This window comes from Oxyura jamaicensis, chromosome 26 (assembly GCF_011077185.1).
Source record: "Oxyura jamaicensis isolate SHBP4307 breed ruddy duck chromosome 26, BPBGC_Ojam_1.0, whole genome shotgun sequence".
Taxonomy (NCBI): Eukaryota; Metazoa; Chordata; class Aves; order Anseriformes; family Anatidae; genus Oxyura; species Oxyura jamaicensis.
This window is the reverse complement of record NC_048918.1, coordinates 4,842,192-5,125,953: the sequence shown is the minus strand read 5'-3', so window position 1 is coordinate 5,125,953 and position 283,762 is coordinate 4,842,192. Positions and strand designations below refer to the sequence as shown.

The 283,762-nt window shown below is 49.9% G+C and overlaps 1 protein-coding gene and 2 long non-coding RNA genes across 11 annotated transcripts in view; all 3 read left to right on the top strand.

The window, feature by feature from the left end:
* The window catches only part of LOC118178402, an 11,418-nt gene extending 10,011 nt beyond the window's left edge, over nucleotides 1–1,407 (top strand). The window contains exon 3 of the long non-coding RNA XR_004756142.1: nucleotides 908–1,407. This is a non-coding gene — a long non-coding RNA (uncharacterized LOC118178402). The remainder of the gene's footprint in view (nucleotides 1–907) is intronic.
* A 95,623-nt stretch (nucleotides 1,408–97,030) lies between these two features.
* LOC118178693 lies at nucleotides 97,031–109,632 on the top strand. The gene is made up of 2 exons (XR_004756263.1): nucleotides 97,031–97,154; nucleotides 109,388–109,632. It is a non-coding gene; the product is annotated as an uncharacterized LOC118178693 (long non-coding RNA).
* A 15,720-nt stretch (nucleotides 109,633–125,352) lies between these two features.
* On the top strand, nucleotides 125,353–278,855 carry PLXNA2 (plexin A2). 9 transcript variants are annotated; one of them, XM_035346793.1, is made up of 32 exons: nucleotides 125,356–125,667; nucleotides 145,276–146,530; nucleotides 147,315–147,497; nucleotides 192,343–192,477; nucleotides 220,657–220,757; nucleotides 224,967–225,090; nucleotides 225,910–226,063; nucleotides 227,110–227,206; nucleotides 229,606–229,720; nucleotides 237,234–237,434; nucleotides 239,381–239,477; nucleotides 239,679–239,872; nucleotides 244,168–244,319; nucleotides 247,357–247,474; nucleotides 250,047–250,183; nucleotides 253,735–253,902; nucleotides 255,046–255,139; nucleotides 256,060–256,299; nucleotides 256,652–256,795; nucleotides 257,914–258,148; nucleotides 259,089–259,231; nucleotides 260,550–260,818; nucleotides 265,384–265,450; nucleotides 266,154–266,300; nucleotides 266,637–266,796; nucleotides 266,963–267,066; nucleotides 271,331–271,430; nucleotides 273,544–273,734; nucleotides 274,271–274,440; nucleotides 276,230–276,442; nucleotides 276,734–276,884; nucleotides 277,965–278,855. In XM_035346793.1, exons 2-32 carry the CDS (start codon nucleotides 145,343–145,345, stop codon nucleotides 278,058–278,060), a joined length of 5,688 nt encoding a protein of 1,895 aa, XP_035202684.1. In that variant the 5' UTR covers nucleotides 125,356–125,667; nucleotides 145,276–145,342; the 3' UTR covers nucleotides 278,061–278,855. The 9 variants fall into 9 exon arrangements, 8 of the variants coding, with proteins under 8 accessions (XP_035202689.1, XP_035202688.1, XP_035202690.1 ...); XM_035346794.1 differs by lacking the exon at nucleotides 125,356–125,667 and adding an exon at nucleotides 126,597–126,616; XR_004756138.1 differs by lacking the exons at nucleotides 220,657–220,757; nucleotides 224,967–225,090; nucleotides 225,910–226,063; ... (23 more) ...; nucleotides 276,734–276,884; nucleotides 277,965–278,855 and adding exons at nucleotides 199,907–200,063; nucleotides 201,029–201,552 and having other exon boundaries at nucleotides 125,353–125,667.
* Nucleotides 278,856–283,762: the final 4,907 nt, after the last annotated feature.

The following is a 283,762-nucleotide window of genomic DNA, read 5'->3' as shown; positions in this document are numbered from 1 at the left end:
TGAGGTATCAGAAAACGATAGGGAAGCCTGTGCTTTCTCCAGTCCTCCTCCATGGTTTGACTTTGACTGTTCTTGGTGTGATGATTATGGAACACTGGTGCTGCTGCGCTGCTCAGGATAGCTATTTCCAAAAAATACACATTCATAGAAAATATGGCCAGATTTCAGATTGATTTGGCATGGATTTTCCTTGACAGTTTCAAGCAGAATTTGGAAAATATCTGAAAAGTTATAGAAAAGTTATTTGAAAAATTAGGGAGACACCGATATTGAAGCAAAGTTTGACGGGGGGCTGGAGAGGTACCCCTGCTTCCTGACCTTTGAGACGAGCTGCCCTGAATCAGAAAGGTCCCGGACAGGGAATATATCTCAAACACTAAAAAACTTAGCTCCTTTAGCTCTGCTTTTTTTTAAATGGCTCTAGACTTTTTTTTTTTTTTTTTTATTTGAAATTAGGTGTAAAAGCTGTGTTGTTTTTTTTTCTATTTCACTATCTTTGTTATGGCTGACAAGCTGCAGCTGAGGACCATGTATTTACTCTTTGGTTACAAAGGAAAAAAGTTTCCTGGAATGAGTGGAAATTGCATCCATGTGTGAAGACTCAGCATTTGGGATCATGGTGGCCATTATCCACCAGTGAGTGTAATAGGTTTGAGCAGATTTTTTTTTTTCTTGGACTTGTGAATGTAGCTTCCAACTGTTTGCTACTAAATAGCTCGTTCAGAGATAAATTCAGCATTATGTTCTGTGTGTCTTCACGTGAAAGCTGTGTGCGTATGAGAGACTTTCCAATATGGTTTAAAAAGCCCAAGCTGATATTTTTTCAATAGCTTTTTTTTGTGGTCTAAGAAGATATTTAGATATGTCCAGTGTATAACCTCCATATCATCTCAAATGGTCTTTCCAGGTCTGTACTTACCCAGGCTGACTTAAGGGACAAATGATGTTCAGCTGCATTAACGCAGCAGATGGAGCATTATTCCAGCCTGGACGGCAGGAGAACAGAGTTTACCTCCAGACTCAGCAGATGTCAATTTATATTAACGAGCAATGGCAACACACAATATATTTTATTTTCCTTGTAACCTGTCTTCATTACAAAACATCTGCATACTTTATATCCTGTTCCAGATGTTTAAAATTAATGCCGTAGCAAACAGCTCACATTTTGCCTTTCACTGATTTTTTTTTTCTTTTTTTTGTCAGCATAAAAATTAACTCTGATAAAAATGAAAAACCTTGTGATGGTTTTCACTGTGTTTTGGAGAAAGTCTGTATTACACTATCAATTTCAGTAGCACAGTGTGCTAAAAGGAGCAATAAGACAAGACTGCTTGTCACATATTTATGAGCTTATGAACCTTTTGCTGTCCCTTTTGTTATCCCTTCCCTTGGCAGTGCACTGAGACTCTGAACCCTGAATTAATGCAAAAAGAATGAAGATCTACTTTCTAGTACATACGTCCAGGGTACTTGGCAGTTTGTAAATGTCACTACTGGAAACAGGGAAAAGAAGTCGTGTGGTTGTAAGCCGTTGAGTCTGTCATTGTCACAGGCTTAGGAGAAAATGCATTGAACAGTAATGAGTAGCAGGTAAAGGACATTAAGATTAAAGGAACTTATATTTTTCTTTATCTTCACAACAATCTACAGATGAATTTCCTAAGGGTGCAAGGAGCTAAATCTTTCTTACACAATAAGCTGTAAATCCTAAAGCCAGAGACCTTGTGGCTGGCCTGAAAATAGCCTTTCATGTAAATGCGCAGGGCCTGAATAATGGCTGAAAATTTATTCAAAGCATAATTACAACAACGGATCTTGAGATGTTTTGTGGTGTCTTTCATTTCTTATTCTTCAAAGCTCTTTCTCTGGCGGAGTATCTTATTGAACCTATGGGAAGCAAAGCAGCTTATAGGTCATTGTTAGAGAAGAATAGTTCACCTAATTATGAAGGGCATCTAGAGAAGCAGATGGAACTAACGTGTACATTCACACATGCATTTTTACACTCTTTATATATGCACGTACATTTGTGTATACATACCTCTGCATGTATATATACAGCCGTGCACGTACGTAGGTGTGTAAGGTCCCATCTCAATTTCCCCGAAACCACAAAGCTGCCTGCACTAAATGGCACCCAGATGCTCAGGTGAGCTGACTCAGACCAGTTTCGAGGCTGATCTTCATCTTCTGTACAGCTTTAGTTCTGGTCCAAATGAATTTGACTTCTCTTAACCTAGAGGAGGAGATGCATGCCTTCCCCAGAGGCAGACTTGCACTGCATTCTTGTATAGGCCAGGAAAAGAAATATATCTTTGTTTAATTTAGTGTGACTTGATTGTTGACTCAATTGCAGGTCAGCAGCATAGCCGGGAAAGTCATATAAATCTTTTTCTCTGCCGTGTGGGGGAGAAAACAGATGGACACTGGAGTATATTAATGTTCATTCTCCTTGGGAATCAATAGGAATCTATATTTTATAAATGGGTCTACTAAACACAAGAGAAAATTCATGAAGCAGAGATAGAAAGAGGGAGAGAATGAAAAGCCAGCTAATTCCTTTCAAACTACTGATTATTATCAGCATCCTTGAGACATATGTCCATTGAAGGCCCGGTACAGCAGAAGGCAATGATTCTGCATTTATTTTTTGCCTGGACTGATTGCATTAGCTATGCAGAAATATCAGGCCTGATCCTGTTATTTCTGGAGTACCCTCGGCTCTAAATGACATTTATCACCTCTAGGTACAAAGCTGCTGTTTCTTATTCAGCACCTATTAATAGCAAAGGGAATCTTCGCTGCCTTCAGTAGGAAGGGGAGCAGGTCTGTGATGTTAAAAAGCAATTAAATGCAGCCTAAATAGATGCACAGGAAAAGGAGCATGGAGTAGGAAAAAAACAAAAGAGGGTGATGAGGATTGGTTTACAGGTAACTTTGGGGGTGAGATTTGGTGGGATTTAATGGGAATCGGATTTGGAAGGTGCAGGTAAATTTTAAAGTTGAAGGGAAGTTTGTAAGGAAGAGAGAGAAAAATTAGATGTCAGATTTCTGGGAGAAAAAGAGGAGCAATGAAAAAGAAGCAGGTGAGGAGGGAGGGAGATGGGAAGTTGAAAGAAAAAGCAGGCAGCAAACAAAGAGGCAGAGGCCCGTCATGGTTACTGCCGTAGCTGTTCCCTGTCTGAGGTCAGGGCTCTGTGCTTACTGGGGTGCTGAGCACCCTTCACACCTCCCTGAGGTGCCGTTCCCCTCCTGTGCTGATGCAGCCCCCCAGTGCTGCCCTCCCAGGGGGCTGGGGGCTCCTCCTTTAGCTGGGGACCCCTCCGGGCAGCGTTCACCTCGAGCTTCATTTTCTTCCTCCCTTCCCTGGTGCCAGATCTCTGTCCAGCATTGTTGCCGCCTCCCATTTCTCCAGAAGGGATGAAGAGAGAAGGGAAAAAAAAAACAAAGAATCATTGTGCATAAAACTGTAGCTCAATTTCCATAAAGAAATAGAATTAGAGAACGATAGAAATGAGAAATATTAGCCTGTAACACCACATGCTTCATCAAAAACCCAGCCTCGCAAAATGACAGCAGACATCAGTAATTGCCAAAACACCAGCTTTATTTATAGATGTGGGGGAGAGGAGATGCGCTCCGCACAAATTCCAGTTAAGGACAAACCACCGAGCTCAGAGGGAGCTGCTCGCTCCTTTGCGGTGGCGGAAGCTCCATAACCTTCATAGTCTTGGGGACTCGCCTGAGATTATTAGGAAATAACACACCGATATCGTATGCAGACCCCACCTTTGCAGGGCATTTGCACTTGTCTACTGTTAGGGAAGCAAAATCACCCATTACATGCAGTTCAGGCAATATGAACAAAGTCCAGCCCTCTTGCTGATTTTCCTTGTGGCTGTTCTTGGTATGTCATGTTTCAGAAGCCCCTTGTTTTCTCTGCTGCTGGGTTGCATACGGAACCAAATGAGAAGCCCTCAATGTACCAAGAACAGGTTCAGAGCCGGGGGAGCAGCCACCTGCGTACCTCCTGGTGCTGGTCCCAGGGCTTTGTGAAGGCAGGCACTGCTGACGTGCAGGTGTGGTGTAAACCAAAGGTCCTGAATGCTTTGGGGAAAATTTTCTTGCAAGAGAAAAGACGCAGGCCCTGTGTATCTGTTTAAGTCATCTTACATGTTATTAGGTTAAGGAATTCAGATCCCCTGATCGTTTCAGTTCTGCCCCAAAACTCAGTGCCTGCAGAATGACACTGGTATGAGGGGTGCTTGCCTTGTGGGGGTAGTGAAAGCAGGAATTAAAAATATTGTAAAAAACAGTTAACGTTCAAAAGGGAATTTGATAGTAGGGTCTGCAGGTTGGATACTAAGACCTGTAGGCAGTGATGTAGGAAAGCAATGGGACACAAAGATGTCCTTAGCTTATGGAGTTAGACTTTTTTTAAAGTACATTAGGAACAAATATGACTAAAGCTGTGCTATTGAGTCTTTGTTGGAAACTGAGCTTTCTCTCTTTGCAGAAAGTATTACATATTTAAGTATTCAATTCTTACTGAAAATTTCATTCAGCTTCTTGTTCTCCATCTTTCATACAGTGTAGCTGAACATAACACAATAGGGATAATGAAACAAATAAATTGTGATTTTGATCTTTATTTTCTCAGTATTTTGGAGTATTTCTCCCCGCTTTCTTTGCAATAACCCTTGTACAAAGCCAGGGAAGAGCAACCAGTCAGACACATCTTCCCACACGAGGGGTGCTGCTGCCCAGCCTGCCCGCTGCTGGAGGGGGCTGTCAGGGGCAGGATGCGACCAGGGCCTGGGCTGGGGGCGTTCGGGGCTCCCAGACCCAGGGCTCGGGCAGTTCCTTGTGCTTTGGTCTTAAGGACGAGGGACTTTGATCCTTCTCTTTGCAATGGAAATGAAGAATAATTCTATTTCTTCTCTGCTGTTGCAGGTTCGGAGTGCTTTCTGTTATTATTGAGTGTAGTTATTTAATTTCTGTTTTCATTAGAAGAGAGACTTACAGGGTAAACCCATTGGTTTATACTGGGGGAAAACCCATAAATGAAAGGCACGTTGCGCGTATGTTAGTAACTAAGTGGTTTACAGATCTCCATGTAGCTCAAGCATTTTAAGTAGACTGATTGTTTTGTTGTTAGCTGTTTCACCTATTAGCTCTACTCTAATTAAATCACTTAATTTCCATGAGGGAAGATCTGCCTGAGGCCTGAGCTGACTAGGATTAGGATTTTAAGGACTGAAAGAATCACGTTAGGAGCACACCAAGCAGTTTCTGCTCTGTGGTGTCAGAATGACGGGATCCTTTTCCCCAGCTTTCTCCATGTAGCTGTTTTCACAGTTGAGCTCCACGAAGTGAGGCTGTAATCAATAGGCTCAACACAACGCGAGGCATCCCCAGGGGCCCAGAAACCCAGGGCAGGTTCCTCTCGTGGCTGCCTTTGCCCAGCCAGGAGGGAGCGGAGGAGATGGCTCAGAGGTCCAGGGGGCTGGCACGTCCAGAGTGAGGCCTGGGGACTTGAGACCAGAGCTGGCTGATCTTTGCCAGCTTGTTTTAAAGGCAGGAGCAGCTCCTTAAGCCTTCCTTTGGGTTTTGTGTCTAGCTAATGTCTCTGAGAAATACTGTAAATCCACAGTGACACAGCAACACGAGGCTCGGTCTGACCTTCCGAGTGGTTATTGGGCTATACCAACACAAATACCACACAGGACAAATTATTTTGTTTACAGCACCATAGGAACATTTGTTAGGCTGAGTTCCGCAGCACATTTGCAATACTTCCGCTGTGGATCACTGAAAGAATCTATTACTGTGTGTATGGTAATGGATGGGTTTAATCAGAGACTCGGAGTATTTGTTTTATGTTTTCTCCCAGTGTAGCCCATTAGTAATCTTTAATTGCAAAGGCCAGGGTGATCACAGGCATGCAAAAAATCCACCCTCTGCCTCTGCCACCAACTCAGGAAGTTTGCTGGGGCAATGCTATCATTCTCTGTGCATCAGTTTACTCACCCATGTTAAACCTATAGAGAATGATGGCAAAGACTAATAGGGCAGGATTCTTGCCTGCACCCCAAAGGCGCAGGGGGAGGCCTGGGCTGAGCTGCTAGAGCCCGGCGGGTTTGGAAACCGTGGGCTTTGGTAGGGGGTCTCAGCCAGGGGAGCCGACTGCCTCGGAGATACCAGTTAAGTCTCCTCTTAAAGTGATCCAAGTCTTTAATCATTATCCTGAAACCACAAAGCAGCTCCAGACACACACCAGCCTCGTTGAAAGACTTGTCAGGACTGAAACGGTAATTCACAAATTCACTAAAATTCCCTGCTCCGCTGAGCAATGTGACAGCTCTGCCGACCGCAGTAACATTTCTATTCAAACTGGCTTTGGTGCCGAAGCTATAAATATCCCCGCAATATTTCCTGCTTCAGAACATAAAGACAGCTTTACAGTGCTGATAAAATAGAAATTACTTTCTCTCTGAGGTCTAGCTGGAATTTTAATGTCTGTTTTGCAATAAAGCAGCTCCTACACAATTCGATTTGAGGGAAAGAAAACAAACGGTCTAATTTAGTTACAGTAATGACTCCTCTTGTATTGTTGGCCGTAGCCAAATCTGTGGTTGCAGGGTTGTTAAAGTTTGTAGTGGCGAACACAGTGATGATTTTTATAGTAATATGAATTTTTTGTCCTTAAAATATATAGAGAGCTGTTTAATTACAGGTATGGAACAACAAGGACCCAGAAAGAAAAAGGTCGTTAAAGTTTACAACCTCTAATAGTGTTTCTGTAAAAATTACTTGTCACAGCTGTAAAGCTGGTGACCAACGATGACACAGATTAAAAAGGGTTCTTGAATTGGAAAGAAAAATTGCAACTGCTGGACTCATCAATGTTGCCTTTAATTATTCCATAAATGTCACCCTCGCTCTGGTTAGCTCCTTCAAAGGGGAATGAAAAAAAAAAAAAGCTCATTTCCTATGGTCACCGAGTTCTGCTTTCCATTTCTAGGTTGGAAATGGCAGGGTGGGAAGAGCCCAAGAACAATTAAGGAGGGGAGCAAAAGATAATTATTCTTCATTTGCATTGCGGGCACGCAGCACAGGCAGGTTGTCTCGGAGCGCGGGTGCTGGTAAATATTTTAAACACTAAGGAGAGTCGGGCTCGCTGAGCTGGCAGCGTGCAGCTGTGGAAGGGTGAGCCACGGAGGCTCCTGAGCCCCGTGATGCTGCCGCAAAGCAGCAGGATGGGAATGCCGGTTCCTGAGGCCACTCTGTGTGGGGATGGAAGGACTCGGTTAATTTGGAAAAGACTCTGGCAGCGTTACCAAAAATTCACCGTCCTCCATCGATGTGACCAACGGAGCAAGTCCCTCCCCTGTGGCCTCCCGCGTGTCCGTTTCCCGCGTGGGACCGGCAGGGTGGTGGGGACAGAAATCCTACCCAGAGTTTGTTTCTCTTTCCCTCTCTGCTGGGTTTATTTGTTTACAGCACACTTCAGGGCTGTAAAATAAATAATAACTATTTAGAATCCTTTAAAAGATACATAAGTTTATTTCTTTTCATAAATGTAAGCTTAAGTTAATGAAAGGCTCGATGCTTTTATTTCAATGACAAAACAGCAGTAGAACAGCTGTGTGGGACTCCAGTGAAATGAATTCAAGTGTTATACACCCTATTTCTGTTTAAGAATTAGAATCTATAGTGCAGCAATGAATACTGATTTATAGATTATTTTTTTAATACCCATGCATATTTTTTATTTCTAAAGGGAATGTGTGATGATGGCTTCCAGTGTTTTAGAATAATATTTTATCAGCCAATCTCTACAGAATTCTATCTCACATACTAAAAATTGTAGTATCATGTAGCAGGGAAAATTAATAAGATTTTAGGAAAACATGTTTAGTAGGGTTCTGTTACTGAAGACTCTTTACCAAAACCCAACATGTAATTGAGGAAAGAACAACATAAATCAAGTACAGTTCCTTACAGAAGGGATTTTATGCATAAGGGGACTTGCTGATTGCTATGTCGTGTAGATATAACGTAGGTTTGTACTCTGGAATGTTTTAAGCAATAAGAACTAATATTAAACTCAGTAAACAGCAGCATTTTTCTGTTGAGGCAATACAATAAAAAATATGGCATGGGTGTTATTTTACAGGGATTTTTTTTGTTCTAGAGGATAAATGAGATTATTAGATTCCTTTGGAGTAGTGACCCTACTCTCAGCCTCAGATAGGTTTTAGAACTGAAACCAATGGCTTTCAGCCCTTGGGCTGCTTCCTGGGGTCCCATGAAAGTTAACTAAAAGCAACCAGATGACTGTAAGCAGATTTAAATCTTAGGCAGCTGAACCCCCACTGGAAAACGTTTTAAAAATCTGCAAATCAGAACGGTTGTCAGTAAGGATAATGACACCTAAGAGGCTGATGGAGAGCAGAGAACCGACACTGAAAGCCAATGTTCCTTTTCAAGGTCACCCCAAAATAATGCTAGAATCTGACCCTAGCCAGCTAAACCCACGCATGTCTGAATGTTATAGGTGGCCTTAAAAAGGCAGGACAAATACAGCACGTCTTCAAAGTTTCTCTTGGTCATGTCATGGCAAACAGGTGCATCACTCATAAGCTGGACTTGCAAGGGCGTTAAAGGCATCTTAGGGTACCCATGGAGGAGGAGGCAATGCTGGTGTTTCTACCAGTTCTCCTTAATATGGATGTTAAAGGCTATCCAACCAAAATTGCATTTAGATTACATTACATTATACAGTAAGTGGCAAATCATCACTGCTTCCTTTGACATTCAGTGTAATAACATTAACCGTGATGAATTTCCTTTTACTATTCATGTGGCCGCCATACATTATTTCAGCTGAATTCCATTGTAATGTAGCATTAATTAATGTCTGCTGCTTATCGAGTGTTTCCCATTTCTACCTTCAATCCTTGCGCTTAATTCTGGAAGAACTGCACAGAGAAATGCTGCAAAGAATGTTCCCAATGCCAGGCGATCTTCATAGGCCACAAGAAATCAGACTGCGTTTCTGATGCCAGTTGCCCTCCGTCTCCTCTCATATAAATACTGCTTCTTCCAAAGGAAGCAATAAACTAATCTTTATTATAAACTAACAGTCATGAAGAGAAGAGCGACTCTGTACAAGTGATAGAGCTTTCTTAGTAAGCCCTTCTCCATGACCTCTTGAGTTCAGCTTCCCCTCCGTGCCCCACTCTGAGCCGCTGGGGAGCAGCATGTGGCCAAAAAGCTGTGGAAGCCAATGCTCTGGCTGCAGTGAAACCTTACAGGGGCCAGAAGAGCTCACACGAGGCCCTGAAACGAACGGGAAGCTCTCCCTGCCTCGTGGACTCACAGGCAATTACCAAAGCACAAGTGATGAATTTCCTCCCTGCAGCTTAATGCCAGGCAAATCAAAGCACAGAGTTCTCCTCTCCGCCTGTAATATCTGCAAGCCCTGTCCTCCCTGTAATATGTTGGGTTTAGTTTAATTTACTGTATTTAATTAGTTTTTGGTCCTCTGACCCTTCCTACCACAAGGTGTCATCCTTCCGACAGGTAGGGACAAGGACCTTGTCACAGTGTCTGGCTCCTGCTCTGGGAATCCCGAGCCTGGACTTCATATTTCTGTCATGTCGCCCAGCCTTGAAGGACCTCTACAGTCATTCTAGAGTGATTTATGGCAGCAGCCGGTCTCCAGAAAAGAAAGCCATTTTATCCCAACAGCTGATTTCCTGCAAGGCTTGAGAACTCATGACACAAAACGAGAGGATTCTCTGTCCAGAGAAACAATGGATTCTTTACAGCAAGCAGAGTGTAAGAGTGTAAGAGTTAAGCCATGCAAATGGCTCTAATAAGCATAATTTAAACCCATGGTTTTCTTTTTATAGCACTTTCATATTCGGTGTTTTATATTCCAATTTTCCACCTTTTAGTCTTGCTTCTTTCTCTTTTGCTGCAAAACCCTATCTCAAATGGGAGGGCAATTACTAGGCAAGCATGTAGTTCTTTAATTGAAACACTTATAGGTGTACACTTAAAAACTATAAAGACTTTTTATGGAATAGCAATGCCTTAATAGGCTCTTGTGTATGTACATTGTAATCTAATTCTGTACTCTTTCAGTATTGCTGGGGGAAGCTGTTAATTTATGGCTACAATGAACAATAAAGCAATAATAGTAATCTAAAGGTGCAATATCCATTGTTTAGGGGGCATTTACAGGTATGTATTAAAACTATAAATACATCAAGATGCTGCAGAACTGATCTATACAAAATGAAAGATAAGATCTCTCCACTTTGAAATGTGCTTTTTTCAGCAGAAAACCAGCCACATGCTTATGGTTAATATCAAATCCCAAAGCTCAGCATGAATGGTCAGCAGAGGCTACTGCTGAGGTCTGATGAGAACTTAACTGATATTCCACGCCCCTCCTTCCCCCCCCGTAATTTAATTTGTAACCATGTGTGCAAAGCAGAAAAGTAAGAGGTAATCTTATTTTAGTAATTATCCTAATTCATGTGTCAGTAGCTACCTAAACATGTGTCTAGAACCAGAATCCTTGGAGCAGTTTCACTCTACTGACTGATGTCCCTCTGTAATGGTTCCCTTACTTCCCAGTGTCCATCATGTCCAAAGTCTAACTCTGGTCCTCGCTCGTGGTTGGTATGAAAAGCCCTGCTGCTGTTGTGATTGAGCCCAATGCATCCCGTGCCCTGCGGACTGCAGGTGATTGCAGCCAGGTATCTCTTACCCAAGGGGAATGAGAAATTTTCCTGCGGGGATTTACCTGCACAGCTGTAAACCCCCCTTCTGTTTAATTCTGTTGAACTGGGACTAGAACAGCCAGACAAGGTGCGTGCAGCAGGGTGCCACGGGCTGAGCCCCCGTGGGGCCGTGCTTCCCTGCCCAGCAGTGGGAGAAGGCTCCGAGCACCTAACGTGCAGCACCCTCAGGCCCCATCCTGCTTTGCCTTGGGAGCTGGGGGCAGAAAACTTTCCTAGGACACTGGCTGCCGTGCTTAGTAAATCATGTCTCCTTAAACAAGCCGGAATACGGCTGGGTGACAGGAGGGGCTAATTACCTTCTCTGAGCCAGGTCTCTGGGCAGAAACTGTGACATTTCAGAAATCCAAGGGCCTTTGTTGTGTGATGACTGGGAGAAGAATGGAGGGCAGAGCCCCTGACATTGCAGGCCGCCAGCAATTTCTCAGCAGAGGATGGCAGGGTGCGATCCTCCACCAGACCGAGCGCCCTTCCTCTTGCCTGGCCATGTGCACCCATTGCGCTGCTCCCTGTGACTCCCTTGGGTGCTGAGAGCTTCGCCACAGAGCCCCTGGGCCGAGGGAGGACATCTAGTTCTGTGCTGGGAACTGCTGCTCCTCTCCCCTCCCAGGGCAAGTCTCCAGCACAGCGGGTGGCCCGGCTGGAATAAGCACTTAGACGTGCTGATGCTTATCTAGCTGCTCTGCAGGGATGGATGGAGGAGCCACCGGGATGGCTAGCTCGTGAAATTAGGCTACAAGGTGTTCTGGCTTCAGAGTAAAAAGGGAAGGAAAGAGGAAAGAGATGAACAGAGAAAAATGCCAGAGAAAGTGGCCATTATATGTCATTCATTATGTGGTGAACATAGGTTTAATCTTTTTCAGCCCATTGAAAAGAGCCTGCTAACATTTCTCAAAGTTAATTACTCCATTTCTTTTGGAAAGACCAGCCTCGGCTCATTCAGCAATTGAGCGGATCAATATTCTTAAATGCACGTGGGGTTTTCTTTTCCAAAAAGTGTATAGAGGCTTGTTCTGTTTGGTTCTACCATCTTTAAAATGTTAAAATTTGTTGGTCTGTCATTCAAACCTGGAGGGGAAGTGTTCAGCCAACATGCTCTGCCGTCTCTGCCCGCAGAACTGCATTCACCTACCTGCTCTGCCTGTGCTTGGTGCTGTGGTTCACCAGACTCAAAAATTAGTTGTGAAAATGCACATATTGCACATTGAATTGTGGTAACAGTGAGCTCACAGGTAGAAGGAGACCTGCATATGCAAGAAAGATACAGATACCTGAACTCCTCTCGTAGAGACTGAGATTTAACTGGCTCGGTGTTTCTGTTTTCATCCTTGTAAAAACGAGGTGTGTAACACATGCTTATTTCAAGTAAAGGCTGCCTAAGAACAGATCGATTTAATACTCAAGCAGTGCTTCGAGACCTTCCAGAACAAAACTGTTTAAGAGCAAAAGTGTACCATCATCATTTTTTTCCTCCCCTGGTCCCTGGCACCAGCCTCTCTGGTGAGGCTGTGAGTTGTCCCAGGAACTGAGCACTCAGGTTGAATTTATAAGCTGCGGTACAAAAAGGTCCAAAGGAAATAAGCCGCTTTAATAAATATACTGAAAATCTGCATTGTTTTCTGGTAACTTTGTAGATACTCTGTTGTTTTCCCATTTCACAAGCCTTAATGCGTGTATCCATGACTGGTTTCAATCCTTTCTTGGAAAGGCTGGTGACAGAAAGGCCCTTATGCCTCCCTCCCAGACCATGCCGATCCATTCCCATAATTTTATCAGCAACCAGCTGCTTGGAACAAGCCTTGCCAACTCAGCAACTCTGTCTACTCTTCCCTTGAGGAAACCATTCACCTTATCACCAAAGAGAGACGGGGAAAAAAATTCCATCTGTTACAGCTCAGAGCTAGAAGCTTCATAATTGCATGGGTACACAGGCTGCATATCAATTTTTTTTTTTTTTTTTTTGTTTTGTTTTAGGAAGCACTTAGGGAACATTCATTCTCCTTTTATTGTTGTTCTCTCCCTTGCAAGTGACCGTATTTCATCTCCTCCGGGATACAATGCAAAGATTTCTGAGCAAACTTGTGGCTTAATGATGCCGGGGAGGTGTTTAGAACCACAAATGCACCCTGGAAAATCTGTGTGCTGTCCCACTGCGCGAGCTGTTGGGAGCCAGCACAGCATACTGCAAACCGCCCTGTTTGCCTGGGTCGGCCGGGGTGTGCAGCCTCCACCAGCACAGCACTGAACAAGTGTACCTAGAAATTAACTTCAGTGGGACAACAGAGAGGTATAAAGTTATCCCAGAACTTACATCTTTTCCAGTCTAGGATCCGCTGAAAACTGGATGCAAAAAATAAGTATTTTATTGGAATATTTTTTAATATTGACCAAGTTTGTTTTAAAATGTTGCTTTACAGAAGGACCTTGAAAGAGAATATTACTATCTGACATCTGTACGACGTATCTTTTGATAACAGCATCTTTCTCAGTCTGTCCTGGGTTTGTGGCACTTTCTGGGGTGCAGACTGTCCCCCCAGGGCTCTCTGCTCGCTGCCACCATGTGGGGGCTGTTGGGCAGGGGGTGGCAGCTCCTGCTCTGGTCCTTGTGAGCTCTCCTGTAAGGGCAGAGAGCTCCCCTGCAGGGAATTCCTTCGCAAAAACCTTTCTGAGTACTGTCTGAACCCTGTTTTGCAGTGGGATGTGGGGGGGGGGTGTGCTTTGTGCTTGTATTTTTGCGCAGGTTCAATGAGTAGATGCAATTTCTAAGGATAACTGCGCAGGTTCACGGAGTCATCTGTCTGGTTTCAAAACACGATGGTCTCAGGTGATTAGGCCAAGACACCCATTAGTCTGTGCTACAAATGTATTCCTAAGGTGCCTTGAGGGTCTCCACCCTGTCTTTGAAACCTGGAGGACGGCTGGTCCCCTGGGACGGACGCTTGCTTTGTCTGGAGGTACAAGTCGTGTTGCAGGGTTTGAAAAACGTGCCTCGCGGTGACAGACTTCTGGAGATCAATCTGATTAGCTTATCAAAGGGAAGATTAGAAAGCAACCTGATCGTGCTGTTTAAATATGTTCACAGAGAGAAAGTACGAGGTAAAAAGTATTTTTTAATCTAGCAGAGAAATGTATGACAGGAGCCCGGTATCTGGAAGCAGAAGCCAAACCAACCAAGAAAGGCAGATTAAAAAAAAAAAAAAAAAAAAATGTTCAAATGCTTCATCAAGAAAAAAATGCAGGAGCTTTGTGTGAATCTGTGGGCAGTTAGAGTAACTCCTCCTAAACACAATTTACAAAGAGGTAGTTTTGCAAGAGTCCTTGCGAAAAGGGTTTGGGCCAAATGTCTGTGTCCTCCCTCCGCTGCTGGCTTTCATTTCTTCTGTTTTGTTCAGCCCTCAGATTGAATAGCGAGTGGTTCATCTTTATTTGTTTTTACTGCTGCCAAAAGGGAAAAAAAAGTCACAGAGTAAACAGTGGGATGTTTGCAACCTTCTTGCATTAGGCAGATTGAATAAACTGGCTCACAGTTGATTGTTTTTCTTCAGATCAGTCGGTGCCATTGCCTTTTTATTTATTTGATTTTATGTATGTATTTCTGGGGCTTTTGTTTTGTCTGAGATATTTTGCAATCATGACTTCTGGTGAGGGAGATAGGATGACAAACAGCACTTCGATTCCTAAACATCAGAAGAGAGTTTACAGAATACTGATTGTTGGGATCACGAAAAAGCAGGATGAGTGAGCGTTGTTCAGTCGGGGAATACACAGCCATTAATTATAAATAACGCCGAGCCTGATTCTCTCGTCTCCTCGTGCCACGTTAAATCAGCACATCAAACACGTCAGGGGCACGAAGCCGGTGTGGGTGCGTGGGGCTGGGGCTGCCCCTGCCCTGCCCGGGGGGACGAGGAGCCCTGGGCCCAGCAGCCAGCGGCAGTGGTGCTCTCCAGCTGAGGAGCTGCACGATAACCAACAACCGCCTCCGCACGGTTCAGCACTTTCTAAGACTCCATCTTGTGCCCACTGACAGCAAAAGCAAGTTTTCTGTTAACTTTAGTGCTGTGGGATCCTCCATGCCCCAGCCAGAGATCCAGAATCGGATGGTTTTGCCTCCGTTGGGCCTTGGAATTTGCTGAACAATCCAGAAGGAGCACAACAAAGGGCCTGCAGCTTGCAGTGGGCTGCCTCTCTGAATAAGTCTGGTACAGCCGTGGTGTCGGTAACAGTTACATCTTTTTTTTTTTTTTTTTTTTTTTTTTTTTTTCCCCTCCTTCTTTCAAAGTTATTAGCTTTCAGGGTACATGAGAAAGCAAGCAGGGCAGGCCAAGCACACACCGTTACTGCACCGTGTCCAGCCGGTGCCGTCTCAGCGAGTGGTGTTTCCAAACCCCAGTTTCCTCCCCAATTTTCTCAGACCATGAAATATTTTGGAGTCGTGTGGCATAGTGGATCAGAAGGACTATTAAAAATTGAGGATTTTCTTGTCATGCTTCACAAATGCAAACAGGTTGTGGTTATTTCCTTTATGCGAGGGCACACTAATTGCAAGAACGCTCATTAATTATGTATGATGAGCACGGTTCAGTTGCCAAAAAAAATATTTTTGGATATTGTTAACCAGAATATTACTTTAACTTACTGTCACCGTTATTTTGCACATTGTGGTGCTTTAATGAACATATGGCACTATATTAGCTAATGCAACACCCTCTCTTCTTAAACTAGAGAAGTTATTTTTCCGCTAGGTACAGTGGATATTATTTACATTGCATTTGACACTGCTAAATATTTAAATGTATGGAAGTGAACGGTGGAGCCTGCTCCTTCTTTGCATTCTTATGCAAGTTACTTGTGTCTGTCTATGAATATAAAATGCTGCCATGGACTTGACTGAAAGGGCAACCATTTCTGAACCTGCTGCTAGAGTCTGGCCTTGAATCCAATCAATCTGAAACCTGTAATGTGTACTTAGCTAATTTCCAGCAAGAAGAAAATCTGTTGACCTCTGAAATGACTTTAAACATCACACATAGGAGCATCTTCAAAGGATTTGACTAGTTTTTTGTTCCATAACACATTGTTTTAAAGCTGATCTCATAATTGTATTGATTTTTTATTTTTTATTTTTTTACTTCCCTGCGTCAAAGCACTTCTTTAATCAAAAGTAAATTATGGGCTGGCCGTTAGGGTCAGCCCAGCTGGCAAAACAAAAACTGTAATACATCATTTATTTGTAAATGTCAGTGATATCTGCAGATCGATACCGTTCTCCATGTAGATGATATTTATTATTTGATACGAAGCCGGCACATCCCAGCCGTGATGCCCAGCACGTCCCGCCCACGCTGCCACAGCTCCCGAGCCCCGTAAGTGATGCCCGGCTCTTTGCAGGCGGCAGGAACAGGGCTGAGCACTCAGCTCTGCTTTCCATTTTCAGGTGCTGCTCTTCGTGCATGTGCACGTTGAAGCCTAGCTGGGGGTCCCAAGCGGCTGCTGCTGCTCCCCATCCCACCTCACCTCCCGCAGGACCCCAAACCCAGGGCTCGCGCTGGGGGTGCTGCTGAAGCCGGGAGCTGTGGACGTGGGCTGCCACAGGACTAGGAGGTGTTAGGCTTTGTAAACTCCACCTAGTGGCAAAACACTCGGGATCTGACGGTGGTGGGGAACCTGGCGGGCCTGGATGAGAGCTGATCACCCCCCGGGGACTGGTTAAGCTGCTTTTATGTCAACTGAAAGCTTGACCTTCTGCGTCCTGCACATGAATTGCCCCTGAGAGCATCCCGATGGCAAGGCAGAAAACAGCCTCCGTCTGAAGGGTTAAACCCACAGTGTGCGGTGCTGCTTCTAACAGCTGTGCCATAAAGCAGTGGTGCTCCAGCTGCCTTTGGGGGAACACTTGCGGATGGGAGAGCAGGGCTCTCCGTCAGTGCCGGACGTATCTGCCCATCTCTGAGAGACGTACATCGGCCGCGTGGCACTGCGCTATCTGAGCGCTGTAACGGAAATGAAGGAGGATATAACGGCCAGATAGGATCTGAGCACCAGTTTCGCTCTTAAATATTCAAAAGAAATTTTATGAGGAATGGGATTAAAATTTAGAGTTTTTGCTGATGCTCTGTGGAGATGTTTATAAAAAATAACAATGCTCCATTCTTCTTCACTTAGGTGATTGCCAGACATCCGGTTTTACAGCAGGGCCGTGCAGGAATTCATAGCCCTGCTTATGTATGTCGGTCTGGTCCTCGTGAGCTGCTTTGCATTTCTGCCTGTAAATAACACGCGTCTGAACCAGGTTACTATGGCCAGGAGGCAGGAAAATGGGATGTGTGGAAAGCTTCTGGGTTCCTTCTGATAAAGTTATTGTGAGCGTTTTGTTTTAGCTGACCACTGTGTTAAACCAGGACACCGCCACTGCAGCATGCCCTCCCTCTGAACAGGCAGTTTGGTGAAAGGCGCTGAGAAATAATTACTTTCATAATGACTTTTGTAATTGCTTTTGTTTGGTGTTTGCACTGGATCTGGGCAAATACCCAGGCTGCAAGGCCTCCACACAGGCCTGAGGAGGGTCTGGCAGAGCAGGGATCCCGCTGCTGCATCAGGAGCATTTCCCTTCTGCTGCCGGCCTGCGCTTCCCTGCTCAGCACCACAGAGGAAGGGTTTTTTCTGCAGCCCAGAGGGAGGGAATCATTTCAAACGTCCCCGCTGCCTCACTGAGAAAGAAGGATACTGAGTGGGAAGTTACCCACTTTAAAAGCATGACCTCAAAGCACAAAGTGTCATCAAGAAAAGGCAGGTAGGGAACTTACCGTGGTAAGACCACAGGTTAATGCTGCCCGCTTCAGTAATTCAACAGGAGCTGTCAGTTAGCCCGGTACGTGACAAAAGAAGAAAGGAGGAGTATTCTCTGGGGGATGAAATAATGAGAGGCAGCAGAGCGGCTGGCAGGCAGGGAGGGCTGCCTGTGTGTCACCAGAGGGACGGGATGGCGCAGCCACAGGCATGGAGGCGTGTGCCCCGAGACAGGCTCCTTGTGAATGTTTAAGCAAAGAGCACAAAAGGCAGGCCCAAGCGCCACAGCCAGGTCTCAGGAAGGGGTAGGAATGGGGTGTTTGCTCCTTCAGTGTCTGCCCATTCAGTAATTGCGGGTGTCGGATAATGAAGGCAGATGCAGAGCGGCTCATCTAATTAAAATAAGAGAATGGTGCGAAGCAGGAAAAGGCGGCCACAGAGGAGAGTGCTGTTGGAGCCGGGGGGAGGCTGCTGGTGTGGAGCTGGTCTGGCTCCAGTGCCTGACCCACCAGGGCCATGTCGCCTCCACGGCACCGTTAAAGCTTCACGGTGGCTCCATGCAGCGTTTGTCCTTTTTTCAAAGGGACGTTGGTGCAGGCAGGCAGAGGTGAAGCATGCAAGAGTGCACAGCCCTAAAACGGCTGTGGTATCTGAAGGCCAGCGGTGGGGGTCACTGGATCCCCAGCACAGACACACTGGAGCCACAGTGGGCTTGGTTAAATAATAAACATTGACAAAATTACCTGTCAGAATGTGTGAAAACTGTGCATGGACATTTTGGGGAAAGAGAGAACAACTTTGAGTTATATTTAGGAAAATGTCTTTTTGTTGTTGTTGCTGTTTTTGTTGTTTTGTTTTGTTTTTCCATTATTATTTTTAATCTTTGCAATCATTGCAGATTTAAATCAGTGTGATAGCCACGAACCACAGCTGTAAATCTTGCAGTTCTGATGTAAGAAAGTCTTGTGGGTTAACAAAAAAATTTCCAGAAGTCTTTTGCGATCTTTCTGAAATATAAAAAGAAAAAAGAAAGAGGGTTAAAAGCCTAAAACTATGATCCCACTCAGGATAAAGCGTCAAAAGCTTCTATGAAGTTATCATTAAAAAAAAAAAAAGAAGAAGAAGAAAAGATTTGAGAACAGCTTGGCCTGGAACAATATTTCAGGCATGGCTAGCTGTTAAAAATAAGCTAATTCAGAAGAGGCACATTTAAATAAATATAATGCATAGACATAATGGCACAGATAATAGTTTTGAATGGGGAATTCTAATGACTTTGAGGGCATTTTACAGGGCAATTAATACACATGAAAATGCTGCTCTATTCAGCTGATGGAAAGAAAGGAAAAGAAAATAAAATAAAGCAGGCAGAAAGAAAAAGGGAGATGGTTGTGACTGGCAAAAATAGGGTTTGATTTTCTTTTCAATAGGATCACTGCTTACAAACATAATAAAAGAAAAAATAACCATGTCAGGTTCTATAATGTGGCTTGTAAAATCCAGAATGATTAGTTTCTAAAGAGGGGCAATTAGGCTCCTTTTGCATATGCATGTGACTTCTGTGGAGGGGCTTTCTCTGCTCCCTTCTCCTCCTCCTCTTCATCAACAACCTAAAAATAAACCTTCCGTCAGCCGCCAGCCGCGTCCCGCTCCATTCCCGGTGGGTGCAGGTCCTTACGCCACAAGCGGGGTTGGAACCCCCACAAGCATCTGTTTTTGGTCCGTAACATGAATTTTGGTGTCACTCTTGAGCACTGTGTGCAGGTAGGTGGTGGTGATGAGGAGGGTGGCACTGGAGGAGGCCGGTGCCCGGACCCACTTCATCCTGGGGCTGTCTGTCCGCCCTTACTGCCCTGGCCTGGGAAAGGGACCACTCCTGAGCTTCTGGCATGTTTTTTAAATGTATAAATAAATATTACATATGCCAACAGATGGTTCATTAGCCAGTTGTTATGGCAATCAGCATTTCAGCCAATTAAAATCCTTTATCAGAGCTTTAAAAATGTCAATGATAGGAACATTTAGATGCCCAGAGAACAAACAGATTCACTGCAGCATGGCACTAAAACAAAAGGCATTTCTCCAGGTTTATAGGAAAATGATGACAAAAAACAGAGTAAGATTTTTAAGTCCTCTGTGCTGAAGTGCAAAGTTGCTCGCCCCAATCTGTTGATAATGGGAGAGGTTGCTGGGCATCTTTCTTCTTGTCATGCAAATCCCCAAAAGCTTGGGGCAGCTGGAAGGGATGGCTGGTGGCCAGGGCTGCCCGTAGTGTGCTTCCAGCAGGGGCAGGGATGGGGTTTTTCGGGAGGGCTCTGAGCTCAGCACCTGTGGGCAAGATTAGGCTTTTGCTCCGTGAACAGTGAAAATCTTGAGCTTATTTTTAAGCCTGACCAGAACTGCATATTCTGGGGTACTTTGAAAATTTAGCCTTCCGCGGCCTACCCATGTCTGGAAGGATGCTTGGCTGGCTGCAGAAACATCACGGAGTGCAAGTGCAGGCCTTGCAGACTGGTAGCAACGAGTGCCAGAGATGCTGAGGATCAAAAGGAATTCAACCTGGTGTTACAGGTACACCATGGTACCTAATAACAGAGGGAAATATGGGGGCAATGGCTGAGAGAAGAGTAGAAGAATTGTTATACCTTGTGTTACAACTCATGGCCTGTTTCCGGGTTACATCTGTTCTGAGTAGCAAATAAGGAATAACACTGTTTAGGTCTTAACCAATTTCTCTTCTTCCATACTGCTGTGCACCGTTCCTGGTAGCACATTGGCTCTGGCTTGGGACAAAGCAAGTGTTGGAGCAGGAAGGCCTGGGGCTGCCGAGGGCGAGGCGGCATGGAGCAGGCCCGTCCCGCGTGGGGGCCTCCCCTCCCTACAGCCTGCCGGCAGTGTGGGTTGCTGACTGTACACGTCTTCAGTGGATAAACCTCGTGTTCACAGAGCACCGGGCAGGGCTTTTGTCCCTCTCTGTGCCATTTTAAGGGGAAGTCTGCTTTTAAAGCCAGCAAAGAACAGGAGTCTGTATTTGATGAGTCACAGGCTTGACAGGGTTGATTCGCCTTTTCTAATCTGTGCTGCCTTTTGTGACCATTTAGAAGAGCAAAAAATAGCTCCCACAGACAATCAGAACAGATTATTTTAATGATAGCTCAAAAAATGAGAAACAAATGGCTCAAATTGAGCCTTTAAACATTTCTACATACGTCTGCAAGGAGCCGTGCAATGCTTGAATCAGCAGGTCTGCAGCAGGAGACGTCTGCTGTCAGGAGTTTGGTTTTCAGCCCTCTTTTTTTTTTTTTTTTTTTCCCCAGTAGCTAAACTGAACATCCCAAGTGAAAGCTGCATGCTCTCAGCAGCTCCATTTTCTGCTTGTAATTGTCATTTATCTGCTGGAGTCGGCAGTGCCCAGCTTACATCTGCTCCTGATTCACTCGGTGTAAACATGAGAGGGAAACAGTCATTTTGCTCATACGTGCTTGAGCAGGCAATAGGTACAATGAATTTGATAACCTTTCAAAGCTCCTTCCCTTCTCCCTAGATTGTGTCCACCTATCTGATGGGCATTGTTTGCTTATTAATTAGTTCTGCCTTGCTTTTTTTTTTGTTGTTGTTTGTTTGTTTGTTTTTTGTTTTCCATGCTGGAAATACTTCATATGCTTCCAGTTGCTGGAACTGCCTTCCTACAGCACTTGTTCTTCAAACATAGCCTCATATTAAAGATTATCTCTATTTTCTATGCCCATGATTAGAAAAGCTCAGAACTACAATCTGGATTCACATTAGCAGTCTTTTCCGCTGATGTTTAAGCTAGTTTCATGGGTAGGGGTGCACGGTTCATTCTAAATGTTCAGTTTGGAAACAGAAGAATCATTCTGGCATAACACTTTGTCTTTGCTGCATTATCCAGACAACTCCCTGACACCTATAAATATATTTTCCCTTGCTTTTATTTCAAACATCACTCACAGTTTGTGATGGCAGTTCCAAAAGCTTTAGCGCTTCTTCTAGATCGGCATGAAAATATCACGGGTGCTTGTTTAAACATCAGAAAGGTATTAGCTCAATTTTGCACTTCAGTGCTACCAAGAGTGTTTAGGCCCATTGGGCATGAATTTAATTTTCTTACAGGCTGCAGAGAGAAGAAAAGTCAGCCTCCCTATCTTAGCATTAGCTTCTTCTCATCACCTTCCTGAGGCTCCAGGCTCCAAGAGGTCCAGGGCACACAGCCTCCCCCCAGGTCCCTTCCCCAGGGCTTTCTGTGCCCTTGCTCACCTGCCCTGCCCCACTGCCCCTGGCAGGAGCCCGCAGGACAGGCTTTAGCAGGAGGGCCGCCCACACATGCACTCAGAGCGGGGGCAATACTGGCAGCAGTATTTCAGTGGGGTTACAAGAGCAAAATAATTCAGCCCCTGCTAAATAGTGCCATGCCATCTGCGGCAGACAGAAGATGCTGTCTGGCTTCTTCAGTAATAAAGTATTAAGTCTAAAAGCATAAAATCAGATTTTCCATTTTTTAATAGTGCATTAATGGCACATTTTGTCCACAGCTATAAAAGCAGACAATGTTTTAAATTGCAGCTTGTTTGTTAACTCTGTGCCAGCTCAGAGGCTTGGATGTCTCAGCACTTGGTGCAGAAGTGGAGTGGGGCTCTGAAGACGTCAGGACATCAACTAACCTTTTCCAAGGATACGGGAATGTCAATAGTCCTTGTCACACATGGCGGAAAAATTGCCTTTTAATGGTCAATAGTAATAACCAGTCTGTTTAAACTTTCATGAAAAAGATATACACAATCTATGGCCTATGAATTATGCACAGCCCTCCAGTGGCAGGGAGGTGGGACATGGCCCCAGTCCCGCTGCCCAGTTCACCTTCACTCTCAGCCCTGTTCCTCTCTGACGCTTGCTCCAGCTCCTCCCCAGCACTGTTTGGTGGGCAGGGGACGTGGCTGTCACAGCTGGTGGCTGTTTGCAGGGACTTGCACATGCTTCAGCTTCAGTTCAGGGCAGGCCCTCAGCCAGAGAGGGTTGTATCAGTCCTGGAGGCTGTGCGACTGCTCCTGGAGGCTTGGCTTTTGTTCCCGAAGATATGTTTGATGCATGGCTGTGCACAAACAGCAGCCTGCTGAAAACACGAGCCCCTCAGGCCAGTGGGGATGCGGTAACAGCAATACGTCTGCCAGGAAAGCCAATGCAGGCAGTAAGAGTAATAAACACTAGACATTTTTCTCATTTTCTACATTATATGTGCTCTAAAAAAATCTTCTTTACCTCCCTTCTTCTTCCTTGCTGCCCACAACCTGAGGTGCACAGCCACAGAAGGACTTCCATTTTTGAGAGAATTTCCAGCTCTGACTGTGGATGCTCAAACGTCTCTTACAATAATGCACTCTGAGGTGACTTAAAGCCCAGATTTAGAAGCTGCACTGAGGTTCAGATAAGCCTCAGCAGAACATCCAGAAATTACAAATTTCTTTCCCCTGCCCAAACAACAGATCCTTTGAAGCGTGCCCAGGGCTGCTGGGCAGGAGATCAACTGGGCTGAGATCAGAGCCACAGGGAGAAAGTTTTGAATCATGAACCAGAGCAGTGCGTATTAATAACAGAGAGGAAAAGAAGCATATCCAGTGCTACCCGCTCACTCCAACATCCGCACACTTGTTATGATAAAGCCTAGGCAGAGTTTCATAGGGAACAAGATGCAGCTTGCAAGTGGCTTTTGTTGTAGAAGGACCTGATTGAGATACAGGTGCAAAAGGGTGCCAATGACAGTGAATAATTAAAAAAAAAAAAAATAAGCTGGAAGAAAGACCCAGTTGTAAAGAGGAGATCAGAGAAAGCAAGAGGAATAAACTTCCCTGAATCAAATCTAACAGTCCTGGGCCTCTGGGGAGACTTGTAAATGGTCAGCTGAGAGGGAGACTGTGGAGGTGCAGGAGGGCAAAGTTCCCGGTACGCTCCGAAAAATCCCCACAGGATGCGAAGGCTCTGCTGTGCAGGGGTGTCTGGGGGCAAACACACCTATTTACAGGGTGAGACAAAGTTGCTTGGAGAGGTACGGAGTTGAGAAGAGTAGGAAATGCTGTCTCTGATACCTTGGCTGGGTTTATGTGCCAGTGCAGCTCCTCTGTGGCCACACCAGGTCCCAGCCTTTGCCTTTGCTTGCTCACATGGGGAGGTGCCTGCAAGAATCTGTGAGGGTGGGAAGTCCTTACAGGCACCTCCATACCTATCGTCTTCTAAAAGTAGGACACTTCCAACGTAGATACACGTTATTCATAAAGCAAGCCCCCAAACTATCATTTTATCTCTATGCCTAATCATAATCCTCTTCCAGCTCCCTGGGGTTCTGCCGAAGGTATTTGATTTTTTCCTCTGTCCCTTTCTTTTAAAACCCATTTCATTATCAAATGGTGTTAGGGGAACTGATCTGTAATGAGGAAGCTGGCAGAAGTCCCAGAGTGATCAGAGGGGCTGAGATTCAGCGAGGTTAAGCTACTGCTCAAAAAAATTGTAAGTAATTAAAATTAATTAAAAATCATTAAACAAACCTTCATTCTTGCCATTTCATGTGCTGCTGACTTGACTGTGGGCTGTGCCACCACTCCAGGCTGTGGCGTGGTGGTTTCGTGCAGTGCAGTGGATGCAGGTGGTTGGTCCCAGATCCTTACAGCCGTGCTCACAGACAAGTTGATCCAAGAGTAGATTTGTGGGACTGGTTGTGTTCATGTGGTCCTCTGCGTGGGACAGAGCTTTTCTTTCTGATGCTTGCCCAGTTTCCCTAGCTGACCACAGGACGGTGATTTAGCCTGTCTGAACCTGAATCTATAGCTATAAAGAGGCAATTTGTCATTCCCAGTGCTATAAGCATGTATGGCCCTGAACACGCTGAAGCCTTGCTCTCACTTGGGGTCTCCTGGCACTCCGCTGTTAGCAATGCTGACACTTGTTTTACTAAGGTTAATGCTAACCCACATGGCTGTTCATTCACAGACGGGCTCTTGTAATTGCCTGGCCAATTCGGTCTCATTCCGGTTTACAGAGGGGAATTGTGCATTTGGCACATCCCAAACTTTCCTGGGGATGCTCTGCAAACAGCACTGGTTAAAACTTCGCATCATGAATGACCGAGTTTTGTTTCCTGCAGGAGTCTGCAGAAACGTACCCCACCATGAAAGCCACACAAACATTTGCATTTCTGAGATCCTTGCTGAGAAGAAATAATAAAAATCCATGGAATTGTTGTCACTTCTCTGCAGGCGTGCGAGAGTGCGGAGAGCTTCTTGTGCTGTCACAATATTTGACAATTCCTGCACCAGGAGTGACCCAAAGTTTAAGCTGTCACACATCATTATCGTACTTAAGAAGAGCTGATTCCTCCACCAACTGCTGCCCATGTCCTGTCCGTGTCGTGGAGCCGAGACGGACGATGCAGCCCAATTTAACAAGAGTGACAGCTTCAGCTGGGGAGAGGCCATCACCCAGTTACCATGGTGATTGAATTACCTCTTTCATTTCAGGTCAGGAGGTTAAAATCATTGATGAGGACTCTCCAACGGGTGGCCTTGCATTTCATCTCCCCGCATTGTCTACTCGCAGCCCCGAGGAGGACGACGCGTTCACAGGCTGCAGGGAGGTACCTGGGGAGTGGTTAATTGCAAAGATGGCTGGGTGCGAACCCCTTGGCCATCGTCATCTTCTCAGAGCTGTTGGCAATAAATGATCAGACCATGTTGTGAGCAATATGGGCCTTCCTTCAGTGGTGTCAGTGTAAATCCAAGCAGAGAGGTGCAAGGAGAGAGCAGGAAATGCCGCACCGAGGCCACCTTGTCCTAGCCTGCTGGTACCAGCCACGCTCAGGATGCTTCAGAGGTGTGTGTGAGACGGGCGATAGATTTCTACCTACTAATAGCTCATCCTGCTCTCTGAATGCCAGAAAACCACTTATCCCCTCTAAATATTTTAGTTTTAATAATGTTTGTTGCCTGTAGGAAAAGCCCAAGCCTTCTGCACGGTGGTGGCTCCCACTGAGCCGTGCAGCCAGTTCCTCGCACCAGGTCTGAGTTTTCCATTTAATTTCCTCTGATGCTTGGAGGCCACAGTAATGCAACACCCTACTGTCTCCATCCTTTATACTGCTCATTTATTTCATTTGGAGAAGAAAAAAATGCCTTTGCTGTTTCTGGCCATGGGCAGGAATGACCCAGAGAAGCACCTGGTGGGGAAGGCGAGGGGTGCCTGCGGCGCTGCCCCACGCTTCGGGGACTTGCCTGCTGCTGATACCCATGGGGCTGATGTACAGGAGCAGTTCTGTATTGCATCGAGTCAATTTGTTACATTTGCCAGCTCCCTCTCCTTCCCCTGTGAGCATTATATGCATCAATAAGTGCTGTGAAAAAGTCTGCTGTAAATAACCAGAGTTTCTGCCTATTCTAATCAATAAAATATTGTTTATAGAAGCACCGCTGCTCACACAGCTCCAGTTAAAGGTCTGTCAGTGTTTTTATAAACCCTGCTTTTCAGGTGGCCATAACGTGGCTGCTCAGAGCACCCATCTGCTGTAGCATGGTTTACAGACTGTCGGTCCGGATGTAAATCAGACCAATGTGGTTAACTCCCGCAGCTTCTGGTTCTGCTGTCTCTTTAAAACACAAGTGGCTGTATATGGCTTTTTTTTTTTTATTCTTGCCAAAGTGTAGCTTAATAAAGGAGGTGCAGAGGGTAGATGGATGTGTTTTTGCCGTTAAACTATATCGATGTCTTCTCACATGTAGGGAAAACGAAACGAGCAAACAAATAATGTTTTGATGGATTCACGCTATCTGCATTTAAAAGCAAAATACCGGTACAGAAAGCACAATAACTACATTTCAGAGCTCTTTCAGTATACAAAGCCAAACTGGGCAATACTACTGTAAATTATTTCCTCCTGCTGCCTACATTGCAGAGTCCTTGTATTTCTGGATTTCATATCTCTCGGCCTTCTCATACCGCTGCAGACTGAGATTCAGTGCATGTAGCAAGGCAGACTAAATCCCATATTCAGTTCGCAAAATATTAGTTCAGTCCTCAAAGCAATATTTGATTTATGGAATACTAAAAGAATATAAATAATTTGTTCTTGTTTTCACAGGATTAGTTGCCAGACGCAAAGCTAGAAATAAGGGATAAAAGGTCTGTGCTTGCTGTTGGGCATAGAAATCCTTTAATGATTTATTAATGTCAACATCTTTATTTTTCATATAGCCTGTTGTTATATATGTGTCTATTTATTTCCTTGCACAGTCAAAGGTCAGTGTTTGAAAAACAGTCAGAAGGATGTTTAAAAGTGCCCAAGAAACCATCGGTGAGCTTTGGCCTTCTGAAATGTTCACAGTGCTTTTCAGATCTCCAGCCTACAAATAGGTGCTTCTCCTGCTGGCGGACGCGGGTCTGAGGTTAAGGAGCTGGGGTGGTACCAGGCTGATGAGCCCCGGTGCGTGCAGGAGGGACTGGTTGTGCTGGTGGTACTGGTGGACCCAAGTCCTTCATCTCTCTCTGCTCTGGCAGCTGTCTCCTTTGTGCTTGGGCACAAAGTTACTGGTTCTCCCCATGCGGCTGCCTTTCTCTCGGGGTTGGAAAGGCTGCCCCATAGCTCTGAGGGGAGGGCAGCATTTCCCGCTGTCCTTCCATGCTGGGTGTGCCGGACGGCGCACCAGGCCTTTCTCCAGTGGTTGCAGGCTATGTGGGAGAAGCTTCTCCTTCCACGAGCTGCTGCTGCAGGACAGTGCTGAGTGCTGCTGTGGCACACGTGGTGTGCAGGAGGCACCAGGCAGAGACACGGCCCCAGAGCGTGCGAGCGAGGCGACTCACACACAGATTTTGGGGCTGTTCTTTACAGGCTGTGTTTGCAAGGAGCCCTCCGTTTTAGTGCCGCCAAAACCACTTCTGTGTTCTCCCGGTGATTTACCTCGTAAAATGACAGTTGTAGAGCAAGCAATTAATTAATCAGGTCTCAGGTTGTTATCCTTGTCTTGGCTCAGGTTTGATAAGATGCTTGGGGTGGTTACACGAGAGGAGGCTTGCCCTCATGGGTACAGGCCAACAAGCCCTGCAGCAGGGGACGGGTGGCCAAGAACGCCATGCCAGAGAGGTTGTCTGGGCAGCACACACATTCATCATAACGAGGAAGAGACCAAAAGCAAGTCTGTAACCTTTACATATGCAAGTGCTTTAAGGGCAGGGGCAGAGGGAAAAGGAGGCTGGGAAGGGGGCTGCCCCCGCATCAGCTGCTGGGCAGCAGCAGCCCCATCGACTGTGCTGTGGCTGGGCGGCAGCGAGGCTGTGGGACTTGGACATGCAGGGGAAAAAAAACATTTTCAGACCTGAGCTTAATTCTATGTGTGACCTCTGTAGAATGAAAGCTTCACTCAAAAGGGAAAGAACATCCTAACCCGATCTGCCCGGCCCTCTCTGCTGTCTAAGCCACAGAAGCTGCATTAACCCACTGCTAAGACACTGAAATACTCTTAGTTCAGCTAGGAAAAGCTTCTTTGCGCACAGTCAGGGATTATAGCACTTGGTCCTGAAGGGTGAAACATTTATGTTTCTGGGGGAAAAGGCATCTCTCTTCCACCTGCAAACACAAAGTCACCACATCAGTCGGTGCTTCCCCTCCCTGTGGTTCTGCCCGGCCCTCTCACCGGAACAAGGGTGTGCATCGCTGTGGGGAGGATGGAGGCTCAGCACTGTTACTTTATCCAGAGGTAATTCACTATTTATAAACCCACTACCCTGGGTCAGCTGAAGATATGATTCACTTATGATGAGCTTAGCATGTAAGCTCACAAAGTTTAAGCTTGTGTCCAACTGCTTTCCTGGACTGGGACTCAGCCTCGAGGCTTGTTGCTGCATTTGATAATGAGGGCCTGCTAAAAGACAATTGCAGAGACACTTGCGTGGACCTGAAATCAGAAATGCCAAATCATTTCCTGCAAGACCCTGGGCAGGCACCGACTGTAAAAACTTCCCTCTGCACTACAGAGACCTGGGGCTGTGAACCAGTGACCTCCTGCGGAAAGGCTCTGTCCCTGCTTCCTGGTGCCTCTGCATCATGCAGTCCCTCAAAAAACTTCCCAGAAAATGAACAAGTGGAATACAAATGACAGCATTAGCTGTGTTTGTGGAGCAGAAGCAGCACGTAGGAAAATAAGTGTTTGTTTGAAAATGTGAGGACATGGCAGTATGTCTTTGTCCTGCGCCGCACTTCTTCCCTGGATTAATGACGGAACTTCTCACAATGAACTTCTCCAAGCACATTTTCTACCTATGGCTGACTCAGGCATTGTATGCATTTCTGAAGAACATATGCATATGTTATCACTCACACACAAGCAAATACAAGAACTATTTTGCTTTATTGAGTGCAACAGATGTAACTGAGGGAAAAGAGCTCTAGAAACACGCAGAGCTGTCATCTGTCTGTCCATAGCCAAGCTTAAACAGAAGTAAAGATGTGCATACAACAAGGACAGAAAGAAGCGTTTTTTAAAATGATTTGTATTTGCAAAACATTCAGTATCTGCGAAAAGCATGTGGAAGAATTATAATATAGAACAGCTTCTTCTGACAACACAGCTCAAAACCTATTGAGGTGGGAATGCCTGTTTTAGCTATTAAAAAGGGCAGTATTCAAATGAAAAAGTCTTTCTTTTTAATCATGGCAAAACTCTGTCCCTTGAAGTCAGAAGATTTCGAACAATTTTATAACAGTGTTGTCTGGAAAAAAAATGTCTTTGCCTATAAGAGCACAGGGTCTTTTAATGTGAGTTGTCACCTAAATAATTCCATATCATCATGCAAAAAGATAATTTCTAAGGGAAAAAAATATATAGCAGCTTAAAGTCTCAGATACAGTCACCCACAAAATTGCTTATGAATGTGCTATTAGTTTGAGCTAAAAGTTAATGGAGAAGCTGGCTGGCCTCGGGGGACTAATAATAGGATACTAAGTCTTTCTGCTTTAGGGCAGTGTTTCAAAATTGGTCCGAGTCCACAGCGATTTGAAAGAAGTTCCCGTTTTATGCTTATTTGTTGGTCTAAGCGAGATAATGGATAGATGAGTCTCAGCCTGATTCTGAGTGAAAACCAGTTCCAGAATTATAACTTTTATTAGAGAAGTGCTCAGAGGCCACAGACTGGGTCTGTAATTCCTGTGCGTTGTACAGCTCCTACCCCAGAGCATGCCCACACGAAATACACAGAAATAAATGCGCCGGCGCACGCACGGCAGTGGAGAGGCTGCAGCATAAATAAGCCTGGGCACAGGAACCACACTTTTACAGCTCACTAGCTTGTCTCCCAGTCTGTCTTTTGGCTGTATTTATCCCTTTTGGCTGGAGCTTTGCAACTGGCCTCGTTTCCAGCCCTTGCCAGGACCTCAGGTCACACGAGCTCAGGTTTTGTGTTTGAATTTATCTGCAAGAAGGTTTCCCATGCTCCACTTCCAAAATGAAGACTGCGCTGTGCTAAGGAGACTTTGCAGGCAGTGCATTGAATGAAGGTTGGGAGTTAATTTCATTAACATGAATTTCAAATTGCCATGGATGTAGTTAGGAACAGTAGCAGTGAAGCAGGAAGATGTCATCCTGGTAGCACTGGAAGCGAAATGTATGAATTGTCGCACCCAAGTTATGACAGAAAGAGAAGGAAATGCTCTCGGAAGCTACCCTGTGCTTTATGCAGGTACAAACCAGGTGTACATTTTGCCCATTGCCATTATGACATGGCCAATTGAAGCAGGTACTTCTCTGTTGCTCACCCAGGACTGTTCCTTCCCAAGCCTGTGCCTGCAGGCAGTGCCGGCTTTGCTCTGGGAAACTTCCCCAGGTTTCTGCTGCATTATTTAAGTCTGGCAAATGCACCTAAGTAACAAATGCTCTCTTCTCCTTTTAGCTTGTGACATCCACAAGACACAAGCTGTCTGATTGTGTTTGCACCACGCTTAGCTCAGGACTTTGCTGCAGCTGGCCCAAAGCGTGTCTGCGAACAGCCCGGTGACGAAGGGCACGCATCCTTCCTGATGCTCACAACACCACTTTGTGCTGAGTTCGGGGTCCAGAGATGCCCACTCTCTTCGGGAGAATAAATAACAGAGCAAACGGCCTCCTCTGTTACTTGCAGTGGTGAAGCTTAATTGACACAGTGAAGAAGTGATACTGCTCCTGAAGAGCTCTGGAAGCCAGAGTGAAGGACGATCACTGTCCTCTGACACAAGGGAAGGACGTGAAAATATCAGCGAGGAGAAATACCTGCAATCGTCCTGCAAATCCACACGTCGACTTTTTAACAGGAAAATAAAAACCCTTCAAGAAGAGGCAGAGCTTGGTGGGTTTGGGATACGTGCTGTGCTCCTCCTTTCTGCAGTAATTTATCAATAATTCCATTGCTCAGAAGGCTGTCGAGTATTGGCTGTGGAGCTTTAGCACAAGCAGAAAAAAAAAAGGATTAGATTAGAGGATTAGACATTAGACATTTATATGAATATGAATAGTCTTTGCAGCTACATCAGCTAGGAGAAAATTACATGGAGCTGATAATCTTAATGCTTCAGAGCATAAGCCGATCATGAGAGCCGGTCAAATTATTTGTTGTGAGCCATTTATTTGAAGAATTTAGCCCCTTTCTGTTTGTGTGCAGATCATGATTTTTATTAACACACTTCTTATTCAGGACTGTTTGACAGCACTTTGCGTGGCTAGGACTGAGCTGTGAATGGTTTATCATGGATATTCAATCAGTCATTTCCCATCTCAGATTTGTTCTCCAGGACTGAACGTGAAGAGAGGAGAAAGACCATCCTGTGGGTAGCAGCGCCGAGCCCTCTCCCTGCAGCACAAGGCAATGTGCACCTTTTTTTTCCTGCAATTCATAGAATCTCTGGTACAAGCTAGAAACTTGCTGCTGATTAGCATCAAGAAATTAAAAGTACTGATGTGATCACAGTGAACTAATAACAAATGGGTGCGAATGAGCCAGAGCAAACCCAGTAAATAAGCAAACGCTTACCATCCAGGGGAAGTTCCAGGTCGAGGAAGGGCTGAGGATTTAAATAGCAACACTTTCTTCTCCTGCTTTCTCAAGGTCCTTCTCTGGCAGGTGAAAGCCCCACCTGCACGGAGGGCTGGTGGCTCCCAGCCCAGGGAAATCACTGTGTGCCGAGTGACAGGTCCCCAGATGGCGCAGCTCAGCGCTGGCGCTGCCCCAAGCTGTCGCCGTGGGGTCTGCCAGGCGAGCCCGGCCACCTCAGCGCAGGCGGGCAGTAGAGCCCATGCATATGGATCTGCACGCCTGTTTTCCTGGCTTTGTATTGCTGTGAGAATATTCCCTGCTTGGCACCTTCTCTGACCTGCTGACATGGGAAGGATTGGAGCAAAAAGGGGGGAGATCGATACATATTAAAAGCAAATTAAAAGATGTACAAAGGGCCAAAGCGCATCACTGAAAATCCATTAGCCTCTGATTTATAGTTTTGTGACCCACAATTGTTTGCCGCGTGATAGAAGAGATCACAAAATCTGTTATCTCCCTTGGTCTGTTCGGAGAGGCTTGCATGCCCACACAAAGCCTCTAATTTAGATTGAGTTGAGTAAATCCTGGTTCACATGTAATTAAAAGGTGTTTCTTAACTGTTGTCCAACAGCATCTGGCAGGGGAGGGGAGGTCAGCACCAGGGGTGTGACTTGAATCCGTAGCCCTTGAGCCCAGAGCTCTTAGTAGGTGGCAAAGAAGGAAAGAGAAGTCAAGAGTGAGAAGTGTCTGCAACTTCGGGATGCTGCGGTGCAGCCTTGAGCCTGTCCCATAGGAGATCACTTAACAGGCTCTGCGTTTTAGGTGGCACCGATAACCGCTGTGTTCCGTGCAGCCCGCAGACGCTCCATGGCCGCTCACATCTCCTGCTCTGTTCCTTGCCAGCACAGTTAACCACGAGCCCGCTGCCTGCTGCTCCCTAAAGCCATGGCTGGGTGAAGCCTCTGTGCCCTGCTCCTCCTGCCATCACTCCCCTGCCTGTGCCCCCCCTTTGTGGGGAGCGGCTCCACGGGCAGGAAGGGTGCAATGGGTGCAATGGGTGCATGCTGTGGTCCTCGGCACCATTACCTCTAGCAGGGCTGTTCGCCTTGCTCGTTAGTGACTCACCTTGGCTCATTCCTCATTGCACCTCTCTTAAGTCTCATTCCTGTAATTCCTCGGTGAGTTTTATAAGTCCATGATCTTTTTATTTATTTATTTATTTATTTTTGTCGAGCTGGTTCCACTCTAGCGTTTGATTAGTAGCTCTGAAAAAAAAATCACACTCTGGCTGCAAAGAAGTTTATGCAAGTGACAGTTTTCCTAACACGTCTGTGTAGATTCCCAAAATATTGTGGAGGAGAAACGTGTGTGTGTGTGACTTTGCAAACAGCCGTGTTCTGCACGCCCCCTCAGTAAAGCCAGGCAAGTTGTGCCCGTGCAGAGCAGTGCGTCTCGTCCTGGCAGCAGCTTTGACACACGGCCCGGGCACTGCGGACATGCTCGGTGTTTGTGGGAACATCCCAAGACATTCCCTGATGACTACAATGTAGTTTGTAGTGAGAACGTTGTCTTAGTGCAATGCCTTAGCACTGTTGTAACAACCTGACCTCATGTCACCTCATGTTAGCACTCCGGTGAGTCCGTTAAGCACTGGCGGCCTTCATAAGCTGGGTGCGTGAGCAACGAGGAGGCAAACATCACTGCTAACTGAGGGCTTATGTTTAGTTTTGTTTAAAAACTTTAGCTTAGAGACCAAGCAAAAAACAAACCAGTGTGAATACCACACAGGTACAAGCAGAGCTGCACCTTACAGAACCTTGTTGGGGAACGGAGGCACCTGGAAGAAGAGCAGTGGAGTGCACGTGTCGGGGAGCAAAATGAGAATGGGTACGTGCTCTGTCCTGGGGGCTGCCTTGTGGTACAGCAAGGCAAAACATCCTGAAATGAAAGCGGAGGAAGGTGCCCTGGAGCAGCAGGAGAGGTTGAGCTGCAGGGCTGGGGCCAGGATGTACCGGGGGGGCTCCTGGAGGACCCGGGAATCCTGAACGTCTCAGGCAAAACCAGGCAGTCGTGTCTGCTGATTGCAAGTGCAAAGTGATGCCCCTGGGGAACATAGGCCGAACTGTGCGTAGGCAATGGGCAGGGTGGACGCTGCTCTAAGTGTTTGTGCTCTAAAAATTGCGAGTGAAGTGTTTGTGGATAGTTCTCTGAAATGATAAGCTGAAGCCCCAGCAAAGGCCGAAAGGTCAGCAGAACTAAATGAATTATTGAGGAGGAAATAGAAAAGGAAACAAACAAAAGAAACCTTATGCACCTTTATAAATACTTGGCATGCTCACGGTGACAGCACTGGATGCGGCTCGTGTCTTCCAGCAGAAAAAGGACACCACAGAAGCAGGCGGAGAAGCAGACAGCACAAAGGCCAGCAGTAGACTGTTTTATGTCCTGGGCAGGCTGCTTCAGAGCAGAGTGCTGGACCAGGACCCGTACTTTGGAGCAGAGGGGATTTATAAGGATAAAAAAAAAAGTGTCAGGAATGATTATTCATTAATTTGCACAAAGTAAATATTAGCAGACACCTGCCAAAATTAGCTGTCAGCAAGTTTTAAGCAACAGAAGGAAATCATTTTTTAATATAATTCATAATTAAATCGTGGTGCTCAATGCCACCAGGTGTCCCAGCTGCTAACTGTGTTAAATGGGTTCAAAAAGGGATGAAGTAAATTCAGGGAGTCACGAATGACTGCTCAACTTGCAAATTCACGTGGAAGGTCCTAAATGGCTGAGAGCTGGAAGCAGGAAGGGGCATCTTCAGACAGCTCTGGTGGAAAAGAAAGCAAGAGGAAAGCAAGACAGCATAGGATTCTGCTGGTACCAAGAAATCTTAACACTTGTGAGCTCAGAAATGCTTGGCTGCCACGGCGCTGTGAGCTCAATGGTTAACAAGAAGAAAAATGGTGTTTCCGCTGCTCCACAACCTGCTGCCGTCACATAAATTGAAACCGACAGAATTACCATTGATACAAATTAAAAACAAATAAAAAGGGTACACAGGACTGATTTTCAGAGTTCAAACTCCATTACCAACTGATTTACTGTGCAGTGACCTGTGATTGTTTGCACTGAGAAAGCACTGCGCGGATCCTATCGGCCTTGTGGCTACGTCTCACACCAGTCAATAAGCTATTTAATTTAATGGGAAACGGTATTGACGGACCTGGAATGCAGCTCAAAAAGAAAAAAAAAAAAAAAAAGAGAGAGAGAAAGAAGATACAGCTGCAAAGAGCAGATAAAGTCTTCAACTCAGGGGTTCACTCTTTGGGTGTTTTCCCTTTTGTTATCTCATTAATTAAAGTCCTGAGAAGTCTCAGCTGGATTGGGGAGTGTCAAAGCCTGGCAGGAAAGGTGCTGAAGGTGTGATTACTGTGGGGCCGGGCCGTGGGGAAGCAGGGAGGAGATAATGCAGGGTACAATGTAGTGCCCTGACCTTTCAGAATAAACAAATCTGCCAAGAAACGAAGTTGTTCGGAAGAGAAATCTGTCAGAGGAGAGGAGAGTGCTGTCTGTGAGCCAAACTCCTTCAGCAAGCACCATTTTTCTGGAGCATCCGAACCAGGCCCTTCAGCAGAGGAGCCTGGGGAGCCAGCACCCAGCCCTGACTGTGCGACTCTCACCTTAGGCATTTGGTTTGCATTTTTAGGAGAATTTTCTAAAAAGAAACTGTTTCCAGCAAGTTCAATGGGAAAAAGGACCTGGGATAGAGGAGATGTGGCCTCATGAAACAGGCAGGAGGGCAGGGACAGGGGTGCTGTGGCCCATCTCTCCCCAGTGGTTTTGGGCTCCCCTCAGGCCGTTCACATCTCGCCTGCACCACGGGGCCGATGCAGCTCACCTGCCCCCCCGAGTGCCAATTCCTCGTAAGTATGCGGCAGCACAGTGTCCCAAGGAGAGCCTGTGATAAAAGCAATGATGATGATTATTATTATCATTATCCTAAACACTCATTTAGCTATTTAGCTTTGCTTTTCCTGAGCAGGCACATGGCTGCCTGTTCCAACAGCTACCGTAATTCCAGCCTGTGAGTGTGGTCACGCACACACGCGTGTGCTTAGAAATCGATCCCAGGGACCAGGGCACTTCCTTCCTTGCCTGGGTTTGGAGCTCAGCCCGGTGCCGGGGCGCAGCAGGGCTGGGAGCAGGGAGCAGCCCCTGCTGAGCGCTGCGATCCTTAGGGCACGAGCTAACGACCTGGTGGCTCCCCCGCTGCAATTTCTATGGCAACACTCCGAGTCTCCGAGATGAAAGTTGCATTTGCAATGTCACTCACATCTCAAAAAGAAAAAAAATGTGCACGCGTGCACGGGCACACACACAAAGTGCTCAGCAGAGATTTCTAATTAGGTGGCACAGCAGGGTCGGTCTGGTGCCGCTTTTGCGAAGGAGAGCTTGGCCAAGAAAAGGCCACAGCAAAATGCGATGTGGGAGAGGAGACCCGGGCTCAGGGAGGCAGCAGCTGGGGTCACGGCTGCAGAGCTCTGCTTGTCTGCTGCTCCTCTGCCTCCCCTCTGTCCCCAGTGCCTCTCATGGTACTGAGGTGGTCACTGCAAAAATATAGTTGGGATTTGGAAAATTCAGCAGCATTTATTATTGAACAGATCCAGAGCAATAAAGATTTCAGAAAGAGGAGGGGTGCCCTAAAGAAATAAGAACGCCTGACCGAGTGTTTGACTTTCTGAATTGTTCGGGGAGCCTTCCTGATGGACAGGCCTCTGCCAGGCTCCTGCGTGTGCCTGAGCACAGCAGCGTGATTCAGTCTGCAACTTCATTGAAGTTCACCGCCCCCTTGGAAATGAATTCACAGCTAACAAAGTGATATGTCGATGCATAAACTTCAGCTGATTGCTTCAAGTTTTCTGTACTTAGTAGCCTGTAAAGAAAACACACATTTAAGGAAATTAGAGTTGCAAGACGAATGAGGTGGAACCATCAAGAAGAGCAGAAGCTGGAGATAATCCATGTTTCAAAATATTGCAGTGGCTTTGCAGTGGGGGTGGGAGCAGCATTATGTGTTGTTTTTTTTTTGTTGTTGTTGTTTGTTTGTTTGTTTTTTTGTGCAGAGGACTTTGTGCTTGTCTCACAGTTCTCTTCTACAATGAGATGGGAGCAACCTGGGTGGGAAAGCCCAAATCTGATGCGCCAGACATGCCTGAGTGTACAAGTCTTCCACCCGATTAAACCCCATGGGTGCAGGTATGCCAATCTAGGTCAATCCCAGTCCCCCTGGATCTACTCCTCCCTTGGTGCTGTGAGTTTCCAGCATCTCCCACCCATCTCAGCCCAGCAGCCCCACGGGGATGGGGCTGCATCCGTCCCCCTGCCACTGCCGCCCCTTGGGCTGGACTCAGCCAAGGACTGGAGGCAGCGCATAGCGGGGCACGAGGCTGAGCCACGCCACAGCAGAACCAAAACCTGCACAAAGCAAGCCAGCTGGGTGCATTTTCCATTCCTTTCTCTCGATTGCTGGATGCTTTTCTTTGTGTAGTATTGCCCCTGGCTTTGGCTAACACAACTGGTAGGTTGCTCTGCTGCTGCCTTCAGTGTAATGAGAATGATGTGCTACGGCACAGTCCACAAGGAAGACGCTTGATAGAACAATTGCATCAACAGTCTGGACCGTATTGTGCATATCCTCAAAGCAAACAAGCTATTTGCAGGTTTGACACGGCACGAATGCTAATCTCGTGGACGGGAGCAGGAGAGGGCCCTTCCCAGCTGGCAGCTCTGGCCCCGCCGTCGTGTGCTGGTGTTTGTCTGTCTCCTCTTTGTGTTCCCAAAAGAAGGGGAGGAGGAGGACTGGAGGCCGTTCTTTGAACTCAACGGAGGGAAACAGATGAGGAAATTGTGCAGTTGGCTTCTTCCTTACACGGGCAGCAGTTGGGTGTTAGGCTGGTTTTATTGCAGGGCACCTGGGCCAGGCTGCCCACTCTTGCTGTCACTGCCGCACGGGAAGGAGGCAGAGGTCCATTCATTTTCCCTTCCCAGCCAGCTGAATTCTGTAGAAGGACCATGAGATAGCAGAAGCCATGCTTTCATGAGCCCAGGGTTTGCTATTAGGTATGGTGGCTAAATTTTCTTATATGGGATGCATTATTTTAAGCGAAAAAGGCAGATTGGGAATGCAGACACAGAAAAGCATGTCAAATGAGAAAAACTTTGATCAGAATTCAAATCCAACTCAGCCCCCAGCTATCTACTGAACAGCATGCATTCTCCTGGATTCCTTTTTTCCCTGTTTTAAGAACAGGAGCATGAAGAAAGCACTTGGTATGAGGGAGGTCAGTAGACACACTGCATCTTAGAAGTTCAATTTAATCTCATTCTCTTTGGCCTTAGTGATTTGCTTCTCCAGGTTTGGTGGCCCCTTGAGAAATGTTTCATGCTCTCCTTTCAGGTGCTCAGTAATGTAGTGCTAAGAGGACCTTCCACTTTGTGGTCTAATTATGGAAAATTTTGTTTCCAAGTGTGCTCTCCAGACTGCTTTTACGCTGCTTCTCTGCTCTCAACTCTCAAATGAGGCTTCTTGCATGGCATCACTTACAGAAAGCTAAATACACCCTTCCCAGATACTCCCTTCGGTATCGTTTAACCCAAGGCATTCACCTGCTCGTGCCAGAACCTCGCCAGCTCCTGTATTCCCACTGCTGGGGAGTGAGGATGGGCTGCTCCTCGTGCCCAGCGTTCACCGGCAAGGCACATAGTCCCCTCCACTCTCCTGGAAAAAAAAAACAACATTTTAAATAACTCCTGAAATCGCTTTGCATATGTTGAAAAACAGACTTAACACAGACCATAGATTGAAAACGTAATTACCATGGCACAGGAGACAAGCCTGTGTGTGCCGTTTCGCCATTAAGTTACATTATGCTGTGACAATTATTCTACTTTAATGAAGGGAGAAATTTGTTTAAGATATGTTAAAAATCCGCCTGTTCTGACACTAGCTGCAGTTTCACGATATGTTGGAAACATATTGGAGTATAATCACAAGTATGGCTGAATATATTTCATAAAGCATGAAACCTAGCAAACTTTACAAGACAGAGCTGTAAATATGTCCTCGGCACCACCCCTTGCGATGGCACCAGGCTGTCTCTGGGAGAGCAACAGGAGCTGTTTTCATTTTTATATTTCTTTCACTGCAAGAACAAGAGAGCACCCAGGGAAATTCTCAGCCAGCAGATATGAAGCAGGGAAGAAGCAGTTGTTTGTCTCACAACCCAGAATTACACGTGTGGGGCTGAGCTGACTGCATGTGCTCCAGCCAGTGCTGGGAGCGAGGGATTTCGGAACAGAGAGCGACAAATGCCCGCGGAAGTCAAGAGCAGCTAGGAACAGAGCAGTCTGGCTGCAATTTCTGGATGGACAAATCTCTAAATCAGAAGGTGGATGTACGTAATAAGAAGATAACAGTGTGCCCTGCTCTTCCATACACATTTGTTTTGGGGTGCTGTCGGGATGTAACAGGACAATTCCAATAGCCTGACCCAGCACGGCGCGTCTTAGGAACACATCCCTTGAGAAAACAAGCCCCGTGTCAAACTACGGAACAGGAACAAGGGAATATCTCAGTTTTGAGCCCTGCTTTTCTCTTTGCAAGCTGGGGGCTCCTGGCATGCAGGCGAGCAGGGACCCGGCAGTGGCTGCCCCTGGCGGTGTGGGTGGTGGAAATGCTCGGTGCCCGGAGCGTGCAGCGATTTAGCTGGGCACAGAGATTGCATGGTCTAGCTCTGCGGGCTGATGGCTGAAAACATGCCTGAAAATGATGTGGTGCTGCTAATTTAAAACCTGATTTTGAGAATAGTTTTTAAAATTCATTTAAGGCAGCCTGTTCCCAAAAAAGTTCTTGCTGACAAACTTGTTCATTTGAGACAAATGAAAAAGGGATAGAAGATGTTTGTGACTATGGCCAATGGTGCTCATTTTTCTGTTGACTGTTGACAATGATTTGGACTTTTTGGACTTGTGATTATTTTGAGCTCTTAGAAATGAAATAAAACAAAGCAAAACCTTTTCCTATCCTGAAGAAGCAGTAGTTGGTGAAGCACAAAACTCTGCATAAACATATACTCTGCAGACTGGCAACAATTTCTAAAAAAATTATCAGAGATTTCACTTCTATTAAATGGCCCCAGGTTATTTTAGGAAGAGAAACAAAACAAATAGGGTTTGATGAAAAAGGAGAAACCTTGGCTCTATTTCTCCCTTCAGAAACTAATATCTTTTGCTAGGATTGGTAACAGAAGTGGATGTGATTGTCCTTGCAATTTAGTCTCTCCTTCAAATGGGGCAAGGCAATGATGTATCACAAATACAGAAAGTGTCACAAATCGCTGATATTTCTGAGAGGGATCTCTTAAAATACCCGGTAAAAATACTTCAGTCTGAAATGGTTTCATTCACCCGAGGCATGCACTCCTTTACGGGGCACAATCCCAGGGTTCCAAGAGAGGCAGAGGATTATATTCCTGTGTTGGAGATTGGGAAACGAGAAATGGAGAATTTAAGTGCTTTGCAATAAGAAAAGTGAATCAATGTCAGATACGACTGAAACCTAAGACTGCCACTCTCGCACTGTAGCTGCAGGATTGCTCTCCCACGTATAGCACTGCGGAGGGCATAATTTAATTTGGCTTTTCCCTTGAGAACCTTCTGCAGCCACAGATGTGCAGGAGAGATTTGTCCCCTAAATAATCAGATTAACCAAGTCTCAGGCTTCATGGTAGCCTGAGCGCTGCATGGGACGGGAAGGATTTATCTTCCCCCTCGCAGAGAGCTGCACAAGTCAAGTACAGGAGCGGGGCGTACGAAGGGGGTGCCTTGTTCTTCTCTGAAGCATTGTGTGTTTGACACTCCTGATAGCATGATAACACATCCCATCAGAAGGGGAGGAGGCCGGTGCCACCACACTGCTCAGACATCAGAAAACCCTGCAGTGTTTTCAGGTTAGGCTGAGCAGCTGCGTCAGGATAAGTGATTTTGTCTTTATTTATTGCCAGTGGCTAACAAAACGGTGTGTACATGTGTACGTATAAACCCTTTGGGTTTGATTTTATCTCCCCCCCCTCCCCCCCTTATGTCCGTAGTGGTCTAGAAGGCATGCCTGCTGGCACCAGGCTCCCCCCGAGCTGTGGGCACCCCAGCCCCGCTGCAGCATGCCAGAGCCCAGCCCCATGCCTGCCCCCAACCACAAAACCCCACAGCACTCGCTCAGCTTCTGGGCAGTGAGCATCAACCTGGTGGTGCCTGAGACAAAAATCCACACACTGAGCTAATTACCTGCTTAAGCAGCATGCTGGGGGAGGGGGGACATGCAAGATCCGTGGACCAGGAGACCGCCCTGGATCCTCCTAAGATGGCTGGCTGCCCTGAGCCCGAAATCACAGCAGAGAGGCGCTGGGAGAGCTGCGGGAGCTGCAGCTCCCGGTTCCCAGAACCTTTATATTAAAGGCTCATCAGCACGGCTGATGGGGAAACATTAAAAGGCAGAGTGTCCAGAGGCCCCTGTCAATGAAAAATGTTCCCTCCTAGGCTGTGGTTTGAACATCAGGGGTTCCTCCTGTGCCGCTCTTATTAACATCATAACTCAAGGAGCCTTCTCCCATCTCCAGGAAAACATGCGGCAGAGTATTGAGGCTGCAGTCTTGCAGGCAAATCAATAGACTTTGGTTTTAGCAAAAATATGCTGTGATCAATATTTAAACAGGATCCAAATATACCTCTTTCTTTCCAGCTGCCTGCCAAAGCTGTAGCGGGGAGGTGGGGAGAGCCACGCTCCGGCGGGCGTCGTTACTGGTGGCCTCGGGGCTGAGTGAGCCTTCCCATGCCAGGAGCCACTCAGCAGCAGGACCCTGGCACCGCAAGCCTCTTCTGCAGGGGGCTGAAACCAGGATCAAATAAATGTCTGAAAAATCCCTTTATAACAGGAGCTGGGCTGTGTCTAAGGCTGGACCGTTTCTGGCAGCAATCGGCTTCAAAGGAAGGTGCAGGGTAGGCCGGTGGAAGGGTTCTCCAGAAGGGAGCTTCTCTCCACCTGGAGGCCAGCAAAATCTCAGCACAAATTTTAATTTCCCCAGTGGATTCAGCGCATCCTAATTTTGGAAGCGTGTATGTGCTTGACCGAGTTAATGGACTGTCTAATGGACTGTTCTCTGATCACATCTTGGACAAATAAACAGAAATCTTTGCCTGACGTTTTCTGGCTGACTTTGACCACTTGTATCATGTTTAAGGCTTTTACTTCTGAGGGTAAGTCCTGTCTGAATTGCTTTCAAAGCAATACTCATCCTTAACTTCATCATAAAGCATTAAGGAGAATCTAGATAATCAAATCCAAGTCCTCTTCTCCTAAGAGATGCATACAGTCTATGCTGTGTAATTACTTCCCTTTTCAGAGGGGCTGTCACCATTTCCTTATCTCTGGTTAGGGCTGATGCTGAGGTGCCAGCAGGTGACTATGTCCTGCTCTGTGCCATCCATCCTGCAAAGCCCGGGTGGGAAGGGGCTCTTTGCCAGGCGATAGAGGCGTGGGTAACCGGTAATGCAATAGGAATGGGAAAAAAGGTTGAATATGAAGGGGAAAATTCTCACGCTGAAGCCCAGTGGATTGTGACAGAGCCTCACAGGGGAAATGGAGAAAGGTCTGTCAGTCTTGAGTAACTTAATATGGGACTGGCCAAAGCCGCAGATGCTGAGCAGAGTGAACAGTGCTGCTTCGGCGGGAAGGAGCTGGAGACCTGGGGGTGGTTCCCACCTTTTTAATTCTGGATCTGTGTACAGGAACATGCATTTGTCTGTACAGGCCCGGAAACAGCAAGACTAGGCGCATACCTTAATTAAAGCATGTGAATGGTTTTAATTGTGTGGAGGGGTTTGCACATGGTTTGTGCCCTAGGGACAGGAGAGCTCAGTACTCAGATCAGGAGAGGGCGGTGAAGGTCCAACATGTGTTGAAGCCTTGATCAGACGCTGTGGCTCCTCATGGCTGCCTGCCCTCCAGGCAGCTCGCCTGCCCTCAGGCCCAGCTGGGGACATCTCAGAGCAGGCACCATGGCCAGAGGACCAAGGGACAAGGCCAGGGCCAGGGGACAGGGCTGCAGCAGCCGCTCTGCGCCCCGCTGCCAACCTCCTGCCGCGTCCCGGTGCAGCGCCCCGCACCGCAGCTGAGCCATTTGTCAAACAAGGACAGGGATAACTCACCTGCTGCAGGGGTGATGGCAATTAATTAATATTTCTGGATGACTCAGAGAGCCTTTCATCAAAGGTGCTTTATAAATGCAGACTTTTATTACAGGGAGGAAGGAAATTTGGCATCGGTGCTGCATCACATGCCATCTCAGCCTCTTATCCTCTCCTGCCCCATCAAGCTCGCTTGGCAGCGCCGCTGCAAGTTGAATTCCCAGCCACTGGGGAAGCGGAGTGGCTGTGGCTAGGTGTTCGCATAAAACTTAATCTCTTTGTAACCTTGGAGCAAGAAGAAAATTTAATTTGATTTAAGACACTGGCACAGATGGTTATTTTTTATAACGATAATAACACAAATAACTCTCTTACTCTACCCCACATTTATTTTTTTTTAGACTGGAGAGAAGCAAATTGATCAAATTAAATTAGGATAGCCTGAACATTTAATTAATATTTATTAATATTACAGTGCGAGAGGCATACTTAGAACAAAAGCTTGATTATGGGCTTAAACCTTGCATAAAACCTGACCTTGTCCCCTCAGGCTGCCCTCCAGCAGCCGCCGAGCAGCCGGTGGTGACCTGCAGCTCCTGGGCTGCCGGGCTGGGCTGGCTGTGGGTTCAACACAGGGATCTGAACACCGTGCTGGGGAAGATGTGCCACAGTCCCAGATGTCACTCCTTGGTGTGACCACACCAGTAATAACAGCCAGATGAGTGGGAGGCAAATTAGAAGTAGGAGTCTTCCTTAGAGAAGGTTGTTAGTGCTCTGTTACCCACATCGCTCCATGGCAGAAGCAAAGCCTCTGTAAAACTTCAGGTTTTCGCTACATACGGCTTGTTTACATGCAGCTTCTTTAGGCCTTTGTTTTATGTCTCCGTGTTATTGGAGAAAGGGAGGAAGAAAAGAGTTTAGCAGGCTGTCTGCTGTGACCAGCTGAACATTATTGAAAGCTGAATATAATGTGCTTATGCTGAAAATATTGAGGGATGAATCAGGACAGAAAGCGATTAGATTACTTTGTATCTGTGCAGGTGATATGGATTCTTTGTGTCTATTTTCATTTCCAGGGCTTTGCCTTTTTTCATTTCTCCTGACCAGCACAGCATCCGTGGTGAACCCCTTCTGTACCTGACTCCTGTACCTGTGGTGGTCTGCAGGAGCCCTTCCCTGTATTTGAAGAAACAGAAATTGTGGCTAGCAAATGTGAATACCATCAAACAAGCCCTTGTAGGTTGTTCCTGACATTTCCCTCCCTCCCTTTCCTGGCCTTGGCTGCAATATTTGTTGTGATTTGTAAGACGCCGTTGGTTTTATTTCTCTTTCAGTTGGCCATCCTTGGGGTTCCAGGGCTCCCTACTTTTTTCTTTTCCCTGTCAGAAAAGGAACTGCAATCTCAAAGGGAAAAAAAAGGGTGGGGAAAAAAAAATTCAGCTTGGCAGTTATCTCCTGCCTGGATGTTCTCCTGAGACCACTGCTGAAGGTGGTCACCACCATGTTTTAATTAACAATCCGCGCGCGTTCCAGCTGTTTGACAATTGTAGCTGAGCTTGTAGGAGCAACAGGGGGGATGTTTTTTCTCCTCTTCAATTTCCACACTTAAATCCTTTCTTGCTTTAACTGTGCCCACATGCAGTTGTACACCTGAGTAAGTCTGATACGCACGCTGAATCAATACAATGATTTATGCATAAAAGCCCATAAACCCCGCAAAACAATTGTGCAAGTAATTTTTCATGAGCCAGACTTAAAGCGCTTGCCAACAGGCTAAATTACCCTCTTGTTAAGCGTTGTATTTTGTTCTTCCTTCTTTCTTCTCCTCTGTGTATGCCTTAATATTGATAAGTGTTCTCTAGCATGACAGAATATTTGCATTTTTTGCTAAACATCATGTGGCTGAGCACATCAAAGGATCCTTTTGTTCTTCCCCCATTGCATATTCCCTTAAATTCAGAACTCGATTTCAGAGATAGCTGCGTGTGTCGTGGCTGGAGGTTTCGTAGTGGGGCTTGTTAGTAAGACTCAAACCTCGGCGGCCTCGAAGCAGTTCACTCAGAAAGCCCGTCCTTGTATTTGAGTAAGGTGTTTGCTTACCGGTTCTCTTTTTATTCTGCTCTGTACAGAGCTGATTCGGGAGCTTCCCTGCCTGTGGTTAGACTTCAAGTAGCTGCTGCAAATCAAATTAATGACATTAATAATTTCTTTCCTTCCTGGTGTGGCTGCTTACAGACCTTGACTGTTCTTTGTCTAGAAGACTTCAATCCATATCAGTCCCTCTGTCAGCTACCACGCCTGCTGACGTGCTGTGTGTAACAGGAGGTCCCCTCGCACGTCTCTGTGCCCGGCTTGGTGCTGGCTTCTGCCTCACACGGCTGTGCACCTGGATGGGAGAGGGCTGGGGAATATGTCAGAAAACAGGTCTGAAGACTGGCTCCCTGCGTATAAACACCAGCCAAAGGAAGCTTTGACCGACTGTCCCCATCTGCAGCAGTCGAAGGAGGCGCCCGATGCCCCTGCCCTTTCCCGGGCTCCGGTGGCCTTGTCACCAGAGCTGGGCGAGAGCCTGTCCCCAGCGGGGAGGGAGCAGTTACGGCTTTAATACACCTAGTCTTTCTCTAAAAATGCCATCTATTAAAAAGAATATGACTTTAACAACCTTGTCTGTCAGAAACAAATCGCTGCCACAACATCAGTGTTTCCCAGCGTAGTTAATGTTTATTTAAATGGCCATTTTATAGAGGCAGATAAGAGATTGAACTGTTTTGTAGCTCTTGTTGTTTTCTAAAGTCCTCAAATATGAAGGCGCCTGAAGCCAACATTTGATTCTCATTATGTTATGACATTTTTTACCCTGCATAATTTGAATAACATTCTACTTAACTCAACAGCTGGAGGGATATGGCTCTTTCTTTAAGATTTAGAAAGTGCAGCTAGTTCTGAAAAACCTCCAGTGTTCAACAAGAAAGAAAAAAAATATGTCTAGTGTGGGTAGCAGAGTGCTCGTTTTCCCTCACCACCTTTACAAGGTTCTGGAAATTATCACCCAGGGTTTTTATTTACTGCAGTGATTAGTATAGCATAACCACTCAGACTGAGAGAAAAGTGGCTAGCACAAAGGGCGTTTTAATGGCACGCACACCTTTCCATTAGGAAACAGATTGATAGTTACCCACTCTTGGATTTCCACCTCTTAAGGGATCATTACGGTCAATTAGCCTTCTCATGTCTAGCCCAGGCTATAGGGTTTCAGCTGCTTGTTTTTTGAACCAAGCTCATGTCTCACGGCTTGAACCAAAGCAGATTTTTAAGAGGAGGCAGTCCTGTCCTAGCTTCATATAAAGACTTTAAGTAAATTCCTTTCAGGCATACCTGCTCTGCACTGGCTCCACATCCACTGCCCTGGGTCTGCAGGTACTGCAAGGCACGTGGCAGACCCAAGCAAAGCTCCCGTCAGCCCCTGTGGGCGCCGCTTTGCATCCAGGCTAATGCAGCCCTGATTGCTGTGGGTTGAGTGTTCAGCAGCCCAAACCTTATCCTTAATTCCGTGTTTCAAAAAAGTACTGGGTCCTTACAAAGCCCAAATCTCAGTGGGAGCTAAATGGATTTTATCCTCCCTCAGACAGCATTGCTTTAAAGATGGGATTTTTAGGGCACTTCAGATTTTTTAATACCTTTTCATACCTCAGCCACAATGCATTCCTTCTTCCCTGATCATATGCAAGTTGAAATGAAAGTCAGAATTGATTCAAGTTTTCTTAAATCTAACTTCTTACTGCTCCTCTGGGCACATTATTGAAACTCCAGACACTCTTCCTCATTTAAGGAGTTAATGAGAGTCATTTTACACTCTTGAAACATGCTCATGGTTTACCTGCTACTCAGAAACCTACTCTCAAGGTCTCTCAAAGCCTGGCTCTGTACCATGGCTTTAGGCAGCGCTTTACCATGGTGTTTTGCTAAATGACTGCACTCCATGTCCTGGCATTCCTGCATTATACTTTGCCTCTGTGCAAAACATGCATACCACAAAGTTGCCCTAGTCCTTGAGAAGGTCTCTGCAGCCTGCCCTCAGCCCCACTCAGGATTGCTGACTGGAGCCGTCACCTCCAAGTCAAGGTCAGTACGCAATGACTTAGTTCAACTTTGCATAACCCTGTGTTTCTCTTCTGGCTTCTGCTTTCTCCTGTGAAGGCCAAGTGTGTTCTGTTTTCTTAACAACCCGGACACCCCACAACAACAGAGCTGATCCCAGGCCTGTTTCGTGTTTCGTAACCCTCCCACATAGCCTCCAGATGTTGCGCCCGCTGCAGCCTCAGCTGTGGCCACGGAGCAGCTGGCGGGGGGCTGCCGAAGCGGCTGCTCCTGTGGTGTCATCCTGTTCTCTTCTCTGTGTCAGCGTCGTCCAAAAACTGAGTAAACATGTCAAGTAGGAGAAAAACAATCAAACAAACCCGCACAAAGTGTTACAGTAACTTTTCATTTACTTTCACCCCAAGTTTTGCTTCCAAAGTTGCAGAGTACTCACAGCCCTTACAAATGGCAGTGGGAGCTTCATTTAATTTAATTAATTAACCTGTCACCTTAAAAGTTTGAAGATAAGTGTAGGCATACACCTGAAACACAGGATCTAGTCACTTCTGAGTTATGGCATACAACCACTGGCAGTTTTTCTCAGACTGTGGTTTGCAGACCAGGTGTAGGGCAGCAGGAGCAGGTGCCCTAAAGCCATAAGACGAGGTTGCTCACTGGCAGGACCGTGCTTCAGTCTGACGGCAGGTCACATTTTCTTAAAGCACAGAAGTTGGTGTTAAAGGGAACTGCAGCCACCAAAAAGCTGGTCCCAAGCTGCCTCAGCATCACTGCACGGCAGGGGCTGTGGCGGTCTCATGTTGAAGGAGCCAGAGGAAAAAAATGGCTTGGATAGGAGGTTTCTGTCTCCTACACTGACAAATTGCATTAGCTTCGTTAGTGGAATTTGTCTCACTGAATGTTTACTGTCATGACCTGAATGCTTAACTGCAGCTGATCTTCAATGAGATCAGCATTTTGCATCTTAAATCCAAACCGGGAGAAACTTCCAGTGGTTCCCAATGGTGGTATTGCAGCGGACTTGGGCTTTAGGCCCGCTCTCAAAAGGCTGAGATGCTGAACCAAGCGCTCAGCTGTTTATCAGCACCTTACCCGAGCCTGGCCAGCAGGCCCAAAGTCTCACCTTCACGGGGCTCTGATAAGATTTCCAGAACTTCCCTCCGGGGTCAGCCCCAACATGCGTGCAGAGCTCCTTTCTCACATTGCTTGGGGTTTTCATTTCCCTTTCTTTCCATGAGCTCGGGAAGTGTTAGAAGCTGAACAGAGAGTGAAAATTAGTTTTATCCAAATGAAGCTGAACCCTAAAGCAGTGCTGGGATCGGAGCATGGAGGTCCATCCTCTGTTTGTATTCTCTCCTAAGCCACTGGCTCAGAACAAAAAGAGGTCAGCAGCCATCAGTTCTTCGACCTCTGAATTGTTAAACACTTCTCCTCACTTCTGACTGTCTCTTGCTGTCTCCAGAAAAATAGAAGGCTTAGTACTAAATCCTTTGCAAGGCAAGAAAAAAAAAACACAAATCTATCCCCAGGAGAGAAAAGGCAGCAAAGGAGAAAATAAACTCTCAGATTAAATTTTAAAATTGCTTTATTAACACTTTTTTCCTTTTTAGACCTTAGTTCCCCTGTGCACATACACATCTAGAAACCTTTCTATTCCTGACTAGCTCTCTCTCGTTTAAACCGCCATAAAAAGATAAATGTTGAGGGAAGGATGAAAGTGTCTCTAATGCCCCCTTAACCCCTTACAACATTGCTGTGGAAACAACAAACATATTATTTCAGTGCGCGTTCTGCATTCAAATGGACAGAGCTTTATTTGCAAGTGCGGGCACAGTAAAATTCCTGCCTTGCATGAGCACAGGCACCAGCTCGGGTGCTCAGAACTACCTGATGCTGACGGTTTGGTTCGCATCCACCTTTACTACAGGGGCAGGCTCTGTCTTCTTTGCAAAAACAAAGCTAAAAAACGGACAAAAAAAACAGTAGCAGTGACTGTCACAGGTGTTGCAGGCTGTCCTTCCATCTTTTGGTAATTTCCTGTGATAGAAAAATAATGGACACAAACTCACTCACAGGTGCAGAGGAGCTAACTGCCTCTGCACCGATTTAAGCCCCAGCTCTTTAACCAGTGCAAACAAGCCTACCCTTCTTTTCTTCATGGCAAGTCACTGGAAACACCTTACGATATTGCCGTGGTGCTTATGGGTCACTGGGATTACGGCAACATTTTCTGCTTTGCAGGCCGGTCAGGCACCTGGGCAGATTATAGTTATTACAGCACAAAGCCCTCGAATCGCTCTCAGAAGCACCCCAGCTGTGTTGCTCAGTTGGGTGCTGTTTGCTCGGGGCCATCGCACCCTCCTCCTGCCTGCCGGGTGCGGGGCGAGCGCTGCCACCCTCCTGGTGGCCCCAGGGCCACCTGCATTCAGCCCCTTGGCCGGGGAGCCCCTGGCTCTGTCGGTGTCTGCCAAGGCCACAGCCACCTGATGCTCACCAGCACCTAGCCAGCAGCCTTCTCAGCCCTTAAAGCATCATATGACGTGTATTTATTTGTCCTTTCATTTCCATAGGCTGTGCATATGCCACACACATCATTGGCAGTGGTTAATGTCTTTCAGAGGTTGATTCTGTAGAAATCGCCTGCTCCAAAAGGCTCGGTGTATTTCCTTAAACAAATTAAGCTTAATAAATATTAATGCGCGGTGTCCTCTCTGTACATTAAGTCTGGATCTCCATAGCTAATGATGTGAGGGGCTGATAAAATTGTATTTAAATATTTTATGCTGAAAGAGATCTGCAACTGTGGCAGCGTGTAGACAAGGCAGTGGGTACACGTGTGCTCAAAGGCAGTCACACATTAGCACAGCAAAACAGCCAGCATTTTCCATACAGGGACTGCCATCGGTATGGCAGGGGCTCGCTGTGACTTTTCCCTTTCTGCCTTCCCTCTGATGCCCGGGAGGCAGCGTTTCCGTGGGGCTGGGGGCTGGCAGCAGTGTGCAGGAGGCTGGTTTCAATCACACCCTGACAGCTCCGCGGTCGGTGCAAGAGCACCTTGCAGAGCTGTCACATGCACGGGATGGGATTTGTCCCTGGACAAAGCTGGGGGTACGTGCCTCATTCCTTCTGGGTCAGTTTGTTTCCTTCCCAGTTACAGGGGGCTTTGAAGGCTTCCTCCCCACCTTCGCTCCTGCTCAGGTGCACACTGCAACAGCACAAGCCTCCTGCACCTTCATGGCTGAGCTAAACAGGGCCTTAGCAGGTACCCAGCCAGGACCGGGGATATCTCAGGGCAGCCTGGCAAGGCTGCAGCTCGGCTGCCACTTGCTAACAGCACGTGAAACGATGCTAAATGCAGAGAAGGTGTGTGTGGAGTACGAATCAAAAGGGATGGCGCCAGCATTGGTCCTTTCTGTGCAGTCTTGCTGCTCCTTCTTACACATTTTCATGGTCAATGAATTTGCAATGAACGCTTAGGCCCCGAGCAGGGGAGGAGAAACGCTGCATTTCTTTCGGAATAGTGGAGTCCCGCTGTGGGAGCACCCAGGCAGCGCCGTGCGGTGCTCACCAATGTGCTGCGGAGCCGCTGGATGGCTGCGGCCCAGGGCGGGGAGGTGGCAGCTGCTGGGCGAGGCGAGGTGTCACCCGGCAGGTAATTGCAAAGGCTGAAATCCCCCAGGCTCCCCTGGCTTGTCAGTTACAGGCTTAGCTGCAGCTTTGTGCCTCGTCCTTGATAGCCTAAAAATATCCCACGGCTTTCAGATGGCTCCAAGCACGGGGCTGCATTTGTGGTGTGCTGGGCCAGGACGTGCGCGGCGATGCGCTTGTCACCGCTGAAGCACCCTTATCGGAGTGCCCTGTACTGATGCAGTCCTTCTCTCCTCATTTAATTTCAGATCCCTGTTCAGGATTTTCACCTCTGCGGCGTACTCATTTCAAATATTGACTCACCGGATTCTGTGATTGATAGAACTCAAACATATTAGTCTTATTACATCCTATATACTTTAATTAACTTCAGCAGGTGATGCTAATCAACTCAAAAGCTGAGGTGTGAAGCGGCTAAGTAAATGAAAGGGAGATTGAAAAATATCACTGTACATTATCTACCCATGTGTATAGCTGTTATACCAAGTCAGACACATTTCGAAACTAGGTTTTTGTTTTGTTTTGTTTTTGTTTTTTAACTAAAACCTGTACCTAAAGTATTTGATATCAGGTTGCATCAGTTTAAGCTAGAAGAGATGTTCAGAGAATAGAGTACTGCTAGCTAATTATGCAAAACATTGAAAATAAGTGCTATTTAAGACAATTATGTGCCTAAGAAAGCATCCAAACTGCAAGGGAAGCCAGTATGGGGTTGTGTTTTTCATAAGGTAGTGTGTAAATTCATTAGTAAGACTTTTAGCTTTGATGATAAAAGAGGTTGGGATTCCTATATCAAAATGGAGAGCTACCAGGTAGCAAGTCCTCTAGCCTGTCCTCTAGCACAGCAAACATTTCCAGCAGGTGATTCATCTCTCTCGTTGGGGGATCCACTGGGTTCATTAGTTGATGTACCTGGTTCAGTAGATGGCACATTTGATTAAATAAATGATGCATTATCACTTAGGTTCTAAATGAATGATTCATTTTTCCATTGGATAATGTACCCACTGCTGGGTAGCAGTGTTCTGCTCGTCAGGCAGCGTGTCTATTCTTTTTTGGTGAGCCCTCTGTAAGTATCAGCACTACCTGTACCTAATTGAATGGCTAATATGTCTGTGGTACTATCAAATTCTGCACTGAGAAGCATTTTATATGTGAAAGGTAATGTGGAAAATGCCCAATATGTTATGCAAATAGAAGTTACTGTTTCTGAATTTACAGGAGGTGAGAACATGAAAATATTATTTGCAATTTGTTCTAATTTTAACAGTCCTTGGATACATGCAGTACTTGGTAATTTCTGTAAATTCCCTTGTCGTGGAGTACCCCCTGTACCTGGCATGGAGCACACCAGGGAGTTGCTTCACCCATCAGTGAAATGCAGCAGGGTGTGCGGCAGCAGCTGTTGGTACACGCACGGATCCTGCAGCCTCCACCGGGGCAGGATTCGACAGCTGTTCCTACAGGGATCCCTCGCCCAGCCCAGAAGTGCTGTTACTGCCACACTTCCTTTCACAAACAATATTCTTCATCATAACACGATGCACGGCTCCATAAAAAATGGGGAGGGAAGCATTGCACACAATCACAGACATGAAGATAAAGAGGGAACGAATTAAGTAGATTGGGGTTATGAAGTTCCAGTGGCCCTTTTTGTTCAGTCCCCCCAAATAACTCGTCTTTTTCCAGGAATGTCGTGGATGTCATGATCCAAGCTGCTCATGGTACTTGAGGTCTGGAAGATGTGGCTGGTGTTAGATCACTGCCCAAAGCACTTCATTCCCTAGGTCAAGGTGTGCTGTATGTATGGAGGGGACCCCAAAGATAAAAGCATAATGATAAAAAGGGGAAATATTACAGAGGCCACCAGCAGCAGGCAGTTTTGATTCCTTCCATTTCCCTTGCAGAGGCCAACTTGTATTTATTACAAAGTTTACGTTCCCTAACCCACCAAATAGCCTCTCTGTCGCTGGGGTCACAGCCACCTAAACCTGAAGCTGCCTCTAGAAAGGGGCCGCAGCGATGTGACTGCACCCAGCAGGGCAGCAGGGAGCTGGCCCCAGCCCGCGGATGTGTCAGCTGGAAGTTTGCTGGGCAGGGAGACTGCCTGCGCTGGAATTTGGCCAGGACACTGAGACGAGCCAAAAAAGCATCTCCCTGGGACAAACGGTTCCAATTTAGTTTGGTCTGTTGTAGCCAACTGTACCCAGCCCAGCAACAACATCTCCTCGGCATCTTGCAGCTGTATAAATCATTCTGCCTTTAATTACTGAAACATGGTATTACATACGTGCGGCGTAGAGTAATCTCAAATAAACGGAATGTTGCCCTGAAATTAATACTTAATCTCCCGTTTTCCTGATTTTTTTTCACTCTCTGAATACTGTGACCTTGTAGTTCATACTGTTCGTGGGACTCTGCTCCGCTATAAGCAGTTTTCAGGAGCAGAAATTGTGTGAGAAACCCGGAATTTTACAGCAGCAAGATTTAATTTAGATAACGGGGGATGATCATTGAGACGTCTTTTGTATGATACTAAACTTTCCACATTAACAACTAACAAGCAAGCAGCAGCCTCGGAGCAAAATGAATGCATGGTGCCCCAGAAAGCTGCTCCGGCAGACGTGGCTGGCGCCTGCCTCCCCTGCCAGCGGCTCCACGCGTGTCTGCAGCCTGCCAGGATGGTCCTGAGCCCCCGTCCTGTGATCCTATGGCCCTGAGCAGCCGGTGCAGGGCAGGGGTCCTGGGCTCCATCCCACTGCCCTGCAGGCCCCTGCCATTTCCAGCGCGTGGCAGAATCTTGCGTTGCCACCTTTAGCAAGTGCGGGTGCCGTCCTGCTCGCTTCCCCAGCCCATGGCTGTCTAGCTTTTTTTAGAATGCGAATTTATCAGAACAAAGACACTCTTTTCCTATGTGTATTGAGAGCATCTGGCACCAATTATGAATCAGGCTTCTAAGTACTTAAATACTATAAATGCAAACCAAAACTGCCAAAATCTCTTTTTTTTTCTTTCTATGCAGCTGGGTGAGTTTCTGCCATCTTGTTATCATAAATGACCTTGGCTTTGACTTTGTGATTAATTTGACAAAAATTTAGTGGGTGCAAAAATAAGGTTACCTCCTTTGATATCGCCAAACAAAATGCAGAGCTCTGCATGTAAAACCCTTGCATGCGCTGCCAGTCACCGTGCCTGCCTCCTGGGAGCTGTCAGTCTTCCAGGCAGGTTGAACGTCATACCCAGAGACGTAGCTGTTCCCCAAGTTTAACCAAACTTTTTTTTTTTTTTTTTTTTTTTGCTTTTCTTAATCTTGGTGATCAATAAAATGCAATTGATTTTTACAGGCATAAATCATAAGTGCCTCTTAGTGCTCAGAGAGTACACTCAGTCTTGGTAATGAGACGAGTGACGTCCTCTTTGCTTTGCTGTATGAGCTGTTCATCGTGTGGAAGAGGCCGCTATGAGGGACTCACTTCACTTTGAGCAGGGTTTTATTTTTATAAACCTTTATTCCTTGTCGTGCAAAAACATATTCCCCCCTACCTCGGTGAGATAACTGTTTCTACGACGGTTGCTCAGGGTGCGACCCGGGTGCCTGCCCCTGCTCCCGCAGCGCCGGGGGCATCGGGGCTTTCAGCACCGGGCTCTGCCCCCTGTGAGCTCCCTGCTGCTGGGGGGCTGGCAGGCCCTCGGGCTGTCCCACTGCAGCACGGCGAGTGCTGATCAAGCTCCCCAAATGCAAGAGAGAGCAGGCAATACTCAGAGGCAGTACTTCGTATCGCGAAGCCGTCGGAGTGATGTAATTCCCAGGGGAGACGGGAGCATATGTGGCCTCCAACTTACAAACCCGAGCTGTTCGTGTACCTCCCAGTTGTGAGCTCTGCTCGATGGAAAACAGGTTGGCTGCTGCTACTGCTCTGTAGCAAAATTAAGCATCCACTTAGTTCCGCAATCTGTTTTTGGTGGTTCGTCCATTACTGCTGTAGGACTTTTGTCACAGTGAGCGCTGGAGAAGCAGGCTCTTCTTTTGAAATTCATTTGTATAAAAAGTAATATCCACCTTGTCTGGGATCTTCTTGACAGTGACTTATAACTGATGCTTCAAAAAATATGCAAAAATTCTTGCAATGTCTCTAGCCTGTCAGCAATATATGCAAGAAAATTGCTTCCTGACCTCCATCATTTCATAACCTGAAGCATGAGGACTCATAATCTCAGCAACTGTATATGCTACAGCTCCTGAAGCTGCAGATTCTCATCTTATTATTATGGACAGATTGGACGCCAAATAGTTATAGCTTAATTTAAATGTCCATTCTAATCTTTACTCTTTACTTCCTCTCCAGCTTTTATTGAAGTAAACAATCTATTTGCAAAATGAAATGCTTAAAACAAAATATGAGGGTTCTCCTGTGGGGAAATGCAGACCTAGAATTATTTATATTAGCTGGTCAGAAACTGGTATCTGTTTTATTTGAGAAGTTAAAAGCTTTTTAGACAGCTTTCTTTCCCTTCAGAACGTAAATATAAGAACAGAGTTCAGTTTGTCTTAATGTTTTGTTGACAGGAACTAACAGCCTTATGGCTGTGTGCTAATGAATAGTGTATTAGGTGCACATTTCATTTTCTCTGCCTGTTTTCTTGAATTTTGCTGTTTGTCTGCACGGCACATGCCGTTCCCAGTGGCACAGCTCGACTCTGGGTGCCAGGTCAGGCATTTACAGCACCCTTCCGCGCTTCGCTCAGCACTCGCTGCCACTGTGCCCGGGGCTGATGGCATTGCCGAGCCCCGTGCCTGCTCCTCTCCCTGCTGTGCATTCAGGTGCCGGCTCCTCCTGTCCCCACTGCAGTGAGCGAGGAGCGCACGCATTGATTTCCATGTCTGCTCTGATCAATATTTATGTGCATTAAGATTTTGTTCCCAGCATCTCACCAATACGGACGTGGAGCTCCAGCAAGCTCCCCTGCCCCCACATTTTAACATTTTGGGGGGCATTTTAACTCCCAGGCACCACCTGTTGGGAGCGTTGACGTAGCATTAGGTAAATGCTCAGCAAGCCACGGGAAGACCGGATTAACAGAGCCGAATAAATCTACCAAAACCTTGCTTCCTTCCATTTTTCTAATCAGGAAAGTTGTCATTTTCTGTGACAGATTATTAGTGCTACACACAAGCCTGTAATAGAGATTGTGTTTTTTCATTCAGGATTTTGGCCTGATAAACAGGCTGACATAGACAAGTTACCCCAGTCACTGCACGAATGTTTGCCTTTAAACTCAGCCAAAATCTTGAGAGCCGCTGGCCCTGGTCCAGGAGCCCTCTGTCATCCCTCCTGGCTCCTCCTCTGCCATCCATCAGCAGTGACCCCTCACCCTGGCACCCACCCGAAGAAATCTGGCATCTGGCGCATGGTTTTATCTCGGCCCAGGTCCTGATGTCTTTCCTTTATCTCCGTGTCTCGCTCAAAGCTGCTGAAGCAAATGGAAATCTTTCTGTTGAATTCAACAAGCTTTGGATTACGCTTTTCTTTCACAAAACGTGTCCTCTCTCTGCTTAGTTTTGATGTTCTATTATGCTAATTGTAAGGGAACGAAAATTAACCTTCTCTCTGTTTACTCTATAATTTTACTCCATCTATTCTCCGTGTTGTTTTTACTGATTACTCATTTCTAGCTGTTTGCTTGAGCTATTCCTTATCCTCTGCATTTCTCATATTATGGGATGGCTTTTGAGGGCTGGTAGTTTATGAGACACAGAGCGTTTCGCAGCTAGGATGGCAGCTCAGGTACCCCAGTTCAGGGATGAGTACAAGTCATGCACATCGGGGCTTTTTGCTGGCTTCCACACATCCAGGCTCTGGACTCCATGTCCAGAGCCCCCTTGGTGCAGGTATTTCCCTTGTGATGCTCAGGTCTGGTATTTTGGCACCTCGACAGCCGTGCTAAGAGTACCAGGAGCACAGTTACGCTCCGCGGAGCACCGTGACACACGGGGTGACCGAATGCTTAATGGCTCGTGGACCTGCAGTCACCCTGCACGACCCTAAAGGCTGAGAGGAAGGCAGGCGTCTCATCCATCACCTTGTGGTTTTGCTCAGGAGGCACAGCCAATGTTACCACGTAATTATCTGTTGCTCACCTGGCTGGAAGTGGAGTGCCTTGGCAGAGGTGTGCCCAGGGCTCTGGGCACCGACCTGAGGACACCACCGCTCCCAGCTCAGCCGCCCCCCAGCTGGCTCTGCCCCGAAATGCCTGCCGTGGGCACAGCTCCCCTCCTGCTGGGTCTGTCTGGGGCCGGGAGCTGGGAGCAGGGAGGTGCTGGGCAGGGACAACCTCCACCAGGGTGCTGCCCGGGGAGGCTGCGGGAGCAGCAGCAGGAGAGGCAGCCCTAGCAGGGCTGGGGTGGTTCTGGGATGCCCCAGGCTCTCTGATGGCTCTGGGGGTGGACTGTGCTCTTGCAGTAAGGATAAGGACAGACCCCAGTGCATCAGGAAAGGCACCTAAAGGTAAAGAGGAGAGCGGTTCAGCCCAGGAGCCTGCGTCTGTGGGCACAGAGAGAGCCGGTGGGTACAGCGCGGCCAGGCTCTGCAACTGTGCCTCCTGATGTGACACAGAAGCTGCTGCTTTCAATTATTCATTAGTTTGCCATAGTTTGTTTGTTTTATATTTAGTTTGACATGGTCTAGAGGTTGGAGTAATTTTCTAACTCACTGAATGATCTTTTTTTACTCTCTTAAGCACCTTCTCTGTCACACAAAAACAATTTTCAATCAAGAGTACGAAGGACCCACTTGCAGCAGACGGACTTTATTTCCTGTGAATATAATTTAGTAGCTTTGGATACATTTCATTTAAATACATTTGCATGGCGAAGCCGCGTTAGCCTTTGACTTAAGGTGAACCAAGCTCCTTTCCATGCAAATACTTACAGAAGGGAGTGACCCCTGTTGCATCCAGGTTAAATACGCTTTTGCATAATGGTGTGTGCTCTGAAATGCAATTAGAATATTTCTGCTTTTTTTTTTTTTTTTATGGGAAGTGATTTAAAGTGCTTGCGTAGGGTTTTTGATTGTTGTTGGTTTTTGGTTTCATTTCAGGCCACGCTGCATGACCAGCCTTGCAGTGGAAGTGCCCTGCTGTCAGTGACAGCCGGTGAGCCTGGCCAGAGCTCTTTCCCTGGGCCAGCCTGGCGGAAAGAATTGCTGTAATGCTGCTTTCCTCCCCAGATTCTCTTCCTCTGAGTAATTTATTAATTACAGTATGTCCACTGGAGAACAAAACCTTGGCCTAATTTTGTTTTGAGTGCCAAGGGATGAGAGCTTGCTTGGTAGCTGGAAGCAGAGAGTGCAAAGGGCAGGCTGTAGCTGGACAAATGAGGTTTGGAAGAGTGATATTTGCTGTTTTTCATTTCGAGATTTCAATGCATCTTAAAGAAGAGGGGAAGGACTATTTTACAGGTTGGCGAGCTGAGGCGTGGGGAATAGGAATGACCTGGTGAAGGGCACACAAGGAGTGAGTCACGGTCTGTGTCCCCAGGGTAGCTGCTGGAGTTGTGCTTCTCGCATTCATCTGATTTTCTGGGTTGTACCTTCAAAGAAATGGCGAGAGAGCATGTAAGTGTACAGCCAGTGTTACATGGGAGGTTAGATGCAGTAAGTTCAGACTATTGTGGCCTATAAATCTACAAATTAATGAAGTATCATCTGGGCTGTGGTGAAGTTCAGAGGTTCTGGAGCAGCCCACCACGCAGACTGGCATTTTTTCAAAGTTGCATTTGGATATTTTCGAGGAAAACTTCTTTGAAATGTCAGAGAAATTATCTGCAGCGGCAGTAGTTATTCACAATCATAGGGCACAAATACATAATTAGCAATATGACAAACAGTTTATATTTGTAGAGAACCCTAAATGTCTGAACCATTAGTTCAAAAATATTGCCAAAGCATGTGAGAAAATCAAGCCTTGTTGATAAAAACCAAGCCTTGCTTTTGGAGAGTCTGAGGAGAAAGAAATTTGGAAGAAAAGGAAATTTGATAAGTTACTTTAGCAAATCATTTGCTGAGCTCACCAATGTCCACATTCTTCGGAAAAGCACTCAGAGGCTGTCTCCTGAAATGGTTTGTGTGTTCAGCACCTTCTGCAAAAGAGATTTGAGCTCTTGTCAGTAAACACTAAATAAATTATAACAATAATTAAGAACCTGCCACTTTCTATAAAGCCTGCCTTTTGCTACACTTTTCCAAAGGTGAAGAAGACAGCAGCTGTTCACGGAGAGCAGTGTTTGTCCGTGGTCCTTGCGAATGTGAGCATGAAACAGATTCTGGGCATACTGGTCAGTGAAGTGCCCATCAGAGAAACCCTACCCCGAGCAGTTTTGTGAGTGCAGAGGAGGAAACAAGCTCCTCTTGAATTCCCTGAATGCCAGCAGGACAAGTTCCAGCTCCCACAAGGATTTAGATTTCCTTTGGTTTTGCCTGATGATAGAAAGTGAAGTACCTTGACATATCTTGGGTGTAGTACTCAGCCTTTGTTGAGAATTTTAAGCTTTACCTACTAACCTGAAAATTCATTTTGCTTACTATAATGTGGAACACTTCAAACTCCTATTGTTTCTAAAATCACCACAGATAACTCTTTTTAGCTGTCTTTATAAGCCTTGGAAGTGTTTGTATTTGCTGGAGTATTCGCTGCTTAAAGGGGCTCCTTCCTTCTGCGCTGGGGAAATAAGCTGAGGCTTTTGGAAGCAGAAAATGAACAGACTGTGCTACAAACTGCCTTTGCAATTGCAGCTCCTCCTTGAAACAGCACTGCACTCCAGCCATTTTGTTTTCATAATCCATATTCTTCCAGTGCTTCAACTGTATGACCCTCAAACTCAGGAGGGATCCAATATTGTGAATTTAATCTGCCTAAAACTGGCCAAGTCTGAAATACTGAGTCAAAATTGAAATACAGCTAATCTAATATGTATTGATTTAAAAAAAAAAAAAAAAAAAAAAAAAAAAAAAGAGCTTGCTGAGCTCGTCTAGGAAATGCTGCAGGCTTTCAAGAACTGTCTGTCAAAATTCAGTTATTCTTTTGTTAGAAAGCACAAATGATAGTTGTGCTATAATGTCAGTGTAATATTCATTCCGTATGTTTAGGAAAAGCAGGAGTGTTTTAAATCCAAGTTAAACACTAGATCATTTCAAGTAACTGCTTTCTCAGATTTGCTTCTCTTATCTCATTGATGACAATGTATGTGAGTAGCTAAAATCACCAGGATTCGTTATGAAAGGGCAAAACTGGTTGCAGTGCCACCGGTCCCTGATCAGTAGCTAAGGCTATTCAAGCAGCTGAGGATGTTCATGTCTATGGGTAAAGTTTTTGGAAGCTACCTGTAGAAAATCAGTGAAATCTGGGCTCGCCAATTACAGCTGTGGAAAACCTTACCTTGCAGGAGTGAAGCTGGGAGAGATCCTTTCCCCCTTGTTTTTGGAGGGTTAAGCACTGAGTTTGTAACATCACCTTTTTACAGACCCGAGTCTCACCAGAAAAGTTCTATTTTTCTTATGCTTATTTGAGATAAAATATTTGTAATTGTTACATCCAGCCTCCATCACACTGAGGTCTAATAACTCCAAGAACGATAGAGCTAAACGATATGAGCTCTGAAAGCTTGTCAGGAGCAGTGAATCCTGCTTTCTGTGGAGGCACAAACCTGAACTCTAGCCCAGCTAGACAAAAGACAAAACTGACCTAAAGTTCATGGAAATCCCTGCAGTGTATTAAAATGCAAAGATGTGTTGATTCACAGATAAGACTTGAGCCAGAGCATGAGCTATCCTACTACTTAGCAAACCCACACAGAAATCCTGCCCAGAAATATTTTCGTTAAGAAGAAGGCATCTACTAAATTGGATTTCTGCATAAAAAGATAAAACCTTTGAGAATATTTTGCAGCATGTTCCCATGGAATGTAAAAATTTCCTTGGCTGGGAAATGGTGTAACTATCATATTTAATTAATCTTCTTCCTCAAAGAGGTTTTTATCCTCCCACCTTTGTAATGCAGTTCAGGTCACTCTGCTGGGACTTTTCCCCCATGTCTGGCATTAATACCAATTCAGTGCCTCGGTTCAGATGAGAAGATGGAGGAGTTCAAACCAGAGGTGAGCTGGGGTTATGCAATTTGGAAATGTGGGAGCTCTTTTGCTGAATATAGATACTGCCTCCTGATGCAAACTCAGGCAGGAGCTGCGGTCCGTTCAGCCTAGGAAAGGCATCCTCTCGTCGTGCTAACCTCGCCACAGCTCTCTGCTCCCTGCAGGGCGTTTGTTTGTGATGCCTCGGATATAATATAGTGCTTCCGAATTCAAGACAGCGTGCAAAAGCCGAACAAGTAATAAAATAATGTATTGGTCTTTATTTATTTTCCTGTGCTCTGCATTTTAATTCCATTAAGGCCCCCTCGCCTTACCCCTGCAAATGTCACGTGCAGTGCAGACAGATGTTTCCAGTGCAGTGTGTGTTCTCCCCAGTGATGCTCCTTTTTGGGCCACCATCCCTTAAATACCTGCATCCTAATGTACTCTGCCTAGCCTCAATCTCAAGTGCATTACAGTGATGGGGATCAAATACAAAGTGTGGATTTGATTCAGATCCTGGATCTGTGATAAACTGAGGCTATTCTTACCTGAGCTTTTAGTTAATGCATTTAACAAGAACAATTCTGCTGCGATGGCTGCTCTCTTCCGTGCAGCAGTGAGGACGTGCAGTGCTACAGACACGTCTCTCATTCCTGAGGTGCCTGCTGAAGCAAAGCCTCTTACTGTCTGCTCTGAATTTTCCCATCATCATTGAAAGAAGGTCTGAATTCAGTACTTTGCTGGTGGATGTTCCAGGTAGCATCGCTGTCCGGCTAGCCATCAAACACCGCTTTCAAACAAAGGCCAGGCTGATTTCTCACCAAGAAGCATTATTTCTAGGTTAATATACAGCTTGGCTGCCCCATGCTACCCCCTGCAGAAGCTAACAATATTGTTTTCTTTTCCAGTAAGGTTCTCCTTAACCGATATGTGCATGTCTTTTAGTATTTATCTTTGTTTAGTTCTCATAAAGCCCGGGAAGGCAGCATGGGTGTGCTTTGCAGGCTCCCCGTCTGCAGGTCCAGCCTGGCCGTGCTGGTGCTGATGTGACCCCTGCAGCACTTGGCATCCTGAGGCTTGTTTTGTAGAGCTCTTCTGCTTCAGAGGTTACCTTTGACAGATTCAAATCTAGATTTATTTGCTGAGCTATCAATAAATTATTGTGGCATTGGTGAACCAGATGAACTGAGAACACTAGGGGAAATAAACAGGCAATGAGAAATTTATGCCTTTACATAAGCTGTCAAATCTCTGGATGACTTATGTCTGTCTAAATATGGTTTTTAATTCTTAATTTCTATTAGAGTTTCTGTACGCTGGTGGTGGGGTAAAGCCCCTAAAGCTGGTTTGTACCTGAGGATCAGCTGGTAGGCTTTGCCAGGGTAAATGAAAATTTCTTTGGGATGGAGACAAAGAAGTGAAAGCCATCAAGAAACAGTGACAGCAAAGCTGTGCATTACCTTACTTTGTGCTTCAGCTCCTTTGAAACAGAAGGGAAACTTTGTCCATTCTGGTTCAATCTGTATAATGATCTAGACCTAAAGACATTTTGCCTTTCACCTTTTTCCTCCTGTGTACACAGGATCTAGGACAATAGGGTATCTGCCTACGAGCTGTTGTGGCACAAAAGTTGGGAGTTACCCCTTAGAATAGCAAGTGTAAGAACTGGGCAGATCAGAGAAATGATGTCAACCAAAAGTTTTTGGAAGGAAGTTTTCTTATCCTCTCTTTTGCAGTCTCTTGGCAAATGCTGAAGAGGCTGGCTCTTCCTGGCAGCAGTATTCATGTGAGTCATCAACAAATCTGTTCCTAGGACAGTTTCTCTCCAACAAAGGGTTAAAACCACAAACATTCACTGAAGAGAAGCTTTTTTTCTTTTTTCTTTTTTCTTTTTTTTTTTTCTTTTTTTCTGGGTAGATGGGCCAAGGAATACTTAATTTAACAAAGCTTCTATTTCCTAAAGACGACTGAGCCAGTGAAATTCTGAGACACCCCCCACGCTGTATCAAACACGCATCTTACCAATTTTGAAACAAAATTTACATTTTTTTCTGGACATAAAGGATGCCCTTCCCCACCCTCAGTGCTGTCTCCTTCTGCAGAAACAAATGCCTCTTAAAACCCTGGGAGCTTAGCAAACTAAGAAAATCAATGATCTTCCTTTTCCCCACCAATATCTAAATAGACATTTTATGTGTTTTTACATTGCTAGCTGTTGAACAAAAGGTCACTACTGATTTGAAGTCAGGCTTTATAACCCAGATGGCTTTCAAAAAAAAAAAAAAGAAGGCATTTCTTTGGCTTTTATTTTTATCACAGGGTGAATAAAAAGATAAAAGAAATGTACAGATCAGTATGCAGCATCATTGCAACAGCTATGTAAAAGTCAAGCTGTTGACAAACTTGGGGTACAGCCACACCACTGGACTTGTATCTTGGTTGGCAGCAGCAGCCTGACTGAGAAATTGGAGTTGCATCAATTTATAAATTGCAGATTTATGGACAAATGTAAAAACAATAACCTCTCTGCCTTCTGGTATTCACCCCTTAGTTTGTGTTGTAGTGGAGGATTTTCTCCTGAGCTATTCTTTGGAAATGTATGCTGTCGAAGACAATCTGTTAGAAGTGCTGTCCAAATTTAAGCCAAAATCGGGCTGAGACTAAAGGAGAAAGTGGAAGTTAGTGCAGTTAAATTGAACCTTTCCTGTAACAAATGCCTGTGTATAGAATTGCCCCAAACTGAGTTTTATCTGTGTGAACAACCCCCCAGGTGTCTGCAAGGCAAGTGACTGAGCCAGGCTGGGCACCACGAGGACAAAGTTGGGCAATTTGTGCAGGTTGGCTTCTCCTCTCGTCGCTCCGCGCAGTTCCTGGGCTTTTATACCTGGTAACAACTTCAAATAGTTATCTTCTGAGGCTAAGCTCTATTTCCAAAGCAGTGCTGGTCAACCAGGCAGACCTCGCAGCGGCGTTTCTCCGAAGCAGATCGCTTTCCCTTCACCTGCACAGCGGGACGTGGTGCCCTGCGTCGGAGGGCTCCTGCCCCGCTCCGTTCGGCTGGCGCAGCCATTCGCTTGGCTTTGTTCTGGCTGCTGGGGGGCTCCCGGAGCTGCTCCACTGCCTGGCAGCAGTATGAAGAGATGAGGTTTTAGTGACAAATCTCTCTTAATAGAGACAAACATGTTTTTTACCTTTAATAAGGCAAACAAGTACCTGGGCAGATATGGAGAGGGATTTGTGACTGAGGTGAAATTCTGGCACTGCTGGAAAAATGGTTGTTTTTCACTGGCTCCAAGAAGGCCGGAGTATTATTATTACCTTGGGCTTTTTAAGGGCAGACATCCTTTGGTGGAGATGCAACAGAAGGCCTTGACCTGCTGGCGGTCACTCCGGCTGCCCAAAGGAGCCAGGTACGCATCCAGCCATGGAGCTGGGGCTGGAGGGAGCCCAGAGATCTGCAGGGCCCAGGCAGGACCAAATCCCAGTAAACACTGCTGACAAATCTTTGTCTAACCAACACTTAAAAGACCTCCGGGGATGGATATTTCATAGGCTCCACAAACAGTCCCTTAATAACCTGCTACAAAATGAAAAGCAAATTTAATGAGGACTCCAGCAGCTCCCAATTCAAACATCACTTTAGAAAGACAAAGAAGTAAAAGAATTGAGTCAATTTACCTATTTTGGCAGGGAAGTGTAAGTCACTAGAAGGAAATAAAGGCATACAGTAAAATAGACTTTGGATAGTAAGAAAGGGAAACCGTCTCAGCAGCTGCATTGACCAGCTGAAATATGAAAAAAAATCAAAATTATCTGGAAAATATCAGCTACAGCTAAGAGCAGTGGATGTAGAAAGCCTAAATGTCAAAGGGGCTGCACTAAGCACAGTCCAGGATATACTGGGATGACACAGCCCTGTCCGTGGGCTACGAGACTTCTGACTGCCTGGGAAGGAGAAGGATTCTGTGCAGCCGTACCTGAACGAGAGCTGCCATTAAAAAGAAGTTTCTTCCCTGAGAAAAAAATCAATGAATGTCTATTGCTTTTATTTAAATTAAAAAAAAAATGCAGTAAGTTACAGCGTAAGAGGTGAATGAAATTATTCTTTGAAAAAATCCATTTGTAACATCTTAATGTGTCCTAAATATAGTAGGCTCCGAGGTGCATCTCCAGCTTCCCAATAGCATCAGTGATATTAATCACACTTGTGATGGGTGTGCGGCAGCTCCGCCTAGGACTGGCTTGCTCCAATATGATTGCTCTGTCTGGTGGAAAAAAGTTTAATGTGACATCATCAATCTAAGACCAGGAACGGGATAGATTTTCTGATTACGAGGTTAAGTGATGCATCAAGAAAGAGCGAAGCTTGGTCATTGCTAATCATTTAAATTTAAGAAGACTGAGGACCATGACATTATTGGCTGGCATTAAAGAGCAGCTCTTTGATGCCAGCCATTTGTATGTGTCCTTTCTTCTTCATGACTGTATTTATTATCCCAAGCAATAGGGAAAATAGGCTTGGGGAAGCCATTCTGTTCAGTCTTTTGGTGCTCAGTTCTGTGCAGCTGGTACCAACACCACGGTGTAAGCAAGAATCTGAAGAAATGCTTGTACACAGCCTGAACACAGCACTGGTTCTGCTCTTGGACCAGCGGAATCTCACTGAAACCATGGGAAAATTTGGGAGCTCCTCATCATGGAGCTCTGCCTGGGTGAGCTGCTGCATTGCTGCTTGAAAGACCGGGGCAAGACCCAGATCAGCTGCTGGGATTTCTGTCTTATTGCTGTGAGAGCAGAGAACAGCCTGGGAACAAGCAATGAATGAAATGAATCTGACTGTCCCCCATGTTCTTGCTACATGACGCCTTCTACGTGATGTAATTTCTTTCAAACCACTCCAACAATTGCCATTAATGCACTTTCTGAAATGCCCTGCTTGCTCCCCGTAAAGCCCCCAGACCTCAAAATTCAGTGAAGTGAGTAGATGAATCAAGGCAGACTGTCTAACTGAGGTGCTGACTCTATTTCCCCTGGCAATAATCCTGTCATTAAACCACTGCTCCCCTGGACCAGAATGTCATATTTTAGCAGAGGATGAGATTCCTTTTTTTTATGAAAGAAAAAAAGACAAGGTTGGACCCTCCAGAGTGATTTTTAATTATTTTCAGATCTTCTGGATCATTAGGAAGATGAAAGATGGCAGCAGTTAAGATGCAGGGTGCACTGGTATAATGTAATTGATTTTTACATATATTTAACTGATGATTCATAAAATGTGATATGGCTGAAGCAGCACAGCCTTAAGTGCAGTGTGAGTATGAAAGATCCAAGCTTATAATAGAGAGATTACTGGGTCTGCATCTTCTGAAGGTGAGAGCCTGAGGACAGGATTCTTGACATTCATCATCATTATCCTTATTATTTGTTATTTGTTATAGCAAGGTCTAGAGGCTAGGTCCTGATGCTGATTGTGCTAGGTGCTCATGAGTAGGATAGAGAAATGAAATGCAAGAGTGCAGTTGTGTCATCACAATGCCTGCTGGGGCAGGGATTTTTCCCGTGGAGTCTCATCCTGACCGCGTGATGCTGTGTGCTCTCCAGAATCCATTAGCTCATTTTTTTTCTTACTTTATATCTACTATTTATAAGATCGTCTACAGAAAGGCTTCTTTCCTCTGAAATCTTTAGGTGATCTCCCTGGCTCTGGCTTCCTGGCATCTAACCTGCCTGTGGCCAAACGGGGGGTGCTCCCAGGCAGCCCCCCACGCTCAGCATCCCGCAGAGCTCAGGGCGCTCTGCAGGTGGTACCGCAGGAAGCCAGGCTTCCCGCTGAGCCCTGAGTGCCCCTAGGAGCAACTCAGAGGCTACTCATGGCAGCAGAGCTCCTCTGCTATTTAGTGTAGAGCCATTTTCCTCCTCCTATGCAACTGTGCTACTTTATGGCCCCAGACAAACCAAGATCCACAAGAAGAGAATTTCTCAGGAAGCATCACCCTGGTGGAGCGAGCAGTGCCACGGAGGATGTGCCATGAAGGCTCCTTGCCCGAGGACCCCACCTGGCCGGCCCGCGGGGACAGCTCGCAGGGCAGTGGGGCAGGCTGAGCCCACCTTAGGTAATCGGTATCACAGCCATTGTTTGTCAGGGTAAGGAGACTGAGGATTCGATCTGACAGCCAGCCCAGAAAACCCGTGCAAACACTTCTCATCTTTGAGATGTTCCAGGCTCTGATAGCTTCAATTTTTCATTTCAGGGACTTGTATTGATTGGCTTAAGAATTACACACACACACATGCACGTGACATATGGGAAAAGCAGAACAAACTTTTTTCCAAACAGTCACATCCCAAAGGACTGGGAAGGATTGATTTTACGCATTTGGCTTTTAGGCTATTCACAGCTCAATCCAGACAATTTTCTTTCAGGAGAGTCCACTGCAGTCCACTTAATTGTATTTTCTAACCAACTAGTGGAGGGAGATTTGTTGGCTTTACTGTCCAAAGAAGACACAAATCTTTTCTTCCATTTTTTTTTTCCCTCAAGTTGATAATATAGTGTGTGAATTTCTGACCCTAAAAGCAATAAAATATCAAATTGTTGAGTCCAACACCAGAGGGAAAAGATTCATTCATGGAGGAATTTACAGACTTGGAAAGGAGGACCTGGCTGTGTATTTTTCTATTTTTTATTGGGTAGCAATTACTTTTAGTATAACTTTCCAATTTGGTCAGGACAGTGTGCTAGGTTTGGTTCTGTACTTCGTGTAATAACTTGAAAAAATAATCCCAATATGAGCATTAAGAAAACATTCTTTATATATTTTCTTTGGCTCCAAGTTTAATAGTTGGGTATATCATAATCAAACAAGTTAGGTATTCCAATGACATCTTATAAATTGGGTTAAAACCACATTTTTTTAATACCTTCTATCCAAGTTTGCAAGTTTATTTAAGGCTCAGCTCTTATAAAATAATCAGTTAAAATGCCTGCTTTTATTTGCAAGTCATACTGCACCTTGCTTACCTTGGAAGTGAGGCCACGAGATACAGTTATGTTAGAAAGGTGTGGTTTTGTTGAATAACAACCCGATTATCTAATCATCTAAACACTTGGTTCAGCACTTTGTAAGCCGCAGGACTGAAGCTCTAACCCCCGGGGATCGGCGAGGCTCCACTTAGCGCCAGCCTGCCCCCAGCTCCCCCGGCGAGGCAGCGGTGCCCTCGTGCCTTCTCGCCCTGCCACAAGAATGAAAATCATGAAAACTGGTGAAACCCAAAGTGAAGTTTCCACCCACCTCGTTTCTGCAGACAGAGATCTCTGCCCTTAGGGGAGGAAAGACAGGGGGCAGTGAGCATTGACCCCTAAACGCAGTGTTACACACATGAACTTGTAATAACAGTTCCTGCGAATAACTGTTTATACCACCCCAGCAAAACAAGCAAATAAACTGCCGATGGTGGTTTGAAACTTCATACAGTGTAATATTCCTGTAATGGAATGCTTTTAGAGAGGGGCAATAAAAATAAATTGAAAACTGCTTTTCTGCTGGATGCAGCTGGCATAAGCACCATCTGAACAAACAGGATAACACGCAGCTTAACGTAACATCTCCGCTTTTATTACTTGGAAGCGACAGGTCTTATAATAGTATAAATTCACATTTTAAAAAAATGGACCTTTTTAGAAGCCCTCTGTGTTAATTCTGAGGAGTATAATTACAGGTCTTTTTATGATTTAGGTTAGAGACCAATTAGCTTGCTTGTGAGACTCCAGCAAGACTTCTTCCCATTCCCATGCAAGTCTCGCTCTCTCTGAATGTATCCACATGAAGTAGTAAAGTGAAATTGTTCATAACCAAGGGAAGTGACTGTATCTGTTGGCTTGGCTTTGCTTTAAGTACATTTTCTGCAAGACAGCTGTCATAAGAAATGCAAATTAGCTAGAAGCACTTGCTTCTGTAAACTGGAGTACATAAAATGGTTGTGCAGTTCTTGGAAATCGGTGATGTTTTGGAGCCCTCCGGCTGTTCCCGTGTCACTCCTTCGTCTTCACAACCGATTCCCCTTTCCTTGTGCAGTCGTGTGCCTTATTCCCACCCGGGTCTGAGTACGTGCACCCAACCCGAGCTGTCAGGAGTGCCTGACCCTCCCAGTCCTACCCAGAAGCTTGTGGGTTTCCAGCAGTTGAGGTCTCTCAGGGGGTTGTTACTGAAGGCTTGTATGCAGGAGGCTATATGAAAACACTCAGTGCCCTTTAGGAAAGGTGTTCCAAGTCTTTGCCAGGTTCTGTGCATAAATTAAAGTATAGTATGTCTTAGCAGTTATATAAGAAGTTGCTCAAGTTGGTATATTGTCTTGCTTTTATGTTGTTTTGCATCTCTCACCAAAATGTCCTTATGTGGGTTGTATGTGGGTTGCAGAATGCTCTTACCTAGCAGTTTCAGAGCTAGCTCAATTTATCCCTGTCAAAACTGAAAAGTTTGCCTTACTATAATGACGATAGGAAGATAGAGAGGATTTCTTATTGTTAATCATGTTACTTAAGTTTTAAGCCAGGTCTTTAGCTGGGATAAATTAGCGATATTTTTGCCCAACTCACTTTCCTTGCATTTCCTGCTGTGCTTACTGTCACCAACTAATGGCTCTTCTAGCACAACGCGGACTCGTCTTAGTGAATCCAAAATGGGATTTCATGTGAAAAGTGCACAGAAAGAGCATGACCTCCTCGCTTACAGCTGTTCTTGCAAATAGAGCCTTTAGTCTTCAAATTTCCCTTTGGAAGGTCACAAAGAGTAAAAGCTGAGCTATAGCCCAAGGAACCTGCAGCTCTGCCACCAAATCTTTTGCCATTTTCTTTACTAAGCAACCACATTACACTTTATTTTCCTTGCTTCGTGCTCAATAGTGTTTGATGGTAATCTTAATTTGCATTCTAGCTAAATACTTTTACATCTACATTAAGGAGTTTCTTCATTGCTGCAATGCAGTGTTCTGTGGGACAGAATCTGTGGGCTGCTTAGCAGTACCTGTGCACAGCAGCGGTAGACGTGAAGCGACAGATCTGTTATTAATAAGTAGCCCAAGGGATCAATAATGTCTTTCTCCTCAAGGTCACCAGTTCAAATACAACACAAGCTGGAAGTGGAAGTTATTACCATTTGATGGCTTTTTGTTAGTCTGTATAAAATTAAGATTGCCCATCTTGCACATTAATGGACTTTCTCCAGGACATGTCTTAGTGTCATATACTTGCAGGATCTATCAGATGTGCACTTCTGGTTCTTTAGCAGTGAGCAAACACTTTGCTCAGCTGGTGTTGCAGAACCAATGCCAATTTGCTGTTTTCACAGGCATAATCCTGATCTCTGTTCTGCTGTCTTCTCTAACATACGTGCGTTCGAGCATCTTATCGTGGGTATAGTGACACAATATGCTATAGGGAGATGCAAGCTTACAGTGCCTTCTCTTCAAGCCTTCTGATCTGGAGGCTGTACTGTCACACTTAACTCCACATCTTGGCATAAATAATAGTTCGTGTTAAGTGATGTGAGGGTGCACAGCCTCTGGTCGTCTTGGAAAGCAGACATTCTTAACCTTCCTGCCTGGTAGTCCCATGGCAGAGGAAACAAAACTCCCTCTAGCAGGCATCAGTGATCAGTCGATGCAGGTTAGCTGCTGGAAGGCTCCTAAGCAAACCTGGCCTCGCCTTCCTGGGAGCTCCAGGAGCCCACAGCAGAGCCAAAACCCCATCACATCTTTGTGATGGGAATTGCCATGGTCCCTGGGTGAGTGCAAGCTGACGGGAGCTGCAGCATGGAGCCTGTCTGCTTCCTGTTATTGCTTTTAATCGGGCGTGCAACTCTGGTGATTGGGTCTTTAATATGTGACAAACATCTGATCTGTTCCTCATTCCTCAGGCCTGTCTTGTTTCCTTTCTTGTTACAGGGGAATGATTACAGAGCACTTTGTCAATAATCCAGCAAACCTATCATAGAGTCGATCAATGGGAGCTGTTTTTGTCCAAACTTGCCTTAGTTTGTGTCTGAAGAACGCCAAGGGGAGGGATATTGCTTTGCCACTTATCAGGAGACATTACCCTCAGAGATATTCCTCTCTGTCTCTTTTGTCTATATAAAACCTATTGTTGCTGATTGGTATCTGGGAGCTCTGCATAAAGTGAAATCCCCAGAGTCTACTCCTGCCATCCATCAAGCCATTACGTGATTAGGGCTTTGGTGCGCAAGAGCTCTGGACCCACGCGTCCCAGCGCGCAGTGCAGCAGGAGGCGGCTTCCCCCGGGGCTGCGGGCATGGGGCAGGGGCAGCGGCAGGGAACGGAGGCAGGGGCTGGGTGCCGAGGTGCCAGGTACAGCCCCCCGGATCCCTGCACCCTCGGGACGGGGCACTGGGCACCTGCATGCCTTGGAGATTGTGCCACACCTGTGAATTTGTGATAGGAAGGGGCTAGAGCTGTGGGGCAGGTGGCCTCTTGCAAGCGCCCTGCTGCAGCTTTTTGTGCTCTGTCACAGGCCTCACTTACCTGAGGCGGCTGAGCTGGGAGCGGAGCTGCACGGGAAAGAGCCAGCGAGACCTTCCAGAAGGTAATGCAGCCCATCTGCAGCCAAAGAGCTTCCTGAGATGCCTTTGAACAGCCATTAGCCATGGGATTTCAAATTTGGAGAACACAGTTAAGTGCTTGAAGTGTGGTAGGATGACTCCAAACCCCTAAGTTTCCATTTTTGCTCCTTTTAAGCCTCTTAGGAATTCAGGGTGTCAATCCTGGCCATAATGCTACAGCATTTCTGTTTAGTGGTAATGCTGCCGCTGTGTCCTCAGCGACTGTCTGTGACCTGTATTCACTAATTGTCTCTGCACTGCAGTCTTCCCCTCTACAAATCAAAAGATGAAAGCTGTGATAGCATCGCCAGGGTATAGGCTTGTTGTTTAACTTAACAGACATTTTAAAGAAAAATATGGATGAATATAAAAATATCTGTGTTACCTGGAAATTTGTAGGGGCTGTTGGAAAAAAGCCCACCTGCCAAGGCTGTTTCCCCAGAGCAGGGGGCAGGAAGGAAGGTTATCCCATTTGGTTATGTGATCGATCGATTCCTGCATGTCCCCAGGTTTGCTGCTGAGTTTTTTTTTTTTTTTTTTTTTTTTCTCCTTGTTAACCATGTGAAGAAGGTGCCCGATGGCTGGGCCAAGTCGTTAAGGTCCCCTTCTAGCTACGTGCTCCTGTGCTCTCGCTGTCTTACAGGCTCCAGTAAGCAGGAAGCTGGCGGCTGCCCAGCTGCAGAGAAGCCCTTTCTTTACCTTATGTTCATTGCAGGCCAAAGTTTGCTCCTGATAAGTCAAGGTGGTGGATCTGAAGGTTTCCAGTATAAACTGAGAAGTGTCACTGGTTCTTCTGGGTCCAGAGAGAACTTGTGTAAAAGAAGGATGCACTGAATTTGATATCCAGGGATGCTGTCCAAGGACAAAGCAGTTTGACCTAAATTCTTCCATGTAATGGTAGGGTTTGCGGTAATGAATTCTGTCTTATCTGTGTGATGGGGTTATGATTTGCAGACATCAAAATCTGTAATTTAGTGAATGCTGCTCTAAACTTGGGAAGGCAGCTAAATAAATAAAATTTGTCAATGCAGAATAATATGCTTGCACATGGTTAGCAATAGCCAGGCAACTGTATATCACAGCGAAGAATGATGTCAGGTTTGGGAATCAGATAAATTGCAAATAACAATGGAAAAAGCAACTGAACCTTGAGGAATATCAGTGGCTAGACTAGATGAGGTAGCTTCAAAAAGCCATTGTTTGGGCAAGAGGAATAGAGACCGGCAGGAGAGGGAGGGGAAAAAATGGGGAGGGAACAGCAGGCCATAAAGCTGCAATCAAGTGCAGGAGAGATGATAAAAGGCTGTGGACAGCCCAGAAAAAAATATTAAGAAGCAATAAAATGCAGCATCAGTGGAGATAAGATGATAATTCGTTATTCTCAGAGGAGCCATTTCTGCACTGGGGCTCTTTCTAGACTCTGAGCTGAGCTCAGTTCTGCCTTGCACCTTGTGCAGTGATTTACACCTCGGCAAAGCAGGAGTAAAGTGCTCCGACCTGCATGTAAGAGTAGGTGCACGTGTGTGTTTTGGGGTGGGGGAGGCTATGTAGTCATGGCAGAGCTTAGACTTATCCCTGAAAGGGGTTGAAAGTCATTTCCAAACTGCTTTGACCAGTAAAGAGTATTGTATTCACAACCTCGGTGTAGATGAGAATCAGACCCACTTCTGCCTAGGAAAAAAATAAATAAATAAAGGCTTAGCTCAGCAGCCATGGGAGTCTGAGACACCGTTAACTCAAAATAAAGTAAAATATCATTGGCTTTGGCTGACCATTAGAGACTTGTGGTTAGTGTGAGCACAGGAGCAGGTAGGTGCAAGCGTCCACGTGCCGCGGGGCAGAGCCACCCTGAGGGGTGCAGGACTGGGCCCGAGCTGGAGGAACGTGGGCTGGGAGCAGCACGGAGCTGTCTCAGCTCCACCTCTGCAGCCCCTGCGTGGAGCAGGCATTGCTCAGCGGTTCGCAAAGATGCTGATAACAATGATACAGATCCCTGGTACTTATTAAACTGATGGCTCATAAACATTAAATCCCAGCTATAATTAAATTAACTGAAATTGTTGTTGTTCGAAAAAAGAAAAAAGAAAAAAAAAAAAAAAAAGAATTCTAAGCACTCCCCAGTAACATTTAAAAGGTGAGGGAATTGCCTGCAGGCCTAAATAAGCATTGCTGCAGATTGCATCCAGGACTAATTTGTGAGCTAATGACTGAAGTTGAAGCTGGGACCTATAGAGAAGAGGGGGGAGAGGGAGGAGGGACAAGCTCTGTGGCTGGGGAGGGCTTTGTGGTGCTGCTGCTGTTTTTCCTGGAATGGGATTCCAGGCCAGCCGCCTGCAAAGCCAGGGAATTATCTGCAGAATGACATGATCATCCTGCTAATCAGGAAGTAATTTCTTATTAATTCTCTTCAGTTCCAAGTAGTATTATGCAATCCTCCAGCTCAGATCTCTCCTGCCTACCCTCCTGCTGGTTAGGAGGTAGCCATCCACCATGGAAGCAAAGCAATTAGACACCTTCTGAGGAGTTTTAGTAGATTTTAGAGGATTTCTCATCCTCTCTGTCCCACAGGCAGCATTTGGGAGGGGAGGGGAGATGCATCCTGGTGTGGTGCCGGTAGCAACAACATGGGAAGGGATTCCCCATCCATCCCAGCAAGGGGACATGTGGATTTCTGATGTGGGGAAGGGAAAGCAGTGCTGGAGCCTCTGCTGACCTCAGCCTGGGTGTAGCCAAGCGTCAGGTTCCTGAGCAGGTAGCCTGGGAACTCTCCTGAGCCCCAAAATCCATTTTTAAAGAGAAGGCTGAAGGAAATGACAAACTAAGTTACACAGACTCTAACCTGGCCTGCTGTTCTGTATTTAAATCCACTGTTAGCGCCTCAGGCATCCTTGAATAATTACTTGTGATGACTGTCTGTGACGGGCTCCGCTTGGGTTTAGAGGACATCACACAAGGGCATGCCATGGCCAAGTTTGACAGCCCGAATGTGGGGCCAAGCGGGAGGACACCCCGCTGCAGGACAAAGCCATGTCCTGAGTGTCCCTGTCCCCATGTGCCTGTCACACACGTGAGCATGTCCCAGCCACATGGCAGCAGCCACCAGGCCACCCTTGACGCCAGCAGCCAGGCCCAGGGCCTGGGGCAGCGTCAGCTGGGCCCACAGAAGGCCCCGGGTCCCTTTGCTGCAAATGGGAACACAGAGGGACAGAACAAGGCCCCTTAATGGCCTGTCTGTGAAGGACTTGGTGCTGGGAAAGCCAGTTGCCACTCCAGCAGCACTTGGAGGGCGAAATGCTCTGCAAGAGGCTTACATGAGCTCAAGGGGAGTGCTGCCCGGCTAACACAGTGCCGACTGGGAACTTCAGGAGACAGCCTGTGGGGAAACCACGGGTATGGGCGGCTCTGCCTAAATCCAAGTAGCCACAGGCCAGGCGTGTGCTCCAGGCTGAACTCTTTTGAGCTCATCCAGGACGTGTGTGCTGCATCAGCCTCGTGCTTGTGCCCCAGCACGGGGTGAACTTCCTTTGTAGCCTGCTTGAGTGGGTGAGAACAAAAGTGACCGTGAATGTCAGAATTTGCTCTTTAGTTTGTAGCAGAGGTTCTGAGCTACAGCAAATGCTTTAGTCAAATCACCTTTGCCAGGATCACCTCTGCAGAAATCACTTCTGAAAGACATTTAACATTTCTGTTCTGGCTTTGAAGATCTGATTAAATTACATTCTGTTTTGAAGGAATTGAAAATATACTTGTTAATTTAATAGATGGCTTCCTTTGGTTGCAGGATTCATCTTGTAGGCACATCATTCAAGAATTATCTATTGTGGTTAAAAAAATAATTCCAAGACAGCTGGGTTTGTGCTAATATCTGTGAGCAGCAAGTCTTCAATTTCCTTCATACTTCATTACTGGTGAGCCCCAAAAAGCAATCCTTTCTTAATCAGGGCTTGTTTCTCCTGTCAGGTTATTGTTCATCCTGATATATGAAGCAACAAGAAGGCATTTTTGTTGATTTTCATAAGTTAAACTCACCGTCCACTGCTGACAACCTTATTAAAACAGAGCAAGTTGAATGTTTAAGTCAGAGTTTTATATTAAATCTATCATTTTGATAAAGTGGATGTTTTTCCCTTCTTCCCACCCTTTGGACTCCTTTTCTGGTTGAATAGCTTAACCAGCACTTGGGGAGAGGAGAGAAAGGATAGGCAGATGGACAGAAGCACAGATGACGGTCAGACTGAGGAGGGTATCATGGACCCCAGTTGTTACAATATCCCATATGATTTTCTGATACCTAATGGAAGTCAGAAGTGTGGCAGGCTTGGAAATCACACTCTTCTGTGTCCCATTTCATCTTCCTCTGACCCTCTGCAAGATAGTGACCTCCTAATTCATCACAGGGAAAGCACTGCAAAGATTAATCATTTAATACTAGTACAGCACTTCAGATAGCCAAAGCACTGCATACCTCTTAATGAACAGTAACAGTGTCTGGGCTGTTGAAAATTAACACATTTTATTTCCCAGTGCGAGTTTGACAACATAGGCAAGTAAAGGATGGCTGCTTTATGGGAAAAGGGACAAGGGACACAAATTCCTGTCTCATGAAATGATCCCAGGTGCCTGAAACCCTCTGGGCTTTCCCTTTTCTCTTCCTGTTGGGCATCCTCAGTTTATCCTCTCTGCTGTACTTCAGCTGAATACAATATTGGGGCTGCTGGAAAGTAAAATAAAATTTTGACTTGGTAAGTGAAAATGCCCTGAAGTCATTGAAGATGTCCCATATAAGTCTGTAAATTTACATCCCAATACATACAAAGAGGTTGTTTGTTTGTTTGATTGTTTGATTGTTTGTTTGTTTTTTCCTCTTACGGAAGAAGTTGTTTTTGTTCTTCGGTCTGTCTGCTCACAGCATGGATGTGCATAGACATAATCTATGAAAAGTAACAGATACCAATCCACACAGCAGCAACACCCAGCACTTTATTTGGCATGAAAAGTAAATCATGGGGGTTTCAGCATACATCTTTGCTAACCTGTCTCTGTTCTGGAATGAGTCATTTTGACTTTCTTATCTATACCCTGGAAACCTGCATCCTTACATCTGAATTTTATACACTGATGCAGTATGCTAGGAAAAAAAAAAAAAAAAAAAAGTAATAAGAGATTGTATCTCTTCTGCCCACCAACTGGTGGTTTCTTCTGTGCTCCTGACCAGTTAATGCCATTAAGTTTATTTCCATTAGTTATGTTATTGCCCTTTATCTTCTTTTCCTCAGGGCACTTACTGTAACGTCAAAGTGCCAAATCTATTTTTATAAAATTGCCCTGTAAAAAAAAAAATTAAACTGGCAAGAAAAAAAGCTGATGGATTAGATCTTAAAGCATCTGAACAGCTCCTTAGACTCCTTTCTGCCACCAGCTTAATTTCTATTTCAAAATGTTTTGTTCCTTTGTCCCCTGATTTTCCATGCTGTTTTATTATCCCTTTTGTTATAGCCTTTATCTAACACTGTCTTAAGTGGGAGGCTCTTGAAGAGGTTACACTTTGCAGAGGAGATGGCAAGGAGCTGCAGAGCTCCACGAGGCTGGAGGAGACAGCACGTGGGGTTGTGGAGCCAGCTTCTCCTGTTCTCGTTTTGTTTTGAAGTCTGTCATTGACCTCTGATGGCCCTCGTGCCGGACCAGGCAGTCAGCAGTGCTGTTCAGGAGCACCTGGGGCTTTTGTCTGCAGGTACTGCATAACCAGCAGAGCCCACAGCAGAACAAAGCCACACAATTGCCTTTTCCCGTAGAATCTTAAGGTTTACTGCACATCCCCAAACAATAAGCTTTGCTAAGTTATACATGAATATAAATATTCCTTTAAAACAACGGAGGTAGAATAGTGTGGTGAGTTTTAGAAATGGAAAAAGACACATTGAATAGCTGCATACAGAAGCAGACAGTTCTCCGGTGGTATTTTGCATCACCAGCAGAGAGGCAATGGTTTGGAACAAAAATCTCAGACTGTGATCACGTTTTTTCCCCCCAAAACTGTTTATTTAGATATTCTTTCACCAGTCAGAGGTCACATTATCATGGCATCCCAAATAATAATCTCATCCAAGAGGCACAGCTGCAACTCATCCCAGCCCCAAGGTTAGATGCCAGGGGATGTAATAAATGGGGCAAATGAACACGTGAATGCTGAGAGCTTTTTTGCGCAGATCAGTTTTCTTTTGGACTGTGCAGTTTATCTATCACAGCTTTAAAAAAATAAAACCATAAAAACATTTCACTTGCAAAATGCAGTGGTATATGTGGTTTTCCATTTATCCATATTTAGGAGGTGTTAAATGTACTGGAACACAGCAATAACTACGGACTGCAGCTGTATCCCAGGCTGAATTCGTTAAGGCAATAGGTGCTAAAACCAGAGACTCCAGCTCCTTCCTCTGTGTCGTGCCCAGAGGGAGAGGGTTATTTAATCCACGCAAAGGGCTATACTTTAATGTGAAACTCATGCTTCTTGCTAGAGGTATCCAAGGTGGAATGACTCCAAACCACGAAGCAGTCGCAGCCTTCCCATTCTCCAGCGCAGACCTGCCAAACCCTGCTCGGTTTGGACCACCTTGTGCTGAACGAGGAGCATCTCCATGGCATTTTGAGGGGGCATTCAAAGGCTTGATTGGATCTTTGAAGCAGGTTGCTCATTTTAGATGCGTTAAACTTGGCAGTCCAGTGCCTATTGTGCATCCACATTTGATGTCCTTCTGCCGCCTTGGCTGCAGAAGAGCGTTAGCATATTTCTTTATAAAATTATATATGCTAAAGGCTCAGTCTTTAACTCATATGAAACTGATTTTCTAGCATTCCTTGGCAACCTCAAAGCTGCTCAGTGTTACCTATCAGCTCAGCTTATGCATGTTAAAACTGAAATGGAGACAATTTTCTAATCCTGTGTGCAACTTGGTGAAAACTTTAAGCTTTCGTTGAAAATGGCAGCTGTTAGTTACATTTGGAGTTCCCAAGCTTCCCCTGAACTTGTTATGATTTCTTTCGAAACCTCTAAATTTTAAGTGCAGCTTACACCTGCTCTTTCCTTCCTCTCTTCAGCATGTGACCGAAAGCGGGGGTGACTTGGTGTGAATCTTGCTGGGAAGCACAGGAGCAGGTTTTCCTCCCAGCAGGATGAAATCCCCGCTGCTCTCTGGAGCAGCTCGATCCTGGGCAGGGCTCTGCACCTTGCAGGTCGGGGTGTCAGGAGCAGGGGAAGCAAAGGAAACGCCGGCTGCAGCACCATTAGTGCTGAAAGCTGTGTTGACATTTGGCCTTGTTTGGGAGCTTCAGAGGAGTGATTCTCAAAAGAGATGGAGAAAGAGGCCTTCAGTCTTTTTTCAAGTCAGATAAAACCATCTTAAGGACACCATTAAGAAAAGAACTCTTGATGATAAAGGCCAATAAAGATGTAGCTGAATCTTCATTCAGCTGGAGAACTACTGAGCCAAGAGAATCAACAAAGTTATCTTTCTGGGCTTGTAGTCGAACTTTTCTGTTTCATCTGGAAGGGATGGATTTGTGTTGGGTTTGGCTGGAGAGCTGGGTCCCACATTGCTGCCTTGGGAAAGGGATGGAATTTGTTGTATCAACAGGTAATCCAGCTGATGACAAAATACTGTAACTGGACATGCTGGCATATAGTTAATCAGATAATCAAATCCTGGCACCTACATCCCTCTTAACATTGGAGACAAAAGTCACATTTATTCCGTGGTTCTTCTGCAACTGCAGCTGGAATGGTGAAGGGTGATCTGTTACCTGACTCAGGCGTATATAAACTGTCAAGCTGCCGTCTGGTTACACCGGTGCTGACTTCTCCATGCCCTTCCATGAAGTCTTCCTCAGCCCCAGATAGGTCAGTAACATGTCACAGTGCACAAATCTGTGATCATCCGGGGTCTGTGGTTCTCTGAGGGTAAGAGGAGGAGATGCTCTGCCACCCAGGTCTCTACAAGGGGAATCACAGAAGTCCATATATTCAGAAGGGATCGTTGTGATAAGTGGAACCCTCTTGTCACTAGAGGAATGCCAAAAACTGAAACAGACCATTCTGAAAAATTATGTCCTGTGCACCACCCAGCAAAAATACAATATATGAATTCTGGATGAACTGAAGCGTGAGCAATGTGATCACTGATGTGGCTCATGACCTTTAATTGCTTTTAAATTTTTACATGCTGCAGAGTGTAATGTGGTACCCTCAATGTGACAAAAATGTACTGTTTCATCTCACAAATGACCCAGAACATAGCCTGTCACATTCTTTTGTATTAGGATATCATACTATGCTCTTCTTTTAAAGTATTTCTGAGTAAAATTAAGTTGAGCCAAAGCTTATAATTCATCTGGCTACTACTCAGCTGAAATTTTAGGGCAAAAGTCAAAACCGGAGAGCTAAGAATACCATGGTTTTGATCGTGATAACGACAGACATGGCTTTCCAGAAGACTGTTGAACTGCAAATGCAAATTCCTACCAAAAGTGCATTTTCACACTATCTTTTCATCTTTTGCATAAATCATGGTGCCTTTCCCTCTAAGAAACTAATGCTCTTTACCACACACTAATAGCAGAGAAAGTCAAAGGAACAATAAAGGAAATCCTTTGTTGTCTCTAAAAAGACAGTCAAAAGCCTGAAAGAGTCTCCAGTCTCCATATCTTAAAAGCATGGATTCCTGGCTCAGAAAAATCCATGAAGACGATGAAAGTGTGTCTACAAGGTGAATGCTATCCCCTGCTAAGGTGTTACAAGTAACCATAAATGTCTTGTCCTGGCCACTCAGCAGGCTTTGGGCTTGCCCACAAAATACAGTACAGTAAATGGCTGCGAGCATACAAATGAGATTTTACTCCAGAAAAGTCTTTAATCTCCCTTGTTTTTATGGATCAGCAAAGGTGTCAGAAGTTTGACACTCTAGATAATTGAGCTCTTGCATTTAGAGCACAGCCTACAAATAATGGCAACTTTGCTTTGAAATAGTCTTTCTAAACTTTGGTTTGACAATTAGCATTTCAAAAGGTAGCAACTATGTAGCTGCCATCGCCTAATGCACACTTTGAGTCAAATGTAAGGATTAATAGCACAGTGCTAAAAACAACCGTAAAATCTGCCTCGGAAGCGTTCCTGCTAACTCCCTATCAGGTGAAAATCCCAAGCCCTGGTTCCACGAACCATCAGGTCTTCAGCAAAGTGCACCTCCTCTGCTGCTTGGGGCCAGGGATGCGTCCTCTTATGGCCATGGTGAAAACAGAGCTGAGTCAGTGCTACAGATTTCATCATCTGTCTCCGAAGTTGTCAAGGGAATATGTAAGATGCAGCCTGAACAATAAAAATTCTCCATCTGTAGGAACTGTAGCACACAAGCACCACTCAGTCCCACTTCAAAACTACCTAGGGATTCAAAGGTTTATCTTCAAGGGCATTGATGAACCAATCAATGCAATATGAATTTAGAAGACAGAGGTGGTGTAGGACCAAGGCTAAACCCCCACCGTGTTCACGCCGGGGTGCACAGCACTGGAAGCAGCAGTTTGGGTGCTGTGCTCGGGTGCTCCAGCTCTGCGAGCGCAGGAATGCAGCACAGGCACCAGAGCAGAGCTTCTCTGCTTGCAAACCACCAGGAGGGGAGAATGTTTGCTGCTTTTCAGGATTGCCTAATGCTAGGGAGAAACGCTATTATTATGGGCTTTTTTCCTCTCCTTTAAATGAATGCAAACAACAGGGGTTTTCTTTACAGCTCATTCTTTAATAACTTGGGTTAGTCATAATGAAATCCATTCTTAGGATAGAATTAATATGAGATAGTAATGGTGATTAGGTAATTAGCAAGTACCAAGAGTATTTAACCTTCCTGGTGACAGCGTGTCTGACATCACCTGAGCTCGTGCAGACTCTGTGAAAAGAATTAGCTATTTTAAATTACCCCATTTAAGTCATTAATTCTGAAATGTAAATGGGCCCAGAAATAACGCCAGTGGTGCCCAGTATCCTGTTTTTTCCACCTCTGCGTAACTTAAATCTGTATTTTCTGTCTTCTATTTCATTGTAACGTGGAAACAGGATTGCAGATATCGAAGGATGCTATTTGCACTGGCAACCGTGGGCTACTCTTAGTAGTATCCTGCTGCCATGAATGACCAAGAAGGAAAAAGGCTGCCTTTTCTGCTCGCTTTATCTGAGAATGCAATTCCAACTGAAATGTTACAGTGGCCAAGCCTTTTGATCCTTTTTATCGTTGTGCCAACGTTTTCCTTTGGAACAATGTTCATTTTACTCAGTAACGTTTTTCACTTTGTCCCACCAGCCACTGCAAGAGGTTTTTGAGCATCAGAGATACCTGGATCAGTGCCTTTGCAGTGCCACGTGCCCGCTCCCCGACTGCATGCCTCACCTGGGACACACCTGAAGAGTGCAGCCTTTCCCCTCCTCTTTGCTTTGAGAAGCAAAACAGAACAAAACTCCCCCCACCAGCCCCGCTGACAGACTAACAATGTGATTTTCTGGGACGTCTCACAAGCAAATGGTCTAAGATATTTATGTGCAGATACGAAATCCTGCTCCAAAGGAAGTCTGCAGACATTGGCTCCCATAATACATGTTTACAACTTTGGAGTTCGCTTTCATAAATTTCCTACTTAGTCACACCATGGATGGTAAATGTGCATGTGTGAGGGCATAAATCTTGCACACCCGTGCATACCTGTATGTTCCTGTCCCATCCCACTTGACCCTCTCTTTAGTTCACATTTATAGCTCTTCTCCAACTTCCCCACACTGCATTACAGTTTCTCTTCATTAGCAGCCAATAATGTATTAATGCATTCCTTGGTGGGAAGTGTGCTTCTAACTATTACCTTGGACACTCATTTAGTTGAATTTGATAGTGACAACACATTGACATTGGTAAGGTTAATGATCCAATACTTTATTTCATTGAACAAGTTGAACAACATTTAGTACATTGTTCCATGATGTCCTAGAGAGCTGTCTGCGCTATTACCTTAATGGTACTGTGGTATCTTTGCCCTTTAAATAATTGGCACCGTGAAAATATTCTCTAGATCCTGTCACAATTGATTAGTATTGCACTGAATTACAAAAAAAAAAAAAAAAAAAAAAAAAAAAAAACACCACTTTTATTTTCCTTTTTTCAGTCTCTTTTCAGGGAAGGAAGAAAAGCAAAACTTGATCTCCACGGATATGAAAGGCTGACAGCTCTAAAAGTAGAGTGGGGAGAAAAGTCCTGGCAGCTCCTTCAACTTTTTGGATATGGAGCCAACACAAAACTCTGTCCCTATCCTGACCTGCAGAGCTCGTTCTTTCCAGATTTCACAAGGGCTGGTCCTCCCCTATTTTTTTTTTCTGCTCAGCCAAGTTGAACACTGCAGCTGCAGGAGAGCAGCTCCAAGGGGTGCTGTTGGTGGAAGGCTGGCTCCTGCACCAAACTGGAGCACACCAGCATCCCTGCACGCTCCTCAGTAAGACATGGACGTTACTGGCTATGCTCATACTTTTCAGAGGGGAGGACAAAACGAATTTGGGGATTAAATCCACGGATGACAGCGTACATCAAGGCAGGCTCCTGTTTGTCTCTACTGCTAGACACAGTGACGTGATCGCTTTGCATTGTATTTGCCAGGAGTTTAGTGCAAAGTCATGACTTAAAAGCAGGGAATACTCCATCTCCCAAAGAGGCTGGAGGATGAAAGGAAAGATGTGTAAGATGAATTCTCTGTTCAGTACAAGAACCAAGAGCACAGGTCTGAAATTGCAGCATCTGGAGAGAGAGAAGTGGCATTTGGTGGCAGTGACCCGAAAGACAGCCAGTGTTTTCAGCATGGGACTTGAAGGTGCAAAGTAGAACATCATTTTTGTGCTTGTGGCAACAACAAAGAAATTCTCAACTTTGGATTCATTTTGTCCTTCTATCACCTTCCCCCTCTCTTTTAAATTACCCTTGATTGTACAACATCTGCTCCCTTCATGCTTGCATATGGCTCTCTCCTTAAATCTGCATTTCTGTCTAGGGGCTGCATACAAATATCCAGCTGAAAGTTTTCTTTCAAAGATCTGATTAATCATCTTACTCTGGAAAAGGAAAATTACTATCAGCTTAGCTGTGAGAGCTAGCAGTGGGGGCAGGGGGTACCTGTGCAAAGGGATGGTAATGACAGGAGTCAAACAGGGACACTGGCAGGGACCAAAGACAAAGCAAACGAAGGATCAAACCCTACATCCTCAGACAGGAGGTTGTGTTTCATTCTTGTATTTTAAAAATAAAATCCTCACAGATGTGGAATACTGAAGCATGAGAGGAATGTCATTCTTTTCAGGCACATGAGAAAAATTCCTACAATTAACATGCTCACAATGTCTCCTCACCAGGCATTTGCTACCCAAAACACACACCAAAGGTTTTCAACAAAGCTCAGGGTTGCAAGTGCATAGGATGGCAAGATAAAGGCATATTTGCCTGAGAGCTCTGTTTAGTGAAAAGTTATCCCTCTTTTGATTTTAGACCTTAAAAAGTGACTATATAAAAATACAGTATTGTCTTCTGATCATCTGTATCTGCTTACAACATAGTTATGTAGCTTTTTTTGCTGTCTTTATATGATATGTTAGGTGTATCATTTTAGTTTTATGGTGGAGGAAATAGATCCATATGCGTATGGGAGGAGAAGGCTGAATTCAAAGGTTAAAACTTCAGAACTGGATTCCTTGCTAACTTATGGTGTGGCTGTAGGCTGCTTAATTAACTTATCAGTGCTTTGACCTCCAATGTGGCAGGTTGTTCTGTTACGTCCTGTTCAAGTCCTTGCTTTATGCCCATCACCATGGCATCTGGCTGAGCTCTGCCTCCCCCCGTGTGAGATGAGAACTGTCCAAGGGCACATCCTGGGTCCCTTGGAAATAACAGACAGTGAATACCCAGGGATCATCGCAGATGAAATAACAACAGAATCATAAATACTGTGCTGGCAAGTTGATTCTTTCCCAGGCCCACACCATTTGTGTTTGACTTTCTTCCTGCCCAGAAATACCCTCAACAGGGTGCTTTGAAGTCAACGTTGCTCCATCCTGCAAGGCGCCGTATGGCTCATGAGAGGTTTCGGCACCCCAAGGAGGTGCAGGGCAGAGGGTAGAGGTAGGACAGAGCCATCGAGCACCATGTGGTGAGGCAGAAGCATTTCCCAGACATCACGAGAGAGAGGCTTCGTTGGATGACCAAGGTGATCCAGGCTTTGCACCAACCCTCCTCCCTCCTGCCTTCTCTCCTGCAGCCCACCCTCTGGCCCCGTTACCGCCGTTCCCCAGCTGAGCCTTTCTGGAATATACTCTATATTTGTCTCCTGCTTCCCTGAACACCCATTATTATGTAGAATAATAACGCGGGAGCTCTGCTCGGCACCTCTGCTCAGTGGCTCCAAGTGGGTTGAATTGTAGCCAGCGGCAGGGGGTGATAAATGTAGCGTAAGATGCCTTTTCCACAGCAAACTGCAAATTGCCTCAGCAGCACAGCCCACAAAAGGTTCCTGCGGAGCAAATTTATCTCCCATTGTCGGCCCAAGGAGGAAAGCAGAGAGGACCAGGCATCCTATTTTTAAAAAGTCACATTTGATCTTGTTCAGGCTCAGAGTCCGGAGTATTTTAAAGGACTTTTCATGGAAAATGCAGGCCTGAGAATGCAACACAGATAAAGGGATTTATTTTTAACTGCAGCCTGGGTTCATGACCATGTAAGCATTTCAATTTTAAGCCACTCCATTTGAATAATATATTTCACCAAAGTGAATGTTATGTCATCTAATAACTCAGGGGTGGGAGGAGGGATGGTGACTGGGGAGGGGAAGAATAAGGCTGTTAGAGCAAAATCACTCTCTAGAGATGGTCGCGCGCTTGCTAAAGCAAGGGGGCCGTTGGAGCGATGCTTTGGGCTTTCTCCATCCACCAGGGAGCTCGTGCTGTACCTCCTCCCATATGGCTCAGCCCTTGGACAGCAGCGTGATGGACTTTCCTGGGGAACATGAGCTGATAGATAGTTGGAAGCCCACGGTGATAGATGACAGAGAAAGCGGGGGGGACGACACTTAATGATTGATGGATAGCAGCACAACTGCAGTATCCACAATTAAAGCCACGAGACATCTCTGATATATTATAACATTAAACACCTTTGTGTTTGAATCTCGCTTGTTGTGCTTCTGCTCTACTGTGCCTTAAATGTCAGTTGGTGAATTAGCTGTGGATATTTGGCATTGCTGAGCCTGGCGGCAGCAGGACAAAGCTGGGTGCATGGGGTGGCCAGGGAGAAGAACCCTGCCTGAGCCTCCAAGCAGGTTGGGCCAAGGGAATTGATGAGCATGTTTCCAGGAATATATGCTCGGCTGCCTTTAATTGTATCCTTCATTAACATCTTCAAGTTATTGTTTGTGTTACGGTAATTGTGAGTGTCCACCCCCGAGATCAAAGCTCAGCTTTGCCAAGCAATGGGCAGGCATGGAGCAAAGCAGCTCGCGAGCACCTGGGAGGAGAAGGGCAGGAGGGAAAACAGAGGCACCAAAAGGTGGGTGAATCACTCAGGGATACTCAGTGAAGGAAATGAAAAGGCAAGGCTTTAATCCTGCTGCCCCTACTCTGCTCTGTGCCTTCCTCATGCAAAATTCCACCACGAAAAGACATTTTGCTCGTGTTCACTTAACTTCAGAATTAGATTAATGACTTCAAAATCTGGTGTATGCTTGCTGTGTACTTTTCCAAAGCAAATTAGTAACTGCAAAGGAGTTATTCTGGAATTAGGAGTGTGTAAATGAAAGTAGATTAGTTCTCCTTGCCTCAGTGTACCTATTTGTACTATAATGTTAAGTAAATACTTTAATACTGGTGGGAAGTCAGGCTTAATTTATTAATGTCACGCCTAATTAACATTTCAAGATCCTTCCTCAGAAAGAGGATTATTAGTAACAACAATATTATTATTCCACTGGTGTTGATTTTAGCTGAATTTGCACGCATAGATGATTAGTACCTGCGAGTCAGGAGGTGATTAGCAGAGCCGCTGGCAGCCTGGCCAGCATCAAGCCGCTGGCAGCGATTCCTCCCAGATCTGACATGGGGCATGGTACGGGGCAGGAACGGGATCGGGTCTGCAGGCAAAGAGTCAAAGGAGTTAATAAGGAAACCTCTAGACTGACTTGCACTATATATTCATTCTCCCTTAGCTGAGTCGAAAACAGATCAACCTATTTACAATTCCAAGCTGAATTTGAGGGATTAGAACCTATTTTTCTGTGTTAACAGAATGAAAAATAAATACAAAGTTGTGGGATTTTTTAAATGGCCTTTAAACTTAAGGTTTATTTATACACTATTCTTCCCAAGGACAGAAATGAAAATAAAGAAATTCACTCCTCGTCTTCATCTAAGATATCTTCATATCTTTTTCCATGAAAATAATTCATGTCACTGAGAAAGAAAAAAAAAAAAAAGCCTTCTATGAATCACTGATGAGTCTTTGATGCTTAATGTGCTGTCCAGCATATGTGTGGAGTTCTCTTGGAATTTAGTTTAACAAGAGAATCTGATTTTCTTCCCAACATCATTAAAGTTTCCCCTTCAAATTTCACTTAACAAGCAAATGAATGTTCTCCTAGCATAATTATAGTTTCTTTTTTTGAATTTCATTAGAAAAAGAGTCAGCCTTATCCATTCGGTGTTTTTACACAACAAGTAGCCCAGCCAGCTGAACCATGCCGTGAATTATTTCCAGTACAGCCCGCAGCAGGGCTTAACGCACGGGTACGACAAGGCTCCGGCAGGCTGCTGCCCAGGCTGCTGCCCAGAGGGAACGCAGCGACAGCGTTTGGGTGGGAGCTTGGTGGTTTTTGGGTCAATTCCCTATAGAAAGCTGGATTCTGCTAGGCCAGCTTTCGTGGGCATTTGTTCCATACTTCAGTGGGTGCCTGTCTGGAAAATCGTTGCCCATACGGGTGTTTTGGCATGGTTGTGCTTTGTTCAAAGCTCCGTTGTCACTCCTGAGTGAGACTGCAGGCACCCAGGAGCCTCTCCATTACTAATACGCTTCCTCCTCTGCCCACCAGTAGCAGACTGGAGCTGTCACCACGCTGCCCTCCCGAGAGCAGAGGTGTCGATGGGTGCCATGTGCACACTGGGGCCACCAAAGTCATCACAAGAGCTGCTTCCCAGGCAGAGGTGCAGGGTTTGTACATCCTCACCCTGCACCCAGCAGCTCTGCTCCCCCAGTGGCTGGGCTGATGGGATCTCACAAGGACACCAGCTCCTGCCCACAGCCAAAAACAAGCCCCAGAGCAAGACACGAGTGCTGCTGGTGTGGGGCTACATTCACTGTAGCATTTATCACCCTGATTATTTTCCCCACATAAAGTTCTTGCTGCTTTGCTCTTTTCCTGGCCCCTCGCACTCTCCAGCATTGCGGGCTGTGCATCCCTGCAGTGGTTCAGCCCCTCGTTCTTTCTACTGTGGGCCTGCAAATGATGTTCCTTCAGAATAAATGGCACATATCCCTAACATCTGAACTGGTGGAATGTGAATAATTAGAGCCAAGTGCAAGTAATTTTTGAGTCAAGGCCTTGGTGTGTCATGGGTTGTAAAATTTAATCTGCCAGCAGCTCCTGGCCTCATATCAATTACATACAGTAAAATGAGGGAAAGTGTCCCATATTTCTGTGCAGTTATGGGAAATGCCATCCTTGTGTTTGAACATCGCATATTATCTCCGTTCTTATCTGTATTGCTAGGTCACTTAGCCAGAAGTGCTGGGAATTGTTTCTGTTATATGCGTGTAAGGAGTTATCTTTCTTAAAAGCACCCCAGAGGGCTTCGCTTCTTCCTCTTCCCTCCGCGTGCTGTTCGGCATTTGTATTTGTAGTTCTTTGTTACCGATAATGGAGACTGCAGATAGGCAGGAACCTCCCTGCCCTGCACAGAGAAGTCAGGCCCCACGAGCAGAGGCTGTCTCACTTGCTGTCTCACGCAGACAACTGGCCTGGGTGGCACCGCTGGTGAGCGTGTTCCTGGAAGGACAGCCAGCAAACAAAGGGCAGTTAATGGATAGTAGCATGCTGGTCTTTGACTGATTCCTTTTCTTGCCTTGTTGAAGTGTGATGCAATCAAAACAAAGAAATCATGGAGCAGAAATGGAGGCAGAGGGGTGCTGTGGTCCGGGTGGCAATCCCACGCAGGACGACTGTGTGCCGGCTTCCCCACCCTCCTCTGCCCCACCATGAAACACCCGCGGGGCACGAGCAGCTCCATCCAACTCCTCCTTCAGCTGGGGGTAGGCGCCCTGCCCTTGCTTGGCCTTTTCCAGAGGCAGAAAACTGCACACGGACGTGTCCTCTGGAGCCACTCCAAGTCCTGCCCCATCTTTGCTCAGGCTGCAAATCTCACCCTCACTGCGTGTCTGCAGAATGGTTAAACAATTGCACTACAACTCAAATAATAATAAAATATACAATGCATCTCGAAGTGCCAGAGAGAGAATGAATAATTAGCCATATAATAGAATATATAAACAGAAACTGCATTAAAACCAGGAGAAAATATGTAGGGAACAAGCAATCGTTACTGCTCTTCCCCCTCCCTTCGAATGTGGCTGGGGATGCTTAAATCCCTTTTCTTGAGGTTTGAAAAAAATCTTCTCATTTCAACTCTATTTGTATGCTACTGTAACAGTAACAGAGAAATTAAAAATAATTGATACATTTGAGAAAGCACAAGCAGTAACTACTTCATATTTTTAAAAGCTTTGCAAATATCCAGGAAAAAGTGCTGCGCATGCAAAATACCAACACTCAAATCTGCTCAAAGTGATGCAATGAAGTTTGCTTTTATGGGAATAGCTGGGACTGCATATAATGAACCAGTAGATGGAGGTTTTCTGTTGTAGCTGTGCACAACCTGGAACGATCCCGGGGTTTAAGTACGTGAGCTCTCTTTGCTGGGTGGGACAAGTCTTTCCCTTCCATCAGCGGAGGTGCCCTCAAGAGAGCTCCTGGCAGCCGCCCCTGCCACTAAATGTGGACTCAGTGCTGGCCTAAGACACCCTCATTCTGTAATGACAACATGTTAATTACAAGTAATTTGGAAGAAGTCTTGGTAGCTATGCATGCATTAAATGGAACAGATTAAACCTGAGACCAGGCAGTTCAGTGTGATACTGTGGCAGCAGTTCTGTACAATATTTTTGATGGATATATAACACATCAGTGCCCTCAGCTGTACACAGTACTCTGCAATAGGAGTAATCATGCGGACTGGACCTCCAAAGGAGGTTGTTTTATTAGGTAAAAGGGAATGAAGCACAGAAAATAGTATTAAAGATGAACAAATGCCTCCATTATTTGGCAAAATTAAATGTACTTTTCCGAGTACAGAAGGCAAAAGTCAGTCATTATCTGTCTGTAGTACATCGCAGCAGATAATACAGAGAGGTTTATGATCTCTGAAAGCAAATTAGAGGATATTTAAACAACACATCTTTCTATAAAGGAACGATAATTACTAAATCAGGTCAAAATGCAGAACAATCTAACCCTGCCCCATGCTAATGTTACTTGAATAAGCTGAAATCTCCTACATTCTCTCAGAAGGATTCACTTGCGATGCAGCTGTTCTCATTATTGTTTATCATCTGGACTCCTAAGCCCTTGCTGGCGTGCGTTGGTACAAGTTGCATCCAGGCCCAGCCCCACTTTCTGCCCTGCTGCTCCGGCCCCACATCGCCGTGCTTGCCCCTGCCCGGAGCAGGCACAGCCTCTGCCCGCTCCCACCTTCACCTCCTTCTACATTTCTGGGTGGGAAACTCATCTTCTTCTAGCTTATAGCTGCACAGTTCCCACTGCTGGTACACATACAGTCCTGAGGTTTAAGGTTCAAACAAATGCTGATTCTAATCAAATCTTGAAGTTTCGTGGTCTTCAGGGCACTTGGCATCAGGCATTTCGGTGCACTCTTTTCACAGTTGTGTGCATATTCTTTTTTTAGGCACTGACAATAATACATTTTCTGTAATACACATTTCCAACAATGTTTTCTTCAGGTGGGGCTTTCAAAAGGGTGTTTGGATAACTTGCTCTGATATAAACTGATCATCCCAGGCAGCAACAGGAGCTGCTGGGGGTGTCATGCAGGCTGGACCCGCGTCTGCTCCCACTGCATTTGGTGGGGTTTTGAGCCCCGTTCAGGTAGGGATGTCATCACTGAGCACATCCAGGGGCTGGAGCCCATGTGAGTGAGTGACAGATGCTACATGGTTTTGACAGACAGAAAGAATTAGGTTCTAAATCCTTTCGTTATCTTTTGCAGTGTTACCCATGGTCCATCCTGTAGTGATTTTAATGACCTTTCTGGGACAGCTGCTTGCATAGCAGGGGGACCGTGCGATGACAGCCACGCTGAACCTTGCAGAGAACACATAATGATCAGTCCTTACTGGTAGCGACAATATCAGGCTAAAACAAGAATGTCAGATTCAGGACACCTCTTTGCTATCTCCCTGGCATATGAGCTCTGAATTATCCAGCATTCAGCAAAATACTTTAAGTTTCCCACTGGTTTAACCAGGAACAGAATTTTTGCTGATAACAAAGGATGAGCTGATTCCCCAGACTTTCCTGTTGTCTAATCCTCTGCGACCCACAGGACAAAAATTGAACTGATTAAAGCGCCAGAGAACGTTCTGTGGGAACCCTGCCTGCGTTTACCCCCGAGGGGAGACTGGAATAGCCTAAAAGGTCTTTTCCCTGCTCTAATTCCACTGATGTTTATGATCCTCTTTGCTCTGCTGTGGGAATAAAATGCGAAGGCAAAGCACCTGGGCAAATTGTTCCTGGCCTTGGGTACTGATGGAAAGAGAAACATCGGGGTGGCTGAGGATGGGGCTGCTCCTGCTGAAGGAGGGTGGCTGGGGGGGGATCAGCGTGTGGCCGCCAGCTCTGCCCAGCCTTTTGCTAGCATCAGGAGGAGAGCCCAGCACCAAGAAGGCCAGGAGCATCATCACCTGGCCAGCTGACACTCCGAGAGGGAAACATCTCATTCTCCCCATAAAATCCTGTATTTTTTTTCCTTCTCAGCAAGAACTGGGAAGATCAGAACCTCCCAGCTGCCTCCGAGCCCAGGTGTGTTTGCCCTCTTCCTTCCCAGAGACTTTTCTCAGCTGTCTCACAGAGGCGTCTCAGAAATCCCTGCCCTGGGTACAAGCTGACATCTTCCTGCCCCCAGGACAGCTTGGGCTGTGACTCCCTCGAATGGTTACTTCAGCAGGAAATGCAGCTATGAAATTCAGCCACCTGCAGTGGCATTTCTGACCACAGAGCCCTCCTTTGTCCTGCAGTCTTGACACTCGGCCTCCACCTTGAGCGGCTGCTGCTGTGCCTCCTGGTAGCACATCAGACCAGGTCTTCCTTGGTCCCAGACACTAAATGCCTGGTAGTCGCTGGAGGGCAATAAATTCAGTCCTGGAGCTCCTTTTCTGTTGAAGTTTGACCCAGAAGTAACCCAGTTCACATGCTCAGTGCCTGCCTCACAGCACGGACCACCCTGTGCTCGATGGGGACAGCCAGGAGACTGACTCCAGGAGCACGCTCCTCATCATGGCAAATATATTAATGCAGCAGCATGCTTGGAGGAACTAGAGAGCAGTCACTAAACAAGCAGCATTTCTGTCTCAACTTTGCTCCCAGGCATCTCAGGATATGTCTGCAAACATTAACTTTCAGCACTCTGCTGTCTGACAGTTTGCTACTGGAAGCAGGGCCAGAAGAGACTCAGAAGCAGATCAGATGGGTGATAACTGTGTAATTTATGGGACTCTTTCTTATGTTACAGAAAAATAATTGCAGCAGCTAGCATAAAATAATGAGATATGTTTGTGCTGCATATTGTTTTCTCTTACTTATGGCACCTGACACACAGTGCCTGCACCGGACAGCAAAACATTATGGAAAGAGCCATTCATTATAGGGCGTAAGTGAGAAATAGTGATTAAACCTGAGCTCAACTTGAGGCTGTGAAGTGCAGTCCTCTCAGCTGTACCACGGTGCCACACCAGTGCGGAGCAAAGCCGTTCTGGGAGAGGTGATTTAAGTAACGGGCTGCCTGGCTAAGCCAGTGCTGGGAAAAAAAAAAAAAAGGCAGAAAATTAATGAATTAAATAGATAAAAACAGCAGCCCTGAAGTTCAGAGGAGGATTTAATGCGACTTGGAATTTTTCCTAGTAAAGATAACGGTCAGACACCTGGCAGTTCGTGGGAACGCAGTAGCTGCAGGCTCAGAATTGCTCAGAACTGTCCAAAGAAAAACAGCACTAAAAGCCCCGTGGGTGCTAAGGTCAGGCTGCCCTACAACACGGCTCACCCAGTAATAATCCCAAGCAACTACACGCTGTTGGCAATGCAGGGAAGGTGTCTTTCTTTAGGACAAGGTTTTTTACTACGGGGATTTTTCTGCTGCCTTTTTAACAGCTATGGCCAGACTGAGGAATACAGCCAGAAACTGTCTGCCTAGCAAATTCCTAAATGCCACCGTAGGTTTTAATTGAATGCCTTCCTTTCTAGGTATAAGCCATCACAGGTACCACTTTTTCCACTGAACAGTGTAATTTATTGTGATTAATTTTGTAGGTCTTATCAAATACATGCACATTGGTTACTTATTTTTGAAGCCCACTGCCCTAAACACGTCTTTTAATGGATTTCCAGGAGAATGGAGGGAGGGGAGGAGGCCGACCCCTTGAGATGACCCCGTCCCTCTTATGGCAGCTCCACCAGTCAGTGGGGTCACTGGGGTGATGCCTCAGAGGCTACAGGCCGGGTGCCCAGCAGTGTGCTGAATGAACTACTAAAAGAACAGCGGCTTGAATCGTGGAGGTACCGAGGCACCACTGGAATTACTTGGATATGTGAGAAGGAATTAGCTATTTCCCTGTCCTGGGAGGAACAGCTCTTCTGGTGATGGTACTTGTGAGGCTCAGGACAAGGCAGTGGTTTTGATCCCGAAAGGATCCAGGGAACCTGTCAGGGACAGGCATGGGAGCTGGGAGCCCTCCCGGCCCAACTGAGCCCGTCCCGAGCAGCTGATCCACAGGGTAAAAAGGATTATCTGGAGCCACGGCGTGTTCCTACAGCCCCATGTTTCCTTATGTGTCTCTCCACTTAATTAGTAATGCTCTTCTTCCAGTTAATTAGCTCAAAGAAAAACAGTCCTTTGTACTTAGCCTTATAAATTACAGACTTTTACCGTCTTAGGTTTTATACGAGATGACACTTTCTGCATTTTCTTAGCAGGGTCACATTTACAATTCTTAAAGATTTGGAAGGAATCTCGCTTAGCCGTGCTGCAGAGCATGGTCATGGGGAAAGGCGTTTCAAAGTTACCTTGAGAACTTAAAAAAAAAAAAAAAAAAAAAAAAAAACTACCTGAGCAATGGAGAGAAAAATTTGTGAGGATCAAAGAAAATGAACTCTGTTAAAAAAAGACTAAGTAATGAAGTTATAGAAAAAAATACATGAAAGTGGCAAAAAGAACTTCAGATGTTCATAAGATACCATCTGCAAAAGACTATCTAGTGTGCAATTAGCAGGTTGTAGGCTGACAGCAGGTTGCTACAGTCATTTTAAGGTTGCAAGCTCATGGGAACGGCTCAGACTCATCTACTAAAATAAAAGGACGTGCTGGCGTTTACCCCCCTGCTGGGCAAAGAGGAAGCACGAAGCTGAATCAGGTACACACCGGATCGCCTCGGGTTGGGGAAATACGGCTTGGCCACCAGAAGGAGCGAAGAGCCGAGCTCTGCCTGTGCTCGATGTGCTGTCCCTGTCTGACAAAGTAAGAGGCCGATCACGGCCGGGATGTGTGCCCTTGTGCTCTGCTGCAGCATCGTGCCAGGGCCCGGCACCGACACCTGCAGTGCTCCCAGCGTGTCACTGTCAGTGAAGGGATGAACAGGAATGCAGCCTTTTGCAAACTTTCAAAGTTTCTGGGTGTTTTGTTTTTTTTTTTCTCCCAACACTCCAGCCAGAAGTAATGTCAAGCCAGACATCTCTCTGAACAGAGCTGGTTGTTACAGAAAATAGTTTGTGTGCTTTATCATCTCTTTGGGCCTTTCAGACTCATTCTGGGGAGCGGACATTGATTTCCTCACTGCATTCAGGGTGCATTTCTTAAGCACACCATATCCTTCATAAAAGTAATTGTGTGATAGTGAGATACGAAGTTTGGGCTTGTGCTCTCAGTCCTCAGGCCCAAGCCATGCCATGGCAAATAAATCTGGGGGCCGAACTAAGAGCGGAGCCATCTGTCACGCTCGCCCTGCCTCCACGGGCGGGCAGCCTTGCACCGGGGTTAACTGAGAATGGGAAAAATCTTCCCAAGAGAGGGATGGCAGAGCTGCGATGTGTCTTATTGATCGATCTGCACAGCAAAAGTGAAGGAAAATAAAGAAAGAGTTTAGATAATATAAAGGTAGACATTTTCAATACTAACTTAGGGTCACGAGAAATTCTATAATCATAACTTAACTCGTCCGCTTCCCTCAGGTCTTGCAGCACTGGATAATAAATGGCAAATCAGTCAGAAACCTCGGTGGCAAGCAGGACAATACTTTGAAAGCTGTGCCCTTGGAATACTGTCAAAAAAAGGAAAACCAATGCATCATGAAGTACATTTATCTATCTCTAGACTATGTGCTCCATCCTCAATTGTTAGGAGAAGAGAAAAGCTGGGGTTTGCCATGAAAAATTCCCAGAGCAGCCGATCTCACCTTGATGTCTTCTGTGGGTATGGCTGCATAAATCCAAGCACTCGTGGTTAGTGCTTGGCTGCAGCAGCAACATATATCGAGAGATTAGATCAGAGAGACAGCGCTGGAGAGGGAGAGGGAGAAGGAAGGGGAGAAAAAAAGATTCAAAAGCAATCAAGATTTTAATCCCACCAGTGGAAAGCTGCGAGTTTTCAAAACAACCACGGAGCTGCCGAGTGTTAAGAGCAGTGGGCACGTTTCTGATGCTGCCGGTGGTGGGATGAGCTTGTGTGCCAACTGCTGGGGCTAGGGATGGGGAAGAACCCCTCAGTGGCTGCTCCCGGCTTATGGCACGCAGCTCAGGGCAAAGTCCTGGTGTCTCGGGATCGGAAAGAATAATGTTTCAAAAGAACTAATTTTCCTAGAAATGTGCCTGAAAGTTTAATCAAGCAAAACCCTTCTCCTCTCCCATCTTGGACTGTGAACCAGATTGGGCATCAGTCCCTGGCAGGGCAATAATAATTATCTGGCAGCGATTCCATGGGCAGTTTTTAAATTGTAGCCTGTCCCTTAATTATTTTGCAGGTTCACCCACAGACACGTCTTTCACCTCCAGCTAAACCCCCAGGATGCCCCATCTGCTGAGGCTTTTGGGGTGCTCCTCCCAGCAGGGCTTGAGCCGCTCTGCTGCAGTGCTCAGAGCAGGGCAGCGCTCAGCAGTGCAGGAACAGACTTTGCTCAAGCCCTTTTGTCATTCAACACCAAAATTCTGGAACCAGATAAAAATTTCGCCCTGGGATTTTTGGAAGGGAGCCTAAACTCCAAAATCCACATGGTTCCATTGTGCCTAATTACAACCTGTCTAAAATTCTAATGGATCCCAGCAGCACAATATTAATAGTAGAGAATTATTGCATTGTACGTACTTTACAGTTAATCTAGTTGTCTAGGTTATTGGACAAAAAGGTTCAATAATAGGAAAACAGCCTGCTGTTGGGTTGAATTTTGCTGGATTATAGATTGAGTTTTTAAGTTTAATGCAATGAGACGGTTGCATAGTACAAAGTGTATTTTAAGTATCTATTTATTAAAGCTGATTTGCACTAGAACTTGTGTTCAAAAGTACACCTGACAGCTAAATGAATAGCAAATTATTTCACAGCAATCTGTGCTATTTTCTGTTGTTTCAGTGCAGCTAGCTCCTGCATGTATTGCAGGTTAAAAGAATTTTCAAGCTTCTATTTAATACAATAAAGTTTGTCAGATGTTGTTATTAGTTTTGCCGAGTGCCATATCCGAGTGTAATATATGCATAAAAGCCTCGCTGACTCCTTGAGCAGACTAAGTCTGGTGGAAACAGGCTGCAGCGGTAAGGAGAAACCGGGCAAGGTGGCTTTTATTTAATCTGGTTCGATCAGTGCATAATGGTAGACATTAAAATTGCTGGCAAATCCAGTAAAACAATATTATTCCCATTCACTAAGGACAACTCTGGCTGCTTTCTCTGCAGAGGGGGAAGCACGGGCTGGGGCCCAGAGTTGCACCAAGCAGGATGCTCTGGGCAGGACGGGGCTCTGAGCACTGCAGTGTGTGCTCTCCATGACATATCAACCACATTGCAATGGCACCAACAGCCTGAGCATCCCAGGGAAGGGATAGACTGGTAAGCTTGCCAAGGAAAGAGCTAACAAAATGCAGCTGGGGGAGCTCCCCCAGGTGTGTGCCCTCAGCAGTGAGCCCAGCTGGGAAGGGTCCCCTCGCCCTGCAGGGAGCCCCCCTGCCAGTGCCTGCTATAAAGGCCAGGCCATGCCCCCAGCTCTGCCTGGGGTTCTTGCTGGGTTTTTGGGTGAGATGCTGCTGCAGGGAGAAATGATACTGAAAGAAGAAATGGAGACTTGTCTGAGGTTTTCTCAAGAGCAGGCTGTGGCAGCATGCCTCCTTTAACCAAAAACAGGTATGAGGAGTAATGGGGGGATCTATGCTGTGAGCCCCTGCATGGTCCAGGAGCTTCCTGTGAGGTGCCCTGTGCAGGGCAGCTGGATGCTGAGCCTGGCTCCCCAGGTGGGAGCAGAGAGCCCTGGTCATGGGCTGTGTCCAGAGCAGTGCTCCAAGTGAAGTGCCTGCCCTGGGGATTTGCTACCTGGAGCCTTCCCCAGTGCAATGTGCCCTGCTGCCTTCCTGTGCTGAGGGCCCCTGATGGATGCTAAAGCAGCATTCAGGCTTTGTTTGAAATTGGAAGTGCTGAGAATTGGCTGAAAAGGGGAGGAGGGAGGAAGCCCCTGGGGATTTTTGAGTACCATGGGTGGGAAGGCTGGTCACAAGTTTGACCTGATTTATTTAATTTTCTGGGAATAATAATAATTTTTATTTGAGCTGACTGTCTGCATGTCAAAGTTTCAGCTCAGTTTGAAACAGCTGAAAGATGAATCCCAGAGGAAAAATAATGCTGGTTGTATCTGGGTGTACTGACAGTCTCTGTCCAGTGTGTTGCTCTTCACCTTAATGCACAGCAGCAAAAATTACAGGCTGGTATCAAGGTCTGTGTTTTGTGTGTTTATGGACTGTTTGCATTGCTGTCCAAGGAAGCAAAAGGAGAAAAGTGTTTGGCTGTTTTTTTTGTTGTTAGTTTTTCTAGGCTTGCAGTGAAAGTGTTTTAATCTGGAACTACTGAGATACTTGCAGGCAAGTTTTGATGACAGTATAACTATGTAGGAGGGAAAAACTTGTACAGTAGCAATTCCCAGAGCAACAGCAGCAAATAAAAGAGAAGGGATAACTATTTAACTCTCCCTACCTGCATCTGTGTGTTGTGTATGTGGAAGGGAGGGCTTCACAAATGCACTAGGAAAGTAATTGAACTCAAGGCTCATCATTATTAAAAGGGAGTTAGAGAAATGTTTCTGACTTTGGGATTATCTGTCCATCCTCATCGCAGCACTATGTAAAGCTCAAGGCTTGGAGGGAACAAAATCATCTGCAGGAGCATGGACATGTCTCTGTCTCTGGATAACAGCGAATTGGTGGTTCTGAGGGGCAGATGTATGACAGCACCTTGTGTGCTCTGCAGCAGGGCCCGTGGTGAAGGGACATTGCTCAAAGGAAATGATGCAGATGAGAAAAGAATCCCTCTGGTTAGTGAAGTTATTCCAGCAAGTGGCTATATAAATGTCTTTATATTGTTATTTCTGATATTAGTTTGTTGTTCCTCCATGAAAGCTGATTTATTTGAAATGTTATTACTCGAAACACCCTAATCTTTTTGTAATAATTCATATACTGGAGATTACAGTTTTGGAAGGCAGCCCAGCTCTGGCTGGAATCCTATTTATGGATTAAAGGATTTGAACAGCATTGCAAGCTAGATCTCCGAATAGCAGGATAATGTAAACCTGGTTCCATATAAAATGCTTTACCTCTGCAATAGTAACCCCATTAAAGGCAGATTGTTGGAGGACGTTGGACAAGGGAACTTTCATTACAGTGAAGCAGGATATCTTGCACCCCCAAAGAGCAAGGATTTTCTGAGCGGGGTCCTCCCCTTGCTCAGATGTCCTGAGCTGCATCTTGTATCTCCTTTCTTCTGGAAGCCACCAAGCAAACTAATTACAGGGTCTTTGTGGTAGGTTCGAACAGACTGTCTGATGACAGAACCACTGTTCCTGCTGAGAACTGAGACACCACAAAAGGCAAATGAAGTACCCCAGCCAAGTGCTGCTCTCCTGCCCCATTATGGGAGGGAGGCAGCTGGGAGCTGTAATTTCCATGTTAGCAGCAGCACAAGGGCCCACCTCCAAATTCATTAGTGTTACTGGAGGGACAATCCAACCCCAGGAAACTGTAAGCCTTTGGGAGTGTTATTAATTTACCATTTAATGTAATAGTGCATGGGGAACCCAGTCACAGGCTGGAGTACTGTTGTGCTAATAAGTGCTGCACAAAATCCAAACTAGAGGATGGCCAATGGCATAATTTAATTATAAGTATGCTTATAATCTGTGCGAAGATAAGTGCAGAAATAGTCTAGAAAATGACTGTGTGAGCCAACATTAAAATTAATGGTTTCAGGACACAGGCAGGCTAATTGTTTCTGAACCTTTTTCATACACTGCAGCAAGCAAGTTTTAAGATGAGGTTTGAAGGAAACCACTGAAGTGGCTCTGTGGGTATTTATGGGCAGCTTTTACCTTGATAAATGTGTGCTGAAGCATGGCATCCTGAGCCAAGCAGGGAAACAGCAGCTGAACAAGAGGTGGGGAAGGGAGGATGGACTATGAAGAGCTCTGAAAACTGAAGCAACTTGTTCGAGGCACTTAGGAGGGATGAGCCAGTGGGAAAGCATGAGGCAAGCAAAACCTACTAATGCTCCAAAGAAAGATGAGAATCATGTGGTGGTTGTGATAATTAGGCCACAAGATGATGCAAACCTGGAGAAGGTTAGCTGTGTGCCCTGGGGAAGGCTGAATCTTAGATAGTATGCAAAAATCTGCAAGATGTATTGCTACTGAGGATGTAGCACCCTGGAGAGGCTTTGCAGTTTAAGCTGATGCCCAGCTTTTTGGTATTATATGTTGCCTATAGAATTTGAGAAAGGCATTTGGGAGGAGTGCTTAGGAGAATATTAAGGTCTGTGATGTATAGGTGCAATGCTAACACTAAGGAGGAGATGGGGAGAGCATGCTGTGACCAGCTGCACAGGGCTGGGGGTGTGTCTGTGTGTGTTAGAAGAAAAATGTGACAGGGATCACCCTTCCCAGGAAATTTCACTTTTATATGGTGCAAATACTAATCTGTAAACACAGTGTGTCAGGCTATAATAATCATTTAAAGATGGGGTTTGAGATGTGTGTTTGTAGGTATCACTTTTGTCTGTCCACCAAAGTGTGGTTTAAAAGCATCAGTGTGGGCTGTGGAGCTGGAAGTGGTTGCAGCCCCCCTACCAGAACTGCAGCATTGCCCTGGGCAAAAATAATTTTGCTGCTCTGGATCTCAGCTTCCTCCTCCATGGAATGGGGTAATATCATGTGCATCCCACAGGATTTGAGCATTACTTATTATTTCTATAGGGATTTGAAGGTTAATAGCTTTACACAAGCCTAATTAATTGCTATTATTTAGTTTAATATTCTATCCAAGTGCTTTGTCCATGGAAAGCTTGCTCTAACATCCTGTCTGCAGAAAGATTTTGAAGCAGCTCGGTGCATCTGTAGTGTGTAAGTGTGAATCCACAAACAAGAGACTGTGCTATGACATACAGGCGTGGTGGCATTTAGTGTGTGCTCAGCGGGTTTTGATGCAGGCAATGGTAGAGCAGCGTGTCACTGGAGACCCACTCAGATGGGACAACAAGATAAATGAGGATCATAAACACTGCCTCCTATGATGTGCATTGTCTTAACTCTGTTGCTGATTATTGCATGGCCTTCTACTAAGCGAAGATACTAAGTGGAGATGGATAGCTCAAGTAAAATTTCATGTATCTTAAGACTGTTTTCAGAGAGACCAAATTTAAGAACCATTCTGTTAATGTGTCTGCAATAATTTATGGAGGCTTTTGATGTGGCCATGTTCTGGCTGGCAGCCCTGAAGTTTAATGGGGTCTGCGACTGAGCTTTGGATATCTGTACCACTTTGAATGCTTTTGCACGTAAACAGAACCAGCACGGTTCCTGCTGTAAGTTACTTTTCTTAGGCCTGTGGTAGGAAGACTTTTGCATGCCTGTTTGCTAGATCCTGCTTTCTCAGCACCTCCTCTCTGGGAATGGTTGTGCAAGGCAGGCTACCTCTGAAACTGGGGTGCTGATGTTGCTGTTGTCCTGTTGGTACCGCTAGGCAGGATGAAGGAGGCCACTGTCAGAACAGGAACCATGGACCCATCCTGATTAAACAATGTGATGTTAATAACAAACAAAAAGATAAGAGCTCTCGTGTTAGTGCTTAAAAAAAAAAAAAAAAAAAAAAACACTCAAAGGATGCTGTAATGCGGTGTCATTTGAGTGGCTGTGTGGCATGTCTGAGGAGAAAGATGGATCGCGTACATGGTATGCCTGACAGTAAAACTAATAGCTACTGGATGGGGTGTTAAGTATATCATAAAATCAGTGTTAGCCACAGTCAAGATGATGCATTCAAACTGTGCTTTGCCTTCCTGTGCTGAGCCTGCGGGCAGCCGTGGTGGGAGCTGAGGAGGGGGCTGAGGAGGAGCTCTCCCAGCCTTTGGCCCTGGCCACTGCCCTGCAGTGATGGTGGTGCCCTGGCATGTGGGGCTCTGGGGAGGCAGGGCTTGCTCTGACGGCACTACCTAAATGTGGCAGCACCTCCCGAATGCCCACCCTCCCAAGGCATGAAAGCAGTGTGTTTTCTGCAGGTGCACTGAGTCTGACATGAGGCCTTCAGAAGCAAGAAGGGAGCTCAGACTGTCCTGGTCATTGCTCCACAATAACCACTGCTCTTTGCTGGAGGCAGTTCTAATTTAACTGTTCTCGGCTCTTTCCCTTTTTTAAGGGCACATGCTCAGCAGACTCAGGATTTGCCTATGTTTTTGAAGGCTGCTGTGTGAATGGCAGCCCTGCAAAGGGCCCAGATGTGCTCACACTGGAACAAGTGGGAGACTTGCAGGTGCCAGCACCGTCTGGATCTGGTAGTGACCCTTTCCCTATACAAAAGCCTTGCTATGAGTACTTTAAAAGAAAGGTTTCATGACACTGTTAGATGTCTGTCTTCAGCTGGAGAGATGTCACATTCCTAAAATGTGTCTCATTGAAATCCAAACTACATAAGGCAACATTTCCCTCCACAAAGCTGCTGATCACTGCTGGGTAAAACAAACTTTTTATTATTCTGAGAAGAGGTAATTAAGCAGGAACAATTAACTGAGGGTTATCCCCACTGGGCAAGCAGTGGGAGAGCAGTGCCTCCCAGCACTTCCCAGCCCTGGCTCCGAGCTGGGGGAGGTGAGGGCAGTGCTGCCTCCTGGTACCAACCTCCTGCTCCATAAATACAGCATGTGTATGTACAGAACTGAGCATCCTGATCCCCCTCGTAGGGCAAGGATGTGGGTGTAAAAAGCATGGTGTTTCCATGCACAAGCTGTCTCCACTGACTGTCCTGCAAAACCCCCAGGTGCTCCTGCAAATGGCCAAAAATCCCAAGTCCTGTGTTCTCCCATCTGCAGAAGGCTGACATAATGTTTAGCTGTGGTCCCATGGGAGGAAGCTGGAGGAGCTTTTGGAGGTCACAGAGCTGGGCTTTGTACAGCTGCTGCTTTTCTCTGCAGGCAGTGGTATGGCCTGGCAGCCAAGCTGTGGGTTATGCAACACAACTGGGGATTTATCCCGATGCTCATTTGGCAAAAAGATCTCAGTTACGTGGTGGCTAGCCCTGGGGGTTCATCCATGTTCCTTTACTGGAGCCAACATGCTCCCTTGGAGTCTCTGGGATTTTCTGGGGGTTTTGTTACAGGCACTTGGATGCTGCATTGCTCTGACAGATGACAGGAATTTTAAAATACAAGGCAATGAGCAATGCTGTCTCTTCCCGAACTGTCACATGAGCTCCAGCGAGTGCTCAAGCTGATGGAAGATGCTGAAGCCCTGGCTGCAGGTCTCTGAACCAGTTCTCCAGCCCCATTCCCTCCCCTTGCCAGCCATTGCTGCTACCCGGCACTCTTGAAGCAGCTCTTGCAGTAGCGGCCACCTCCAGCTGCAGAGCTGGCTTAGCTCTGTGGCACGGGGGGTGATTACAAAAGCTACTGAGGGCTTCCAGCAGCACAATTTCCTCAAAATAACAGGCTTTGGCATTTTCAGTCCTTGCCACCGAGCTGAAGAGGAAAGACGGAGTCCCACGAGCCTGGCTGCACAGCAGGGCTGCTCTGCTGTGACCTGCAGGAAGGGGACTTCTGCTTCCTTCCAGCTTGCTGGAGAAATTCAGGCATGAGCAGCAAAGGGCTGCATCATGGAGATGCCAAGCCAAGCTCAGCACCACAGAGCTGCCTCCTCATGGTCCTGGGCATGGAAATGGGCTCTGGCTGGCATCCCCCCGGTGCCAGCTGCTGCTGCCAGAAGCTGTCGCAGGGCTGCCAATAGCCGGGTGTGCCCCCATGTCCCCTTTGACACTGGGGAGCTGTGCTGGGGCTGGTGGGCTCCTTCCCCAGCCAGGTTTTGGTTCTCAGGTCCCTTTTCTGAAGGGTGTGCATCTTTTCCTATTAATAGTTCCTCCTGGTTTCAGCTGGCATTCCCATGCAGTAGGGAAATGCAAATACAGAAAATGTCCCTGTAACTCACCAGCAGCTATGGAAGAGGCCAGGAGCATGTCTGTGTCCATCCCTGGCCAGCGGCAGGACCTGCTTGTGCTGGTGCAGCCTCCCTGGCATCACTGCAGCTCTTCCTGCTGCACGCTGGTACCAGAACAAAGGGAATACCTGGAGCTTAGACACCAGTATTACAAGGTAACTTCAAAATGCTACCTGGCTCTATAAATTTTTTATGGTAAGTTAATTAAAAGCCCAGTTATGGGAGCTTTGGAAAGAAGACATAAATATTTAATATTGATTAAAATATTCATCTGTTACATGTTTTTAATCCTGAATAAATATTTTTGGATAATCAGTTGTATTTTTGTTATGCTAAAAGTTTGCATTGTAAATTCAACCATGATTGATTAAAAAAAAATGTGCAATCTATTAATTATATAAGAGCACATATGCCACTCAGGACCTGGAAGAGATACAGATGCATGTTTTCCATAATAAGTTATCAAGGTAATTTGCTTATTGAAACTAAATGAAGGCTTTGATTCGTGTAATTACAGCAAGATCTCTACCTTCATCTCTATGTAGAGACAACTTTCACGTTTCTTCCATAATTCTTCCTTTCAAATAAATATGAGATGGGAAGGGATGATCCTTCCCTGAGGGCTGGGGATGCCTGAGGTCTGGTTGTGGTAGTGGGAAGCTCCCAAGCTCTGTTTTGTTTATATCCATGGTATTAACAGAAGTACTGTGCTTATCGGTCACGTCTTGGGCTGGGATAGGGCAGGTGTCTGCCAAACCCCATGCACAAAGCAGGGCTCCCTGGGGCTGGTGCCTGGTGTTTGCTGCACAGCATGGAAGTTTTCACTCCAACTTTTTTTTTTTTGCAGTTCCTTGCTGAGAGGAGTATTAATGGCAAAGTAATTTACCAACCTTGTTTTCAGGGTTTTTAAGACCATTTCTAGTGCTTCTTGGACTCCTGCATTCTCTGAATGAATCGCAGCAGCACAAAGTTTCAAAGCAAATGGTACTTGGTGCACATTTTTCTTAATGAGCTCAGATGCAAGCAGCAGCACTCGCTGACCCTGCCTTCTGTGCCCTCATTTATACGTGGCTTCGTACTCTGTCACTGAAGCTTAAGGATCCCTTAAGTCTCTTTTTTTCCCCTTTGCAAGACAAATAAAAGGCTGTTACTGCAAATTAGAATGGAAGTCAGAGCTGCTGAAAGATACCAAAACCAAAACAAACAAAGAAAAAATGCAAGGATTGTTTGGGGCTTTTTGCTGCTATTCTCAGTAGAAGGATTACTGTTGATTTTTATGAAAAGTTCATCCTGGAGGCAGTAGGCAGTTGCATTACTTTAGCAAGATTGAGCTGTTTAAAATTTCAGGGTTGTCCGCCAAAAAATAATAATAGGAAGTTGTATAGAGAGGAATGTGCTGACAGCAGTAATGTTTGGGTAATAATTCATGTGTTGTAGATGATGCTCTGGAAAGCTGCCCGGCTGGCTAATGCAGATTGGGGATGCTCGTGTGCTGATGGCTGTACAATTGATTGGCATTTCTGCTCCATCATGAAATCAGCTTGCAAATGAAATGGAGATGGTTTCGGGAGGCAGGGGAGGGCAGGGGCCTTGCACAGCAGTGCTGGCTGGGGCAGCGGAGCACAGGCTGTGTTACAGCCTTGGTTCAGCTTCAGGCCCAGGTCATGCAGTGGCACAAAAAAGCAGAAATTCCTAGTTTTTCCCACCAGTGTAACCTTGCTTGAGTCTCTCCACCAGCCCTAAAATGGGGGATGTCTGTTTTTAACAGGTTCTGACTTGCTCTAAACGTGAACATGGGGACCAAATGCCAGATGGGTGATCTGTTGGTGATGTATTAAAAATTTCCTCATAGATTCTTTCTTTAGAAGGGGTTGAAGTGACAAATAGCTGTTGTTGCTTTGGCTCTGTGAACACTTCAAAGTCCCCATCAGCACACACTGCTCACTAAAATGCAAATTGCACACCACTGGCAACTTTATTGCACATGAAAAACAAATTTCATTTAGCTCATAAGTTATCAGGGAAAACAATTGTCTCTTCCCACTCCTGAGCAGAACTGAAAGAGGAGACAGCACTGTCCTTGAGGGACCTGGATGCCAGCCATGCTGTGAAATAGGCTATTGGGCACCACCAGCATTGCTTGGAGCATCTTTATTAATTATTAAAAATAAGCAACACCTGAGGAATAAGTATGCTTGATGACATGAGTGCTTTGCTCTGTGTTGCCATTATCACTGTTTAATCTCAGCTCCTGCTGAGTGTGCACAAGCCATTGGTCCTCTAGGATTTAAAAACCAGCATGTGCTGGATTGAGCAGGACCTGGTTGCACCTTCTGCAGGGAGCTGGAAGTGGGGTTACTCAATAGCACCTGGCTGGATATGCAGCCAGGCACCTTCCTGGGTGCTGCTCCTCAGGCAGTGCTCTTGCACCATGCGCTGTGTGGCAAAGGCTCAAAGTGATTTTACTGATTTCACCAGGCTCAGGGGGAGCTCTTTCACCTGCTGCCCTGTCTTTGGGTGTTAACACCCCAGCTTGGTGCAGAAACTTAGCATGTATAAATAATCTGGGGTTTGAGATTCCTTTGGATATCTATGTGGAGACATGACTGAGATCTGATGCACCTCCAAATGCCTAAATTACCCCTGCAAATCTCTCCTCCAGAGTCAGAATAACTTTAGTGTCATTTAGTGGTTTCTAGGAATTACAGGCACAAAAAGTGTTAAGGCCTTTAAAACCTGACTGAGACCTCAAGTTAAGCCCCCAGAAATAACAAAGTTTAGGAAAAAAAACATGCAGTAAAGCTGCAGAAAAGGATTAAGAAGGCGGGGAAAAAAAGCCACTGGGGACAAGTAATTCTGGCTGTATGCGATGAGGTGATATAATGCTTATGCTATCGATGGAGCTGGGGACTCCTTCCAGGTTTATACGCAACCACTTCTTTCTTTTTAAATCTGTAGTCGTTCTCCCATATTTTTGTGGGATACTGACATCATTTAAGAAGGAACTAAATTTTAAGAGTGAAGATTTTGATCTGTTTCCCAGCAGTATTCAGAGCCTGAAAGTGTTCTGCTGCATCTGAAGCCTTCACCAGGAAAGCAGGGAACTCTTGAAAGCCAAAACCCAGAGCCATGCTGCAGGCTGCTGCTGAGACCCAGTCTGAGTGTGACATGGCTAAAGCCCCCCAAAACCAAGGGAACACTGGGGTTTTGGGACTCTTTCTCCATCCCAACTGGAAAGGTTTTTGCGTCCCAGGAGCTGTGGTGACAGCGGACGCCTCTGCCCAGGGCACTGCCACCTGTTCCACCTTGCCTGAATCTGAGAGCGTTCCCATGACAGATCCTATTAAAAGGGTTATAAATTCTTCTGGCAGGAGTCTGCATTTTAGGATTGATGAGTGTGATCAGCAAGCTATTCAAATAAGTATGCGTATTATTAAAGCCCTGCTAGGAGCAGGATGACATGCAGAGAAACTAATGCAAAGCAATTTCTCCTTCATTTCTGAGTCTTACCCAGTTTTAATGGTGGATAATAACATTAGTTTTTAATTGTTTCTTTGGGTAGATTGACTGTATTTGTTTGCATTTGCATGTTTCCACAACTTGGGATTTGTATTTGTGTGGGAAGTGGACGTACATGCACAGACACATGCATCAGGCTAGCCAAAGGCATTTGAAAGACAGCCAGGGTTAGGACCAGAAAACTAAAATGGAAAAAAAAAAAATCAAGTAGCTTTCCAATTATATATGTTTTTATGAGCTTGGATGTAATATAATTCCCACCTACTGGGACAATTCTGGAGCTGTTTGTTCAATATTTATCTGGTTCCAAGTCAGACAAAGCCCCTGGATCTCCAGGCAATGTGAGTCACTGTGGATCTGGCAGCTTTGGTGCTGTTGGTGACTTGCATTAGCTGAGATTTCACCCAATCTGCCCAGCAGTTCCAAGACACCAGGTGTACTACATGTGTCCCACTGTTAGAGTGGAATTTGGCTCATGCTTCTGTAAACCAACAAAGTAAACTGATGAGTGTCTTGGGCCAACCACGCAGCAGCCCCCTGGGCCTGACTTGGCTGCAGGAGCGCGGACCCAGGCGGTGCCAGCCCATGGCCATCCTGCCTGGGCTCATGAGAACAGCTCTGAATGCTTCCAGCTGCTGGGCTCAGCAGGGCACCCGTGTCAGGAAGGTGTTTGGAGAACAACCAGCCCAGGGGCACCCTCCTCCAGTGCGAATGGGTCACATCTGGTGACTGCAGCAGAGAGGTGCCCCAGGGGAGACGTTTTCTTTCAGAAGAAGTCTCTCTAGGTGTGTCTAGTACATGTCTTTGTTTTGTTTCAGTCTTTTAAATTGATACACTCCCACTTCCTGAATGGCTTAAGGTGTTTTTCTATAATTACAGTAATAAAAAGCTCTGACCAGCAGTAATTAGCTAGTTACAAAGCAGCCCTCTGAAGTGCCTCATCCCAAAGCCAGGCTTCTGCTGCATGCTGGAGAATTTTTGCCTGGTTTTCAGCACAGAAATTACGAGATGGTATAAAAATCACTACTTTTTTGAGGTAGGCAATTTTTAATGTGGTAATAATCTGTTTCCTAAAAAAAAAAAAAAAAAGTTAAAATGGAGACCTGGGGAAGAAAATGCACTACAAAGTGTGAGTAAAACCCTTCGGAGCATCCTAAAGAAGCTCTGGGTTTGACCCTGCACAGCTGCATGCAGCTCTCACCAGCACAAACCCAGGTGCTCTGATTGCTAATTTAGGCCAAGGGTATTTTAAAATGGGACATCTAAAAGCATGAAGCCCAGTGGTATGGGTTAAGAGCAGCTGCTGCTGCTGGAAGGCCACCTTCCAAATGCAACTGCTTATAGATGATGAGCACTTTTATAAAAGTCTTGCCACTTATCTGTGAAACTCCTGCAGATCAAGACCTATGAATTATTAGTGTAATGAGATTAGGCATACATTTATACTACATGATCTTAAGTTGCTTCAAATTCTGAAGATGAGATAGGGTCAAGCATGAGAGGGCGATGTGGCAGGTGCTGGCAGCAGGCTGTGAGCAACTTGTCTTCTGATCTGCACTGCCACCTCCCCGCTGGGTGCATTTCCCATTTCCCTCTCTCCCCAGGATTTGGCCGGGGAACTTGATCTCCAAAATTGGCAAGGAGCAAAAATTGTTCATGGGCATTTGAACTGGAAGAGGAAGGAATAGGGGAGAAGGGACAGAGGGAAATGTGAGACAAAATAGCAGGGATTGGAAGCAGGAATAGGGTGAAAGAGGTGGTGCTGTCAGTGCTGCATAGAGTGAGTGCAAGTGCTCTGTGTGTTTCCTGCTGTGCAGATTTATGTTGTGCAGATTTATTCAGCCTCTGACTGTCAAGAGCAGCACCTGACTCCCCCTCACCTTGTTTTCTTTCTGGAGAAGCTGAGATGAGCCTCCTGAGGAGAGCCCTCAGTGTGCAGACACAAGAGCAGCAGGTTCCTCGTTGCTCACAGCTGCCCGGGGGCTCGCCCCACGTGGCTCCCAAAGGTGGTGGAAGGATGGAGGGCAGCTCATGAGATCTTTCATGTCCTGCCTCAAAACTGATTTGCAAAAGAGAGACACCTTCCAAAAAAAAAAAAAAAAGGGAAAAGAAAATTGAAGACTGCTGTGTTGTTAGAGCACCTCTCACCTGACTATGTGTCTGCTCGCTGCCTGGCAAATGTCTGTCTTTTTCTTTCCCATCTCTGAAATCAGAGCATCCACAAAGAAAAATAAAAAAGGCTTAAAGTATAACAGCCTCTAGGATATGTTGGTGAATGATCATGATGTAAAATTATGTAGAGATGGATTGGTGAATGGATAGACTGTTATAAAGTTAAAGAAATGTCACAAACTAATTCTAAATTAATGGCACCTTATAGGTCTTTACTGCCTTCCATCTGAGGATCTCAGCCTGACATACATTTATTAATTAGAATTCATTTTACAAGAGAACAAGCTGAGGATGAGAATGGAGAAGTTGCTCTTGGCCCATCATAAGTCAGATGCTGGTGATGGAGACAGCAATAAAAAACAAGGATGTGGGTTCTCAGCCACGTGCTTGGAGTGTGCAGAGATGCTGATCAGAAAGGCAGGGGAAATAAATTCTGCAGAAAGGTGAAAACAACTCTCAGGTCAAGTAAGATTTATTTTGCTCAGAGTTGAAGTCAACAAGGCTCTCTGAGGGAGAAAGGAGGTAACAAATTTGTGCCATGAAAAAACCCCAACGTGAAAACCTGCATGCAGCGTAACCCTGCTGAATTCATTATGGTGTGGTGGGCTCTGTAGATACGTGAGGCTCTGTTCGTTTATCTGATCTCATATAGACCCTAAGCTTCTTCCCATTCTTCACATTTATTTGTATGTACTTAAAGGTTTAATTAAAGGCAAAAAAAAAAAAAAAAGTAAGGAACAGAAATGAGAAGTGATGAAGGTGAGGAGAGAAGTGAAGTGAGAGCAGAGGAAGGTGGGGAGAGATGCGAGGGGCCTTGCTGACTCCTGGCTGCATTTCACTCAGCTTTGAGGAGCCATCAGGTAAAATTAATTTTTAACAATGCAGACTGTACAGACTAATTTCTGTGCTGGGACCAGGCTGGATCATTTCTTGATCAAGCTTAACAGGAAAGGATTTAAAATGAGGCTCTTGCACTGAAAAGATAGGGCATTAATATAAGCCCTTACACAAGTCAGGAACAAAGTTAATTTTTTTTAATGATGAAATAGCTTATCTGCAGGAAGATATCCTCCCGCACTGACACACTACCCACCACTGGAAGTCTGTGCAAGATTAATAGAGTCATATTAGGGGAAAATTGCAGGTTGGCCAAAACTGAAATTAACTTCTATGTCCTCCTGGGGCTGAGCTCCCTGGTGAGGTGGCATTTTGATCAAACACCGGCTGGGTGAGGACACCCAGCTTTCCAAGATGGAAAGTGGAAAGATGGTGGCAAAGCTGCAGGAGTCTGACGCATCCCATGGTGATGTGCAGGAGGCTTTGCACCAGGGCAGCATCGGCTCTTCCAAAGGTGCTTTCAGGGCTTGCACCGAATGAAGGAAGACGAGCTACCCAAACCTGGAGAACCCTTCAGCTGCAGAGGCACAGGGCGATGCCTGTGCTCCTGATGCAAAGCAGATGCAAAATCACAAGCAAGATGCAAGCTTTTTCACCCTTTTCATTAAACTAGCATTTGTGCTGCTCCAGGGGTGGATTTTTGGGGGGCAGAAACCCTCCCGGGGGGGCCTTTGTGTGTGAGGGCCCCATGCCAGGAGGCACTGGTGGGGTGGCTGTAACTGGGACCACTGAGCAGGGCCACCTGTGTGCTGGCTGTGTTGTCAGTCAGCACTGTAAGGATCTGCTGTTGGGTGATGTGCTTGCCACAGCCGTGTTCTGATGTGATATCGTGCCACCACAGCGAGATTTGCTCAGACTGAACAATAAGTCATGTGGAGGCAGAGCCAAAAAGATAAGAGTCGCTGCTAGCATTATCTTTGCTTTATCATAGATGAGACCTTTCCTGGTGGAGCCTAGTCATCTGTTAGCCCTGCTAGAGTCTGGAGGAATTTAAGCTAAATTACATAAATATTAGGGGTCGCCACTCTAAACATTCCAGTGCTTGGTCCGTTCTTTCTTCCCCAATGAGTATTGCTTGGTAAAACAAATAGCTCCTTAATTAACCACCTGCTTTGTTCAAATGGGGCAACTATTTGATGGCATGGGAAGGATCAAATATCCTGCTTGATTTTATTTTATTTAAAAAAAAAAGGGGGGGGGGGGGGGAGGGGGGGGGGCTGAATAACCAGTAAACCAGTTAACCAGACAGTTAACCGAGTTCTCTTCTCTTCTGCACCGGAGCCGTCTCAGTTACCCACTGACTCTGGGTATCTTCTGTGGCGAACTGGGGCAGCATGCAGCCAGGTGCAAAACGTCAATATTAAAATGCAACAGAATGGAAGTGAAATATTAGTTTTCCTTCTCGCATGCAGCCCCACTCTGCCTTTGAAGAAAGTGAGCCACATGAAAAATGGATGAAAAGGTTCCTCTGGAAATTGCAGTGTTTGCCTTTAGCAGAGAATGAAATTTGAGAACAGGTCAACAAAAGTGCTCAGATATTTACAGGGATTTACTAATTCACTGTGTAAACCTAACAAAGCTTTAGTTGCCACCTAATGAAGAGAAAAATGATTAATCTGTTATTCCAGCCAAACTGGGGGGCTCTTCTCCAGGTGGGGAGTCCCTGGGGTTTGGGTGCCTGCCTCTGGGGATGGGGGCACAGGGCTGGGGGACTGGGAGCACGCCTCCATGGGTCTGTGTGCAGAGGGGCTCTGCGGGATTTATGTTAGCAGATGCTGTTTGGCTTAAAAATCCATCATGTCAAACGCTCTCACCCATTCAGGCATTAGCATGTGTTTATTTTTGTGGCTGCATTGTGTGATGGTCTGGGAGCCCAGGCTGGAGAATGCTTGTTGGTTTTTCACACTGTGTAAATCACCAGATGTGCTTTATTTCTGCAATTTTGTTTCACTTTAGCATGACAGAATGGGACAAAAAGGTAAGAGCAGGGCGATGGGGAAATAGGCTGGTTTTCTTATCAAAAACAAAACAAGAAAAGAAACTGCATCCACAGGCACTGGGGCTCAGCTACCTCGTGCCAAGGGGCGAGCGGAGCTGCAGCAGGCAGTTCTCAGGCAGCTGGGCATCCCCAAACCACCAGCTGCAGGTGGCTCTTGGGGTGCCCCCTCCAAAAAAAACAGAACACTTTTTTTTTTTTTCTATCTGCCTTCCGGACCTGAGCTGCTCTGTGCAAACCATCGCCGCAAGGCCGAGCAGCCAGTGTCTGTCCCTGCAGCTGGTGGTGGGGATTGCTCAATCCCTTCAGCCAAGGTTGCCTCCTGTGCTGGTTGTGCAAACAGCTCTTCTGTCCTGGAAATGTTTGAGCTGGGTGCCATGCATGGGGCTGTAGCCGGAACATCCTGGGCTGCAGGACAGACGTGCTCCCGGACACCTCTGCCGGCTCTGCCAGATCCTGGGAAGATCCCAAATCCCAGTTCTGGGAAGCTGCGCAGAGCCAGCCTCTCCAGGCTGGTTGTTCACGAGGCTGAAGCCTTGCTTTGCTACATGCTTCAGTGAGGGCCCATAGAAAAATGATCCGTCCCCTTCAGAGAGGGGCTGCACCAGGGTCAGTCACCTGCCGAGGTTTACAAGGGGATTCAGTTATCTGTGCTCCTCTGACCTTAAGATCTGAAGCAACAGAAAACGTCTCCGTTTAAGCATCTGGGGATATAACCGCATCAGTCTTCCTCCTGCGGGGTCCTCCGCTCTGCCCTTTTTATTGTCTGAGATCTTGTTCAAATCCGGACTCTTTCACATGAGATCAGCTGCTGCTTTGCTGCAGTCAGACGGAAGAGAAGCCGAGCAGACCTCTGCTCCCCGTACAGCTGCCGTGCTGGGTCATACATGCTCCTCTGGCTGCTTTTCCTGCAGAGGCTTCGAGCCCTCAGCAAAGCACCTGTAGGACCCCCTGACCCCTCCAGCAGGGAGCAGGACCGCAGGGGCTGGGAGCGCGGCGTTCCCAGCGCGTGGATGCTTATTTGCTGGGGGAGGAACATCCCCTGTGCCAAACCTACCTGTGGGATATGCTGACGGGGAACCTGGGTTTGTACCGTACCTGAGTGGCAGCTGCGTACCTAATGCATAATATTTCATTCTAATGGGGGATCCGCGGTACTCATGCTCCCATCACACACTTCACAGGCTGAATTAGTAGTAAGTATTTAGTTTAATTTTACAGAACAGGAAAAGCTGCAGTAATGTAAAGCTGCTGTGACATGCTTACGCACACTCAGGCTCTCCCTAGAAATGATGGATCATGTTTAAATATTGGCATCCAGCTAACCTGCCTGCTGGCGAGAGCATACTGTATTTTCTAGGCTACTTTCCATTTTCCATATTAGCATACAGAAGGAGAGAGATCATGCTTAAATGAGTTTGTTTAGCTTTAATAACATTTTTGAATGTCTCCAAAAATCACACCACCACTATTGGCTCAGTGCTGTATTTCAAGCTTTGATTTAAATGTCTCTCCATTTGTTTGGGGTCAGATTAGATCATTAGCAGTGTGTGCACACAGCTTACCATTCCCATCTTGGGGAAGATGCACACCCTGAGCACCGCATTAGCCAGGAAAGCTCATAGAAATGAGCTTTGCAGTGGGCAGGTCTGGTGTGTCGTGGGTCTTCTGCTAAATCAGACCTCCATGTCGGTGCTGGGCCTCCCCTGGGATTTTTGACACTACAGCCCTCGTAACCTGTACAGTGCATCCCATCCCCATGTGTGCTGATGACTTCTCCTCCAGTTTATTCCCCGTTCAGCTCAGCATCTCTTGCTGTACAGTCCTGCCGCAGACGTCCTTACCTAAGAAATGTAATCAATGACTGATTTCAGTGCTATAGGTGTTCCCTATAGAATTTCCCTATTCAGTCAATTAGTAGGACTGAATTTCATATTACTTAACATCTAAATGCCTAGAAGGCAGGCGAGTCCAGCATCTCCATCTATATTTGCTAGGATTATTGCTTAAAGGTGGCTTAGCTACTAAGCCACTGCTGTAAAAGCTCCATTAACTTCTTTACTTGTACACGTGAGCTGGAAGGATTTCAGTACCACAAGTTGAATAAAGAAACCTGACACCCATTCTTCAGGCAATTAGACTTTGTAAAGTAAACTATCTGTATTTCATTAAGGAAATGGATCCTTTAGCACTGGGAATACCATTTATGAATATTTCCTTGTAATGGAAAAGTGAGCATGTTGACAGGATGAATTATTAGACATATTTACAAACAGCTGTTAAAAAGCCTATGTGCAAGTCCCAGCTGTATTTCTTCCTTTTTTTATGTAAGGTTTATTGCAGTTACACTTTGAAAAGCTAGCCTGATTGGCTTTCCAGCAAGGAGAGGTAAGCTTGATTAATTTATTCCTACTCCATGAGGCCGCAGTCACAACTGCTGGAGCAGTCTGTCTGTCTGCAGTTTATTCACAACTGGAATTATCCCAAGGGCAGACAACAAGTACGTGGCCTATGTGTTGTTTAATTACATCTGTTGTGTACATCTGATACTGAAATCAATAACTTTGCATCTTTCTGCAGTCGTGCCAACTTCTCTCATAATTCTTCTCATTCATCTGGGTGATAGGAGAAGAGAAACGAGGGCATCAGGGGAATTTGCGCACCAGCTGCAAGAGAGGGTTAGAATCCCAGTGACACTGTGATGACTCTGGCATGGTTTGCTGCCTGATACTGCAGGTTGCAGGGACAGATAAAGGATTAAGACCAAGATATTGCCACTTGAGGTATTGTAAATGCTACTTCTAAATTTGTCAACTTGGAACTTACAGGATATACGAAATCCTACAGCATTAGACAGATTACAAGTACAGAATATGCAATGAGATTATTGCCAAGACCAGATTTCTCCTGTCTGCACCCCCTCCTGCTGTCACTTCACCACCTCAGTCTTTCTCTGCTTTGTCGATGAAAGAGATACAACAGCCCTTGGCTCTAGTGCTGCACCCGAAGGGCTTTGGGACCGCGGATGCATGGCACTGCAACAGCATGAGCTTGACCTAAAATAGCTGCTGCCGCTCTCCGCAGTTAATTTCACCCTGTATCCCCAGCCAGCCTCTAGCAGCTCCATTTTTTTCTTTGACTAGACGCCATGTGGAAAGTTCCTTGTGTTGTTTCCATCTGACTGCAGCAGCATCTGCTGCCGCTGCTAAATCCGCGGTGAGACTTGGGCACGGCGGTGCCAGCCTGGCACTGCCCACGGGTGGCAGTGGCCGCTGGATGCATGCCGGGGGCTGGCGGGTCTCTGGGCAGTCATCACCCACCTCAGTGAGCCCCGACCTCCTCGTGTCTCCTTGTTGGTCCTCTTTGCAATGCTCTCTGGCATGAGCTCAAGTCCATCTCTATCTAACGAGGCTGTGGAGCATCTGCTGGAGATTGCAGCACGGCTGTGCTTACACATAAGGAATGCGTAAATGCGTTTTCTCTTTGGGGACCCACTGCCACCTTGGGTTTTCCTGGCCATCCACGTTCTCAGGGTGTACGTGAGGTTTAAACCTCTCCTGGAGATTCTCCTGTTCTCTGCTCCAGGGCTGGTTTCACAGAGGAAGAGATGGTGGAGCTGGAAGGTGGTGAAGAAGGTGGTGCACCTGGGGCATTAGAGCTGCTGAGAACCTCCTGGAGCAAGCTCCAGGGTTTAGTGACTTGGTTTGAGAGGTTGGTTTTCACCTTGTCTGACTCTGGGTCTCCCCTGGCTCCAGCAGTTATCCATTTGCCATACAGGACTGCAGGAGTGCCTTGTCAGGCACTTCAGGTCAGCACCTGAATGGTAATGGGAGACAGGCTGTGTGAATTCTCTATTTGTATCCATAGCTTTTACACACTTACTCAAGCCAGCTCTGTTTTCACGTGTCATGATTCTGAGTATTTCAGGTCTCTTTAAGCTAAATTCATAAAACCAATATGCCATTTTTAAAAGAAGATTTTAATGTTAATTAAAGAAATGGAAGCATATACTTCTAAAGAGGCTAGATTTGCCATAGTACTGTATATAATGCACCTAGTTTCAAAGGATGCCTAATGAAGGATACGTTCTCTCTCCTGGGTGCTTAGGTTGATGAGAAACATCTTTGTAAGGAAAATTGACTTTGGAAATGGTTCAGAGCAAGCAGCTTCTTTTTTTTATAAGTCCATGCCAAGTGACTGATTTGGTCCATAGATTCATCAGATCATTGTGTCCAATAATATAATTTTGCTTATCTATTTTATATACGATCAATATGATAAACATTACAGAAACAGGGAAGTGCCAACTAGATTATTTCTGGCTGTAGCAGGGTGGCGAGGGGGCATGCTCCAGCTTCCACTGTGTGCCTTGTGAAGCAGAAAAGCAATTCAGTCAGACTAAAGGCTACAGATGAGGCTGTACGTTCTCTGCAATAAATGCAAATGATTTGAATTCATTTCACTGGTAAGAGAAAAAAATTAAAGCTAAAGATGTTGCAGATCAAGTAATTCAACTTTAAACAGAGGCAAAATTAATATAAAAGAAAACATGGCAATAAAGAGAAGGGAAAAATAGATTTCACTAAAATAATCTGTTAATGAATAGACCATGATGTATTTCTGAAGTACCTCTCTGTGGTGTGTTTTCACCCCCCCCCCCCCTTTTTTTTTTTTTTGAGCATGTACAATAGCATTATGGCCTAACTGCAATCAGTCTGCTGCGAACAGCTTGTATATATTTGGATGTTCACTGGCCCATGAGAGCAAATCGTCCTCCCTTACCATCAAAGACCTTCTTTTCCAGTTCCTTTATTAGGTAACAAACAGTTCCTATTTGTTTTGTTCTTCAGTGTTGAGCACATTCATTTTTTTTTCTGGTTCTGTATTTTTATTTTTGTTTAGATTTGTTAATGAATTATTTTTATTGTTTGCAAGGGGCAGTGTTGCAGTGCCTACAGTTTTTCACTAAGAAATACTGGAAAAATACCTTGTAGTGAAATACAGCCTAGAGCTTATCAATACAGTGTATAGACCCAACTGGGATTCTTCTATGAAACATTCGCTACAGCACGTTGGGGTAATTTTTTCTAAAGCCTCTTTAAGTAGAAAGTAAATTCTCACTTGTTCATGGCAAGTGCCATAAATACTAAATGAGAGCCCAGCGTCTCGCACACCTGGTGTCCAAGGCCACAAAAGATAAATGATAAAATCTTCTTGAAGTAAGATGTTCAGATTTACAGATAGCCTGCTCAAGTCCCTTATTTAAATTTAGCTCGAATTCCTTCCCTGCTCAGGACTTCCCCTCATTTTGGCACGCAGAGGGATAAGCGGGCAGGGCCATGCCCTGTGGTGAGGGCTCTGCATGCTTGGGAACAACCCCATCTGGCAGAGAAATGGGCTCTGAGGCACGTTTTGAGAGTCACCATGAATAACTTGAAATGGTTCAAACCCTGAAAGTGCCATGGGACGTGAAGCCTGAGGATGCTGCAGTGCAGGAGGTGCTGAGGAGTTCAGAGATGGCAACCAGACATTGCCACGAGTGTGCATTTGGTTCCCACTCACCCCTTTCCTCTCTCTCTGGGTTAAATCTCGGGCCCAAGCAACATCAGAAATCATGGAACAGAAAAATCCTTGCATTTGTAATTAGGAACAGCCTTTCCCCTTTGTCTGGGCTGGGTATATTTAATATCTAACTGCTCCGATTCCATTGCCAATGCGTATTTGCCAAGGAAAACTTTCTCATTTAAACCTTCCACTTATCTAAATAAAGAGGGGAGGTGCTGGAAGTCAGTCTTGGCACAGCCATGGGGGGATTTTACCTGGGAAGAATAATACACTCGGCCTCCTTGTTTTCTGATCTTGTCCATTTCCCTCTCTTTGACACAGTGAGCTGCTTTGCTTACGGGGGTGCCCAGCAGGTGCAGAGCATGTGGTGGTGGTTCTGGTGTTGGACACGGGGTGGGAGTCCGGCAGGATTTGTCCCCGGGCCTTCAGCACAGAGACCGCATCAGTGAGGATTTGCTGGGAGCAGGAGGTGCCTTCACCACTACCTGGAGTTATTCTGGAAGAAGAACTCGTTTTGGTACTCGCCTCATGAGAAGGAACCTGCTGGGAGCCGGTGCAGCTCCCTGAGGCTCGGTGGAAGCTCTGGGCTTGTTTGGAGGAAACCTGATGGTTTCTCCTGGCCTGGCACAGGCCGATGTGGACTTCCATGGTGTGTGGCCATGGGCTTGCTCCCAGTGGGAGCTGGGGCTGCCCAGGCTGATTTCTCCCAGGCCTAAGAGCTGGGGTCAGCACTGAATGGCTCCCTGCAGGTGGCACGGAGGGCAGGAGGTGGCCGGCTGCAGGGCTGCTGCCAGCTCCTTTAATTAGGCGATGCAAACGGGCTGCAAGGGAGAAGGTGCCAGTGAATGTAAAAGCAGCTCATGAAAGGGAGAGCAGACAAGGAAGGGAGAAATTATTCAGATAGCCCTAAAGTTTACTTTTAAGAGGTCTTCTTTTATTTTTTTTCATTTTCATATATTTTTCTTGATCTTTTGAGAGAAAAAGATCGGTCCATAGACAGATCTCCAAAGAGATTATTTTTTTTTCAGCCTCGCTATTGCTTTAATCCGTGGTCTCTTCAGACAGGGAATATTTAATTGGTGCACTGGTGAAATAAAATGTTTAAATAGCTTCAACAGCAGTCTTTTTCCCTCTGTTGTGGCATTAGTTCCCCAATATTCCTTGGCCCCTTGCTGGGTATTGAGGCAAAGAAAGGAACCAGAGGAGGTCCCTCTCTATAAATCTGCCTGTGATGTGAAAACTCCCTGGATACACTTATCATACGTGATCCAATACATCAATTAACCTGAGACCTCTCTGCAATAAGCACACACACAAAATAAATCACTCTCTGTGATGCATCTTTTTTTGACTCAGGCAGGTTTCTGTGCAGTGGGGGCACACTGGGGGACACAGGAGAGGTGAGCCTCAGCTCCACGCTCAGCGTCGGGCCTGAGCATCTTCATGGATGCATGAAATCAGGTTTTCCTCAGGCAGCCCTGCCCAAAACCTATGTGCACACGAGCACCGAGAGAAGTAGAGGGAGCTTCTGGAGAAGCAGATTAGATGGAAAGATATCCTGTAAAATAATGAGGGAAATTAAAAAGGAGGTGCACTTGAAGTTGATTTTTTTTTTTTTAATTCTTTCTCCTCCCCTCCTTTGGGAGTCTGTGTTCTTAGCGATTGTATCAAGATTGATAATAAAATTGTTCAAAATGAGCCTGTACCTGTTCTGGGTTTCTCTGACTTTGGCTGAATGCTCTGAAGAGAAAGGAGTTTCTTTTAACTTCTGTGTGTGCTTTTGACTATGAGTATCTCCCTCCCCACCCTTTCCTGAAAAAAAAAAAAAATCCTAAAAATACTGAAAAGAGCATGAAATGATAAGCAGACTTCAGGCTCTGCATTCCTCAGTCACTTACAAAATGCTTTGCAGAATTCACAGCAGAAGATTAACAATCACAGAGCCACAAATCAAAGGATTTCCAGCTCCATCCCCCTCCCACCCATTATACAGTGAAAAAATCTCAATCTGCTCAGACAGGAGGGAAAAATCAGATGAAATTAGGGCTTTAAATAATTTAGTTTTGCATTGTTAGTAATAAACACTGCCTACAGGAAAAATTAAAAAGACTGTTGTAGAATAAAAGGCAGAGCTACGGCATCTTTGACAATATGCTTCATATTTTATGTTCATTAGGACAGGGAGCCTGAAATACTCATTTCTTTATGATGAAGGAACTAAAGATTTCCAATGAACATGCTGCAATGAGCAGGCGGGAGAGATTTATTGCTAAAACAGCTTGTTAATCACAGTGACCACCTTTCAGGCTTCCTAGCATGCCTAACCCAGTCGTGTGGATGCTTATCCCCAAAGACACCCCTTCCACACAGAGGAATACTGGGAACCCTGCAAACTTCAGTTGATCCCGAGGGATTTGAGATGCGGCTCTTTAGACCAGCAATTTTGGAAGACACCCAACCACTGCAGTTAAAGCTCTCTGTTAGCAGTCCCCATGCACACTTTGACTACCCAGCTCTTAAAACTGGACATTTGTGTCACTAATGCCATTTTTTATCATTTCTATAAATCTTGTAGCCATTAGGGGTGGGGACCATGCAAGTCCCCAAAACCTCTCTGGGGTCCGCTGGGCTGGAGGTGGTGGGAATCGGGACTGGGATGAGGACCAATGAGTTCCAGCTGGGAACCAGGCTGGAGCACAGACCTGGGGCTGTGTGTGCGGGGAGCTCGGCGTGATGAAGCCTTTTCCCCTGCAGCCTCTGCTGTTACCAGAATAAACCCAGACTGGAAGTCTTCAAAGGCTGCCCCAAGCCGTGGGCTTGTTTGTAAATGCGTTATTAGTAAATAATTAATAATGTAGACAAACCAATGACAGAAAATCCAGCTCTCTGTCTTGCTGCGCTTGCCTCAGCCAATTTATGTGAGCAAGTCAAAAATGGACCCAATTTTTTCCCATTTTATTGTGGTACCCACACCGACCACAGGGGAAGATCGGGGCTGCAACCTTCATGTCCGTGGTGCTGTACTGAGCTTGCAGCACTGGGGTTCCTCGTGTGAACTGGGTGCTCGTGCACTGCCCACTGCAGGGAGATGTCCCCGCCTCGCTCGGAGTGTGCCCCTGATTGATGGCAAAGCAGGCGCGCTCGTGTCGGAACAGGATTTGGCCCTTAGGAAATCATTAAGCTGTAAATCCTTGATGTGACAGGCCGGCGTAGCGCTGGTCTTCTGTTTCATGTCAAAGGCTGTGCAGAGACTCCTTAGTTAGAGTGCTGGTAATTGGCTCCAAGAGCTGCAATTGCGTCCTGCACCCGGCACTGCCCAGCCCCGCAGCTCCCCCGGGCTTTGCTGGATGCTGCCACTGGCCCCCAGCCTCTCTGCGGCCACTGGGGGGGCATCCGGGAGCAGGGGTCAGTGGTGGAGCTGGGGCAGGTTCTCAGCAGTGCTTAGGGGACAATCCTGCAGAGCCGGAGGATGTCCAGCCCCAGGGGCCCTTTCTTGGGACTGTTTTATTAGCGCGATTGACCGGGCAAGAGCTCTCCGTGCTCCTGGCCACACATTCAATGGCAGATGTGCAGCCCCAAGACTGGGAGACCCAAGGATGCAGAAGAACATTTATGTAAAACAGGAGCTGAGATCTACACAGGGTGTAGCCCTCGGGTGGTCACAATATGGAGCCAAAGGCAGAGCCAGGTTAAGGAGATGCAGTTGCCTTCTGGGGATGGGCCAGCATGACCAAGGTTTCCGTGCTTGTTTGTCTGGTTTTTACGTAGCAAACTGGAACTAGTCTTTTAGCAGGGTTATTTGGGCTCTTCTCTGTACGATTCCTTTTTTTTTTTTTTTCAGCTGAGGCAATTCTTAGCCATCTGAAGCCAACTCAGAATGGCATATTGTCTGCACCTTGCATTTCTGACACAACCTCAGCACAGACGTTGTCAGCAATTGTGTTTTTGACAGTAACAAGACACTCTATAACTCGGGATCCTGGGACTTTTTGTTCTCCTGCCTTTGGACTTAATGAAAACAGGGTTTGTTTTAAAAAGAAAAAGAAAAAGGAAAAGGAAAAGGAAAAGAAAAAGAAAGAAAAACAACGTTTCAGAGTTAATTTCATCTCAATTCAAACCAAGGGATACAGAGGCAGGAACCAAAGCTCACATTTATGAAAAAATCTGAGGAAGGGAAAAGATCAAGTGGGTTAGGAAAATAAAAATCCATTTTCCACGAAGATGTTACGAACAGTAGAGAAAAAATAAATAAATAAATAAATAAACAAACACAAATACTTGACCAGGTTCTTCTCCAGAGGAGCGGCAGGCTCTGCCCGGGGGCGGGGGGGGCGCGGGGCCGGCAGCCGCCGCCGGGGCCTCCAGAGGGAGCTCGTCCCCTGCTCCGCGCCCGAGCGGGCTCCGGCAAGGAGCCGAGAAGGAGAGGTCCTGCTTCGGGACTGCGGGAAAGGCAGGGTTTTTGTTTGTTTGTTTGTTTGTTTTCACCCGTGGGGTGGCAAATGCAGAGCAAATGCGAAGGTCGGGTGCTGCTGCGTGCGGCTGCAGGCAGCGGGAGAGGCAGCGGGGACGGGACAAAGCCTTGTGGGGTCTCCTCTGCAGATATCCACGACCCACCTGGCCGCCTGCCTGGGCAACTTGCTCCAGGGAACCTGCTTTGGCTGGGGGTTTGGACCCCATGATCTCTCGAAGTCCCTCCCAGCCCTACAATCCCGTGAAGCCGCCTCAGCTGGGCTTTGACCAGAGAATGGAGGCAGGGGGAGAGGCCTGGGGCTGCTCACAGCCAGACTGAGCCAGGACCCCATGCTCTGAAGCAGGGGACTTCGTCACGGAGGGGGGCAGAGAGCAATGGGGAATACACAGGCAAGCAATCCTCCACTGCTGCCTCACCTCCCCGCTGCCCAAGGACTGCTCCAGCATCTGCAGTGACTGGGTGTGTGTAAATGTGTGCAGAGGTTGTGTGGAGCTCTGGGGACACTGGATTGCACACTTACGTACAGGTGTATCTTTCTGCATTTGCTTAACTTGCTGCATGAGTGCTTGCCACGCTGTGTGTTTGATGAAACCAGAGGCAGGTCCTTTCCTCTGTTTTGGCTCCAGACTTTGATTCCAATGCTTAGCACCTACCACACTTTTCAGGAAGAGGTGAATACAGATATCAACAGAAGGATTTCTGCAGCAGTTACTTCAGCAAAGAGCTTGCTAATATTTAGAGCACACAGACAGCTCATGAGATGAGCAGCACATCCATCCGAGGTGAATCTCCACCTGTTTTGCCTTGCTTCCCCCAGCCCTTTGCTCCCACGCCCCATACACGAGCTACTCTGAGTCTCAGGGCTGCTCCCCTGCCTAGCAATCCTGTAATTAGCCTGAGACAGACTCTCCATTCATGAACATAATTGACCATCAATAAATAATATACAGAAGACAGGATGCAGACGGTCCTGCAAAGAGGAGAGAAATGGTTGTTGAGACACTCTGACCTGCCTTGTACAGCTTTCTGCGAAAGGGGAAATTGCATTAGTGGGATGCGCATTTAACCAAGGATGGTATTTGTAATAGGATTTAGTACCATTCGCCGTGAATGCATGACACAGTAAATGTATTAGGGACAGAACAGTGAAAGAGAAAAGATTGCTAAGGAACCAATGCTGCCATCCACTGAGTGTCTTCTGTTCCCTCTCCTGAGCTAAACAGCTTCAACTTGCGGATCTCTTCAGGATGTCAAAGTGCCCTGCTCTAGAGCTCCCAGCAATGTCAAGGGGACCCTGTTCATGGGAACGGGACTGGGCTCTTGACTGCGCCACGTAGGGAGGTAGGCTCATGCTCCACTGAGTGTTACACAGGCAGTATTGGAAGGGAAAACCTTTTCTGAAGGATGCTAAATGTGATTAGGATGGGGAAAGATGGGGAGAAACACACACAAGCTAATGTGCTTTCTCTGGAGCAGGGCAATGCAGGCCCTGGTTTACAGCTCTCCTAGGAGGGGAAAATCCCCTTGAAAGGGAAGGTGCAGGAACCAGAGCTGTGCAGCATGTGACGGTTGTTGAGCCCTGTGCATGGGTCAGACAGCAAAACTAACGGTGGCTGGGGCTTCTCCCCCAAAATTGCTCCTGCAAGCAAGGGGGGACAAAGCTCTTCCTTCGGACTCACCCCTTGACTTCTCTCTGTTCCCCTGCACCTGGATGTGGAGCACACACAGAAGTTTTCTCCTCTGCCTCCATGTCCCTCCAGTGCCAGGTGCCAGCAGAGGGCAGCCAGTGGGCCACACTGCACCAACCGGGGGGCCTGGGGCAGCCCCTGGGGGAGTTCATGGAGTGGGACCTCTGGTGGGCCCCAGCTGGGCAGTAAGGGGTCAGGACCCTGTACCCAGCAGCATTCATGGGAGGATGTGGTGGGGCCACATAAATAAATTGTGAAAGGAGTTCTGGATGACAAGAAATGCAAACCAGAGCTCTATCATGCCTTTGATTCCCTCCATCGGTTGCTATCCTAAAAATTGCTTCCATGCCGCTTTGCTCGGACAGGCTTAGCTGGAACACAGAGCCCGTGGGGGCTCGGAGCAGCGTGGCCATGCTGTCCTGCCGCAGGCTCCAAGCCCGGGTTGCTGCCCGAGCCTGAGCTGTGCCATGCAGACATCACAGCTCGCTTGGGGTGAGCTCGGCTCCCAAACCTGGAGCTGCCCTGCAGCACGTCGACATGCTCCCAAGGTCCTGCAGGCCGGGAGGAGCAACCTGTGTGGCTCAGATGGGGCTGAACAAGGGGGCTGCAGGTTCCCTACAGCTCCCAGGCATTTCTGAAGCACTTGTGCTAGGCCTGCAGGAGAAGCCAGGTGGTGGCTGTGCAGCGGGCCACTGGATCCCACGGAGTGATCCCAATGCTTGGGAGCTGTGGGTTCTCGCGGGTCTCCTGTTCCCAGCCGGCTGCAGCAGCTGTGGCTGGTCTCTGCCCACTTCTGGCAGGCCAGAGGTGACATGGCTGGTGGCTTCAGGGACCTGAAGGGCATGCACACCTCTTGCTCTGCTAGTGCTACATGGCCCCGGTAGCAAACTGAGTTGTCAATGTAAGCCCATTTCCCAGATGGGGAAACTGAGGAACAGAGCGCTCGGGTGCCCCTCATCCTGCCCAAAAGGCAACAAAGGGTGTACCATGGGTCAGGGCAGCCCCCAGCCTCCCCTCCCCGAGCTGGTGGGGGGCTGTGAGCCAAGAAGGGCACAGCTGAGGGGGCAGACAGGCAGCCCCTAATTCCCCTACCCGCCTGACCCCCACCCAGGTGCAGTACTGCCCGGGGAGGCGCAGCCCCCGGCAGCCCCCCGCAGCCCCCCGGAGGCCGGGCAGTCTCCGGAGCTGTCCGTTCCCGATCTGGCTTTAGGGCTTTGTTCCAGCAGCACCGGGGCCGCTTCCCCAGCACGGCTCGGTTCGCCGGGGGCACGGGGACGGCTTTGGCGAGCGGGGGGGGGGCGGGGGGGGCCCGGGGAGCCGGGGGCGGCGTTCTCCCCGCGCCCCCCCGCCCCGGGGGGGGGGGGGGGGGGGGGGAGGACGGGACACGGAGGAGGCGAGCCCCGCTGCTCGGCGCCGAGGCGGAGGAAGGGTTAAGGCGGGGAGCGGGGGCGGCGCGGGGGCGGCGGCGGCGGCGGCGGGCGGGGAGCGCCGGGGCTCGGGGCTCGGCGGCGGGGAGCGGAGCGGAGTGGGGGGCTCGCAGCGGGGCTGCGGGGGGCTCGGAGGGAGCGCGGGGGGGGGGCTCGGAGCACGCCCGGGCTGGGCGGCGGGCGGATGCTGGGGAGGGCGGCCGGGAGCCGGCGCTCGCCGCCGCACTCGGGCAGAGGCTGCGGAGGCTCCGGAGGCTGCCGAGGCACCGGAGGCTGAGCCCAGCCGCGCCGCACCCGGGGAGGCTGCGGGGCTGAAGGCGGACGAGCGGCGGCGGAGCGCCCGGCCCTGGATTTGCACGGTGGCGGGGGCCGGGGCCGTGCGGCTCAGCCCGCCGTGAGCCGGGGAGCCCCGGGAGGAGGGCGGCAGCGGAGCCGCGAGGTCTGGTGAGTGGCCGAGGCTGGCGAGGGGCTCCTGCCCCGCGGGCACCTCAGGGTGCGGGGCTCCCCTGCGGGCATCCCGGGGTGCGGCTGCCCGGGAGGGTGCGGGTGGAGGCTGGGGCTCGCCGCCCCCGGGCGCTGCGGGGTGCGCTGCTCGGCGGCAGGAGCCGTGCTGGAGCCGCGCTGAGCCGTGCCGAGCCGTGCCGAGCCCAGCGCCCCCGCGGAACCTGCGCGGCCGGCAGCGGCTGGGGCCGGGAGCAGCAGTCCCAGGTGCTGCCCACCGGCGGCCACGGGGGATGCAGAAATCCCTGGGAGCCCCCCCCGGCCGCCTCTCCTTCCCTCTTCCCTTCCCGGTCCGTTCTCCGTGCGCGGCAGCGGTGCGGGTCCCCCCGGCATCCCGTCGGCACTTGTTAGCGCTCAGCCGTGCTCTGGAGCAGGCAGCACCGGGATGAACTCCTTCTCGGCACAGCCACTGCTGGCGAGGAGGGGTTCTTAGAAAGCACCCCCTGAATCTGGGGAGAAAAATCCCTCTTAGAAGTTTCCTAAATCCTTGCAAGACCTTTATTGAGAGGAAGTGAGGGGAGGGAAGACGAATGCGTTCAGGCTCCCTTCAGGGAAATCCTGACTTGTGTGCGGTGGTCCGCATCTTCTCCAGCCCCGGAGCTGTGCGCGTGTGCTCGCAGCAGAGGCTGCTCTGTAAGGGCTCGAGGTGCCACTTGTCCTCTCGTCTCCTGACCTCCCTTTAACCTGGCCTGGTTAGGCAGCACAGGCTTTGTTCCCATTCACACACGTTCCTGGAGGTGAAGTGAATGATGTTCAGTTAATCTGCGTTCAAAGGGGTATCAGAAAGTCAATAGTCTGATATGAAGTGACGTGAATAGTAAGTGGCGGAGGGGAGAAAAAAACAGCAGACCCTGTATGTCGGTGACCTGCAGTTCAAGATATTGGCTTGGAGGTGAGAAAATGTGAAGTTTGCAGAGCACCACGATACAAAAACCTGCTGCTGATCGGGTTTCCTTGCTATTTGCTGAGCACTTGATACTTTGCTGGTGGCTTGAATGTGCTTAATAGATCTCAGCTGGCTTCAGGGAGCCGGTCTTGGCTGTCCTTCTCTGCATGGCCTCATTGATAACGGTGCTTCTAAAAGTTAAATCAAATGACCTACATTATAGCTGAAAGATGGATGCCTCAGAAGGAATCTGTGCCATCCTCAGAGCAGATGTTTAGCTTTTTTCCTTTAACACAGAGGTGTTAGATCCTTGAAAAAGTGATTTTTTTTTTTTCTTTATTGCTGTCCTTTTGCCATTTGTTGTCACTTTGAGGACCTCAAAGCTTGAATGTGTTTTTGGGGTGGTGCAGGGAATCAGATAAAATAGCTTTGACTTAAGGAACTTGGTGCAAGCTATGGGTGATGTGGATGTATAGCTGTTGTGAAATGGCTTATATAGGGGACCAGTCATCTTTCTCGACCATCTCCACAGTGCTTGTTGCAATAAGACTAACACAATTTCCTTTTCATTGTTTTTGTAGCGTTATTTGATGTAATTATTGTGAGGTTCCCCCCTGGCTTGTAACAAGTTTGTGTGGTAACAGGTAACAGATGCTGCATGAGACGTGCACACAATCCACCGATATGGTAGAAGCAGCTTTTCCTGGTGCTCTTATCACTCTGCCTTGCTCTTTGTGTTAACCCTGAGCTTTCCTGTGCCTCTCACAGAAGGGAATTTCAGTTTTGATGCAAAAGTGAAATGCAGATCCAGGCTGGATGTGGGAGTCTAGAGGGAAAAAAAAAAAAAAAAAAAAAAAAAGGTGACTGCTACTGCCCTGTGCTCTTTTAACTCTCTTCAGCAAATTACATCAGTATGTGACAAATTGGCTTGCAAAACAGCTAAATGGAAATGGCATTTGGAGCCGTTTGCTGTGCAGACCCTGTGGCGTCTCAGGGAAAGGTGTGATTTGCAGCATCTTCCTGAGATCCCCAGTTAACCACCACTCTGAGGCTTTCCAGAACTTACTTCAGGAACTCCTGTTGCAGCTAAACGTTGGAGTCAGGAGCGTGTCTTGGAGTAATTGCCCAAAAGCTGGGGCAGATGTGGGTGCAGCCTGCCTCATGCAGGAGGCAGCTTATAGGAAGAACTGAACTAGGAAAGAAAGCAAAAGCCAACACCGAGAAACTGCGTGGGGTACGGGGGAGGAGGGCTGAAGGAGGAAAGCAGTTCTTTTTGGTGCCAGCGTGCTGCTCTCCTGTAGGAGCTGGCTTCTGCCTGAGCAGCACCTTTGTTCAGCTGGGATTTTCAGCAGCTCTCAGAGGAGCGAGCTGAGCTGTACTGCAACAGGAAAACGTACACCTGCTTCTCCTCCTGCTTCTCTGCGCGCATACACGTCTGCCTGAACGTGGCAGTGATCAAGCTGTTTTAATTGGCCCCTCTGCAGCTTTGCACAATAAATATGTAATGGGGGAGAGTGCCCCCCTCTTCCGCCTGGTGTCAAGGCTGTCATTTTTGATGGGGAAGCGTGCGCTCTGCTCGCCTCGTCCCTGCGCGCTCGGCACCGTGCGCTCTTGCTCCAGCCTGGCTCTTGGTGTGTGCAAACTGTCCTCCCCCGCTGGGGTTTGGCTTCCTTAAAAAGAAAAAGATGAACCTGAGTGCGCAGTGCTCCTGAGACGAGCCCCTTCACATTTCTAAACACTCTTGATTATTCAGCTAATCTTTATTTCATGGGCCTGTTACGAGAAACACAAACGGGGGAGAAAGTGGAAGGCGGTGACACATTTAAAATACACAAGAAAAGCGTTGGCAGGAATATAATTGTTCTTATTCCAGCGATTTGAAATATTTATGGGCCCGAGTCGTGGTGAGATTCTCACCCCCACAACTTTCTGAAGCTTTTTCCCCAGTAAGATAACAACTGGGGCCCTGTCCCCCAGCTGTCCCCAGGGCAGCGGCACGCAGCTGTCCGTGCGCGCAGCGTCCGTCTGCCCGTCCCCACGGAAGGGAGGCATGCAGCCTGCCAGCCAGGCTGCCCGGCTCGCGGAGCGTTGTGTTGTGGTCTGCTAACCTGAAATAATTCCGAAGCGTCCCTTTGGCCAGCAGTGAAAAGCCCCCTTTGAGGTGTTTTGTAGGAGCCCTCTGCTCCCCTGGGGCACTCCGCTGTTAATTCATTAGATCTGAGGTTTTCTTCCCCTCTTCTCCCCCTCTTTTCTTTTACTCGTCTCTCTCCCTGGCAATTCAAACAGTGATGAATGGACAAAAATCCCTCAAGGGAAACATTTTTTCACTTAGTTACAAAGATTTCATGGCTAATTAGAGTAAATGTGGTTTTTAGAGTGTTAATCTCTTAACCAGCTTGGCTAGGAGGCCACCGCCACACCAAAAGAGGGGAGGGCAGGGGCAGGGGGGAAAAGGTGCTGCCAAGTCCTGAGCCATGAACACCTCGGCTGGATCCGATGCATCTTTATGACCGTCGCTGAAGGCGTCCTGTGCGCGGCCTCCCTGCACCGCCCGCCGAGAGCCCCGCGGGTGCTGGCACGGGGCTGCCCGGCGCTGCGGGGCTCGGAGGCGCTTTGGTGCGTGGAGGCCACGAGCTCTTTGTCTGCGGGAGCGGCGCAGCGAGAGCCTGGGCCCTGAAAGGAGAAGTGAACAAAAGCAGGCTGGAGGGCAGTGCGCTGTCCTTGGGCGGCAGAGGCGGCTGCCCGGGGGGGTCGCATTCAGATTCGTTCTCCGTGGTTAAAATCTGAGCGTTGGCTGCGTGTTGGTGCTGGGCAGGGAGGGGGCTGTGAGCCTGGTCTGCCTGGGCTTGGTGCCCCCACCCTGGCTGCAGCTCCAGCCCGGGCATGGAGGGCTCTGGGAGCCGATGGCAGCGGGCGGTGGGCTTGAAATACCTCCTCGTCCCACTAGAGGGGATCCTCCAGATCAGGCTGGCGGAGCCAGACTGGAGCCTCCCTGTAAAAATAAACGCAGAAGGAGCTGGCGGAGCGTGGCGGAGCTGTGGCCGCTGCTGCGCATTGGTGGCTGGTCCTAGGAGGGGGGATCGCAGGAGCTGCAGGTGGCTGTGGGTCTGACCCATCATTTTGCTGTTGGGGAGGTGGGAAGGGTTTGGTGGTCTCCAGAAATTCCTGGCTGAGGCAGACTGGCTCTTCCTGCTCCTGGTCCAGGAGTCCCTGGCTCCCCAGCACAGCTCGCTGCTCCTCTGCCTGCTGTGGTCCAACAGTAGGTGCTGGGAGCTGCTCGAGTGCAGCTGGAGGAGGAGGTCACCAAGAAAGCACACAAAGGCTTACCAAACACACAGGTGCAATGTATATCAGTGATGCACCCTACCTGTGTGCTCTCTGCTGGGTTTTGAGTCCAAATTAGTATCCACCTGTGTATTTCAGGGGGCCTGAGCAATGCTGTCGGCCTGATGCTGGCTCCTGGCAGCCTGGCTGCTGTGGCAGGGGTGCTGGGAAAGAGGTGCCCTCCCTTCTGCTATCTGATAGATCCCATCTCGTGTTTCTCGCTGTAATCATTGCTTCTGTTTGGGTGAAATCGAACTGGGAGGTGGTGATGGGGTGAATGAAAGCGAGATAAATGTATCGTATTATGAAAGTTTAATCCTGCTTTGCCTGGGCTAAAATTACATTCAGAGCGGGAGATAAAAGGCATCAGAGTCACATTATAAAAAAAAAAAAAAAAAATCTAGATCATCTTATCAGGCAGAGCGATAGCCTGGGAGAGCCCGGTGAGCTGGGCCTGTGCTGTGCCCACAGTGGGGACAAGACCTGCCCCGGCACCAATCCTGCCCCGCTCTGAGATGCTGGTGTGGTGTCTGGCCGCATTAACAACGCTCTGCATGCAGGCATGCTCAGAACCATCTTGCCGCTTGGCAGAGGGGATAGTTCTTCTAAGGAACTGAGGTCTGCTGGGGAAATTTTGCCTCCCGGCTATTGCGGTTCCCTACGCCGTGTGCCTGATCTCCTGCGGGTTCCTTAAAGCTTCTGGTGGTGCGATGAGCCCCTGGCTGACATCCTGAGCACAGGGGACCTGGAGGGGGTCTCTGCCTCCCTGAGAAACCCCTTGGCTCCCCTGTGGCAGTGGGGATCAAGTGACAGGGATGCTGAGCTGCCCGGAGCCTGTCCCTGCCATGTGCAGTTTCAGGGGGGGCTGGGGGTCTGGTGGAGCCTCCTGCCCTGGCTGTCCAGGGCTGCTGCGTGCTGTTCTCAGTGTGACGGTGGCTTCCCAGGCTGGAATGTCCCTTACAGCCCTTTTCCTGCTCCGACACGATTTCCCCACTTCATAAAAGTGAAAGGTGATGTCTGAGTAAATATTACACTGACCTCTCACCTCGCTGCCTCCTGCTGCTGCTGCTCTGTTAACAGAGCTGGGGGCTGAGCCGGGGCTGCGCAGCCGGGGACAGGGCTCAGTGCCGAGGCAGGAGCTGGTGAGGAAGGGCAGCCTCCTTCCAGGCTGCCACCGAGACCGAGCCTCCTCAGAGCGTGGTAAGTGGCGTTGGGTCTGCTTTTGCCTGGGCTCTGGGGAGGCTGTTCTGGGACGCGCGGGCTCTCTGGGTCGGTGTGAGCACCACGTAACGCCGTGCCCGTGCTGCCAGCTGGGCTGCGGCCACCGGTGCTGCTCGGGAGCAAGGGGAGCTGCTGCTTTGGGGAGTGTCTGTGCTAGCAGAAGCCTCTGTGCAAACAGTTATAGCTGCAAAATCTGGTATTAACAAGAGGATGTCCAGAGGAGCCGGCACAGGAACCCAGCCCCTGCCTCCAGCAGTGCCCTGGGTGCTGGGCGCCCTCCTGGGCTGCCCCGGGCATGAGGGAAGCCCTGGGGCTGCAGGGCAAAGCTTGCTCCGGTGCAGATGAACTCAGTATCTCTTTGCTATCTAGCAGCCAAGTGATGCTTGGAACGGGGTGTTACACTCCGCGCAGAGGCTGTTCCCTGTGCATTATCAGGAAGGTTAAAGGAAACGGCTTATTTTGCTTTCAGCTCCTGGCTGGCTGTTAACAGCATTAGAAAAACAGTAATTTTAACTCACTCAGCAGCAGTGACGGGGGGTCAGCTTCCAGCACCCTGTGCCGTGTCTCGAACGCTGAGCAGCAGTGGGGAAAACAGGAAAGCTCTCGGGCAATGCTTGGCTCTGGGCGCGCGGGCTGGGCAGGAAGCGGAGCCACCGCGGTGCACGCGGGACCTCTGTCAGCCACTGGCTCAGCGTGGGACAGGCGCCTCGTGGCATTTCCAGGCTCGGCGAGCTGGGAACAAATGCCTCCTGGAGAGATTTATGGGTGGCTTTTCCTCTGTAGCAGTTTTGTGTCCTCGATGAAAGAAGGCTGGGAGCAATGCCTCGTGTGCGGCGCAGGGTGCTCGAGGTTGTGAGGGAAGTTGTAGCTCGGCATCGCCCCGTGGCTCCTGGAGGCTGGCAAGGGAAGAGCAGAAGCCTGGCAGCACGTGGAGGAGTGTGTGGGGTTTTCTCTGTGCTCACGTTTAACACTGCTTTGCTCTGTTCACCTTGAAATAAGCTTCCAAAAAGCGCCTTTCAGCCCCAGCATTTTGAGATGATAGAATTCAGAACCTGTTTTAAGTATTATTTGCTTCCCGATCGCTGCACTTTCAGACTTTGCCTTGTCAAGGCTCTTTTCATAACCCCAAAGAGGCCGTAGTCTGCCAGCAGCGGGAAGCTGGGATTCTCCAGCTTCTGGGAATTGGCTGTCAGAAAAGCAAGTGCTGTAATGAAGGTGTGCACGTCAGAAGCAGCATTAAAACTTCCCCGGTCGTGTTACCAAAAAGAGCGATTTCCCACTTTGAGAATATTACAGAACAGCAGCGAGCGCCACAAACCACAGCGTGCCGGTGGTTTGCCTAGGTAGCCAAATACGAGGAGTTCGTGTGCAGCCAGTTCATGTTAAGATCTTTGTTCCCTGTGGCTGGGGAGATTTATTGATGTCAGAGCAGGAAAATGGTAAGTTGGCTGCTTAACAGGGATGTTACAGTTCAACTCCATAAAACATGCAGGCTGTCTCCTTTACTCATTCATTTGCCAAGTACCCAAAAAGTCACAGTGACAGGAGTAGAGGATGCCCTCATGATCGTATTTCCTGTCTTTGCCGGTTTATGTCACAGCCTACACTGTTATTTTATTATTATTATATATTTTTTTAAAAATAAAAGAAACCCTGTGAGTTTCCTCTTCGTTTTTAATAGAATTGTGAAGAGGTGGGGCAGGGAAGGAAAAGGGAACACAGCAGTAGGTTTCCTAACTGGCTAAATTATTCCTATCGTAAGGATTTGCCGTCTCACAGGAGTTGTGTCAGGTCTTAACTGTTGCTAAGCATTGTGTGTGATTCGGGGGACATCTCGGTGTGACTGTGCACACTCCAAGCACCTCAACCATCTCAAGTTTCAGTGAGAAGTGACTGTATGGATGCAGTGGGCAGCCACGTTATCAAAATCCACCCAGGCACAGGGAAGCAGGTGGATGCAAACTTTACCTGTGCTGCTGCAGCCCCCCAAGCATTAATTCTGCTGCCTTCCTTTTATTAACTGCTGGTGCTGAGGTAGGAACAGAGATGCCCAAATATCTTCCTCAGTTCAGCCCTCAGCTCTGGGAGCTGTAGGTCAGCTGGAAAGGCAAAGCTGCTTGTCGAGGCTAGGCTGTAAGAGGAGAGCAGCTTTTTCATATATCTTTTTTATTTTTTATTTTTTTTTGTAGTGATGGTGTTTCTTTGTTATTCTGAGTCAACTGCTTGTGTATTAACTGTTCTCCAAAGCTGCTGCTTACATACTTTTATTCCAGACACTGAGAAAAGCTTGCTGCCTGTTAGCAGGGAGTGTGAGCTTCTCCAGGTCCCCCTTGACATGGAAAATGCTTCTGCTTGCCCTTGAACCTTCTAAAAACTGACCTTTGGGGCCTGCCCCTCTCCTTCTGAATCAGTCCAACATTGTGGAGGTATCGCCTGTTGTTTAACAGAAGCTCTACGGGCCAGATGAAAAACGCTTGCAGTAAATCATCCGTTTGGCTGAAGTCTGGGGCAGCAGCAAAAGTTTGGTTGCAGGCTTTGTCTCCAGGCTGTTGTGAAGCTGTCTGTGCAGTCAGCAAGGAGCTCGTCACGGTGGCAGCGCGGAGCCCTCCCGAGCTCTCCCTGCCTCCCCTGGCAGATGGGGGGCCTTGCAGGGCAGGAATTGTGCCGAGGGCCCGTGGTGGCCACAGGTTTAGACAGTTTTTAAAGTCTCATAGCAACCGAGGAGCACGGGCAAGCACTCAGAGTTCACTGGAAGAAAGAGCCCCTTTGCTTGTCCACTGGTGTATAATAAGGTGCCGGGACAAGTGCTTGCGTAACTTGGCTTTTCAGGGCGTGAATTGTGTGACAGGGGCAGGTCTGTTCCGTCGGTTCCGCCAGATAAATCGACTGCCTTGGAGGTGGCCACAGCTTGTCTCAAGCTGAGCTGGGAAGCGCCAGAATGAATTTTCAGAAACAAACAAAAACAGAGACTCTTTTAAGGACTTCCAAGGGTGTTGTGCAACTTGTTTAAAAAAATTAACTTTGCCCAGAGCACTGGGTCACTTGGAGGCTTAACCTCAGGAGGGAGAATTTGGGTGGGATCAGGCTGTTCGGCAGCCAGAGGTTTCACTTCTGAGTGTGAATCCAGCAATGTGGTCTTTAACCATTTGTTTCCTTGCAGACTTGTATGAAATTTCCATTGTAAGCACCACATGTTGCCGTATTATCTGCACCAGCCATCTTGTTTCTGAAGAGGATATAATATTAATTTCCTTGTCACTTAGTTTTTCCCCCATGTATTTGGGCTCATTTGATTAATAGTGTTATAAATCTTCACGCAAGTCAGTTGGGTTTTGTTTCTGGCCTCCAAAAAGACGATGGAGGCAGCACCAATTGCTCCTGGAAAATGCACCAGTTTTCCCTCAGAGCTGCATGGAAATTCAGCTTCACGTACAAAGGGTTTTTTTGACAAAGCATCTCAACCTTGTTTCAGTGGAAGTTTTGCAGCTCTCAGGCCATAAAAAGCTGAGATCGCTTAGTTTTGTTCTCGTCCCCAGTGATCCTGATAAAATTTTGACAGAAATGTTTTGTGGATCTGGAAGACCAGTTTGTGGTTGTAAAGGAGATGCATGTAAACCGGTCCAGCTGAAAGCGCTCCTGCAACCTGTGCCAGTTCTCACACGTTGCTTTGCTCCCCCTGTATTTTGTGGCACTGACTCCTTTGTGGCTGCAGCCTGCCAAAATACTCATGAAGTCCCACATCCAATTCACCATCCTCAATCCTCCATGGGCTGATGGGGATCAAGGAAATTTCGTTATCGGTTCTTAGCCCCCGGCCCCTGGGTGATGTTCAGGGAGTGTGCATGGGGGCTGCTCTGGGAGGTGGGACAGGGACAGGGTGAGACGCTTCCCCCGAGGAGCGTTGGATCTGAGGTTGTGCTAGGAGCTCTCACAGCAGGCAGGCTTGCTGCATTCCTGTGAAATATGGCCTTACAAGTCCTTGAAGGATTTATTGTTTTCCGGCCACTGCTGGATCTGGTCCGATAGTCTGGATATAGGAAGGAAATGACTCAGTTGCTCTACAGACAAGTGCAGCTTTGAAATTCAAAGAGGCAGGAGACAGCTGAGTGGCTCCAGCTCGGCCCCATCGAGAGCAGGGTCCCCGTGGGTCACTCGGTGCCAGCCCCTCAGGCGGGACGGGATGGGGCAGAGTTGGGAGGAGGAGGAGGCTCTGCCCAGCAGTGGTCGCACTGTGAACTGGTCGAGGCACAAAACCCTCCCGCACGAGGACAGCAGGGAGAGCAGGTGAAGGCTGGGAGGAGGACGGGGGCTGCTGGCCCCCTCTCAGCGGTAGAGCAGCTGCAGGGCCCCACGCCTGCCTGGCCATCACAAATTGATTGCTGCACTGGGGGCGCAGCCAGGGGGTTGCAGGCAGGGTGACGGCTCTCAGGCTCACCAAAGGCTGCTTTCTGCCCACAGCGGGGCGGAGAGGCGCAGGGATCCACACTTTCCCCCAGCTCTGCCATTCCTCCTGGTCTCCTTCCCTCTCCCCTGCGTGGTCCGGAGCTGGGCACTGGTCCCTGGTGTTTGTGTCCTGGTCTGAAGCCATGCAGGGATTTGCTACAGCAAGTGGAGAGAAATAGTAATCATTTCACGGGATAAGTGCAGGCTTTTGGGGCCTCTTACCCATCGAGGTGTCCAGTCCCTGTGCTGGAACTCGTGGCTGATGTCAGATGTGGGCCTAAGCAGATGCTTTTTCCGTCCTGTTACCAGCTTGCGTGGAGAGACAGAAGTTTAGAAATGACAGAAAGATCCTTAGCAAAGAAACAAGAGTCAGTGTTAAAAATAAAGAAACAAGACAGCTTGTTTCATCTAGACAGAAGGGTTATTAAACAGACTTGAATTAATCAGTGATCTGCCAAAGCTCTGAAATGAAAAGCAGGGCAGAGGAGCACGGAGCAGACGAGTGGGAAGAAGCCACATTCTCAGGTGCACTTTGACATCCAGACTCTGTAGGAGAGGAGCCTGAGCTGATGGTGGGATGGAGCTGAGGCAGCTCCAGACTTTGGGCTCCTTGGCTGGAGCTCAGAGCCTAGGGCAGGGGACATCAGGCTGGCGGTGCTGAGCGCCCCATGGGCACCCATGCACGGGACCTGCTGGCCACCAGCCTGTGTCCCACAGCGGTGCGCTCCGGGGTGGTCACTGTCTGTTGTGTTCAGTAGCACCTGGGGAGGAAGCGAGATGCCCGAATCCTGGGAAATGTGAAACATGTTAAGCCACTTTCAAAAATGCATCAAGCACCCCAGTGGTGCTCTTAAAAGGGTAGGCAAGCAGGGGCTTCGAGAGGTAAAGTCACTTCCCTAATGTCATTGATAAAGCTGGTGTTGATTGCAGTTCATAGCAGGTACTTCCACCGAGACAAGCCTGACAAGGGCTGGTTAATGGTCCCTGAAGGGTTCTTCAGTGCTGTGCAGCTCTCTCCTGCATCAACCTGTCTGCTTCAGTTTGGTTGTTAACTTGAGGGCTTTTGCAGTTGCATTCTGCCTTTCCAAATCCATGTGATCCCAAGGGGTGGTATCTGGGTGATACTTTCTGCCAGTGCTGCAGTGGGAATGCTGGCATTTTGACTGGCGGCTGCGATTTGGAGTGCAGCAGTGAGCCCTCTGTGCCCCTCTGCTCTGGTTGTGGTGGTCACACACCAACTGAGCCAGCCCATCCGTGGTCCTCCACATCCCTGCGGATCCTGCCCAAGGTGGTGCCACCTGATGTCTGGCTGCCGACCCTCCTGGTGGGGTAAGGGATGGTACAGTGACGGGCAGCATGTGGCCTGCGGTTGTGTAGGTTCCACTTGGTGCTTATTGCTCGTAATCTGAAAAGATGATCCCGTTCTGGAGTGGCACTGAGTATCGTAACCAGTAAACACCCCTCCAATGGGGAAACGTGCCTGAATGTGCACGCAGGCAGTTGCATGCTCTTAATAATTTCAGTGCTGCTGGCTGAGTGAAATCTATAGCTGCACAGTTGGGGATTCAGCATCTTAGAACCTAATTTTAACAAATGTACAATTTCCTGGTTTACTTAGGTAACAGCACTGTGGCTACTGTGTAAATACATCTGGCTGCCGTGGGGAGTATTGGGGATAACGAACACCACTCGCTGTACGGGGCTGGCACAGCCAAAGGATTTCTGTTTCAGGATTTCTGTTTAATGGAGTGGCTGGGGACCCATTTAATTTGAAGCTGGGGTTCTTCACTTGCCTGTGGTGCACTTGGAGTGAGGCCAGGAGAAGCTGCTGCTTATTTTTCCTCCTCCAGTTCGGTGGCCGCTCTGTGTTCTTCCCTGGTGCTGCACTGTAATATTCTCCTGTAATAAACTGCAGCTGGATGTCACCTGGGGAGAGTGCCGGGCTGTGGCTCAGGAGATAGAACTCCTAGCTTTGCCACAGGGACCTTTTGACTAGCCTTGGGCAAATCATTTAATCATTTAATCTGCTTGCAACTAAGGTCACCATCCGTTAAATTCTATTTTGTTGGTAATGAGGTCCTTGAATAACCGAACAATGTTCAGATGTGCTGGTGAAGCGGGGCTGGATCCACCTCAGTCCAGTAGGACCTGGGTAAGAAACTAGAAAAATCACTTTGTGAGGGATGCACTGACACAGACTGCCTGGAGGAGTTGTGGGCTCTGATTTTGGAGGTTTTTATCGACAGTTTAGAGAGAGATCTCTTGAGTGATAGTTATAGCTGCTCTTCGCAACAAGACTGGATTAGGGAATCGCAGCTTTCTGGCCGCACATTTTTGATTTACTGCAATCCAAAGCCATTGACCCATTTGCACGGGTTTTGGATGAAAGTGAGACTTCCCAAAACTTGAATAAACCAGCCGTGAAACTTATGAAGTGTTAAATTTCCCTTTGTGTCATACTTCAAGGCAACCAGGAGAGCAGGCGTCTGTTCTGCGCTGCTGTGGTGCGCGGTGGTGTTGGCAGCCCCGGTTCTGTCCTTGGCAGCTGCACGGAGAATAAAGCCCTCTTTTCCCAGCACCTTCTCTATTGACGCAAGGTAATTTATAAGCTATTTCGCAGCAGTGTGCTTGAAGCTCGATAGCTGCCAGCTGTAGTTTCTGAGATAGCAGGTGTCAAGTATCAGCGCAGCAAGAAAGAGAGGTGTCTGATTTCTGCCACCTAGGTGTCCTGGGCTGATTAAGAACTTTGCTGGTCGTCTTTTGGGGCTGGCGGGTTAAATGTCTCCAGCTGTGATGCACAGCTGGCTGTATGCCGTGCCGGGGCTGCAGCTGCAGTCCTGTTTCAGAGTTGCTGGAGGAGCCCGTGCTCCCTCGGAGACGGTGACAATTTTGTCAGCATTACGGCAACACCGCCTTGCTGTGCCGCGGGGCTTCTCGAGCATCCTTGTGGTCAGAGATAGCTGTGCCCATGCTTGCTTGTCGCCGTTATCAGGGGAGAGTAGCTCTGCTCAGCTGAACAATCTCTGCTCAGAGCATTTATGAACACGGGCACAGAGAGGAGGTATGAGGCACTAAACCAGCCCCTTACACATCCTTCACTACAGCGGTTTATGCCTAGTAACTCCCCTTTGATTTCAGAGCATTTCCTTTGATTGAATGTGAGAGCCTCTCGTAGAAAAGCTTTATCCCCAGTTTGCAAGGGAAATGGCTTGTGCTAGGAGGAACGTGCCTTGTCGAGGCCTATTCAGCAAGCCTGGGAGGAAGCCAGGAGCACCGTGAGCCCCGGTCAGGGTGCTGAGCTGTCCGCAGTGCGGTTGCAGTGCTGAGGCTTGCAGCGGTGCTCTCCTGGGTTTCTCTGTTTCTTTTCACCCCAGGCCTGTTGGGATCTGTGTGCTCAAAAGGGAGACTGAGGGAAGAGGTTGCTTATCCGGTATGTATTGTGTAAACAACATCCAAAGGCTGGACAATATGAACGAGTTTTGTGCATAATTCATGCAATCGTGTTTGTTATCAGGGAAATGCCTTTTCGTGGCTGAGTTTCGCTCTTCCCCTCCTCTTCCTTGTCCCAGGACTGGAGGAAGCAATGAGCACAATGCTGTGTTTTGCCCTCTTAACTTGTTCTCAGAAGTCTGGTGAGCCCGTCCAACACCCAGGGGCTGGGGAGCGGGCAAGCAGCAAAGCAAGGGTGGGGGGCAGGAAGGAGGCTGCTGTCTGAAACCCAAGGGGCTTGGTGTGCATGTAATCCTTTGGGAACGGCTTGGTGTTTGCCGTCCATGTGGTTCAGTAACTTCTGCTTTGCCCTCTCTCACTGAGGAATGCTGTGGGCTCGCAGCTTCTGTACTGTTGGCTGCAGAAACGAGGCTGGGGGCTTGTTTTCCCACAAAATCAGGTGTTAAAAGGTTTTTTCTCATCCTGAGTCAGGAGGGTTTTCAGGATGGAAGCACAGAGCCAAGCTTTGCTCTGGTGACACCTCTCCTCACCGGACACGTGTGCACTGCACCCGCAGCGTGTGTGAAGCACCCGTGGGCTGGCAGCCGTGTCCCCGCCACCAACCAGCCCTTGCCAGAGCTGCCGGGCACCTCGCTGGTGATTTACAGCCTGCTTTTACTGTTAGAGCACAAACCTTCTAAAAATAAACAAAAGGTGCTGGGAGTCCTGGTCATTGCTTTATGTTAGGAAAATGTGATTCCTTCACGCTGAGCAGGCTGGGGCAGGGCTCTTGGGCCAGGGTCCGGCAGTGGGGACTCCCCCGGGTGCTAAGAACCGAGCAGGCAGGGCCGTGACCAAACCCCAGGTCTGTGCTGGGAACTTCCCAGCATTCACTGACGCTCAGATCAGACAGTTTGGCTCAGGTCTGTTGTCTAATTAAAACACAACAAAACCCTATTAATTATTGTGAGGTCTTTCTCCACGGCTGACAAATGTCCTGAATATCACGTCTTTGAAGGAGATGCAGTGATTTATCACTGCAACGGCTCTAATGGCTGGAAATATTCCATAGAAAGATTTCTGATCGGCTCCAGGAGGGAAGAAGAGCAGGAGTGTTCTCACTTCCACAAAGTGGACAATTCTCTGCTTTTTTCCCCTCATTTTGGATGGCAGGTACTGTATGGGGTCAATGTGAATAGGAAGGATCGGGCTGGTGCAGGGGTGAGGTTGTTCCAAAGGGTTTGCTCTTGTGTTTTAGTTTATATAGTGCAGCCTGCCCTTTCGGTGACCCTTTCTATAATTCTGGGGGGTTTCTGGCAGGCTGGTGACCTGCAGGGGAGGTCAGGGGAGCGAGCCAGCCTGCTGCCCCCCTCCTGGCCTCACGGCAATGAATCTTACAGGGCTATAAAAAGCAGAAAGGGCAGAATCCACCTCCAGCTTAGAAAATAATCACGGCCCTCTTCTCCCCCCGCTGCCAGCCCTGCCATTTCTCACGAGGCTCTGTTCTGTGAGACAGCTCCCCAAACCCACCTGGTCTCGGGGGAGCACGCCAAGTTTTATGGTGTGCAGGAGACATTCGGGGGGGTGCTGGCACGTGGGGTGGGTGCTCGCTCAATGTGCTCGCCACAGGGCTTGGCACCAAACGAGCCCTGCAGGAGCAGAGGTGAGCCACGTGCTGGAGCAGGTCTCGCTGGGCAGCACAGAGCCGGGGAAGCGCCTCCAGCACCTCTGAGACCGGGTGCGTGGCCAGGCAGGGGATGGCGAGGTGCTGCCAGGTGGCACTTGGGGACCCTTGTGGGGATGACAACGGCCGTCAGGCCGTGAGCAGCTGAGACCTCAATGGGAATGGGGCAGAGGGAACAGAGCTGGCCGGGGGCTTGTGTCTGAATTACTGCCTAGGAGAGCAGCCCTGCCCCTGAGAGGAGATAGCAGTGCCACGCAGAGAAGGCAGCTGCTGCACTGATGACATCAAAATTGTTCCTTTGATCCGTCATTTTCCACAGGAGATTCTCTTCTTTTTTTATTTGGCTTTAATTTCCTTTTTTCTTTTTTTTTTTTTTTTCCGTGTGCATAAAATACAACTAATGACAAACTGTGGTGTCTGTGAGTGACTGACAGCTGAAATAAGAGAAATGACTAATCGTGCCTCCTGAAGCCCTGTCGCATGGAGATTAAATGAGCCCTTTTTTCTTCCCCCCTCAATGAGAATCATGGGCATTTGAATAATAATATTATAGTCTCCATTAGGATGACAGTGGGGGAAAAAAATCGGCTCAGACCTGTGATTATTCCTTCAATCTAATAATTATTTAAATACCAGATAACTCCTTTCAGCCTAATTGAGGCCTTTCAGCTGCTTGGGTTTATATTGTGTCCCTGAATTTACTCTCTCTTTTACCTTGCGTTACTAATAGCTTCAGATTGCTTTTAAAGCCATATTTTAAACTCACTTCCAAAAAAAAAAATTTAATGGCCCAATAGTATTAAGAGCCAGAGTTAAAAACACCTACTCTCTCGTTTCCCTGGTGTTTAACTCTCCTGCCATGCTTTGCTATCCCTGACCTCAGCCATAGGTTTTCCTCTGGTGCTCTGTGTCATCCCGACCCCATCCTGTGCCACACGTGTCCCCCTGTGTGCCCTGTGCCACCCGTGGGCCGAGCTGTGTCCTTGTCCCAGCTCCTTTGGGCAGGGGAGAAGATGTCAGTTTGTGGCCATGCTCTGTCACCTCCAAATGATGTTTGAAAGCACGGGTTCTTCTTCCTGGACGATCTGTCCTGCCGCTGGCAGTGGCTCCCAGTGCCCTGCCGCCCCCCGGTTGTAAGGCGCTGCGTGCGGGCTGGACCTCAGCAGACAGCTCTGCTGCAGAGAGACAGGCTCGTGCTTCTGGGCTGTCTGCAGGGGGAAACACAGCTGGGAAAACATCAAGCTGCTGCCGTCCCAGTGAAGCTCTTGTCCCATGCATACATACAAAAGGAAGATCTTTAATTTCTGGTTGGCACCGCTCTTTTCTCACTTTGGAATGAAACAACTTTTTCAGAAATGTGAAAGCAGGTGAACTGCTGTGTCCAGATCTCTCCAACTGTCTCTTGGTTCTCTGCAGAATTTCCTTTCCTTTCCTTTCTGAGCGTCCCTTGAGTCCCAGAGCCCTCTGTCCCAGAACCACCTCCTCCTTTCCCCACATGCCTGCGGCCCCTCGGTGTCCTGCCTCGGCCACTAGGCCATGTTCCTGAGGGCGAAGCTGCGTGAGGTTGTGGACCCTGCTGTGGGCACCAGCAGCCCTCTGAGCACAGCCTCAGGAGCTGCTTGGTTGTTGTCCTTCTGGAAGCTTCTCGGGGCAGAGACCAGCTTCAGGGTGCTCCCCCGGGAGCCTGGCAAGGAGAGCAGGGGAGGCTGAGCCGCGGGGCAGTGGTCGCTGCAGTGCCACCCTGGGACCCCCACTATCGCCGCAGCAAGAAGAAGCATTTGGGTGGGAGCTGGCAGGGGCAGAAACTGCGTCAGCCAGAGGTAGAAATCAAGAAGCTGGAAATAAGAAGCAAGCAGCTGGGGAAATGTATCCCTGAGCAGAATGAGAAACCCATTATCGTGCTCCTTCCCCTGTCTTGTCAGTGACACTGAAACGTGCAGCGCGGGGACAGAGCTCCTTTGTCACCTTTCAGAAACACCCGTCTCCAGCTCCCGGCGTTAACAAGCCTAAAGAGCGGCCATTCAGTGACACTCACTTATGAGCTACGTGTCGGTTTTCAGCAGCGTGAATTATTTTAAATACCAAAACCGAGATCAGCATCAATCAAAGCGGAGTCTGCCGACAGCCCCGAGAGCTGCGCGTGGGGCGCGTGAGGGAGCAGCCTCCTGTGTGTGGCGCCAGGCGGGTGAGGGCAGGCAATGAGGACTGATGCCAGGAGGGGTGCGAGTGAGGGAGATGCGATCCCTGTTTTCTAAGGTTTTGCTGTGGTTTAAATCACGTACATCCCCATACAAGCTTCCCCCTGGCTTGCAGAGCCACAGAGGAGGGCAAGAGGGAAGGTGGTGCATCCTCTGCATCGTCCCAGGGCTGGTGTGACCCTGTGGTGCTGTGCGGTAGTGGAGAGTGTCTGTCCCTGAAAGAAGATGAGATAGATCCCAAGATCATCCATCCTGGTGCATGTAAGGAGTTCAAAATCTGGGATAAAGGAGAACTTTGTGATAGTTTTCCGAGTCCAGGTTGTTGAATGCATCTGTGGTGATGAGCAAGGCTGAGGCTGAGCTGGGAGCCCAAGTCAGGGTCAGCAGCAGGTTTGGAGATGGTACCCAGGGGAGCTGCAAGCCAGTGACTGCCAGGCACACTCCTGCTGCCAGGAGAGGTCCCCAACCCCTGTGCAGGAATGTTCTGGGGGCTGATGTGTGGTGCCCACCTGCAATGAGTACTGAGCAGCTCTGCCAGCTGTGTCCTTGCTGTGTTTCATGGTGCTCAGCTGGCAGTGCTTCCAGCAGGTTTGGAGGAGCCCAGGGAGGTGCAGGCAGTGTGTGGCTGAGCCGGGAACCAAGCGTGGGACGGTCCATGCCAGATCCTCCTTGCAAGAGACAGACACAGAAACGCATAGTTTGCATGGGCTCTGATGCCTGTTGTTAGCAGAGTTTGCTCTCTCGGTGGAGGTGCTAAATGCCGAGCAGAGCAGGCAGAAGGGTTCCGAATGTCCTGCTCAGCAGCTATAGTGTCCCCGTGTGCGCGCTGCCCAGAAGGGCGGACGAGAAGCTTGCTGTAAACATGCCTCTTGCAGCTGAGGCCGGTGCTCATTTCCTAAGGAAATTCCAGGCTCGTGAGTCCTGCCTCGGCCTGCCGGCTGTCGGGCAGGCAGGAAGGGGCAGGGGCCAGTGGGCTCCGGCACCCTCCCAGCACCCGTGGCTGTGTGGTGGTGGTGGGGAAAGGTCCAAGGTGCCGACGGCTCCGGGCTGGGGCTGGGCATCACAGCTAAAGGAGAGCAGAGCTCTGCTGACCCCGTCCTCCTTCATTAAGGGTGATGCTGGGGTAACGCTTGGGTGTGTGCCCTTCCCTGAGTGACCGGAACGGACAGAAGGGGATGAGCCATTTTCAACATGATGGAGCGCTTGCTTTAAATGTCGGAGTAGTCTCCTTGTGGCAGCAAGAGCTCTAAAGCATCCTTAAGTTATTACCTCTTACGATTCACCCCACGGTCTTTACCTCTGCCCAAGACCATATCTTGTACTGCTGAGTTGCTCTCTGTGATAATTTTGGGTGGCTGGTGGTGGGAGGGAATTTAAGGACCATATAAAATGTTTTCCCCAAATTGACACTTTCCATTAAATAATAATAATAATGTCTTCCATGCCTCTTTGCCACAGAGATTGTGGGCAGAGTTATCCAGCTCAAGTTTTATTCCTTCGCCTTGTCCTCACATTCTTACCCAAATGGCCATGTCATGCAGAGGAAACCCTTCTGATGGTTATCCATGGAGCTATTAGGAAGGGCACACGGACGGTTTGCTTGGCATGTCTCTCTGGGACACTGTCCAAGCTGCTTTGCATAGGTTTTCATGATCACCTGGAAGTTTTGTTAGAGCAGAAAACTTGTCTGAGCTTCCCTAACTGGTAGTTTCTCCCCTGCACACGGTGCTGCTGGCTGCATTTGCATCTCATCTACCTGCTGTGTGCCTCCACCCCAAATCAGCTGCTTTTCGGCAGCAAAGTGCCTTCCTTGTAAAGGCTGAGAAATGCTGCTGCCTGAAAAGCACCTGCGCAGGTACTGCTGGCTTGGGGGAGTGGTGGAGAGGAGTTCCTGATGGCTTTGATGTGTGTGTGCTCATGGCACTTGCCTGCATGAGATTTCTTTCGCAGGTTTTCAAATTAAGTCATAGAGGATTTAAAGGTAGAAAACACCTCTTATTTCCTCTACTGCTTCCAACAACAAACCCTGCAGGAGATATCCTTTTAGCCAAGATTGCAGATTGATGGTTGGGTGTGTGAACTGCGGGCTTTGTCTTGGGCTGAAGCTGCTTATCCCCTCCCATGGCTGAGCAGAGCACATTATGAACAGCTCAGCCATGTCACAAATTAGCACACAGAGCCTGAACCAAGTGGCAAAACATCAAGCCTGAACTGTTTACCAATAAGTAAGGAGTAATTCTTGTTGGGCTTAGAGATGTCCTCACTTTATCTCAAGGACTGTGTAATTAGAAAGCCTCCTTTGAATTTTATCTGCAGGCACACTGGGTCTAATCCTTTGCTATGTCTGGTTTTCTTCTCTCCCCTAGAACCATGTGAGGGACGTTGCTGGGGCACAGGACACGCACGGGGAACACGAGCTTTGCCTTTCCCAGGATGGATCAGAGGAAGAACTGGCCTCGGGTACCGGACTCCGATGGCTGGTCGGTGGCTTTGCTCTGTCTCTTCCTGGCATCGCTGTCCCGAAACGTGTCCAGCAGCGCCTTGTTCAGCACTTTCCACTCGGAGAACCGGGACTGGACTTTCAACCACCTGACTGTGCACCAAGGTACCGGAGCCGTTTACGTGGGAGCTATCAACAGGGTTTACAAGCTGTCGGGTAACCTGACCATTTTGGTGGCTCACAAAACCGGCCCCGAGGAGGACAATAAATCCTGCTACCCGCCCCTCATCGTGCAGCCATGCAGCGAGATCCTGACGCTCACCAACAACGTCAACAAGCTGCTGATCATCGACTACTCTGAGAACCGGCTGCTGGCGTGCGGCAGCCTCTACCAGGGGGTCTGCAAGCTGCTGCGCCTGGACGACCTCTTCATCCTGGTGGAGCCCTCGCACAAGAAGGAGCACTACCTCTCCAGCGTCAACAAGACGGGCACGATGTACGGCGTGATCGTGCGCTCGGAGGGCGAGGATGGGAAGCTCTTCATCGGCACGGCGGTGGATGGGAAGCAGGATTATTTCCCGACCCTTTCCAGCCGTAAACTTCCCCGGGACCCGGAGTCTTCAGCGATGTTGGATTATGAGCTCCACAGTGACTTTGTCTCATCCCTCATTAAAATCCCCTCAGATACCTTGGCCCTTGTGTCGCACTTTGACATCTTCTATATCTATGGCTTTGCCAGTGGCAATTTTGTGTATTTTTTGACTGTCCAGCCAGAGACCCCAGAGGGTGTCTCCATCAACTCTGCCAGTGACCTCTTTTACACGTCTCGCATCGTCCGTCTCTGCAAGGACGACCCCAAATTCCACTCCTACGTCTCCCTGCCCTTCGGCTGCGTCAAGGGGGACACGGAGTACCGCCTCCTGCAGGCAGCCTACCTTTCGAAGCCAGGAGAAGTGTTGGCCAGGTCCCTCAACATCACGGCCCAGGAGGATGTCCTCTTTGCCATTTTCTCCAAGGGGCAGAAGCAGTACCATCAGCCACCGGACGACTCCGCACTCTGCGTCTTCCCCATCCGCACCATCAATGCCCAGATCAAGGACCGCCTGCAGTCCTGCTACCAGGGGGAAGGCAACCTGGAGCTCAACTGGCTGCTGGGGAAGGACGTCCAGTGCACCAAAGCGGTAAGGATGCCCTTGCAGTTGACTCTTGTAGCCTTCGGTATTAATACAGGGCCCTGTGGTATACGGGTTGCAAGATAGGATTAATATTTCCATGCCTCAGTTTCCCCAAACATAGGATAGATGTAGCAGTCCTTTTCCTTTTTAATCCCTATTGTTATCAGGCAGTCAGTGATGACAGTGAAAGGAAGGATAGCACTGAGGCAGACAAATAAAGGTGTGCCACTAGTCGGAAGGGTTTGCTGTTCCCTGCCTCGGGCGCTGGGAGCCAGAGGAAGGCTCTCACCCTTCCCGCAGCAGGGCGGTGGTATCAGCAAACCAACAAGGTAAATACAAATGACAGTGGCATCTTTTGTGGTTTCCTTCAGCTGATTTCTTTAATCTTGATCACATGCAGATTGTTCTAGGGCTGACTTGAGAATCCCTGGGGCCTTCTTTTGCCAAGCATATTAAGTTTGGCTGCTGGGAGGAGATAAACGCGTAGGTTAAATGAAATGAAAGAAGGAAAGGAAAACGCTGGCTTGCGCAGGGGAGAGTTGTCCCATCGCAGCTGCAGCTGAATGTGTCAGAGCCCTTGGCAGTTGCTGAACGTCCCTTGGGAGAGACCGCTGAGACCCCTCGGGGATCTGCTGGGGGGCTGCACTCCCTGCTGCTGGCTGGGAGAGGGGGAAATGCCCCATGGCCCCACTCTCCCCCCTGCCTGCTCCCATCTCTGGGGTCCTGGCTGCCCAGGGCTGCTCCGTGCCCTGAGTTTTGCTCACAGCTGCCTCAAATCTTCTCTTTCCAGCCTGTTCCGATCGATGACAATTTCTGTGGGCTCGACATCAACCAGCCCCTGGGCGGCTCGGTGCCAGTGGACGGGGTGACGCTCTTTACCTCCAGCCGGGACCGGATGACTTCTGTTGCTTCATACGTCTACAACGGCTACAGCGTGGTGTTTGTGGGGACTAAAAATGGCAAGCTGAAGAAGGTAAGGTTATTTCTGTGGCTTTGGAGAGCCAGGATCCGTTTTTCTTTGCTATTGGGAATCTGTGATACCTGTGGCTGTATCTTATCAGTATTTCCCAGTGTGAAACTGGGAGCTAGGAGGGAGCAAAAATAAGAGGGCTTGGGTCAGGGCACAAAATAATGAGGATGCTCCAGAGCATCCCTGCTGTCGGGCTGGGAGCAGCCCCTTGCTGTGCTCACACCACCACCTTCCTTCAGCAGCAGAGAACTGTGGTGTGTATTGGTGGGGCTGTTGCAGAAATTACCAGGGTGATAACGGGCTGGGCCAGGCAGAGGGAAGTGAGGAGCTGGCTCAGTTTGTGGAGTGCAGCCAAGAGAGCAAACCTCAGTGAACCACATCCAGAGGTCTCAGATGTTTCCCTTTTTGTGACACTCCAATGGAAATCCTGCAGTAGTTTTGAGTTGTTTCACAGCAATCCTTCTGCATTTTGTGTAGAAAACTGAGCATGAGAGCTTTTGGGGTTTGCTTTGGCGATGGCAATAGTGCTGATGGTGGCAGATTTTTGGCCATGGAATGGGTTAACTTGGCTGCACTTGGAAACCAAGCCGCAGGGCAAAGTCCTCCTGCTCTGTGCCGCCCTCTTCCCCCAGACAGCTGGGTGACTGATCCAGCCTGGAAGATAAAATTCCTCACCCTTTGCATCACAAAAGCTGGGGCTAGATGCCCAGGGCTAAGAAAGTCTCCACACTGTTTTCTTCTCCCAACAGCAGGAGCTGGGGGACTGCTGAGTGGGTTTTAAGGTTCTGGAGTTGAATTGGGGTTTTTCCCCCTCTATTTCCTCCAAACTGGTCCTCAGTAAGTGGGCTACAAAGGCTGGTCTGGTCAATCACCCATCTGTTGAGTGTGGTCCTTGGAAGTCCTATATTGCAACTGAGTGTGAAAATGGCCTTGGGAACATGGAACTGGGACCAGCTGCTGGAGAGGAGCCCCATTGGTGTGCTTCTATCACAGCTGCAGCTGGAAGCCAGGTGTGTATAGGCACTGTGTCCAGCCCCAGCAAAGCCAGCCTCAGAGATGTTGCTCTGGAAAGCTGAGATCCTTCAAATTGCACTAACAAGTAAAAGACAGCACTTGGTGCTGCTAAATGCAGACCCTGCTCCCCCATGCCATGGAAAGAGTTAACAAATGTAATCAACAGCAGGTTGTTAATTTTTTGTGTCCTTAAGCAGCAGGGAATTTCTTCCTCATCTATCCAGGAAGATACAAGGACGGGCAGATACTACACTTGAATGTCTGCATCATTTTAATTACATCAGTTCATTAATATTCATTCGGCACTTTACAAGTGCTGAGCAGTAGTAAATTAGGTGCCTCCCTGGTGCCCCTCAGCTGCACCGGGGCAATGCTGAACGTGGGGGAGAAGGGGCACAAGCAGAGCCCCCCAGCCCCTGCGCAGCCACACAGGGAGCGCCGGGTTCTCCTGGCCGAGGGGATGGAAGAAGCACCCTCAGCATATTGCAGATACGTATGCTACCAAGCTGTGCAGGCTGCCATGGTACTTGCTGTTCAGTGTTTTGGGGGGAGTCGGGGAGGTGCCTCATTTAGAGGCAGTTAGAGCAAACAGCTTGTGCCTGCACACTAGGTATTTACCGTAGCGTTGCATTAATTATGTAGGATTACAGAAGAAGTGTTCTCTCCAGCAGGGTTTAATTCCTTGTGCTAGTCTACATTGAAGACCCATTTAAACACCTACCTTTCTGATGCGAAGTTAATCTATTTATGCCCATCCACTTCACTGCTTTGGGCAGGAAGGGGCTGGGGGAGGAGGGATGTGGGGAATGGTCCAGGCTTTACCTGCTGTTGGAGCCGGTGGTGAACAGGTGCTGAGCAAATTGGTTCATGTCTCCAGCGAGTCTGTTCCAGGCGTTTGCTACAGTCAGCCTTTGGTGGCATCTGCCAAGCACCTTCTCAACATGCATCAGCACAGTGCGCTGCTGCTCAGCCCCGTGCCTCCTGTTACCCGTATCACTGCCCTGTCCTGTGCTGCATGGGGCTGGGAATGCTCTCTGTCTTCTGGTCCTGTCCACGCTTTCAGTAAATCTGTTCCCTTTTGGCATCTTTTCTGTGGCCTAAGAGGCCATGTGAAGCAGGGGGAGCAGCTTTGCTGTGAGCTGTGGGGCTCCTGGGGCATTCGTTGCCCTGGTGGTCCCCGGATCCGTGCGTGCTCCACTGCCAGACATGTCCACGAGGGCGCGGGATGCTCAGGGCTGTAAACGTTTCTGTCTCTCCTTCTCCATATGTGAAATGAGGACAGTAAAAATGTGCATACTTCTGTAAGTGCCAGAGATTTACAGATAAACACCTCTCCTCCGTCTCACCACCCTGCACATCTACCTACACAGCGATGTCTGAGAGCTGCGTCATGCCTATTCCCTCTCCCGCAGTTGTTGATTTTCTTTGGAAGTGAGCTGGTGGCTCAGGCTGGGATTTCAAAGAAGAGACTTTTGTGTAGCTGCAGGAAAGAAGTCAGGGAGCCGGCTCTGAAATCTCTTACATTTGTCTCTACTTCCCCCGTGAGAGTTCATTGCCGAAAACGCCGCGTTATCTCACTGCTGTCCTTCTCGTTACCCACTCACCTGCCACATCCCCCTGGGGGGCAGCTGCCGCTGCAGCCCCTGCCCTGAAGGAGCTGGATGCTGAAGGTCTGCAAGGCCCCTGTTTTTTCCCAGCCCTACCCCTTTCTCTGTTTCGTGGGGTCTGTTTGAAGTGCCCTTCTCCAGCCCCAGCAGGGGTTGGGACCTGTTTTGTGTCTCTCTCAGCCACCTTGCGCAGCCGGTGCAATAGCGTGTGCACCTCTCTGCCCTGTCCTTGCTGAAGGGAAAAGAAAGAGTCAATAGATCCATTCGCCATTCAAACCCTGTGCCTGCGGAGAAAGTTGCTCACATAAAACTGGCTCATCCAGCCTGACAGCCTGCCATGGCATTTGCCTTGGGCAGGGGGTGCTCAGTGCCTGTGGCCACCCAAGGGGCACGTGCTGCAGGATCACTCCTGGGGCTGCACCCTGTGCACGAGGCGCCATGGCACAGGAGATGACTGGGCAGCCTGGCTCCCTGGCAGCCTGGTTTTGAGAACTACCAACCCTCAGCAGTTTTCTCTAAATGGGTGAAGAGCAAATGTGCTGATGAGGCTGTGACCTTCTGGATAAAGCACGGTACACGGGGTCCTGCTCTCTCCGCAGCTTTGTGCTCTGGCTCTCCTGCAAAGAGCTCGGCTTTGTGGCTGGGGTAGCAAAGTGGGTAATGGGATCATATTAGAGATGTAACTGCTCAGAATTGTGGCTTCCTGCAATAAAGCAATTTTCATCGAGCAAAATTAGAAGAGACATTAATGCAACAGTTAACAGCAACTAACTGCTGGGGGGAGATGTGTCGGCTTGCTTGCTCTGTTTATGGGCTTTATACAATTCCATCAATATTGATGTGTGATGCCTTTGATTTTGACACTAATCATTGCTATGAATTAAATTTGCAGCCATATAATTAGGACTGCTATTAATAGGGCCTCAAGCTAAGCACTGCTGCGTTAATTGTCTTTTTCCTGATGGAAACGGCATCCACAGAACTCAGCTAATGTGGTTTGCCTGGTAGATGCTGAGACTGATATGAAAATTATACTTGCTATATTTAGAGGGGCTCATCTGAAAGGCAGATGAATGGGAAGGGTCAAACCCTGAGGTTTCCTGAGAACTACACTGGAGTCACTCGTAAACTTCCTAGGAGTCTGCTGCTTTTCTCTTTGGGCGCAAAAGCTTAGTGGGAGAGAGCAGGACTGCGGGAAGGAAAGAGTAAGCCTCAGTTGTCAGGCCTGAAGGGCTGCTATTGCAAGTATTATTCTTGTTTTAGCTGCCTTGTGCAAATCTTTCCGTTTATTTCTCGTACCCAGTGCTGTTTCAACTCTATCCCTGTGCGTGCCCGGTTTCATCTCAGCAGGCTGAGCACAGTGGCTGGTTGGCAGCATGGCTCACCAGTAAAAATCAATCTTGTATTTCATCCCAAGAGGTGTGTTTCTTATTAGATCTAATAAATCAGTGAAGTGCCCTTCATTCAGCTTGTCAATGGAGGACATTGTTTGTGATCAAGAATAAATAAATGTCTCTTCTATGTCTGACAGTGCACAGTCCAAGTATTATTTTGCCGTCATGCTGTTTATGCCTGCTCTGGACAAATCTCAGTTCCTGCAGTGGCTCGGAGCCTCGCTGTGCCTTGGGAGGTCTGGGACATGCTTCCAGCAGTGCCTGAGTTCCAGCTATACAGGGCAGGCTCAAAGGCTGCTCTCTGTGTCCAGAGATTGCTTCTACAAAGCCAAGTGCTCTGCGTTGGCTGTCTTCAGTGTCCTTGTTGTTACAGACAAGAACTCAGGAACGGGGGTTGGTTGTTCCAGGTGCCAGGAGGTGAAGGGGATGGTGTTTGCATCTCAATTTGTGCCTGATCCTCCTGGACAAATGGGGTCAGTCACTGTCCTACGTTACTGTAGCACACTGTCCCAGTTACTCTCGTCTATGGCTTGAATCAATTCTGGCGTGCAAGGTCACCTGAGAGGAGCTGGTTGGGATCTGTCAGCAGGAAAAGTGTTACAGAAAAATACGTAGTGCTGTGCCCAGTTTTCACGTTTGGAAACGGGATCTTGCCACCTTCTGAATGCCCAATGCACGGTGCGTCGTGCTGTCTGTCCTTGCTTTCAGTGAACCCCCCGTCGTTGCAGGGGACGGTGATAACTGATGGGCTGACACAGGCAGGGGAAAGGCGAACTTCTGAGTGTATTGATATGTCTTGGTATTCGATGGTTTTATTCAGCTTGGATGATTTAATTTGTTCCATTAGTGGGAATAAAATAGATGTTTCACAATGAAATATATGTCCAGACCTGTCCTTATCTGACTTCATTTTACGGATAGTTATCCCATCCTTTTAATTTATCCTTAATTATCTCCTCCACGCACATTCTTGGAGCACTTTAGGAAAAAAGTCAGTTGCATCAGTATGTAGAGAAGCCAAGAGGACATCAGGCTGTTATTAAGCAGATGAAAGTCGTCCGCTTACAGCCTCCTTCCCGAGGAGTTTCCCAGTGCTGGCTGTCGGCTGCAGCTCGGTGATCCGTCCGTCACGAGGACGCGGACCTCTGTGTCCCAGCAGAGGTGGGAGGCAGCAGGTGATTCTTGATGAAGCTTTCTAATTGAAAGATCTGAGAAACAAGGCTCTGTTTCTTGCCCTTGGATGTGAAATAAGGGGCATTTGGCAATATTTGCTTGTTACTTGCTGTGGTGCAGTGGGAGAAGGTACCCCAGCCTCAGACAGGAATTCCCCTTCATGTGAAAGGGGGTCTCAGAGCATGGTCCTGCAAACAGGCACCTGCTCAGTGCCTCCAAAATGCCCAGAATTTTTAGTAGCCAGAAGCTGGAGCCTTACTTTATTAGTGGAAGTTGTGCAAGGAAATATAAGAAGTCCCTTTGGACTGCAGTTTTGATGGAACAGTTCAGGAATGTCCCTGCGGCCCCTTAAAGACATGAAATTGGTCCTCTCTTCTCCCACTACTGCTTCCCTCCTTCTGTTATCTGTTGCCTGGCAGAGTAAAATTTGAAGAAAAAAAAAAAAAAAAAGAGATTTTGAGATGTACTTTATAGCTGCTGGAGAGCTAAGGGGCAGGACATGCTATGTGAAATCAAGCCAGGTGGGCTCGGAGTCTGCTTTCATCCGTTTCCTGGCTCAGGTGATGACGACCCTGGTTCTTACTCAGGTTCAGGCACCTTGAAAAATCAGCTTAAAATCTGGAGTGCAGCAATTATGTTTTATTCATCTCCAAACAAAGTGGAGCTAGTAGAGGCTGAAAGCAGCTCGCCTGTGAAGGCTCACCAGAGCCTCAAAGGCCAGGAGCTGCAAATGCTGTTTTCTCATGAAGAGCTCCTGGTGTAGGTTCTGCATCTCTGGGGTTTGGTCCTGGCCCTTTCTTCAGATGCTCTTATTAATTGTCCTGAGCAGCACAAGTGCAGGACAAGCTCTTGTAGCCATGCCCACGAAGTTGGTTCTTGCACTTGTGCATGGTTTTTTTGTTGTTGTTGTTGTTTTGTTTTAACGTGTTTAGAAGATGTTTAATCCCCACACCTTTCGTAAGAAGGGGTGTTACCTCCTTCATGAGGATGAGGTGAGGCAGAAGTTACTTTTCCTCCAGTTCGTGCTGGAGGCAGAGCTACATTTTTCTGCATTTCAATAATGCATTTCTTGTTGGAGTCATCTTAGTGAAAAACATCAGGAAATACCAAACGACTTTGTGAATTCATGGCACTTTTTCTGACTGTTCGTTGCTTTCCTCTGGGTGTGAATCTGAAGAACTTGCTGTGTTCTGGATGTTTTCTTGGCAGGGCTGGACTTCTGCCTTTCCATTTGTGAGTCAAGAAGCTCGTGCTTTCCTTAGGGTATAAGTTTTTCTGCAGGCTTTTACAATCCTCACTGGGGTCAAAATAACATGAGTTCTGGTCCATTTGTAAGTTCTTAAATCCCCATGTGGCAAGAAATGCTGTGAGAAGACCGTGCTGTGTTGCCTCTATAAAGACCTCCTTGGGGCAACAGGAACGAATGTGGAAAACACAAACACAGCAGGAGAGGGGGAGGCTGCAGGCAGAGCCCCCGTGGCTGCTCTCAGCCCCTGCTCTGCTGCACAAGGGCTGGGCTTTGAGGACAGTGACGGAGCAAAATGCCACATGGAGGTGGCATTGCCATGGCCTGTGACTGGGCCTGCAGGTAGGCTTCCCCTTGTTCCCCTGACACACTCCTCTTCTGATATGTTTTTCAGTTGCACACTGAAGATTACTGCCCATTGTTGTTGCCATTGCTTTCTGCTGCTGGCCAGAGCAACGACAGCGTTAGTGAGGCTGTAAAATATTGCAAGGCTTGCGAAGGCAAATCCATCACTTGAATGCCTGCCCGCTATTTATGGGTGTGCCAGGCAGGTGTGGATTGGATGTGGCCGGTCTCTGCATTAGCATGAGTCCATTACGCCCGGCGTGATGCATAGTCTCCCCACCTCCTCCTCCTTTTATTACTGCCTTTTCATTGCTGCGGGGACGCACGGAAAGGCAGATGCCTACATTTCTCAGGTCTTCAGGGAGCTCTTTGTAGGCAGCCCAGCCCGAGCAATAAAGAGGGAGATGAAACCACCCTGTGCTGCTGGAGGCTCTGAGAGCGCAGCAAAGAGAGGGCACAAAGGGTGACAAAATGCACGTCTAAATGTGAGTGCTGCTTGAGGGCCAGAAGATTGTGTTGTGATGTCTCCTTCTTCATCAGGTGTGTCCCAAAGAAGCCTCCAGTGATGCTAATTATGCAGGAAGGGAGCCACATCTCATGGCTGGGGAAGAGGAACGTGGCACTGTGAGGTGCAAGTGTTTGTGCTGTTCTTCTCACTTCAGCCACTAGTTTCAGTGATCTGATCTGACATTGAATACATAACTCAAGCTTGCAGCTTTCTGCTCTACAATCTGAATTTGCACGTTGCGATTTACAGCCCCGTGCAGCGGCAGTAGCAGCAGTTTGTCACATGCCTGTGTCCAACCTGGGTTTTGGTGGGCCCCAAGGACACCGAAAGGACCTGTGCTCTGGTTGTGCCGTGCTCCCTGCAAGGGCAGCGCTGAGCTGGGGCAGCTGGAACGAGCCCCCTCTGTCCCATCATCAAGGGAGGATGGTGGAGGAATAATTGGCTGAGCAGGGATTTAAGATTCTCTGACACACGCATGCAAACAGGAAGCTGCAGACAGCAGAAGTAGCCTGGGCAGGCCTGGAATAATTAGTAAGTGGCTTCATCAGAATTTGTCCCTGCACGCGCCTTCGCCAGGGCCCCCGCCGCCTTCTGCTGGCTGCTCCTTCCCAGCTGGGTACATGTGTGTGCATCGAATAGATGCATGTAGATGAAAGTGGTGTGCGTTTAAAATGAATGTACATATCATACAGCCTCGTTATTATACAGGGTGGGATTTTTTATTTTTATATATATATTTTTTTGTGGTAAGCTGCTAAATTATTTATTGTGTGCTGGGCTTTAATCTCATAAACCTGCCTGCAGGCCTTACGCAAAGCAGCCTGAGCATCCTATAAAGCAGGGAGTCAGGCAGCACCGAGTGCTGCAATGACTGTAGGAGGTAATTGTTCACCTTACCTCAGCCTCCTCCTCCCCCTCATCAGCTCATTAAAAGCAGTAGGCCTGTTAAGTTGGTCATTGCCACTAAGTTAAGGAGCGATTTGCATTTGCTGCTTGGAGAGGATGTCAATCCCGAGATCCGCAGCAGTGGGAAGAACAAGAGCCAGTCCCTTGAGCTGCTCAAAGTAAAGAAGAAAGGGTGAGGAAGAGACACTCGGGTAAAACAAGGTCTTTCAAATAAACACCGCGGTGCCTCCAGCTGGGAGCGCTTACCTTCCTGAGCGGCTGGGAGTGCTCGCAGCCTGCTCCCTCCCAGCTCTGAGTTAACATTTGGCTGACTAATGTGGTGTTTGCTTTTGCTAGTCATCCTGCAGCCAGTGGCTTATTAGTGGGAAAACAGAGCATCCTTTTGCCTGCTTTCAGCTCTCGAGCCTCTTTGATGCATTCTGCCTGATGCTCTTGAAGCTTCGCACTCTGAGAGACTTTGTGTTGCAAATGCAAGTGGGCACGTAGGGGAGAAGGGGTTATCCTGGTCTTGTAGGCTTAAATTAGTAAATGGCAATCAGAATAAAGAGTTTCCTCCTCCCACTGTGGTAAAAATTGAGTCCCAAATAGGATTTCAAATAAAGTTTGTAATTTATTAAGCGAATAGAGGCAAGCAAACAGCGCTGGGTGCACCAGGAGTCTCTGCTCCACCAAGACGCACACCTCTTACATCAGGTGGCTGTTTTTTATGCTCCTAGACTAATACATATTAATCATGATTCCTAGAAAAGGCAGGGTTATTATAATTTGTTCCCAGAATCCAAACTCTCTCCGGACGCATGCGTACGAGTCTCTGGTGGTGTTTCTGGGGGTCTCTTGTGCTGAAGGCTCGTAGTCTTCCTCCCAGGCTTTGTCCTTCGGTTGTCCTTCAACTCCCCCTTTCTCCTTATTTGGTGGATCTCTTTGCCGGATATCAGAGGCTTGGGCAGCGAAACTGCAAAAGTCAGCAGTTTCCTAAAAACTCCTTGGTCCTCTTATCTCCCAGACTAGAGTCTCAATGTTTGCCCTTCAAACCCTCTATTTACACAAATTGCCGGACCCTTCCTTTGCATGATACCAGAACTATGTACACTAATCACTCTGTTTTTCTGAGATAGAAGGTTATATTTCATCATGCGGCCCTAGCGTTGTTCCATACTGACACGAATCAAATGAACACATTTCACACCGCCTTCTCCTTTCATTTACTAGCAGACCAGTTGCACTTCTTGAGGACATTTGGGCTAAATCATTCTGCAGAGCTTTGAAGCGAAGGGAGCGGGGCTGATCCACAGGTCTCCCAGACTGCTGGGCTGCAAATCCCTCCTGTCCTGGGGGTGCCGTCCTCTTCCAACCTCCTACAGCGCCATCCAAGTTGGTTTTTGAGCCTGGCACATGCCCAGCTGCGCTTTGGTCAGGCTGGGACAGGGGGACAGCAGCAGGTGCTCTTAGCTTACAGTTCCTTCATATTTCATTGTCGTTCTTTTGCTTCTGAACAAGGAGTTTTGCTTCCTGTGCTGCCCAGGAGGTTGGATGTCACAGCGATGAGGAGCGTTCTGACACAAGGATGTTTTCCTCAGGATGCTGGGGAGGTTTTTTCCTCGTGCTTTAAGAACAGGCAAAAGCCTCTGGGATAGTCTGTAAATGCATGGGATGGGATAAGCCAAATGTCTTTTCGCATTTCTCCAGTTTTCTTTTTGTGCTTTCTTTGTGCAGAGCCTTTCATGCTGGGAATTTTGTCTTATTCTTGAGAAATAAATAATTAGAATAATCTGGAAGATATGGGTTGAGGGACAGGTAGAGTTGGAGAGAGTGAGGAGTTTGAAAGACTGGGGCAGGCTGCTCTGCCTGTGGTTTTCCCAGGGGGAAAGGGATAACACTGCTCTCTAACTTCCCAGGGAGTTTGTTTGAAAATTGCTTTGTAATCCTAAGTGGAAAGAAAAGATAAATACTGAGCTTCGCTCAGGATAAATAGTTTTGTGTGCTATTTTGCAGTACAAAATGCATCCCACTGAACGGGGCACAGCTAATATTTGCCCTTGATATTCCAGGGCTACCAGCTCTAATGCCTGGCTCCTTTTCTCACTTTGGGAAGCTGTTCAGGAACAGGACTGGGGAATTGCAGCCTATAAACGCCGAGGACTTAACTTTGGACTTACTTTCAGCAGTTCAAACTGGATTTACCTGTCCCTGCAAGAGGGAGCACTGACCTTTAGAAAAGCTGTGGGGCTTAAATGATTGCAGCACTATCAGAGAGGAAGGCATCCACGTAACTAATAACGGCAAAGAGTTCGATATTGGTAGCTGAGAGGCAGCAATCAAACTCTCTGTGTGCCAATAGATTAACGAGGACTGGGAGTGCTCCTGCGAGAGGGAGCAGAAGCCAAGGGAAGCAGGAGAGGTTTGCAAAGCTGGAAGCGGGTTGTCCTGCCTGCCTCACTCATGAGTGCAGAGTTCGGCATAGGTTTTGCATTTCGGGTTTCACTTTGTGTTTTCTCTTCCTTCCCCGGCTCTGCCCATGAAGAAATGTCTGCTGCCGCTGCGCCTGGTCTCAGATATCTGCTGCGAAAGTTTCCAGGAGGGTCCCTCCTGCTGCCTGCATCTCAGCATCCTTCACAGGCAGTGACTGTATGGGACCTGGGGACTGTTCGGGCCCTGTGGGATGCAAAGTTAGCCAAAATCAAACATAAAGAAGGGGGAACCCTGCTCAGCTGCTGGGGTTTGACTGGTGTGAGGCTGACACCAGTACAGTTCAGAGCCTGGATGGCAGTGCAAAAGGGACATATGCAGAAACTGTGCAGATACGCAGCAAACAGCACAAAATGCCAGTTATGGGGCATGAGACCAGTGGCTCGATATTTGCTTGAGAAAACAAACAAGCTTAATGTTTTTCAAGTGTGCTGCATGGCGGCCGTGATTGCCGAGAAACCTGTGATCAGAGGCACCGAGCAGCCCAGGTTCAGCAGGATCAATGTGCTATTCCTCGAGGAGCATTAAAGAACAGCCAATGCCTTCTGGAAAACGTTGATAAAGCTCTCTTTTTAGAATCATTTCTGCTTCTCTAGCACAAATGTACTATTTCTTGTTTGTGTGTGTTGCTTTCTTCATTCACTCTCTTTTTATTAGGAACATTTACATGAAAACGCCGTCTTTTGCTCTCGCAGCATATTCCCCATTTGCAGCTGCACTTTCTCAGCCCATACAATCTCCACCTTTCCTAGAAATGGGGCTGCCCCTCTCCTGGCGCTGAGTGTGTTGGTGCTTGCTCAGGGTCCTGCATACAGCAGTGGTTTGTCTCAAACTGAGATCGCTGCTGGGGTCCCCATGCTCCAGAAAAGGGCCTCATTGTTCAGGTTCACCTCTTGCTCTTAGGGCGTCTCATGAGACAGTAAGGATGCTCAGGGTGCTGGTTTTGTGCCGTGCGTAGGGGATGTTGGTGCTCCTTCAGCAGGCACAGAGGCCGGTGTAAAATCCCTGGGCAGGGAGCGATCCAACCGGGTGTCCTGAGGTGACTGGCTTGGCTTGGAGCTTTAGGCAGCAGGAGAAGCAGTTCTGGAAAGAGCAAATGGAGATCTCCAGCAGGTAGTATACATGACAAAGTAGATTAAAGGAGAAAAAAAAAAAAAAAAAGCTGGTGTTTAGGGCATATGTGCTCTGCTTGCTCCAAGTGCTGGCTCCACATGCTGGGAACGTAACTCCACGTGTGTTGAGCACAGCTTTAAATTCCTCTTGCTCTTTCTGCTGTAGCTTTGTTTTGGGAGTTTGGCACTTAGGCTGACTTTAACGCTCCTGCATGGGAGGCTGAAGCACTGCAGGTGACGCCTGCAGCCTCCTGGCCAAAATCTTGTGCTGTAGCTGGTGGCAGGGCTTTGCCCAGCATCCCAGCGCCGCTGAGCCCCCTGCCCGTGAGAGGGGTCTGGCCCTGGCTGCCCCTGCGCTGCCAGGGGCTCTGCTGCTGGTTCATGGGAAGCAAATGGTTGGGGAGAGGTGAAATTCCTCCCCTCTGCTTCTCTCACCTCTGACCCCACTGCATTTCTTCCTTCTGACCCCTGAATTTCAGATGTGACCTTTTGTACCCCGGGGGAGGAGGGCAGGCAAAGGGCAGATGATTTCGACTGCATTTGGGGGTGGGGAGGTGAAGCCGAAAGCCAAGTGAAAGCTGGAGCTGAGCTGGGGGTGGGCAAAAACATCACAGGCTGGTGTGGAGCGATGGCCCTGATGGCACCTGGTGGGGCAAACAGCGTGATGCTGTTTGTTTGCAGGTGTTTGGCTTTTAAAGGGCAGGTTGGTGGCAGCTCCTGCCCCGTGTTGTCTCAGGCAGCAGATGGGGTATGGCTCAGCCTCGATGGGCTGCGGGGTTTCTGCATCCCAAGCAGGCAGAGCTCCCGAGAGGCTGGCACAGCCCTGTAGCCTTGCTGGGCCCTGGCACGCATCTCAGAGCCGTCTCCTGTGGCAGTAGAGACCAAAGGCTGCTCACTTAAACTGTGTTGAAAGGCTTAATGCAAGCCAGAGATGGAGAAAGAGGCAGCAAAGATGCTCGCTGTTCCCTGTTTGCCCTGTAGGAAAGCTTTGCAGCTTCTCTTTGCTATTCCCTCTAGTAAACCCCTGAGTTCGTGTTGTGGCTAAGGCAGAGGTGGGTTTGTCAGATTCAGAAAAGAAGCAGTGTTTTGCTGGTGTGCTGGAGGAGCTCTGTGGCTCTTCCTGTACTGCAAAATGTGCTGGGCAGCCACAGCTCCTGGCTGCCTGCAGCCTCCCCAGCGCTCTGCACTGACTTATTCTTACTTTGCACCGTGCTACTGGCAGGGCAGGGCTGGTCCCAGCGTGTGCCCGGGCTCAGGGTGGGCTGGAGAGGGGCGCAGGCTGCAGCAGGGGCTGCCCTGTGTGGTCCCAGACCTCTAGGGGTTTTCCTGCCCCCTCACACATGCCCCTTGCAGAGAGCTGGACCTGACGTTGAGCTGCAAATTCTCACCTGATTCGAAGAACAAAGGCAGGCTGTGCTGTGTTCGCCTGCAGTAAAATGGCAGAGGAGCCAGCCCTGGCTGAAGGAAGGCCACATGCGGGGCCCTGCAGACGGGACTTCACGGCCCTCCTGGGACCCTCAGCCCTGGTCAGGGGCTCGTTCAGTGCAGCCCTTGGCCCCCACCCCTGCCCGTGCTATGGGAAAAGCTGCCGGTTCCAGCCTCTGGCACGCTGCCTGGGTGGGCGAGGGGGTGGAAATAGCCCTGCTGTCTGGTGCGGAGGCAACCCGGAGCCGCAAAGTGACTCGATCTGTCTCTGTCCCTCCCCGGCTTGTCGTTGGCCGTGACCCCCCAGGGACGGTCCCCGTCGATAAGGTGCTGCGTCTTGTCGGAGCCGAGCCCAGGCCTCCGCAATGGATGTGGAGGCTGGGAGCGCTCAATATCCTCCCTGACAGGTAGAGCCTCGTTTAATAGGCTCCTGCCATATTCATTACCCCGGCCAAGCGGCTGGCGGCCAGGAGCGCAGGTGCAGTGCGTGGCCCCGGCGCCCCCCCCGCTGCCCCCGCCTGCACAAAGGCGCTGCGTGAATAAGTATGCAGTAAATGTCTCCCTCTCCCAGATTTATTCCTTCATTAGGTATTTAAATACATTCTGCTGTATAGGATGCTTCTGCGAGGCTGCTGCTTTTTTTTTTTTTTTTTTTTTTTTTTTTTTTCCATCAGTGGAATAAACGTGGTGGCTGCAAAAAGCCTCTCCCCTGGCCCCGCTGCAGCACGGAGCGAGGCCAGGAGGGTCCTGCCCCGAGGGAAGGTGGCTGGGAAGGGGCTATGGGTTCGTGCCTCAGCCTCTATGGGCACAGATCTGTGAGCCCAGGTGTGCAACAATTCGGCCAGCAAGCAGCCGGGAGACATCCCGGGACTGGTGGGAGCCCCAGACCCTGAGGGTTTTGCAGCACTACTGGTGGGACCAGGGCTGGGCTGCCCTGCCTCTTCCTCTCACGCCAGTACCCGAGCTGGTGCATCCACATGCTCGAAGTTTTAGGCACTCAGAGCAAAGTAAACGTGCTAAAACCATGCAGTCATTGAACCAAACAGCTCGGGGAAGAGCGGAGAAACTAAAATTAGCAGAAGCGCCCCAGGCAGAGGGCCACCTGGGGCTTTGTTTAGTTTCGCTCTAAACTTTCATCTCTTTTATTTATAATTTGTGGCTGACTGATTTTTTTCCCCTTTCCTCCTCTGTAAGCGAGGAGCTTTGCTGGGCTGGGATGCGGCTGGGTACCATCCCCTCAGTTCTGGGGCCGCGCTGCCTCCCACTGCCCTTCCTGCCCTGCTTCTGCCTGGTTCCCCCTGAGCAGGGACAGCCTTTGCCCCCTGTCCTTGCCTAAGATGTGTCCCGTGGGTGGATGTGAGCCTTGCCGATGCATGATTTTCTCTCAGCCCTGCCTTAGCTGTGTTTCTCTGCTACTCTGACTGGCTCTGTACCAGGTCCTGTTCCTGCCTGCGCCTTTCCGGGGCTCCAGCCCCCAGCCCTGCAGCACTTCCACTGCTGCCTCTGGGCTCCTGCCCTGGGCTCATAACTTGGTGAAACGTGGCAGCTTGTTTGCTCAAGTCCTGATCCGTGGGCTCACCAGGCTTGTGAGCTAATTAGCTTGCGAATTGCTGGCTCAGTGGTAGAATATTTAATTGGGCCTGTATTTTACAAACCTGGGTTTCATTTGGGATGCTGAGGGACTTGGATTGCAGCAGCTGTTGGGCAGTAGAAGGAGTCTGAACATCAAAAATTAAGGGAAGCAGTGAGTACTGAGGCTCTGACGTGTGAAAGGCTTCAAATACAAATGCACCTCTTTAACTGTGTCCGGAAAACACTGTCAACTTTTATCTGCTGATGGAGGGACATCATGTCACATATGGCTGTTTTTTTTTACATCTGATTTTTCCTGCCAAGTATTGTCTGTGAGACCTGTACCCTTTCCTAGTCTTGCTGTGTTTGATTTGGGTTTTGTGCAGTCTTTCTACCCAGAAGATTTGCTGTGCCCTTGTCCTGGAGGTGGCTTGGTTGTAGGGCAGCAGAAAACTTGAGTCTCTGGCTCGTTTTGTTCCTGGCTCTGCTTGGATCCCAAACCTGTGCCAGCTCTGCTGCTGTTAGAAGCAATGTGCCTGCAGTTGTCCCGAAAATAAACAAAATCTCATTCAGCACTGGTCAGCAAGGCAATTTTTGGGTGATTTCCAGTGGAATGAAAGCTAGAAAGGACTTAAATCAATGACCCACTGGTACGAGGCTTAAGAGTCCCTCACCAGACCAGAGCAAAGCTTCCCCCCCCTGCCTTCATTATATAGTTTATTCTTCTAATGAGTGTTACTTCCACTGAGGTGACCCACCCCGCTTTCCTTTGGTGTGAGGTGCCCTGACCCCTGTCGCACTGAATCACTGTTATTGCTCCACTGCCTTCCCCAGAGCTTTCTCCCGGTCCCGGCTTTCACCGCCTGTGGCTGCGGGGAAATTCAGAAGCAGCAGCAGGATGAAGCCTGGCCTCGGCGTGTCCCAGCTGCTGCAGGAAGCAGCAAAGTGCAGGGCTCGGCCGAAAACCACCTCTGGGTTTGTGGCAGGAGGGGTGCAGCGCTGTAGTTGATGTGGATCACAATTTCCTTTGTCCCCTGGGAATGGCTCGGTAAACGAAATGTTCATCTTAAACAAGGGTGTGTTTTAAAAGCCTAGAAAATCCAGTACCTTCCACTGAACCATTGTTCTTTCCTACCGTGTCTCTGGCTAAATTAAGACTTTCTTAGAAATGCACAGGTTAAAAGTTTAAAAGCTTAAGGTTTCATTCATAATTCACGTATCAATGAGGCTTTGATTCCTCCCGGGGAAAAAGCCGCCTCTATCTGCAGTGCAGGGTTACCCCGTGCCAGAGCTGAGGACCTCTTCGCCTTTCCTTTCTAAGCTCCTTTTTTCAGAGGCACTGCGGTGGAGGCTGGCTCCCAGGGGCTACTGGTGGGGAAAGCAAAACCTCCTCATTTTGGGTCATTGGTTTGAATCTGACCCAGGTCAGCGGTTGCCAAAAGTCATTAATGTCTGATGGCTGCTCAGTGCCCTGTGAAAAATGAGTCGCTGGGTCCTGGTCCCGTTCCCAACTCGGGCAGGCATCCATAGCCCAAAAACCTGCTGTCATCACTGTCCCTGGCCTTGTGAAGGTGAGCGAAGGACCAGCTGGATGCTGTCACCAAACGATGCCTGTTAACCACAGCCCGGGCTTGTGCAGCTTTCCTTACCCGAGGGGTGGTGGCACAGAGGAGCTCCTCACCTGCACACAGGGAAGGCTGGGCTTTACCTGGCCACACACCTTGTGGGGTTCCCAAAACCACGTGAAATGGGACCAAAGCTGCCCTTCCCATCACAGACCTGTGTCCCCCGGGCAGGTGCCGCCTACCCCTGAGCCCCAGCCTGTTGCTTCCCCTCCTTCAGGCGAGGAGGAGGAGGGAGCCGAAACCTTCCTCCCTCCCAGGCTCTCCCTGGCGCCTGCCCTCCCTCCCCTCTCCCAGATGGTCTCTGCGGCTCCTTGTCAGGCATCCAAAATACTTCCAATGGGCCCTTCCCTCTCTTTTCCAGCAGCCTCCCTGCCCAGCTCAGCACCTTTCAGCCTTAATCTCCTCTTTGTGCCCAAGGCACCTCCGCAGCGCCTTTTGGGCAGCCTCTGCTCCTTCCCCTTTGGGGAGCGGATCCCCTCAGCCTCCTGCCTAACACCGACGGTTATGAGAGGGATTAAAAGAGAAGTGGAGGAGCCTGGCAATTTGGCTTGAAACTTGTCCCTTTTGAGAATCTTTGCCTTTATTATCCAGCAGATAAATCTGCTTTCAGCGGTCCCTCTGTGCGGTGAATGGCCGTGGCAGGCAGCAGCCCATGCGCTAATCCCTCCACAGGTGTGCTGCTGGGGGCTGGCGCTCTCTTCCCACAGCTCCCCAGCCATTCTCCTTCCAAATTAAATCCATCTGAGATGTCAAACCCAAGGAGGAGAGTTTTTTTGTTGTTGTTGTTTTGTTTTTTTTCCTTTTTTCTCTCCTTTTTCCCACCACCCTCCCAGACCCTACACAAGCATCCTTTGGCAGCAGCCGGCAGGGACTGGAAGCAGCAGCAGGAGTCTCTTGGTGCTGCCTGAGACCCCTCGTGTTTTGTTGTTTGTTTGTTTGTTTGTTTGTTTGTTTAACTTCTCAGGATCCGTGTTAGAAATCTGTGTTGGAGGATGAAATCAGAGTTGCGCTCACTGAGCTGCCTTTGGCTTAGAAGAGCACCAGGGTGGGGTCGGCAGCACTGTGCATCAGACCTGGGTGAGCTCGCTCTGGGCTGTGAGGAGCCTCCATGCAGGATCGTGTGCAGGGACGAGGTCCCTGCCCTGCTGGGCGAGGGAAGGGCTGGATGCTGGGGACCGCTTGCAGAGCTGTTGGTGGGGTCAGACAGCGGGGTGCGTGGCTGTGAGGACGGAGGTGGGATAACACAGGGACGTTTGGGGTCTGATGTCTGATCTTCCCACCAGAAAATCCCCAGCTGGCTCCCACTCATCTCCTTCCCCCTTCCCAGCAGGGCCACTTTGGCCTCATTTTTCTGCTCCCCGCAGGCAGCACTTCCAGACAGAACACTTCGCTCCCCAGCCTTCTGCTTGCACAAAGGATGGCCGTCCCCTTTCCCAAAGCCCAGCTAATATTCAAAGCTGTACGTAGGCCTGCTGCTTGCATGATGCATTAATAGATATCAGTCCAGTGCGTTAACAATGAAGGTACCAGGGGCAACAAAGGAAAAATCATTGAGTTTTTCCCAAAAGGGGGAGGAAATACCACCCCAGGCAGATGGGAAGAGGCACACATCCTGCAGCATGCCTTGCCGCTGGAGGGCATTGGGCTATTTCGTATCCAGGAGGTAGGGAGAGTCATTGCCAAAGTCCTGGCGTAGAAAACACTGCTGCTGCCCTGTGCTGGTGCCTTTCTCATGTGCTTCCTCCCTTGCAGCCTCCTCCTCGCGCGTGGCGCAGCACGGCGCGGGCTCCCGGCAGCCTCCAGTGGCTGCGGTCCCAGCTGGAGCGGTGCAGATTAGAGCCGAGCCCGTCTGGGCTGGCAGATGCTGTGTTAGCTGATCTCCTGCCTTCAGTGCTCCGCTGTGAACCTCCGCAGCCATTCCTTCAGATTTTTCCAGGGGTCAGGTTGATAATGAAGGGATTAATTTAATTCCCCCCCGCCTTTACCCCAAGCTTCTCGTGCAGCTGGTCCGTGCCTGTTCATCTGTTGGTGTTTTTATTGGCATCGTTCGGTCCTTGGCTGGTGCTGAGCTTGTGACGTGGCTGGGTCCTGCTCCTGCTGCTCTGCCCCGATGGGCAGCATGCTGCGAGGCAGCAGGCTGGGTTCTGCCCAGCATCTCTGTATTTGCAAACCCAAATAATAATTGAAAACGTTCGGACTGTGGTAGAGCAGATCAGATCAAAATCATCCTCCTTGGGCACCGCCTGCCTCCCCCGTGATGCTCAGAGCTGCGGGGGCTGAGGGGTCCAGCCCCAGGGAGCAGATTCCCCCCAACAGCAGAGAGCAATGGGTTTGAGGACATCTCTGGGAGAAAGGCTGACTGGTAACCACAAAGCACGTTGGCATTGCTGGCTGCAGTTTTCATGCCTCTGAGGATCTCTCGTTGGAGGGCGGCTGTGTGTTTTTGTTGGTTTTTAATTCTATCCCAAACTTGTTTCAGATTAAACCAAACACTGCTGTACATCAGGGTGTCAGTCACTCTAGGCCTAATGGCTAAAAATAATCTCACCTGCTCTCCTCTCCCCTGCTTCAGCTGGGTAATAATTGTTTCAAGTCATGTCAGCCTTTGTTTAAAGTTATTTTCATGTTTTCTTGAGGCTCGTGGAGAGAGCAAAGGCTGTGCTGTTCCCTGAAGGGATGGAGGAGAGGCACTAAAACAGCGCTCGCTGGAGGGGCAGGGCGAGAAGGTGAGGGGATGCTCTCAGCCTTGGGGTGCTGAAGCACCCGGACAGAGGGGGACACCTGTGGCTGATACCACCTTGGCTCTGCCTCTTGACTTTTGGGAGCAGAGCTGGGAGATGCTTGGGAGCTTGTGTGCTCAGGGTGGGAAGGGACGGGCAATGCTGAGGGTCCCTCTCCTCTCCTGCTGCAGGCCTCATCTGTCCCACAGGGCACAGCCCTTCCTCATCATCCCCTCGGCTTTGCAAAGCACATCAAGGACAAAGGGCCCCCAAAAGAGCCGTCCCCCCAACCCCCCCAGGGCTGGGACACTACTGCTGCCCCGGATAAAAGCCTTCGAGAAGGGCTCTCAGCCGTGAAAGGTCTGGCTGCTCACTGTGTGTGTGCATTATTCCTTTGTAGGCATCAAGGCCTGTTTCCCATCAGGCCTGGAAAGTAAGCCCTTCTGCTGATTTTGATCCATTTTGATTAGATATTAGTCTGCCCCATGGCTCCCTTCACTTGGTTTCCTACAGGTAGAGCTGGAAGCCGTGGCCCAGAAGGATGCTGGTGCCGTTTGCACGTCACTGCCAGCATCCTCTTCACCTGTGTTTTCCCTGTGGGTGCTGTGGGAGCCCAGAGCCACACCACATTTGTGCCCCTGGTTTCCCCCTGTTGAGGCCGGCAGCGGCGCGGGGTCAGCGCTGAGGGTTTGTGCTCACAGAGACTTCAGCCCTGCTCAGGTCTGAGGTCTGGGGGCAGGTGGAAATGCCTCTTGGGCATGAGATTGGGAACGGATGGGGGCTTTCTGTCGGAGGGCCGTTGTGGTGAAGGAGGAATCTGTGAGTGTGAATGCACACGCTTTAAAGAAACAGCTTTCTAAATATAAGAGCGTGCTGGTCTAATGAGGAGAAATAGCTCGGATCTCTGAAGTCTGCAGTTCCTTTTTTTGGTTGTTGCTCTCTCGAATCAGCCTTCTCTCCATCACCTTCACCTGCATGTGTGGATGCATATGCTCACAGCTCTCCAGGCACACGCATCTCCCATGTGCCCAGGTAGATAAATATTGCATACTTGCTCCTGTACATGACAGTTACCCCAGGCTGTCATGTTCTTACCTGGCTGTGCTGTTCCTACCGGTTTTGTCCATGAAAAAGAGATTGACAGTGCTGGGAATTGGCTGCCAGTCCCAGGAGGAACTGGTCTGCAGGTTTTTCTGGCAGCGGGTACGTCTGGACTCATCAATCCACAAATGTGGTAACATCTTAGCAGGGAATTGTGGTTTGGATTACAGCAAAATCCCAGGATGAGTGAAGCTGTTTAATCTGAGGTGCTCCATCAGCCTGAGTGTGATTTCTAAAAGGGAAAAAAAAAAAAAAAAAAGGATTTTACAGAAGTTTTGTGTGCCCTCTGGGAACTTCCAGTTCAGGCCCTGTTTGTAATGGCCGAGCAAAATCATCTGTGGTTGCTCCCTCTTATTTTCTTTGCCGCCCTGTATTTGACTTTTCCATGGCTTGTTTTTCCTGGCCATGTTGCTCAGTGCTGTAGACTTAGTGCTGCTTGCTACGGACAAAGTTTGAAATCACCCAGTTTCTGAATAAGATGCTCAGGGTTAGGTGCAACTCATGTCTCACCTAGCAGCCCTGAGGGTCTAGGGTGAGAACCCGCAGATTAGGGGCATTTGGGTGCATCTGTGAGTACAGTGAACTTCAACTCCACCTTAAATCAAGGGTTGGGAAGCATTTGAGCTATAATGCTCCTGTGAAATTGCCAACTGGACTGTTAAATAGCTGTGGTTTGTGTTACAAGGAGGAGATATTTTTAATGCATGGTCTTGCTGTGCTGAATTCCAGCTGGTGTTCGGTGGCGTTGAGGAGAAAAGCAGCCTGTGCCTTACCTTTCCATACCTCCACCTCCAAGAATCGTACATTGAGCTGTGGACTCGAGCATATGCAGATAAATGGGATGTGGAAGAGGGAAGGTGGCCTGATGTGCAGTGGGTTGATAGTGGGGGGAGCCAGGGAAGCATCCTCCAGTGAGAAACAGCCCAGGGAGCCTTTTACTCTGCATTGCCATTCCTATTGCATCTCCCTCCGAGATTTGATAGCCAGCCCTTGCAGGAGACAAAGCACCGAACCCGTTTGCTGAGCGGGGTTGTTTTCCTGTGCTAGCACAGATATTACAAGGAAGAGTCATCACAGCACTAGTGAGACTGTTTGAAGGTGAAGCCCCACGGGGCACCCTTTGACGGGTTCCCAGCAGCTTTAAACGTGGGACCGGCTGGAAGCTGGTGGTTTGGATGGTCTAAAGAAATTATTTCCCTTGCCCAGCTGCTTCCGAAGCTTCCTGTGTGTCCCTGATCTAATGTGGAGCCAGAGTAACCACAAACGTGAGCTAACAAGCGGCGAGCAGACAGCCCACCTTTCTGGGCTGTGCTGCCTCTTCTAGTCTGCATTATTCAAAACCATTGGGGGATGTGATTTGCATTCTTTATGGCCAAGCAAAGGCACCGTGGGATCTCTGATCCCCTTTGGGGGGAGATTACATGAGATTGCAGAGAGACTGGCAGGGAAATTGCTTGAAATTGCAGCTATCATAGCATGCATGCATGCATGTGCACGTATATGCGCACGTGTGTTTCCCCGTGCTGGAGGGTAGGAGAGATGGCTGGGAGCAGGGTGAGAGCGAGAGAGAAACGGGGGTGGGTTTCTGCAGGAAAGATGTGCCCAAGAGAAGGGCGTGTGTGATTTAGGGACGCTCGTGAAGCCTTGGTGCTCTGTCGGAGAGGAGTTAATTTGAGCAGGAGGTGGTGAAATGAAATGCCAGGCAGCATCTTTTCTGGGGAAAGCAATTGGAGAGGAAGGTGGAGCGTGGACAGATGGGATTTGGCTGTCCAAATCTTTGAGGAAAGTAAGTCTGGAAGCACGCAGGATTCTGCTGTGAGACACTTTACTTCACATCCTAATTATCACAAGCAAATACAGAAACACTGAGCACAGTGCTGAGCACAGGATACATGTGTTGATATTTAATTATATACCAAAAGCCAGGTCTGTTATAGACGCTCCTGGGAGTGGGAGCACAGGCGATACAAAGTGTGCCAGAGTTAATTTAAAAATACTTTGATTAATTTATTAAGGAGGTGTTGGATCCTTCCCATCAGCAGCGTCAGGCTGGGTGCCAGTCCCTGCACCCACGGGGAGCCTGTACCCCCTGCCCACAGCAGGGTCCTGGGCGTGGATGTGGTGTTTGGAGCTGGGGAGAGCATCGCTGCCTCTCCTCATCCCCCTGCACAGCGGTCACTGGGGGCTGTCCTGGCCACCAGCTCACACTCTGTGGGGTGCTCTGCCACCGGGGCTGATGCCCGAGCTGGTCCATGTGAGACCTGGCATTATGGTATTGGGCTCGTGGCGGAGGTGGGCGATGATGAGTGTGTTCTGGCTCTGCGCTGGGGTGGGCAGCAGCTGGGAAGTGGGCTGCTCTGAAACGCAGGGGCAGAGCCTGAAGGAGTTGCTCCGTGCTGCAGGTACCTCTCAGCACCCCTTCGTGGTGGCACGGGGCAGGCACCGGGTACCCCGCGAGTGTGCCTGATGCGCTTGGCTGTTCCCAGTCTAACATATGCTGAGCCCCTCAAATGGTCTCCCAGCAGCATCAACAGCAGGATAAAGAGACCATAATGCTGCCACTATCTAGGCTGGGAGAAGCAAGAGGAGCTCAGCTGATGAGCTGAAACAGCATCTGGGTAACCAGCCGGGAGCTGCACTGCTCTCTGACTCTGCTATGCCTCCCGTTCAGCTTGCCTTTATTGGCCTTCCCAGCTCTAAAGGTGCCGCTTTCTCCCTGAGCCCCCCAACAGCTCTACAACTTCTTGGAAGAAAGACCAGGGCTTGACCAGTGCTATTTTGGTTTAAAATGCATTCAGATCAAGGGAGTTCAGTTTTACCAGAGCATAAAAAGAACCTGAGCAAGCTCCTTTCGCGCCTCCTCTTGCCTTCTTCTGCTCAACGTTTTTGCTCAGATACCAGCAGGGATCTGTGCATTATTTATACCACAGTAATACATAGCAAATCCCTCCACCACTACTGTGCTATCAGTTCCCTGTACACAGCCCCAAAGAGAATATACTAGGATGGAAAATGAAGACAAATTTTATGTCCATTTTACAACTGGAAAAGGAGGACACAGTGATGTGCCCCAGGGCATGAAAAGAAGCTGGGGCTGGGTTAGAAGGTCGTATCCCTCCCCTTCTCTTCTGACAGGCTACTGTTGCCCAGAATGCTCCTTCCTATCGCTGGCAAGACCTTAACTTGTGGCTGAAACTTCAGGAAGGGCTCAAATGTAGGGAGAACCCATCCCCAAATCCCACAGAGTGCCGAACTGCTGTCAGCAGCAGCATCTTCCAGTCTGGAGTGGAGCCACTGGCGTCGTGGGCAAAGGCTTCGTGTTGCAATCCGCAGCACTCCACAAGCCCCTGCCTTGCCTTGGCTCTGGTTCTGCTGCTGCGCGATGTTTCTGCAGCTTCCCCCCGAACGGTGCCAGCTCCAGCAACCTGCCTGCCTGCCTTCGCCGCAGGCCCCCCGCTGGCTGCATTTCATCTTTCGCACAATCTGGTCACGCTGGGCTCAGCTGGAGGTGAGCGCATCTCTGAAGAGCTGGCAAACCTCCGCTCGTGCCGGGAAGGACTGAGGTATGGGGTTTTGAATGGCTCAGGGATGCTGCAGAGAGCTTCACCCTAAAGCTGCGGGCCAAGCCGTGAGCAAGGGGTAATGTCAGATAGCAGCAGCAGGTTGTTTGGGGCCAGTTTTCAGTGCGAAAGTAACCCAAAACCCAGGGCAATTGCTCTTGGAAATAACGTCAGTGCCTGTACCAAACATGACTTGGCTCAAATGTGCTGCTGGAAGTGGTGAGAGCTGCTGCTGGGTGCGGGTGAAGCTGGGCTGAGGCAGAGGGGACATCCTGGGGAGCTTCATTTTACCTGCCCCTGGTGCCCCCGCTCTCCGTGCGGGCAGTGCGGCCGCTCCCTGCGAGGGATGTGCGGGACAGGCACTGGGCACCTCCTGCTCCTTGTCCCTGCTTCTTCCCCACATCCCCCTGCATCACGGGCACGTTTCCTCCCTGCCAAAGAGGTAATTGAAAAAATCCCAGGGACGTAAATAATTAAGGCTTGTTGTGGTGTATGGTGAGCGTTCTCCCAGGCCTCTTGTCAGAGCAGGTTAGTGCCCCCTGACTGATAGGCAGTCGCATTGATCGATGTCCCTAACTCAGGGACATTTACGTTAAAGTGACAAAGCTGCTGTCATCTGGGTTGGGTTTACCTCTCCTTTTCCCACCCAGCCATGGTATGTCCCCCGTCCCAGCAGGCTGATTTTCAGTGGTGCTTAAAGACTCAAAGATTTTTGAGGATGACATTGTTTGGGATGGCAAAAGCAAAACGAAGGCTGTATTATCTGGCTTGCTGTTAAGCAGGCTGTGGAGGCGAAGAAAATAGAATGGGATTTTCATTCTATGATTCTAAGTGAAGAAACCATCTTCTGGGTGAACTCCACCAAGCCTGCGCTGGATCTAGGCTGTCCACAGCTGCTGCTGGAGGCTCTGCTCTGCCTGACCTCAGCATTGCCTCCATCACTGCTCCTTGGGCACAGGCCCCGAGCTGGAACCAGGCGATGAGCAAAACATCTGCCATCGATGAACAAAGTGTCTGCGTCTGCGCCACGCGCACAGGGCGTGGTGTGGGGCTGCAGCCCAGATCAATCAGAAAGGCTTTGCCCCTTCCGTGTGTAAAACATCCAGAGCAAATGCAGAGTGACAGGAAAAGGGTCACTGGTCTGGGTCACCACGGAGGTGGTGGAGGAGATAATCAAACCCTCTTCCTTCCAGTTCAGTGCCTGCCAAAAACGCCACAGTGCCTTACAAAAGTGGCCGCTGAGCGAAGCCTGCCGAGGTGGAAGAGATGTGCTGGCCTCGTGGAGGAGGCTGGCCTTCGTTATCTGGACTTCGTTATCTGAGGCTGTCCTTCATGAGGCTGGCAACGGAGGGGATGGAGCTGCCCAACTCCAGCATCCCCGGGTGCCCCTGCAAAGCCCAGCTCTGCCCTGCTCGCTGTGCTCTGCAGGTAGGAGCGTGCCCCGTGTGCGCTGCCTCGCATCGCCTGCAAGGTGGCCGCGCGTTACTGGCAAAGTTTTTTGCTGGACGCTTTCGCAAAGTGTTTTGCAGTCCCTCGGGGACCTAGGGGCATGTTGAAGCATAGCAGCCAGCTTGTACTAGCATTCTTATTAATAACAGCAACTAGCATATATGCGCCATGTAGGCATTAGCAAAAACAGATGATGTCATTAGTTAAGTCAGAGCCGCACTGAACTAGACACCACTAACGCTATTAGGAGGGTTTTTCTGGCTGCCAGTCTCACAAGGAACATATTGATAGTGTGCTGCTGTTTGGTTCAACTCTTCCTTCCCAAACAGGGCTTTGCTTGTGATACCATCTTTGAAAAGGCTCCCTGCAGGGGATAGTTTGACAGAAAGTGTGATAAAATGTAATACGGTGGATATCGTCCCATTTGCGATTTATGAGGAATTTTGTAACCTAGGGGGATTAATTCTATATCATGTTACAGCACATAGTATAGATTCTCTCCTCTTGCTTGCTGTTTCGCTGCATACATAATGAGCGAACCTTCTTATGATTTTTCTATTATCTGAAAAATGTTGTGCTAGGGCTTTAGCTAATCAGGTTCCTGTCCACAATACCTTTTTGTTCTCCCCTTGGATGATCTCAGGGAACCGCAGTTATCCCAACTTCCTCAGAAGGGCAAAATAAAACCCTTTCTGTGAAAGCTGCGATCGCTTGGGCAGCTTGGTGGCTCTTTGCAAGTGGGAAGCCACAAAAACCTCGCGGTTTCCCCCGTGGCGCGTTCCCACGAGTGGGTCTCCGCTTGGAGCTCTCCCCATGAGCTACCCACCAGAAGTGACTCAGCTGGAGCAATGAGCTGTGCTCCTAGCCCAAGGGCTTGCCAAGGACGCTGGAAATGTGATTTCCAGCTCCCAGCCCCGGTGAGGACTTCCTGCAGGAGCCCATCCTTCTGGGAATTCAGCTGGAGCAGTCATGAGTTAGAATGTGTGCTCGAGCCTCTGTGGGGCTGTGACTTTCATTTTCTTTCCTCTGGTCCCAGATCTGAAAATTAGGGTGGTGGCCTGGGGGATGCTGGGGCACCCTGCTCACTTGGTGAATTTTCTATCGCAAAGCACTTTGCCTGGGCACACCAACTAATCCCATTGCTAAATATGCTCTTTAATGGCAAGCAAACACAAAGATGGGGAAGTTTTGCTCGGACAAACCCCACCTGCTTGGCCAGGGCTGGTTTCATGGGACAGGAGAAGCCAGAGGGAGCTGGCAGCGAGCGTCCCCTGCTCAAGTGCAGTTGTTTTTTCCAGACACGAGAGCTGTTCTCCTTGAAATCAGTTTCCAAAGCTCCCAGCGAAGCTCAGCACCACTTCTCTGCTCCTTCATGTCCTCTGTTGTCATTTGCAGCAGGATGAAGTGGATGTGAGTGCTGCGCGTGAATGCAAGATGCTGATCGAGGAGCTTTGAGATGTGTGGTGTTCAGAGGCACCTAGGCAAGTTAGCAGCGAAAATCAATGGGACTTGTGTGTTTTTGAAAATCTATCCTTGCTCACTGAGCACACGTGCAAATGATCAACAACTTGAGACAGGAGATTTGTTCCTTGCTACCTCTTTCTGTCAGCTTTTATTTGCCTTCTCTTGCCCTTCTGCACAACCTATAAGCCCTCCTCTTTTGCATGATTGTCTCAATTTGCATTTCCAGCAGATCCACTGACATTTGGCTGGACTCTGGGTGAAACACTCCTTGAAATTAGCCTGCATGTTGAGTTTGTTCTGGGAAGATAAGGAAAGTGGCAGGGGGGCCGGGGGGAATTATGCATGTGAAACTGCACTGTGAAATTAGCACCAACAGTCGTACTCTAGGCCAGCAATATTTCTCTGGGATTTGTTTTGGAAGTAGAATTTACTACCATGGGCAATAGACTCGTCTCCCTCACCCCACTGGCTTTCAATCCCAGCACAAGCCCGGCTGAGGAAGCCAAAGGATAAATTGTCTGCTAGCTTAGTCTGAAGTTGCTCTCTAGTGCTGGCAATATGATACTGAAGAGGAATTTTAATTTCATGCTGTGTAAGAAGAGTGCATGCAACAGTAGCAGCCGTATGGATTTTCATATGAATAGACGTACAGTATTCATAACAGGGTAGCAGTGTTGTCCTGCAGGTTTTCATTCTTCTCGTTTCTTTGCTGTTTTCACATTTCCCTTTGCTGTCCACCCATTCTAGCACTTGCTGAAATGGAAAGTATGTCCTTGCCAGATGGATGTACAAAGTGATGAGCCTGTTTCTCAGTTACATTGCAATTGGCTCCAGAGACCTTTTGTTGCTTTAATTTCTGTGCAATCCAAGTGCAAGTCTGTTTTGCTTGAGAGGGAACATTTTTTAGCCTTGTGCCCCTCTTGCTCAGCTTTGCGGGTACCTAAGCAAGAGCAGTTTTCAGACAGTGGAGCCCATTAATGCCTCTCTGTCTCAAGGACACTCTTAAATAACACGAATGGCATCCCTGCTGGGGGGATGTAGGGCATGGGATCATCCAGAGCTCCAGCAGAGGCTCCTCAGCACCAGGCACACGGTGCCGGCCTGGGTGCGTTTGATGGATTTCAACCTTTCCACTTGGAGTGCTGGTGACCTCTTTAGTTCTCACACAGAAGATGACTTCATCTCGATGGCAAAGGTTTGCCTTTTAAAATGTCTTCAGAGCTGCTTTATAAGTTTTTTTTTTCCTTTTCCTTTTTTTTTTTCTTCCCTTGGGGGTGGGGGGTTATTATTTTATTTTCCAGTTTTTTGTTTATTTGGTAGGAAAGGAGACTGAAGTGATTTTTCTTGAGATTGCTGATTTAATGCATTCACCACAGCCTGATCTAATGCATTCACCACATTTACTTAAATTTGCTTTAAGTAAACTTCTAATAACACCTGTGAGGTGCATCGCTTTGCCAGTTTTCATGCTAAACTGTTCATTAATGCATCTGCACATCCCTGCATGTCCGTCAAAACCAATCAGTTTTGCCAGTTAGGACAGGTGAATAAATTTGCCTGCCTGCAGACGCTGCTCTTTCTAATATTGCTGCTTGTAGGGAAAGGCATGTACTGGGGAAATCCTTTTCTCGGCTGCTGAAGAGCTGTGTACGTGCAACAGGAGACAAGCAGAGAAATGCAAGGGAATTGTCAATGCCGAGCTGGCCAGGACGCTGAGGTTAGCAAATGAGGCCGTAGGAAGAGTTTGCAGCAATGCAAATGATTCTCTCTCCTGTCTTCATCTCATCTCTTTGACAGCTGCTGGCAGCTCACTAAGCCGAAGCCCAGAAGCGCCGGTGCCGGCTCCTTGTGTTTCTTTGCCAGCCGGTGTGAAAGATGGAGAAACCCGGCAGCGTCACCAGCTGGACACTGCCTCGCCATCATTTACAGTCCTGAGGGGTTTGTCAGGGCACATCCTCCCCCAGTGCCCCTTGCTCTGCTCCCACCGGGAGGAGGCGTGGGATGCCCCCAGGTGACTGGGGACCCAGAGCCACACACCTCCGGGCTCCCCCGGAGCAGCAGCACCGCTACAGACTGCAGGCATCCAGGTTTGATGGCTTCCTTCACGGCTGTAGGTCGGTACAGCTGGGAAACACATTAAAGCGGCAAAGCAGACGTGTAATTAATAAAATACAGATTTTCATTCGGAATCATGGCCCAAAATAGCTGGCTAATGGAGGGAGAGCTGGCTGGTTAGTTCATGAAGTGCTGAGCCTGCCAGTGGCCCGTGAGACCTGCTGCCTGCTGCCACGTCCCGGGCAGGGTCCCTTCAGGTGACACTGCAGCAGCTGGGTGGGAGGGTGGGAGCCCCGGCAGCACCAGAGCCAGGCAAAATCCTGCTGCTGCTCTGGCAGCCTGGTTTGGGAGGCAGATAAGTTATCACAGGCTGTGACAAAGCTGTTTCAAGTGCAGGTTAAGAGGAAGGCTAAAGCGACAAAGAAAGCATCCCTTTAGCACTTGTGGAGGCTTTGGGATCCTCTTGTAAATCAAAGCATGCAGGTAGCCTCCAGGTGTGGGAACACAGGAACCATGGAGTGGTGTTAACGAGGCCACTGAGCATCCTCCCCGGCTATTCCTCCATGGCACAAATGGAGCCGGCGTGTTTTATCTCACCAAGCCTCTAACTAATGACAGTGCAAGTTCTTCAGAAGGAAAAAGGGGACAGTCTGGGGAAAAGGGCCTTCTGGGCTGGCTCATTCCCAAAGCTGCAGGAGTGTATGAAGCTGCTTGTGTTGCTTCTCTGCTAATTGGAGTTGGCTGTAACTGATTTAGAAAGTGACGGCCTTAGGGAGACGAGATTGTTGTTTGTGTTTTTTGTTTGTTTGTCTGGGATTAAATACAGATGGAATTCAAAAAGAAAAAAAAGCTTGATTCAAGGAGGGAGCTTTGATGGAAATAAATTCATGCTAGGAAAAAGAGCAGATAGATGCTGTGGCTCACCTGGCCTGGGTGAAGCATTAGGGGAAAAAATGAAAGGGTAGAAGGAAATAGAAAACTAAAAGATAAGCGGACGCTGGTGAAAGAAGTCATTGATAATGATACTGGAGTTTCTGAGGCTGATTTAGAATAAACTTTCAAGGCATAAATCCTCTAGAGAGCAGAATCCCTGGAGGTTGGCTCAGCCTTTTGGCAAAGCCACGAACGGTAGGGCTCCAGACCCAGGCTTTCCCATCCTCCTCAGCAGGAACCGACGGCAAGAACAGACAGGGAAATACCAGGGACATAGCAACAGCTAGGCCACAGGACTCCAGTGCCAACAAAATTTGAGTCTTGTGGTTTTAGGTCACTGAAAGATTTCTTGGCAGCTGAATGTTCAAATAACTTACCTTGTCAGAAACTTCAGCTTCTGTGGGTAGGAAGGGGGCCCGCTGATGGCCTCCCAGCTCAGAGCTCCCCGTCCGTCAGGGCACTTAGGAGCTGGCTAAAGGTGAAGCCGAGCAGGTCTCCTTCCTCCCAACACCTTTCTGCCTTCTTCACCCCCAGCACTGCTTGCTGCCTGGCTTTAAATCTTCTGCCAGTGCTCATTAACATGAACACAGAGGCTCCTGAGATTCCTAGTTCTGTCTGGAGACGGTTCCACCATCCTCTGGCTCAGTGGTGGCTGTCAGAAGATCCATCTCTCTGGGAAGCAGCTTCGCTGTAGCTTTATCCCCTATGAGCGGGTTGCAGGAGATGCTGGAGATGTTGTGTGCCACCAGTTGGTGCCTCAGCCCCAGCATCCTGCCAGGCTGCCCTGGGACTGCTCCTGGCTGCGGAGTGTGCAACAGGGAGGGAGCACGAAGAGCAGCCAGCCCCCGACGAGCCGCACGCAGCTCTTCTCAGCAGTTAGCAGCTCTCCACGGGCCTCTAAAACGCCTCGCTGTGGGAAGGCACAGGGGTTTGAGAGAAGAATTTGTGTTGGATCTAAGGCAAAGAGACCACAAACCAGTCAACACATTCACATGCCAGTGACACATGAGTGCTAGTGGGGCTTTTGGCAGGAAGAATTTCCCCCAAGCTGACTAAAAGCTGGACTAATTACTGAGAGACTGAAAAATGAAATACACCCACGTGGCTGTGACCACTTGAATCACAGTGTGCAAACTCGATATCCCGCCTGGAATTCATTAGAACAGAGCCTCCATCAAAGTGTTTGACTCAGTACAGGAACCGTGGTCAGAAAGGGAAGGGCCGAGAGCATCCTCACCTTGGGTGGTTGGGGCTGTGACTTGGGACGTGTCTGCAGGCTTGGTTCTTAGAGGATTCTTCCAAGTCTTTACAAGTAGCAAATTAGGGTGAGTGGAAAGATCTTGCTCACGGGATGCTAGTTAATTAAGGGAATTTAGTGCATTATAATTGCAGGAACTGCAGCTACGCAGTAAGCTGTCTGCTCCTACCCAGGACGAAAGGGAGGGAGGTGCGGGTGGCTTTGAGCGCTGCCGTGTGAAGGATGGTTGATTTTAGGTGGATGTGATTTTAGGTTGGATATGATTTTAGGTTGGATATTAGAAGAACTTCTTTACCAAAAGGGTTGTTAGGCATTGGAATGGGCTGCCTAGGGAAGTGGTTGAGTCACCATCCGTGGAGGTCTTTATAAGACATTTAGATGTAGAGCTTAGGGATATGGTTTACTGGAGGACTTGTTAGTGTTAGGTCAGAGGTTGGACAAGGTGATTTTGGAGGTCTCTTCCAGCTTAGATGATTCTGTGATTCTGTGAAGGATGGTCACCGGGCTCCTGCAAGGCATGGGCTCGCTGGCCAGGATGCAGCCAGGCCGAAAGGCGTTTCCTTGGCGTGCAGAGCTGCTCCCATGGGATGGCAGGGTGGCAAAGCACCAAGCCGCGCCGTATCACTGCCACTCGCTTACATCCATATTGATGTGTTGCCATCCAGCCAGGAAGCTGTTTGCAGTCGATAGTTCATCTACAGCGCTTTCCGTGTAACGTGGTGTTTGTTAGAAGGGGGGGAGGAGGAGGAGTTGGCTTACCAGTGCAATGCAAGTGAGCATCTGGGCTCGCTCTCCTTGGGGGCTTCTCTTTAAAAGGAGCTTTGAGTTGATAAATTTTCGCTTGTTTTTGTAGAAAGAAATCTCCCTGGCTTTGATACAAAGGAGCAGCTCTCTCTGCTCACTGCTGGTTTGTTTACAGCCCGTCCATGTGATGAGGGGGAGAGAGAGGAGCAGGCCGGGGAGCCCGGAGCCTGGAGCCCAAACATGGGCATCGTGAGGCGAAATCCCGTGCCTTTATCAGCCTTTGGCCTCTGTCAGAAGTAAGAGTTATAGCTGCAAAAGCATATGTGTTTGGGTCTCGCCTGCCACGGCATGTAAACAGCTATCCTGTAAGAATTCGGTCTGCAGAACAAAGCTGAAGCTGTGAAACGGTTTTCAGCTTCCTCCTTACAGAAAGCAGCCTGCTTATTTTGCAGTCTCTGAGGCACCAAAATTTGGCCTCTGCAGCGACATTAACCAAAATTAGCAAATGAGAGATTGACACCTGCTGTCCTAAATCAACAACCAAACCCACAAGACTTTTATAACATAGCATAGAGTACAGATTACAATCCCACTTAGAGAGACCACAGCAAATATCTCACAGACATATCTCTTTCAAATGCTGTACTTCAGGAGACTGTCTGATATTAAGGCCGAAGGTGAAAGACATAACTAGTCCAGAACTGGAGGCGTCTGTAATTTCAATCACAGTCAACTTTTAGAAAGGCAGCAAACATACCTGACAGCGGCTCAAGAGGTTCTGACCTTTCCTTTCTGCTGGGGATGGACTGAAGGGTTACACGGAGGTGTTTTGGGCTGTGGTTTCTGTTACCTACCTCCCTGTTGGCACGTACCTCTGTGTTATCCATTCCTCTGCCATCTGCTTTCACTTTCTCAATTTCTAGCATTTTACTCATAAAATTTTGCCTCTCTTTATGTGAATGGAAAGGAAACATGCCACTGTAGGCCATAAAGTGGCCAGGATGAATGCTGATCTATGCTACAAACCTCCCTGTAAGAGCTGCCGTCGCCTCCAGCTCCCGCGGGCTGTGGTGGCAGTGGGGATATCGCTCACAACCAGACCATTTCTCCATCGGGGTCTCAGTCGTGAGTGTCAGCTTCTGAGTTTAGGCACTTAGGGGTGAAATAGTCTCGATAACTAAATGGCCATCATTAATGCTGCAGAGGGGGCAGGGAGAGCACTCCAAAACCAGCAGCTGGCGTGGTTCTTGGGGTCTGGTGTGCTTGTTCCGTGGCCTGTCCTTGAGGGATGTGACTGGTGAAAGAGCAGATGTGGGGATATTGGGCCTGTTACAATCACAAAACCACTTAGCACTGTTCAGGAAAACAAACCTATAAGGGCAGCAGAGGGGGTGTTGTCTCGGTGTTAAATTACTGAACCACACACAGTATTTGCCTAACCAGCTAGACCTGAACCGCTGTTCAAACAGCGCTTTTCTGCCTGACGTTGGCAATCAGGGAGCTAATTACACTGGATTAGGGTTTTTCTCTTAATTACATGAAAAATTTAGCACGGCTGATGTTCATGAGGCTGCAGGGGATTAAGGCGGAAGCCATGTGTTTATCTACAGGTCAATTATGGAAGCAAATGCAGTAATGCGGTGTAGCTTTGTTTCTTCCATCCACGGACCCCAGCCTGAACCTATCTCATGATGTTGATTTTGGGCCACGGGCATGATAAGGGATTAGCTGTGCTGGCTGCTGCGTGCACAAAATCAGGTGCTGGGGCCTGGGGGAAGAGCTGCTGTAGTCCTTGCAGTGCGGTGCCTCACAGCCCTGGGACAGATCTGCTCCATCTCGCCTTGCAGAGGATGCTCAAGCAAAACCCTGCAGCCTGACACCAGGCACAGGCTCTTTTGGCCTTGTTGGAGGTGTTCTGTGGCTCGCTTCTGCAGTCCCAGCCTTCTAGCCATGCCCCACTCCCTCTTCCCAGTTTGGAGACATCTAATTTTGGCTGGATTGCCCCGTGTAGTGTTAGCACCGTGGTGTAGCTTGTGTGTTCACATGCCAGCGGCATCTGCTGGCTCCAGAGGAAGAGCTGTGGCATCAGCTGAAGTGACCCCACGGTGTGCCACCAAAGAAGCTGTGAGCAGCAATCTGCACGGCATTTGGCATATCCACTCGCCTCTGTTGTGGTTTCTTGCTGTGAATGAGGGGGAGAGGGAAGCCCTGAGCTTCTTGCCCACCTGTGCCTGGTTGGTGCTGCTGGGACTGGAGCAGGCTTTGCTCCAGGAGGCTGCAGCTGCCCCTCTCCCTGCTCGCAGCGTGCTTCAGAGCCGCAAAGTGCCCGGGTGGAAGCGTGATTCCTGGTACCGACTGCAGCCCCACCCTCACTGAGCACCAGCCTGCTTCAGTTCTCTCCTCCTTCCCCAGCTGCATCTGGACTTCAGCTCTGAATTTGGATGTTTGATGATCAGATTACTGGTCCACATGTCAGACTCTTCCTTTACTTCTCCTCCAGCCTGATTCACATCAGGATGTTTTGTGCTGTCCTGGCTCGGTGGTGTGTGCCTGATAGCTGCTCTGTCTCTCCTGAGGCAGGAGTGGAAGGGAGAGGCGTGTGTGTTCAGGCCCGCAATCTCCCCGTGGCGCTCAAGGTTCAGCAGTGTTACATCTGTTGCATATACAGATTATTCAGAGCCAGTTCATCGGCTTATCCAGTGTTCGGTTCAGAGATGCTGGGAAAGGGCATGTGCCGAAGGCTTAGTGAGCTACGGTGCAGAGATGGAAGAGAGATTTGCTTGTCCTTGATCTGCCCCAGAATAGCACCAGGGAAGCAGCTCAGGAGGGCAAAGCAGCCTTCCTCAGGGTGTGCCCTGTGTGCCAGGAACGTGAGCTTCCCATCCTCAGACCTCCGTCCCCCCATGGTCAGGAGATCTGAGCGTGAATAAGCAGACAGGAAAGCACCAGGAGAGATTCAGCTCTCATGCATTTATACCCATCTGAACCCCATCAGGAAACGTGAACATTTCCAGCTCGGGGCCCCATGTAAGTGAATACCCTTGCGCAGTGCCAGCCCGGCTGCACATCATGCGTGCTGCTCCTGAGTCCTTCTGGCCTGGGGCTTGGTCCAGCCCCGATAAGCCCAGCGATGAGCAGGACCTGCAACAGGGTGCCTGCCCCTGGTATGGGGGTCAATACGGGAGAGCCAAGCTGCTGCTGAGCACATGGACGGGGAGCGGAGCTGCCGGCGGGGCCGTGCCAGCTTGGCTGTGGCTCTGCCCTGTCCTTAAGTGACCCCCTTTGCAAGGCCGGTGCTTCGGTAAAATCCAGGCTCAGCACAATCAGCAGTGTCAGCCACAAGCTGGCAAGGGTTTTTGACTCCTTTGTGCTCTGGCTCCTTTCTTAACTAAAAATTACCTGCTTGCTTCCCGCAGCTCTCCCTGCCCGCTGGGCAATGCAGCAGCCTTAGCCCGTGGGTGTGATGCTGTCGGCAGCAGGTCAGTGCCTGGGACAGACGGCAGGCTGTGGGAGAGCCTCGTTTTCTGGGAATTAAGCTAAGGATCTGTGCCTGTAATTCTCTCACATCCTCTGACCGAACAAGGTTAGATCTGATCAGCAACGCATGGCTGGTTCGGCAGGCATAAATAAAGCCAAAAATATGCACAGCCGCCTCGTTCACCTGGTCCCTCCTGTCTGACCTCAAGCACTGCGGAATTACCAGGCAGGATTTCTCCCTGAGATTGTAAAAGTGGTTTAAAATTTGAAGGTTTTGAAGCCAAAAGATAGCAAAATTCTTTTATTTCCTTCTAGGTTTTGGCCTTCAGCTGTGTGCAGTCTGGCTGGAGCTGCAGCATTCCCTGGGTGGTGTTGTGCAGGAAGTCCAAGCCATTTGAAACTTGTCACTTACACGATGTTTTTGAAGAGGAAAGGGAATAATATTTCCTGAGGAACTTCCTGGTTCCCACCTGATCAGCTGGAAACCCTGACGAGGGCAAAGCAAGGTTTCCACGTGACAAATTGAGACAGTCCTTTAGTTTTTTTCTCCGTGGGGAGATGCATGGCTCCCTGCTGCTCGTTTAGAGCAAACTCCCCGTTAGACAATCTTGTCTAAGTGGCTTTTTATTCCATTTTACATGGCCACTCAAGGTCAGCAAACCAAACTAAGCAAGACCAATCCCTTCAGCTGTGAAATTTACTGCTGTAGGAGGGCGATACATAGGAAGAGCCTGACACTGAGCAGCGGAGGATTATTCAGCTGGAAGGGCACAGGTGAGGTGTGGATGGATAACACAGATACAGGGCTATTTGGGGGACCGTGGGGAAGAGCTGCAGATGGTGTGTGACAAGCAGGTCTGAGCTGGTCCCCCAGTACCTCCATCGCCCTAAATAACTGCAATAATATTGTATCAATAATAATATATAATAATATAATATACAATAATAAACATATCAATAACAACCCATATATATTATTATAGCAATAATAATATAAATATATATAATATTTTTGCCCTAAATAATAATAGCTGTGCTTCCTCTCATTTTCTATTGGTTGTAGAAGACGTAGAGAAGCACAGCACCCCAGCCTGTCCCTCTCTTTTTGCCCCATTAACATAAAGAAATGCTCTTCTCACAGTAAAGATGAAGAAATGGGGACAAATGGTCTGATGGGAGGTGGCTCCCATCAGGTCCCCATCAGGTGCATGCTGATGCTGAGCCCAGCATGGAGCAGAAGAAGCCACCAGGTGCTTGCCATGCCTGGGGGGTGACAGGGAAGTGCCACCCCTGCCTGGCCCTGTCCCCACAGCCCAGGCTGCTGCTGCACCCGGCCGGCAGGGTGCTGGCAGCACCACCTGCAAGAGGATGGTGTGGGAAAAAGCCTCTGCCTGTTCCTAGAGCTGTCCTCCCCTTTGCTCTCCTGTGCTTTCATTTGCTTTCCGGCTGTAGGGGAAGGGACTGGATAAAAGCAGCAGAAAGGGGGAGAAGCAGGGGTAAGTCAAGGAAAGAATGGCAGAGTCTGAAGGAGCGCGTTGCAGAAGGGTTAGCGTGTGGTGCCTTGTGATGCAGTAACACCTACCTCGTTCTTTTCTCTTGGAGGCCAATACTCAGTCTCTTTGATGATTTCCTTGTTCAGTGCCAAAATGTAAAGCCTGCAAGCAGCAAAGAGCTGCTAACTCAGTGATTCCCATTTCCCCGAGCAGCACTGAGCCTTCTCTTTAAAAATAATACTGGAATGTAAAGGGAAAGGGTGCTTATTGCTGAACAAAAGAAAAGGGAAGTCATTGCACATTGTGGCTCTTTATTAGGGGACAACTTAGAAGAGAATAGGTTTTGTAACATGCTACAGACATGCCCCGAGCTGTCCTCCTTGGAGTAAATCCACAGGATGCTCTCAAGCATCTCCACTTTTAATGGGTTGTGCTTTGATGCTGGAGGAAAGTGCAAGACCAATAGCCCTGAAGCCCCAGCAATTGTCACTTTGCAACAAGCGCTCCAAAAAAGAGCACTGCTGCTTTGCAGCCCTCTCTTCCTGGGAGCCTGATCCCTGGGGCCCTCCGAGTTAATAGACTCTGCCTCCTGCTTTTCAGCAGGGCCTCGCTCTGCACAGGCTTTCTGGAATAGGAGAAAAAGGAATCTTTGGGGCCCTTCAATTCTAGTGTTTTGGATTTTTTTCATCCCACTACAGTTGTTAGCCGGGAAAGGTGCAGCAGTCAGGAGGTGGTGGGGCCTGAGGAAAAGGCAGAGCTGCTGATTGCAAGTGCAGTCCAGAGGAAGACGAGCTATCCAGACAGCCTCCCCAAATTCAATTCTAATGAATCCATCCCCGGAAGAATACTACTTAATTAATTAGCAGCTCATTTGCATGAGGTGGCACGCTGTTAAAGTTCTGCTGCTGCAAGTAGGGCTGTGACAAGGTGTGAGCTGACAGCTTTTCAAATAAAAAGTCTTTTAGAGCAATGATCTTCCGAACTGGCAGCTTTGTTCTAAAGGAGCCTCTCATGCAGTAATAAATTAAAGACATGGGGGCTGCTGATTAGTCTCTGCATGGTGCCTCTGTACCATCCTCCCTGTTTTATCTCAGAGGATCAGCTCTCCAGAAGGGTGGAGGGAGCAGAGGGATGGAAGAAGGAAATAAGGGCTTAGCAGAGAGGGAGAGCAGCTTCAGTGGCAATCTTCTCTCCTGGGCGTTTGTGATGGCCCCGGGTATGATGTCTGAGCGGCAGCTTCAACCCAGCAGCCGCCTGCTTTTGCCTTCGGAAGTCAGTAGAGGGGCAGGGAGGGGACTGCAGCGTATTTGGGGAAGGGGCGATCCCTCTTCCAAGCTCCTCTTTCCACCTGTGAGTGGGAAGGGCTGTGCTTGCTGTTCTGTCAGGAACAGCTTTTTCTTTTCGTTTTGCCTTTAATGTATCTTGCCCTCCTGTTAGGTGGGTTCAGACTCTTTAAAACCATAAGACTGAAAGGTTTTGGGTCTCTCTTCATCTTGGCTGCCTGTGCTGGATCTGGGCAGAAGGCTCGCAGCCTTCTTGTCGGGCTTGGGCGAGAAGATAGCCTGGCTCCTGGGAGCAGCTCTCCACCCAAGTGCTGGGGGTGCTGGAGCTGCGAGTTAATTTGTGCAGCTTTGTTACTGGGTTGGAGTTTTTGCACTGTGCTGCATATGTGGGTGCTCGTGCCAACTGCACTCCTCCTCCCCGCGGGGCGGCCTGGGGAGGCTGGGAGCATTTCCCTGAGCTCTTCTCCAATTAGCCCCTGGTTTCTCTGACTCGCTGTCTCCCTGGGGAGCTGCTGCTTCCCAGGTAGTGGCTTTGAACACTTAGCTAACATTTCCAAAGCAGAAGAGTTGTGAAACACATGTGGGTGTAAAAGACACATGCACGGAGACATTTTTGACATGAGTATTGAATTCGCCGAAACCTCAGATCTATAAATAATTTGGGTCATGAAGCCTGATGAGAAAAAGCTCAGGCTTGAGCCCCCCTGCCTTCCCCCCGTACCACACAGGGCTGTGCTGCTGCCGACACCTCATTACCTCCTCTCCCCACTTACAAGATGAGCTTCCCAGCCCTCCCACTCCCCTCTCCCCCGTCCCTTCCCAAGGCACAAACGGGCGCTGCTTGCAGGCAGGACCAGTGGCTCCTCTGGGCACCATCAGGGGCTGCAGAGCAGGATGGGGCAGAGGTCCTCTCACACCTGGAGCTGCCCCCGAGTACAGGGAGGGAATGGAGAAGGAAAATGCCTCCAAAAAGGGGAATGGGACTCAGAAAACAGGAGCAAAGACATGATCTTGGCTTTGCACTGTCTCGCTGCTTTGCCTGTGTTGTACCCAGCAGCAGGAGGGAGAAGCTGGGTTGTGAGGATGGATTTCCTCGGGCGGTGTTTTTCTGTTTCATGGAGGTTCAAAAGAAGCAGTTGGGAACACGGGGCCTGGCCGAGCGCCTTGGCCAGCACTTGCTGGAGGGGAGGAACTGCAGGAGAGCTCGGACACTTGCATCAAAGTGCGGTGATTTCCCCTCCGTTTGCCATTGCGTCTTGGATTTGAGCCTTCCAGAGCTCGCTGAACATCCCAGGGCTGCTGCTCTCTGCCCAGCAGTGAGCAAAAGGTGCTGATGTGATGCCACCGGGCTGCTGGATAGCGCTGGTTCATTCCCCCGGGGCACGGGGCCCAACCTGCTCCCTGCCCCCCCGGGGACTACGGCTGTCCTGGTCTGGGGCACTGCCTGGGGCTCCATAAGAAGGATCTCTGTCCGTGTCAATTTAGGGAATAGTCATGGTACCGGTGGGCAGTACCCCAAAAAATCTCTTTTGGTTGCAATGCCTCTGCAAAGCCTGTGCACGGCCAGGGCTCACTGTGCAGAGATCCCCAGGTGACCCTGAGGTGTTTTGTAAGGGCACCCCAGTGGCGATTTTGAGTGTATTTAATCTTTAGTCAGTGTAATTCTGGAGAGGATGGGCTTTTCTGCTCCCAGGGAGACGAGATCATTTTGGTCCTGGGGAGCTGTTTTGGGACAAGCCACTCAGCCTGGCGGCGTTGTGACTTTCTGGAGTGAACCTCTCTGCCAAGGCTTCCCAGTGCTGTTTGTGGGGTAAAAAGAAAGGTGATGCCCACCAAGACAGATGCCTTCTATCCTATTTTCGGAAAAAAGCATAAAGAAAATATGACAGGAGAGAAAGAGACTGGGATGTGAGAGGGCCTCCAGGTAATGAAGTTAATTGGATATGCTGATTTAAATGGAACGTGCATGTAAGGGTTGTCATTAACTTCCTCACGGACATAATCGTGATTTAAGGAAAGATACTTAATGGGATTACTATTTCACTTTAATTTCAAGGGGGAGACTTCCCAAGTGGAGAACAGTGAGCTAAATCACAGCACTGCTGTTCCTGCGAGCAGAAGGTGTGTGCGGGGAAGGTCAGCTCCTCGGCACTGGGTTTCTCCTCCTGGGAACACGGTGGGGATGCCCAGGACCACACCCCCCCCCCCCACCTGCATTAGCAGATTCGGATCCCAGATCCACCATAGCCTCGCTGTTCCATGCCCAGCAAATCGCTCAGCTTCCCTCTGGTTTATTAATGACCTGCAAATGGCTCCGACCCAGCTCCCAGGAGCATCCCAACACTACCTGATGTCAGCAGTGCTCAGGGGGAATTAGAGAGGTACTTTACTCACAGAAGAATTTCATAAAGGGCCTGAAGGGCTCTTGGAAGCTTCTTGTCTAGAGATTTGCAATTTCTATTCCGTGTTCTCCCCTCCTGGAGACGGCTGTGCTTTTTTCTCAGTGGGTGTCAGAGGCAGACGATGCAGGACCAACAACGCGCGGGCACCAGCATGGGTTACGTGTGATGTGGTGACGCTGTGGGGAAATGTGTACGGGGGGGAGAGCGAAGGGGCTGATCAGCCTCTGCATCTCGCCTCCTCTTTGGTTTGATGTGCTTGAGGAATAGCCCAGTTTAATTAAATTGGATTAGTAAATGTAAATCCCTTCTGCAAAGATTATTTGGTGGAGGCACACACAGAAAATCTGGACTGATATTTATTTATCTTGTCCTGTCTTTGGGGAGCTTTTGCTCTCCTGAGTCTCTCACTTGTGGAAACTTCCTTTAGTGCCAGGTTGAGGCAGGAAAAACCCCACAGAACCAGGGACAGAAGGAGGAAGGTGAAGGCTATCCAAGCTGTTCTGTGCTCCAGCCTGACTCAGAAGCCAGCTGCCAGCGACAGTCTTTTTGCTAAATTTCCAGCACTGAAGCAGAAATCCATCCTAGAGCTTTATGGGGAGCTTTAATGGGAAATGCCCAAGAGCTGAAACGTGCAGCCTTAAACGGCAGAAAATGTGGCAATTCTGCAGAGATGCACCTTGGTAGCGAGGGCTGTTCTTGTCTCCAGATTCTATTTCAGGCAGGAGATGCGGTAACGCTCCAGTGCGCATTCCCAGCACCGATACAGTTCTACTAGAAACGTCCATTTCACACAAACGCAACGCTATTTGATAGTGTTTGCCCCGAAGGGCCAGGAATCCTAGCACGAAAGGAGCAGTCTGAAGGCTGCAGGGTTGGCTGGGCTTCTCACTTTGTCACCATTAGGTACAAAAAGGCGAAGGGAAGCGCGTGCAGCCGGCACCTGGTGCTGTGTGAGGAGGGGAGCACCTCGGGTGCCCACCCAGCACGTTTGGTGAGGTCCCCCCAGGGCAGCAGCACTGCAGTGCTGTGGGATCTGCTGCCCGTCGGGTGCCTGTGTCCGTGGGGACATCCTGAGGCTCAGGGAGGTGATGGGTGACCTTGCATCTGGGATGGGGAATCAGTCCCTGCAGGCATGGACTTATCGAGCTGTTTTTCTGGCACCGAGTGTTTCATCACGAGAACCACCCTCATTGAAACACTAATAATGAAAGCAGACAGGTAATTTAATCACGGAAAGTTCCTACAAAGAGATTCAATGTCTTCTAATGGGAGCCTGCTGGGAGGACCTGGAACGGAATCCAAATGTTTCTTACTTCTGGTGCAGGCTGGGCGAAATAACTAACTGAAACTTCAGCACAATGCACACGCTGGAGCTCCACGTCACGTCACAACCTTGAACGGCTCGTACACTTATCACCGTGGGTGCTCTGCTGCTACAGATACACGACACAATGTGGTATTTTGCTAATCTCCTAAGATAATGCAGAGCTTATGTGTGCTGCCTGTATTGTGGGGGTATTAAATGCCGAAGTCTGTGCGATGCCTTGGAAGGACGGTGGTTTCCCGAACTGAAACGTGTTCTGCCTCGGCACGTGGGGTGTTCTGCTGGCCCTGTGTGCTCTGAGCCAGTGCTGATATTTGGATTTGCAGCTTCTGTCATTAGGCAGTTTTCAAGCCATATTTGTAAACACGCATCAGGAGTGAGTGAGGAATGTACTGTGTCTGTCCCAGGTGACTTCTCCGATTCATATCCCAGCGTGAGCCCGTGCTCTGCCCTCCTGGCTCTCCTCTGGCTCTTGCAATGAGCGCATCTCTTGCCCTGGACACCTTTGGTTTCTATTGCACTGGCAAGCTTCTCCCTGCACCCACCTCCTCGCTGTTTTGCTGCATTCCCACTCGGCTTTGCTCAGCTCGGCCTGCACCGCTGCCCTGCTGCAGGGCAGGGGTCACGCAGCCAGGGGAGGCCGGGTGGGCACCGCTGCCCCACGCAGCCAGAGGTGGGAAGGCTCCCCCTGAGCCCCAAACCCTTAAAAAAGATCGCCTTTGGGGTCTGTCTCAATCCTTCCCCCTCGTCTTCCTGGTGTCTGTGGCACCGTGTTTGGATGCGCGCCCGCCTGGCGCTGGAAGCACACCTGTAAGTTGGGCAGGGAAAGTAATTCTCTCTCCAAACGTCAACAAGAAGCTTCCTGCTGTGGAGATGATCCCTTTCTTCTTCCGCATTCGCAGGAATCATCATTCTTCTCATCTGACATCATCATCTGTTGGCATGGAAACTGAGCCCTCAGGAAGCCAGGCAGTGGAGCACCCAGGCGTCAGTGGGCGCATCTCATCCCCACCTCGAGCACGTCTCCTCCCCATCTCAGGCACATCTCATCCCCGTCTTGCCGGGCACGGGGCTGGGGCCGGGGGCACGGGGGAGCTGCGGGGCTCACAGCCCCATGTGCAGTGGCACCAGAGCCTTCGTGGCCACCAGGACGTGCTGCAGCAGGGCCAGCTGCGGGTGCCCAGCCATGGGAAGGGGCATCCTGCACCCGGCCGTGCTCCCCTGGGGCCAGGTCACCTGGATGGGCTTGGGGACAGAGCCCAGACTGAGCCTCCTGCCTCCAGCCCGCAGCCGCAATTCCCAGTTGGAGCTGGTCTGCATGAGGCTTGTCCGGTGGTATCTCTCTTGATTAGCCCTGTCTGACCTCATTATGAGGAAGAAGCTCTATTTAACGAGCTGACAGTGCCCCCGAGGGAACTGTGGAAAACAGTTGTTTTTTACAAAGGCTGCTGATCCTTCGTGTCCAGCGTTTCCATTCCCGTCTGGAAATAACCAGGGGTTTGCGTGGCAGCAGCTGACAGCTTGTCCCTGCTGTTCATTCCTTGGGTGACTTCGTGGTGTCCCCATGTCCTCAGTACAGGCGGGTGCGGGACTGCGAGGTGTCCGACTGGCACAGGTGTAACTAAGCAGGAATTGACTGTTTGCATTTTTCTGTCTGAAATTTCAGGGCTTTTGAGCCAGTCTTGGGCTGACGGCTTAACCCTGCCGGAGGCTCCCTGGATCTGGCCACGGGTGTCAAGCCAGACCTCCTGTTACTGTTCTTGTGTACCACAATAAATCAGATTGGAAGGTAATGAGGAAGGAAAGAAACCCAGAAAACAACTGCATCTGCATACCCAGCACGTCTGTGCATGGCAGGAGGCAGCGGGGCTCTTTCTAGAGGAGGATTTATTGGGAGGAGGGTGCAGAGGAGCACCCCCCGTGTGTGTGAGGATGTCCTTGTGTCTCCCGCTGGGGTGGCACAATTCTCAGGTAAACCTAAAGATGTTTAATGGCCTGCTCTCTTCTTTTAAGGGGATGTGAACCAGAAAAACAAACAGATAGCCCTCCCTGCTGCTCTGCCCTGCCTCTTGTAAGGCTCTGACTGGTCCAAAGCAGCATCCTCATGCCTCTGCCTCTGTGCAGCAGCCAGGCACGAGTAACTGAGAGCACAAGGGGACCCGGCACGGCAGCCCAGAGCAAGGCTGCAGCACGTGGCACCTCTGGGACGGAGGCTATTTGGGGATTGGGGGTCCCCGATGTGTCCCCCCAGCAGCACAGCCAGCACGAGGCCACCGGCAGCTGCACCCGCTCGGGCAAGCGGCTGCTTGCGCCTCGCCCTGCAGAGTGTGCAGCTATGTAGACACCGTGTTGCAATCAAATGGCTCTTCAAATATGCAAATCCTGGTAGGAAAGACAATGTAAATTGTTTGTTTATCCTCCTCCCTTCCCCTCGCGCAGCTCCGCAGGACATAAATTATTAACTTTTGGAAGAGATGGCACAAGCTCAACAGCAGCCGCTCAGTGTGGGATTTATCGCAGCTCGGGCTGTTTTCCTGCAGGAGCAGGGAGTTGTCTTTCCGTGGGGTGGTTTGGTACTTGGAGCCCGTTGGAGCGAACAAGCCATATGGCTGTGGTGTTAGCTCCCTGCTCGCTCGGCAGTGAGGCCGGGCTGGTTGCTCCTCGCTGAGTCCTGCGTACTCGAAAGGAGCAGGACGGCAGCAGCAGCTACCAAGTGTTAAGAGACGGGGTTTGAGGAAGCTCCGGTGGCAGAAAGAGGTGGTTGTCTGAGTGTCATTCCTTGTGCATCTGGAGAAAAAAACAAAAAACATCTGTGTGGTAATTTGGCCCAGTTGTGCTGCCTGTGGAGTCCTGTGGTTGTTTGGTTTTGTGAGGATCTAAAAAGCTTACTTTGCAGTCACTATCGCTCTTGGATGCCCGTGATCGGTCATGGCACGAGGACAGCCTGTAAGCTCACCTCGCGGCAGCAATCTTTCTCTTCTGAAGGGCTGGGGAAATGACAGGAACCTCTCCTTTAGCTTCTGTGTGTGCGTGCTGCTTGCCAGCTCATTGCTCTGCCTCCAGGTTGCAAGCTGAGATTTTGAATTAGCTCCCTTTCCTTACCTCATCCTCTTCCCTTCACCCTCAACGCCCAAAATAAAATCTGCATTTGGCTGCTCCGAAATCACCTGTAATCATTTGTGCTTCTTCCAGATCCGAGCAGATGGTCCTCCCCATGGTGGAATTCAGTACGAGATGGTGACAGTGTTCAAGGACGGGAGCCCAGTGCTGCGAGACATGGCCTTCTCCGTTGACCAGAAGTACCTGTACGTCATGTCGGAGCGGCAGGTAGGGCGCCTGCTTCCTTGCACGCGGCGCGGGCTGCTGGTGCTCCTGGAGCAGGGGATGGGGTTGGTGTGGGTGACGTGGTGGCAGCAGCAGCTCTTCTATCTGCCTCTGACCAGAGGTTTTCATGTGTGCATGGAGGGACAGAGCTGTCCCAGTTTGTTGTGGTCTGCAAGTATTAGGAACTGGGCTGGGCTGCTGCGAGGGGAATGTGCTTTGGGGACCTGACCCATCGCTGGCTGATGAGCTCCTGAGCCCCTGGTGTTACTGGTGTGCTCCTGCAGTGAGTGCTGTGGGTCGGCGCGGCTTTGTCTGAGCGTCCTTTATGGTGGCTTTATTTTTTATTTATTGGTGTGTTTGAAATGTTTGTGGGTGAGCGATGCTAGTCGGAGGTGGGACCAAGTGTGGTGTGGGCGGGTGCTGTGCAAGCAACGTCTGCAGTAACGCTGAGCCTGCGCTGTGCCATCGCTGTGCCCATCACTTGCTGTGCCATCCATCGCTGTGCCAGCCCCTGGACATGGTGCACGCCTTGGGCTAGCCCTGCCCTGCTCTGCTGGGCCAGGCTACACCCACAGCAGCCCCTGCCCCTTCTTGGCTCTGTGTGGTCATAAACAAATCATGGAAACGTTCTCATTTTAAAAAAGGGAGTTGTTTTTTCCTATGTTATACAATGATATTACGAGGAAAATGTCATTAGTGTTTGCATAGCGTGTAAGATAGAGGTGGCGTGAATCTGCTCGCATGTTCAGTGTTTTGGCCACAGGCGAGCAGTTCATGTGCATCAATCCTGACCAGCTGAACTCTGCAGGACAGAGGCAGCTTCTCGTTCCCAAAAGGGGATTTCTGTGGAGGCTGCTTCCCCACACACACTCTTCCTGGGGATCATCAAACCCATTAGACAGGGGCAAGAAGCGACCCCCCTGAGATGTCTCACCCTGAACCTCCTGAGACATCACAGCCGTGTGGCTGTGCTGGTGTCTCTGGGACTCGTCCCCGCAGCCCCTCCTCTGAGCTTGTTTATGAGCAGGATAAACTGCTGCTCCGCAGAGAGGGACCAGGCTGTGGAAAGCAAAACCAAAATGATTATGATGGAAATTTATGGCCAACAGTGCACGGGAGCCTGCTGCTGAGGGAGCCAGCACAATGTAAATAACGCAGGGCCTCAGCTGCGGCAGATCTGGGGTCTTCTGGTTTCTTCTCTGAGACAGGAAAGCACAAGGAGTCCCAAGCACTAAGCCAGACTTTTGGGTTCACTGGCTGTTGAGAGTTTTATTGGCCATTACTCACAACTGTGTAATTCAGATTAATAGGGCTGGTGCCTTGTGGGTGGTGGAGACAGAGAAGGGTTACATCCGAAGACGTCTGGATGCCATTAAGTCGTTGGGTGTTGAGTTAACCCTCTGGCCACTGAGAGCTTCCACAGCTGCTGGTAAGCAGATACCTGTCCTCCCTCCACCTGCTCCAAGGGGGACGTGAGAGGAGGTAGCCGTGGGAAGAGCTCTGAGGTCTGCTGGGGGAGGCAGAGAGCAAGCAGGGGGGCTTGCTGCTCCTCCAAAGCTAGCAAAACTGTTTTGCTAACCTGTAGCAAAACAAAACGAAAAGGCAAATATTTTGCTTGGTCATAAAGTGACTTAAATGAGTACTTCAGAAGACTGCAGAATCCTCTCCCTGCTAAAAGACTGAACTGGGTGAATTCCTGTGGTTACAGAAGACATAATATGCTTGTTATTAGCAACTGAGTGAGAGAAGCTGCCATGAACAGGCACACATTTAGGATCCCATCCCAGCTTGAGCTTGGATTAGATGGTAAAAATGAGGATGTCTGCAAACCTTGAAATGAAGACTTGATTAAGACGTTAATGTTGTGGTCATTTTCTCCAGGAGCCATGTACTCCTTGTGCTCGTACCAGGAAGGAAGTGATCCAACGCGCATCCAGAACAGTTCCTAAGGAAAATCCAGTGGGAATGCCTCCAACTCATCTGTTATGAGGCGCGAGAATCGTAACATTCATCAAAGTGCTAATTCGCATAATTGTTAAACAAAAAGATGTGAAGAGAATTAGCAAATAATAGAGTATTCCTGGAATGCCAGCTCCATCTCAAGCCATGGCCCTGGCACAGCTCTGCCCAGGGTGAGGCTCCCGGCGTGGGGCAGTCGCTTGCAGTCCCCAGCCCTTGCTGGCCTTCCTTAGGGCCGGCCCTTTGCCCTCGTGGAGATGTGAGCTTTGCCTCCAGAAACCCCAGCACGCTGTTACATATGGATTTTGTCAGCTCCCGTGACCCTCACCGCCCTACTCCTGGCAATGTGATTGTTCAGCAAAATAGAGGGGGGATTTTTTTTTTCCTGAGCACTGCGTGTTAAAGGAGTGCGGTGATTGAAAAGGGGTCAGCCCCAAGAAAAGGAGAAAGGTCCGCCGGATTGTGAGATCTGAGGCTGTAAAGAGTGGGAAGCACCCTTAGAAGTACTGAAAATACACAGCAAAAATGTCTTGTAAAGGCTTGAAATCTGGAATAAAATGAAATTCTGCCACAGCAAAATGACACACAGAGCAGCTGTTCGTAGTGCTGCGCTGCGGCGTGTTCGCGTGGTGGGGGAGGATTGTCCAGAGCCTGTCATTTTAAGTATCTGCTGAGAAAGAAATAGGATATGTGCCTAGGGCAAAACATATCTTTCACAAACTGTGTATTTTTGTGAGATTCAGCAAGGAAATGTGCTCCCCTCGTACAGCTCGGTAGCAGGTCCCGAGCTTTGTGTTTGTGAGGTGTTAGGCACCAGGCAGCGCATGGGATGCGATGTTCTGCTGTGGACTGTGATTATGCACGGGCACACAATGATCTGTGATGTGCAGACAGATGCTTCCCAGCACAAAGCATGTATATATGTCATTTCTGTATCAAACCTGTCTTCCTTCCATGCTAGGATCAGCTTTGTGCTGAAATGTGCTGGGGAAAGCAGTTGCTTTATCCTGAAATCTGGAGCTCTGGTTGTGTGCTCAGTCCTTCCACACTCCCCCTGGCTCCTGTCCCAGCCCTGTCTGTGCTTCTCTCCAATTTATCCGCAGTCCTTTTGAGCTCTCCATGAGCCTTTCATGTTTCATTGCCAGCTTCTTCCAAAGCAGAATATTTGACATTTGATTTCACTCCCACAAAGCACAGAAGCAACAGTTGCACAGCCCAGTCCGGGGGAGAGGAGGATAAAGAAACTTTGCTTCCAGCCACTTATTCCGAGTTCTTTAACCACATGATTTAAGAGTGCTCATTAGGAGCTTTTACAGGCTCTCTTCCCACTGCACCTGGCTTCAAATAGCTCTTGTGGCAAAAGAAATGTGATTCTGACCCTGGCTATTTAAAACAGAAATCCATTTCTCAGCATTGCTCTAGCAGGCAAACACCATTTCTGCCCACAAGCTGAGCGAGGCTCGAACAGCGCGAGGTGCTGCTGAGCAGGAGACGTGTGGCATTAGCAGGGCTCTGCGGGGTGCCGGGGCTGGAATAGGATCGGTGGCTGCTGGGTGGCACCGGGAGGCGTTGGTGGTGCTGTGCGGAGCCCCTGGGCTGCAGCAGCTGTGGGTGCTGCGGGTTGGGCTGATGGCAGGGCAGGGGACACTAGCCACGCAGCTTCTGGGGCCTCCAGCAGACCCCGGGTTAAAAACGTTCTCATTTTGGTGGCGGGTGTGCCGCAGAGCCCTCACCAACCACCCCTGCCTGGGCAGAAAAACCTCTCAGTGTCCTTGCTTTCTGAGGCTTTCAGGAGAAGTAGAGGTTATGTTCAGACAGAGCGGCTCTATAATTCAGTCCTGAAGCATTAATTGTCAGTGCATCAGGAAGGCAGTGGGGATTTTTAATGTATGAAATCTCAGCGCACTTCAATTAAATAAGGTCCGTAGGACAAGTGCAATTTTAAGACTCGAAGGCTGCAGCCCCTTTTCACTCAATCTCTGCTATCCGCACAAGTTCAAGCTGTCGCAGCCCTGGTTTTGTGTGCAGCAGGTTTGATTTTGCTCCCACGTACACCTTCAGCCGTCGCGAGTTAACCCTGTTGGAAGCGCTGGGCCCACTTCAGCACACAGATTATATAAGCAACAGAGGAACCAGGCCCAAAGATTTTTGCAGCTCTTGATAGAAGAGTGAATTTTGTTATTTTTAATCTGGGAGTGAGCGGAGGCTCAATCAAAAGCACGGCAGGCATCAGGGCAGGAATTGCCATCTCCAGAAGATTTCACCACCTAATCAAGGGCTATAAACACGAAATTTAAAACTGTGGGATAAAAATACCGCAGGGCTTGTTGGAAGGAGCGTCTCTGCGCTAGTGAAGAGGAGCGTGGCCCAGCAGGTCTCTCTTCTCTGAATTCAGAGCTGCAGATGCTGACCGTGGGTTCTCCTGGCAGCCGAGCTGTCTGGCTCTGGGTGCAGGACCTGGTGGTGGGGCTGCCCGGTGCTTGCAGACATGGGGGAGCCAGCCCTGAGGACTGTCACTGCTTTTTCCCTGCCTGCAGACACGCCTACACTACAATGTGTTTTTAATTCTTCATTTTCCAGCACCTTTTTTTTTTTTTTTTTCCCAGCTAATGATCTCTAACTTGTTTGTTCTCATCACGTAACTCCCTTTGATAAGGCGCTGAGGTCACAGGATGCAGCTCTGCTCCCCGCTGGGTGAAGCAGCACCTCCCTAATTAGGTACGTGGCCCGAGCATTGCAAATGCAAAATGCATCTTCTGTAAGCAGCCCCCAAAATCCTTGTGAGTTTCATCACCTCCGAAGCATCGCTGCTCTGAGCTCATCTGTAGCTACTTTGGCGATTAATTCTGCCATGGGGGGATGATTTCATTCCGCTTTTACATGGTAGGTAACAGAGCAGCATCCTGCTCCGTGACTGGGAACCTCAGCGTTCCCATGGTAGAAATGATAGCACTTAATCACCCTCTGAAATGCAGATAACGTCAATTAGCAGAGCAGAGCTCCACGGACTCTGCAGCCCGAGAGGTGCGGGAGCATCCAGCCATCGTTGGCTCCCGCTGCATGCAGGTGGGCATTGGGTGCCCCGCGATCTCCCTGCCCGAGGGCTGCCCCTCACCCTTGGGCTCTGCTTTTTGGGGACAGACAAGGAGGATTTGGGCTGACTTTCTGTTGTTTTCAAGCAAGAACCTGGGTGATTCGTCCTGGCTGCTGTGATGCCGATAGACCTGTTGGATGCTGTGCAGAGCCCCTGGGACAGAGTGCTACAAGCAGAGAGGTGCTCCTGCCCCTTGCTCAGTGAGAGGTGGCAAAGATTAATGCTGGCCCCTAAAGATTCCCCTCACACCATGGAGAGAAGTGTGAGCAGCGTGGTCCTTGCTGCTGCTGTCCCCGAGGAGCATCACAGAGGGGTTTGCGACACCTGCGTGTGCAACGCTATCCTAAAACGCAGGAGTTGATGCAAGCTCCTTGCCACTTTCCTCCCAGTGCTCAATTAGGAGTAAATAAAAAATTCAGGTAAAACTGTGTCTGAGATCATTAACCATATCCACCTGCAAGAAGGATGCTCTAATTAATGTCAGTTGACCCCAAAGCCCCAGCCCAGGCAGGTGGGGCAGTGTGCTGCCTCATCTCCCTGCCCTGCTGGCAGCCTGCTGTGCGTGCAGCTCCGGCGGCCCTGACATTGGTGCCTCTCCAGCCTGGCTCCAGGGTGTTCCTGCAGCCCCGGAGCCTGCTGAGATTTATGTGCAAACACCCAGGATTTCAAGGGTGCAGAGGTCTTTGAAGTAACAGATGCTTGAAAGGTAAACTTTCCCGAAAGATGCGGTAAAAAACGCCCGATGTAAAAATTCAACATCGAGGTCAGTGGGTTTGTTTTTGTAAATGAGATGTGTTTTAGACACTGCTCACATTGTTGTTCCTTTCAAGAGCTTGCTAGGTTTGCTCTCAGGATTTATTTGTTTTGTTTTTGCTTTGTATTAGTCTATTTTTTCCCCTGCCAGTCACAGCCACAGGGTTCCCATGTATTTGCTTCCCTTTCCAATTCCTCCTAATCCGCAGACCTATTGTTTAATTTTCAGACAGGCAGCCCCAGTCCTGAAATAATTCCAGAATTTCCCTGCATGCATGCACGCAGCCACACACACACCAATCCTCCTCCTCAGAGCCCCGGTGCATCAAGTAAGGGGACAAAGAGGACGAGGAACAACCCCGTCAACTGCCTTTGCTGCGTCCTTGGTTTCTGCGCATCCCCGTGGCTTTGTGGCACAGGATGGATGGGTGACCAACAGGTGAATGTTAAACCTCCTCCTTTCCATTTGAAAAGCAGGCTGGGATTTCTGATGCATCTGTTTGTTATGGTGGTGTTTGTGGACGTGCTGAGCTGTTTGATTTTTTTGTCCCCCATTGGACTTGGGTGACTTTAGCAGGGCCGGGTTCTGGCAAGGGCTCTGTGCGGGGCACGGTCAGACCTGCTCGGGACTGCTCCAGCCACTACAAGTGGAGGCCCTGGCGATGCTTGGTGCTCTTTGGACTTGTGTCTTCTTCAGAAGGCTGCTGAATTTGCGTGTTTGGACAGGCAGACGTGGGTCTTCTTAATAGGAGTAATGAGAGAGGGAGAGAATTGCATTCCCGAGGCAGAAAATCACTAGAAGGAGAAATCTGTAATTTCTGCCCATTTCAGAAAGTGCTCGGCTGTGAAATTTAGTGGTAAACCTCCGATTCCTCTTCCTTTCTATTGGAGATTTTTAGAAGCCTTCCCCCCCCCCCCTCCTTCCTTGGCTCCTGCAATAGTTAGTCTTCAGCAAATGAGTTTGGAGGCTATTCAGCCGGCGAGGAGGGGAATTGTTCACACCGGCCGCTAACAAAAAGGAAACGTAACTCACAATATGGCGAGTGGAGCTCTGAAATTGCACAAATTATTCTATTTTATACTTTAATTAGTTTGAATTAGCACTGGGAATAGATGCATAAAATGATCCAGTGAAGGGTGAAATGGAAAAAGGGATATGGTGCGGTGTCACTTCATTATCGGGAAGTTTGCAGGAAGTGAGCGTAGGCGATGTGCAGACGCTCGTCCCTCCGAATCCTCTTCCAATGAGCTCAGAGCGAGGACTGCTAGGAAGGACACGGGTCATCTCACACAGTGCTGCCACGGACACACGCTGTGGAAACACCACGTGGCGCTGGGCAGGATCTGGCCCCTCCTCAGTGAGAGGTAGAGCACTCAGCACACCACACTTGGCTCTGGGCTCCTTCTTGAGCCTCAGCATCAGCCTCAGAGTGAGCTCCATGGCTCGAGGGGCAGAAGGATTTAAAGAGGGTTCAGGTCCAACCCGACTCCTAACCCAAGCATCTTTGGCCATTTTCTTTTCTTTGCCTTCAAGGTTCTGAAAAGTTCTGCAAAATCAGATTGGCTGGGCTTTGGCCACCTCAAAATTACAGTACAATTACAGTACTTGTAATTTTTTTGTTTCAGATCAGATGGGGGAAACGCAGCTATAAACATGGTTTCCTGCAATAACACTGAAATGAGCAGGGCTAAAAAATGCAGACTGGGTTCCAGCCCAAACCTCTGAACGCGCTGACCTAGTGGGATGCTTGGGTCGGTCCCACTGGCACCACAGTGCAAACAAGTATGCAGCCTGAAAACCAAATTCCCACCAAACTACTTGAAAAGTTTGGAAATGTTCAGGGAGAAAAAAAAAAAAAAAAAAAAAGAAGGAGAAGAAGAGTTCCTGCAGATTCCAGACAGCTTGGAAATGATGGCTCTGCCCCAGGGGAAATGGCTGTGATGTGTTTCAAGCTGGGACTAAACATTAAAGTTAAGGCTGGTTGCAAAGCAGAAAAACAACTGTTTGTGGGTTTTCTTCTGCCTTTCCCTCTTCCTTCCTCTTCCCTGGCAAAGTGTTTCCCCTGTAAAAACTTAGCTGTGGTGAAGATGTTGAGGTTTTCTGGAGCGTGCCAGAACCTGTGTGCAGAGGAAGGTGCGGGGGCTTTGCTGGGAAGCATGGAAGCCTTTTTCTGGAGGCTGGGCTGGGTCAGCATCCCCAGCAAGGGTCCTGAGCCCCTCAGCTGTGGGGTCCCTTTCTGCTGGATGAGGCTGAAAGCCCCCCCCCAGCTCCCAGATGGGGCTGCCCAAAGCAGGAGCCCCCCTGCCCCACGGCTGCTACGACCTGGCCCTGCGCCGCAGAGCCTCATGATAGCTCTGGCATTTCTGGGCGACGCTAGTGAGGAAAAGGAGCTCCATTAATAATCCTCTATTTATTTTAGCAGTGTGCAGGAATGTGCCCGGCAGACTAAACACGCCGGCTCCCCCCCGCCCCGGGGCTGAGAGCAGGGGGGACACTGCGAGTGCCCACTGCTGGGCTCCCAACAGTGGGGCCCGAGGGTTTCTGTGAGGGTACAAAACAATTCATTTTTGGTACAGTTGAGCTTAGGAAGAGCTCCTTGCACGGGGAGGCTGCTGATCTCCCTCTGTCTCTTCCCTCTGTGCCTGTGCAGTTATCACGACTGCCGAATTTTCACCGGCTGCCTTGCAGCAACCAGCACCAGCGGCTGAACGCTTTGCTGTCTGCTAACAGATTTATCCTCCCCAAAGCCCTATGAGACAGAGCAGCAATATCACGTCTGAGATGAGGAATTGAAGCTCAGAGATGCTGCATGACCTACCCGAAGTCACCCAGGAAATATACGGTGTGGGAAGAGATTGGACTGAAACCTCCCTGATCCTCACTCCCCCAGCACAGCACCGTCCTTCATTTTGCCACTGAGAAGTTCCGCACTCTGTAGTTGCAGGGAGCTGGATATAGGAAAAGAAGGCACCAGTCATGGCCTGAAGTGATGAAGAGTTTACCGAGTCTTCATCAACAGGAGCAGCGTCGGTGCTGAGGCCGTGGTGCTGCACCACCAACAGGCTCCTGAGCGATGGGATCACGTTCCCCATCCCGTGCCACAGCTGCAAGGGGCAGTAGCCAGGAACGTGTTTCCACGCTTGGCTGAGCAACAGCTGGACCCATCCGTGGCAGCCTTCTGAGTTTCAACCAAGACTTTGTGTGCCTCCTTGGTGCCAAGCTGCTCCTTTGGGAAGAGTAAGAATACATTAACATTCCAAGTGTGAACTTTTTTTTTCCCCTCTAAACCTTCTTGGCCTTTGGCGGTGCCAAAGTGCTGGATATGATGGCAAAAGCCAATGCTCAGGTGGGATTTTAGTTTTTGTCTTGATGTCTCCTATGTAGAGCATCTCCACGGCTCTGTCATTCCGAAGTACTCGCAAAGCAGCATCCCTGAGTTCAGCCTGTGCAGACAAAGCACGAACGTAGGTTTTGTGTTTAACGCTAACCCTGTCACAGGCTCAGGGAGCAGCCTGGTGCTGTGTCTGCAAAGGGCTGACAAGGGAGACGAGGCTACTCCATAACCCACTCTGCCTCCTGTGACTGCCCACCTTTATTAGAGGCAGAAATGGGAGGGTTTGATACTTTCTGAATTGAATAGGCGGCAGGAAAAGATCGTGCTTGGATCCCAGCTCTCCTCGCAGCCTGAGGACTGCAGCCCAGAGGGCTGCTCAGTTGCCGAGGAGCTGGCACGGGCGTTTTGGAGCGTGCTGGAAGCTGGCATGGAAATCGCGCTGTACCCAGCTTTGGGTGCAGTGAAACGCTGCGTTGTGTGCGTAGCACTGAGGTCAAGGTGGCCACGTACATCGCAGTGCAGGAGGAGGAAGGCTTTAGGGCAGTAAGGGACGTCCAGCACGCTCCTATAGCACTGACTTTGGTTTATGCACATATTTAAAGTGATGAGCGCTATTCTGAAGTTCTGCCACCAAAAACAATGACACATTCCCTCCTCTTCTCTTTGGCTCCACTTCAGAGTGTGTCTATCCAGTTTCTCTTGCAACACACATTTGTCTGCTCGGTGCCCTTATGGCTGTTTAATTAGTATTCATGTTTCCTTTCAAGTAGCAATGGAGTCGAGTGCACAGAGCTGGAGCACGACGAGCACATCGCGCGGGCTGGGCACTGCCACACATGGCACTGAGGGACCTGGTGGTGACCAGGCCATTAAGACATCCCACATGCTTCCAAAATAATTGAGTTAGAAGACCACTTGGAATCTCATCTCAGAGGAATATGAAGATTGTAGGAGTAGAGGGGGCACAGAAACGAGACCCAAGCCTTGGGGCCTCCTAGCAGCTGAGGTGGGTGCAAGGGTCTGCAGGCCGCGTGCTGCACGGGGCAGCAGCCTGCTGGAGGCAGGGACCTGCCTCGTGCTCTGTCAGCAACATGCCTAGCATTTCAGCTCGCTGTTTTGGACTCACGATGGTGATAGAAATAAAGAGGAAACGTGATAGCACAGCACAGCCAAAGCCAACTGATGCTGAAAGTAGCAACTCCGTGGGGCTTGCAGCCTGCCCTGCTGTCAGCTTCTTCTCTTGCCACTTGTCTGCTTAGGGGCTGGCTTTGCAGCTTGAGAAGAGCTTCAAGTCACCCGGGGTAGCCTCAGCTGCATGGGATACAAGCTGCACACATGTGAGCATCTCATATCTTGTCTGCTACGGTGAGGGTGCTATTTAGTGCTGCAGCTTGTGAATGGTATTTTCATTGTCTCCTAACAAGCCACAGTTGCAGGCTTTTCCCCATCCCTTTAAGAAGTGACTCACAGGCAGGCAACTGTCAGTGTCTTGGGTGCTATTAATATCTCCGTAAGAACATGGTGATAAGTGTTTTTTTATTATTTTTTGGGGCGGGAGGAATCAAAGGGGAGGATGGGTGTTAAAATATAACTCTTCCTCGTGTGGCTGGGCCTTTGTGTGAGCAAGCAGACAGTCCTGCCCACAGAAAGAATTTGCTTAAAACCCTTCCATTTAAAAAGAGCTGACCACGCTGGAACAGCATTATTGGAGAAACTGTGCCAGAAACAGCACTCGTGTGACTGCAGAGAGGAGAGGGCGAGCTCCAGCTGTTAGCCAAAGGCAAGTTGGAGCCTTCCAGTTCAGGTCTTTGCTTTCCGTGTGTGTGGCCCTGCTGGTGGCCTGGGCAGCACAGCTCAGTCCCCAGCACCTTGCCCAACAGGATGCAAGCGATGGATGGTTGGATCCTGGGAGAAGCTTAGCTGCAAAGCTGGACATCAGGGGGCTGGGATTTAAACTTGGTATCAGAAAAGGGTACGCCACTCCAGAAAGCTGCACCCAGCTCCATCGAAAGGCTTTGATCCTTCAAGCCCTTAATGGAGGGGTGAGCTTAGGGCTTCCTGTGCTTCCAGGGGCGCAGTGGGGCTCAGCTCGGCTGCCCCCACCCAGCTGCAGAGAAAACCCGTCCCAGCAGCCTGCGGTCACTGCCCGTGGTTTTGGTAGGAGGAGAGCAGTGTCCGGGTGCCCCGCAGCCCTCCTGTGCCTGGCGCTGCACCGCTAGGAGGAGAGGTGAGGATGTCATCTGGATCCCAGCTGGCAATTTCCTATCCTCCCTTAATGGACTGAGCGTGGTCCCCATAACTATAAATTTTCTTGGCTTGGGTCAGTTGAAATTGGAGACTTAATGCTATAGAAGGGCACGTTCTTATTTTATTTTTGCACTCTGTGTAATCACATTGATGGCAGCAGTGTAACAGTCCTGAATTATGGGTGACCAGGGAAAAAGAAGGCATCTCCTTAGCTCCCTGTTGTTATTGTCTCTGGGTGCAGAGCAAAATGTGTAGGCTCCAGGCTAGATTGTGTAAATCTCGTTAGAAAGCCATTCCTAGCTAATGAAACCCTGGGAGAGAGGGATTTGGCTTCCCAGCCTTCAGCCTTATAGCAAAGGCTGGAATAAATCCATCTTCAGCTATGTGTAGGCTGTTTTCCCCTCTCCCCCATTGCGCGGCTGTATTTATTGGTGGAGGCGAGATGCTGTCGCTGCTCTCCGAGATCAGCCGCGGGTCAGCAATTTGTTGCATCTGCACCTGAGTGATTTCCAGTGACAATTATCTCCTCGTAAGGGAAAAAAAAAATAAAATAAAAGCTAGTGTGCAAAGAAATCTCACCTGGTCTTTAATCCTCATACGGAAACGGGGAGCAGACATGTAAATAATTATATCTCCCCCACTGCGAGCCCGCTCTGCAGCCTGCTTGGCAATATGTATTAATTCAGGGGACCGGAGCTGTTAAGGAAAGCTGTTGAAACGAAGTATCTGAGATAAATGCATCTCATCTTTCCCTGTTTGTGCAGGCTGAGGCTGTGCCTGCCAGAGCCATAGATTCCACCTGGGGTCATGTTTGTTTGGCTGCAACTTCGCTGCTCAAAGCAAGGGTTTACCAGCTCCTGCCGCGTGAAATACGATGGCCTTTGTCCTTTCTGCTTGATGGCCATTATGTTGTTTGCTGAAGTTTGGAGTGCATCTGTTGTGTTATTGGTGTTATTAATATAAAGAGAGAGCAGAGCTCGCGTAATGCAGACTCCATCTCTGGGGTCCAGGCTGCGTGCACCGCCGTGTTCCTGCCCTGCAGCTCATGGGGTGATTTGGAGCCCCCGGGGCACGCTGCCGTCAGGTGCTGGAAGAGATCTCTGATCCCTCGTGTCAGAGCCCATCCCTGCAACCTGCCCTCTTCTCGCAGCATCTTACTGCAGACACTGAAGCAGGAATGTGTATTGCTCTGTTCTCTTTTTCTGGTTTCATCTCTTTTCCTTGCCCAATGCATACAGATGCAGGGGATCTTTCTCCCCCCTCTGCTCACCGCTCTCGACTTTTCTCATTGTGCTGTGCGTCCTCCAAGCGTCCGCTGGTTTTTGCTTTGCAGAACAAAGACCTGGCCAAGCCTGCAAGGCTGGAGGACAGTGCCCGGTGCCAGGGACATCCCTGCTTCGACCTGAGCTCCTCGGGTGTTTGGGCAGCACACGGCGGGTACTGCTGCAGGACTCCGTTGCTGTGGCCAGACACGGGCTGCCAGTGGAGCCGGCGGAGCATGGCAGGCCATCAGCGTTTCAGGAATGAGCGCTCGCTTTAATGGAATAAACTTGCTGAACGTGAATGCAAGCTGGGAAATTCGCTCGTGTAACAAAAGGTGCTGGTGGAAGCAAAGTCAGCTGGGCCTGTCTGTCATCGAAGTGCGAGAACACAGCCCTCAGTGTGCAGCAGGGGGAAGCTGTATGCAACAGCTGAGATGAAAACCCACGAGTGAGAAAGCATCCAGGCCCTTCTGGGAGAGCACGGGCTGCTGGAAACATTTGCATTGTTTTGCATTCTCTTTATCTCCTGCCTGTCCCAAAGAATAGAGGGTATCCTGTGCATATAATGAAGTCTCTGAAGGTTTGAATACTTGTTTTTTTCCTGCTCTAACTAATCTTTTTAAATGCTTTATGGCCTCAATGTTCTGTAATTGAATGCATTTTATTTAGAAAATAACATTTAGTGCCACTTTGGATTTCCAATTATTCTTCAATCGGACTTTGAGGGCCTGATGTCTTTGTCATTTTGATAGGCGCAAAAGACGGCAACATCGGAGCAGCCAAACAGCAAATTATTTCTACTGCTGATTACTGGGCTCAGGAGTAAAATATGCAGGGCCAAATTTAGTCTCGGCACAAATGTCTTGAAACGAACCGAAGTATTACACCAGTGGCAAATTTGCCCCCGAGCTTCCAAGGATGCTGGAAGAAATCAGAACAACCAGAGCTGTCAGAGGCAGTGGTGGCGATGTCTCCGTGCTGCAGCTGCCAGTGTTACCAGCGCTGGCTTTTCACATAAAGCCTCTGGGGTGGCTTCGTGCTGCGGTGCTCCCGGCTCTGCCTCCAGAGCAGGAGCAGCACAGTAAGGTTCTCCCAGTCATTTTTGGGCATTCAAAGCTGCCAGCAGAGGGAAGGGTGGGAAGTCGGCAGCTGCTGTGGGAGCTCTGGGAGCCTGTTCCCTGCGAGGTGGCACGGCATGGCCAGATCTTCGTGGTGACGTGTGGCTCCTGCCCTGAGCAGGTGCAGGCAGGCTGCTTGCTAAGGGCAGAAAAAGCTGTCCCAGCTCATTGGCACATTTCTCAAACAACAAGGGAATACAGAGAGCAGAGGAGATACTTAGCCACTTGTGGAAAAGCCTCCAAAAAATGGAAGCTGCAGTGGTGCTGGCCGTATCTGTTGGTTAGTGTCTGTGATGGAGCTCGAGGTCCTCGGCAACACTTTCTGTTCCAGGAGGAAAAAGTGAGTGCTATGCAGTGGTCATTATAACCATGTTATAATGATACAAATTTTCTTGGAACTTGCTGTGAAAGGGCAAGCCCTCCTGTTCCCGTGTTGGTATGTCCTTGTTACCCGGAGAGGACGTGGTGCTTTCCTCAGCCCCTGGGAGAGCACGAGCCTGAGCGCAGCCTACGCTGAGCCAGCCGATGAATGGCATGGGGAGGGGGGCCTGTCACCCTGTCCTCTGTTTGCCTTGTGGCATCTCCTCTGCAGGCACAGGACAGAGGAGGGATGATGTCCCTGATTGTCTACATTTGCTCTCAAAGACAACTATTGTTGCGGGGCCGCTCTGCAGCCTCGAGGCACGAGGCCTGTGCTGTGGGGCTGGATGCCCAAGGCTGTTGGTGCCTGAGTGTGGGCAGAGCCAGCCCAGAGGTGGTGTTCCTCTGTTCCCTGCAGGAGATGTGGGATGTTGTTTTAATAGCCTCTGCCTGGGATAACCCATGTGCATTTGTCATCTTCAGGTTTCAGCGAAAGCTGTATCGTCAGCTCCACTGAACGACCCCGCTGGGGTAGCACAGGGCCAGGCCCGTGGTGCCGAGGGGGATCACCAGGTGTTGTGGCAGCTCCTTGTTTCTTCCCTACTGATGCTGTGTGTTGGTTTCTGAGATGTTCTTTGGGGGTTTATTGAGCTCTTTCGTCACCAGCCCGTTGCAGTGATCAAGGCCTTGTCCATGTGCTGTGGCGTGATGCCGGCGCCTGCTATGGGACAGCGGTTTTCTTTGGGGAAAGGGCTTAAAGCTCATTTTCTTTCAGAACTGGAGAGTTTGGGATGTACTTAGGAGGGTTCATTTCTCACGCTGGTGGTCAGGTTCTTAAATTATATTTTTGACAGCCATGTGTAATGATATACAAATGGGGAAGTGATAGAGTAGCAGAAAATTGACTGGCAAGGACAGCATAATGCAGTTAGAGAGCAGTACTTAGCAAAAAGCCGCCGAGGTTACGGCAGTGTTTCTGGAGCAAATGAGCAGTAGGACCACGGTCAGGCTGTGAAAACAGTAATGATACGACTCCGTGACCTTTAAAGCTACTTAGGGCATTCAAATGCTTTGGATTTTCCAGGCTCTATGCAATTACATACACCGGTCATGCCTGTGAATTCCTTTGTAGGTTTCTGCTGTATTTAAACAACTGGAGAACCCTGAAATGGCTCACGGAAGGGGGAATCGAGGGCTGGTGGTGTCCGGGTGCTGCAGCGTGCTGAAGTCCTTCATGTCCCTATGGGCAGGAGCCCACTGGGGGCTGCAATGGGGCTGGGGGGCTGCAGCAAAGCCTCTGGCCCAGCCCAGGGTGCAGCATCCCCAGGGGAAGGCAGCATCCCAAGGTGCCCACCTACACGGGGACATCCCCACACCGCAGCCCTCCCAGCCAGGCTCCCTTAGCCTGGGACCCGGCCAGGCAGGGAAGTGCCAAGGGGACCCGCAGGAGCTGCAGGGGCTGGGAGCCGTCCTTCCCCGCTTGGCCCGTTCTCCGGGCAGGGATGCTGCTGAATACTAATGCCGGTCACACGCGAGGTGCAGGGCAGAGCTGAGGTTGGGCTATTTAAATGATACTCGCGTGTGCCAAGAAAACAAACAGAAAGGGCCAGTCAGACCTTTCCAGTGTCATTGACACCCGAGGACGCGCCAGGGCTGGGAACAAAGCGCGCATTGTGGTGGAGCACAGCGCGCGAGTCTGTTGGGAGCGGGCAGATGCGGGGCTGCCCACCCTGCTGCGCCGCGGCCAGCTGGCCACGTGGGAGCCCTTTCAAGGTGGGTGGCCAGACACGTCCCCCGGGCAGCCCCGGGCTTTCTGCGGAGCAGGGAGGGTAAACAAAATGTGGCCTCCTTGTCTGCGTGCGTGCCAGGGGTGGCAAGTGGCCAGGCACTTGAGGGGCGATGCTGTCAGGACAGGGATGGGGGAAAGCCGCAAGTCAGAGGAGCTCCAGCGCCGTGGCCAGCAGGAGAGGGGTGCTGGGCTGCCCAGGCATCTCAACACTGGCCCCAGTACTGGGTGCCCCACATGTTTCTGGGCCCGTTGGTGCAGGCCATGCCTGCAGAACCCCAGAGAACCCCCGAGCCCTGCTCGGGCTGTGGGTGACGGGTGCTGGCGGTTCATTGAGTGCACACAGGAGCGCAGACGGGCTGCAGCCTTTACACCGTGCCCCACTGCACAGCTCTTCCACCAGCTCCCAGCCCTCCTCTATAAAACACAGATAATGTTTCATCTGCTTCTGGGAGCAGCTGTGCTCTGTTATTTGTGTGTGCATGTGTTGGCCATTCCAGCAGGGTTTCAGCCCCTCTTCGAGCTGCTGGGTAGGGCAGAAACTTGGGTACGGCGCTGGCATTTGGGCTGTGCCGGGTGCCTGTGGTTATCAGGCACAGCATCAGGACCTTGTCACTTTTGCTGCTCTGCCCCACTGCAGCAACGGAGCAAGGCAAGTGTTAAGCACGGGCTCCACCGAGATGGGGAAATAACCAAATAACCAGAGTGAGCAGAGCCTGGGGGTACTGGGGCGCTCGGCAGCGAGCTCGGGGCTCCAGCTGCCTCCCTCCTGCATGCTGCTCATTTTTCATCCTGAATACAGCTGCTGCCAGCGTCTCTTTCCTACCCCTGTTCCTGCCAGTTTTATGAGGAAAAGAATAAAGAGGGGAAACAGATAACTGCAGAGGTTCATTTGCCAATTGTCAGGCAGACGGTGCATCAGAAATAGAGTCATCGGTCTGCTTCCTCACCGCGCTGGGCTGCGCAGGCATCTTATCATTAGCGACATCATTTATTCATGGCTCCCCGAGCCACCCTCCTTTTTGGAGGAAGGGACCCGCTGATGTTCCCATTTTTGCCAGGGTTGCTCTGGCCTTGATGAGCTTGCTCTGGCTGCAGGTGGGGTGGGAGAAACGGCCTTTCCTGCCGACCCCAACCTCTGCCCGTGGGATAGGCTTCCCGTGGCCAGCGGGCTGCGATCGATCGGATCAGCAAGGGCAGGCGCAGGCAGCGGGGTCTGCCTGGTGCCGTGGGCTGCCCCTCTCCCTTTAGCTCGGTAATTAGGAGCTCTCGGAGAGAGGGAATAGAGAGGTCACGCATGGAGTGGGCCTATTAACCCTGTCCCTTGCCAGGACCCCGTGGAGAAGTGCCCTTCAAGCAGCTGCTCTCCTGCAGCTTCCAGTAGAGCAACGCTCCCCGTCCTCCTCCGCTGCCCTGGCGTGGGTTGGGGTTTGCCTCCTATGGGAACTTTTCTTCTTCAGCCTTGCTGGAAAACAATGCCAGAGAGTAAATCTTGCTTGGGAGCGCTGGGCAAATCATCTCTTTCACGTGATAGGAAGCCACTGCAGTGGTTCACCTGGTGCACCCTCGCAGATTTTTGCCATTCCCCGCTCGGAGGCCGGCTCTTGCTGGGTTCCTGTCAGTGCTTCTGGCCGACTGTGGCAGCCAGTTCCTCATTTGGGGGGTTTTGAGGATCTCCCCCCTCGCTTCCAGCCTTGGTACGAGCTGAGCACTACCGATTTTTATGCAAACCACTTTATTTTGTGATTTCAGTCCAAGCCCGCTCGGCCTCCCGGCTGCTCCTGGAGCTGTTCTGTAGGTACACTCCGCAGCAGTCGGCAGGATCCCCCTGCAGCCACCGGGTCTGGTCCTGCACTGACGCCAGCGAGATTTATGGAAATGTATGCACAACTTCCTCAGGCTCTGATGGAGCAGAAATAGTTTCATGGCATTATTTGCCTAAAATGCCACTGTTTTGAGTGCTGAACCTGGACAGTGAGAAGCTGATGTCAAAGGAGCTGTTTATAGCAGGACCTGATATGGCTTCTGGGGACAAGTGACTTAGCAGGGCAGCTCTGGGAACATTAATGCAGCAATTCTGAAGTTTTTGTAAGCTCTGAGCCTGTATTGCCTCTGCTTTCCGTCAAAGCAGTGCCGCAGCCCCAGAGCTGCTCTTTGATTCTGCTTCTCCCGTGTAGCAAAACAGCAGCCCAAGGAAACGCAGGTAAAGATGAAAGCTAAACTCTTTGCCTAACTTTCTCTGGCTGTAAAGCTATTGCAGCTTGTATTTCAATATCGGGGGCCCCTAGTTGGTTTTCCTGGTTTCCCAGGGGAGCTTCCAAGCCTCGGGCAGCAGTGTTTGCTCTGCGGGACGCGCAGGGAGGGGACGTGGGTATGCGAAGCGCTGACGTGGTGGTGGCACCGAAAATTTGAAGAACGGGGATGTTGCAGGGAAGGTTTGATGGGTGAAAAACCACCATGTTGTGACTTGGGACCTACCGAAACCCCTAACTGAAGTAAACCCCAGATGAGCAATGTTTCTCCTGCTCCCCTCCTGGCAGCCTGCCGTCGGCTCCGGGGCGCCCATCGCCTGCCCTGCGGCTCGCTGGCCAGGAGTCACCCCCGGCTTGGGGAAAGGAATGTGAAAGGGCTGTTGTGTAAACTAACCACTGTCTGAACAGACTTTGTTTTCAATGTAAATCTGCTACAGGGAGTGATTTAACCTTCATTTCTTCTTTTTTTTTTCTTATTTCATTAAATAAGATTTATACAGGTATAGGGCTGGAAAGGTCATCTGTCCCCTGGGCTGTGGGAAGATCTCTGCGCCTTCCTCCCTCTTCCCACTCCTGCTTTGCCCCTTGTTTCAGGGTGGGAAAGCTCCACAGCTGGGGTTTGTTGCCTTTCTGGAGAGATAATTTATATCTGCATGGTACACACGGGTTCAGGAGTATTTCAGCTGAGCCTCCAAGCCCCCCTCAGCTACGGTGGAGCACCCTGAGGGGCAGGACGGGGTCATTCCCCTCCTCTACTCCCCTGGGAAAGCCCGGGGTGAGGCTGCTGATGGCCAAAGCAATGTTTGGGGTTTGGGCTCAGGTTCTGCACTTGACGTACTGCTGACCATTTGCTCTGCACTCCTTCTGCAGGCTGCTTTCATACCTCTAAAATGAGATGTTTTATATTTGTCTCATTTGCTGGTGAGTTATGAGACTGAATGAGTTGTTTGTTTTTTTTTTTGCCAAGCTCAGGCCATGACCCAGCTCTGAGCACAGCACCCAGCGAGCTGTGGCCCTGCTCACCCCGCTTCCTCCCATCCAGGCGCTGAGCTCCAGCAGGCTCCAAAGTTTGCAATCCAAGGCAGCAGGGCTGGAAACGAGGTTTTGCAGCTTTCTTTGCAGCAGCCTGCTCTCCGGGGCTTTCCTGAACCCAGAAAGCAGATGGCTGGCCTCAGCTCCATAAGGGCTGGAGGCTGCGACGTGGGGACGAGGGACTCGTGTTGCCATCACCTTTAGCAGCGCTGCCTTTCATCGTTAGCGCGTAAATGCCACCAAGCACCCAGGAATTACCCATCTATGATCTCTTCATTAGAGGAGCCTTCTGATCAGGTTAATCTCGCCTTCCCCGTGTGGAAGGGAGGATGCTGAGCAGCACCAGGAGTGTAGGTAGAGCGAGTCTCCGCACAGGAAGGATGCTCCGAGCACCAGGTTTCGAGTGATTTGGAAGCGATTGCTTGGCTCTGGCACAGAAATAGCGGTGTTGAGGGACTGGTCCTGGGCAGCAGGTGCCCTGGGATGTTTGTGCTGGAGATGCTGCCTGGTGGGGCCCTCGTCAGGAAGGGATGGAGGGGAGGAAGCTCCCAGCCTGATGCGTTTTTTCCAGCCTCTCGGTGGTCTGCTCTCCTCTGGGGAAGGATAAGCCAACGTGAGCGTGGGGGAGGGCGGAGGAAATGCATTTCAGCAGTAAATATGGCCTTGTTATTTATCAATGCGGAGTAATTGAAGTAATTTCATGTCGTTTTTAAATGCAGTGCCTAGGGATCTAATCTATCTGTCTAATATTAATGGGTAATATTTGGTTGCCTCATTCATTCATTACTGTTTTCATTAAGACTCTAATCCTATTTAGGAGTCTGTTTGTCATCTTAAACTCCTCTGTTTTATCTTAGCCTGCCACAATCCTTTTTAACAACTTAACTGAATTCATGAGTTCTAGGCTAGCAGCTTGGGGGAAGGGGCCTCTGCTGTCTAGCATGTGGTTTTCATAGGGAGAGAGGAAAAACAGACGGCTGAAGGCAATCGCAAGCAGCAGGCACGGAGCTCGCCTGTGATACATAGCGCCGAGATCTCGGTCTTTCAGAACAGATCGAGATGACTGCATCTCGGAGCACGGAGCTCCCTTCTCTGCCACACACTGCGCTGACACCTACTTTGAAGCCTGCAGCGTTCCCAGACCTGTACGAGGAGCTGCTCGGAGCGAGGCCGTCGCTTGTAACCGCTCGGGGAGCTCCCAGCCAGGCCCTCTCAACCCCCCCGAGCCATTCATGCTCCCAGTCGCTATTGCAGCACAGGGCTTTTAGGGTGTCTGCTCGAAAAAACTTCCCTAAAAACCTTCCCATAGGTTGTTTGTCCTGACTTATGAAGTGTAGGGCCTTCCCGTGCCCGCCTGGGTGCCTACCGGCACGGGATTCCTATCTGTTGGACCGGGAGCAGGTCCTGGGGGACAGCCACGGTGCAGCAGGAGGACTGCTGGTCCTGCTGTCCCTGCTACCCCTCGTGCTGCAGATACTCGTAGCAGGGTTCCGCTTTGGCTGTTCCCATTTCAGCTCTAAGGGCACCGTGGCCGTTTTCTGCTGGAATTTGCATGCGATAGAAGACAATGACCTGGTGTTCTTCTGCCTAGAGCCCTACAGAGCATCGCACAGAAGAACTAATGAAATCTCCTGGCTCACTGGGAGATTTCTCTCCTAGAAGAGAGCCAAGATGCCCCTGCCTGTGCTGTGCCACCAGTGTGACTGCTGTGGCTGAAAGCAGCCTCGTCCCTTCGCTCCCACAGCCGTCACCTCTCCCAGGGCTCCTCCAGAGCGGGTCCAGGGGTCGTGGTGCCGAGGTCCCCACGTCCCCATTGTCAGGGCACTTTGGGGACACCAGCAGCGGGGCTGTGCCGTGCATGCCGCGAGGTGTCCGAGGCTAATGAGGGTCCTGGGGAATCGAGCCGCTTGCTCTTAATGACTCTCCGGCTATCTTCTGTCTAAAACAGTAATTTTAATAAGCGCGGCCCAGTTGCAAGTGTTCGTCCAACACCTAATTACATTGGTTATAACTCCAGAATTATTCAGAATTCTATTTTTGTCACTTGCTTGCAAAATAGGGAAAGAAGTGCATGTTTTATAATTATTCACCTTAATTAATTTTCTAAGCTTCTGTTAAAACTTCTAAATGACTGCAGGGAGTGTGCTACGAGTTACGTGGCAGCAAGGCAAAGTGCTGAACACGGGGGCCGTGAACTGATGCGAGATAAAAGTTTACTGTGTTGGATTGATCCCCACCTGAGCCCAGAAATTTTGGAAAGCGTTCTCCTTTTATCCTTATTAATTAGTTCCCGGGAGGCTCGGGCTAGTCAGTGCTGCACAAAGAAAATTTCCTTTTGGCAGGGGGGTCTTGCTGTGCAACTTGCCATTTGTCAGAAGCCGGTGCCAACGCTCCAAGAAAGCCACTTCTGAGGACAGCAGCACCGTGGGTCCCAGGGGGGTGCCCTGGGGAGAGGCGATGTGCTCCCGGCCAGCTGGGTGCCAACGGCTCATCCTGCAGAGCACGAGGCCGGGGGGCTTCGGTTGCTCGGGGACCCTGCGGCTCTGCTGCCCGCACAGAGCTGAGGCCTCACAGCACGGATGGAAGGAGTCCTGCAGCACGTTCAGGACCTCCCTCAAACTTCTCCGTGGTTGGGAACAAAAATGCAAATCCCTCAAGGAACAGTGATTTTCCAGGGAAAGAACCACTTGGGTGTATTACAGTGTAGCCCGGTTTTCTTTGTGGAGACCCCAGCTTTAGCATCTCGTTCCTCGTTATCAGCTTGTGTTAATGTTTAACACATCCTTTCCTTGCCAAGACAGTCGAGTTTCTCTGGAGCAGTTCGGTGGAAGCCCGGAGCAGCTCAGTGCCAATATTTCAGCCAGTGTTTTTATTCCTATGGTGGATGAAAGAATCACTTTCTGATTTTGCCCACGCCACGTAAATGAGCTTGTCCTGGTAGCCCACTCTCCCGTACCAGCAGCCACGTGCCGCTGGCAGAGCCGCGGTTCCACTGCACGTCCCCAGCTCCCTGCTTGCAGATGGTCCATGTGAAGCAGTGGGGGGAGCCGATGCTGCCAAGGCTCTTTGGAGCTGATGCTGTAGCACGCAGGCTCACGCTGCCATGCTGTGGGGAGCCTTGGAGCAGCTGGCAGGCACGTGAGTGCCGGCACATGGTCCAAACCACTGCGTGCGCACCACGATGCTCATAGTGTCTGCAGCAAGAGATGCTGGGGGTAGGAAGGGTGGCTGGGGTGCTCCGTGGGAGGGTTTCCAGGCTGCCAAAACCAGGCAGGGTGCATGGACAGGACCATTCCCAAGGACTGCAGGATCCCCATGCTGGGCTATGTTCAGCTGCTGGGTTTGTTCGGTGACAGTGGGAGCGTGGTCGGTGCCGTGCCCAGTGAGCGGTGCCCTTCCCATGTCACCTCCTGCACGATCTGCGCTGTGCTAAGGACCTCGGAGGAGCTGGGAGATTGAACTGATGGAGAATTCAGTGCACAGCTGTGGGCAGCCCATGTCTGGGAGGAAAAATCCATTCCCCCTCCTCTAGGTTTATATGATGCCGTGCTTCCCCTGGGAGTGGGGATGTGATCTCTGCCTGGCACTTTGTTATCCTGACAAATCTTGCTCAGATGTTTCGTGCTGATGCAATGATTAACTGGAGTTGTGGTGAACCACAGGAAAGTGGTTGTCTGCCCATGTGCCAGAACACGGGGCTGCTGCAAGCCTGAGTCCTGCTGGCTGGGGTGGGGTAGATGGAGGAACCTCTGGTGTCAGGATGATTTTTCAGCTTCGTTAAGCCCTACTCTGGGACATTTGATGTTTTTCCACTCTCTCTGGCATCCCAGAGGAGGCTGCCCTTACTTTTTTCCCACCTCCCTCAGGAGTCTAGCACAGAACATGGGGGCAGCAGTAAGGCAGCAGGAGCCAGGTATGCAGGGAGAGGGTCTGGTTGTTCCCTAGGACAGCCATCTGATTGCCTGTGACCCGACACAGCTTGTCCTAGTAAGATGCTAATGAGGTTCTTGGAGCAGTAAAGCCGAGCTCATTGAAAAGGTTGCTCGGATCAGAGTTTAAGGAACTTTCTCCGCGTGCTTCTGCAGCGCTGTAATTAAATAATCCCTTTGTAGCCATGGAAACATTGTCTCGGTGTCCTCTCCCACTCGCTGCTCCTCTGCCAAAAGTTACAGGCGTTGATTTGCTTCTGACAGCCCCATGGTGCCTCTGGGGACCTTCCCTAAGGGGCGGTGTGGGAGAGGAGAGCGGGGTCCCCCCGCTGGGGACGGCTCCCTGCAGCCCCCAGCTTGTGCCGTGTACCCTCAGATGAGCTCTGCCTGCCCCAAGGGGCTCAGCAGCACGGCACAGTGGTGCTGTGGGGACGCTCCTCGGCGCTCTTCAGTTGACACCTTCCCCTTTGCTTTCCTCCTGTTCGCCTGCTGCCCCACACCCTGCTCGCTGCAGGCACCAGCCTGGAGCACGTCTGAGCTCTGCTCGGGCTCAGAGCCTGCCGTCTCTGGGCAGGGCAGAAGGGGTCTGCAGCACCTTGGCTTCTACAGCAGAGCAGCAAGTGCTTCCCAGTCCCTCACGGTGGCTTTTCCTGGTGGAAACTTAAGGACTTGGGATTCAAGCATTGCTGTTTGAGGAGGCATGGAAAAAAAAAAAAAAAAAGAGTTTGACAAACCTTTTACAGACTTCTGAGGAAGTTTCATGTTGTTTTCCCCAGCTCTGTCAGCCTGACTCCATCACAACTGGACCTGACAAGTCCTTGCTCCTTCCCACACTTCTTCGCGTCTCCTGCAGCCGCACAAAGCAGTGGTTTTTCTTTTCATGAATGAAGAAAAAAAAACATCTCAGTGGAAAGTTCATCAAGTTTGGGCTCCTGCTCACTGAGTGATGGATAGCTTTAATTACACTGAACTGGTTGGCATCTCCACTTCACTCCCCAAAGTCATTAAAAATAGATTTTCTGTGTGAGCTGCGGCAGCCCTTGGCTCTCGGGGCAGGGTGATGGAATGCCCTGGGGCTGTCCCAGTCTGCAGGGCAGAGGCCTGTGCTGGAGCAGGCGTAAGCTGTGGAAACTTGGCTTTGTTTGGTTCTGGATGTGTTTATGTGTATTTATGCATTTGGAATGGGATTCTTGCGCTTATTGTATTTTTTTTTTTTTCTGGGGTCTGGCAGAGTTTGAGTTCATGTGTTTTGGATAGCCTTTATTGATTTCCTTTGTTTTGTTTTGTTTTTGGCTGATGTTGTGGTCAGCCAGTCAAAGAAAGCAGTAATGAGACTTTACATTTAATTATTGAGAAGTAGGTTCGTAAATGGGGAACCAAGAAACTCAACAGCAGAGCTTGGGCACAGGCAGGAGGAAGAGACACAGCGGTGGGGCTGGAGGGAGGAGGGCTCTGCCCTGGGGAGGCTCCCAAGGAGCCGGGGTCTTGGCTCTTGCCCCTCTTGGTGTCCCCCTTGTTGGTGCTGCTCAGCTGAGGGCTGCAGAGGCTGAACTGCTCTACCAGTTGATTTGCTGTTGAGCACACCGATGCAGAGTGCCCGTTGTCCTTTCCTCTCCCTGACACAACTCGATGCCTGCTTCGTTCTCTCGCAGCCCTTGCGGTGCCCCCAGGCGCTGCAGGGATGCTGCCGCCCACCTTGCAGCAAGGAGGTGCAGGTATTGATGTTTCATTTAGGAAAATCGCTGCCTGCATCTGCTTGGCCTCAGGACATCTCGGCTCGTGTTTTGGAGAGCAGGAACAGAAATCTCAGGGCATCCAAACTCCATATTCACTTTGGAAAGCTCGAGGCAGAGGGCTGCAGTCAGGAGCCCCGCACGCCCTGGGGATAAGCTCATCGGTCCAGGCAGCAGAGCTTTCCTGGGGTTTGGGCTGGGGTGGAAAATGCGCTCCTGGAGCAGCGATAGACCCTCAGGATGTTTGCTGTGAGTGCCAGGAACATTTCCCTGGCCCATCTTCTCTAGTGTAAATAAAGAGAGGTATTTGCATTTAAAAACTAAACAGTGCAAACCAAAGCCCTCTCCAAATAAACCATCCTGCTCCACGCAGCCTTGCCCCCGGGGATGGGCGAGGATGAGAGCAAACAGACGGGGCCGTGCCAGGCGCCGGCCGTGCAGAGCTGCGAGGTGCTGTCAGAGCTCCTGGTGCCATCGGAGCGGGGCCGGGGCAGGCAGGGCACAGCAGGTCTGAGGCACCGGGTTCCACGTCTTCTGCTCTCTCCTCGGTGCAGTGGTTCACACGCACAAATGCTTTGGTCTGCTAACGATAATTAGGCCTGCAGAGAACAGCTTAAAAATACTTAAAGCCAAGAGAGCGTTTCCAGCCTGCCATCAGGCAGGGGAAGGGAGTCTGAGCCTTGCTTCTGTACTGGCTGTGGAGGAAACAGCCTTCAGTTTTGTGTTTGTGGTAGGCACAGGATAACATGCAGATATATCCTGTTGATGGACGTGTCTTGTTTTTCCATTAAAATGAAACATTCTGTAGAGCGTTGGAGCCTTTCAGGTAGTTGGATGGTTGAATGTGTTGGTTCTGGGAGAGCTGGGCAAACGCTGCAACCCCCCAACGTTTTTCATGCAAACATTTAAATGACTTCTGCCCGCAATCTTTTTGAGCTTCTTCGGTTGACCACTTAATTGGGTGTTGTGGGTTCCCTGGCATTAATTCTCAGGGTGAATTTCGAAGTTGTAGGCCTAAGCACTTGAGAAGAGCAGGTGAAAAATTCCCTCCCAGAGCCCTGGGCCTTCCTCCAGGCAGGGGCCAGGAGCCCGACCAAGCACCCAGCTGGGGCTGTGGGTGCTGTGCGGGGGCTGTGTGGGGGCTGTGGGTGCTGTGCGGGGGCTGTGCGGGGGCTGTGGGTGCTGTGCGGGGGCTGTGGGGGCTGTGTGGAGGCTGTGGGTGCTGTGTGGGGGCTGTGGGTGCTGTGTGGGGGCTGTGGGTGCTGTGCGGGCTCTGAGCTGCCTGCAGGCTTCTGCTGCGCTCATCAGAGATTGAATGTGCCGAGGAGGTGAAGGGGTGAAATCGTCAGCCCTGAGTTATGCAGGCATTAAAAAGAAAGGATCAAATGGTCCCGTTTGGGCTGGAAATCTGTGATTCGAGGAATCGCTCAAAATTCCTGTGTAATTTTTAAAGAATTATCACGTACAGAAGCCACAGCTTCTGAGCTGAAAAAGAACCCAAATGCATAACATAAAATGATCTGCACCAAACTGTTATTCGTATAATTCAAATCCTCCGTTATTTATAGAGCGCCGCGAGAGCACACAGCTCCTCACAAACACGAAAGCAGCCCTGAGCTGCATACAAATGGCAGGGACAGATCCTGCAGAGCCTCACCCCGTGGGTAGGAGGAGATCAGCAACACCCCATGGGTTTGGGATCGGCGAGAGGAGCCCTGCAAGGAGCTGGACAGATTTTAGGCAAAGCCCTTTGACCTTGCTTGGGGTATCCTGCGGCCACTGGTGGCTCCCACGGGGGCTGCTCAGAGCCGCGCTGGCTCCCACGGGCAGGTTGGGTGCTGGGCACCCTGGGGGAGCTGCTGCTGCTGGGAGTGAGCTGCCCCCACACCAACGTGATGCCTGTGAGGGGCTTTGCATGCCTAGGTGGAAGAAACCTCACCAAGCGTCTGCTCGTGCTGCTGTAAACTGAGCCTTTCACAGGCACCTGGGGAGGTGCCTGCTGTGTGCACAGGGCGAGAAGTCCCCCCCCCGGAGGGTGTCCCGTGGACATCAGTTTAATGTAAGGCTGTGTGATGTTGACGGTGGTGTTGACTGATGTGAATTGCACGTGCAGAATGAGACAAGGTCAGAAATAGCTCGAACGCTGGGTGAGACACAGTAGAGGGCTAAAATGGAGCTGCCCACCCTTGCAGGAGGTCAGAGCCTCCCCAGAGGGGAGGCAGCCGCGGCTCTGCCTGGGCACCATGGGGAGAGCTTCCTTCTGGCCTTACACCTCCGTGTCACTCCTTCACCCCATGTTTCTCCGTTTCTGAAGCTCTTTGTGCAGCCAGCTGGGGCTAAACGCGTGCACATCCCACCCAGCTCTGCCTCTCACCCACCCACTGCTCACTTACCCCGCACACATCCCACAGGCTCCGGCTCCGCTAAAAACCCTAAACCCCCGCCCGAGTTCTGTTTCAGGCAAAAGCTGTTAAGTAGGGCTCAGGAAACAAGAAGAATAGCAGCCCCATTGGTGTCGTGTTTAGAGAGGAACTGGGTTCTCACTGTGTCAACAGCACTTGGCGTGAAAGTGGCCTTTGTCTGGCACACACTGCTCCTTTCACCCCGCGCCCCAGCTGCTGCCCGCCGGCCGCTGCGGTGACGGATGGGGAGGCTGCGGGTGGGTGGGTGGCAGGGCTGGGACCCCCCCTGGGACCCCAGGATAGGTGAGCACCCGTGGGAGCACAAGGTGTGCTCGGACCTGCCTGAGCAGGCAGGCTTTACACCTTCCCTTTAAAGCGAACCAAGACGCTGCTTTTGCTCGCTTCCATCCCTAACACCAGGGAATCCTTTTCCTTGAATTTTGCCTTTCCATTTCCCTTCAATTTTGTATGAAAGCGTTATGCGTGCACCAGTTTAAGGGATCCCAAAGCAGGAGCAGCAGACTGGTTTTGCTACTGGGTTTTATTTCTGAATTATATAGGGTCTTCTTAATTCATGATACATATACCATGGCCCCACAGCCTTTTGCACAAGCACTAAACGTTAACTTGGCTCCTGTGAATTCCCAGCCACGCTGCTCTGCTGGGTGGGCATGGGGAGGGCACTTGGGAGCATGCAGCACCTTGGCTTCCTCGTGTGGCCACCTGCAGGTGACGGCTTCGTGCCTCAGTCCCTGCCGGCTCCTGTTGTTGGCCGACTTCTGCACAGGTGTGAGAATTAATTCAATGTTTGTGACTCGCTTTTGCGCTGCTTGAGCCAGGCTCCCCCAGGAGAAGCCGCTCCTGGTTCTGCCTGCCCGCCGTGCCGACAGACGCGCTGAGCCTGTGCTTCTCCCTTTCAGGTGTCCCGGGTGCCCGTGGAGTCCTGCGAGCAGTACACGACCTGCGGGGAGTGCCTGAGCTCGGGAGACCCGCACTGCGGCTGGTGCACGCTCCACCACATGTAAGTCCAGCCTCGGCCGCCGCATTTGCACCAGTGGCGGCGATGGTAAAAGCAGATTTCATAACCCCCAAGAGCCTCCCCCACTTGCAAAAAGTGAATTCGGATGAAGTCCCTTGAATCCATTCTTCCCTTCTCTGGGTGTTTCCTGCATTGCAGTGTGAACGCCACTGAAAACCCCTGAGCTCCTGTGAAGAGGTAAAGGAAGAGAAATCCTTTCTTTGGGAGAGGAGGATTGCACATAGCATGCGGGGTGGGGGCCGTGGGATGCCAGAGAAAAGCAGAATTAAAGCCTGGGGGAGCAGAGCCCTCACATTTTGCATGCTCCTCCTGGCTGCCCAAGCCGCCAGTCCCTCCTGATTAATGGGAAACGTTGAGAGGCAACAGGAGGCTTGCTTAGATGAGCAGGGCTTCGCTTTCAGTGAGGTTACAGCACTGGAACAGAGCAGAGCACCGAACCCTATTAAACATAGCTGGAAGAGATGTTTAAATTCAGCATGGCAAGGTCAGAGAGCATCTGCTGCAGCCGTCCCCGTTGGGGCAGACCCGGCCGGGGCAGCAGGGCCAGGGGCTGGCAGCACTACTGCACACCACCAGGCACCGCGGGCTGAGGGCTGGTGCTTTCAGGGGAGCTGCAGGAAACGCGCTCTGCATTCAGGAGGTGTCTGTGTTCTTTCTTTCCCCTGCCATAAGAAGGATCACTTCCTACAGCGGAAGGGGACCACCAGGCAAACGCCGATGCGGGGAGGAGGGGCGAGCCCGGAGGATGCTGGAGGAGAGGAATAGAAATCCCTCCGGCCCCGTGCCAGCCTGCAGAGCAGCCCCCTGAGCTGCATGGAAATCGGGGCGGAGGCAGAGTTCAGGGACCCGCACAATAACACTTGGCCACATGCCTGAGCAGCAGGTGTTGGAGGGTGAGAGAGGAAAAAGGCAGGCTCTTGCGCAAAATCCGGCCTGGATTAGGGACCTGCGTGCTTTGGGGTGCAAACCCAGCTCCCAGCACCCAACAGGCTCTGCTTGGTTTGCAGAGCTGGTAATGCACCCAGGGAGATGCAGGAAAACCCTCGAGGTGCTGAGCATCCAGCCCTTGCTTTCTCTGGGCTGGGGGCACAGTGAGAGCAGCCCCTGGTGCCCCTGCCAGGAGCACGGTGCTGTGGGGCGCAGAGTCTGGGCACCTCCATTTTTATGTTTCCTCTCAGAGGAGCCTGCCCAGCCCTATAGCGGAGCCCCCAGATGTGTTGTCGTGGTGGGAAGCCTTCACTGCCACAACAGCTTTGAAACAGAGAGGTTTTTTCAGGTTTTTCAGATGTCTCAGTGCCAGGGCAAGGCAGTTCAAACACATCGGTGGTGTGGTGGTGCCGGGCACTTTACCTGGGAAGCAGGTAAAGGTTAACTTAATTTTGCAGGGAGAAACCCCTCAATGTCAAGAGGAGAGAAAAGTGCTGTTTCCTCTGCCCTCAGCCACGACATTTAGGCATTGACATCTTGCACAAGCACTTCGTTCCCTGATGGTATTTCTCAACCCTCCCTTCAAGTGTCTGCACTTTCCCAGCCTGCTTAGAGCAATGATCATTTTTTAGCCTTTGTCTTTAGCTGTAAATAATTGAGTTTATCTTGCTCTTCCTGAAGCCTCTGTCATATTTGTTGGGAGGCCCCAGGCTCTGGCGTGTTTCTGTTTAACTTGTCAGCTCTCCTCTCATTCTCGCAGATCCCCCTTCCAGCCGGACCAGCTGCTCCTTGGCCGAGCAGAAGGGCTGCGGTCAGGGTGGGATGCTCGCGCTGTTTTCTGAGGGCTGGTGGGAGGGTGAGGAGCAGAAGGACAGAGGCTTGGGTCCTTGATGCAGCAGGAGAGGGGACGGCCTCGTGAGCAACGTGGCCATCAACAGCACCTGGGCAAGCATGGGTGTGATAAAAAACAGCACTGATCGGGGGCTGAAATCCCATTGTTTCTCCCCATTGCGTGTTATGGGATTTGCCTCCCTGGGGTTCGGGGTCTGTGCCCTGCAAGACCCCCAGCAGCTGCTTCTGAATTGTAAATGGTGATGTACTGGGCCTGTGAGCAGGTACAAGCGTGAGACAAATGGGTGGAGCAGCCCCCGTTCCAGGCGGCGCTGGGTGGAGTGTTGCTGCCAGCCAGAGAGGTTTTACACAGCCAATAATGAGAGGAAAGCAAAAGGATCCGAGCTGTCCTGGAATGAAAATTTCATTATCTGGGACTGCACAAACCTTTCCCTGTGTGATCATTACACGTTATTGTCTCTTAGCAGCCCGAGTCAGGGATTAAGGCTCTGCTGTACAGCAGGATGCTTGCACAGGCATGTGCACGCTTAGAATTTAAGAGCAGTGATGCTCATGGACGAGCTACCTGTGAGGATTAAACCAGTGAGCACAAGCAGAAGTCAGTCACACGTGAGGTGCTGGCTGCTCGGGCACCTCTGGTGGTGTGGAGGTGTGGGCAAGGGATCGCTCGTTTTTCGTCCTGCTAGAACCGCGCTCCTCAGGAGCAAGCAGAGGCCTCGAGGAGGTTGTTAAAGAGTCTCTTCAGCCCAGTGGGATTTGAAACCTGCAAGGCTCTTCCATATGCTGCTCTCTGCAAGTCTGTTATTGTCTACAGACCTATTTATCTCTGTTAGGGCTGTTGCCATAAATAGTATGATAAAAAAGAGCCATTCCGGCGAGTCAATGAGATAAAGGCTCCAGTCAAGAGCTCACTTTAAAGCTATCTTACAGATTCACTTAAACCTCAATAAGTCTTCCGTTGGCAGTGTTCATATTTAGCTCCATTAAGCTCCAAAAAAATAAAGAGGGGTGAGAGGAAGAGAAGAACAGCAGCAGTGTTTGCTGGCTATCACGCTGGGGTTTGTAAGGGAAGGCATAAACTTCACTGTTCTTAACCAAAAGCCAACAGCCCACCCTCTCAGCACTGCAAGCCCTGATTTTGGGCACCACAAGCCCAGATTATGGGTGCTGCAAGCTCTGATTTTGTGAGGCGCCCGCCAGCTGCTCGTGGAGAGATGCAGCGTGGCAAAACTTGGGCTCTGCATGGGCAGGAGGCGTTTCTGCTAACACCTGCGTGTCTTTGAGGCTGCCCAGGCCTCTGCGAAGGGAAGCAGGGAAACAAGCAGTCTGACAGCAGCACCTCGTTAAGTAGCGAATGCACTCGGAACGCTGTCGTGGAGCTGGCCGGTGGCACGTGGGTCTGTCTGGTGGCAGCATCTGGATCCTCTGACCTTTGCACCGTGATTTTAACTAGGGTCCAGGATCATCGCTGAGCAAAAAGTGATGAAGTTTGCTGATAGTTTATTAACACCATTAACATCAAAAGGCCAATATGTCACCGGCTGCCGGGGAGCAGCTTTTGAAGAACAAGATTTTTCCTGAATTGCATGAAATAGAAAATCCCTGAGGGATCCCAGTGCGGTGCTGCATTGTCTGGTACCCGTCTCGAAACGTTAATAATTCTTCCCTGGTCTCCTGGTGGGCACTCATCTACCCACTGTAATTAACTTAGGCGCACATTTTCCCTTCAGCAGTTATAACTGCAGCCTGAGCCCTGGCCGTGCTCATTCCCTTCATTTAGGAACTGCTTCTGCCCTGCTTCACCTTCTTGTTCTCGTACTGGACTTATTTTTCACATCTTACCTGATTCTGCCTCAAAATTTCAGTTCACTCTGAGGACACCTGCCATACAAAAACAGGGATAACGAGCTGCGAGGAGCAGTCCTGGTCCCTTGGCATGCCCAGAGGGTTGCGTTCCTGATGGTAGGAATGGGAGAGAGCAGGGATGCTGAGGCAGGACAGCTGCCCAGAGAACTGTGCGCAGCCTCAGGAGAGGAAATCCCAGGTTCTGGCACTGCTCTTCAGCACCAGGAAAAGACAATTAATGAGCTATGTGGTTTTGGTTTAATTGGAACGAGACATCTTCTTGGTGTGCTCCCTGTTGTTGCTTTAAGTTTTAGTTTCTGTGCAGCTTAGGAATTTATAGCTTGCAGGAATGAGGTGTACAGAGGACTGGCATGAGCACAGAATATTTGTGTGCTCTTTGGTCCTAACCTGGGGAGTCTGTGCCTGGACCCGGTGCAGATCATCGCCCCCGGCCCTGCTCATGCTTACATGGCCGGGGCTCTGCTCTCTCGGGCCAGCCGTAGCCCTGGTGCTGATGGATGCCTTCCCCAAGGGCTCCATGTGCTGACGTGTGCCCGTGTGTGCCAGGTGCTCCCCGCGGGACAGCTGCGAGCGAGCCACCGAGCCGTACCGCTTTGCCGACAGCATCGGCCAGTGCATGAGCATCACCGTGCAGCCCAGCAGCATCTCCGTGTCCCAGCACAGCCTCCCGGTAGGTCGGCGGGCAGGGGAGGGAGCCGTAGGGTCTCAGGTTCGCAGCGGGCAGTCCGTTCTCCAGTGTTTCTCCCTTCCCAAAATCACAACTGTTTTCCCATGAAGTCAGCCTTGCAGGGGACTGGTAAGGAGAGGGGGGTCTGAGCCAGGGGGCGAGGGGGTAGGGATCACAGAGACAAATTCCCCTTCCCCTCGGGCCCCAGCTCGCATTTCTCTCGGTCCGGTTTCATTAACCGTTGAAAGGAAAGGCTTTGTTTCCCAAGCAGCCCATCTGTGAGCTGTGCCGAGCCCTGGCTCTCCGAAGCATCCCAGCTGTTTCCCTGCGAGCCCCCCAAGCACCCGCACGCCGTGCCCCTGGACAGGCGCTGCGGCAGCTGCAGCCCCAAGCCGCGAGCCCCCGGGGCCGCTGCGTGCTCGTGGCCGGGCTCGGTGCTGGCGGCCCCGGAGGTTTCTGCTGCTGCACGTGCTGGGGCTGCCCCCATTTCTGTTGCTGTCTGTGCTTCTGCTGCAGGCCTGGAGGGCGGCGATGGTTTTGCAGAGCAAATGGGGCTGAAAAGCTGCCACTGCCACCTCTCCTAAATTGCAGTATCCAAAAGCTCAGCAAGGTGTTTGTGCACCGTTAAACCTGCTTTCTTCTTCCCTCAATGAAGGCAGTTGGGCATTTTGTGGGTGGATGGGTGATTTAAGGGCAGCAGCATTCAGTGAGAAAATAGTGGGTAATGAGGACACGAAGGACACTGGGGCAGCTCTCCTGCTAACCACTTGCTGGCTCTTTTATTCCCCGTTTTATTCCCCTCTTCCTCTCCCCCGGCTCCAGCTCAGCCTGCTGGTGAGCGATGCTCCCGACCTGGCCGCCGGGGTCACCTGCCTCTTCGGGAACCTGACGGAAGTGGAGGGGCAGGTTTTGGGCAGCCGCGTCGTGTGTGTGTCTCCAGCAGCAACAGATGTTCCTGCCATACCCGTGGATCAAGGTGAGTAACCGCTGCTGGGTGGGAGCACCTGTGCCACCAAAGTGTGGCTGGGAGTATTTGCTGGGTAGAGCTGACCCTTTGGGGATGCTGATGGAGAAACTCAGCCCTCTGTGGAAGACCGCTGGCCCCAGGGACCTGCACGTGCTCGTCCTTAAGAGGCAGGCAAGCAGCAGTATGTGCATTCCCGGTCCTTGCACCCTCCCACAGCTGTCACCAGGACCTGGGGCTGCAGGAGGCTGGGGGGGCTCTGCAGAGGGCAGGGGTTGGTGGCCACACTGGGCAGACCCAGGCAGCAGGAGACCTCCCCAGGTTGGGGGCAGCACCCACAGTGGGTGGAGGGAGTTTCTGTTTTTCAGTCCCCATCTTTGGGTTGTTTCTTCACTAATGTCACCGCTGCCTTATTTTCTCTTCCCATAAACAAAATGCTACTTGCTTAAAACTCATTTTCTCCTTGGCATCCTGCCAGGTGTCGGCGGTGCATCCCTGCTGATATCTCTGTGTTTGTAAGACATTATAGGGAGCCTCAGAACTGGTGAACACTGGGGCCAGGAGCCGCAGTGGTAGCAGAGCTGTTGCAGACTTACTGTAGCAGCTCTGGAAGAGCAGTCTGCTCTTAATTAACCCAGGGACGAGGCTCCTAAAAAGAGCCACTAATGGCCTCACTTCCACAATTAGCTCCTATTCTAGTCTTGGGCTACACTGAATTAGTGTGTTTTTGTCCTGGAGACAGAAATCCTGTAGGAAGGGGATGCGATCCCGAGCTCATTTCAGCTGTGACCTGGGGCAGTGCTTGGCCCCGGTGCCTCCCATGGTTTTGCCACCAGGGTCTGATCAGGCCTGGAGGGGCTGCTGCAGATGGGCAGCCCCTGGGTCCCGGGGTGCTCAAGGGGGATGCTCAGCACCAGGGTGCTGGGGGAGCAGCCTGGCTGCACCTCCTGCCCCACACCAAGGGCTCGGCACCCTGGCCAGCCGGGGAGCCCCCTTGCACCCACCGCTGCTCCCCCCGTTATACCTGGGGTGCTGACTGCCTCTGTTCTGCCCCGCAGACTGGTTCGGTGTCGTCCTGCAGCTGAAGTCACGGGAGACAGGCCGGACGTTCGTCAGCACGGAGTTCAAGTTCTACAACTGCAGCGCCCACCAGCTGTGAGTGCGCTCCCCCCCTGCCAGCCCCTGGGGCTGCTCCTCTTTGGAAGCCCCAGAGCCTCTCCCGGGACACTTTGGGGGGAAGCTCCCCATGGAAGGGGGTCTTTGGGCTGTTCTCTCAGCCAGCAGACCTGTGGGTGCTCTGTGCCCCCCGTGGAAGGCGAGCCCACGGCTCCCTGCCCTCAGTGCGCTCCTCTGAGCGGCCGCAGCTCTCCCCGGCTGGCGAGGCACAGGCTGAACGAGCCTGACAAAACCTTAACCTGCTGGTGCCCCCAAGCTGCTCCATCCTGTAACTGTGAACGTGGATGCATCTCGGTGGGAGAAGGCAGAGCGGGGCCGGGAAGGTGGGCAGCGTGCGGTTCCAGCACGGCGTTGGGATCGGGGCTGGAAGCCCCCGGGGCTGGGGTCTGCGAGCAGGAGCCCCCTGCCTCGTCTGCTCACCCCGGCAGGCAGCACGCAGCTGGCAGGCCGTGCAGTGGTGTTTGAGCATCTGAAGCGTTTGCAGACTTCTCTCTGGAAACAAAGCAAGTCCCGGAGCACCCAAATGAAACATGGGCAGGACCTGGCACAAGGCAGGGAGCAGGCGGCTGTCCCTGCAGGGCTGGGTGACATCTCCTGCTGCAGGGGTCAGCTCTCAGCTCTGCTTTTGGAGCAGGAATTGCTGCCTGGTAGGAGCCGAGAAGTGCCAGCATGGGTCATTCACAGCCTTTCTGTGCTGGATTTGAAGCCTCAAGCTATGGGGCCCTCCCTGCTGCACTTGGAAGAGGTCTGTGTGCTCTGATGAGCTTGGCTAGCCCGGAGTTTTTCTAGGCATCCATTCAATTTTTTTTTTTTTTTAACTATTTTTTTTTATTATTTTTGAGCCACCACACACAGCAGAGGCACCAGGCTGAGAGGAGCCCTCATGATCCTTCAGTCCCTATGTAGTGTCTCTCCAGCAGTCTGCACCCACCGCCCCGTGCTCCCTTCCTCCTGCCATGTTAGCAGCTCTGCGCAGCCCTGTCCATGCTCCCTTGTGGTCCCTCAGCCAGGTTTCACAGCACCAGCCCCAGCTCCACCGTGAGCACTTGTGGTCCTATCCATGGATCCCCTGGGTTTTCATCTGCTTGGATTTGCTTGGGGGATGACTTTGTGGTGACCCCTATTTTCTCCTCAGAGTGGATGTTTGGATCAGGAGAGGCAATGTGTCTTCCGTCCCGTCGTTTGGCTCCATCTGACCATGCCTTTCTCAAAGCTTGTGTTTGGAGATAAAGTGCTAACACGGTTGTAAATTCTGTAGCACTTACATCATGCTGCACTCATTATCAGTGAGTTCAACAAGGGCATGAGGCAGCCTTGCAGGAATGAATCACAACACATGAGAAGCAGAAAGGAATACGGGGCTCAGCTAGCATCAGAGAGAGACCTATTGATCCTGAAAGTCCTCATTGCAACAGGCAGAGCACTTGGAGAGCAAGCAGGAGAAGAGCTGTGGGTCTGCAGCAGCACAGGAGCACGTGAAGGGGTTGTGGTGCACGCAGCCTGCACCCCGTGGGCATTTGCAGGGGGCTCAGAAGGGCAGGAGGGGTTTGTGGATGGGCAGGAAGGTGCTGGTTTTGCAGACAGGTTCTGCTGACTGCCCTGTGCTGGATCCAGGCATGGTGAGCCCACCAGAGATAGCTCAGCTCTCAGTGCCTGAATTTGTGTGCCCAGGGAGCTGCAGGTGGGTCAGGGGCCTGGGTGGTGGCTTCTCTTTTCAGTCCATTTTAACAAGAGAATGAATAGATGCAGTGGGGACACGCACCCCCATTCTGAAGCAGAGACAGTGGTCCTTAAGAAAGCAGAATCAGGAAAGACCAAAGGTGCTGACCTGGAAGTCCTGGGGAGCTCAGGAGCCTGCAGGGAGCTGGGGCGGAGCAGAGCTGAAAGCAGCAGCCAGAAAACCACACGGCAGAGAGGTGCCAAAGCAACCCCTTGGCCTGGGCAGTGGAAGACGTCCTCTGCTGCTCCTGCCAGAGGTGCTGAGGGAAGCAGGGAGCCCCATCGGCACCAGGCTGATCCAATTTTTGCCAGGCTTGCTTTGTTTTCCAGATTTTACCAAAGCCTGGTGTCTGTGATCAAGCCTGGTGTCTGTGCAATGCTGTGTTTTATTTTACACAATGCAAAGATATGCAGTAAATCCAAGCTTGTATTTTATTACTGAATTAATTACGTGGTTGTTTAAATACTCTCTTCTGAGTGTTTGTTTTCCCAGACCTAAGGTTGTGCCACTGTTTGTTACTTTTGTTGTACCAAACTCCATCCAAAGAGGCTATTTTCCTGTGAGGGACCCTGAGCAGGAACTCTAGCTAGGCTGACCCATTGCAGTTGGCCTCCTGACCTGATAACCTCCTCCATAACCCGTCCTTTCTCCCCACCAGGTGCCTGTCTTGTGTGAACAGTGCATTCCGCTGCCACTGGTGCAAGTACCGCAACCTGTGCACCCACGACCCCACCACCTGCTCCTTCCAGGAGGGCCGGATCAACGTCTCTGAGGTACCAGACCATGGTTTCTGCACTTCCTAGCTCTTTATTCTTTGCTTTTCCTATGGCACAAATAGCAGAACCCATGTTTATGTGAGGTTTTTTGACTTTCCATGGGTTGAGGTGTGTTCCTGGGCTGGCACCTGAATGTGCAGACGCAGCAGGAACGTAGCAAGAAAGTGTTGGTCTAGCAAAAGAGATGTGTCCCAACCTGAATGCCCAAGCTGATCCCCCCTTTTGATACATGGGTATGCTCGGATTCAGTAAGCTCTAATTCATACTGTAATTGCTGTAGTGCTTTCCTTCAGGGTCTCAAACTCCATGTTATATATAAAGCATGCAGAGATTTGCCCGACGGCAGCAACGAGTGGTGCAGAGCTCGTTGTGGGACTCCTGGTGCCTTCTGCACTGAGTTGTGTTGGCAGGTCTGAAATTTATGGGTGGAACCTGACTGTAAACTGATTAAGAAGGGAGACGTGAATAGCCCCAGACGTTGGAAAAGAGATTCGGGTTCCAGCGCTGTGGACCAGGGGCCATCTCTCTTAGCAGTTCATAAAAGGTGTGGGGCTCCATTCCAAAAACGCTTTTAACGGTTGGAAGGAGGCAAAGCCCATTAACAGCTCTGCCAGATCTCTTCAGTATGACCTGGAGTGGAGGAATCCATGAAGGAAAAGAGTTTGTTAGCACAAATTCCTGATCAAAGTTAACTAAAACCCCTTGATTTGGGGTTTTTGCACCTTGTCTGATTGCTTCCATGTCTGATTGCTTCCAGCTGGAAATCGGCAGTAGTGAACTGGGGCAAAGCTGCACTGTGCTCTGCTTTAGTTTCACCAGACGTAGGGGAGATACAGCCCCAGTGTTGGCAGAGTCCTGGTCTTTGGTCTTTGTCCGCCCTACCCCTGCACACCGCTCCGTGGTACCTGCAGGGTCACTTGTTACACAGGATCACCGCTGCCTTGGGCAGGCCCCCAAGCAGCAAGCAAAAGGTGCTTTGAAAATCCTGAGTGGCTTGGGAAGTGGGAAAGGCAGCCGCGGGGACACACACAAATATAAGGAAAGGGAAGGAGAGAAGATCAGCCAGCATGAGGACAAACGCCTGTCAGTGGGTAATGGGGATAAGGAAAGATAAGGATGAGAGCATCAGGAGAGATCAGGCAGTGGGGTGAAACACTGAGCTGTTGAAAAGAAGTGCTGCAAGCTCCTGCTAAACCAAAGGTAAACTTGGAACTTAACTAGCCCCCAGGTCTTTCTGGTTAACGTGCTGGCAGGAGGCACAGAGACAAGGCAAGGCACGTTAATGAGCTGCACATGTATAGGATAGGATAGGGGGGTCTGCAGGAGCAGAGGGACGGACAGGACAGGCAGTGTAACCGTGAGCTGCCAGCCTCGTGCAACCTCCAGTGGGGACAAGAAGAGGCATGGATGTGGCACCTTGAAGAACTGCCTCGTGCAGCAAGGGTACAAACGCCCGAGGAGAAGCATCCACCCTGGGGACAAACCAAAAGCTTCCCCAGTCCAGTTCAAAGCCAGGAAACTTCCTTTTAAGATAACAAGGGAAAGCATAAACCTTTGCTTTGGCTTCTCTCAAGGGGTGTGGGTTTTTTTTTCCCTTCACACTCAAAGCTTTACTGTCTTCCCAGGCTTTACATTTGGAGTTCTCGTTTTTATAGGTCTCCAACCCCAGGATATTAAAAGTGTTTGACAAGTCTCTGGCAAAGTAGGGCAATTCCATCGCCTCCGTTCTGCTCCCAGGAACACACAGGACTTACCTGAGATCACAGGGCAGCGAGTGGAGGAGACACAGTACCTCTGCCGGTTCCTGATGGGATCACAGGGCTCCAAAGGACTTTGTCATCGTCGTCCTTTAGAGTTTTTTTCTTAGCAGGGCTGTTAGGTGTTAATGCAGCACCTTTCTGGTGACTGTTTTCATAAAGGCTACCCATAATGATACAGATGCTCCGCTGCTCATTGTGACTTCTCTGCACCTCTGAGCACAGGCAAAGCCAGCCACTAAAAACTAATTTGTTTGCTTATTTGAGGTAAATGAATTGTCACTTGTGTACACAATGCAGTCCTAATGCCTTTATTACGGGCATTTCACTCCGCTTAACACAAGACATCAAACAAACGCCTCATGAAGAGTTTCCTCTCCTAAAATAATTCAGATCACAATGCCCTCATTGTGTCACGGCCTGATGTATTGGCAAAACGTTTGTGCTTATCAGCGTGGGTCCCTCTGCAGCAGCAGGTCTGTGTGTGGAGCCGCAGAGCCGTGCCCCAGGCAGAGGCTGTGGTGGAGCTGGGCTCCTGCTGGTCCTCCCGGCCTGGCCCGTCCCATCCTGTCAGCTTGCTCTCGCGTCAGGCTTGCACACGTGCCTGGGTGTTCTCTTTTACTCCTGACCCATCAGAATCTGTGTCCCAAGGGGATTCAGATGTGTAACCAAACCCCTTTGATGCCCCCTGGGGTTGTCTGCCTTGGGAAGGGAAAAGCGCACGAAGCCTCAGCCCCTTTGCTGTGTGCTGGGGGAAGCAAGCCCTTCTTGATGAGCCGCACACTTCTTGCAGTCCTCTGGCTGTACCGACAGAGCTAACTGCTGCTTTTCTGCCTCATGTTCCACACAAATAGAACAGAGACAACCTTTGTCTCTATCTGCCCTGTCCCCAGGGCAGGGCTTGGCAGTGGCTCAGGGGCCCGGCTCTGAAGGTGTCTGGTGCCTTGCCATGGGGGTAGAGGCTGGCCTGGGAAGCCATCAGTGAGCTCTAACACCAGCAACTGCATTTTCTAAGCCTTTGTCAGGTGACCTGAGGCTTCATTTGTCCACAGAAGGTTAATGCTCTGACTTTGCTATCCAAAGAGCAATGGGAAGGTGAAGCTGGCTTGCACCCACACAAGCAAAGTCTCTCCAAAATGGGGCCTCACGGGTGCGTAGTGCTGATTGTCCCCTCTTACAAAGCTTCAGTCCCCCAGGTGAAGCACGGGGCCCTCTGAGGCTTGCACAGACCCAGCTCAGGCCTGTAATGTCATTTTAATGGGTCTGGGGGGGGCATGGGTGTGAGTGCATGTGGCTTATGGCTGTACGTGTGTCTGTAAGTGTACAAAACACAGAGATGAAGAGGAATGTAGACACAAATACATCCTTATACCCATCCCAGTGGAGAGCTAGAACCAAATAAATCCTATTAGTTTCCCAGAATGTGGGATCCCTTCCCTCTTTGATGTCCACTGCGTGTGGATAATGCCATTTCCACATGTGAGGTGCTGAATCAGGGGAATGGAGCGTTACAGATTCTGGAAGTTAAGTACAGAACCAGATTTCAGCTCTGTCCTGACTCCTTGGAGTTTGGGTTTAAGTTATTGGTGCTTTTAGGTCAATATCTTTGCACCTGGCTATGCCCTTTGATGCTGAGTGCTGCCAGATGCACCTTGAAGGAAATAAAACAAATCAAGTTTCCTCATATCTGTTCCTACAATCCCCATTTTGAATGCCTGAATGGGATCTTTGTTGTGTGAGAGGCAACCAAGGACCACCTCTAAGTCCACTGAAGTCAGTGAATGACTCGGCCAGATCACATCTAGCTTCTGCAGAGATGTTGGTCTGAGACATTACCAATAGTAACAAGAAGTCCAACTGCAGCAAGGTTAACTGCTCTGAAAAGATTGGGTTGAGCTTATTGGCGGCATTTTTTGCTTGGTAGCTTTATAGAGCAGAAAACCCCCACTGTCTGCTCTTTGGAGGGGAATGGAACCATGCAGGAAGATGCTTCTCGGGGATGTGGGAAGCTGTCCCCAGAGTGCCCCATCCATGCCCAGGGAACGGCTCTGGTCCTCACCTCTGCTGTACAGAGAGCTGCCGATGGGCGAGGAATAGTCTCTGCAGCTGTCTGTGCTCTGCTTCGCTGTAAATATCACAGGACTTCGTAAATGACAGGCCAAGGCACGGGGTACGGCATAAAGCACAGGACAAGCGGTCAGTTGTTGAGAATTTACCGGTGAGAAAAGTCCTGCTTCAGTTGACTTTCTTTGCACGTCTGGTTTCTGAGGAGCAAGGTCTGCTCTCCTTTCCACTAGCGTAAATGAAGAATAATGTATTTGCCTGAGTGATGGGGTTCGTAATTCATGTCATTGGAAACACAATGCTGAGCCAAGGGTTTAGGTTCATGTGCCAAATTTGTTTATGTTTAGAGCTTTTAAATGTGAGTAGCTAGTTAACATTTGTAGAGGGTTTTTGATTTTAGGTGAAAAATAGAAAAATGTTGTATTGTCTTCTGTTTGGTCTAAATCCCTTAGTCAAAAGAAATGCCTGCTATTTCTAGGCAGTTTTTTTCCAAGTAAGAGCAAGGAGGTTTGACCTACTAAAACTGCTCTGTTAAACACAAATAATAACCATGGGTGCTCTGTTCTGCTCCAGGGACAGATGCTTATCTCTGGTGTTTAAGGTATTTATAGACCTTGGAATCTTTGAGACTAAAAAGTGTTGTAGAAGCATAAAATGTCTTTGTAAACTCTGCAAAATGATGCTTCATACCCCGAACATTCCCTGAGAGTCTGTGCCACTCGTGCGTCAGTCTTGTCTTTCTCCAGCAGATCTTCTGATTTGTGTTTATTCTGGTTTACAGAAGTCAAGAAGGATAATGAGAGAATTCAGTGTGTGTTTGTTTAGCAAGAGGAGGTAATAATGGCCTTTCTAACTCACTGCAGGATTTACTTCTCATGAATTAAAAACAAAGTAAACTGATTATGGAGCAAATTGCATATTCCGCTGGCTGGAGTTCTCCCTTTTGTTCTGCATTCTCTGGCCGCTCAGCTCTCCTGGCATGGAGTGCAGGACGGAGCACCCAGACTGGTGCTGAGCAAGCGAGGGGAAGGGCTCGTGGTTTACCTGCACAGGGGAACCTTCCCACAGCCTGAACGCGGTGTGGGAACAAGGTGCTGCTGCAGAGGCACCCATGGATGGGCACCTCTCTACCCACTGGGGCATGTGCCATGTAATAGCCTGTGTGTGCATGAATGTATGTGTACATTGCTGCTGCAGGAACTGGGGAGGAAAAAAAAAAAAAACACACTGAAAACTGAGCAATGAGCCTGGATTGGAAATGGCACAAATAGGGAAGATGTGGCCTGCAGCAGTGCTTTCTGTAATGCACACGGTGTCAGAACAAGCCCCATGCCCCCCCGGCCCCTGCAGGCTTGGTGGCTTCACTCACTCATCTGATAAATTCAGCAGCAACTGCCAGCAGCAGTGCAACTCCCCACAAGTGCCTGTGCTTTCGCTAGGAGGGCATCTTCCTGCATCCCTCTCCATCCCAAAATGTATGTCCCTTATTAGTGTGATCACTGGAGCTGTCAGGCAGCGCGGAGGGGCTGCGCTTGCGGGCTGGCAGCCCTTCTCTGCACCACAACCCCAACGTGACATTTTTCTCCCACTGAAAGCACTGCTCAAAGAGGAAAAAAAAAAAAAAGAAAGAAAAAAGAAAAACTATTATGTCCTCCTCATCTCTATTGATGGTAGGACAATTTTTGCTACCAGCATTTTCAGCATTACAGGGCAGATTTGGAAATGCAAGTCCTCTCCCGTTCTCTATGGGCAGAAGCATTTCCTTAGCAGTCATCTCACGGCTGACGGTGGCCAGGAAGGATAATGGTCCAGAACATATTCATTATTTTCAGGACTGTGCGCTGAGCTTCTCCCACTGGTGAGATGGCTGGAGACTGCTGGATTTTAATCATCGTGTGCTGAAGGATCCCAGCGCTGTGGGGTGCCTTTCCTCCCAGACCCTGGCTTGCTGAGGAGCTGGGACCGCTGTGCCCTGCAGCCGTGTCCCTGCGTGTGCTGCTCTGTGGCCAAGCCCTGCAGCTGGGTCTCGAGCAGGAGCTGGGATAGGTGTGCAGTGCATAATGTGTGCAAAGAGAGCCTGGCACAGCTCGCAGCTGGATGGAAAACACCAGGGATCTCAGCAGCTTGCTGGGAGTGATGCAAAGGCTGAGGTGGGATTTGAGCCCCTGGTACTAGGGTCTGTGGGGACCCGAGAGTTTCGGGTGGCATTCCCATCCAGCTTGCAGACCTGCATCACTGCAGAGAAGGGCTGCTCTTTCCTTCCCAGCACAGCCAGCTTCCTGGCTGCTGGAGCTAAAAACCACTCTTGGCTGTTAATCCGTGAAAGTCCCTGTTAGAAATAAAATAAAAAATCTATAAGGAAAAGTGCCACTAAAAAGGTTTATGAGGCAGCAGCTTAAGCTACTGGCTCCTCCAAACTCGGGCAGCATCTGGTTCTCATTTACAGCTCACCGGAGCCAGTAGCGAAACAACATCCCATGGCCTGGGAGCGCGGCTCGGCTGCCTGCTGGCCCTTAGCGAGACAGGATTTCCTCCCTGGGGGATTTCCTCCCTGGGAGATTTCCTCCCTGGGCACACTCCTAGCCTGAGCCGGAGCCTGGAGGACAGCTCTCCTCGCCTCTTCATCCGTGTGATTTACTTTAATTGCTAGGCTGGGTGGTAAAGGCCTTGGGATGCCTTGGAATTTGGCAGAGCAAAAGGAAACAGTCCATTTTTTCCCCCTAAAACTTCTACTTTAGCTTGGGATTAATCATTTATTGTCAGCTACTTACAGGTACTTAGGTACCTATTTCCATTAGATCAAAGCAAACTAGGGCTAAATGGAATGTAAATACTTCTGATGGCCAGAGCCTGTGTCTGTGGTGTTGCGGTTCCTGGAATATGAAGTGAGGAAAACCTGCAACTCCCCATGTGCTGTGAGGAGATAATGCTTGGGATGTTGAGAGCTCTTGGGAGAGATGTCATATAGTAACCGTGCACTGATGGGGTTTTTTGTGGTTCCTCTCAGATTATCTTTCAGACATCCATTGAATGCTCCTGGCTTGTGCAGAGCTGCGGATGTGCTGATCTGTGAAGTGACGTTGGCAGGGACAGTGTCACTTTGTTTTGTGTGCAGCATCTTCTATGAAGAAGTCTTGAGCTACTGCAATAACAGCATTAGTAGCAATGTTAGGCTTGCTATTAATTTACAATTGCGTTATTTTGGCCAGATAGAGGCAGAACTGGAAACAAATAATGCTTCCCTGCTTACTGCTTTAGTTACCGTGCTTAGCTGTTTAAGAGCCCAAGACCAAGCGCTTCCACGCTTTCCGTACAACAAATACAGAGTTTTGGAGGCAGCAGCATTTGGCTCTTCTCTTTGTTCCTTTATTGCAGCCACACTGACGTTTGAAATATTTTCACATGGTTTTAAATGGAAAATTTAGCAGACTGCTGCCAGTTTCATGGTATTTTGTACACTTCAAAGCTCAGCACCGCTCCCCAGCAGGGGAGCTGTACCTTGGGGTCCTGCGTTTCTGCACGGAGCCTGCAGCTGCGTGGGCACGCCGGGAATTGCCTGCCCTGCGTGCCGAAGGTGTGCTCGGGGCATCGGCCAGCTCGTGGTGGGCTGAGGTGTGGTTGGAGCCGTGGTTGGAGCTGTGGATGTCCCGTCCCCACCGTGACCTCCTGCTGTCTTCTCTTGCCCCCAGGACTGCCCCCAGCTCTTCCCCACGGAGGAGATCCTGATCCCGGTGGGAGAGGTGAAGCCCATCACGCTGAAAGCCAGAAACCTGCCCCAGCCCCAGTCCGGCCAGCGTGGCTACGAGTGCGTGCTGAGCATCCAGGGCGTGATCCACCGCGTGCCCGCCCTGCGCTTCAACAGCTCCAGTGTGCAGTGCCAGAACAGCTCGGTGAGGGTGCTGGGGGCTCGGGGTGCTGCTGGGTGCCTGGGAGCAGCGCGGGGACGGGGCTGGGGCTGCTCAGGAGCCGCCAGCAGCTCTGGAGCATGGGGCTGCCTCCCGTCGTGTTTCTTTTTTAGCTGAAGCAGCCTCCCCTCCTCCCCACGCAGTGCCTTCCCAAAACAGGCTGCTGCGACGGAGGTGGGCTCAGCAGCGGGGAGGGCAGGGGAAGGAAGGAGCAAAAAGTCCCAGGGTTAAGCTGGCCCCAGGCACAGGTGGGAGCTGCTGTGGGCATTTTTGTGGTGCTGGCCCCGTATCTGGTGCTTCCTCACCCGACTGCAGGGTCAGCAGGGGGAAGGGAGGAGGAGGGAACGCACCAAGGTGTCGAGGCGAGCTAATTCACATGGGAGAGATAACGAGAATCGCAGACCCCTTATCGGGGAGCTGTCAAGTTCCAGGTCACGCTGGCTTGATGAATACAGAAAAGCTGAACTGCCGCATGGTGCGGGGAGGGAGGGGGAAGGAAAAGTGCCAGCAGAGAGAACGCAGCAGAGGGAAGGAAATTTTTGGAGGGATGCTGCTGAAGAAGCAAGCACGGGAAGGCAGCTCAGCCTCAGTTTGTTCAGGATGGGGCTCAGCACTGCAAATGGACCAGGCAGGATTTTACCCAGGGCTTGTGTATGGCAAACAGCTGATTCCCTCCAAAGCCACCCTCCTGGGCACAGCACATGTTGGTGCAGCACCCAGCACACGTCTGCTGGCAGCAGGTCAGGGGGGAGCCACGTCCTCGGCCTCCTTGGGGGCTTTTGGAGGGGCCTGGGGTCAGGCAGGGTGCACTCGGTTTGTTTTAGGCAACAGAACGAGGAACTTCAGGGGCTGCTTTAATATTCGGTACAGATGGTCTTAAATTGTTAATCAAGTTTTGAATTTTTAAAAGTTTCACTGGATATTTATCCATCACTGGCTGTCTATGGGCCTTGCAGCTTGCTGGCTAATAAATGTATTAATACTGTGTAGTACTTTTCCTATCTAAAGCAATTTATAAACATTAGGGAAGTGCTTTTATTCCTGTTAGGCTAATAGGAAGTGGTAGACAGAGAATTTAAGAGCAATTCTACTCTCACGGCTCCATCAGCCAAACAGAAGATCTGGTTTCATACCAACTTAGTAAAGCCCAGGCTAGGTAAATCCCTGTGACCAAAAGCAAGTTAAAACAGGGCTCCTGTTGCATTGAGGCAGCCTCTGAGCAGTCTGCTTTCATTTAAACGTCGTTCCCTCATCCCAAAGATGATGGCAGCGCTCACTTTTTAAAGATTTTTTAGCAGCTCTCGATTGACTTAAACAGAGCATCTGAACGAGGCCTCATTGGTGCTAATGGCAATGATGGGAATTTCAAAACACCCTGGGAATTCACGTGAAGCATCCAGCTCCTCTCTGCAGCCCCCAGATGTCCACGAGAGGGTGAATAATTCACGTCAGTGCTGTCATAGACTCGACTGATGCTTGCATGGCAAGGCCCTCTCTGCACCGTCTACTTTTTCTCAGCTGATGCCTATTTCATCAGCCAAAGCTGTGCAGCATGATTTTTGAGCTCCCAGTCGCACTAGGGTGCGTGGTGACTGTATAAGGAGTTAGCCCGAAGGCAGGAGTCCTTGCAGTGTGATTATCTGGAGGGGCTGTATTGATAAGCTAGAGACTGAGTGACAAGAGCAGCCACTGCGAGTGGAATAATTAATCTATCGCCTCTCACAGGGACTAGATCTGATTTAATTATCTCTTCCCGGTGAGGAGGAGGAAGCCAAAGCAGGACCCTAGAGCTGAAGTGTAGAAGTGGTGGTGGTGGTTCAGACATCAGCGCATGATGCAGAGAATAATCACTGCTTGTTAAAAAATCCATGTTTCCTGGTGGTGGCCCTGATGCATCCCCCCAAGGCATCTCACTCTGGTTTCTTCCCCAGTACCTCTATGACGGGATGGACATCAGCAACTTGGCCGTGGACTTTGCTGTGGTGTGGAACGGGAACTTCGTCATCGACAACCCGGAGGACCTGAAAGGTAAGGTAACGATGCTTGGGCTCGTCCCCGTGCCACCACGAGGGCTGGGAGGGATGTGGTGGTCCTGGGTGACCCCACGTTGGGTGACAGCAACTCCCGCACCACAACAGTGGGAGAACTGCTGGAAGCCCCCAGACTAAAGCTCAAAAAATGACCCATGGGGAGAAACAACTCAGTGTGTGCCATCCTCCCTTCCTGCAGTGCACCTGTACAAGTGCGCGGCGCAGCGCGAGAGCTGCGGGCTCTGCCTCAAAGCCGACCCCAAGTTCGAGTGCGGGTGGTGCAGCGGGGAGGCCAAGTGCACGCTGCGGCCCCACTGCGGCCCCTCGGCCGCCCAGCCCTGGCTCGACTGGTCCAGCAGGAACGTCAAGTGCTCCAACCCGCGCATCACCGAGGTAAGAGCGCCGCTGGGCTCTGCCCGCCCCCGGCCCCTTCTCTTCCCATCTCGGGGGGGCTCGGGGCTGTCCCCAGCTCCCCGCCGCCCATCCAGAGCTGAAGGGAGGGGAACAAAAATGCTCCATTGCGTCCTGCGAAGTCACCGTGGGTGTGAGCGGGGTTTGCTGCCGCTGCACTGCCACGCAGCTCTCGCACGCCACGATGCTGCCGGTGGTGGGGTGACCGCTGCGGACCGGTGCAGGAATGCTAATTAAACTAGGGAGCTAATTAGTCTAGAGCTGATGTTTGTGATGTTTCCGTTCAGACCGCTGAGTCTCCCAGGAGCACTTCTACCAATAAAACCGCTCGTGGTCTGTTAACATTACTATTAGAAGTGACACTCCTACCAGGTGGGAATGAAAGAAGATTTTTGTTTCTCACTTAATTAACTTCATTAACAAAATAGTCTCCCTTGCCCTGAATGTGTGTGCATTCTGCAGGAGGTGCAGGTGTAGCACGGCGTTGTGTCCAAGCAGGCTGTTGCACTGATGTCCCTGGCTGAAGAACAGCTGGCAGGGAAGCAGCGGGGCTCAGCACACGCGTGTGCACCGGCTCAGCCAGGGCCCCTTCATAGGGGGAAGCTTCCTCATACCTCAGACTGGTTTCTACACCAGGTCTGTCCTCTCACCCCCTGGGAGGAAGGCATTCACCTCGTTTTTATGGAAGAAAGGCACGGAGGCTTGTTGTGTTGTCTCAGGTTTAGATGTAAGTTGGCGCTGGCCATAAATCTTAGACTGGAGAACAGCACTCGCTCATACGAGTGCCTGGGTTACAAACACCCTGCATGACCTACGCTGAAAGAACATTTAAAACAGGCTGTTTTCCACTCCTTTTGCTTCATCCGGCCACTTTCACTCTTTCTCTGAAGCTGAAGGTCAAGGGCTTTACTCCCGGGTCCAGCACCTCTGGGGGACGTGTAACCAGCAAGAAGAGCTCACACTTTAATAGTCATAAAAGCAAGTGGGCAGCAGGCTGCACGCAGCCCTTTTTTTGCCCCGTCTGACTGGAAGCCTTGCCGTCACCAGCAGTGTCCCTTTAACAACACAAGACTTCCACGCAGTCTGTGGTCTTTGCAATAAATAAATAAAAATCAGCTTTCTTGTGAACAAGCGGCACTCTGATCTCCTATTCATTTATTTGCAGGCCTCATTAATATAACATCAGTGCAACAAACAGCTGAAGGGGGGGGCAGTGTCAGGCTGAATAATGGAGTTGCTCTGCGGAGATAACAATTAGGTTCTGAATGTGCTATCAGCCGAGGCAGAGACGAGGAAGGATCATGCCGGGATGACAATGCTCATGTGCTGGTTCCCTGCTGGGCTCATCAGCTGGGATCCGGACAGCTTGAAGCGGGATGAAAGAAGACAAAGAGAGCGAAGGTGGATGAGGTTTGGGAGGGGCAGGGGTTGTGCCATTTGTTGTGCAAGCGGGGTGCTCTCTCCGCACCCTAGCAGATGCCAAGGTGTCGCAGGCTCACAGCTTCCCCCAGCTTTCCAGAGGGAGCCTAGGGCTCCCTGGCTCATGCACGGATGGCTTCTGGCTAAATACTGCTTTTTGTCAAATGCTGAGTGGTGCAAGGCGTGGGGCTGACAACACACAGCTCGGGTTGTTACAGTGGCATCTCCTGCAGGCTGGGGAGGGAAGTGGGGTGGCCCCGCAGGGTCCCTGGGGTGCCAGCCTTGGTGTCAAGCACCAACATCAGTGCGATGCTGTATCCGTGTCCCTTACAAGGTCTGAGGGCTGGGTGCAAGGGTAACCAAGCTCTTATCACCATCCATTTTGAGGCCTTTCTAGGAATAACACAATGCTTTGCACATGCTAAGTCCTCTCACGGTGCAGCAGGGGACAGGTGTTATCAGAGGAGGTGGGTTGTGCTTTTGTTCCAGGCTGAGGCAGCGAGCAGAGGCGGACAGCTCAGGGCGTCAGCACACCCAAAGGCCTTCCCGGCCCCACCTTGGATCTCAGTGTTTTTCAGACTGTTTTCAGGACATCCTAAAAAATTTCTGGCAGAGGTGTAGCCCCTTACACAGCCAGTGTCTGAGTCCTGGTAACGGCCTTGCTGTCCCATAGCTGCCCTTGCGGGTTCTTTCCATCCTCTACAGACCTCAGAGGCTGAGAGCTGCTGTACCGAGCACATCCCTGTGGGCCGCAGTGTGAGTTACCAAAACACCGCTTTATCAGGGCCGACAGGAGGTGAGCAGGTCCGGTGGGGTTGTTTGGGGTGTATCCCTTCCTAATGCTTCTGTCTGGGAACAGAAACGTGGGGGGGTCACCGCAGGGAGCCCTGCAGCCTGGGCAGCCCCCCAGCACCACCGGCCCCAGGCTGAGCACACCGGGGGGTGCTGGGGTCGGGGCGCTCCTGCCACTGGACCTTTAAGGCTCCTCGTCTTCCTGTGATTTTGACTGAATCTCCCCAGCTGTAATTAATTGAATGCATCTGTTCTAACCCTGGGGCTGCTTTATGGCACAGTTACTTCAAAACTGTTCAATTAGCGACCACTAAAATCTAGGTCGAGTGGAGCTCCATATTGGGGATTTTCCAGGTCAGGACATTTTCAAAATACAGAATCAGCCCTGCTTTGTTTGGCAGGGCCGTTTGGCTCCGCTAGTCGTGGTAAGGTCAGGAAATGGCAAACCGCAACTGCTTTCTGAAGAGGGGAAGGGGCCAACAAGCCTGGCAGTGCAGGCACCACAACAAAACACGTTTTAGAGTAATGTGGAGCTGCAAAGGACAGTTGTAGCTGTCAGGTGCGTGAACGGCCGAGCTCAGGTGATTCCCAGCTAGCGGTGTAAGCGTCAGCAGCGCGGGCCTTCAGGATGCAGTGTAATGCAACACAGCTTGATTTTGTACCGTGTCTTTTGTGGGCACGCAGTGCTTGGCGGAGCTAAATGATACAAGACGTGGCGTGCTCTGTGGTACGAGGCACAGAGAGCAGCAGCACAACAGGCAGGGTGTGATGAATGGATCAGAAACCTCCGTCGTTGGTCGGGGGGAGAGGGAGGTAGAAGTTGAAGCGCATGCAGAGGAAAGCCGAGGCGCTTTGAGATGCGGTGATGCCCACACCTGGGCACAGAGAGCAGGCTGAACCTATGCAGGTTTTCCCAGATTCAGTAACAGAGCCTTAAATGGGAGATGTGGAGAGGAAAAAGTTGAGACGTAAGGGTGGGAGGAGGGAACTGGCTCAGCTGAGACCTGAAATGTGGCAGAAGCAGAGAGGGCAGGAAGGTGGCAGGGTGCCGGGGGGGTCCTGCAGGTGTTGGCAGCTTGCAGGGGATGGGAAGGGGATTTGGGGACGTGCTGTGCACATAGGGCTATGCGGATGGTGCAAGGGGGGCTGTTTTGGGGTGCTGGCCCCACAGGGCAGCAGGATGCAGGCACACTCTGGGTCTGGGCCTTGTGCCTCTTCTGAAGCTGCTCACGAGCAGAGACCAGTGAGCTCATGGGAAGGTGAGGAAAAGCTGCCAGGCAGCCAGAAACACTGAGGAAAGGGACCTGAGGAGCTGAAATCTGTTGCCAAAGACAAAGGTGGAACCGACAAGCATAAACAAGATTTATCCATTAAATTAATTAAAGTGCATTATTATAGATTGTTTGTTTATTAATAACAGCTGTAGCATTGAGATTAGTTACTCACCCAAGAGCAATAACAGGCTGGTGGCAGATTCAAAACAATTGTTTGAGAGTCTTGGGTCCAAATCTTGTGACTATACATTATTGTAACTTATACTGCTCGTGGAAGAGGATATTGTCCTTGATGAAAGTCTATAGAAGCAGGGCTGATTACGGCTGAGGTAGGCTATAAACAGGCAGCTTTAAAGCACACACCTCGCCCTTTAACATTTCGAAGTCACTCGAGGTGCCAACTTACTAATAAAATGTGGTATTAACATTCAGGGAACGGCCAAGGCAGAAGTTAACAAGGTTCTGCAAAGCAGCGAGCAGCTTCTGGAAGGTTACCCGCTGTCTGTTGTGTAGTCTATGAAAAAGGAGCCAGGTTTATTCTGTCTGCAGAGCAGCATTGTCCAGACTCCAGGCTTGGGGACCCTTGATGGCCCCTCTGAGGACAACACACAGGGGTTTTAGCTTTGTCAGCTTCTCCAAGATGCCCTCAGTGGCTGCAGCATAGTGAGCCCGTGGGTGGGTGGGGGACGCGGTGCGCACAACGGGGACTCTTTTCCCAGCCAGGCACGGGGCTCCTGGGGAACCAGCTCCCTGTTCCTCCCGCAGCTTGATCCACCTTGTGTTTCCCTCTAGATCCTGACAGTGTCAGGCCCCCCGGAGGGAGGCACCAGGGTGACCATTCGCGGCGTGAACCTGGGCCTGGACTTCTCGGAGATCGCCCACGGCGTGCAGGTGGCGGGGGTGCCGTGCACGCCGCTGCCGGAGCAGTACGTCGTCGCCGAACAGTGAGTGGCCTCGGGGACGTCGCCTCTTCCCCAGACTCCAGCTGTGGAAGCAAACCCACAGGAGGGCAATAACTCCTCCAGACCCCGGTGGTTCCTGCACCCGCTCCAGCTCTGCAGAGCAGCAGGAACGGGTCCAGAGATGGATGGTGCCCCTGCGGCTGGGAGGGGACAGGGTGCTTGGATGGTATCTTGGGGGTCAAACAGCCCTTTAAGCTTTCATTAAGTGTTTTGTTCCCTTCCACACGGCAGTTCCTGCTTTGCTAAGCAACTTTTCTGATGAGCACCTTGCTGTTGATGCTGAGCCTCTCTGCCCCCTCCACTCCCCCTCGCACTTGAAATTCAGCCGGCGCTGCTGGCTGCGCGCAGCCATTTGTTAGACATGTGAGGTGGTGACAGCCCCTTAATCCAAATGGGCCTCCGCTGGAGTCAATTCATTTATTTCACTAAGAAAAACGTCAACCAAAAATTACAAAATAGGCATGTAACAGAAGATGGGCGAATAAACCTCCCACGGTGACACCTGGTCCTGCTGCTGCCTGGGGGGATTGCTCAGGTCAGCCATGGTGCTGGGGGTCATCGGTGCCGGGCAGGGGACGTGAGGTGCAGTGTGTGAAGTGTTCCCACGGGCCCTCCGATGTCACCTGCTGGGGGCTAGGGTGGCTGGGGGGATGTGGCAGCTCCCCAGGGGTGGCCACCAGCAGCACGGATGTGCCCCAGCTCTGGCAGCAGCTGGAGGTAGTTGTCATCTGTTGGTGACATCCCATCGGTGGCACCTGGTCTGAGCCCCAGCACAGCAGAGGCGCGCGTCACCGGGACGCGTTGGCACTGGTTTGTTGTTTGCTCACTCCCGGTCACCATTTTCCCCACCTGCAGCCCAAATCCCCTCCGTTTGGAAGCGAGCAGTTGGTTGGTCAGTGTTCTCCGGCCACCGGGTGAAGGGTGCTGTGGCAGCACAGCACAGCCAGCGTCAGCGCAGCCGTGGCTCCGGGTGTGCACTGAGCGCGCCTTTGGTGCTCGTGGCCTGGGCGGTTCTGCTGAGCAGCATTTTGTTTTATTTTATTTTTCAAATAAAAGGCAGAATATTATAAAATTGTCCTCCTTTGATGGTATGAAACCCTGATTTTATAATCATGACTCTAATTATGGCTCTTGAGCTTTCAAAGTTTGTTAACATCATTAAAACATTTACCCTGGGCAGATAACAGCAAGCGTTTGCATGAGAGCTGCCTTTTAAAGATGAATACAGATAAAAGGACCCTCTTAAAGCTTCTGTGGGCAGACTGAATTCCAAGACTGTAATGACTCACCATATGCTCCAGCCACACAATCTATCAGCCAGCAATTAGGTTAATGTTGGTGAAAGGGCCACTTAGCCCAGCAATCAGCACCCTACAGCTCTGCCGAATGCATCATTTTGTAACAAGGTACCTGCTGGGGATTTGGCTTTTATCAGAAATCAGGATCAGGTGTACCGGGGTCACTTGTGCCCCTGTCCCTCGCTGCATTCTGCCTGGTGCTGTACCAGAGATGCGCTCCGTGTCCTCGGCTGCTGCTTCAGGGGACACCAGTTGAGTATTCGGTGTCCCCCCCGTGCCATAGCTCTTGGTGTGTGTATCTCGAGCGGGGCTTTGTTTGCCCACCTGCTGCAGGATGGAAGAATACTGCTCCCAGATTGCAGTCCTCTGCCCTGACCCTTGCTGAAACCCAGCCTCCACTGTGCTGGCTTGCGGGAGGAGAAGTAATGAGGAGGCAGGCGGAGGAGAGAGAGGTGCCCAGGCGACGGCTGGCTGAAAGGCAGAGCAGAACACGTGGCAGATTAAGGCGTGCAGCTGAGATGCTTCCCTTTCTGTTCTGCAAAGGCAGCGTCTCTCTAGGCAACCTGTTTTGATCTGCAGCAATAAGGACTTTCACACGAGAGCTCTTTATTAGCATGTATGTATTTCGTTAGGCCTCCTGGCATCACCTGTGCATGCTGTTTGCAGGTTCTTTTTTCCTTTCGTCTTTTTATTTTAGTTTGCTCGCAGTGAATTTAATGCTGCTGAAGGCTGCTGAAATGCTGCCTTCACAAATTGGATCCTTTCATGCATTTGCACATGATCAGTCGAAAAGCAAGCATTTCCCCTGCCACTTTGCAAAAGCACCTTCAGCATCAGCAGGGAAAGAAAATTCTGGCATTTCCTCTAGCTCTGGCTCTCAGGCCAAGCACTGACAAGCATTTCCTTGCCTTCATCACCACTCCCTGCACCGAGGCAGGTTACTCATATCCTCAGGTTTCCAGCGCTTGGCTCTATGCTCTCAGCTTTCTTCCCAGCATAGACCTCCTTAGGTCTAGCTAAAGACCTCAGCCCGCTGACGTCCCTGTGGATACCCCTCCCTGCATCCATGACAAACGTGCTGGCACAGTGGTGTTCAGTGCTCTCAGCTCCAGGAGGCATCGCCAGCACCCTGGGAGCTTTGGGTGGCAGGGCTCAGCCCCCCCCGACCACCACCGTGCACCCCGGCAGCCCCTGCCCAAGCTCTCGATGCCACTTTGGTGTGCACCCGAGGGGCTGAGCTGGGCGCAGAGGAGCACAGGATCTGTGTCTCTGCTTTCCACTGGCTCCATCCACCAGCGTCAGCATGCTCAGCCCTGTCTCCACGGCAAAGCCTGCTCGCCGCGTCTGTCTCTATCATCCCCGAGCAGGTTTCTCCATTTTTGATTAACTGGGAGACTGCAGTGTGAGCTGTTCCCTTAATGAACTCATCTGTTACTCTAAGGACTTCGCACTCACTTTGCTACTGGCTAATATATTGCCATTAGTGCTCTGCTTTGCTCTGGAGTTTACAGCTTGTAATAATTATGTCTAATTTTGATTTTTTTTCTTTAAATTACTACATGGGGTAAAAATAGACTCAGTAATTAACTTCTTTCAAAGAGGCAGATATCAAAGTTAAAGAGGGGAGAGGGAAAAAAGAAAAAAAAAAAAAGAACCCAGCTCCGCACAGGGCGCTGCTGGCACCTCCTGACAAAGCCTCACTGCGGTGTTTCTGCTTCCAGGATCGTCTGTGAAATGGGGCAGGCGCTTCCAGGGATCAGCTCCGGCCCAGTGCTCCTGTGCATCGGAGAGTGCAAGCCCGAGTTCACGGCCAGGTCCGCGCAGCAGTACTCCTTCGTGGTGAGTGCCCTGCGAGGCAGGGAGCGCCCTGCAAGGCTCGGGCTCTGCAGGGGCACGCGGCGAACGCTGGGGCTCCGACACCAAAAGGCAGCCCCAGGTTTTGCAAATGCTTTCCCCATAATGCTGCACGAGCTGTTTGTTTGGAGCTGCCCCGTCAACGAGCCCAGCTTCTGTGGGTCTACAGGATAGGCAAGATTTAGGTGGGAACCTACAACCAGGGTATCCGCAGCATTTGGTTTCAGCTTTGCACCTCCAAAATAGCGATAACCCTTGACTTGCTGGGCTGGGCTACTCCTTGCGAGCTGCGTTGGTGTACTCAGAGCAGCAGCACTTCGCAAAGCATGCCTGTGTTCTATACTCAAGGGCTTTTCTGAGCATAATCTTGCCAAGGAATTGGAGTCAGGATTCACATTTTTATCCTGTCTTGGGTAAGGAAGAGTGATGAAGGAGCATTGTTACTTTGGGCCTTAGCTAAGGGCAGAAATCTACAGCATTGCTTCTGGTTGGTTTTGAAGGTGTTTGCTTGCCTTTGTACGCACAGCACAGGCACTGGCAGGGCTTTTTGCATGAACACAGAAACACATGGAGGAGAGCAAGCACCTGACTCCACCCTTAACTTTAGGGTCATGAATTTTCCATTTTCTGCACGTGATATTCCATTGTACCTTCAGAAACCAGTGTTACAGGCCAGGAGTGCTGCTGCTCCCAGGGCACCTCCATCGACCTGAGAGCTAAGTGAAGAGATGCAGGGATCACAGATGCCTTCTCTCCTTTGGGTGTTGCCATGTTGCTAGACGAGGTGAAATGTTGCTTAAATACACCAGAACAGCCTCCGATCATCGCAGGGCACTGCCGGTCCCCAGACTGGCCATTAGTTAAAGGCAGATTCCCGCATGGCACAAAAGAGGATGCACTCTTGGTTTGTGTTGAACAATAATCAGGAGCCAGTGGAAGGCAATTGCAGCGATGAATTGTGAACCTTGCAGCAACCTGGTAAGCATATGTCGAGCATTATCCGTTGCATTGTTGCTTCTGATTTTCAGCACCCACTATGACTATTGTTTCTTTTTTCAGGCATCTAAAACTTTGCATATATCATTTCCTTTTGTTACTTGGCCTCTTATTTTTCCTCTGGCGCCGCCACAAATTCCATTACAGCTGGTTTATGCCGTTAAAGTCAGTAGTAAAAGTGATTGGTACCTTAAAGCAGAGCTGTGCTGTGACCCTGGGAGGGTTCGTGCCTTGGTGAGCTCATCTGGTGTCTGCTACCAGGCGGGAGCTGTGCTCGCACCTTAATTACACCCATTTTGTCTGGGGAGGTACTTTGGATATGTAAATCTGTCACAATTATCACCAAATCATGAGCGGAAGATGGAAAATTCTCGTATAGCTTTCAGACCCTCATCCAGTGCCAGCCTCGCCCCAGGACTGGGAGGTTTTGCAGGTCTCTGGTTTGGGCCCTCAGCTCTGCAGCTGCTCGAGGTTGCAGCCCCAGCTTCTGGGCCTGGCAATGCTTTGAATTTTGGGGGCTTGTAAGAGGCTGGAGTTAAGAAATGTGTGAAGTACCCACTCGGGGTGTCCCTGGGCTCCCACGAGCAGCCTGTCCCCAGTGCAGGGCCGGCAGCGGGAAGAAGGAATTTCCCCTCCTGTAAAATTATTCCATAATTATCCACAACAGGGTGGATAGTGTGTTCTTCATAGGAGTGAGGAGTCAGGGTCAAACGGGCTTTTGGTCTGAGCTGCTCTGCAGGCGCTGCGCACCCAGGAACCCCCGGTTGTGTTTGGAAAGGAGCACAAACGCAGCGAGCTGCCAGGCAGGTGGCACCAAGGGAGTGGGGCTGGGAGGCTGCCAGCTGCAGATGAGAGTCATAAAGAGGGTAATGGGGAAGCATTAGTAAAACAATTTGGTTATATCCACTCATGGAAAACAAATAAAAAGGTACCAGCTTTCTGCAAATTCCATTAAGGGGGACAAATAGCTACCAAGAGCGCGAGGCAGGATAAAGAGGTGGCAATGCTGCAATAATATCACTGACAAAACGTCGAGTGGGATGTAAATGCACGCACCGAGGTGTCTTCCCAGCAGCAGTGGGAAACAGGCTCTGCCCCCACAGTGCCAGCATGATGCTGCGCATGAGGCTGGAGCTGCTGGCGCTGTGTTTTGTTAACATGGTCTGGCATTTCCCATTGCCATGCCCTGGTTTTGGTTTTATTTGTTATGTTTTACCACAGCGGCAAACTTTAGACAGTTGTGTTCAGATCTCCATTGTGGCAGTTTGCTTGGTTCGCATTCCAGTTCATTTTTGCATCTGCAGTGCAAGCAGCTGGCTTTATTTATTTATTGAGGAACAAAGGCAAAGGTACTTTATTTTGCCCAGACTGAACTTACAGTTACTTTGCTGAGGTGTGTCTCCTTCACAGCAGGGCTCAACATTTTAGCAGGAGGTTTGTCAGGCGTCCAGGACATGTCTCCATTTTGCTGTTCCTCTTGGAAAAGGGTTTCTTTTTGCTCCCTGGATGCTCCTGGGGTGCAGGCAGGAGCACTGCTGACCTTCTCCTCGTCTTTCCGCAGACACCAGCCGTGATCTTCCTGACGCCCAGCCGCGGCCCCGAGTCGGGCGGGACACTGGTCACCATCGCCGGGCACCACCTGGGCGCCGGCAGCCGCGTCTCCGTGCTGCTGGGGAACCAGAGCTGCACCTTCCAGGGGTAAGGGGCTAAGCCCGGCCGCGGGGCTGCTGTACCTGAGCACTCATCAAAAATTTTTGAGCCTCAAAAATGCATCTGGGATCCCCTGAGAGCTCCCCTGCTTTCATTTATTTTGTGAAGTTGTCATCTTTCCTGTTGTCACTGAGCCTTACTTGGTAAGGGATGGGCACATCTGTATTAGTGCTGGCCATTGCTTCGCTTTAAGGCTGTTAGGTGTTTAACTGGTCCAAAAATCTTGGGCAAACAGCACTCCAGTTGTCAAATGTTTATAGCAGTCCTCAGTACCTGCCCCCAGACTAGTGTGATCTGACAAAAATGTAATATTTATAGAACCACAGAAACATTTAGGTTGGAAAAGACCTAAAGGTCCTCAAGTCCAACTGCTAACCTGGCCCAGCCAAGTCTGCCACTGAATAAATGTTTTGACAAACTTCAGGTTTCTCTTTCCACAGACCAGCACCTCACACAACTTTCGCTGCAGCCCCTGCTGTGGGGGTCAGCCCCTTCCAAAAACTTTCAGAGCTGGGGGGACCCTGAGTGGCGGAGCAGAGCCAGGAACCTCACCCACCTGCTGCCAGGATCACGCACAGCCACGAACCTCCCACGGGATATCTAGGGCAAATTTGCTTTTTACCCAGCAGTGTAAACACCGAGTTGACATTTGCAGGGTTTAATGAGTTTTCTTGAGGCTTAGTTAAAAAAAGATACCAGCAGTGTACATCTGTGTGCATCGCGTACACGCCCTGCACTGGGCGCACCCAGGCGCCCCGGTGCCACTGGGTGCCACTGGGTGCCACTGGGTGCCACATGTGCCCACAAACCTGAGCCAAGTGCCTGAGCCACGAGGCACCAACTCAGAGCCCGTGCCCAGTCCCTGCAGGCTAGGGCTTCCCTTTGCTTTTTCTCTGAGGCTGGCAAGCCTTAGAAATGCCCAGGAACCCCACTGAAGCGGTGTGATGTGTGCAGGGATTCTGCCTTCTAAACCCCAGCTCGGGCTGCCCAGGAGGATCGAAGGAAGTTCCTGGGAATGCAATGACCCCTGGAGGTGAATTTCTCGTCTGGAAGACTGCGAGGTTCCCAGTTATGGGATCTGTGAACGCAGACATGGGAACATGTTGGGATATTAGCAGTGATCATTCCCTGTCCATCTTGAGCCCTGCCAAGCACCACGGGAGCAGGCTGGGGCTTGGCCTTCCTTGCACGTGTCGTGGCACCAGATAAACCTGGCACCATGGTATGGGGCCAGTGGAAATGCCGAGCATCAACAATTATTTCTTCCATCAGCCTCAGAATAGCTAAACAGCTTCTTGGTTTCCATTTCATGGTGTGGATGAGAAGGGGTGGATTATGAAGAGCCTGTTAATAATGAGCAAGTGTTTAGTGGACTTCCTCAGCTCTTGTTGTGTGCCCAGTGTTTGGCTATGTATCCAAGAAAAGGATACAGGAACTGAAGGACATTGGAGGCATTGATTGCATCTGTTGCTCCTTTTATACTTCCTTTTCTTGGTTGATTCCCTTTGCTGAGCCCTGTGCACTCAGGGATGTTTGGAAAGCTCCGAGGTTCTGCCAAGCCCCAGGTGACATGGAAACGCTGCACCACGGAGCCTGTCCTGTGCCAGATAGCACCCATGGGGGTGGATCCCAGCCAGAAGTTCAGAAAGGACACAAGCCTCACACCGCTCCCAGCCCTACAGCTTAAACCCTGGCTGCTGCACTCGTCTCCCCATCATCCCCACCCCAGGAACAGAAGGAGGACTCAGGCATGCATGGAGTGCTCCAGGAGGTCTGGGCATGCCACAGAGAAGCTCTCCGAGTGCTAAGTATTGCAGCCCATCCATCAGCATTTCTTCCTGTATCCGAAGCAGAGATGCCAGATTGGCTCCTCGACGCACACAGGTGACTGCGTTACCATCAGCACAAGCAGCCTGCAAGCCAGCCTGGGGGCAGAATTAGCCTTGTAATAAAATCCCTTAAATATATGATTATATCCAGGCAACCTGCAGATACTGACCTGCAAAACCTGGAAGCGGTCTGAAGTCTCGGCGTGTTCTAATTACCCCAGGCAAGCAGAAACTTAAACAAAACAAGCGGCAGTATATAAATGACTCCATCTTTCTTGAGGGGTCACACTGTGCACTTTGTTTTGCTTGGACTGTTTTGAGGCAATGAACTCCAATTGTACTGGAGGGTGTGGGGGAGCTTGATTAGATGAAGCGGTTCCTAATGAGATTCACTCTAATTACAGCTTCCCCCATTCTCGCGTCTCTGATCGGAGGAGTGGGTAGATTCACCATGACGACACAATAATAGCACCGAAAGCTAATTAACTGCTCGCGGGGAGCGGGGAGCAGCGGTGCCAGCAGCCGTGCGTCACGCCGGGGCTCACGCCAGAGCCGAGGGGCAGGGAGAGGCGGCGCAAACATGCGATGGGAGATAACAGGGATGGGAGGCGGGGGGCACGGGTGGCGAGTGCATCCATAGGAGCAGCCGAGGCTGGTTTGCTTCGGATGCTTCAGGAGCTTGTTGCTATTGCGTCTGTTGCGCTGGGTGGGCATGCAGAGGGGTAAGGCTGGAAGCACCATGGTGCAGTCAGATGCCCTCTGAAACAGCCCGGTGTGGAGCAATGCCCGCCTCAGCAAGGTGATGGGTACGTAAGGAGCTGGAGAGAGAATCACAGCACATAACTCACATGGAGACACCACTGGAAGCACAGCAGTGGGCGTGCTGAATGCGAGCCCCAGCCATTGAGGCACCTCCGCACTTTATGCAGCATCCAAGGATGGTGAGGACCGAGCATGCAGGAGTTGCCAGGTTTTGGTTTAAGTGCCGTAACAGCAGCGAGATGCTGAAGAGCTGCCTGTCGTCTCCCCTTTGCTGGCAGAAGAGGAGCCAAAGCTCAATGAGCCATGGAAGCAGCATGGCCTTTCCCACACTCGGGGTGAGAGCAGAGACGCAGGCTTGGGCGCGAGGCTCCCAAGGACGAGGCTCCAGCACTGCACGCCGAGCAGCGGCACTGCCAGGCTGTGTGGCCATGAGCAGCCCCATCCCCACTGTGATTCCCTTGGCCCTGCAGCAGGACATCAGAGCCTGTTCTCCTTTTCCATGCACTGCCCAATTCCCTTGTGCTTTGCCAGCCCCGTGCTTCCCAAGCCGGGGCTTCCGCGGGTCCATCCCGCTGCTCACGAGGTCCCGTGTGTGCAGTGGGGTGGGGAGGGGAAGAATTTGGCTTTCGAGAGAGTTTACGCATCCCGTTTAAAAAGCAGCCATCTGTTTTCACACGCCCAGCAGAAGGCAGCAGGTTCAGAGAGGGATGCGGGAGGCTGCAGTTTGGCACAAAAAGTGCTTTTTGCTTCTCTTCGGGGAGGCAGGCGGAGCCCCCACTCATGTGGAGCTCTGTCCTTCCTCCCATGTCTCAGCAGCTCAGCACCTTTGTGGGTTTCAGAGCATGGGGCCAAGTGAGGGGCCAGCCTTGGTGGGAGCTGCAGGGCTGCCCCACGGGGATGGCTTAGGGTGCTGCCCACTGACTCTCCCCCTGCTCCTCTCCTGCACAGGCGGTCCACAAACGAGATCGTGTGCATGTCGGCGCCGTCAGCCCACGGCCTGGGGCCTGTCCACGTCTCCGTGAGCGTTGACCGGGCCCAGCTGGAGCAGACTTTGCTGTTCGAGTACATCGACGACCCAAAGGTGCAGCACATCGAACCCGAGTGGAGCATCGCGAGGTAACAGAGCTCTGACAGCAGGTCACGGGGTGACCTCGCCTGGTCTGGTCATCTCTGGGTGAGGATGAAAGGACAGTTGGGAATTACATGTCCCATCCAGAGTCCTGCATTTGTCAGTGCTAGACGTCTGCAGCAATCGTGTTTACTGAAAATCAGGTCCAGAGTTACCAAAGTCGTTGTAATTACCAAGGCAATTACAGCAATAGCAGCCCTCACCGAGATTCTGGGAGCACGAATAAAGCCCCAAGAACGCTTCCATCTGCTGAAGAAGTGCACAATTGCTCATTAAAGGCTTCTTTTTGTAGTTGGGGGATAAAACAAAACCAGCAGCCACCAAGAAAGGAAAAAGCTGATGCTAATCAAAACGCACTGTTTATCCAAGATTGACTGCTAGGAACAGCGGCAGGCGCTGTCACGTCGCTGTGACGTGGTCGCTGCTAAAAACCCTGGGCTCTGCTCATCCCCTGGCACTGCTTTAATGGCTGTGCTCACGAGGGATGTAACAGAGCCGTTCATCTCAAATTCCAATTATTTTTTAAAATTGCCCATGAAAGAAGGAAGTGTCTCGCAGCTCTGCAAGATGTTTGCTTTGAGTCCCAATTCAGGATTGCCGTTTGGTTGGGGTGAGATGGGTTTGATGGGCTTGTCAGAACTGCTAAGAGATGATCTGAGCAAAACCGCCAGCCTCTGCTGTAGAGGAGCTGGAGATTTGTGTGAATTTGGGCCGTGCTGCTGCAATGAACAGGAAAAGCCAGGAGGGGAAGACACTTGTGGTGTCTGCTGCTCAGGTGCAGCGCGCCCACCCCCTGCCACCCATGCCATTTGTCGTGCGCTGCCACGTTCCTCAGAAACATTGCTGCGTAAGCCATTGATGCTGTGACTAATTTATTGTTCTTCTTAGTTAGTCTTGGCTCAGTTGTTTTCTTTGGTCCCATTTCTTGTCCTGCTGCCTTGCGGGGAGGAGGCAGGCTCACCAACTCGTGAGCCGCCACTCAGGTTGGGCTGCACCTCCCCGCTGTCACCCGGTGCCCCCACGTCTTTATGAGCACCTTTCTGAGACCAGCGAGCATCCTCATTGCCAGGCACAGCCCCAGCCCCATCCTGCTGCCGGTCACTAACCGCCTGTCTCCCGGTTCTCCGCAGCGGGCACACGCCTCTGACCGTCACCGGCTCCAACCTGGACGTCATCCAGGAGCCGCGGATCCGCGTCAAGCACAACGGCAAGGAGTCCGTCAACGTAAGTGCTGCTGCTGGGCTGCATCCCCGTGCCGAGCCGCACAGCAGGACCCCTTCTTCTTGTACAGTACAGACAAGAATTGTACCTCCAGTACACTTGGGAATTATTTTGACCCGGTAAAACTGAAAAATACTGCTTCTACGCTGTGATCTTTCTGACCAGACCTGTATTATCTTGGAAAGGGCAAATCAGTTAGCAGTCTTTTCCTATTCACTTTCTCCCTTCCCCCTGGAGACCCTTTTCTTCTGAGCTCTTTTTAAAAACATCTAATTTTGTTGTTAGCAGTTGCAGTTACACTGTTACAAAAATAATTCCGAAGACAGAATTGAGCAAAATTAAATCTTCCACTTAGAGCTGGGCCCTTGCTGCTCTGTATGGCGAGAGTCTCATAAATCATTGGCTCCCGGCTCCCAGGGCTGGAGGAGCTGCGGGTGTCCTCAGCCCAGCAGGAGCTGACCTCCCTGCTACCTCCACCCCGGGCTGCCAGGGGATCGTTCCTCTCTTCCCCAGCACCAGGGAACTGCCTCTAATCACCAATTTGTAGCAGAGACCAGGTATTCATTAAGGGTCTGCTTCAAAGCTGGCATTGCCCACGAGGATGCAACAAGAAAGGAAAAGAGCAAGCGATCGGGTATGCAATCCTCCAGCTGCCTTAAAACACCTCTTGCTTTGAAGCTTTCTCCATCTCTGCTCCCGTGCCTGTGTGCTGGCTGGAAGGGAAGCAAATTCCCCCAACCTCCGGGCGCAAAGTGCTGAGCCTGGATGAAATGTATCCAGCGAAGCTTGAATCCACTGGAGTTTTCAGGGAGCATTTAAGGACTGAGAACATCACTGTGCAAGTCAGAACTCACCAGCACAGGGATGAGTTTTTCCCTGCTGCTGCTCACAGGTCCCAGAAAAGCATTTTGTCCTCCCTGCAGGTCTGCAAGGTGGTGAACGCCACGGCGCTGGTGTGCCTCGCGCCCACCCTGGCCCCCGAGCACCGACCCGGCCTGGACGCCGTCGAGCGGCCCGACGAGTTCGGCTTCATCTTTAACAATGTGCAGTCCCTGCTGGTCTACAACGACACCAAGTTCATCTACTACCCCAACCCCACGTTTGAGCTCCTGAGCCCCACCGGGGTGCTGGAGCAGAAGCCGGGGTCGCCCATCATCCTGAAGGTAAGAGACCTCTGCAAGCCTGGTGGGATGCTGTCAGTGGCCTACTCAGGCCATGCAGAGGGGGGCTAAATAGGGTTTTGTACATGTGCATATCATACAGCTCTTCGTAAGGTAAAAACCAGTCCCATATAGTCGGATCTGTAAAGCTGTAACAGCTCTACATGCAGTGGCTGTGCAGAATCCGTATCTCCAGAAGGAAGCAGGGCTTCTGCTAAGGGGACCCAGAAAGCAGGGGGTGAGGGAGGAATTTTGTCCCCCTTTGGAAAATGAGAAACACCCGGAGGAGCCCCATCTATGAAAACCAGAGAAACACACCGCATCTCTGTACAGTCTTCTCCACCTCTGTTGCCAGGGCAAAAACCTGTGCCCGCCCGCTCCCGGGGGAGCGAAGCTCAACTACACGGTGCTGATCGGAGAGACGCCCTGCGCCGTCACCGTCTCTGAGACCCAGCTGCTGTGCGAGCCTCCCAACCTCACCGGACAGCACAAAGTGACGGTAGGGACCGGCCGCTCCACTTGGCAGCCCTTCCTCCCTGCCTCCTCCTCCTCCTCCCTGCCCTGCTTGGTTACCAAGTTCATTTCCCTGTCCAAGGACTGAGTAGGATTGTAGATCTTTATGGCTAAGCTTAAAATATTGGAAGCTTAAAATATTGATGTGGAAACATCTTATTGCCTCCTTGAGACTCACTGCCCGCTGTCAGAGCTTTCCAGAATAAGTACAGCGTTCGGCAGCAGTTTCCATCCTTTCTCTGGTGTTGCTCGCTGTCCCTGCAGGAACGGCGAGGCGAGTGTCAGTGCGCTGCATTCCCCCCCCTGCAGAACAGGGAAGCATTTTGTTAGTCCTCATAGCCAGACCCGATTTGCCAAGAGGATAGACAGAAGGTTTTGGCTTTTCCTGAGGCAGAAGGAGCCAGCAGTGTCTGAACACCGGACTGCCTGGATCAGCAGCCCCGTCCAGGCTGACAGTCGGTGCCTTCGCTTCGGTTTTGGGCACTGCTGCCTTCCCTGATCCACTCGCAGACCAAGCACGCAGCTGCCGAAATGCTTGAGCAGAGCCCAAATGAGATTGTAATTGTGATTTATTTCTCTTGAAGTTCAGCATCCAAACCACATTCAGATTATCACAGCGTGACGCACAGCAGCGCAACCTGGCCAGGAGCTGCTCGCATCTGTGGCCCGGGCATGGCCAAAAAAAGCCAGCGCCGCCACCGTCAGCCTCAGCCTCGTTCTGTGGTGTTTGCCCATGGCTCTTCCCCTCTCCTCCTTCCTCCCTCCCCATTTGCTCGTGGTTCTTGTCAGGGCAATTGTCACCGGGTTGCTAATGTCCACGGGTTACAAAAGGGGCCTGAAAGCTGTAAAATGAAAGTCAAATGGAGCCATCAGATAAAACGAACAAAGCCCTGATAGCGGAGGGCTGGCACATTTATCATGACTCCCTGCCTTCACAGGAGCTGCACCTTTTGTTGCTGACAACGAAACAAAGCCTTTCTGGCCGAGGCTGTGTGGTGCCTCTTCCCTAGGTGGCTGTAGGGCATCTCGGGCCAGGAAAGAGGGGCTTTGGGACAGGATAACACCCCAGTAGAAGCCGCTGCTCACCCCTGCTGTGTTTTGTAGGTGCGCGTTGGTGGCATCATCTTCTCCCCTGGTTCGGTGAGCATCAGCTCTGACAGCCTCCTCACCCTGCCGGCCATCGTCAGCATCGCAGCCGGCGGCAGCCTGCTCCTCATCATCGTCATCATCGTGCTCATCGCCTACAAGCGCAAGTCCCGGGAGAACGACCTGACCCTCAAGAGGCTGCAGATGCAGATGGACAATCTGGAGTCCCGGGTGGCCCTGGAGTGCAAGGAGGGTCAGTACTGCGCTGCACCATGTGTGGATGTCAGCCCTCCCTCACCCCTGCAGCCCTTCCCCTCCCTTTGCTCAGCTCCATGGGAATCAGTCCCTCCCTGTGCATTGGACTCCCTGCCCCAGCCCTCGCCTCGTCCCAGCCACCTGATGTTACAGGGGTAACTGGAGGGCTGGGACAGAAACCATTTGTCGTGTCGTACATCCCTGCGAATGGCTGAATCCAGCTGGAAAGGCATTTAGTGGATGAAAAACAAATAAATAGAAAGCTGCAAATCTCATAGTGTGACCTCTGGATGTATCGATAGGTGCATTGGGTTTGTTCGGCTGATTTTAAAAGGGTAGCCTTGAAAGTGTGAGACAAAGCAGGAGTTATGTTCAGGACAGCCCACAGCCTCGGCATGGACATGGCCTGGCTGGGCCAGTGTCTTGTGCTCTGGAGAACGCACAGCAGGGCACACGTAGAGCCGAGACATCCACGTCGAGGTCATGTCACGAGAGGAGGAATAAATTCCTTCCTGACCCCTGCAGCAGGCAGTTTCTGCTTGGATTTGATCTGCATCAGATTTGATTTTTTGGTAACTGGTGGTGAAGGAGGAGGAGGAGGACGGAAAATAAGGGAGGCACTAAGTTATGGAAATAGATCCTCGTTTCTATCTGCAGCCTTTAAAGGTGTTTTAGGTGTGTGTACACAGGTGTGTACACAGGTGTGAACTGCATACAAATTAATAAGCATCTTTTGTTCTCGGCGTCTGTTCTCTGCAGCCTGTGCTCTCGGCTGCTGAGGGTGATTCTCCGAGGGTGAGGGTCTGAGCTAGTGGCAAGGTCTGCTCGGCGTCCGCTGCGGGTGTGGGGGCAGGCAGTCCGCCCCGAGCCTCTGCCCCGCAGCCTCACCTCCCCAAGCTTGTGTCTGACTGTGCTTCTCTTTGTGTTCTCCCCAACAGCCTTTGCAGAGCTGCAGACAGACATCAACGAGTTAACCAGCGACCTGGATCGCTCCGGCATCCCCTACCTGGACTATCGGACGTATGCCATGCGGGTCCTTTTCCCGGGCATCGAGGACCATCCCGTCCTGCGGGAGCTGGAGGTAATGGACGGGCAGTGCCCTCCACACCGAGTCTTGGCAGAGGCCCTGGAGTTATTAGCAGGATGAGCCCCGAGCACATTTTAACGAAGAACCCGGTGTTGTATCACCATCACACACTGCTTGCTTCCTCTTTCCCAGTGCTGCTTTAGTTTTCTTTTATCGGTTTGTGTATTGCTGTAGGCCAGCAGCAAAGCAGGCCAGGACATTCCTGGTGTCCTTCAAAGCCGCCTCCTGCTGCTGTTCGCAGCGTGCCCACAGGAGGGCAAGCGCCTGGCCGAGGCAAGGCTGGCCTCTGGCTGTGCCGTCAGCAACTTGCTCCTCTCTAGAAGGGCTTTACTGAGGTGCCAGAGTGCTCATTGCGAGGGCTAATTAATATTTGTGCATCAGATTAGATTCCTTCCCAGCGCGGAGCAGTTGCAGCCATTGAGCCAGCATCCCCAGCTGCGCTCCCGTGCCCCGAGTGTCCTGGTCCCACACGTTTCCTTTGCTGCTTCGGTCGCCGACTAAGCTGATGCACCAGCAAACAAATATGAATGTTTCTTATTTGTTTTACTCATGGAAAACAGAACTGCAGAAGTGATAAATGTGTTGCCAATTACACAGTTGCTTAATTACGTAACGTCAGTAAAACCAATACATAAGTCTACCAAGATGTTTGGTAAAGTGTTGCTTAACGCTGTTCATCATTTCCATTCGTAATGAATTACTCGAGTCTGGAGCTGGCTGAAAGCCTCAATTAATTTTTTATACTTGTCCCATAATAAAGCAATAGTCTAAATTGGTATTTAATTTACTTATAAGAGTGTCACTTTTTGTGCAGAACAAGCAAAATCGTACATCATTTATAGGGCCGTTAGCCTCAAAGCAGCAGCTTCATGGCAGGCAGAGTGCTCGGAGCAGTGATGGAGATGTGCTGGAGGGCTCGGGGAGCGCAGGAACGGTGATGTTAGCACTGGCTAACCGTGCAGACCACGTCTGAGGTGCTGAGAGGCAGAGTTTGGGTATTTCTTGTGCACCCGGGGCTAAACCAGCCACACAACCCTTGGTCCCCATGGCAGCACCAGCAGGGCTGTGGGGCACGGAGTGGTGTCCCCGTGGCAGTTTGCTCCGTCCTGGGCAGGAACAGCAGCATCAGCCCTGCTGTCATCACCCCGCTCTTGGGGGATGCTGCTGGTCCCAGTGCCTTGGTCTGAAACTGATGGGCTCCGTTGTCCTGTGCCAGTCCCGTGGTGGGCTGCACGGAAAGCTCGGGGCTGTGCTGTGCACGTGGTCCCCTCCAGTCCCTTGCCCTCCTGATAGGTGCTCTCCTCCACCGCAGGTCCAAGGGAACGGGCAGCAGAGCGTGGAGAAGGCGCTGAAGCTCTTTGCCCAGCTGATCAACAACAAAGTCTTCCTGCTCACCTTCATCCGGACGCTGGAGCTGCAGCGCAGCTTCTCCATGCGTGACCGCGGCAACGTGGCCTCGCTCATCATGACGGGGCTGCAGGGCAGGCTGGAGTACGCCACCGACGTGCTCAAGCAGCTGCTCTCCGACCTCATCGAGAAGAACCTGGAGAACAAGAACCACCCCAAGCTGCTGCTGCGCAGGTAGCGCGGGGCCGGAGGGGCCAGGGCTGCGGGAGGGCGGCATGGAAAAGGGCACCCTGTGCTCTGCCCGGGGGTTTCGTTCCCACTGCCAGTCCCATCGGATAGAGGGCTGTCCCATCACAGCAGGGAGCTGAGGGGCACAAAAAGTGGGGTTCACTGTCCCACCACGCCAAGCAGCACCCTGTGGGTGGAGGCAGGAAGAGGAGGAGGCAGCAGCTCTGTGCCTGGAGGGATCGAGATGCAGCAGCTTCAGCCTTCGCACCAGGCTTCTGGCTTTTAGGACAGGATCCTGCTTTGTTTGGTGTCTGACTGAGGACTGAGGGCTCCTGTCTCCCATCAGCCGGGGTGTTCTCATTGTGAGCAGATTGTTAAAAATCTAGTTGGAAGAACAAACCCATCAGGTCAGCAGTGCCGGGGATTGTCCCTGTGCCTCCAGGGAAAGGCAAGCTATCCCTGCTGGGTGTCCCCACCACTCCTCTGCAGCCCAGGCACCTCAGTGACCCTCACCCCCTGTCTTTTTTTTTTTTTTTTTTAATTTTTAAATAAAAAGGGGGGGTTATCCTCACAGCTCCCAGGCTGGGTGCAGCAGGGACATTTGTGTTTCACAGCTGGAAAGGAGCTCGAGCATGGGTTAGGCAACTAACCCAAGGTCATGCAGGGAAATGACAGAAAGAAAAGGGGGGAAAGGGTTTATAAATACAGGCTGGATGAGCCTATAGGCTAGGCCAAGAGAAGGCAACACCCTGTTCCCTGCATCGTGAGCTGCTGCCATCCCGTGTCCTGCTGGATCCTGTCCGTGCTGCCGACTGCAGCTCCTCTGGCATCATGCTGGGGCAGGCAGCCGAGGGGAAGGGAAGGATTTCAGAGCTCCAGGAAAATTTCAGGGATTCCTCCAGCCGTAATGAATATGCTTGACAGGAAATTGCTTTAAATCTGGCTATGTTTGCGGAGGCAATAACTCATCTCAGAGAAGGAAGCCGTCTTAATTTCCCCCGTGGTTTGACGAGTCGCTGGGAAGGCGCCTTCTGCCTCAGCCATCAGTAATGACTCTGCCGTGCTCCAGGAGTACGAGGCTGGCGATCAGAGCCCTGCCCGCTCTGGCTGGCGAGGCAGCATGCTGTGACCGGCCGGAGCTTGTGTGCGGCATTCTCCTTGTGCTGGGAGGTCAGAGGCCAGGGAACAATGACAGACACAGCTCTGACGTGAGAAGGGTTCAGGTCTGCTGTCCCAGAACCACCCAGGACAGGAGCTGAGCCAGAAGCCAATGTTCTGCTGCTTTAAAATGGGTGAGAGGAGGAGAAGCCAGGCTTCATGCGGTGGTCGCATTGGCAGCACAGTGCCAGCAGGAGCCCAGGAGCAGAGCTGGGTGCACACTGCCCATGGAGCAGCCCTGCAGGGACAGCCCCGTGCTGCTCCTGGTCTGCTGCGAGCGCTAGTGTCAAGCAGGTTCTGAACATCAAGTGGGCTCTGAAGGGAGGTGTCTGCATGGGGACAGGAATCCTGCTCTGTGCCTGTTGCTGCACTAAGTCCCTGGGGGTTTCTGGAGCAGCCTGGGGTTGGGATGCTGTGCCCCACACTACCTGCAGCCCCACGGCATGCCTGCTGCGTGTGTTTGTAACAGGGCTCTGCTCTATGTCCTGCCTTGGTATTGCTGTGTGATGGCAAAACTCCTGTCACTTCTTTATGAGGGGCCTCGCTGGGGCATTTAATCTGTGACACTCTTCCCCATGACACTGAGCTCCCGGTGCCAGCCAGGCGAGCCAGGCTGCTGGAGGAGCCGCGGTCGTGCTCTCCGTTCCTGCTGGCAGGTGGCACACACCCACCCACCCACACTCACCCACACCCACACACCTCCCCTTGTGTGTCTGCACACACACCTCCCTCTGCGCATCTGCACACCCAGCCCTACACGCGCCCGCTGCTCCGAAAGATCATCCATGGCCCAGGGGGAGAGCAGAGCAGTAAATCAGCAGCCATCTCCCTGCTACACTGGAGCCAGTTCTTGTTCTATGATGACATGCTCTGCTGTTTCAATTACGACAAGCGGGGTGAGGGCTAAGCTGCTCCATGCCCCGCTCTGCCCAGCCGCTGTGCCTGGAGCACGGCCCCCGCAGGGCACCACGTCCCGTGCCCGCCCGACCCCGGTGCCGAGGTTTTCAGTGGATACGTGGGATGCAGGCACTCAGCCCTCACCAACCAACTGGCCGCGGGACTGAGATAGCAGACCCCAGGTGGTGAAAATAGCGGTCCTGTCTGGCTGCCTCGTGATGACAGCAGCAGCAGGACCCTGCAGGACCCCAAAGCGCTGCTGTTGCGTTTTGCTCCGAGTTGGTCTTGAGTGAACAGCCACAGAGTGAGACGCTGCTTATTTTTATTTTTTTGAGCTCTCTGGTGGCAGCAGTTGCTAATCAGCACTCAGTTCTTCCTCTCTTTCTTCTTTGTTTTTCCCCTCTCTTTCCTCCGCTGCTGCCCCTCGAGGGAGACAGCAAAAGAGTTGGTATTAAACCAAATAGCTGCTGTGGTTCCTGGCACAGAGAGCAGGCAGCGGTTGGGAGACCTAGATAAAGCAGGGAGAATTAATAAAATACATATTTATTTTGGGGTTCTCTCAGCTCCTTTTGTTAGTTTTGTTTCATTCCTAGTGCCTCAGTGGGTCAGGGGAGCGGCCCAGCCTTTGGTTGCTGGCATCGGACCCCCAGTGGAAAGTCCTCGCCGGAGCGTGCTTTGCCCTTGTTCTGTGGTCAGTCTGAGATGAGCTTTCTCCAAGTCTAGGGATTGTCCCCTGCCGCGTTAATCTTCAGGAGCTTATATTTTATTTTTAGAGGCAGATCCAAACGGCATTGCAGGCGGCAGCCCAGACGCAGCGTACAGGCAGTGCCTGCTGGGGTGGCAGCACAAAGCTCGGCAGCCCCCTGCCCGCTGCGCAGGGCAGAGCTGGCTCCTGCCAGGGGCTGGGGACTCCCCCCCAGGGGTCCTGCTCAGGCCCAAAAGTCTCGCTGTGCCACAGGAGGCCAGGGGCAGTAAGGACAGGGGACGTGTTTGCAAGGAGCCTGCTGCGCCCAGCAGGGCTGAAGGCTCTGAGCAGCCTCAGCTGGCATAGGACAGTGATGATTAACTTCTTAATTGGTGGCAGTCCCCAGAACTGTTGCACTGCAAATGTCTCTCAATGTCAAGGTGAGAGTAAGATTCAGCACTCGACGGTGAGGAGAAGTGGGACTGGACAGCTTCGGAGCTGCTTGTTTTTTTGCTGCTCCATTCAGATGATTTTTTATTTCTGATGAAGAAGCAGAAGGTAACAGCCAGCCACGGGGGTACCCCTCTCCCTGACAATATGTGTTCATTTTCTGTGTTATTCTCCTATTCTTTAACATGGCTGTGGCACTTTCTGTGGCTTGTGGCTGGCTGGCGCAGCTACGGCAGCATGCTCGTGGTTCTCCTCCTTAATTGGGTACCGGAAACGTTTTAAATAGGTGAACCACTCATGTGTCAGTTTGTAGGATGAGTTTTTAGGCAGTTAATCAATTCAAGCTCCAATTCTTTGGGGATCTGCAGACGTTTTCACAAATTTCTGGCAGATGTTGTGATCGTAGGAGATGATAGATAACGTAACCCCTGGGTTGGTGGTTTTTTTTGCAGGCTGGTGTCAGCTTTTGTTTGCTGAAATCTGTGGTTCCCATTTATACTTGATCCGCTTGACTTTGTGATCAAACCCAGTTTTTTTCCATTAAATGCCATCATCTCCAAACATGCTGTATGCTGTATAAATACATACCGAGAAGCAGTCCCTAATTCAAGTCAGCAGAGCAGCTGGGGAAGAACAGAGAAAATGGGTCACGAGGAGGACTGGGACTGGCAGGACCCCCGTGCTTTGCCCTGGCTGCTGCAGCACCTCACCACCCTTGTGCAGGGCAGCCCGTCTGCTCGGCAGGCTGGGGGCACGGTATCCCACGGGCAGTTTGCAGGAATGGCAAGGTGTGGGCCATGAGATGTCCTGCCAGCAGCACAGCCATCATGTCCTGTCCCAGGAAAAGGCACCGTGGTGCTTTAAGGAAAGTCCCGCGGTCCTGCAGAGCCAGCGTTAAAAACTATCATTAGGAGGCATTGTATTTAAATTAGAAATAATCTCGGGCACAATGTGGGGAGAGGATGCTGGGTGGGACTGGGGAGAAAGCTGCAATTTTCCTGCCATTGTCATTCTGCTGTCCCTGATTGCCAGCCACCGCTGCAAATCCCAGTGATTTACTGCGCCAAGCTGTAATTTGCACCATGTGCGAGGAGCCGAGTGTCACCAGGCTCCCTGTCACTGTCAGGGCTGTGACAGGCTGTCAGCTGGGCACATGGGGACAGCGCTGGCTGGGCTGGCCTCATCCTGCTGCCTGCCTGCACCCGGAGCTGGGCTGGGCTGGCGGTGGTGCTGTGAGCACTGTACCCACTGGTGCAGGGAGCAGGAGGGAGGATGCTCGTCTGCTCCCGTCTCTGGCTGTTCCCACTTCCTGAGGCTGGTTTGCAAAGGGAGAGGTGGTTTGGCTTTGTCCGTAACGTGCATCTCCTCCTGGCTCCCCTAGGACGGAGTCGGTGGCCGAGAAGATGCTGACAAATTGGTTCGCCTTCCTCCTCCACAAGTTCCTCAAGGTAAGGAGGGATGGAGCTGGGCCCCCCCACTGCTCTGCTGTCCCACCTGCACAGGCTGGAGCTGGGCTCGCAGCTCCTCTGTCAGGCTCCAAGTGAAATGACACAACAAGGCAGCTTTGAGTGATGTTGCTTGAAAAAGCCTCATGCAGTGGATTTTCTACTGCTTCCCTTGAGCACTGTTTAAAGGCTCTCCTTGGGAGGTTTTCTGCTCTTCTGCTTAATGTTCCCTGGCTTTGGTTATACCTCGAGTCACCTTGCTGTATTCTCCAGAGTACCCCAAACTGTCCCCTCTTGAGGGCTTGCACCTCTCTAGTACTTAGGGGCCGTTCTCACTTACACCTCCATGCCTGGGCTTTCATATTCTTGAACTTTATTTTCGGTTTTGGAAGCCCCCCAGAATTGACTTTATGAGGATGAACAATGAGATCAAGATCTCAGATCCCCATTTTACAGCTTTACAGACTGAGCAGTGCTCCCAAGCCAAAAACAACACACCCACCCAGCAGTGGAGCTCGCAGTTTTGGCCACCCTCTCCAGGAGCTGCTGGGGGCTGAGCCTGAATTGCACATGTGCTAGCGATTAGGGCAATGGGACCGTGCCTCTGCTGAAATCAGTCACGTGCAAAGTCTGTCTGCGGGCCAGTGGTCCTGGAGGAGATGCACCTTCACCTCCATGTTAGTTTTGCTGTCTGTCTCGTTGGTAGGAGTGTGCCGGGGAGCCGCTCTTCATGCTTTACTGTGCCATCAAGCAGCAGATGGAGAAGGGCCCAATCGATGCCATCACGGGGGAGGCCCGCTACTCCCTCAGTGAGGACAAACTGATCCGGCAGCAAATCGAGTACAAGACTCTGGTGAGTGATCCCTGGCAATGTTGCCATGAACTGCTCCTGTCCTCCCAGCTTGGACGTGAGCCCTTCTTGCCTGTAGGCCATGGGTGAGGGCACTGCCGTGAAACAGCGGTGTTGCCCTGCAGGAAGGCCTCGTGCTACCAGACCCAGGCCTGAGGCAGCAGTGTCCCTAGCTGAGCTATGTCCCAGCAGCCTGAGCTATGGTTTTGAAAGGCAGGATTGGAGGGGAGCATTTTATCTCCTGTGCATCGACCATTGGCCTCCTTCTAGCAAAGGGAGGACTGCTGGACTCTGGTCTGAAGCCCCTCAGAGAATGGTGTGGTTCCCCTTCCTTTCCAGATCCTGAACTGCGTGAACCCAGACAACGAGAACAGTCCAGAGATCCCCGTGAAGGTGCTGAACTGTGACACCATCACTCAGGTCAAAGAGAAGATCCTTGATGCTGTGTACAAGAACGTCCCCTACTCCCAGAGACCGAGAGCTGTTGACATGGACTTGGGTAGGAGCCCCCCGCCTGCTGGAGGGAGTGGGTCAGAGGGCGGTGTTAGCAGGGATCCTCAGAGGGTTTTGCTGCCCAGCAGTTGGGCAGATGTTGTTATCAGAGTGGGTCAAGCCCACAGGTGCCCTTTCCCTCCCTGACTGCATGGCTCTTGTCTCTCCTGCAGAGTGGCGGCAGGGCCGGATAGCGCGGGTGGTCCTGCAGGATGAAGACATCACCACCAAGATTGAAGGAGACTGGAAGCGCTTGAACACCCTGATGCATTATCAGGTGAGAAACCAGCCCTAGCAGGCAGCTTCCAGGAAGCTGCCAGGAGGAAGGAGAAAAGAAAAGCAGAAATTTAATTTTCCAAGTGTCTCGCCTACCGAGGCAGGTGGGGAGGTCACATTTGTATGATAAACCTGACTGCTTCAATGTGCTTCTGCATTAGACAGGAAAGCAACCTTGACATGGATCTTAAAGAAACTAGCAGAGGTGAAAATTGGCTAAATTAAAACCACCAGCCGTGCTGGTGAGATAGACGGAGCTGGGAGAGGGCTGAGCTGTTGCTGCTGGAGCCGCAGGGCCGGGTGGGGATGGCGCAGAGCGGGACAAGCAGGAGAGCTGCTGGGGGAGGAAGAGGAGTTTGTGCCTTCCTTCCAAGTCCCAGGCCTAGTTCTGAGCCAAGTCCCAGGAGTTTTGCCCCTGAAGCCATGTAAAACCAAGCTAGGCAGTGAGGAGGCTCTATTTTGCATTGGCCAAGGTGAGCTAAGAATTTTTTGCCATCCTTAGCTTTTGCAGCACAAGCACCCTGGAGGAGGAGCGTGGTGGTGGGAATGGACTGCTTAGGGTGTGTGAGGTGTACAGAGAGGTACAGGCGGAGCTGAGGAAGTCTGAGAAAGGAATTAGAGGCTTTTTCTCCAAGGCTGGCTGCAGCAGAGGATAACTGCATTAATTGGGACTGGTAACCTACTACTGTCCATCACTAACTACGCAGCAGTGTTCAGTATTTAATCTGGCATCCCTCCCTGTTTATACACCATCGTGAGTCCAGCAGTGTGACTCGCGCTGTGTAAGCTGAGCACCAGCCAATATTGACAGGAGCCACAGCATCAGGGAGCGAGGCGCAGAGTGGCAGAAATATGCAAAGTGCCTGTAAAAAAGCTGCTCGAAGGGTCAGCTTCCCCAGGCAGCCTGAAGGATTACGCAGATCACCACAAAATGCTGTGGGAGTCGTGCAGGTGAATTCCATTGTTTTTAAAACTCTCCTACCTGACAGTTGCAAGGGATTAACCAACATGCAGGGAAGCAGGGAGATCTTATTGTGCCTTGATCTTTAAAAGTCATCTGAGGAAGTCACAAGTGAATTTCACGTTGCTCTGATGTGTGCTGGGTGCTAGGGGAGCAAGTATTTTCACTTCAGTGCCTGGGGGAAATCTGAGCCATAAGTTTACCCTTAAAATAAACAAAATCCTGACAGCACTCAAGACACGGCAGCTATTCCTGCCACTCGAATGTCAGTTTTGCTCTGGAACAAAGTGGAAGTTTGCTGCCAAGTATCTAAATAGGTAGCAGTTGCGCATGGCTCTGGCCACAGCTCTGCACAGCCCGAATGGAGCTGTTGCATCCATAAAAAGAAGCCAAGTTCTCCACACTGCAACAGAAATCTTGTCAAGGCAGGGCTTTTGCCAAAAATAAACAGCAATGATTTTTTATCTTTTATTTTTGTATTTCTACCAGTATTTTTTTCTGTTTGAGTAATAAATGTTTTTATTAGGTATCAAAAATACAGATGCTCCAGGGCTGCACAGTAAAACAAATATGTTGGGCAGAGACACAGCTTAGAAGAGGGCATAAAATCATCCGCGCCACAGGCGCTGCTCTCACCGCTTTAACCAGGGTTGTCAAAGCACAGAGAAAGTGCCTGGCAAAGGAGCGCAGGGGGAATTCTGCAGTCCGCAGGAAGGCAGGGAAGGGAAACCATCCGTACAAAACATCTGTGGTTCAACCATAAACATGAAGTGTAGATTTCTTCCAGCTTGTGGAGGACTGGCGAGATGATTTCTGGATTTCTATGAGTATAAGATCTAGCTCTGCCTCCCCCTTTCATTCAGAGCTGTCTTTATTTTCAGCTGGGTGTCTTTCTCTTTGTCACACACCTTTATCTGCTGATTTAAGCGATCTCTGTGGATTTGCACGCAGTCACTGGAGATGCCCAGCACATGATTTCCGCCGATAAAACTGTGTGCATTTTGGGGAGGCACTGCTGCCTAGGAGCAAGCGCTGAAGCAAGGACCAGCAGCACCCAGTCCTCACCATCCTGCTGATGTACTGAGCCCTGCAGCTCCTCAGGGCTCAGCACCATGCCCTGCCCTGCCAAGCACCCAGCAGCCTTCTTCCTGCTCGCCATGCTCTGCCAGGGCAGGGGCAGTTGTGCAGCCCACACCTGCCTGCCAGATTTTGACACTACTTTGGTTTGAACATGTTTAGGATGATAAAAATACAGCATATGTCTGCAACAGTGGGTAAAATGTATTTTTCATAGGAAACCTTGTCAAAAGCCAAGTTAGATTTAAAAGGAAATATTCACCTTTCTGTAATATTTTTGAACCACGTTAGAGAATTATATGGAGAACTGTATGCCTGCTGCTTATTTCTTCATTTTTTTTAAAATAGAAGTATAGGTTAAATAGCTGTAACGCTTTGTTAAAGTCTCCGGAGCTTTTAAACCAAGTTGTAAGGAATTGTGTTACATTTGTGTGGTGTCCTTTTGGTTTCATGCCTATTAAACTCCATGGGAGAGTCTCACCCTGCGCGGCTTTACTCAGGGAAAACGAGGCACTGAATATAATATCAAATGATTTACAGCAGCTCGTGCAGGGTTAACTGGGAGGCAGCAGAGCATGAATACCTGTCAGCCACTGGGAGCCTGGAAGGGCTGAGAGATTAGAAAACTAGTTTAAATGAAAAATTAGAAGCAGAGAGGGAAGATTTGTGCAGAAAACAAGAGCCAGGATCTGGCAGCGGCTGTGGAGCTGCTCGGGCTGTGTCCTCGCTGGCCCAGGTCGTGGGGAGGTGTCAGCACTGCCAGCCTGCTGCCCCCCCCAGCCCTGTTTTCATTTTTCTTCTCTTTAAGGTGTTTTATGCAGCACTTTTCCAGCTGGTAGAAGAATCAGAATATTTATAAAGTTGTAAACCAGCCAGCCAGCTTCTCGGGCGTCTCCTGGGCTTTACGGGAGTGTGGCAACAGCAGAGTGAGATGGGGAAGGAATGCATCTTACATCTGATGCTAATTTGTACGCTGGTCCTTTTTAGCTGACGAGAGCCATTCTACCCGAAATTTAGAGAGTGAGAGCTCTTGGTGTGTGTGCAGTTTCTAACGCCTCTCGCCCAGGTCCGTGAGGCTCCGGTGAAGCTGCAGCACCCAGCACCACCGCGCCAGCGCTCAGCTTCGCCCGTCGTGAAACTGAACTGAAGTGGCAGCTAATAACAGCCTAGGAAAATAATATCACCGCTGATCGCTTCTTCCATTGACTTAATAAATTGGATGAAGTGAGGCAGGAGCAGAGGAGGAAATAACAGAGGTGTTTGAAGTGTTTTGCTTAGGAATATCTCACTTTTGTGCTGTGAAACACAAGTGCTATTATTTCCAGTATCGCTAGCAATAATAACAACTCACATTTGCATGAAACCTTTCATCTTAGCGGACCGCAGAGCCTGGAAGGGAGCAAGCTGGCTGTGCGGCTCCACGCTGCGTGTGCTGGTGCTGAGGGAGGTGCTGGATGCAGGTCGCAGCCCCCCGGCTGCTCCTGTCCCCTCGGGGCACCACAGCACCCCGAGGTCACAGCCGAAAGGCCCCTGGCAACCTGTGGATCCCTAATTATGGGAAATAAGCTAAAAAACATCCAGTGCCTATTAGATTTATAGGGAGGGTAAAATTAAACATGGCCACTAAAGTCTGCTATAACAAAACCTTGTTAGCACTAATGTTCATTTATAGTTTGACTTCCCAGCATTTAATTCCTTCTCTGGTGCAGCAGAGGGACAGACAATTTAATACCCTTGAAAGATGGCTTTATGACGTGCCGGGCTGTAAATCAAACTTTTAAAGTTCATAAAAATTGTTAAAATAAAAAATGGTTTAATAGGCATGTTTTATGGTCCATAACGTTATTATAGCTGTTTTATTCCCTCTGCATTGTTACTTTAATTGGATCACAACAATTCTTGAGATTCTCATTTTTATTGGATAAAATGTAATCTTAAATCAGAGCAACCCAAACCATCTTCAATATGTCTTTTGATTTATGCTCCTTTCCTTCAGTCCCTTCCTGTTAAGCTGCTCCTGACCCAGCGCAGAGCTCAGCTGGATGTGGAGCACCTTTCCCCTTAGGAAGGCCAAGGGTTCTTTCCCCCTGACCGAGGACCCAAGCACAAAGTCATCGGCTCCTTGCCAAGCCTGGGCCCTGAGGACTTCTCTTGGCTGCATTTTCAGATAAGCACCCAGTGCAGAAAGCAGCTCTTGCTGATGTCTCCCCCTTTGTCTCCTCCCCAGGTATCGGACCGCTCGGTTGTGGCTCTTGTTCCCAAGCAGACCTCCTCGTACAACATTCCTGCCTCTGCCAGTATATCCCGCACGTCCATTAGCAGATACGGTAAGGAGCAGCCACGTGCTGGGGGGCGATGGCTCAGGGGGGTGGCTGGGCGCTGCTCTGCCACTGCAAGCAGGTACGGGGCCGGGCACCAAGCTCATGTTCTGACTGAGGATGTATCTGGGTGAGCTGGGATTGAAGCTGCCTTTGTTGTAGGAGGGCAGCACCTGAAGGGAATGAGGTGGAAAAAAGCAGCAGCTTCCACCAGACAACCACAGCACGTTGTCTGAAATGACAGTGCATTCACGTGCCAAACAGAAAAGTGTGCTTGGCTACTGATTTTTTCAAAGGCTTTTGTGTCTGTGAGCAGAACAGCAAAAGAGACCTGAGAGGTGGGAAGAGGAAACGCCAGGCACTGCGTGATCAGCCTTTTGGGAATGTGGGTCTGGAAAGGGCCAGGGAAAGGCTTTTGGCTCGGTGGGGCCAGATGCTGCAGGGCACCTCCTGGCTGCTGCCGCAGGAGAGCAGCCTTGTACACCCCATGGGAGCAGGGCTGCACGAGTACAACCCGGCTCCTTCATCCATTTCTCCTCCAAGTGGAGGACCCTGGATTCTTAGCTAATGGGTCAAAAACGGGTAACGGCGCTCTTAACTCGGTGTGCCAGGATTCACACACCTGGGAATTCAGTATTTGCATAATAGCACGGCTAGGCACTTTGCAGATGGTCCCTAAAGGCTCCCCAGCCTGAATAAATGAGCCTGTTAGGTGCCAGGTGTGCATTTATAGCACTAAATCCACAATCAGAGTAATCATATACTTCCATAAAAGGCAGCAGTGGCAAAATCTCTAGTGCAGTGATCTTTCATTATCCTTCGTTGTACGGAGTGTTTTACAGACGAGAGGGCTCCTGACAGACCCCTCTCCTCTTGCTCATAGCTCCCAAAGCAATTCTTCCTGAGGAGCCCCCCTCGTGGCAGGATTCCTTAGGTAAAAGCCTCGCCGGGCTCCATGGATGGGAGAAAAGGCATTTCTCGCTGTGCCCGGTGCCCCTGCCCTTCAGGTGAAGGAAAAGCCGAGCCTGGGTGACACAAGAGGAGCCTTCAGTGCTCATTGATCTATGCCAGATGCAAAAGCCTTTGTGAACCACCAGTATGAATCATGGCTCACGTTAAGATTAATACTTTTAATTGTGCCGACAGAATTTAAATGAGATACTTATTTACTTTCCCCATGATATATCAGCACAGAGCTATGCTTAAAAATAGAATTAGTAGATGCTTTCCTAGCCATCCCCCTGTCTGTCTCCTTAATTATATCAGTTGGAGTACTCATTTATCTAAGCCCTAATCAGGGATGAAAATCTAGCTAGTTTTGTAATGACTTGCGTACTTCCCTCGGCTGATTTATGATTGATCTCCTTCCTCTTGCTGAGAAGGGTAAGAAGCGAATCGGAAGGCTAAATTTGAGAAAACACATGAGGTTCCTGGAGAACAAAGAAACGTAGTGAGAGGAAGAAAATGAGCAAGGCACGATAGGTGTCGGCCTCTCTGAGCCATGTTTTGGCTTGAAGAGGCTGTGGATGGGATCCAGGGCACACGTTGCTTGGGAAGTTAAATATATCTCACGTCCCCACATGGTGTCCGTGCAATCGGAAGAACCCTTTGGCTCCTGCACTTGGAGCTCCATTTGCCCGCTGGGCAGCAGGGCTGACAGCTTGTTATTATTTACGTACACTGGTACGGGGACTGGGATGGTGCTGGTATCGGGGCACGGGCTTGATGTGCGTGAGCTGGGGCACACGGAGGTGTCCTGCAGGGACCTGTCAAGCCACGGTCACATAAGTGAAGGGTGTGAATGAAGAGGGAGAGGTCCCCCATCTGAGTGCAAAAAGGGAAAGGCTGAAGGCTGGGGGCTCTGCGTTGGGTGAAGACCAAGGTGTATCATTTCTAAGTACGCAGTCTGTTTTGGCACACGCTTCCATTTTATGGGTGTCTGTGTGGTGTTGCATTCCACTGCCCTGCAAAAAAATCAGAGCAGATGATTTGGGCATGAACAAGCACAGCGGCATCACTGAGGAGAGGCAGGAAAATGAAGGGATTTCATTTTGACGATTTCATTCATCAAAATTCAAAGTGTTTGCTCTGAATGTGGCTGACCTCTCCTCCCACCGCTCAGACTCCACCTTCAGGTACACCGGCAGCCCTGACAGCCTGCGCTCCCGGGCCCCCATGATCACCCCGGACCTGGAGAGCGGCGTCAAAGTCTGGCACTTGGTCAAAAACCACGACCACGGAGACCAGAAGGAAGGGGACCGGGGCAGCAAGATGGTGTCTGAGATCTACCTGACCAGGCTGCTGGCTACTAAGGTAACTGCCATGTGCTTGGGAAAGGTCTGTCCAGGCCGTTGTGAGGGTGCTGTGCAGCCACTAGTGATGTTCAGCACAAAGGTGGGGACTGTCCCTGTAATGCCCCAGGGGTCGGGTGGCTCCTGGAGCAGCAACAGAAACAGACTCGTGCTCACCATGATTGCTGCATAGTTCATTCTTCTACATGGCATTAAAACATGAAGAGTTTTATGCACAGCAGTACCTGTAGATACTTAACAGTTTTGTTTTGTTTTGTTTTGACATAATTTTCCTTCATTTCATTAAGTTAATCACTGTGGATGACACAGTTATGATTTTGAAAGCAAAGGAATTGTTTTCTGCTAGAAATAGAGAGGAAGTTCAGCCCTGGGTAGCTGCAGCCCCCAGTCCTCCTGCAGAGCAGGCAGAGTTTGCAAAGCTCCTGACCTTTCTTGTTCCTGCGGGATCTGGGATTTGTGGCCGCACTTCGTGGGGCTGTGCAGAGCACACGTGTGCCTCCATCCCTCCTTCACCTTGCTGGCTGCTGCTCCCTTTAGGGTACGCTGCAGAAATTTGTGGACGACTTGTTTGAGACGCTGTTCAGCACCGTGCACCGTGGCAGCGCACTCCCGCTGGCCATCAAGTACATGTTCGATTTCCTGGATGAGCAAGCAGATAAGCACGGCATCCACGACACGGATGTGCGGCACACGTGGAAGAGCAACTGGTGAGAACGGAGGAGGGGGTGGAAGGGCAGTTGGAGCTGGCTGTTGAGCTGGGGAAAAAAAAAACAGAGATGAGGGAGAGCTGCGGGAAGGGCTGGGGGCAAGCCAGCTCCAGAGCCCCAGGACGTGGAACATAGCACAGAGCCATGCTCGTGCTTCCCCCCCCTGCTATCCCAGTGCCCCATGCTGATGGGGCAGTGGGTGTTGATCCCAGATCCTGCCCCCACCACAGGTATAAACCCCAGTGCTGTGCTAAACCCCAGGACCATCTGAAGCCCTCTGCACGGGTCGGGTCTGCCCGCACCGATGGCGTTGGCGATGGTGGGGTGTGCAGAACTGGCCTGCAAGGGGGCTCTGGGGGTTCCTGCCCCAGCTTGGGGCAGCTGCAGGAGCACAGGGCAGGAGGAGGGGGCAGGAGGGGGTCAGCCCCACACACAGCCCCCGCCAACAGCAGTGAGGGCTCAGCCTTCTCCAAACAATGGAGCTATTACGTCTCTGCCTCTGCCGTTATTTTAGGATTAAAAGCTCTGTGGGTTAGAAATTTACCTCTGCGAGAGAGGGGAAAAAAACACAACAAATGGCTGCTCCCTGAAGATTTTGTATTTTCCCCCAAGTCCCGCGTGGTTTTAAAAGCCTCTAATCACCACGTCTGCAAAAGCTGGATTCCCCGCTAAGGCAGTGGGAAGCTAAAAACAATTTATTGAAAGCCTTAGAAGAAGGAGTTATTAGGATAAAAACACTTGTATCACAACTAGAGATGAGACTTCTTAAAGCAATAAAAAAGAAAGCACCGAGTGGCAGAGGTTCCTCTACCAGGGCCATCGTGCTGCATGAACCCCAGTCCTTCCTCTGCACGGGGGCACAGGAGCAGGGGGAAAATTCGGTCTGTGAGCCAGCGGTTGTGCTGGGCACTCTGCTCGGCTCTCACCATGACCTCCGCAGGCTGGATGCTGCTTGTGGTGCTGGGGGCACCCGGGGCAGGTTAAGTCCAGGCAGCGATGCAGGGGCTCCAATCCTCCAGAGGATGCTGCAGCACGCAGGGTAGCATCCTGGCAGCCCTGGGGCTACGGGGAATGGGGCACGCAGCATTCCCAGGAAGGGAATTTCACTGGAGAATTGGGAGAGGCTTAGGCTCCTGGAGCAGGTCAAAGCACATTGGGGTTTGTAAGGCAGAGCTGGTTCGGTGGGGGTCAGGAGCTGGTATTGCAGGGGATGCAGCTGAGCTGCTGCTGGCATGCAGCACAGCAAGAGTTAATGCCGAAGCCTTCGGTGCAGCTAGCTGGATGGAGAGAGCGGAGACTTGAAAGGTAATAGAAAGCAGCAGCTGGTTGTTTGATCCTGCTATACAGCCAAAGAAAAAAGGAATAATAATTCCCCTTTGATTGCAAAGGCCTTGGGATTTGGGGACGGAGCCTCTGATGCCTGCTGCCCTGCACAGGGGATGGACAGCGAGTGGCTGGGCAGAGGCTCGGGGGCGTGGGGACATGGAGCTGCCCCATGCCAGGGCCACCCCCTCCAGCGAGCCCTTGTAGAGCTGCTCAGCCCAGCACATCTGGAGCTGCTCAGCCCAGCACGTCTGGAGCTGCTCAGCCCAGCCCTGGTGCAGGCATCGCACCTTCAGCACCCACTGCTTGCCCAGCTCTTGCTTCCTCTGCCTTGCTGCTGCAGGATCAGACGTGGGGCACGCAGCACGAACCTGTCCCAGGTTCCCTGTGAGAACACACAGCATGGGAAGGGCCCGTTCCCAGCCTTTGTTTCAACATTTGGTTTTGTTTCTTGATTCCCCCACAGCCTCCCTCTGCGGTTCTGGGTGAACGTCATCAAAAACCCCCAGTTCGTGTTTGACATCCACAAGGGCAGCATCACGGACGCCTGCCTCTCCGTCGTGGCTCAGACCTTCATGGACTCCTGCTCCACCTCCGAGCACCGCCTGGGCAAGGACTCCCCCTCCAACAAGCTGCTGTACGCCAAGGACATCCCCAGCTACAAGAGCTGGGTGGAGAGGTCAGTGGTGGCGCGGTCCTGCCAAGCTCCTGCCCCAGGACCTGCAGGCTGCCTCTGCTCTCGATGGCAGGTGCTGCAGCACTGGTGGTGCCTTCAGCGAGCTGGTGGCACGGCTCCTAGCATTGCTGCTCTTATTTTCAGTGCTCAGCCACAGGATCCCATTTTGCTAGACGTAGGCATAAAGCAAACTGACATCCCCTTCCCCACAGAATTTAGTCTGAGTCTCAAGGAGAAGAGGGGCATTCTAACCCTCCGTGTTCCTAACGAGCCCCTCTCCTTTCGCCCCCGCAGGTATTACGCAGACATCGCCAAGCTGCCGGCCATCAGTGACCAGGACATGAACGCCTACCTCGCCGAGCAGTCGCGCCTGCACTCCGCAGAGTTCAACATGCTGAGCGCGCTCAACGAGATCTACTCCTACGTCAGCAAGTATAGCGAGGAGGTGGGTGTCCGCGGGCAGTGCTGTGCCGGTCCCCTTGCTGGCCACCTCCACGCGTGGAGCACAGCTCCTGCTTCATCCCAGCTTGTTCTTGGTGCAGCACGGCTGTGGCTTGGGCTGCTGCTGCCTGCATCTGGTCTGATCCTGCACAGCCCGGTTTGGGTTTTGCTTTGTAGGGTGCTTCCCAGGAGACCTGAGAGCTCAAGCACGGTGTGAGCAGCTGAATTCCTTAGCCTTGGCACATGCCGAGTGCAGCTCACTCCTAAATGCAGTGGAAAATCATCATGGCCCAGTGAACCCCCCCCAGAAACATCCCTGGTTTTTGGGAACAGCACAGTACAAATCCCGTGGTGCAGTGGTGCAGGCTCCTATTTGCAAAGATTCCCTGGCAGCTTGAGCGCCTTTAATGAATGCATCACTTGAAACCAAGTTCTTGCCATCTGTTCCACCCCTTCATTTCAGCGTAAGAAAAACCTATTTTGCAATTATGTCCGTTAAAAGGAAGGGTTTTGTAATTTAATTGCATGTATGCATTTGTGATACAATGCCACAGCTATTTTCCGATTAGGGTTTAAAATCTGATAACTTTCATGCTAAATGAGACAAGAAATGTGGAGCTCAAGGTACAAGAGCAGGACTGTGCGGCATACAACCATGCTCTGAGCTGGCCAGCAAATGAATGAGCACAGCTGTGCAGAGGGGAAGCACTCATTGCGTTGCTTTGCCATTTGTTATTCCAGGTTCTTTATAGGGGCAAAGCTGAGGGAAGGGATTTATTGTCACTGGAAAACCTCAGCACTTCATGTCATGAGAAAGCATTGTTTGTACTATGCTCCCACTGCCTGCTGCTCCTGGGGAAATGCCGGGTGTTTTGGTGGCCGTGCTGTGCATCCATCCCAGAAATGTTCCCAGGCTATCCTCAGACCTGATTTATCCTGTGTTTTTCACTGGCTTTCTGTCTGTCCCTTGAAACACACATCCGCGTTTCGAGTTGCTCGCATCTTGCTGCCACCCGCCCCTGTCCACCCCTTCTCCCTCACACTGACTTCTTTCTCTTTTCTCCTTTTTTTTCCCCCGTACCAGCTCATTGGAGCTTTGGAACAGGATGAACAGGCACGTAGGCAGCGTCTGGCATACAAAGTAGAGCAACTTATCGGTGCCATGTCTATTGAGAGCTGAAGAAAGGCTGCGAGGCTCACAGACAGCAAGGGGCAAGAGTACTGCACGGACACTCGGGGATCGAGAGGGAGAACAAGCAAGAAAGGCACACATAAATACCAAGGCTCATCCAGAGGGAGCAGAGACTGGCCCAAGGACTGACTGCATTCAAAATCATGTAGGATCCGGTTCGAAAAGGCAGGAAGATAAAAAAGACAAAGCATCTCAATCAAAGTCAAATCAAGATGGATTATTTTTTCCATTATTCATGGAAGGAAGGAACCTGGAAAGTCTGGACGTCTCCATGACTGCTGCTTTGCATGAGAATCATTTGATGTATATTAGGAAATAAAACTTTATTTAAAGTTGTTTTTTTTTTAGAAAATAAGGAAAAAAAAAGAAAGAAAAAGAAGAAAAAAAAAGGAAAAAGGAACAGGGCAAAAACCACAGAGGCCACAGAGATTATCCTGGCAGCAAGGTTCAGTCCTGAATCCTGTCCTCGCCCAACCCCCAAGGATGAGGCTCAGGCGTTCTGCAGATGGACTCTTACACCACTCGGAAAGTCTGGGAAACTGAAATCTTCTTCTTTTTGGGATCTTATTAAAAAAAAAAAAAATGAGCACAAGTTTGCACCACACCTTTCTACACAAGTGAAATAACAATTTAGCCAGAAACGGTTCAGTGGCTGAGTAACCTATAGGCACTAGAAGGAACTTTACATGAATTGCAAATCTACCCCATCATCCAACCTGTCTTGAAATCCAGCTTTATCTATGTATTTATATAGTGTCAATATATATATATATATTTTTTAAATCCCATTTGCTGTTGAATGAGGAGGGACGTGATGTAAGTGCTTTCCCCTTTCCCATGCCCGGCGCGGCGGTGCTCCGGCAGCGAGGATGGATCGGGGCTGCCCGCGCTGCCCGGTGGCAGCCGCCCCGACTTCGTGCAGTAAAACAACCACGAACCCGATGTTTACAGTGAGCGATACTTGAAGAGGCTAGAGGTAGCGAGGTGACGTATTTATTGTTCTCCTGTTCGACTCGCAGACCAGTGCAGGCTCCGGCTGAGTTCCTCGGCCTCAGCACACACAATGTTGCCCGCAGGCCAGGAGTTTCATTTCCACAAGGGAGGGGAAAGAAATCTTTGCTCTAGGCAAGGGAAAACTGTAACCAGCACTGCAAGTGCCAGCTAGCGCTGCTGTCTGTGTGTCTGTCCGAGCGTCTCGTTGTTATCTTCAGTTCCTAGCTGGCCCGGTGGCACGTGTTCTTGTGGCCAGTGACAGGCAGATGTCTGTGAGTGTTATTTCTTTCAAAGACACCAAAGCTTATGTGTCCCTTTGTAGAGTGCCAGGAGGGGAAGGAACGCTGTAAATATTTATACCTGTATTAAATATTGATGTTTGCAAAGGCTGCAGCAGGGAGGACAGGGCCATTAGACCCGATGGAGATAGAGGCATTGACCGTGGGAGCTGTGCAGAGGCAGCAAAGCCACTCCTGGGCTCTGCTCAGTGCCGGGGCCGCTTCTCCTGGTTGCCAGCTGGGTGAATATCTGGGCTGTGAGGGGATGGGAACTCGGTGCCAGGGGAGCAGGACCTCCTGGCCACCAGGTGGGATGGCCACGGCGCCTGCTGGCCAGTCCCAGCCCGGACCTCGGTCTGCAGCCCGTGTGCAGTGAAGGCAAACCAATTTTTTAAGCGCCCCTCCTTCCCCACTGCTGCTCGAGGAGCTGGGAGGGCACCGGGAGCGTGGTCCCAAGGGGAGCCAGCACGGTGAGGAGCATTGAGATGTCTCAGGAAACTTGCTGTTGCAATTACCTTTCACTGAAAGCCATGCCAAGCCCACTTTTTTTTTTTCTGGTAATCCACTTATGTGAGTTTCTCTGGGCCCTATTACCGGTGTGGGAGAAGTACTAACGATCAGCCTCGTGCAATAAGCTCCTGACATTTACAGCAGCCTGAGCTGTGTGACTGGAGGGCTCTGGTTTGCTGAGACAAGGAGAGAGCTGGCACAGCCCGCAGGAGACAGAGCAGGCTGCAGATAGCCTGTCACAGGGAGAATTCCCTTCCAGGAATCCCTCTGCTGCACAGGGAACCTAGCTCCAGAGGCAGAAAAGGAGGAAATGCCCAGGTTGTCCCATTAACGCCTGGCAGCCCGAGCCCAGCTGCACACACCATCATCGTGGAGCTGCTGCTATTATGAAACCCTCCAGGAGGTCTGAGTTTTTCACAGGTTTCTCTTACTGTTATTGACAGAGATCTGGCATGAGGTTTCCACAGGGGATTTTACAGATATGTAGGATAGATGTTCTAGTTGTGGTCCTTGTTTTGAGTATTCATATTCTGGTTGTTCACCAAATTCTTATGGTACTCCGAAACCCAAAGAGAGCACTCAAAATGGTTTCCAAACACTTCTGCTAATCTGAGTAGTTATTTCCACAGGATCCACAAAATATGAATACTGCCCAAAGCAGAGACCTGCTTATCCATCACCTGGGTGCCAGTATGCGTGCTTGAAGGACAGCCCGAACCAAGCCCTCGGGGTTTTTTTTGTGTTCTTCACTTCTACTTGCGGGGTTTTCACCTCCCAGGCAGGCTGCCCATCAGCAGCGCAACCGCTGCGTGCAGGGCCCTGCTCAAGGTGCAAGGGGGGGGCACACCTGGGGTTGTGCTGGAAGGTGAAGGGGAGGGGGAAAAGTAAAAGTACCTGCAGAGCCCGGAGGGGCCGATGTGTGAGCAAGGATCAAAAGAATCAACCATGCCCGAGCTGGCTAAAAGAGGTCTGTATTCCATGAATACACGTGAGCGCCAAGGAGGGAGGTGGATAATTAAGTTTATTTTCTGTGTTGTTGAAGGAAGTTAAGCAGAGGAAGAAAGGGAAACCAACAGGAGCACTTTGCAAGACAGTAGGCGAATGAGTTTTGACTGGCTTCCAAGGGAAGCAGCAGAAACATCTCTTCTTCCATCACCTAAAAAGGCTCAGAAGGATGGCGCAGGGAACGGCACGGTGCTGACTTGAAGGGGTGACCTATAAATAATCTACCAAGCATCTACTTGTGGTGGTTGACATGAATTATGGATCTTTACAGGCAATTACATGGAATGAAGCAACATACCCCCTTGGGGCAAAGCGCTTGTGATCTACTGCCCTGCTTGCAGACAACTTTCCAGTTGCTCCTTTGGGAGGAGGAAGCTCAAAAGCTCAGAACGGCATTTTTGCCACACGTGCAGCAAACTGGACTCGAGCTTTGGTCAGGAGGGGGCAATGACCTTGCCTTAGATGAAATGATTTCACCTCCCTCTCACTGCCCCCTTCCTCCTGCAAGGCCGATTGGTGTTGCGATTCTCCAGCTCACTTCGTTTCAGGTATTTTGACATCAAAGTGGGAGACGTCACTTTCTGGAATCTCTCTGTCTGGTGTCACTGCTTAAATAATTCCATTTAATCTTCTGCTCATAAGCTATCAAAGCACCCACTCCAAGGGGGAGCAAGGTGCTAATCAAACGCTTCTCCACCTTGAAAGCCTTTATTAAAAACCCTCATACAAGAGTCTAACTTCTAGGCAAGCTTGTCTCTGCATGAGCCCCGCTGTGGAGCACCACGACACTGCAGCCACCGAAGTACAGAGGATGCGGACACCAAGTGGCCCGTGCTTTGCCATAAAGGATGAATTTATGTTTAAAGGAGAGAGAAGCACGGAGAGGAGCCAGCTCTGCCAGCTCCAGCTTGGACTGGTCCACAGTCTCACGAAGACCTGCAGGAGCCAGCGCCGAGGAGCGGGATGGATGCAGAGCGTGGCCATGCCCGCCTGTGCTCATGGTGCTGGGACACCCGGGGGTGGCGAGTGCGGCCGCTTGACATGGTGGCCACAGAGACCTTCATCACAGCAGTGCCTTCAACACACTGTCTTAAAATCCTAACGGCCTGCCGCCACATAGGCTAACTACCCTACCTTTAAACAGACTTCACCAAAAATGTCATGATATACCTACGCTTCAGGTGGGCGTGTAGAGGACTAAAGCAAGAGGACTTAATGCTCTCGGGTTGTGTTCCTGCGTGATGCTGGCTCTGAGCACCTCGGTGTAAGACCTGTGTGCCTGTGCCCGAAGGCTTGGAGCGCGTCCTTCCTCCCGTGGCCAGACAGATGGACGGAGGGACAAGGTCTGGCTTCCAGCAGGGGCAGGCAGTGGGGACGAGGAGCTCCTCGGGCAGCGTGGGATGCTCCTCTGCCTCTCCTGGCAGCAGCCTGGCCACGTCCCCGCCTGCCGCTGGCTCTTCTCCATCCCATACCCAGTGCTGTCAGAGCTCACCTGCCTCGGGGACTCAGCTCACCAGCCTGAACGAGACACAAAGAGCCTGACGTGAGTGAGCTGAGACATCAGGGCAAAGTCAGGAGTGACTGTACCCTGGCAAGAGGGAAAAAATGTTCAGAGAAGGCTAAAAACTGACATCAAAGGCACATTACAATGCTGCAAAGCTTCAGCCATCCTGTTTCAGAATTGCATTTGTACCATAAACCGCAAGCCAATAACGCAGGGAACTGCGACTTTGTATATAGTTGCTAGGTAGAGCTAGGTGAGCCGTCCGGTCTGTGTCGTGAATGTGTCTTCGGTGAAACCCCCCCTGTCAACCCCAGCTCCACCCAGCCTTTGCCCAAGGCTGCCAGGACCAGCAGGCTGGGGGCCAGAGGCAAAGCTCTGCCGACTGCTTCCAGGCCACCCAGCACCCACGTGGACAGGACGCTTTTTTTATTTAATTAGATATTCGGTGGAGGAATAATCAGAGTAAAAGATCCCGGTGTGCACCGCAAAAAAAAAAAAAAAAAAAAAAAAAAAAAAAAAGGTGTTGTTCAGGATCTGCTGGGATGAGCAACTGTGAATGCGTGGTTTATGCGTAGGTCGGTCAGAGTGGTTTTATGGGGGAAGAGGAGGGAAGTCCTTGACCCGATGTTCTCCTCCTGAAAGGCTGTGCTCGAAGCACGTGGATGTGCCTGGTGCTCATGTTCTGGGTGAGGGCAGGGCGAGAAGGGCAATGCTGCAGCTGCGGAGCCACACTGGGACAGGGACGTGGGGGCCAGCAGCCGTTGGGGGCAGCCTGGTGGCACGGGGTGGCACGGGGTGGCAGGGAGCAGTGGCTGCAGGTGCCCTGGTTGCACCAGGAGCAGCCCAGGCAGCTCGGCTCAAATGCAGCAGAAGGGTTGTGGCCATGCTCTGTGTGCTCATTCGTTCCGATCCCCGTGTGCCCCCGTGTTATCCCCTTCTTCTTCCTTTATGAAAGTGGAATGTGAGCGACGTGTACATCCCTGCAGTAAGAACGTGCTCAGAAGATCCGCAGGGACTGGCAGTCTCACGGACAGTACCCCAGACTCTCTGGGCCTCCTGAGGCTGCCAACTCAAACACAAAATCTGCTTTATGGCCTTTCCTTTGAGATTTGTAATACCTCCATTTTGAATAAGCTTGGAAGTTTGCGCAGCAGCTCCGGCATCAGACATTTCCTTCTCGCGATGGGGCCACAGAGAGGCGCCTGGAAGAGGAGCCGGCGGAATGCGCCACGCGCTCGGCTGGCTTTGCTCTGTCACCTCGCTGCAGGAGGCTGCAGCACAACGTCCCCCTCGTGTCGATGAGTTTGTGCTGACGGCACCTCGGGGCTGGTATGAGAAGTGGTGGGAAGCAGGAGGGAAAACACAGGTACTAAAACTTCTGGGATATCCCCCAAAATGAG

What these genes read in the sequence shown, in the direction of transcription:
- PLXNA2 (XM_035346793.1), top strand. Translation starts at nt 145,343, where the DNA reads ATGGATCAGAGGAAGAACTGGCCTCGGGTACCGGACTCCGATGGCTGG. An exon ending in CCGTCCTGCGGGAGCTGGAG is followed by an intron (nt 259,232 to 260,549) that starts GTAATGGACGGG and finishes CCTCCACCGCAG; the next exon opens with GTCCAAGGGAACGGGCAGCA. An exon ending in AGCTGTTGACATGGACTTGG is followed by an intron (nt 266,797 to 266,962) that starts GTAGGAGCCCCC and finishes TCTCTCCTGCAG; the next exon opens with AGTGGCGGCAGGGCCGGATA.